Here is a 242,842-nt window from a genome sequence, read left to right as displayed (position 1 = left end):
TAAAATATATTGTAGCTTCATGATCATTTTTTTGTAGTATTAATCCTATTTTAAGACCAATTCCTCTATTATAGTATTTTTGGGTACTTATAACTTCCACTTTTATTTGTCGTAAGTATTTTATATTTAAGAATATCTGGTTCCTACTCCTATCTGGATTCACATCTCATGTTATTGGGTGGCATTGTTCACCAGCAGCTTTGTTCCTTGTGAAGGAATATGCATTAGAGAAGCCTACAACCAGTAAGGTTGGTTATTTCTGATGAGGCCTTCATTGTGGTCATTTTATCAGCTATTTGTTTTAAATATAACTAGTAGTTAAAGTCCTCATAAAAGTGCACCAAAGGGTGTACGTGCTGAAGGAATGTGTTGTGTGTTCTATTGAATGGTTAATCCCACTCATAGGGTGAAAAAAAATCCTGTAAATAGACTACCTTGCCATATCAACCCTGACATCTACCCACTATATTCCATTTATTTTGAGGGTATATCCATTTGTATTGGATCCTCCGTGTTCCTTGGATGTCCAAAAGCACTTTACAGGGAGAATTTTTACTGTACTTACCAACAAATAGAATGACTTTGCATGTGATTTCAGTACATATATTTGTGGACAGTATTTACACTTGCCTTTTGATTTATGTGCTGGCATTAGGGGAAGATGTTAAACAGTGTGTATAGTGTTTCATGATCACCTTTTGTGGTATAAGTGAATCACACCATTGTATGGAAACCAATGACATTAAATGCTCTAGACCAGCGAATGTAATCAAGAGGACCCGCCACATCATGGTTAATGGAAAACTCTGTTCGTCCATGTTTATTATGAAGAGCTGCGGTGGGTTTGGACCTCGGGCAAGCTAACATTCTGACAACCCAACGTACAAAGTGCAGTTGGATGCATGACAAACTGCAGAAAGGTTGGCGCGTCTGATAAATTCATGCCAAAGTTCTAAGTTGCAAAGCGAAATTTCATATTGTAATCAGTACTTTGAGTTGATGCACATGAAGTATATTTACCTGTGTTGTGTATAGGCCATTTAATACTAAAGCTAATTGAAATGTTTAAAATCGTGTCATAATTTCACTTGTAGCTAATCTGCAGTATCTATAAAACCCTGAGCTTATCCACTTTTTGCCGAAAATTTATTTAGACCTGGGAAGCTGATGCAACTAAAGTAGAGTTGCTGGGAGACATTGATTTCTGCAGAAATAAAAAAAAACTTACAATCTACAGTGACTTTTTAAAATCATATTGTGTAGTATTGAAGTCATTTTTTGAGGTTTTCCGTTCCAGCAGCAACAAAGTACACTTCAGAACTTGAGCCACACTTGTTCTCCTTGTCTCTGTCCTCTGTCAGCACTACCCCAATCTTGAGCAGTGTTAAATTTGATAAACCCTAGAGCTGCAGTCTTTGCATCTCGTAAACTAGAACTTGCAAAGGTTTGCGAAGGAGTCCATCACTCTGTGTGCCTGCCACTGCATAAAGCCTGTACTCACTGTTCTAAGATAATCCAGTTTTATTCAATGTTTCTAATAACCTTTTAAATAAACAAAATTAAAGATATAGATTTGTGGTCTTTCTTGAACTGTATTAAACCTATTTTGAGGCCAATTGCTCTATTGTGATTGTGATCTTTTCTTGTTGCTCCTGACTGCTGTCCATGTCACGGACCTGTATTTGTTACAACTTTTTTATAATCAAAAACATTTGGTTTTAACTCCAATGCCATGACATCTCCCATGCTGTAAGCTGGCATTCCTACCCAGTAATTTAATTCTGGTGTACTGATTTTATTTATGTGGGTGCAGTATAATCCCGACTGTTTTGCAGGTTTGCCCATACTTTTGCTCCTTCCACCCACCCCAACTTCCAAAATCTTATGTTTCACTTTTATCAATTTAGGAGTTAAAAATTCAGAGTTCACTTTTTTTGGCACAGTGTGGAACTTGCAGTATTTAACTCTGCAAGTACTGCCGAGTTCGCAATCTCTGTTCACTAGGGAAAATTTCTGAACTTATTAACCATTCTTGACCAGTGATTTTTCCAGTGGGCCATTTCTTGAAATCCAGCATAAGTGAGACAATTGGCAGAGTCTTCCAATCACTCAAAGAAAGCAAACCAGCCTTCTCCAATCTCTTTCCATATCAAAATATTCCATCCAAGCATCATAGTGAATCTTCTCTGCATCCTCTCCAGTGTAGTCATATTCTTCCTCTGGACTGGTGATCAGAACTGCACACAAATTTCCATCAGTGATCTAAACAAAGTTTATCTTTTATATTCTATTCCCTGTATTCCTTAATCACCTTATTCAATCATGCTGCTGCCTTCCAGGATCCTTTATCATATACTCCAGTACCTCAATACTTCCAGGGATGTTTCTCCTAGAAACGGAGACCTTCCCCCCCCCCCCCAAGGCATTGACAGAGATCTGCTTTTGGAGTGGAGAAGGCTGAGGAAATGTATATATTCTAAGTGGGACATGATATGAGTAGATGTTGAGATGTTTTCACTAGTCTTGCTTGTGGTGTCATAGTTTCAAGGTTAAGAGCCTGTTTTTTCAAAACTGGGAAATGTGATTTCTCCTTGTGGGGTTGGTAAAACGCTTAGGGTGCCATCCCAGAGAGTTGTGGAGGCTGAATCACTAGAAGTGAAGGTAGAATTGACAGAATAGGTGGCCACATTCAAGGAGATAGTTAAGGCTGGGGACAGTTTTCTCCCAGAGAAAGGGAAGAGACATGAGTTACAGATACAAAACATATACAGCAAATGAATAAGAAATTAAGTTGCTTCTAAAAAGTGCCAAGGGCACAAATGTGGAAATCCTGGATTGTAGTATAGGAAGAATTAGGGTGAAATTAAAGAGTAAATTAGAAAGGCAATGGTTAAGGAAAACAAAAGGATTAGGGGGACAGATTCATTGAGCACCTCCACTCCATCCACCAAAATCAGAACTTCCTGGTGGCTGATGATTTTAATTCTAATTCCCTTTCCCATTCCAACATGGATTCCTCTTGTGCCATGATGTGGTTACCCTCAGGGTGGAGGAGCAGCACCTTGCATTTCATCTGGGTAGCCTCTCCTGATGGCATGAATATAGATTCCTCCTAACAATAAAAAGAATTTCCCCCCTCCTCCCCTTTTCTGGGGCCTCTTGCCCCATTTAACCTGCCTGTCACTTCCCCTGGGTCCTGTCTTCCTTTCCAGCCCTTTATCTTTCCAACCCACCTGGCTTCACTTAGCAGCTTCAAGCTATCATCCTCCCTCCTCCCCCCACCTTTTTATTCTAGCGTCCTCCCCCTTTTCAGTCCTGAGAAGGCTTCTCAGCCTGAAAAGCCGACTGTTTATTAATTTCCATAGATGGTGCTGACTTCCTCCAGTATTTTGTCTGTGTTGCTTTGGATTTCCAGCATCTGCAGATTTTCTCATGTTAAAACAATTTGATAGATGCTTCAAGGAAAGGGGGTAAAGACAAGTCATGTCTACTGGAAACCAACTCATTAGCTTGTGTGCAGAGGTAGGGGAATGGAGCATCATTGGAGAAGAATGGTGATCATAGAGATGCTTAAATTGAGGGGGGAATACACAGTTCTCCCCCCCCCCCCCCGGGTTAGGGAATCAAGAACTAGAGGCCATAGGTTTCAGATGAAAAGGGAGAAGTAACTTATTCACCCAGAGGGTGGTCAGTAAATATAATGAGCTAGAAGAGGATGTGGCTGAGGGAGGTACATTAGTAAGATTTAAAAGGCACTTGGGCAGGTACATGGATAAGAAAGGCTTTGGGGGACATGGGGCAAATGGGACTAGGTTTGCTGATAATCTTGTTTGGCATGTACCAGTTGAGCCGAAGGGCCTGTTTCTATGCTGTGTGATTCTATGTGTATAGATTTTTGATGACTGTTCTGCCTTATTCACAGAAGATGGAGATGTGGAAGTTGATACAGTAATTCCTCCATGTGTTCCTTTAAAAAAATTTGGGGAGTGAAATTTCATAAACTGACATGCGGAATGTATTTTAAACATCTAAACATTTTTTGGTGCCTCAGCATTTACCATGTAACGATGCTGAAAAACTAAATAACACTTTTATATGGTATAGACAAGATTACTTCAATACACTTTTTACTGGCCTTCCAAGACAAGCTATTAATAACCTTCAACTCATTCAGAACACCATGCTAGACTTTCAACTAAAACCAGGATGAGGGAGCATATTACTGTCATCCTAATTACTCTGCATTGGCTTCCTGTATCTTTTAGAATTGGTTTTAAAGTTCTTGTGGGAGAAAAATAAGAATATACTCGAAATTGTGCAAGGGCTCAGGTTAATTCTTGTTTTGCTGACAGACGAGAAATAAAATGCTAAGCTTTAACTTGGACTCCTGTGATATCTTGTCACAACCACACTGAAGGATGTGGCAAATCTAATTATAGCTTTGTTCCCTAAAAAAAGGCTAAGACTAAGATTGTGCCACAGCACCAGATGTCCCTTCTGCTTTTTGTGCTTAAGTATTTTTAGTCACATATGATTGTATTATAAATAAGAATGGAATCGCTTGATTGGGTAGAGCTGTGGAACTCCACTTTTGGGAGTTTGAGCTCTCCATGATATCAAGAAGCACTAAAGATTGCCCAAGAAGACGCAGCTCGAGTCCATGTATTTCCTACTTTTCCACGACCATTCTACTTGTTTTTAAAGCTCTCAATGGTGTGGGATCAGAGTACATAACAGAATTGCTTCGGCTTTATAACCCTGCCCAAGCTTTCAGGTCTTCTGCCACCAATCTCTAAAATTTAAGCAATCTCCATCAAAAGAAAATTGACAGCTCATTTTTTTTAACTACACTCCAAACTGTGGAACTCAGTAGCTAAAGCTAAGGATACTTTTAACTAACATAATTTTGTCTTTTATGTTTGCATCTTATCCTATTGTGAAGCACTTTGAATTACATTGTTTGGATGAAAAGTGCTCTATAAATACTATTTCTATTTTTATTGTGTACACTGAAAACACACTCCCAAAGAATTAACACGAAAAGAGTAAAGATTTAAGGCCATAAGACAGTAGCACAATTAGATTATTCGGTACATGAGTCTGCTCTATCATTCAACAATGGCTGATTTATTATTCCTCTCAACCCCATTCTTCTGCCTTCTCTCCATAACCTTTGACACTCCTACTAATCAAGAATCTGATAACTTCTACTTCAAATAAACTCAATGCCTTGGCCTCTGCATTGCAATGATTTCTACAGCTTCACCACCCTCTGGCTAAAGAAATTCCTTCTCACCTTTGTTTTAAAGGGATGTTCCTCTATTCTGAGGCTGGGCACTCTGGTGTTAGACTCCTCCCACTACAGGCAACATTCTCTCCACATTACTCTTATATTGGCCTTGCAATATTCAATGATATCCTCCCTCAGTCTTCTAAACTCCAGTGAGTATAGGCCCAGAGCTGTGAAATGCTTTAATACATTAACCTTCTCTTTCCTGGAATCATTCTTGTGAACCCCTTTTTTAACCCTCTCCAATGCCAGCACAAGCTTTCTTAGATATGGAGCCCAAAACTGCTCACAATACCCCAAATGTCGTCTGACCAATGCCTCGAAAACCTCAGCATTGTGTTCTTCTTTTTATGTAAACTCTAATCCTCTTGAAATAAATGCTAACATTGCATTTGCCTTCCTTACCACTGACTCAAGCTGCAAGTTAATCTTTAAAGGATCCTACATAAGCACTCCCAAGTTTGTTTGCACCTCCAATTTCTGAATTTGATCCCATTTAGAAAGCAGCCTGCACCTTTATTCCTTCTACCAAAGTGTATGACCATACATTTTGCAACACTGTATTCCATGTGCAACTTCTTTGCCCATTCTCCTAATCTGTCCAAGTTCTCCCTGTTTCCTCAACACTATCTACCCCTCCACCTATTGTTGTATTACATGCCTACTTAGCCACAAAACCATCAATTCCATCATCCAGATCATTAACATATAATGTGAGAGGTTGCGGACCCAACACCAACACTTGCCAAACACCACTCTTCTCTGGGAGCCAACCAGAAAAGGCACCCTTTGTTCCCACTTGTTAATTCTAAACCAAATTCAAGAGGTCCTCCACCATCTTATGTGAAGAAATTTCTCATTATTTCAGTTCGAAAGGACTTGCTTCTTATTCTGAAACTGTGCACTGGTCTGAGGTTCGTCTCTGCATGTAGTCTGTAAATTTATTTTGTCATACCTGTAGGCTTCTCAACATTCATTAGGATCTGAGTTTAAGCTGTTCTTAGGTGGCATCCATCTTTAGGGACCCCAATCACCCAGGACATGCCCTCTTCTCATTGTTAGCATCAGGCAAGATGTACAGGAGCTTGAAGACACACAATGTTTCAGGAACTGCTTCTTCCCCTCTGCCATCAAACTTCTGAATGGAAAATGAATCCATGAAGACTACCTCAGTATTTTTCCTCTCTATTTGCACTACCTATTTACTTTAGTGTTTTATATATTTTGTTGTTGTTCAGTCATTAAGTGGAGTCTGAATCTTCGTGATATCATGGACTCCTTCACACCATGCTGCCTTGTTGGAAACTGCCTCTCTAAGATCCCCCAAGATCATAAGCATTGTCCAAGTAATATTATCTATCCATCGTAGCCTCCGTCGTCATACTTTCTGCTTTACCTAACGTGAGCGTCTTCTCCAAGGTATCCTGTCTTCTCACGATGTTGCCAAAATATTTGAGCTTTTGACTCATAATCAAGCCTCCCAGTGAGCAGTCTGGCTGTATTTCCTCAAGTACTGACTTGTTGGATCTTCGTGCTGTCCAACAAACTCGTAACACTTTCCTCCAGCATCCAAGTCCAAAGGTGTTGATTCTTTTGTATTCAGGCTTACTAATAGTGCAACTCTCACAACCATACGTCGCAACTGGAAATGCCATAGACTTGACTATATGGATCTTTGTAGACAACGTTATGTTTCTGCTCGTCAGTATTTTATCTAAATTTGCTAAATACTTCTAATACACGTATACTTATAATTTGCCATATATACTTATAAATTTTAGTTTTTATTATTATGTACTGTAATATAAGGTAATACCACAAAACAAAAAATACTTGACATATGCCACTGATATTAAACCTGATTCTGATTCTGAATCTTCAGGGTTTTTTTTAAATGGGACTCTCCCTCCACTGTCTAAGCCTTTGAATATCTCTAAATAATCTGACTCATTTCAATTTAATCTTTCATACTCCAGTGAATACAATCCCAGGCTACTCAATCTCTCCTTTTTAACAAAGCTGCCATTCCTGGGAACACTCCCTTTGCTCCACTCCCTCTACGGCAAGCACATCAAGCAAGAGAAAGTAGTCTAAGGCAAAGAAGGAGAAAGGGATCATCTCAATAACTATCGGCCTTCATGTTGGTTGTGTGAACATTGCTAGAAAAGTCCCAAGGGATGGAGTAGGTCGAGGGGCAAACATTAATCAAAGATGCTCAGCATGAGATACTGCCTGGCTAACCATTGAGATGTTTGAGAATGTAGTAAAGAAAATCAATGAGGGCTGCACACGATGAAATCGACATAGATTTTAGCAAATGGTTGGCAAATTGATCCAGAAACTAGAAACTCAAGGGATGCAGGCAAAATTGGTACATTGAACTAGTGGGAAAAGTAAAATGGTAACAGTTGAACAAAGCCTTGGTCATTGTGTGCAGTGGTATTCTGCAGTGCTCAGAAATGGACCTCAAAGTTCAAAATAAGTTTATTATCAAAGTACATATATGTCACCATATACAGCCCTGAGATTCATTTTCTTAATCAATAAATCCTATAATCTTAATAGAATCAATGAAAGATCTCACCAACAGGGTGGACAGTCAGTATGCAAAAGACACCAAACGATGCAAATACAAAAATAAAGACAAGGAAAATATAACAGTAATAAATATACAATATTGAGAAAATTAGATAATAAGTCCTTGAAAGTGAATCAATAGGTTGAGGAAACAGTTCAGTGATAAAGCAAGTGAAGTTATGAAGTTCAAGAGCCTGTTGAGTAATAACTGTTTTTGAACTTGGTTGTGAGAGTCCTGAGTACCTTCTTTCTGATGGCAGCATCGAGAAGAGCGTATGACCTAAGAGACGGGAGTTCCTGATGACGAATGCTGCTTTCCTGCGACAATGCTCCATGTAGATAGCAATGGTGGGGGGGTGGGGGGTGCTTTATGTGCGATGGACTGGACTAAATCCACTACTTTTGTGGGATTTTCCATTCAAAGGCATTGGTGTGTCCATATCAAGCAAACAATATACTCTCCACCAAACATCTATAGAAGTTTGTCAAAGTCTTAGATATCATGGTGAACCTTGGCAAACTTCTAAGGAAGTAGAGGCGCTGCAGTGCTTTCTTCATAATTGCACTTGTGTGCCAGGCCCAGGACAAGTCTGCTGAAATTATGGCACTGAGGGATTTAAAGTTGCTGCTCCTCTCCACTTCTGATCCCCTGATGAGGATTGGCTCATGGATCTCCAGTTTCCTTCTTCTGAAGTCAATAATCAGATCCTTGGTCTTGCTGACATCGAGTGAGAGGTTGCTGTTGTGGCATCGTTCAGCCAGATTTTCAGTGTCCCTCCTGTATGCTGATTCATCACCACCTTTGCTTTGGCCTATGGCAGTGGTGTCATTGGCAAACTTGAATATGACATTGGAGCTGTGTTCAGCTACACCGTTCTAAGTGTAAAGCAAGTAGAGCAGGGCGCTAAGAATACAGCCTTGTGGTGCACCTTTGCTAATGGAGCTTGTGGAGGCAATGTTGCCAATCGAAACTGACTGCGGTCTTGAAAATTTCTTGTTAACCAGACTTGAACACCTCTGATCAGGACCTCAACAGACTACAAATCTCTTAGATCTCTCAGTCCCTACCTTAGAAATTACTAGGCTTACCTATAGCCCTCCATTTTACTAAGCTCCATGTACCTATCTAAAAGCCTCTTAAAAGACCCTATCGTATCCGCCTCCACCACCGTTGCCGGCAGCCCATTCCACGCACTCACCACTCTCTGAGTAAAAAACTTCTGGTTGGGGAAGGCTCTGAATGATTTTGTGGGGACGCACTCATCTACAATTGTCTTTATAAAGTCTGTGACAACCATGGTGTATTCATTCCAATCCACAGATGAGATGAGAATCATCTTGCCCTTTTGTGATGTAAGTCAATTTTGACTTCAGTGTAGGGCCATCACTGAAAAATTTACCTAGTCTCATTGATGGGATGTGTAGTACGTAAATTTTAGACTGAAAGAAGATGCATGAGTGAGGTTAGGTGAACAGAATGAAAGTAGCTGTTTCCAGGGTGGATCAGGCATGTTGAAGGCCCCTACTGTTGTTGACGCAATATTCATGCGCTTCTCAGGAAAATGTCTCCGTATTTGCACCACTGCCTTTGCATTCTTTTGTAGCTTATAGCTTGGATACAATTACATGATTGCCACCTTTACTTGTCCCTCCACTCTTCCTTCTTGTTTTCTGTTATAGAATAAACAGTAGGGCACAATGAATAGAATCATGGAGGTAAACAGCATGGAAACAGGTCCTTCTACCCAACTAATCCTGGCAACCAAATACCCATCTGAACTAGTTCCTTTTGCCCATGTTTGGCCCATATCCCTCAAAACCTCTCCAATCCAATGGACCTGCCTGAGCGTCCCTTAAATGTTGTTAATGTAACAGCCGCAACCACTTCCAGTTACAGTCCATTCCGTGTATAGACTCACTCTCTGGGTCAGAAAGTTGCTCCTTAGGGTTTTGTTAAATCTCTGCCCCCTCACCCAAAATCTGTGTCCTCTAGTTTTTGAAGTAATGGCCTGGTTCACATCTTTACTGTCATGCGGTAGGTATTTTGTGTAGCAGTTCTGTAAGAGCTGCTCTGCTTTCAACACGTACAAACAAGCTGGATGAACTCAGCAGGTCGGGCAGCGTCCGTTGAAAGGAGCAGTCAACGATGCTGCCCAACCTGCTGAGTTCATCCAGCTTGTTTGTACGTGTTGATTTGACCACAGCATCTGCAGTGTACTTTGTGCTTACTACTCTGCTTTCAGCCTGTTTGGGTTATTGCTGAAGATAAGGGATGATGTGGAATGTGTGCCATCCAATTAGTGGGAGGTTTTCTTGGTGAGGGACGATAAGGTTGGGCTTGAGGTTTTTTTGGTTGGAAAGGAGAAGAAGAGGAAAGGAGAAGAAGAGGGAAGGAATTGGGGAGAACTGGTCGTAGCATACGTTTGGTGGGAGACCCGTCTGTTCGAGATGGATTGCGAGCGACATTTGGAAAGTGGCGTGTGCTTTCACGTTGACCCAGGACCCAGCGCGACAGTGACAGAGAAGATCAAAATGAGCTCCAACTTGTGCACATTTGAGTGTTTAATTAGAATGGGCCCTTTTCTTTTTGTTATTCTTTACTAACCCTTCAGTTAAGATTTATCTATCATGGCATTAATTTGTAACAGGGTAGCAAATGACAGCATCCACACAAACCAAGGTTTGGGGTGGGATCAAGCATGCCTCAATCTCACGAGTTTGGTGGGGCTGGAGGTTGTCTTCCCTAGATTTATGCAGCCAAGGAAACCAGGGTGTTTCACTGATTCCCCAACAAAGTGAATGTGTGCTGTTGGATTGTTATTTTTCTCGTGGTTTAATTTCTCTTGTATTTTTATGTAATCACCTATATACAGTATGAATGTGTAATTGTTCAGTGAATTTTACAGTAATTATGGTACAGTTGTTTCTGTATTTTTCAAGAAACTTCTTGGCTTCCACTAGCATGTGTCATGCTACATGAATCTGGTTACCTTATTGGTTAATCGCTATCAATGGGATTTTGTTATCTCTAGTCTGAGTATGAGGAGGCCAGAAAATGGCTACACAAGTGAATGGAGTGGTGAAGGAGGCACTTGGCAAACTTGTCAAATGGACATACGAGGGGTGATTGATAAGTTTGTGGCCTAAGGTAGAAGGAGGCAATTTTAGTAAACCTAGCACATTTATTTTCAACATAGTCCCCTCCTACATTTACACACTTCGTCCAGTGGTCGTGGAGCATACGGATCTTGGACCTCCAGAAAGTGTCCACAGATGGGTAATTGATAAGTTCATGGCCTAAGGTAGAAGGAGATGAGTTATTAACTTCAAACTTGAAACATGTAGTTCTGTTCACCACACTATAGGAGTGGTGTAGAAAGAGAATGCAGAGGAGATTCATTACGATGTTTCCTGGATTGGAGAGCTTTAGGAATGCAGAGAGATCAGATGGGCTGAGACTGTTTATCTTAGCATAAAGGGTTGACTACATAGTTATATCAAAATATAGGTGATATGGATAAGATAGATAGTTATGATCATTTTCCATGAGTTGTGGCATCTGAAGCATAAGGGCAAAGGGTTAAATTGAGAGTGAGTATTAAAGGGGATCTGAGCGAGATATTATTTTACAGACAGTGTGGTTGGTGTCTGGCTGCCAGAGGAAATTGTGGAATCAATTATAATTACTATGTTTAAGAGCAACTTGGGCAGTTATTTAAATAGGCAAGGCAAAGGAGGATACAGAACTAAAGCATGAAAATGGTTATCAGAGTAGACGGACAAACAGGTCAGCCATATCTGTGCTGCACCACTATGACAAATGGATTACAGAACCTGTATATGTCTTTCTTTTGGGTCTTCACTCTAATCCAGGAGTTCGCAATCTCATTTATGCTGCGGACCAATACCATAAAGCAAGGGAACCCCTGCTCTAAACCTTTTCTTTTCACTTGTTCTCATACCACACCTAGTTCTTACCCTATTTTTGTCACTGCACTACCAACTCATTCCATCTAGCAACTCAGTTGCATCACAGGCTGGCCAGGGGCGGACAATTCAGGGAGTGGTGAACGTGGAAAGAATGATACCTCTATTGTAAACAGTAACAGAGGTACTTTGTGAGCACTGCGGACCTTTGGCAGTCAAGAACAATAAAGGTCTCATTCTAAAACTTTGTCATAATTATGTTTCTTAAAATTTCATGTCGGAGCTTACGTTAATTTTGGAAAAGAACCAGGAGGATGCAGGCCATTCAGATAGAGGATTTGCATGTCAGGGCGTGGACAAAGTATCCTGAAATGAAATGTATAAAACTGCAACAGATTTACAAACCAATGTAGTTCCTCAGTTGGAGGCTGCTATTGGCTGGAGGAGAGAGAAAACGCTGTAAGAGCTCTGCATTCAATAAAAAGAGGATCTGACTGAACAATTAACCAGGTGAGATTTTTTCATGGAATAATCAATTCAGTTGGGAAGACTTTTTCAATATTGCGATTTAATTTCATTTTTATGAATACAGGGTTTTGTGATTGTATCTATTTTTAATACAATGTATTTGGTACTATCTTATTTTTTTCTTTTGACTTGTAATATATATCTTCTTGTACTCTGTATTCATTTATGCAGAAACTAATAAAAATATTGAAAAGAGAGGAAAGATTTTGTCAGTAGACTACGTACTTGTGTATAAGTATTATTTCAACAACTTTAACAAGTTTAAACATAGAAACATAGAAAATAGGTGCAGGAGTAGGCCATTTAGCCCTTTGAGCCTGCACCGCCATTCAGTGTGATCATGGCTGATCATCCAACTTGGAACCCTGTACCTGCCTGCCTTAAGATGTATTTGAGTCAAAATCAATAAAGTTCATTGACTGTCACCTCCACTTCTATGTACCGATTGACTTGTTCTGTCTTTGCAAGATGTTTTCTCTTTTCCTCACACTTCCAGTATCTGAACGATTTCATTTTTATTCTCGATGAGCAACACTTCCTACTCCAACTCAGGCTCCTGGTGATAAACCAGTTACCAACATACTGATGCAGTTTTAAACTTCAGATTTAAAAGATGAGTAACAACTGCGTACAAAACCTTTGACTGGTGATGTTTGAAAATTCTGGATTAACAAGCCTGGGTTAGTTGGTACTCAAAAAGAAAAACAAAACCTGGTTAGATAGTTCATTAGGGGACTACAGAACTCAGCATTAGAACAGTACAGCATGATTTTAGTTATCTCTTTACGTGGGTCCTTTCTATAGGTTTTATTTCCTTAATGATTTAATGGTTCTGTTGATTTAGACAATCATTTATATGTTATCTAGCAATTTCCTGCTTTGGCAAAGATTTGAAGCCAAAGATGTTTTCTTTTGTTTCAATCTTATGTTTAATGCCAATTACAGACATTCATAATCTTCAAGATTCAATTCAGTGGATGACTAAGCACAAGTCTAATTTGCCGAACGTCAATCAATATATATCTTTTTTTATGGTTCTACTCTAAATATCAAATATTTTATTACTCATTTTACTTTAATTGTTGATGTGGTTTTCAGCAATTCTCTTCACTTTCAGTCTAGTTTTATTTACTTTAAATTATAGTAACTCACATTCTACCTCGTTATGATCTTTAACTTTATAAACATGAGAAATTCTGCAGATACTGGAAATCCAAGGCAACACACACAACATACTGAAGGAACTCAGCAGGTCAGGCAGCACCTGTGGAAAAGAGTACAGTCGAAGTTTTGGGCCAAGACCCTCCGTCTGGACAGGAATCCTGCACTTCTTGTTTGCTTGCTGTGCAGCTTCTGCTCTTTCATTCGTGTTTCACCTCAACACGCTGCGCAGTGAACTGATCTGTATGAACGGTGTGCAGAACACAACTAAGTATAGTGAATGGAGAAATTAAATCTCAAATTCCCTGTAAACAACTTAGAATTCCTTGCAGAAAGAATAGGATTTTCTTCTGCAAGGCCCATCATGAGACATGCATCTAAAAAAGTTAGCATTAGTTAAAATAATGAGGAGATTAATTAATTCAGAGTCTGATGCACCATCAATAACTATAGGAGACTGGAAGTGAATGATAGGCTTTTATTAACAGCGAAAAGGGGACCACGACCATGTCAAAGACTGAGGGAGGAGCAGTGCCCCCAATCGCCTTTATACAGGGGTCTGTGGGAGGAGCCACAGGAGCAGTCAGCGGGGGGAGCGTGTCCAGACAGGTATACATAGTTTATCACAGAGTCATAGAAACCCTCAGCGTGAAAACGGTCCTAAACACAGGAGATTCTGCAGAGACTGTAGTTTGACTGTTAGGAAGGGCAGGCAGGTGAGAGGGTAATCTTGCAGTCAGTGGGATAAGTTGAAGTGAACCTGTGGCCAAAATCAAAAAAGGGCGACAGCTGCAGGGCTGAATGTATGATATTTGAATGCACATTGTGCATGGAGAGAGGGGAGTGGTAATGCTGGAGATGGGTGGGTATGATGTGGAAGATCATTGTTGGGAGCTTAACATTCAAGGATAAACAATGGACAGGCAGGTGGGCAGAGGTATTGGGGTGGTTCCATTGGTAAAAAAGGAAATCATATCCTTAGAAAGAGGTGACAGGATTGGAAGATGTCGAACCCTTGAGGGTAGAGTTAAGAAACTGCAAGGGTAAAAGACCCTGATGAAGGTTATATACAGGCCTGTTTGAGCTCACTAGGGAAACAGCAGTTCTGGATTGGGTTTTATGCAATGACCCAGATTCGATTAGGGAGCTTAGGGTGAAGAACCCTTAGGAGAGTGTGATCAGAATATGATAGAATTCACACTGCAGTTTGAAAAGGAGAAGCTGAAATCACATGTATCAGTATTACAGCTGAGTAAAAGGAATTACAGAGGCATGAGAGAGGAGCTGGCCGAAGATGATTGAAAGGGGACACGAGCAGAACACCAAAGGATGGGGGAAATTCAGAAGGCACAGGAAAGATACATCCCAAAGATGATGAAGTCTGCTAAAGGAGAACGAGGCAACCATGGCTGACAAGGGAAGTCAAAGACAGCATAAAAGCTAAAGACCATAAGGCCATAACATATAGGAGCAGAAGTAGGCCATTCAGCCCATCGAGTCTGTTTCACCATTCAATCATGGGCTGATCCAATTCTTCCAGTTATCCCCACTCCCCTGCTTTCACCCCATGCCCTTTGATGCCCTGGCTTATCAAGAAACTATCTGTCTCTGCCTTAAATGCACCTAATGACATGGCCTCCACAGCCACTCGTGGCAACAAATTCCACAGATTTACCACCCTCTGACTAAAGTAATTTCTTCGCATCTCAGTTCTAAAAGGACGTTCTTCAATCCTGAAGTCATGCCCTCTTGTCCTAGAATCCCTCACCGTGGGAAATAACTTTGCCATATCTATTCTGTTCAGGCCCTTTAACATTCAGAATGTTTCTATGAGATCCCCCGTCATCCTCCTGAACTCCAGGGAATACAGCCCAGGAGCTGCCAGACATTCCTCATATGGTAACCCTTTCATTCCTGGAGTCATTCTTGTGAATCTTTTCTGAATGTCAGGTATATCTTTTCTAAAATAAGGAGCCCAAAACTGCACACAATACTCCAAGTGTGGTCTCACGAGTGCCTTATAGAGCCTCAACATCACATCCCTGCTCTTATATTCTATATCTCTAGAAATGAATGCCAACATTGCATTTGCCTTCTTCACCACCGATTCAATCTGGAGAACCTTTAGGGTATCCTGCACAAGGACTCCCAAGTCCCTTTGCATCTCTGCATTTTGAATTCTCTCCCCATCTAAATAATAATCTGCCTGTTTATTTCTTCCACCAAAGTGCATGACCATACACTTTCCAACACTGTATTTCATTTGCCACTTCTTTGCCCATTCCCCAAAACTATCTAAGTCTCTCTGCAGGCTCTCTGTTTCCTTAACACTACCCGCTCCTCCATCAAAGAGAGGGCATACAATACAGTATAGCAAAAATCAGTGGGAAGGTAAAGAATTAGGAAACTTTTAAAAACCAGCAGAAGGCAACTAAGAACAGAGAAAAGATGAAATATGAAGGTGATCTAGCCAACAATATACAAGAGGAAACAAAAAGTTTTTTCAGATATATAGAGTAAAAGAGAGATAAGAGTGGATATGAGACTGCTGGGAAGTGACAATGGAATGGTAGAAATGGGGGACAAAGAAATGGCGGATGAGATGAATCAGTATTTTGTGTCAATCATCGCTGTTGAAAACGCTAGCAGAATGCCAGAAATGCAAGAATGTCAGGGGGTAGAAGTAAGTGATGTTGCTGCTTGGGAAGCTGAAATACCTGAAGATAGGTAAATCACCTGGACCTCATGGACTGTACCCCAGGGTTCTGAAAGAGCTCGATGAAGAGATTATGGAGGCATTAGTAATGATCTTTCAAGAATCACTAGATCCTAGAATGGTTCCTGAGATCTGGAAAATCGCAAATGCTGCTTTATTGATTAAGAAGGAAGGGAGGTAGAAAAAAGGAAATCATAGTTCAGTTAGCCTGAGTTTAGTGATTGGGAAGAGGTTGTAGTTTGTTATGAAGACTGAGGTGTCTGAGTACTTTGAGAGACATGGTAAATAATGTCAAAGTCAGTTTGGTTTTCCCAAGGGGAAATCTTGCCTGACAAATCTGATTGAATTCTTTGAGAAAATAACAGGCAGGATAGACAAAGGAGAGCCAGAGGATGTTGTTTATTTGGAGTTTCAGAAGGTCTTTGACAAGGTGCTGCACGCGAGGCTGCTTAACAAGAGTCCATGGTATTACAGGAAAGGAACTAGCATGGATAAGAAGATTGGCTTACTGACAGAAGGCAAAAAGTTGCAATAAAGGGGGCCATTTCTGATTGGTTGCCGTTGACTACTGGTGTGCCGCAGGGGCCGATGGCACTACTTCTTTTCACATTTCTGTCAATAATATGAACGAAGAAATTGATGGCTTTGTAGCCAAGTTTATGGACAATACGAAGTTAGGTGGAGGAGCAGGTAGTGGCAAGAGGGCTTAGACAGATTGCGTGAATGGACAAAGAAGTGGCAGATGGAATATAATGTAGGGAAGTGCATGGCCATGCACTTTGGCAAAAGTGGGGAGAAAATGCCTAAGTCAGAGGTGCAAGGGAACTTGGGACTACTCAAGCAAGATCCCATAAACGTTAAATTGGAGACTGAGATGGTGGTAGGGAAGGCAAATGCAATGTTAGCATTCATTTTGAGAGGACTATACATTGAGGGAAAAATTGTTCACCTATCATCATGCCATTAGGCCCTCTACCTTCTTTCTGTGTTCTTCCTGCCCACGACAGTGGTGTCATCTGTGAACTTGCAGATATTGAAGAGAGCTTTGGTCTACAGGGGAGTCAAGGGGAGGAAAATAGACAAGGTCTGTGATCTCATCGAAAAATGGAGCAGACTTGAGAGAGCAGGCTTTCTCCAGCTTCATATCATCACAGGAAAGGTACTGGCATGGATCAAGGAATGGCAGACAGCCAGGAGGCAGCGAGTGGGAATGAAAGGGGCCTTTTTTTAGTTGGCTGCTGAAGACTAGTGGTGTTCCTCAGAGGTCAGTACTGGGACTGCTACTTTTCACATTGTTTATCAGTGATTTAGATAATGGAATTGATGGCTTTGTAGCAGTTTGTGGATGATGTGAAGATAGGTGAAAGGATAGATAGTGCTGAGGAAACAATGTGATTGCAGCAGGAAGAACAGGCAAAAAAGTGGCAGATGGAATACAGTATTGGGAAACTTATGTTAATACATTTTAGTAAAAGGAAAAATAGTGTGGACTATTATCTAAATGGAGAGAAGGTTCAAACATCAGAGGTGCAGAAGGACTTAGGAGTCCTCATGCAAGACTCCCAGAAGGTTAATTTACAGGTTGAATCTGTGGTAAGAAGGCAAACGTAATGTTGGTATTTGTTTCAAGGGGAATAGAATAAAAATGCAAGAACATAATGCTGAGGCTTTATGAGACACTAGTCAGGCCGCACTTAGAGTATTGTCAACAGTTTTCAGCCCCATATCTCAGAAAGGATGTGTTGTCATTGGAGAGAGTCCAGAGGAGATTCATGAGGATCATTCTGGGACTGAAGGGGTTAACATTTGAGGAGCTTTAGGCAGCTTTGGGCCTGTACTCACTAGAATTTAGAAGAATTGTGGGGATCTCATTGAAACCAACCGAATGTTGAAAGGACTAGATAGGGTGGAGGTGGAGAGGATGTTTCCTATGGTGGGGGTATCCAAAACTAAAGGCCACAGCCTCAAAACTTGGTGACCCTTTAGAACAGAGGTAAGAAGGAATTTTTTTAGATAGAAAGTAGTAAATCTGTGGAATGCTCTGCCACAGACTGCAGTGGAGGCCAAGTCCATGGATATATTTAAGGTGGAAGTTGATTGTTTCCTGATTGGTCAGGGCATCAAGGATATGGTGAGAAGGTAGGTGTATGGGGTTGAGTGGGATCCAGGATCAGCCATGATGGAATGGAGGGGCAGACTCAATGGGCTGAATGGCTTAATTCTGCTCCAAAATCTTCATTTCATTGAGCCCCAGAGGCCATGAGCTCCATGCTTTTCTACACATGGCCAATATGATACATTTAGTCCTTTACATTAAGTATGATTAAGTAATGTTCCCATGAAACTTACTTTAAACCTTGCTGCACCTTGCTAAATTGTTGCTTCTTTGTTACTAAGAAACCCCAGGTTCAACTCTACTGCCAAGAAAATGTCCTTCTAATCTTTGTTCCTTCATCTACAAGTGACTGACAATTAAACAGCAGAGACGTGCATTGGTTTGTCCAGCAAGGGTAGAGTGCCTGTGAAGTGAATGACAATTGATAGTTGGGAAAATAACCCAATAAGCCTTGATGGTTTCATAAAAGCTAAGAAAATCTTCCAGACTAAAGTCAAATAACTTTTGTTTTACAAGATGTACTTTTCAATGTAGGTAGTCATTGCTTTATGAGTAAGCAGAATGAATATTTCAATGAATACCCTGCCACCACAAAGCTGTCATCACTAGGACATACAGCATAACAAACCATTTTCTGTATACTGTTTACCTGTGCTGCACACAACATACATTTTGAATTATATTGTAATAACTTACTGAGTTTGTGGTAATATTTGGTTTTATGTGCTGCGTGATATATGTAGTGTGGGTACACCTTTGCCTGGAGGAATGTTAATTCATTTGGGTTGTATGTATGCCAGATGAATTTAAGCTTCAACTTGAGCTTGAAAGTAGAGCTTGGGACTTATATGATTGCAGCAAGGAAGTTCAAAAGTAAATTTATTGTCAACCTTGAGATTCATTTTCTTGAAAGTACCCACAGAAAAACAAAGAAATACAATAGAATATACAAAGAACACAGACAGTATAACAAAGACCTACAAACATTCGATGAACAGAGAAAAGAGGAAAGCTCTGTTGCTAACAGAAAGATAGCCTATTTAGTTAGCAAGGCTGACAACGGTTATCTAGATTTCAATAATGTGAAGAAAACTGGATTTGTTTACTCTGACTGAACTCACGTATATTTTGGAACAGGGATTCTTGCGAATTATTAAGTTGTTCTACTTTTTTTCCAAATTAGTAGAGCATTTGACTCATGGTACTGGAGAGCTAGTTTCAGTCCTGACCTAAGGTGTGGTCTACGTGGAGTCTGCATAATTCCCCCTGTTACTGAGTGAACTTGCTTCCAGGTACTCCGGTTCCCTCCCACATCCCAAAGGCAGGCCCATTGGTGGGTTAGTTGGCCATTGGAAGTTATTGTGCAGGTGAGTGGGTGGAGCTGGGGGTTGATAGGACAGTTGGAGAATAAATTAATCTATGGGATTAGTGTACAGTTAGTTTATATTAATGCATGGTGGATGAGGCAGACTCAGTGGGTTCACTTCCCAGCTTCTCACTTCATCCCCCCCCCACACATCCACCTATCTTGCCCCTCAGCCAGCTTCGCCTATTACCTTCGAGCTTGTGTTCCTTCCCCTCCCACATTTTCAACATTACATCATTGCATCTAGTCCTCTTGAAATGAATGCTAACTTTGCATTTGTCTTCCTCACCACAGACACATCTTGCAAACTAACATGTAGGGAATCCTGCACAGGGACTCCCAAGTTCCTTTGCTCCTCAGTGTTTTGAATCTTCTCTCCATTTAGAAATAGTTAACCCTTTCATTTCTTCTACCAAAGTCCACGAGTGCTTGCCCTGGCTGTATTCATCAATAACTCCAACACTGATGTCAATACCAAAGCGAGGAACTTCAGGCTGGTCAGCCTAACATCATAGTGCGGAAGTTTGTGCATGGGAAGTCACCAACAACGTAGAAGAAGAGTCTTAGCTCGAAATATTGACTTTTTATCCCTTTCCACAGATGCTATTTGAATTCCTGAGTTCCTCCACCATTTTGTCTGTGTTCTCCTGGATTTCCAGCATTAGACTATAAGACATAGGAGCAGAATTAGGCTGTCCGGCCCATTGATTCTGCTCCAGCATTCCAACATGACTGATTTATTATCCCACTCAACCCCATTCTGCTGCCTTCTCTCCTTAACCTTTGATGCCCTGTTCAATCAAGAAGCTATCAACCTCCAACCTTAAATATACCCACTGACTGCAGCAATCAATTCCACAGATTCACCACCCTCTGGCTTAAGAATATTTTTCTCCATCTCTGTTTCAAATGGATGTCCCTCAGTTCTGTGGCTGTGCTTCGGGTCCTCAACTCTCTCACTATAGGAAATATCCTCTCCAGATCCACTCTGTCTAAGCCTGGGATCATTCTTGCGACCCTCCTCTAGACACTCTCCAAAGGCAGCGCATCTTTTCTTAAATAGGTGACCCAAAGCTGCTCACAGAACTCTTAAGTACAGTCTGACCAATACCTTAAAGTGCCCCAGCATTACACAACTCTGCCCAAGCCTGCTGCGGGCTGTGGACAGGGCTCAATCCATCGTGAAAACCAGCTTCCCCTCTGCCCTTCTCATTGCCTTGGGAAAACAGCCAACATAATCGAGAAGCCTTCCCATTCCAGTCACTCTCTCTTCTCCCTCCTCCCATCGAACAGAAGCTATAAAAGCTGAAGGTCACGTACTGACAGGCTGAAGGACAGCTTCTTTCCAGTTGTAAGATTCTTGATTAAACCTCCTATGTGCTAGAGTGGAACAGTTAATGTTTCAGTCTACTTTCTCATGCCCCTTGCACTGTATTTCTCTACCTGCACTTCCCGCCAGATCGCCAGCGGGTTGCAGGAGTGGACTCCCTCACCTCCAACCCTCTGACTCTGAATACAGGAGCCCCTCAGTGCTACATACTGAGTCCCCTCCTTTACTCCTTTATACCCATGACTGTATCGCCACCCACAGCTCCAATCTGCTAATTAAATTTGCCAATGTTGCGCATGTGGCCTAGTTACACAACAATGCTATTAATAAAAATGCCAGAGACGAGAGCTAAGTTTCATGGTTCTTTACTGGTAGAATCCGAACTTTAACACACATGTACAGATCAATTCACGCTTAATAGCGCATGCAATGATGTGTTACTAAAACATAAAGTAGTCCCTTATTATAATGTAGGCTATATAGTACAGCCGAAAACATTACATTGATTGGCCTTATCTCAAACAATAACAAGGTGGCCTGCAGGGAAGAAGTAATTTCTCTGACACAGTGGTGTCAAGAAAACAACCTCTCCCTCAATGTCGCAAAAACAAAGGAGCTGGATGTGGACTACAGGAGGAATGGAGACGGGGTTAGCCCCGATTGACATCAGTGGATCTGGGACTGAGAGGATAAACAGCTTCAAATTCCTTTGCATCCACATCACTGAGGACCTCATGTGGTCTGTACACACAGGTTGTGTGGTGAAAAAGGCACAACCACGTCTCTTTCATCTCTTTTTTCCCATAGATGCTGCCTGGTCTGCTGAGGTCCTCCAGCATTTTGTGTGTGTTGTGAAGAATCTATCCAGTTTCCTGCCATTTTTGTCACTCACCTCTGACCTGTGCCAAACTTTAAGCACGCAAAGCATGTTCCTGCACACATTGCCAATTGTCATGTTTCCATTACAACACATTAAACCCAGGATTTGTGCATGAGGAGTTGAGAGAACCATCATTATTGCCTGGGCATCATTCACACCATGGTCGATGTCTACGAGCAGCAACTTCTTTACCATATTTGAATAGGACCATAGAACACTACAGCACAGAAAACAGGCCATTCGGCCCTTCTAGTCTGTGCCAAATTTTTATTCCGCTACTCTCATTGACCTCCACCCAGTCCATAACCCCTCCAGACCTCTCCCATCCATGTATCTATCCAATTTGTTCTTAAGACTTAAGAGTGACCCTGCATTTACCATGTCAGATGGCAGCTCGTTCCACACTCCCACCACTCTCTGAGTGAACCTTTCCCCTTTCACCCTAAAGCCATGTCCTCTTGTATTTATCTCTCCTAATCTATGTGGAAAAAGCCTACTTGTATTTACTCTGTCTATACCCCTCATAATTTTGTAAACCTCTATCAAATCCCCCCTCATTCTTCTATGCTCCAAGGAATAAAATCTTAACCTGCTCAATCTTTACCTGTAACTCAACTCCTGAAGACCCGGCAACATCTTAGTAAATCTTCTCTGCACTCTTTCAATCTTACTGATATCCTTCCTACAGTTAGGTGACCAGAACTGCATACAATACTCCAAATTCGGCCTCACCAATGTCTTATACAACCTCACCATAACATCCCAACTCCTATACTCAATACTTTGATTTATGAATGCCAGGATGCCAAAAGCCTTCTTTACAACCCTGTCTACCTGTGATGCCACTTTCAGGGAATTATGTATCTGAACTCCCAGATCCCTTTGTTCCTCCGAGTCTGAGAAGAAAAAGCGCAGCAGCTGGGGCTGAGCATTTGACGAGCTGCTGAAGCCCTGTGGTTACTGCTCCAGGTTGAACTTCACAGAATATGTAAACTTAGAACCTTCCTAGTACAGTATTTGCCTGCCAGAGCATGGAAAGGAACTACAATCACACATGTAGGCAGTCCCTGGCAGGGTTTATTGGATCGGGGCTAGGGGTGAGAAACCCTGCTCTGATAGCCTTGCCTAATGACGCAGGGGGCATCGGAGTGTTGTAACTGCTGAGACTAATCAGCTGGCGCAGACTGAAGTTGTATCAGAACAGGTCAAAGAACACTACAGCATGGAAATGGGTCTGTCAGTTATCTTTTTTGTGCCAAACTATTATTCAACATAATGCCATCTAGTTGCACCTGGACCATAGTCCTCCATACCCCACCCACTGATGTACCTGTCCAAATTTCTCTTAAGTGTTGAAATCAAACTAGTATCCATCACTCCTGCTGGCAGCTCTTTCCACACTCACACCACCCTCGGAGTGAAGAAGTTCCCCCTCATGATCCCCTTAAACAATTCACCTTTCACCCTTAACCCATAACCCATAGTTCTTGTCTCACCAACTTCATAAGTTTGTATATCCTAAATCCTCATTCTCCTACACCCCAGGGAATAAAGTCCTAACCTCTTCAACCTTTCCCTGTAACTCAGGGCCTCAGGTCTGGAAAACATCCTTGTAAATTTTCTCTGCACTTTCAATCCCACTGATAACTTTCCTGTAGGTATGTGACCAGAACTGCCACAATACTCCAAATTAGGCCTCCCCAAGGGTTGCTATCTGGAGCCAGAGGAGGGAACGGAGGCAGATACAATCACTACCTTTAAGAGGTAGTAACAAACAAGATGTTGGAGGAATTCTGTGGGTCAGGCAGCATCTGTGAAGTGAAACGGATAGTTGATGTTCCCAGTATCGGACTGCTGTAACTGCTGAGACTGATCAGAGTGGTGTCAAGAAAACAACCTCTCCCTCAATGTCGCAAAAACAAAGGAGCTGGTTGTGGACTACAGGAGGAATGGAGACAGGCTAGCCCTGATTGACATCAGTGGATCTGAGGTTGAGAGGGTGAACAGCTTTAAGTTCCTCGGCATAAATATCACCGAGGATCTCACGAGGTCGGTACGTACCGGCTGTATGGTAAAAAAGTCACAACTGCGCCTCTTTCACCTCAGATGGTTGAAGAAGCTTGATGTGAACCCCCAAATCCTAAGAAACTTCTACAGGGGTACAACTGAGAGCATCCTGACTGGCTGCATCACTGCCTGGTATGGGAACTGTACTTCACTTAATGGCAGGATTCTGCAGAGAATGGGGCGGACGGCCCAGTGCATCTGTAGTTGTAAACTTCCCACTATTCAGGGCATTTACAATGACAGGTGTGTAAAAAGGGCCCAAAGGATCATTGGTAACCTGAGTCACCCCAACCACAAACTGTTCCAGCTGGTACCATCCAATAAACGGTACCACAGCATGAAAGCCAGGACCAACAGGCTCCGGGACAGCTTCTTCCACCAGGCCATCAGACGGATGAATTCACGCTGACTTGAGTGTACTCTGTATTACATTGACTGTTCTATTTATTATAAATTATTATATATTACTATGATTGCACATTTAGATGGAGACGTAACAAAGATTTTTACTCCTCATATATGTGAAGGATGTAAGAAATAAAGTCACTTCAATTCACTTCACTTTCTCTGCTACAGTAACACTGCATTCTGTTTATTTTTCCTTTCTCTACTACTTGATGTATGAAATGATCTGTGTGGATTGAGTGGATAATAAAAGCTGTTTTCACAATCTCAGTACATGTGACACTAACAAGGCAACTACCAATCATATAACCATATAGCCATATAAATATTACAACACGGAAACAGGCCATCTTGGCCCTTCTAGTCCGTGCCGAACACTTACTCTCACCTAGTCCCACCTACATGCACTCAGCCCATAACCCTCCATTCCTTTCCTGTCCATATATCTATCCAAATTTTTCTTAAATGACAAAATTGAACCTGCCTCTACCACTTCTACTGGAAGCTCGTTCCACACAGCTACCACTCTCTGAGTAAAGAAGTTCCCCCTTGTGTTACCCCCAAATTTTTGCTTCTCAACTCTCAACTCTAGTCCTCTTGTTTGAATCTCCCCTACTCTCAATGGAAAAAGCCTATCCACGTCAACTCTATCTATCTCCCTCATAATTTTAAATACCTCAATCAAGTCCCCCCTCAACCTTCTACGCTCCAAAGAATAAAGACCTAACTTATTCAACCTTTCTCTGTAATTTAGGTGCTGAAACCCAGGGAACATCCTAGTAAATCGTCTCTGCACTCTCTATTTTGTTGACATCTTTCCTGTAATTCGGTGACCAGAACTGAACACAATACTCTAAATTTGGCCGCACCAATGCCTTGTACAATTTTAACATTACATCCCAACTCCTATACTCAATGCTCTGATTTATAAAGGCCAGCATACCAAAAGCTTTCTTCACCACCCTATCCACATGAGATTCCACCTTCAGGGAACTATGCACCATTATTCCTAGATCATTCTGTTCTGCATTCCTCAGTGCCCTACCATTTACCTATTTACCTATTTTACCTAGTTACCTATTTACCTATTTACCCATTTACCTATTTTGATTAGTCCTACCAAAATGTAGTACCTCACACTTATCAGCATTAAACTCCACCTGCCATCTTTCAGCCCACTCTTCTAACTAGCCAAAATTTCTCTGCAAGCTTTGAAAACCAACTTCATTACCCACAACGCCACCTATCTTAGTATCATCTGCATACTTACTAATCCAATTTACTGCCCCATCATCCAGATCATTAATGCATATGACAAACAATGGACCCAGTACGGATCCTTGAGGCACACCACTAGTCACCAGCCTCCAAACTGACAAACAGTTATCCACCACTACTCTCTGGTATCTCCCATCCAGCCACTGTTGAATCCATTTTATGACTTCAATATTAATACCTAACAATTGAACCTTCCTAATTAACCTTCCACATGGAACCTTGTCAAAGGCCTTACTGAAGTCCATATAGACAACATCCACTGCTTTACTCTCATCAACTTTCCTTGTAACCTCTTCAAAAGATTCAATAAGACTTGTCAAACATGACCTTCCACTCACAAATCCATGTTGACTGTTCCTAATCAGACCCTGTCTATCCAGATACTTATATATACCATCTCTAAGAATATTTTCCATTAATTTACCCACCACTGATGTCAAACTTACAGGCCAATAATTGCTAGGTTTACTCTTAGAACCCTTTTTAAACAATGGAACCGCATGAGCAATATGCCAATCCTCCGGCACCATCCCCGTTTCTAATGACATTTGAAATATTTCTGTTAGAGCCCCTGCTATTTCTACATTAACTTCCCTCAAGGTCCTAGGGAATATCTTGTCAGGACCCCAGGATTTATCCACTTTTATATTCCTTAATAGCGCCAGTACTTCCTCCTCTTTAATCGTCATAGTTTCCATAACTTCCATACTTGTTTCCCTTACCTTACACAATTCAACATCCTTCTCCTTAGTGAATACTAAAGAAAAGAAATTGTTCAAAATCTCCCCCTTCTCTTTTGGCTCCGCACATAGCTATCCACTCTGATCCTCTAAGGGACCAATTTTATCCCTCACTACCCTTTTGCTATTAATCTAACTGTAGAAACCCTTTGGATTTATTTTCACCTTACTTGCCAAAGCAACCTCGTATCTTTTTTTAGCTTTTCTAATTTCTTTCTTAAGATTCTTTCTACATTCTTTATATTCCTCGAGCACCTCATTTACTCCATGCTGCCTATATTTATTGTAGATCTCTCTCTTTTTCTGAACCAAGTTTCCAATATCCCTTGAAAACCATGGTTCTCTCAAACTTTTAACCTTTCCTTTCAACCTAACAGGAACATAAAGATTCTGTACCCTCAAAATTTCACCTTTAAATGACCTCCATTTCTCTATTACATCCTTCCCATAAAACAAATTGTCCCAATCCACTCTTTCTAAATCCTTTCGCATCCCCTCAAAATTAGCTTTTCTCCAATCAAAAATCTCAACCCTGGGTCCAGTCCTATCCTTCTCTTTTTGGAAGAGGACAGTGAGGCTTTGAGAGGAAGTGCGGCGGCGGCCATTTTCAAATTGTCCAATTGCGTCTCAGATCGGAGTTCTGAGAGGCGGGACTGCGCAGGTGCATGAGGAGGCCTGGGAAGGAGGGAAGATATAAAAAAGGAGAGAATGAGTCAGGTAGTTCTCTTTTGGAAGAGGACAATGAGGCTTTGAGAGGAAGTGTGGCGGCCATTTTCAAATTGTCCAATTGCGTCTCAGATCGGAGTTCTGAGAGGCAGGACTGCGCAGGCGCATGAGGAGGCCTGGGAAGGAGGGAAGATATAAAAAGAACGCAGCCTTAAGAAGCGGGCAGCTTCGTTTGCGGGCAGTGGAGTGCGCAGGGAGCAGAGTGTAGGGCTTGGGCTCAGGGGGCTTAGGAGGAAGAGGGCACAGTAGGCTTATCTTTTAGTTCTTGTTATTTTTCAGTTTTTTGGGAAGTATGAGTGTGAGGGCAGCTTGTTGTTCTCGGTGTCGGATGTGGGAGGTCCTGGAGTCTCCGAGCCTCCCGGACGTCCACATCTGCGCCAGGTGCACCGAACTGCAGCTCCTGAGGGACCGAGTTAGGGAACTGGAGCTGCAACTCGATGACCTTCGCCTAGTCAGGGAGGTGATAGAGAGGAGTTACAGGCAGGTGGTCCCTCCGGGGCCACGGGAGGCAGATAGGTGGGTCACGGTCAGGAAGGGGAAGAGGCAGGTACTAGAGAGTACCCCGGTGGCTGTACCCCTTGACAATAAGTACTCATGTTTGAGTACTGTTGGGGGGGACAGCCTTCCTGGTGGAAGTGACAGTGGCCGGTTCTCCGGCACAGAGGACGGCCCTGTAGCTCAGAAGGGTAGGGATAGAAGAAAGAGGACCATAGTAATAGGGGACTCGATAGTCAGGGGTTCAGACAGGCGGTTCTGTGGAGGTGATCGGGAGACCCGGATGGTAATTTGCCTCCCTGGTGCCAGGGTTCGGGACATTTCTGATCGCGTCCAAGATATCCTGAAGTGGGAGGGTGAGGAGCCAGAGGTCGTGGTACATGTAGGTACCAATGACATAGGTAGGAAAAGGGAAGAGGTCCTGAAATGAGAGTATAGGGAGTTAGGAAGGCAGTTAAGAAGAAGGACCGCAAAGGTAATAATCTCGGGATTACTGCCTGTGCCACGCGACAGTGAGAGTAGAAATAGAATTAAGTGGAGGATGAATGTGTGGCTGTGGGATTGGAGCAGGGGGCAGGGATTCAAGTTTCTGGATCATTGGGACCTCTTCTGGGGCAGGCGTGACCTGTTCAAGAAGGACGGGTTACACTTGAATCCTGGGGGGACCAATATCCTGGCGGGGAGGTTTGCTTGGGCTACAGGGCAAACTTTAAGCTAGTAAGATGGGGGGGGGTGGCAATCAATTTGAGGAAACCATGGGAGAGGAGGTTAGTTCACCAGTAGAGCAAGTAAATAGACAGTGTGTGAGGGAGGAAAGGCAGGTGATAGAGAAGGGATACGCTCAGCCCGAAGATGTAGAGAAGAAAGAAAAGGATAATAAATTTGAATGCATTGTTAGGGATGAAAAGAGAGGAGGGGGTGGAGAGTATCTTAAATGTATCTATTTTAATGCTAGGAGCATTGTAAGAAAGGTGGATGAGCTTAAAGCGTGGATTGATACCTGGAATTATGATGTTGTAGCTATTAGTGAAACATGGTTGCAGGAAGGGTGTGATTGGCAACTAAATATTCCGGGGTTTAGTTGCTTCAGGTGTGATAGAGTAGGAGGGGCCAGAGGAGGAGGTGTTGCATTGCTTGTCCGAGAAAATCTTATGGCGGTGCTTTGGAAGGATAGATTAGAGAGCTCCTCTAGGGAGGCTACTTGGGTGGAATTGAGGAATGGGAAAGGTGTAGTAACACTGATAGGAGTGTATTATAGGCCACCTAATGGGGAGCGTGAGTTGGAAGAGCAAATGTGTAAGGAGATAGCAGATATTTGTAGTAAACACAAGGTGGTGATTGTGGGAGATTTTAATTTTCCACACGTAGACTGGGAAGCTCATTCTGTAAAAGGGCTGGATGGTTTAGAGTTTGTGAAATGTGTGCAGGATAGTTTTTTGCAACAATACATAGAAGTACCGACTAGAGATGGGGCAGTGTTAGATCTCCTGTTAGGGAATGCGATAGGTCAGCTGACAGATGTACGTGTTGGGGAGCACTTCGGGTCCAGTGATCACAATAGCATTAGCTTCAATATAATTATGGAGAAGGACAGGACAGGATCTAGAGTTGAGATTTTTGATTGGAGAAAGGCTAACTTTGAGGAGATGCGAAGGGATTTAGAGAGAGTGGATTGGGTCAAGTTGTTTTATGGGAAGGATGTAATAGAAAAATGGAAGTCATTTAAGGGTGAAATTATGAGGGTACAGAATCTTTATGTTCCTGTTAGGTTGAAAGGAAAGGTTAAAGGTTTGAAAGCACCATGGTTTTCAAGGGATATTAGAAATTTGGTTCAGAAAAAGAGGGATGTCTACAATAGATATAGGCAGCATGGAGTAAAGGAATTGCTCGAGGAATATAAAGAATGTAAAAGAAATCTTAAGAAAGAGATTAGAAAAGCTAAAAGAAGATACGAGGTTGGTTTGGCAAATAAGGTGAAAGTAAATCCGAAAGGTTTCTACAGTTATATTAAAAGCAAGAGGATAGTGAGGGATAAAATTGGCCCCTTAGAGAATCAGAGTGGTCAGCTATGTGTGGAGCCGAGGGAGATGGGAGAGATTTTGAACGATTTCTTCTCTTCGGTATTCACTAAGGAGAAGGATATTGAATTGTGTAAGGTGTGGGAAACAAGTAAGGAAGTCATGGAACCTATGACGATTAAAGAGGTGGAAGTACTGGAAGTACATTTAAAAGTGGATAAATCTCCGGGTCCTGACAGGATATTCCCCAGGACCTTGAGGGAAGTTTGTGTAGAAATAGCAGGAGCTCCGACGGAGATCTTTAAGATGTCATTAGAAACGGGGATTGTGCCGGAGGATTGGCATATTGCTCATGTGGTTCCATTGTTTAAAAAGGGTTCTAGAAGTAAGCCTAGCAATTATAGACCTGTCAGTTTGACATCAGTGGTGGGTAAATTAATGGAAAGTATTCTTTGAGATACCATTAATAATTATCTGGATAGACAGGATCTGATTAGGAGTAGCCAGCATGGATTTGTGCGTGGGAGGTCATGTTTGACAAACCTTATTGAATTTTTTGAAGAAGTTATGAGGAATGTTGACGAGGGTAAGGCAGTGGATGTAGTCTATATGGACTTCAGCAAAGCCTTTGACAAAGTTCCACATGGAAGGTTAGTTAAGAAGGTTCAGTCGTTAGGTATTAATGCTGGAGTAATAAAATGGATTCAACAGTGGCTAGATGGGAGATGCCAGAAAGTAGTGGTGGATAATTGTTTATCGGGATGGAGGCCGGTGACTAGCGGTGTGCCTCAGGGATCTGTTTTGGGCCCAACGTTGTTTGTAATATACATAAATGATCTGGATGATGGGGTGGTAAATTGGATTAGTAAGTATGCCGATGATACTAAGGTAGGAGGTGTTGTGGATAATGAGGTGGGTTTTCAAAGCTTGCAAGGAGATTTATGCTGGTTAGAAGAATGGGCTGAACGTTGGCAGATGGAGTTTAATGCTGAGAAGTGTGAGGTTCTACATTTTGGCAGGAATAATCCAAATAGAACATACAGGGTAAATGGTAGGGCATTGAGGAATGCAGAGGAACAGAGAGATCTAGGAATAACAGTGCATAGTTCCCTGAAGGTGGAGTCTCATGTAGATAGGGTGGTGAAGAAGGCTTTTGGAATGCTGGCCTTTATAAATCAAAGTATTCAGTACAGAAGTTGGGATGTAATGTTAAAATTGTACAAGGCATTGGTAAGGCCAAATTTGGAATATCGTGTGCAGTTCTGGTCACCGAATTATAGGAAAGATATCAATAAATTAGAGAGTGCAGAGACGATTTACTAGGATGTTCCCTGGGTTTCAGCACTTAAGTTACAGAGAAAGGTTGAACAAGTTAGGTCTCTATTCATTGGAGCGTAGAAGGTTGAGGGGGGATTTGATTGAGGTATTTAAAATTTTGAGAGGGATAGATAGAGTTGACGTGAACAGGCTGTTTCCATTGAGAGTAGGGGAGATTCAAACGAGAGGACATGATTTGAGAGTTAGGGGGCAGAAGTTTAAGGGAAACACGAGGGGGTATTTCTTTACTCAGAGAGTGATAGCTGTGTGGAATGAGCTTCCTGTAGAAGTAGTAGAGGCCAGTTCAGTTGTGTCATTTAAGGTAAAATTGGATAGGTATATGGACAGGAAAGGAGTGGAGGGTTATGGGCTGAGTGCGGATAGGTGGGACTAGGTGAGATTAAGAGTTCGGCATGGACTAGGAGGGCCGAGATGGCCTGTTTCCATGCTGTGATTGTTATATGGTTATATGGTTATAATTATATTGAAACTAATGGCATTGTGATCACTGGATCCGAAGTGCTCCCCAACACATATCTCCTTCACCTGACCTATCTCATTCCCTAACAAGTGATCCAACACTGCCCCTTCTCTAGTTGGAACCTCTATGTATTGCTGCAAAAAACTATCCAGCTCACATTTTACAAACTCCAAACCATCCAGCCCTTTTACAGTATGGGCTTCCCAGTCTACATGTGGAAAATTAAAATCTCCCACAATCACAACCTTGTGCTTACTACAAATATCTGCTATCTCCTTACAAATTTGCTCCTTCAATCCTTGCTCCCCATTAGGTGGTCTATAATACACCCCTATAAGTGTTACTACACCTTTCCCATTCAATTCCACCCAGATAGTCTGCCTAGACGAGCCCTCTAATCTATCCTGCCAAAGCACCGCTGTAATATTTTCTCTGACAAGCAATGCAACACCTCCCCCTCTTGCCCCTCTGATTCTATCATACCTGAAGCAACAAAATCCAGGAATATTTAGTTGCCAATCACACCCCTCCTGCAACCATGTTTCACTAATAGCTATAACATTATATTTCCAGGTATCAATCATGCTCTAAGCTCATCCACCTTTCTTAAAATGCTCCTAGCATTAAAATAGATGCATTTAAGAAACTTTTCACCTCTTACTCTCTGTTTATCAGTAATGGTGCAAACAACTTTATTATCTCTTTCTTCCTTCTCCCCTACATCTTCAGTCTGAGCGCTCCCCTTCTCTGTCAACTGCCTATCCTCCCTCACACTCTGTCTACTAGCTTTCTCTATTTGTGAACTAACCTCCACTCTCCTAGTCTCTTCAATTTGATTCCCACCCCCCAACCATTCTAGTTTAAAGTCTCCCCAGCAGCCTTCGCTAATCTCCCCGATAGGATTCAAGTGCAACCTGCCCTTTTTGTACAGGTCACACCTGTCCCAAAAGAGGTCCCAATGATCCAGAAACTTGAATCCCTGCCCCCGCTCCAATCCCTCAGCCATGCATTTATCCTCCACCTCATTCGATTCCTACTCTCACTGTCGCGTGGCACAGGCAGTAATCCTGAGATTACTACCTTTGCGGACCTTCTTAACCCCCTTCCTAACTCGGTATAGTCTCCTTTCAGGAGCCTTTTTCCTACCTATGTCATTGGTACCTCTATGTACCACGACCTCAGGCTCCTCACCCTCCCGCTTCAGGATATCTTGGATGTTGTTATGAAGGTACCACAGCCCTGAAGGGGCGGGAGCAGCCCCCTCCTTCCGGGGAATCGCAAGAGCACTATTAATTCGGGTCTCGGACCCAGGCAAATGAGAGACAATGTAACGGTTTTGGCCATTGCTCTTAGAGACACCTGTGCTGAGGGCATGACCCTGCTACGTGACAGCTACCTCGGATATGGACACCCTCGGGCAATGTGGGGGTGGGGATTGCATCACCCTACTTGGATGGACATCTACAACTCCGCGAGTCAAGATAAAAGGGGACTGCAGAGCGCAGTGCCCCAGAGAGTCGCACCAGAAGGACTCGATCGCTCAACGCTCCCGTGATAGCTGGAAGCCAGTCAAAAGCCACGTGCGCTCCGTAACTTCTCTGCCTGGGGAGCGGGTGGCTGATAATACCGAGAAGGACTTTGAACTAATAACAGGAAAACAACGCTCCCCTGATTCAACGGTGTTGCTTTGTCAAAGACCCAGGCAAGTTTTGTCATTTCTCCTCACTCTCTCTGAAACACATGAAACCCAGCGATTCCCCAAAAAGACTGAAGCCTGCAGACTTCTGAGTGACTTTTATATTTCCAACGGACAATATATTATCCCCTAGGCAACAGTCGAGATTATTTCTTAATGATGATTATTGCTATACCCGCGCTTTAGATTGAGTTTTGCCGATGTATATGTTCTGAATGTTTGTATTAACCTTACTTTTGTGCCCCCCTTTATGAATAAAACCGTTCGAAAATAGTGCCATCAGACTCCAACGGACCTCTCTATCTTTGCTGGTGAGTTATCCAGTTACGGGATACGTAACAACTTGGGGTTTCTCATCTCGGGATTTGGCACCAAATTGGGAGGCCGGTGAATCGGGCTTGTTGTCCAAAACTTGAATCTGGGTACGCGGGTAGCCAGACAGGAAACCAGCAAAGATGGACATGGGTGAATTTATGAAAAACCCGACTGGGGGGGGCGCTAGAAGCGGCCACCAAATCAGACTTGTTAAATTTGGCGAAGGGGTTGAACCTCGCAGAAGTGAGGTCGTCCATGAAAAAGCGGGAGGTGCGAAGGGCCATAACCCAGTATTACATTGGGAAGAATGTGTTTGGAGCTGAGGTATTGGGAGATATCCCTGAAAAGGTACTATCAAGTGGGACGGTTCAGTTAGAGGTGGAGAAATTAAGGCTGGAACATGAAATTAAGTTAAAAGAGCTGGAAGCGCCTGAGAGAGAGAGAGAAAGAAAGGGTTGAGAGAGAGAGAAAGGGAGAGGCAAAGACAGCATGAAATCCACCTAAAGGAGCTAGAAGCAGTCGAGAAAGAGAAACGGAGGCAACTTGACTGTGAGATGGAGAAGGTAAGCAACGAGCGAAGAGATCAAGAGTTAGACCGAGCGGAGCGGTTTAATGTTAGTACAGAGTTGAGATTGGTGCCCCCGTTCGAGGAGACAGATGTCCATAGTTATTTCTTGCTTTTTGAAAAGTTGGCAGTAAATCAGAAGTGGCCAAAAGAGCAGTGGGTAGCGTTGTTACAAAGTGTGTTAAAGGGGAAGGCCCAACGAGCATATGGGGCGTTACCCCTGGAGGAGGGAGAAGTGAAGAATTATGCTTAAGTAAAGGAAGCCATTCTCCGGGCTTACGAATTGGTACCTGAGGCCTATAGACAAAAGTTTAGAAATTTAAGGAAAGGGTGGAATCAAACGTATACCGAGCTAGCCCATGAAAAGGGGGTGCTCTTGGACCGTTGGTGCACCGCAGAAAGGGTGGGCGAGGATTATGGGCGTCTCAGGGAGTTACTGTTGATTGAGGAATTTAAAAGTTGTGTTCCGGAGGAGATCCGGATGTATTTGAACGAGAGGCCGACTAGGTCCGTCGCAGAATTTGCTAGGTTCGCAGATGAATATGTCCTAACTCACAAGACAAAGGTTTCCTCGACAAAAAGTTACCCGAGTGACCGTGGGAGCGGTAGGGAAAGCACGCCGGCTAAGGGAGAAACTCAGCCGGGTGAGGATACCAGGCCAGAAACCTGGAGATTTCCTGGTTTGACCTGTTTTAATTGCGGAAAGGTGGGACATATTGCATCTAAGTGCCCCGCTCCGTGGAAGGAGCCAGAAAAAGGGAAAGCAGCTATCCCTATAGGATGTATCGCGGTCGATAGGAAAATCGGCGAGAGGGCCCCCGGTAGGAGGGGCGTGAGACGATAGGTTCCGAAGGAACCGTGTCCCTGGAGGAGGGGGGCCCACAAATTCCAGTACGGATCTGGAGAGACAGTGGAGCTGAGCTATCATTGATTAGCCGTGAAGTGCTAGAGTTCGGACCTCCGACGGGAGAGGTAGCCCTGAGGCATAGGAAAAGGGACCGAAGTGGTACCCTGGCACAGGGTCCTCCGAGATGGTGTCGGGACCAGTGGAGCTGGGGGTCCTGCCGGAGTTGCCGGGGGAAGGCGTGGATGTCCTTCTGGGGAACGACCGAGCGGGAGGGGAAATGGGCCCACCCAGCCTGCGAGGATTGAGGCCCCTCCCTCAGATCTGAAGATATACCCCGCCTGCGCGGTCACTCGCAGCAGGTGGAGAAAGACAGCTGAGAGAGAGAGGGAGAGTGCAGTCTGAATCTGGCCGACACGTTTTTACCGACTCTGTACCAGCGAGGGTTCGAGGAAGGTAAACCGGAGAGTAGGGAGGGGGGAGAGAGTAAACAGGGGGAGGCAGACCTGCCCCTAGCCAGACGAGAGTTTGTACGGGAACAGGAAAGGGACGAGGAGCTGATAGCCTTGAGAGAGCTGGTTCTTTCGAGGTTGAAACCCAGCCCGAAGGTTACTACCTGAAGGAGGGTGTGTTGATGAGGAAGTGGAGGGCCCCCCCCCCAAGGTGTCGGTCGATGAGGACTGGGCGGTGGGACACCAGATAGTAGTCCCGAAAGCGTATCGGGACGAAATTAGCTCATAAGGGACATCTGGGAATAACGAAGACAGTGGATCGGGTTCAAAGAGAGTTCTATCGGCCAAACCTGAGAAAAGAGATTACTGAATATCGTTAAAGGTGTCGTACCTGCCAAATGGTGGGTAAGCCGAACCAAGTTACCCCTAAGGCCCATCCCCGCGTGCGAGGAGCCTTTCTCCCGAATCATTGTGGATTTTGTGGGACCCCTTCCTAAAACTGCGAGGGGGCGGCAGTACATCATGACCATGATGTCAGGACCGCTGTGGTGGTGAGGGCCCTCATCAAATTCTTTACCACCGTGGGGCTGCCTGAGGAGATACAGTCGGATCAGGGGAGTACCTTCACATCTAACGCATTGGGGCAGATGATGGCCCAGCTCGGGGTCAAACAAATTCTCGCCTCCGCGTACCACCCGGAATCCCCAGGGGCGTTGGAGAGGTTCCTCATTGTCAGGAGAACGTTCGAGACTGGGATGAGGCTTTACCCCTTCTGTTATTTGCCGTCAGGGATACGGTCCGGTGCTCACTGGGGTTCAGTCCGTTTGAGCTCGTTTTCGGTCGCAGGCCCAGGGGCCCTCGAACCCTCCTGAGAGAAAACGGTCCAGCCCGACCGTTCAAGTCAGTGTGATCGACTATGTTCTGAAATTCATAAAGTACTGCGCCTTGGCAAAGGAAAACCTTAAAGAATCCCAGGAAAACTGAGCCAGTGGTGTAACCCGAGAGCGAGAGAACGAGAGTTTTATGTAGGCAACAAGGTTTTGGTCCTATTTCCCGGGAGTTACCCATCCCCTTCAGGCGAGGTTTCCAGGACCATATACAGTGCGTAAGAAAATAGACTCGCTGAATTTCGTGATTCGGCGAAAGCCGACCCAGTTAGTTCATGTGAACGTGATGAAAAGGTACCATGACACTACCCCCGCGGTGGTCGGTGCGGCCATGAAATCCGATCACAACCCGTCGGTATTCCTGGCCAATATGGAAAGTAAAAACAGGAGGTTGTTGAGCTGGAGTCTGATGCTGCAGGAATTCGATATTAAGATACAGCACATTAAGGGGAGTGATAATGTGCTAGCGGATTGTTTATCGCGATGCTGAACTAAGTGTATAACGGTATGGCTCTGTAATTAAAAGAAAAAGCTTGGGTATTGTGTTAGATTAAAAATCCTGTAAGACTCTGTACAACTCCGTTTTTAACCGCTGGTAAAAAACGTTTTTTTAGAGGGGAGGTGTTATGAAGGTACCACAGCTCTGAGGGGCCGAAGGGCGGGAGCAGCCCCCTCCTTCCGGAGAATCACAAGAGCACTATTAATTCGGGTCTCGGACCCAGGCAAATGAGAGAGAATGTAATGGTTTTGGCCATGGCTCTTAGAGACACCTGTGCTCAGGGCATGACCCTGCTATGTGACAGCTACCTCGGATATGGACACCCTCGGGCAATGTGGGGGTGGGGATTGCATCACCCTACTTGGATGGACATCTACAACTCTGCGAGTCAAGATAAAAGGGGACTGCAGAGCGCAGTGCCCCAGAGAGACACACCAGAAGGACTCGATCGCTCAACGCTCCCGTGATAGCTGGAAGCCAGTCAAAGGCCACGTGCGCTCCGTAACTTCTCTGCCCGGGGAGCTGGTGGCTGATAATACCGAGAAGGACTTCGAACTAATAACAGGGAAACAACGCTCCCCTGATTCAACGGTGTTGCTTCGTCAAAGACCCAGGCAAGTTTTGTCGTTTCTCCTCACTCTCTCTGAAACACATGAAACCCAGCGATTCCCCAAAAAGACTGAAGCCTGCAGACTTCTGAGTGACTTTTATATTTCCAACGGACAATATATTATCCCCTAGACAACAGTCGATATTATTTCTTAATGATGATTATTGCTATACCCGCACTTTAGATTGAGTTTTGCCTAAGTATATGTTCTGAGTGTTTGGATTAACCTGACTTTTGTGCCCCCCTTTATGAATAAAACCATTCGAAAATAGTGCCATCAGACTCCAACGGACCTCTCTATCTTTGCAGGTGAAATCACCTCATTCCATTCCTACTCTCACTGTCGCGTGGCACGGGCAGTAATCCTGACATTACTACCTTTGCGGTCCTTCTTCTTAACCCCCTTCCTAACTCGGTATAGTCTCCTTTCAGGAGCTCTTCCTTTTTCCTACCTATGTCATTGGTACCTCTATGTACCATGACCTCAGGCTCCTCACCCTCCCGCTTCAGGATATCTTGGACGTAAGCAGAAACATCCCAGACCCTGGCACCAGGGAGGCAAACTACCATCCGGGTTTCCTGACTGCGTCCACAGAATCGCCTGTCTGAACCCCTGACTGTAGAGTCCCCTATCACTACTGCCTTCCTCTTCCTTTCCCTACCCTTCTGAGTTACAGGGCCGGACTCTGTGCCAGAGGCACGGCCAATGTCGCTTCCCCCAGGTAGGCTGTCTCCCCCAACAGTACTCAAACAGGAGTACTTATTGTCAAGGGGGACAGCCACAGGGGTACTCTCTAGTTCCTGACTCTTCCCCTTCCTCCTCCTAACCGTGACCCACCTGCCTGCCTCCCGTGGCCCCGGTGTGACTACCTGCCTGTAACTCCTCTCTATCTACTCCTCACTCTCCCTGACCAGACGAAGGTCATCGAGCTGCAGCTCCAGTTCCCTAACTTGGTCCCTCAGGAGCTGCAGCTCGGCGCACCTGATGCAGATGTGGACATCCGGGAGGCTAGGAGACTCCAGGACCTCCCACATCCGACACCGAGAACAAGAAGCTGCCCTCACACTCATACTTCCCCTTTCCTCAAATAACAGGAAAAACTGAAACATAAACCTACCTTGCCTTGCCTGTTTCCGCCTAAGCCCATTGAGCCCAAGCCCTTAAGCCTTCACTCTGTTCCCGGCTCACCCTGCTGCCCTCAAACGACACTGCCCGCTGCATAAAGCTGTGTTCCTTTTAAATCTTCCGCGCTTCACTGCCCACCGTCACACGCCTGCGCAGTCCCGCCTCTCTTAACTCTGATGAGAAGAAGAAAAAATCAAATTGGCTCCCGCCGCACTCATGCTCCGATTCTCAGTCTTCCTTCTCCAAATTAATCACCTTGTGCTGTTAAACATTGCCTCATCTTCTCTATGTTTTCCAACCTTTAGATTGCCAAATGGAAAAGAAGCTGTTGATCTTAGATATTGACGTTGGGGTGGATGACGCCCAGGCAATGACATTGGCTCTTTCAGCTCCGAACGTTGAAATCCTGGGAATAACCTGTACTCACGGAAACACGAGCATTGAAAACGTGTGCAGGAACGTGCTGCGAGTTCTGAAATTGTGTAACAGGATGGAGGTATGTGGTGAAGAGAACTGGGGACGGTGGCTCTGTACTTAACAACAACTCTGATCAAAGAAGAAAAAATTATAACCTCTTAAAACAGGAGTTCCCAACTTGGGGTCCACGGACCCCTCGGTTAATAGTAAGGCTCTATAGCATAGAAAAGGTTGGGAACCCTTGCTCTTAAAGTAGCTCCTCCAGATACCATTTACACTCTCCTGCTTATAATTATAATGTGGTTAACCTGTGCAAGGCTAGATTTGATCAATACCATGTGTATTTGGTGTAATAAATATAATAATGGCTCATTTACCATTCCCTTCATTAACATCCACACTACTGATGCCAGGCTGACCAGCCTGAAGTTCCTTGCTCTGGTATTAGTGTTGTAGATATTGATGAGTATAGCCAGGACATGCGCTCATGGAATTTGGTAAAAGAAATTAGAGGGTTGACTATTTTCTAAATGGAGAGAAGATGCAAAAAACTGAGGTGCAAAAGGATTTGGAGGTCCCTGTGCATGATCCCCAAAAGGTTAATTTGCAAGTTGAGTCTGTGGTGAGGAAGGCAAATGCAACGTTAGCATTCGTTTCAAGAGGACTATAATATAAAAGCAAGGATGTAATGTTGAGACTTTTTCAAGCACTGGTGAGGCCTCACTTGGAGTATTGTGAGCAGTTTTGGGACCCCTTATCTTAGAAGGGATGTGCTGAAATGGGAGAAGGTTCAAAGGAAGTTCACAAATTATTCCAGGATTGAGCATCTTGTCATATGAAGAGTGTTTGATGGCTCTGGGACTGTATTCGCTGGAATTCAGAAGAATGAGGGATGACCTCATTGTAACTATCGAATGGTGAAAGACCTTGATAGAGTGGATATGGAGAGGATCTTTCCTATAGTGGAGAGTCTAAGACCAGAGGACACAGCCTCAGAAAAGAGGGGCATCTTTTTAGAACGAAGATGAGGAGGAATTTCTTTAGCCAGAGAGTGGTGAACCTGTGGGATTATTTGTCACAGGCAGCTGTGGAGGCCGAGTATTTATGTATATTTATGGCAGTGGTTGATAAATTCTTGATTTGTCAGGGCCTGAAGGGATACAGGGAGAAGGCAGGAGACTGGGGCTGAGAGGAGAATTGGATCAATTTTCCTATGTCTTATGGGATTATGGAGATGTACTTATAATAACTCTGCTGTAAGTAGTTATTTTTGAACTACTTTTTATTTAAAGAATTAGATTTTTTTTCCCCAGCAATTACTTCTCACTGCCCTTTCCTCTTGTGTAGTTGACAAAGTGAATAGAGGCCTTCCAGGTTGAAATGGCACTGGTGAAGTTTAGTGACTACTTGTGGTGGCAAATAAAACAAGGAAACAATTAAATACTTTATTAATCATATGCTTTCTGGTAAGCGACCACTGCAAACAATAACTTGCCTGTTGAAGCTGAGCTTTTGAACTGCCTGTACAACCTGGCGTGTTTGCGGTGGGGACTGTGGTCTCGAAGGTGCAGGACGGTTGCGGTGTGGTGAGTACAAACTGAATCAAGGTGGCAGGGTCCAGGCTGGAGAGCAGGGAACATGGGTGGCCAGCGTGGACTTGGAGGCAATTCGATTCAGCAGAACTGAGGTGAGGAGTGTGGAGGGAATGCAGAGTCGAGGTGGTAGGGCCTGGACCTGGGACACAGCCAAGGTTTGATTGATTTAAGTGCCCAGCCGAACTGGAAAAGTTGAGTATGGCCCAAATTGTGGTGGTCGGGCATTGACCTGAGAGCATATCAAAGTGGTGGGGCCTGGATCCAAGAGCAAGGTGATAGGATGGTTTACATACCAGGCCAGATTGAAAAGGTTAGTGTGAGGCGAGGCCCGGGCCAGTTCACCTGGTCGCACTGTGACTTTTACTCGACCCTGCACTGAACTTCAGCTTGCTGCTCCAGGAGCTTCACTCGTCTCTGCACTGAGCTTCGGCTGTGGCCTGCAACCATCATAGTGTGGACTCACTTCAGTCTGAATGCTGTTTGCTTACTTTTATTGGTTGCATAGTTTTTCTCTCTCTGCACTTTGGGTTTTCACTAGCTTCTCTTGTTTTAATGGATTCTGTTTGGTTTCTTTGCTTTGTAGCTGCCCGTAAGGAGATGAATCTCAAGGTTGTATAAAGTATACATACTTTGAACATTAATGAACTTGGTACTTTTGAAATTTGGAAGGCAGTTGTAGCAATGGGCTTGGTCCTTAACCATCTGACAAAGTGTGAAAATAGTATCACTCACCCCCTGGAGGATGAGTTCTTGACTTTTGTTGATAGGCTCACTCAGGGAAATGTTGCTGAATACCAGTCAGAGGACTAGACAGTAGCTATTTTATAAATCAGACCACATTTTACAACTCCTATTGATTACATGCCATTGAAGAAAAAAAAAATTCTCGGCACGTGTACAAGCACGATGAGGTAAAGAGCAATGAGAATCTTGCTTTTGGGGCATCATAGGCTTGCAGGTACAGACAACACACAGAATAAAAAATATCTATAAATTATAGCTAAAATTATACCATACAGACTGCAAACAGAACCTTCCCCCTAGCACCTGCCAGCTTGTACTCCTCCTCCACCCCTCTTCTTCTTAATTTGCCATTAGTCCCATTCCTTTCCAGTCCTGAAGAAGGATCCTGGCCCAGGGCGTTGACTGTTAATTCCCCTCCATAGATGCTGAGTCCTCCGGCATGCCACGTGTGTTGCTATGCAAGAAGAAAACCTTAATGCAACAAAAAAAGACAAAGTCAAAGGCAAGTCCATGGTAGTGCTAGAGATGGTCACTAGTGGTCCATTACTGAGGTAGGATTAAGATAATGCAAGTCTTCACCTGCTTGAAATTTCATTATTGTTAGTGAGTAAGGTACAGGATGCACAAGCGGTGTATCTGAATGGTCTTTCTCTATTCCCTTTAGAACAGAGATGACAAGGAAATTCTTTAGCCACAGGGTGGTAATCTATAGAATTCATTGCCATGAACAACTATGGGGGCCAAGTCATCGGGTACATTTAAAGCAGAGGTTGATGGGCTCCTAATTAGTCAGGGCATCGAAGGGTACAGGGGGAAGGAAGGAGAATGGTGTTGAAAGGGATAATAAATCATGATGGAATGGCAGAGACCTGATGGGATGAATGGCCTAATTCTGCTCCTATTTCTTATAGTCTTATGGTTGCCCATGTGTACACAGATTCCCGTCTACCGTGGGTCAGCCGCCTCTCTCCTCGGTGTAACCCATTATGATGCAGCTTACCATGGGCAGGATGGTATGGGTGATGTTCCGGACCCCAACGCTCCAGGCCTGGAACACATAAAGTCTGAACACGCAGTGAATGCCATGATACGGATAGCTAACGAACATCCCGGTCAGGTGAGCTATGCCGATAATCGGGAAAGCAAGCCTTGGTAATCAGTGATACCAAGTACAGTTACAGGTTCAAGTTCAAGTTCAACGTTAGAAACATAGAAAAACATACAGAACAATACAGACCCTTTGGCCCAGAAAGCTCTGCCGAACATGTGCCTACCTTAGAAGTACCTAGGCTTTACCCATAGCCCTCTATTTTTCTAAGCTCCATGTAGCCATCTAGAAGTCTCTTAAAAGACCCTATTGTTTCTGTCTGCACCACCGTCACTGGCAGCCCATTCCACGCATTCACCACTCTCTACGTAAAAAAACTTACCCCTGACATCTCCTCTGTACCTACTTCCAAGCACCTTAAAACTGTGCCCTCTCGTGCTAGCCTTTTCAGCCCTGGAGAAAAAGCCTCTGACTATCCACACGATCAATGCCTCTTATTATCTTATACCCCTCTATCAGGTCACCTATCATCCTCCGTCGCTCAAAGGAGAAAAGGCCGAGTTCACTCAACCTAGTCTCATAAGGCATGCTCCCCAATCCAGGCGACATCCTTGTCAATTTCCTCTGCATCCTTTCTATGGTTTTCACGTCCTTCCTGTAGTGAGGTGACCAGAAATGAGCACAGCACTCACCAGGGTCCTATATAGCTGCAACATTACCTCTTGGCTCTTAAACTCAATCTCATGGTTGATGAAGGCCAATGCACCGGATGCCTTCTTAACCACAGAGTCAACCTGCATAGCAGCTTTGAGTGTCCTAAGGACTCGGACCCCAAGATCTCTCTGATATTTCAAAATATCTCATGGAAATAAACAAATTTATAAAAATCATGTTCAAGTGGGGGAAAAATGGCTAAAAAAGTGCAAATTCTTAAGGATATTTAAAAAAATAGATGACTCCAGAATGGAGAAGCTGAAATAATCAGGAAGATAAAATTTTGTGGCTTCTTTCAAAGGTGAAAGTTCATCTTTAATATTTTGAAAGGAGATGGAAAGGGTAGAAATAGATGTTCATTGCGTTCAAAACTAGGAATAATTTGTAAAAGAGGCCATCTCAAAATTCAAGAATTCAGATCTAATTTCTTAAAGACAGTAATTGATGACAACATGAAACATGATGTATTTAAGGGGAATGGTTTGCGAACAACCACTTGTTCTTCAAAAACTCTTAAATTCTCTTGTATGTGTAGCTAAACAGAGGTCCAAGATGTCCTGAAGGTCTAATGCAGTGTATTCAACTGTCCATACCATTGCTAGGCTCAGAGTCCATCAGCACTTTATCATAAGAATGCCAACCTCAAATCAATTATTTGCTTATTTTATACATAATTGCTGAATCATGTTTTATTGCCTATTTAATTAACAATGTTTTTGAGTAATTCTTTGTTGTCTTACTTAATCTATCTCAATAGCTTTTAAATATCTCTGATGATCAGAGGCAATTTAACAGTCAGAAAGTTGTTACAGGCAGCTGTGTTTTGGGATGAATGTCCACAGTACAGTTCAAAATATCAGCAAACATGAGGATCCCGGGAGACATTTGGGAGCAGATTAGTGGAAAATGAATTGACGGATCAGAAACTCAAGTTCAGGAACACAACAGAAGCCACAGACAAATTTTGCCTTGGTTTACATGGGGAATCAGTGAATTGTATGATACCAATCGAAGCTTAGTGGCTTTGCCTTCCATGATTTATTGGGGGAAACTTACCTCTATTATCTCAGTTTGTACGTGCTTTGTCCAGAAAGCTTGCGGAGGGGTTGTCACGCTTACTGCAACAAAACTATTTGGCTTCCGGTCCAAGGAGGGAGTGATCAACTCACTGCATGCTATTTGAATGCAAACAAGCAGAAACTATTTAATTACTATTCAAGCAACAGTGAATTTGTTAAAGATTTACATGTTTACCATACTAGTGAAACGATAGTAGCCAAACATCCATTTGAAAATATCGCAGAACAATTATTTGCTAAACGTTTTTAAACTGGCATGTTCTAAATATGTAATGTATATTTCATAGTAGATACTAGAAACAAAGAAAACATAGAAAACCCACAGCACAATACAGGGCCTTCTGCCACACAGCTGTGTCGAACAGGTCCTTACCTTAGAATTACCTCGGCTTACTCATAGCCCTCTATTTTTCTAAGCTTTTTCAAGCGTCTCTGAAAAGACCCTATTATTTCCACCTCCACCACTGCCACCGGCAGCCCATTCCACGCATTCACCACTCTCTACGTAAAAAAACTTACCCCTGACATCTTCTCTGTACCTACTTCCAAGCACCTTAAAACTATGCCCTCTCATGCTAGCCATTTCAACCCTGGGAAAAAGCCTCTGACTATCTACACAATGAATGCCTCTCATCATCTTGTACACCTCTGTAAGGTTCCCTCTCACCCTTCGTTGCTCCAAGGTGAAAAGGCCGAGTTCACTCAACCCATTCTCATAAGGCATGCTCCCCAATCCAGGCAACATCCTTGTAAATCTCCTCTGCACCTCTTCTATGATTTCCACGTCCTTCCTGTAGTGAGGCGACCAGAACTGAGCACAGTACTCCAAGTGGGGTCTGACCAGGGTCCTATATAGCTGCAACATTACCTCTTGGCTCTTAAACTCAATCTCATGGTTGATGAAGGCCAATGCACCGGATGCCTTCTTAACCATAGAGTCAACTTGCATAGCAGCTTTGAGTGTCCTAAGGACTCGGATCCCAAGATCTCTCTGATATTTCAAAATATCTCATGGAGATAAACAAATTTAAAAAAATCATGTTCAAGTGGGGGAAAAATGGCTAAAAAAATGCAAATTCTTAAGGATATTTAAAAAAATAGATGACACCAGAATGGAGAAGCTGAAATAATCAGGAAGATAAATTTTTTGGCTTCTTTCAAAGGTGGAAGTTCATCTTTAATATTTTGAAAGGAGATGGAAGGGGTAGAAATAGATGTTCATTGCGTTCAAAACTAGGAATAATTTGTAAAAGAGGCCATCTCAAAATTCAAGAATTCAGATCTAATTTCTTAAAGACAGTAATTGATGACAACATGAAACATGATGTATTTAAGGGGAATGGTTTGCGAACAACCACTTGTTCTTCAAAAACTCTTAAATTCTCTTGTATGTGTAGCTAAACAGAGGTCCAAGATGTCCTGAAGGTCTAATGCAGTGTATTCAACTGTCCATACCATTGCTAGGCTCAGAGTCCATCAGCACTTTATCATAAGAATGCCAACCTCAAATCAATTATTTGCTTATTTTATACTTAATTGCTGAAATGTTTTATTGCCTATTTAATTAACAATATTTTTGAGTAATTCTTTGTTGTCTTACTTAATCTATCTCAATAGCTTTTAAATATCTCTGATGATCAGAGGCAATTTAACAGTCAGAAAGTTGTTACAGGCAGCTGTGTTTTGGGATGAATGTCCACAGTACAGTTCAAAATATCAGCAAACATGAGGATCCCAGGAGACATTTGGGAGCAGATTAGTGGAAAATGAATTGACGGATCAGAAACTCAAGTTCAGGAACACAACAGAAGCCACAGACAAATTTTGCCTTGGTTTACATGGGGAATCAGTGAATTGTATGATACCAATCGAAGCTTAGTGGTTTTGCCTTCCATGATTTATTGGGGGAAACTTACCTCTATTATCTCAGTTTGTACGTGCTTTGTCCAGAAAGCTTGCGGAGGGGTTGTCACGCTTACTGCAACAAAACTATTTGGCTTCCGGTCCAAGGAGGGAGTGATCAACTCACTGCATGCTATTTGAATGCAAACAAGCAGAAACTATTTAATTACTATTCAAGCAACAGTGAATTTGTTAAAGATTTACATGTTTACCATACCAGTGAAACGATAGTAGCCAAACATCCATTTGAAAATATCGCAGAACAATTATTTGCTAAACATTTTTAAACTGGCATGTTCTAAATATGTAATGTATATTTCATAGTAGATACTAGAAACAAAGAAAACATAGAAAACCCACAGCACAATACAGGGCCTTCTGCCACACAGCTGTGTCGAACAGGTCCTTACCTTAGAATTACCTCGGCTTACTCATAGCCCTCTATTTTTCTAAGCTTTTTCAAGCGTCTCTGAAAAGACCCTATTATTTCCACCTCCACCACTGCCACCGGCAGCCCATTCCACACATTCACCACTCTCTACGTAAAAAAACTTACCCCTGACATCTTCTCTGTACCTACTTCCAAGCACCTTAAAACTATGCCCTCTCATGCTAGCCATTTCAACCCTGGGAAAAAGCCTCTGACTATCTACACAATGAATGCCTCTCATCATCTTGTACACCTCTGTAAGGTTCCCTCTCACCCTTCGTTGCTCCAAGGTGAAAAGGCCGAGTTCACTCAACCCATTCTCATAAGGCATGCTCCCCAATCCAGGCAACATCCTTGTAAATCTCCTCTGCACCTCTTCTATGATTTCCACGTCCTTCCTGTAGTGAGGCGACCAGAACTGAGCACAGTACTCCAAGTGGGGTCTGACCAGGGTCCTATATAGCTGCAACATTACCTCTTGGCTCTTAAACTCAATCTCACGGTTGATGAAGGCCAATGCACCAGATGCCTTCTTAACCATAGAGTCAACCTGCATAGCAGCTTTGAGTGTCCTATGGACTCGGAGCCCAAGATTCCCCTGATCCTCCACACTGCCAAGAGTCTTACCATTAATGCTATATTCTGTCATCATATTTGACCTACCAAAATGAACCACCTCACACTTATCTGTGCTGAACTCCATCTGCCACTTCTCAGCCCAGTTTTGCGTCCTATCAATGTCCCGTTGTAACCTCTGACAGCCCTCCACACTATCCACACCTCCAACCTTTGTCTCATCAGCAAATTTACTAACCCATCCCTGCACTTCCTCATCCAGAGTCCCAGAACAGATCCCTGAGGCACACCACTTGTCATTGACCTTCATGCAGAATATGACTCGTCTACAGCCGTTCTTTGCCTTCTGTGGGCGAGTCAGTTCTAGATCCATAAAACCTTGGATCCTATGCTTCCTTACTTTCTCAATAAGCCTTGCATGGGGTACCTTATGAAATGCCTTGCTGAAACTCATATACACTACATCTACGGCTCTATCTTCATCAATGTGTTTAGTCACATCCTACCTTTGACAAAGCCATACTGACTATTCCTAATCATAATATGCCTCTCCAAATGTTCATAAATCCTGTCTCTCAGGATCTTCTCCATCAACTCACCAACCACTGAAGTAAGACTCACTGGCCTATAATTCCCGAAGCTATCTCTACTCCCTTTCTTGAATAAGGGAACAACATCCGCAACCCTCCAATCCTCTGGAACTTCTCTCGCCCTCGTTGATGATGCGAAAATCATCACCAGAGGCTTAGCAATCTCCTCCGTCACTTCCCATAGTAGCCTGGAGTACATCCTGTCCAGTCCCAGTGACTTATCCAAAAGCTCCAGCACATCCTCTTTCTTAATATTTACATTCTCAAGCTTTTCAGTCCACTGTAAGTCACCCCTACAATTGCCAAGATCCTTTTCTGTAGTGAATACTGAAGCAAACTATTCATTAAGTACCTCTGCTATTTCCTCTGGTTCCATACATGCTTTTCCATTGTCACACTTGATTGGTCCTATTCTCTCACGTCTTATCCTCTTGCTCTTTACATACTTGTAGAAAGCCTTGGGGTTTTCCTTAATCCTGCCCGCCAAGGCCTTCTCATAGCCCCTTCTGGCTCTCCTAATTTCATTCTTAAGCTCCTTCCTTCTAGCCTTATAATCTTCTAGATTCTTATCATTATCTAGTTTTTTGAACCTTTCGTAAGATCTTCTTTTCTTATTGGCTAGATTTACAACAGCCTTTGTGCACCACAGATCTTGTACTCTACCATCCTTTACATGTCTCATCGGAATGTACCTACTCAGAACACCACACAAATATCCCCTGGACTTTTGCCACATTTCTTCTGTATGTTTCCCTGAGAACATCTGTTTCCAATTTATGCTGCCAAGTTCCTGCCTGATAGCCTCACAGTTCCCCTTATTGCAATTAAACGTTTCCCTAACTTGTCTGTTCCTATCCCTCTCCAATTATTTGTCATTCAGCCGTACACAGCTAAATGAAACAGCTTTCCTCTGGAGCCAATGTGTAAAACACAGTATATACATTCACACACAGCACATGCAGTCACAAAATAATAGTTGCATAAATCCCTGGTGGCATGGCCTGAAGATTTGATGGTGCATGGGATGTTGTTCTGGAGCCATGTTTCTGTAGGAACAAGGATGCAGCAGTTCCTCATCTCCCGCAGTTGCAGACGAAGACAATCCAGCTTGTCTTCCATGCAGCAAGCACTAGAGATCAGCACTAATGAAAGAGTTGACCTGCGGAAACAAGTTCTCCCCAAGCTACAAACACCCCGACCTTTTGTATGTACACCTCATACATACGTACAGATGTTTGGGAGATGGGCAGGATGGATTTGATGGCTGCTGTCTAAGTCCAAGCATCTTCTGCAGGTGTGAACAAAATATTTCCACTTGCCTTACCTTGACAAGAGCCACAACAGTGGGCTGGGTTAAGCTAAGCAAAGGTGGGAGTGCTGAGCAGGTTCACTTGTTCAATCTTGGGCTTAGTGAAGCCAGCAAATGGAAGAGAGTGACTGAGAGAATCTATACATAGTGATGCTTCTGTTTATGGCCACCACAAACTCATTATAGCCATACTTCTTTAGGAAAAAAAAATTCCGAAACTAGAGGTGAGCTGACAAGATGCAGGTAAATTATTGTTTTGATACTGGAGTTATATTTAACAACAGATTTTTGCATTAACTGAGTAGATTAAATTGTGACAAATAATAATGGTTGTTAAGGTGCTGCAATATGTTGGAAATGTTTTCAAATATTCTGGCAGATTTTTATTCCAATGGTAAATTCATTCTCCATAAAAGGATAGAAACAATACATATTTAGCTGCTACAACACTATTTCACTTCAGCAGAATACAGGGTTCTTGGCAATGTAGAGGAGCAGAGAGATCTTCGGCCCACATAGTGTGTAGGCCCTCACTGGTTGGGGTTTTGGGTTTAAGAGCCATGAGGTAATGTTGTAGCTCTATGAAAACCTGGTTTAGACCATACTTGGAATAAATAGTGTGTTCAGGTCTGGTTGCCTCATTACGGGAAGGCTGTGGAAGCTTTAGGGAGTGTGCAGTGAGATTTAACCAGGATGCTGAATGGATTGGAGAGCATGTTATTAGATAGGTTGAGTGAACTAGTGATTTTCTCTTTGTAACCAAGGAGAATGAGAGATGACTTCACAGAGATGTAAAAATGATAAGAGGTGTAGATCGAATGAACAGCCAGAGAATTTTCCTAGAGTGGAAATGGCTAATACAAGGGGGCATAATTTTAAGGTGCTTAAAGGAGTATAGGGGATGTCAGAGGTACTTTTTTTTTTTACACGGAGATTGGCTGGTGTATGGAATATGCTGGTAGAGGCAGGTAATTAGAGCCATCTAAGAGACTCTTTGTTAGGCACACGGGTGATAGATAAAAGGGAGAATATGTGGGAGGGAAGGGTTAGATTGACCTTAGAGTAGGCTATAATGTTGGCACAATATCATCAGCTGAAGGTCCTGTACTGTGCTATAATGTTCTTATGTTCTTCCCTTCTTGTAGGTCAGTCTTGTTGCTGTTGGACCCCTGACCAACGTTGCCCTGGCTGCCAAAATGGATCCCACTTTTCCCACAAAGCTGAAGAGTTTGCACATCATGGGGGGAAACATGGAAGGTATGTCGTGTAGCCTGATTACTGCTCTCTCTGAGGGAACACTGACTTAAATCAACTGCTCACCTTCCAACTGGAACATTACAGCTTTCTGCATTCAGCAACTTCAGACAACAAGCACTTTCAACATTCTCACTTCAGACCCCATTAACATTCCTAGAATATTGAACACAGAAGACTGCAGCATAGTACATGCCCTTTGGCCCATAGTGTGGTGCCAACCTGTTAACCTACTCTAAGACCAATTTAACCTTTCCCACCTACATAACCCTCCATTTTCGTATTATCCATGCACCTATCTCAGAGCTTCTCAAATACCCCTAAAATATCTGCCTGTACCACCACCTCTGGCAGGGCGTTTGAAGCAACCTATGTAAAGAAGTCAGCTGGTGGCACAGTGACATCAGCGCCAGACTCCGGAACAGAGGTTCCAGGGCTGGAATCCATTCGGGCCATTCCCGAGTACGCTTTCCATCCATGCCAGGTTGAGTGTTGAGCTCGCAACTCGACCTCGTAAAAATGAAGAAAAATACTGTGAAGTGTCTGTGTGAGGAGTGGCGCGCCACACAGTCTTTTGTTCCGCGCCTTGTAAGGCATGAAGGCGCCCGACGCCGGCCTCTCATCATCACCATCATCATGTGTAAAGAACTTAATTCTGACGTCCCCCTTTTACTCTCCACTAATCACCTTTAAATCATGCCACTTCTATTCACCATATTTGCCCTGGGAAAAAAGTCTTGGTTATCCACTCCATCTATGCCTCATCATTTTATACACCTCTATCAAGTCATCTCTCATCCTCCTCTGCTCCAAAGAAAAAAACCCCTAGCTCATACAACCTATCTCCATAAAGACATGCTTTCTAGTCCAGGTACATCCTGGTAAATCTCGTCTGCGCCCTTTCTAAAGCTTCCACACCCTTGTGACTAGAACCAAGCACAATATTCCAAGTGGTCTAACCAGGATTTGATAGAGTTGCAACATTATCTTATAGCTCTTGTGCGGTGTGTTGGCCTTCATATCAACCCTATCAACTTGCATAGCAACTCTGAGGGATCTATGGATATGGACCCCAGGATCACTGTTCCTACACCCTGCCAAAAATCCTGCCATTTACCCTGTATTTTGCCTTCAAATTTGATTTTATGTTTGCTTTATGGACAGCTTCTTCCCTTCTGCCATCAGATTTCTGAACCCATGAAAACGAGCTCACTGTTCCTCTTTTGCACTGTTTATTTTATTTTATCTTATGGTAACTTTTCATATTTTGCACTGCACTGTTGCCTCAAAACAACAAATCTCACAGCATAAATCAGTAATAATAAACCTGAATCTGATGTGACTTGCCTCCTGAAGCACCAAAGTCTCTCCCCCATCAATAAGGCACATATCCTGAGCAGGAGACAATATTTTCCACTTGTTTGGATGAATACAGCACCAACAACTTTTGAAAAGCTCAATATCATGCAGGAAAATTCCAGTTGATTGGCCTATGTTGACCAGACTAAACTTTCACTCCACTACTGCAGTTTTACACCTTTTGCACAACAGATTGCAACTATTTCCCCAGGCAATCTCAAAGGCACAGTGCCCATAAAAATATTAACCCGCTTGAAAATGTTCATGTTTTATTCTGTTTACAACATTGAATCATGTGGACTTAATTTGGCTTTTTGACACTGATCAACAGGAAAAGTCTCTTTCATGTCAAAGTGAAAACTGATCTTTACAAAGTGATCTAAAGTAATTACAAATATAAAACACAAAATAATTGATCGAATAATTACTCACCCCTTCCAGTCAGTATTTAGTAAATGCACCTTTGGCAGCAATTATAGGCTTGAGTCTGTGTGGATAGGTCTCTGTCAGCTTTGGACATCAGGACACTGCAAATTTTCCCTTTTCTTTACAAAACTGCTCAAGCTCTGTCAGATTGTATGGGAGTCATGTGTGAACAGCCCTTTTCAAGTCCAGCCACAAGTTCTCAATTGGATTGAGGTCTGGACTCTGACTTGGCCACTTCAGGACTCCTTTGTTGTTTTTAAGCCATTCCTATGTAGATTTACCATAGAACACTACAGCACAGTACAGGCCCTTCAGTCCTCCATGTTGTGCGGACCCATATAATCCTTAAAAAGAAGTACTAAACCCACACTACCTCATTTTTTTTCATCCATGTGCCTGTCCAAGAGGCTCTTAAATACCCCTAATGTTTTAGCCTCCACCACCATCCCTGGCAAGTCATTCCAGGCACTCATAACCCTCTGTGTAAAAAAACTTACCCCTGATGTCTCCCCTAAACTTCCCTCCCTTAATTTTGTACATATACCCTCTGGTGTTTGCTATTGGTGCCCTGGGAAACAGATACTGACTATCCACCCTATCTATGCCTCTCATAATCTTGTAGACCTCTATCAAGTCCCCTCTCATTCTTCTATGCTCCAAAGAGAAAAGTCCCAGCTCTGCTAACCTTGTTTCATATGACTTGTACTCCAATCAAGGCAACATCCTGGTAAATCTCCTCTGCACCCTCTCCATAGCTTCCACATCCTTCCTATAATGAGGTGACCAGAATTAAACAAGTGTGGTCTCACCAGAGATTTATAGAGTTGCAACATGACCTCTCTACTCTTGAACTCAATCCCCCTGTTAATGAAGCCTAGCATCTCATAGGCCTTATTAACTACCCTATCAACCTGTGCAGTGACCTTGAGGGATGTATGGATTTGAACCCCAAGGTCCCCTTGTTCATCCACACTCTTAAGTAACTGACCATTAATCCACTTTGGCATTAGTTTTGGCTTATGCTTGGAGTCATCCTGCTGGAAAATAGATCTTCTCCCAAGTCACAGTTCGCTTGCAGGCTGATCGAGTTTTCCGCTAGGATTTCCCTGTAATTTGCTGCATTCATTTTATCCTCCACCTTCACAAGCCTTCCAGGGCCTGCTGCAGTGAAGCGTCCCCACAGCGTGAAACAGCCAACACCGTGCTTCATGTAGGGATGGAGTGAAGTGTTTGGCTTCTGCCAAACATAGTGGCGCCTGATGGCAAAAACTCAATTTTAGTTTCATCAGACTATAGAACCTTCTTCCAGCTGACTTCAAAGTCTCCCACATGCCTTCTGGCAAACTCTAGCTGAGATTTCATGTGCATTTTTTTCAACAGTGGCTTTCTCTTTGCCACTTTCCCATAAATCTGTAACTGGTGAAGCACCTGGGCAACAGTTGTTGTTTGTGCAGTCTCTCCCATCTCAGTGGCTGAAACGGGAGAGACTTTTAACTCCTCCATATTTGTCATAAGTCCCTTGGTGGCCTCCCTCACTAGTCCCCTTCTTGCACAGTCACTCAGTTTTTGAGGACAGCCTACTCTAGGCAGATTTACAGCTGTGCCATATTCTTTCCATTTCTTGATGATTGACTTAACTGTGCTCCAAGAGATACTCTTGGAAATTTTCTTGTAGCCATTTCCTGACTTCTGCATTTCAATAACCTTTTCACCTCAAAGCCATCAATTCTGTCATCCAGGTCATTGACATAGAACGTAAAAAGAAGTGGCCCCAAGAGATTCCTTTAGAGCACCACCAGTCATCATCAGTCAACCAGAAAAGTTTCCCTTTATTCCCACGTTTTGCCTCTTGCCAATCAGCAATGCTTTATCCATGGTAATATCTTTCCTGTGATACCATGGTCTCTTAACTTGTAAAGCAGCCTCATGTGTGGCTCCTTGTCAAAGGCCTCTGAAAGTCCCAAGTACACAACATCCACTGATTCTCCTTTGTCTGTCCTGCTTGTTACTTCTTCAAAGAATTCCACCAGGTTTGTCAGGCAAGATTTTCCCTAAAGGAAAACATGCTGACTATGGCCTGTTTTAACATGTGCCTCCAAGTACCCTGAAACCCCATCCTTAGCAATTGACTCCAACATCTTCCCAACCACTGAGGTCAGACTAGCTTTCTTCTGCTTGTCCTCCTCCTTGACGAGGGAGTGACATTTGCAATTTTACATTCCTCCGGAACCATGCCACCAATTGATTCGTAAAAGATCGTTACAAATGCCCCCACAATCTCTTCAGCCACTTCTTCGGAATCTGGGATATACACCATCTGGTCCAGGTGATGTATCTACCTTCAGATCTTTCAGTTTCTCAAGAACCATCTCCCTAATAACTTCACACACTTCTGCCCCTGACACTTGTGACAGCTGCATATTGCTAGTGTCTTATGCAGTGAAGACTGATGCAAAATATTATTCATTTCATCTACTATTTCCTTGTCCACCATTACTAACCTCTCCAGGATTATTTTCCAGTGGTCTGATATCTACTGTCACCTATCTTTTACACTTCATATACTTGAAGAAACTTTTGGTATCCTCTTTAATATTATTGGCTAGCTTACCTTTGTATTCAATCTTTTCCTTCTTTATGAATTTTTTACTTACCTTCTGTAAAAGCTCCCACTACTGTTGGCTCTATTATATGCCCTCTCCTTGGCTTTTATGTTGGCTTTGACTTCTCTTGTCATCCAAGGTTGTATATTCCTGCCTTTAGAATACTTCTTCCTCTTTGGGATGTATACATTCTGTGCTTCCAAGTTGTTCCCAGAAGTACCAGCCACAGCTGGTCATCCCTGCTGGTGTTTCTTTTCAATCAGTTTTGGCCAACTCCTCTCTCATGCCTCTGTAGTTCTCTTTACTACACTGTAATACTGATACATCTGACCTTGGTTTCTCCTTCTCAAATTGCAGGGTGAATTCAATCATATTATGATCATTTGCCCCTTAGGGTTTCTTTACCTTCAGTGCTCTAATGAATTCCAGTTCATTACACAATACACAATCCAGAATAGCTGAAACCCTAGTGGGCTCAACCACAAGCTGCTCTAAAAAGTCATCTCATAGGCATTCTGGAAATTCCAGCACCAATCTGATTTTCCCAATCTACCTGCATATTAAAACTCTCCCATGACTATTGTAACATTGTCTTTTTGGCATGCATTTTCTATCTCATGTTGTAATTTGTACACCACATCTTTACTACTGTTTTGGGGTCTGTATATAATTCCCAACAAGTCTTTTTACCCTTGCATTTCCTTAGCCCTGCCCACAATTCAACACCTGATCCAATGTCACCTCCTTCTAGTGATTCGATTTCATTTTTTTACCAACAGAGCCACTCCATCCCCTCTGCCTACCTGCCTGTCCATTTGATACAACATATACCTTTGGACAATGAGCTCCCCGCTGTAATCTTCTTTCAGTCAGAAATCTAGTGATACCCACAATGCCAATCTGTAACTGTGCTACAAGTTCATTTACCTTATTCTGAATACTGCATGCATTCAAACATAACACCTTAAGTCCTGTATTGCTCACCCTTTTCAATTTTGTCCACCTTTTACGTTGTAACTCATCCTGCTGACTGCAATTTTGCCCTATTGTCAGCCTCTCTTTACTAGCACTCTCTCTACATAATGTCTCTGTTTGTAATCCAACCACCTTATCCTCAAGCCTATTATTGCCAAGTTAGTTTAAATCCTCCTGAACAGCTCTAGCAACCCTGTCTGCAAGGATATTTACCCCCCTCGGGTTCAGGTGTAACCCATCCCTTTTGTACTGACCGTACCTTCCCCAGAAGAGAGGCATCCGTCTGGGCCAGATGCTGTCCACGTGTTCACTCTCCTGGCCTCTGAAACTGAAATCAACGAATCATCAGTGGCGGGAGGAGTTGATAAAGGCCCTTCTTTGTGGCTTAGTTGTTGGAGAAGGACAGCCAACTTTGCCAGATCCTGAAAATTGATTTTAAAAAATCAATAATGGTGTGTTATGTCAATAATTTATATTTAAGTATGAATTCTATTGCTTTATTTTCAGCCAAAGGGAACATGAATGTCTGCAGTGAGTTTAACTTTAACTCAGATGCAGAGGCAGCCTCTATTGTCCTGAGCCACTTTACTTGTCCCACTTACATTGCGACCTGGGAATACTGCCTTCGCCACGTCCTGCCCTGGGTGAGTTGCTGTGGCATTTGGGGCAGGGAAGCTTACTGCTTGTGTTTTCCAGAGGCAAGGTTACTGACCCAGGGACTGAGTTAGAAGCTCGCCGTGACTGCAAGCAAGTTTGATTCAGGTTCACAATCAGATTTATTTATCACATGCTTCATGCACTTGACAGATTAGAAGAATGGGCCAGAAAGTGGCAAATGAAATACAATGTTGGAAAATGCACGGTCATGCACTTACATAGTAGAAATAAATGTGCGGACTATTTTCTAAATGGAGTGAACATCCAAAAATCTGAGATACAAAGTGACTTGGGAGCCCTTGTGCAGAACACTTTAATGGTTAACTTATAGATAGAGTCAGTGGTGAGGAAGGCATATGCAATGTTAGCATTCTAGAACACGAGAGCAGGGATATGATGCTGGGGCTTTATAAGGCAATGGTGAGGCCTCAGCTTGAGTATTGTGAACAGTTGGGCTCCTCATCTTAGAAAAGATGTGCTGGCATTGGAGAGGGTTCACAAGGATGATTCCAGGAATGAAAGGTTATCATATGAGGAACATTTAAAGGCTCTGAGTCTGTACTCACTGGAATTTTGAAAGATGAGAGGGGATCTCTTTGAAACCTTTCCAACGTTGAAAAGCCTGGACAGAGTAGATGTAGAAAGGATGTTTCCCATGGTGGGGAGCCTAGGACAAGAGAGCACAGTCTTAGGATAGAGGAGAGTCCACTTAAAACAGATGTGGAGAATTTTTTCTTCCAGATGGTGGTGAATTTGTGAAACTTGTTACCACAGGCAGCTGTAGAGGCTAGGTTGTTGGGTGTATTTAAGGCAGAGCTAGATAGGCTCTTGATTGGACATGGCATCAAGGTTAGGGGCAAGAAGGCTGGGAGTGGAGCTGAGGAGTGGGGGAAAGGATTAGGCATGATTGAATGGCAGAACAGACTTGATGGGCCAAATGGCCTAATTCTGCTCCTATGTCTTATGTCTTACAAAAGCATACTCTTCATGTCCATTCTGTCTAGGCCTTTCAATATTTGAGAGATTTCAATGACATTCCCACCTCATTCTTCTAAGCTCCAGCAAGTTCAGTTCTAGGGCCATCAAATGCTCCTCACTCCTCATACATTAATGAAGATGGATGTCAAGAAGAACAAAGGCAGCTGGCCCATGAAAACACAATTTCTCCTCTAAGTCACACATCATCCTAATTCCGTAATATGTTGCAAGAGTCTAAACCCTGAAACACCCTGTCTACATGAATATAGAAGTACCTTCTTCAAGAGGAAGCCAGCTGGTGGCCTAGTGGCATCAGCACCGGACTTCGGAGTGAAGGCTCCCAAGTTTGAATCCAGCCGGCTTTCCATCCATGCTGGGTTTAGCGTTGAGCCAGCAACCCGGCCTCGTAAACACAAGAAAGCCTGCTAAAAAAAACACCATCACGACGGTGTCCCGATGGCTCCACCTGGAGTTAGGGCAGAATCTCAATAGGCATGTGGAAGAAAAATTATGAGCAAGCTGTCACAACATGATAGGTTGTGTGTTATACGATATGGAAGCTTCAGGGAAGGGAACATAGGAGATTATGAAGTAAAGGAAGTCAAGTCATCACTTTTATTGTCATTTTGACCATAACTGCTGGTACAGTACCTGGTAAAAATGAGACAACATTTATCAGGACCATGGTGTTACATGACACAGTACAAAAACTACACTGAAATATGTAAAAAATAACACAGAGAAAAAAAGCACACAACAACTAATGTCAATGTCTTATGAGGAAAGGCTGAGTGAGCTAGAGTGAAGGAGGATGAAAGGTGACTTGATAGAGTACAAGATGATGAGAGGCATAGATCATGTGGATAGACAGAATTTTTCCCAGGGCAGAAATGGCTAATACAAGGGGGCATAATTTTAAGGTGATTGGAGGGAAGTATAGCAAGGATGTCAGAGGGAATTTTTTTTTTGCATAGAGAGTGGTAGATGTATGGAATGCCCTGATGTTAGGGGCAGATACGTAAGAGGCATGAATGATAGAAACATGGAGTGCTATGTAGGAAGGAAGGGTTGGATTGATATTAAAAGATCAGCACAACATCACGGGCTGAAGGTTATGTACTGCGCTGTACGTTCTACATTCTACGTTTTCATTAACTGCAGGACTTCTATGAAAAGCTGATGAATCAAGATGGTAAAAAGGCTCAGTTCCTGAAGAAGATATTTGAGCATACCGTAAAATTTAGCAAAAGTGATGAAGGAAGCAAGCAACTTTATTTTGGAAGTGGCTTTTTGTCCTGTGATTCCTATGCAATGGCTGCCGTGATCGATGATTCGGTGGTGACAGAAAGCATTCAGTACGGGGTTACGGTGGAATTGAACGGATCACTGACCAGAGGCATGATGGTTGTGGATACTCTCGATGCCCTGAAGCTTAAACACAAGGCTGTCATCTTTCTGAAATGTGATATGGAAAAGTATAAGCAGATGCTGATGAACGCACTGAAATAAGGTGGAATGTATCTCAAACCAAAGTAGAGAAAGCTAGCATTTACAAGTAATTATGTTGACAAATGTTGACTTTTGATTTATTATAGCATTAATGGTGTGTTGATAACTCAAAAGTTTGAGTGAAATTGCTGGCTTATTCAACGCTTACAAGAATTAAAATAAAAGATTGAGTAGTTGTTGTGGAGATTTGATCACCTTCTGCAAAAGAGAAATATTTGTGCAGAACTTACCTGAGGAAGCTGTGGGTAAAATGGAATAGAGATGACATTCTTGTCACATACATTCCCCACATCTCACTGCTGTCTCTGAAAACAAAGCCTGCATTTAATCATTTTGTTACCTCCACTGTTAACCCTTCCAATACCACACTGGCTGCCATCCTGACTCCTGTCACCATTAACTTAAGTAAGAAGCAGAATCAGGTCTGTAATCACTGAATAGGTCATGAAATCTGTTGTTTCGCAGTAGCAGTACAGTGCAAAACATAAAAATTTCTACAAGTTACAAAAGTTAATAAATAATGCAAAAAAGAAATAGTGAGTAGTGTCCATGGGTTCATGGCTGGTTCAGATATCTGATGGTAGAGAGGAAGAAGCTGTACCTAAAACACTGTGTGTGGGTCTTCAGGCTTCTGTACTTTTTTCCCAATGGTAGTAATGAGAAGAGGGTGTACCCCGGATTGTGAGGGTCCTACTTGAGGCACCACCTGTTGAAGATGTCCTCACTGGTGGGGAGGTTTGTGCCCATGATGGAGCTGGCAGGATCTTCTTCTGATCCTGTCCATCATAACACGCTATGATGGGACCAGTCAGAATGTTGTCCACTGTACATCTGTACACCAAGTTTTTGGTGACATACCAAATCTCCTCAAACTCCTAATGAATTAGAGGTGCCAGTGTGCCTTCTTTGTGACTGCATCCAAGTGTGGGTGCCAGGATAGATCCTCTGAGAAGTTAATGCCCAGGAACTTGAAGCTGCTCACCCTTTCCATTGTTGACCCCTTGATGAGGATTGGTGTGTGTTCCTCTGACTTCCCTTTTCTGATGTCCACAGTCAATTCCTTAGATGTACTGATATTGAATGTGAGGTTGTTTTTGCGACACCACTTTGCCTCACTCCTGTGCACCTCCTCATCACCATCTGAAATTCTGCCTACGTTGGTGACATCAGCAAATTTATAGTTGGTATATGAGCTATGCCAAGTCACACAGTCATGAGTGTAGAGAGAGTAGAGCTGTTCGCTAAGCATGCAACATCTCCTTGACTGTCGGCAAGGAGATGTTATCAACGATCTGCATTGAATGTGGTCTTCTGATGAGGAAGCTGAGGATCCAGGTGCCATGGGAGGTACTGGGGCCTCTCCCTGCCAAATGCTTCTTTTGAAGCAACTTCCTGCCAAATGTTGTCTCCCTATCAGCTTGTGGTTACTGGTACATCAGCTCTTCAGTTTCAGTACCTTTATCTACATGTCCTTCCCTCACTCACCGCCTTCGAGGCTGCAATATTCTCCACCTTGGTCACCTGCACCGCCCCGCAAACTGTTGCAGCACAGTGAGGCCCATGCACTCTAGAGGTCCCTTCCTAAACCCCTCCACTCACTCACTCTCCTTCCTCCCTTGCTGGGATATTAATGTCCATCTTATACCCTGTGTGGCCAGTACTTTCTTCATGTTATAAAGGACACATATCACTGTCATTAAGATGATTAATCAGCTCAAGGTACATATTGTTTTGAGCAGAGATTTCAATTTCAAAATCATGCTATTAAATCTCCACAAGAAGACCAATATTGGGAAATAACCTGCATTTATGCTGATAATGGGAAACTATAACCTATAAAAATAGACTTTGCTTTTACTGAAGGTGATGCATTCTACTGAACTCATATTGTAACTGGCACAGAAATACTTTCTAAATCCAAAGAAAATAAATGTAGCATGGAACTAAACTGCTTTTTGTATATTTATTTTCCTCCCGCTGGAGAAAAGAAGATGAGTCGGAGTTAGAGGGTAGGGTGGGGGGGGGGGGAGGAAGAAACACAAGGTTTCTTTTTTTTCTCCATTCCTGACGAAGGGTCTCAGCCCAAAACATCGACAGTGCTCTTTTCCATAGATGCTGCCTGGCCTGCTGAGTTCCTCCAGTATTTTATGTGTGTGGTTCTGAGTTTTTTTACTTTGATAATAAGTAAGGAGCTTTGAACATTTTTAAACAATCTTCTTCATTATTAGCTTGTACCTTTTTGCCGGCCTGCACTGCAGATTTACACTTTATTCTGTATTCTGTTAGTATTTACCTGGTCTTACCCCAATGATCCATGAGCAGAATTAGGCCATTTGGCCCATCAAGTTGCTCTGCCATTTCCCTCTCAGCACAAACCCTCTGCCTTCTCCCCATATCCCTTCATGCCCTGACTGATCTGGAATCTATCAACTTCTGCTTTAAATACGCCCAATGATTTGTCCTGCACTGCCGCCTGTGGCAATGAATTCCACAGATTCACCAATCTCTGGCTAAAGAAATTCTTTCTCATCTCTTGTTCTAAATGGATTTCCCTCTTTTCTGAAGCTGTGTCCTTTGGTCTTAGACTAAATAGGAAATATTCTCCCCACATCCACTCTATCGAGGCCTTTCAGCATTCAATAGCTTTCAATGAGATCCCCTCACATTCTTCTGAATTCAGTGAGTACAGGCCCAGAGCCATCAAACACTTCTCATATGATAAGGCTTTCAACTCCAGAATAATTTTTGTGAATCTCCTTTGAAACCTATCCTATGATAGCACATCCTTTCTTAGACCATGTGTTGTGTTGTATGACATGGCTAGTCATGGTCTATTGACCGTGATTGCTCTTGGCAAATTTTCTACAGAAGTGGTTTGCCATTGCCTTCTTCCAAGCAGTGCCTTTACAAGATGCATTTCCCCAGCTTTTATCAATAGTCTTCAGAGATTGCCTGACTGATGTCAACGGTCATATAACCAGGACTTATGATATGCACCAACTGTTCATGTAACCATCCACTGCCTGCTCCCATGGCTTCACATGATCTCTTATATATCATTGTAATCCACTTATTAAAATTAATTCCAAAGTCGAATTTCTCTAAAACATTAATAAGTATTTCCATTCAACTCTGTCAAATGCCTTTTCAGCATCAAGAGAAATGACACATTGCGGAGCCTTAGAAAAGGATGCTAAGCAGGTGCTACACTCACCCAAGGGTGACCTGCAGCTAGCGGAGTGAAGGAGTGCCTTATACCTCTTTTGGTAAAAACGTATATCCACCCTGCCACACCTTACATAGATAGGAAGCTCAAAACTGCTCATAATACTCCAAATGTGGCCTCACCAGAGCCTTATAAACCCTTAACATTACATCCTTGCTTTTATATTCTAATCCCCTCAAAATAAATGTGAACATTGCATTTACCTTCCTCACCACTGATTCAACATGCAAATTAACCTTTAGGGAATCCTGCACGAGGACTCCTAATACCCTTTGCACTTCAGATTTTTGAATTTTCTCTCAAAGATTCAAAGTACCTTTATTATCAAAGTATGTATGCAGTATACAACCCTAACATTTGTCTTCCCCTTGACAGCCACGAAACAAAGAAAATGGAACCCATTTTAAGAAAAACATCAAACCCTCATTGCGCAAAAGAAGAACAAATCACACAAATGGCAAGAAAAAAAATAAACTATACTCACAGCATACAAAGCACGAAATCACAAAGACATTGAAAGAGTCCTGGCATATTCAGTTCAGCTTGGTTCAGTTCAATCCAGCATCATGTCTCTTGCAATGTGCAGACCACAGCACAAGCCTGCCTCGATCAAAATCACACATAGCAGCAACAAAAAAAAGGAGTGCCCAGAAAGCAGATACAAAAGATTGATTTTCCTCAAATTTCTATTGAAGATCAACAAACTCTTGATGCTCCTATTTCTGAAAGCACAATTCAGAAAGCTATTGTTTCAATGCAATCTGGTAAAGCTCCTGGACTGGATGGTTATTCTGTAGGATTTTATAAAAAATTTGAAAACTTGCTCTCTTCATATATGTTAGAAACGCTTAAAGATTCTTTTTTGATAGGAGACTTACCTCCCACATTTTATGAAGCTTCTATTTCTTTAATTAAGAAAGATAAAGATTCTATTGACTGTGCTTCACATAGACCTATTTCATTATCAAATGTGGATGCTAAAATTCTCTCAAAATAATGGCTAATCGGCTGGAGAACATTTTAGCTACAATTATTTCTCAAGATCAAACAGGTTTTGTAAAGGGCCGTTATTCCTTTTCTAATGTTCAGAGACTGTTAAATGTTATATATTCATCCTTTTCTAAGGCTCCCCAATGTGTCGTTTCTCTTGATGCTGAAAAGGCATTTGACAGAGTTGAATAGAAATACTTATTTAATGTTTTAGAGAAATTCGGCTTTGGTATTAATTTTAATAAGTGATCAGAATGATATATAAAACCCCTATTCCTACTGTTATTACTAACAATTGCAAATCTCCTTTTTCTCAGCTTTCACGGGGTACGAGACAAGGATGTCTGTTAAGTCCTTTGTTGTTTAATTTGGTGCTGGAACCCTTGGCTATTGCACTTCGTGAAGCTGAAGATATTAATGGAATTTTTATAAGCTCAGCGGGCTTAGGCGGAAACGGGAAGAGGCTTTCTGTGACCGTTGAGTCTTACAGTAAAGTGGTAGGTTACAGGTTTATTTATTTAGTAATAACAATAGCATTAGAGGTGTGCATCTAGGATTAGTATTGTGCCTGGAGTGCCAGGTGTGGGGACCCTGGGAGACTCCCAGCCTCCCCTAGGATTACATCTGCACAAAGTGCATTGAGATGAGGCTCCTCAAAGACCATGTTCGGGATCTGGAGCTGTAACTTGATGACCTTCAGCTAATTAGGGAAAGTGAGGAGGTTATTTTTAATACCTTTAGAGAGTAGTAGACAGCACTTCTGTGACAGTCCCCCTCAGAAATCGATATATCGTTTTAGATACTGTTGGAGAGGTTGACCTGACAGAGGAAGACCACAGCGAACAGGACTCTGGCACTCTGCCCAGTGCCGTGATCAAGACAACAAGGAGAAATGCGGTAGTTATAGGGGATTCCATCATGAGGGGAACAGACAAGAGATTCTGCGAGCCGGACAAGGATACCCAGATGGTGTGTTGCCTCCCTGGTGCCAGGATACGGGATATCTCAGATCAGGTCCAGAGTATCCTGAGGAGAGAGGGTGAGCAGCCAGAAGTCTTGGTACATGTTGGTACCAATGAGGTAGACAGAAAAAGAGAGGAGGTCCTGAAAGAAGATTACTGGGAGCTAGGAAGAACATTGAAAAGCCTGACCTCCAGAGTAATAATCTCAGGATTACTGCCTGAGCCACATGCTAATGATGGTAAGAATAGCAGAAATAAGCAGATGAACGTGTGGCTAAGTAACTGCTGCAGAGGGCAGGGCTTCAAATTCTTAGATTACTGGAATCTATTTTGGAGGAGGCATGACTTATACAGAAACAATGGGTTACACCTGAACTCAAAGGGATTGTTTAATATAGCTGTTAGGGAGGGTTTAAGCTAAGTTGGCAAGGGGAAGAAAACCAGTGTGTTAGGGTTGAGGAAGAGGAAAATAGAAATAAGTCAAGGATACTGTGCAGCAAAGATGGTAAGAAGGACAAGCAGGTGAAGAGACAAGATAATTTGCTGTGTGATAGAAATATAGCAAAATCAGTAACAGATACTGATCTAAGTGTACTATACTTAAATGCACGTAGCATTAGAAATAAAGTGGATGACCTTGTTGTACAGCTACAGGTTAAAAGATATGACATAGTGGCCATCACTGAATCATGGCTAAATGATGGATGTGATTGGAAGCTATATTTTCAAGGATAGAACGTATATGGGAAAGATAGGAAGGTAGGTAAAGGGGGTGGTGGTGTGGCCCTGAAGGTAAGCAACAAAACCAAATCATTAAAAAGAGGGAACATAGGATCAGAAGAGGTAGAATCCCTATGGGTCAAGTTAAGAAATGGCAAGGGTAAAAAGACACTGATAGCAGTTATATACAGGCTTCCAAACAGCAGCCAGGATGTGGACTACAAGTTACAGCTGGAAATAGAAAAAGCGTGTCAGAAGGAAAATGTCAAGGTAATTATGGGGGATTTTAATATGAAAGTGAATTGGGAAAGTCAGGAAGGTACTGGATCTCAGGAGAAGGAGTTTGTAGAATTCCTACGGGATGGCTTTCTGGAGCAGCTTGTCCATAACCCACCAGGGGATCGGCTGTTTTGGATTGGGTGCTGTGTAATGAACCTGAGGTGATTAGCGAGCTAAAGGTAATGGAACCCCTTGGAAGTAGTGATTATAATGTTACAAACCCCGTAACTGGGTTACTTACCAGCAAAGGTAGAGACATCCGTTGGAGTCTGGTGATACTATTTTTAACAGTATTTATTAGCAAAAATACACAAAAATAATATCAATGCAAATATACAGATAACATATGTCGTCAATACTAAACCTAAAAGTGCGGGTATAATAATAATCAATAAGAAACAAGCTCTATCGTTGTCTAGGGGATAATGAATTGTCTGATGGAAATCTAAAGTTCATTTCAGTTCTTACAGGCTGCAGCCGTTTGTTCGTCGCTGTGTTGCAATTGTTGGAGAGAGAGAGAGAGAGAAAAACTTGCCGACTTTCCTTGGTACGATCTTGATCTGTATCCGTCCTTTAGCTAGACCGTTCCATGGAGGACTCGCCACCCAGGCAAGGATGGACACACACAGAAGCCCCCCACCGGTCTCGTACGTTTCTCCTGGTGTGTCTGAGGGGTGTTCCCCAGACCCATCTTTTATCCTCACTCACGGGGTCTCAGATGTCAATCAGGTTGGGATGATGCAATCCCTCAACCAGACCACTCTGGTTGTCCCCTGAGGGGTTTCAATGAATAGTACAGTACTCAATACACAATTCCTTCTCCAAGAGACAATAGCAGTGATCAGTGGTTCCATTCTGCTTTGTTAGGAGACATTCCACCTTGTTGTGTATTCTGCATCTCTCTCTCTCTCATTTCCTGACATGCTGTGTATCTCTCTCATTTCCTGGGTCTCAGACCCGAAATAATAGCGATCTTGCGATTCTCAAAAAGAAGGGTGGAGAACTTTGCACCCTTCGGCCCCTCAGAGTTGCTCCACATGATCGAGTTCAGTTTCAAATTTGAAAAGGAGAAGCTGGTATCAGGTGTATCAATATTTCACTGGAACAAAGGAAATTACAGTGATATGAGAGAGGAACTGGCCCAAGTTGATTGGAAAAGTAAGCTAAATGGAGGAACAGTAGAGCAAAATTGGATGAAATTCCTATAAGAAATAAGGAAAGTGCAGAAAAATATATTCCAAGAAAAAAGAAAATCATAAAAGGAAAAATGACACAAATGTGGCTAACGAGAGAAGTTAAGGCTAAAATAACAGCAAAAGAGGCAGCGTACAAGGAAGCAAAAATTAGTGGGAAAACTGAGGACTGGACAAACTTTTAAAATTTACAGAAGGAAACTAAGAAAGTCATTAGGAAAGAAAAGATGAATTATGAAAGGAAATTGGCAATTAACATAAAAAAGGACGCTGAGTTTTTAAATATATGAAGAGTAAAAGAGTGACACGGGTAGATATAGGACCTATTGAAAAGGATGCTGGAGAAATTATAATGGGTAACAAAGAGATGGCAGAGGAACTAAATGAGTATTTTGCATCCGTCTTCACAGTGGAAGACATTAGCAACATACCTGATAGCCAGAGGTCTCAGGGAATAGAATTAGGTACAGTCAAGATTACTAGAGAGAAAGTGCTTGAGAAGCTAAATGGACTAAGGATAGATAAGTTTCCCGGACTGGATGAAGTGCATCCATGGGTTCTGAAGGAGATGGCTTTGGAGATTGTGGAGGCATTGGAAATAATCTTCCAGGAATCAATAGACTCTAGCATGGTTCCGGAGGTCTGGAAAGTCGCAAATGTAGTTCCGTTATTTAAGAAAGGGGGAGGCAGCAAAAAGAAAATTACAGACCTATTAGTCTGACATCAGTAGTTGGAAAATTATTGGAGTCGATCCTCAAGGATGAGGTTATGAATTACCTTGAGGTGCATGACAAAATAGGCCCAAGCCAGCCTGGTTTCATGAAGGGAAGATCCTGCCTCGCCAACCTATTGGAATTTTTTGAGGTAATCTCAAATAAGATTGACAAGGGAAAGGCTGTGGATGTTGTGTATTTGGATTTTCAAAAGGCCTTTGATAGAGTGCCACATAAGAGGTTGCTTAATAAGATGAGGGCCCATGGAATTACAAGAAGGATATTGGAATGGGTGGAGCATTGGCTGATAGGCAGAAAGCAAAGATTGGGAATACAGGGATCCTATTCTGGTTGGTTGCTGGTCACTAGTGGTGTTCCGCAGGGGTCTGTGTTGGGGCCTCTTCTTTTTACACTGTAAATCAATGATTTCAATTATGGATTAAATGGTTTTGTGGCTAAGTTTGCAAATGACACCAAGATAGGTGGAGGAGCAGGAAGTGTTGAAGAAACAGAAAGGTTGCAGAGAGACTTGGCCAGTTCAGGAGAGTGGGCAAAGAAATGGCAGATGGGATACAATGTTGAGAAATGTACGGTTGTACATTTTGGAAGAAGAAACAATCAGGCATATTATTATTTAGATGGGGCGAAAATTCAAAAATCGGAAATGCAAAGGGACTTGGGGGTCCCAATGCAGGATACCCTAAAGGTTAACCACCAGGTTGGATCGGCAGTAAAGAAAGCGAATGCTATGTGGGTATTCATTTCAAGAGGAATGGTGTATAAGAGTAAGGAGGTGTTGACGAGGCTCTATGGGGGTACTGGTGAGATCCCATTTGGAATACTGTGTGCAGTTTTGGGCCCCCTATCTTAGAAAGGATGTGCTGATGTTGGAGAGAGTTCAGAGAAGATTCACGAGGATGACTCCTGGATTGCAGGGACTAACATATGAGGAGCGTTTGTCGGCTCTTGGATTGTATTCATTAGAGTATAGAAGAATGAGAGGGGATCTCATAGAAACATTTCGAATGTTGAAAGGGTTGGACAGAGTAGATGTGGAAAGGCTGTTTCCCTTGGTGGGTGAGTCCAGGACAAGTGGTCACAGTCTTAGAATTAGAGGGTACCCATTTAAAACAGAGATGAGAAGAATTTTTTTCAGCCAGAGGGTCGTGGATTTATGGAATTCGTTGCCACATACAGCTGTGGAGGCCCAGTCATTGAGGATTTTTAAAGAGGAGATTGACAGGGTAATTAGTCAGGGTATCAAGGGATATGGGAAAAAAGCCGGAAATTGGAACTAGACAGGAGAATAGTTTATAATTTAACAATATATAAATGTTATATATATATATATAATATATAAATCAACAATTTATAATGTAACAATAAGTTGATAATTTATTATTACAACAGCACAATTATCTTTCACTTAAGATTAAGCAAGATTGGGAGAGAGAGCTTAACATGACCCTGATAACAGAAGATTGGTTGAGGATTTTGAAGTTGGTCAATTCTTCTTTGATTTGTGCCAATCACTCTTTAATTCAATTTAAAATTGTACATCATTATTATTTGACAAAGGAGAGACTGTCTAAAATGTTTCCTAATGTTGATAGTCAGTGTGACAGATGTAAAACCAAGACAGCCACATTGACACATGTTTTGGTCGTGTTCTGTATTGAAACATTTTTGGAAGTCTATTTTCTCTACAATTTCTAAAGCTTTAAAAATTAATTTACAACCTAATAAATTGACAGTTTTATTTGGTATAGTCCCTCAATATATTCATGGTATTTCTCCAACAGACCAACCTGTAATTGCATTTGTTACATTATTGGCCAGAAGGGCTATTTTGTTGAAATGGAAAGATGTTCCTGCTCCTACTTTGATACAATGGTTCTCTCAGGTACTGTTATGTCTTAGTTTGGAGAAAATCAGAAGTCAAACTTTTGATCCTCGATTTGATCTTGAGAAAAGGTGGGGTTCACTCGCCCACTACTATCATCTGATTTGAGTTAATTAATATGGTTTCCTTCCAATTTTTCTTTAAGTGGATTTGAGTTGGCGGATTGGTGTTCTTTTTTGGACGCTTGTATGATGTATAGCTCCGGGGTTGTGCTCCCAATGGGTTTCTTTTCTGTTTTTGATTTTTTCAGTCAGTAGGGTTTTTTTTAGTTAGCAGGGGTTCTTTTTTTCCTTCTTTTTCTTTCAAAAAAATATTCTTAACACTTTATTTTTTTCTTATTATTATCGATATATTGCTTAGCTTTGTTCATCAGTTATTTGTTAATTTAATTTTTTATTGTACATAATGACATATTGACTTAATGTATCTTTTTTGTTAATCTTCAATAATAATTAATAAAAAAGATTTTAAAATTAAAATGAAAGCAGAAACACATCATAACATTGAACTACAGAGTCCAATCCACAACCTACATCAACTATATTTTGCCCAAGTGTCAGGACTCTGGTACCATCCTATGGGAGTGAGTGGGAGTAGGGGAGAGAGAGAGATGAGTTAATAACTCATCTCCTTCTATCTTGGGCCATGAACCTATCAATCACCCCTGATGAGTTTTAACTTCAAACTTTCTGCATAATCACTCAAAGAGTTGAACTGCATGTGCGTGTAACGAGAGCTGTATAACTCATCTCCTTCTACCTTAGGCCACAAACTTATCAATCACCCTTGCTGTGGACACTTTCTGGAGGTCCAAGATCCGTATGCCCCACGACCGCTGGACTAAGTGTGTAAATGTGGGTGGGGACTATGTTGAAAAATAAATGTGCTCAGTTTTCTAAAATTGAATCCTTCCACCTTAGGCCACAAACTTATCAATCACCCCTTGTAGAAATGTGACAATGTTTCTCTGAACCAGGGTGTAAAACACAGTAGTACACATAACACATGAAACTTATAAAGGCAAGCATAAAATCTACAGATGAATCACACATAAATAACAAACTAAAATGCATTAATATTAAATATTTTAAGGTACGGAACAGATAACCACTGACACTCTGAATACAATGCATCTGGAAGTTCAGCAGTCTGATGGACTGAGGGAAGAAACCGTTTCTCATCCTGACCATTCTTGCTTTTATGCATCGTAGTCTCCTGCCTGACGGAATGGAAAATTGCAAATGTCACTCCACTCTTCAAGAAGGCAGAGAGGCAGAAGAAAGGAGACTACAGGCCAGCTGGACTGTCCTCAGTGGTTGGGAAGATGTTAGAATCAATTGCTAAGGATGTGGTTTTAGGGCACTTTAGGCACTTGATAAAATAGGCTGTAGTCAGCATGGTTTCCTTAAGGGAAAATTTGCATGACAAATCTGTTGGAATTATTTGAATAACAAGAAGTATAGACAAAGGAGAATTGGTTAATGTTGTGTACTTAGATTCTCAGAAGGCCTTTGACAAGGTGCCGCACATGAGACTGCTTAATAAACTATGAACCCATGGTATTACAGGAAAGACATTAACATGGATAGAGCATTGGCTGATCGGCAGTAAGCAAAGAGTGGGAATAAAGGGAGCCTGTTTGGTTGGCTATGAGCGACTGGTGATGCTCCACAGGAGTCTGTGTTGGGACCACTTCTTTTTACGTTATATGTCAATGAATTGAATGACAGAATTCTTGGCTTTGTGGCCATGTTTGCAGACGATATGAAGGAAGGTGGAGGGACAAGTAGTGTTGAAGCAGAGAAGTTACAGAAGTATTTTGACAGATTAGAAGAATGGGCTAAGAACTGGCACCAAGTTCCTGGGAGTTCACATCAATTACCTCACCTGGTCCCTTAATATCACCTTCTTTTTCAAGAAGGCATTGCAGCATCTCCACTTCCTAAGAAGGTTCCCACATCTTAACATTGCTTTACAGGAACACCATTGGGAACATCCTGACAAGTTGCATCTCCATCTGGTATGGGAGCAGTCAAGCATTGGACTAGAAGTCCCTACGAAGGACTGTGAGAACAGCTGAGAGGTATCAAAGGGGTCTCTCTACCATCCATCGGGGACATTTATCAGGAGTGCTGCGAACACAGACCACTTAGTATTATTAGGGATCTCACCCATCCATCCATCCATCCATCCATCCAGCATCCTCTTTGACTTTCTTCGGAACCATGCCCACTGATTCTGGAAAGATTATTACTGATGCCTCCACAATCTCGTAAGCTACCTCTTTCAGAATGCTGTAGTGTAGACCATCTGGTCCAGTGACTCATCTACCTTCAGACCTTCCAGTTTCCCAAGAACCTTCTCCATAATAATGGCAACTTCACTCATTTCTTCCTCTGACATGCTTGAACTTCCAGCATACTGCTAGCATCTCCCACAATGAAAATTAATGGAAAATATTTATTCATTGTCGTCATTTCCTTGTCCCCATTACTTCCTCTTCAGCATCATTTTCCAATGGTCCAATATCTACTCTTGCCTTTCATTCACACTTTATATATCTAAAGAAACATTTATTACCCTCTTTAATATAATTGTACAGCTTACCTTCATATTCCAACTTTTCCTTCTGTCACAACCTCTGATTCAGCAGCAAGGTAGATATAGCAACTGCGCTTGTGAATTTGCACGTGTCAGCTAATTATTTAATCGTGATAGTATTTAACTCCAAATTGGTCGTCGTAGTGCTTGTCAAGACGTGGACAGAACATAGGAATGCTTCACTGCCTCTCACTCTCACTCCGCACTTGGGCCATATCCGAACCTGGTAACAGCTTTCTTAGTTTTTGAAAACTTCCCACTAACGTTTGCTCTATTATATGCCCTCTCTTTGGCTTTTCCATTGGCTTTGACTTCTCTTGTCAGCCATGGTTGTGTCATCTTGCCTTTAGAAAACTTTGGGACGTATCTATCCTATAAGACCATAAGACATAGGGGCAGAATTAGGCCATCTGGCTCATCGAGTCTGGTCCACCATTCAATCATGGCTGATCCTTTTTTTTCTCCTCCTCAACCCAATTTCCCAGCCTTCTCGCTGTAACCTATAAGATCATCCTGTGCCTTCCGAATTTCTCCCAGAAACTCCAGCCATTGCTGCTCTGCCAACATCCCTGCTAGTGTTCCATTTCAATCAGTTTTGACCAGATCCTCTCTCGTGCCTTTGTAATTCCTTTCAACTCGCTGTATCCTGACACATCTGACTTTAGCTTCTCCTTCTCAAATTGCAATGTGAATTCTATCACTGCCTCCTCAGGGTTAATTTCATCAAGTCTCTAATATTCCCGGTTCATTGCACAACTCCCAATCCAGAATAGCTGATCCCTTAGTGGGCTCTGCCACAAGCTGTTCTAAAAAGCCATCTCATAGGCACTCTACCAATTCCCCCTTTTGGGATCTAGAACCAACCTAATTTCCCCAATCTATCCACATATTGAAATCCCACATGACTATTGTAACATTGCCCTTTTGACATGCATTTTCTATTTCCCATTGTAACTTGTAGACCACATCCTTACAACTGTGTTGGGGTCTGTACATAACTCTCATCAGGGTCTTTTTGCCCTTGCAATTCATTAGTTTGACCCACAACAATTATATTCCTTCCGATCCCATGTCACCTGTTCCTAATGATTTGATTTCATTTTCTTACCAACAGAGCCTCTCCACTCCTTCTGCCTACCTGCTTGTCCTTTCGATACAATGAGTATCCTTGGACGTTAAACTCCCAGCTATAATTTTTTTCAGCCGCGATCCAGTGATACCCAGAACATCACACATGGCAATCTATATCTGTGCTACAAGTTCATCTATCTTATTCTGCATACCGTGCACATTCAAGGATAACACCTTCAGTCCTGTATTCATCACCCTTTTTGAACTTGTCCCTCTTTTACAATGCAGCTCATCTCATTGACTGCAATCTTGCCCTACCATCAGCCTCTTCTTGTGAGCCATCTCACTGCACATTCTCTTCATTTGTAAACCAACTACCCCATCCTCAGCTCTATCACCTGGCTGCCAAATTAGCTGACACCCTCCCAAACAGCTCTAATAAATCTGCTTCCAAGGATATTGAACCCCTCAGGTTCAGGTGTAACCCATTCCTTTTGTACGGGTTGTGCGCTCCCCAGTAGAGATCCCAATGATCCAGAAACCTGAAACCCTGTACCCTACACCAGTTCCTCAGCCACACACTCACCTACCAAACCATCCTCTTCTCACCCTCATTAGTGTGTGGCACAGGCAGCAATCCTGAGGTTACCACCCTGGAGGTCCTGCTTCTCCACTTTCTACCTAGCTCCCAAAAATCTCTCCTCAGGACGTCCTCGCCTTTCCTACATTATTACCAATATGTACCAAGACTTCAGCTACTCACCCTCCCATTTCAGAATGTTGTGGATCTGATCCGAGACATCCCTGACACTGAACGTTGGAGGGAACATACCATCCAGGTGTCTCTATCCTGTCCACAGAATCTCATCTCTGTTCCTCTAACTACGGAATCTCCTCTCACTACTACAGTCCTTTTCATCTCTCTTCACTTCTGAGCCACAGTTGCTGTGGCTCTTCCCTAGTAGGTCATCTCCCTCACCAGCGTCCAAAGTGGTGTACTTATGAATGAGGGGAATGGTCACAGGTGTGCTCTGCACTGTCTGCCCATTTCCCTTCCTTTTCCTGACAGTCACCCAATTTCCTGTCTCCTGTATGAGCCACAGGCCATCAAACAGCAGCTCCAGTTCCTTAACCTGTTCTCTGAGGAGCTGTAGCTCGGTGTGCTTGGTGCAGATGTGGTTATCCGGGGGCTAGAGATCTTCCAGAATTCCCACATCTCACACTTAGAAGAAAACACTGCCCTGGAGCCATTCTCGCTGTGTGCTCACTGATGAGAAATGAATAACTTCACCCAAGCCCGATAAGCCAAAGCTATGACAACACTGGCCCACTCATACAATGCCTGCTCAAACAATGGCCGCTCCACTTACTCCTGTCTTTTTTTTTGCCCTTCTAATGAATTTTGTTCACTGATTGTGCACAGTCCAATTCCAAAACGCTACCTTTTAATCTCCAGCCGCAAACCTAAGTGAAATTGTCTCTTCTTCTCCTGCTCAAGTTTACTGATTAAGCACAGTCCAACTCCCAAAGCATGGTGTAACGATTTGACCTGCACAAACAAGACAAGCATTTCATTGTATCTTGGTACGTACAGGTGAGAATAATGATCCAATTCCAGTTCTAACGTAAGGAAAAGGAAAAGAAGTGGGAGCAGGCAACTCAACCCCATTTGCATGCTTCACTATCCAATAAGAACATGGCTAATTTTTTTTATCTCAGTGCACTTCATGCACTTATTCTTAAGATATTCCTTTGTTCCCTTAATTTTGAAAAATACATTGATCTTTATTTTGAATGAACTCTACATCCCTGATGTGTACAGAATTCCAATGATTCACTACTATCCAGGTGAAGGGCAGTTTTCTTATTACTGTCCTGAATGGCTGACCTCTTACTGTTGTGACGGACATGGACTGTGCCTTTAAAAGAGAGAGAGAGAGAAGCTGCCTACAGTACTGCTGCTTGCTTCTGGTTGCTATGGTGAGAGAGGTGGAGTTATATGGCGGACAGTTGATGCTTACAGATGCTTTGCAGCATGTTTGAGCAAGTTCAGATGACTCTCTTGCAGATACACAGATGGGAACACTGGTTAAGGTGACCGGTCAACAAAAAGGAAGCCAGGGACAGAAACTTCCGAGTGCCCACAAGGGTGGATTGAGGATCGATCAGGGAAATCGATCAGTGGCTATCACGGTGTGCAGAATGGCTGACCCTGTGGAGACTACCGGTGTGTTTACCCTTGCCTGGATGGTAGTTTTCCTTCAAAGATGGCTCCCTTTTGTGATAAGTTACATTTGGTTAACTCGAGAGTGGATTCGGAGTCTGACGATGGAAGACCAACGACACCTGTTTATTCGTTCTTCCCCTATTGTGGATTTCACCTCGGCTTACTGACACCTCTCTCTCCCCCCACCAACTCCATGCACTGAACTGAACTTTCTTACATTATCATTGTAAGACTTTAAATCTTGCCACTCCAGCTTGAACAAGTTTGGGAATTATATTCACCCAGATATATATGCATAACACCGCCAACTTTTGATTTACCTAGTTTAAGTCACTATATTAAGTAGTTACTAATTAACAGTGGTTTTTAACATCAAAACGAGACTCCGGGTGTATTCTATTGCTGCCCGTTCTTTTAAGCCGTTGCATGTACGTAATACTGTGAGACCGTGACCTAGTTCCTCTAGTTCCAGACACACCGGCAAGGGGGAAGGTCAACTCCACACCTAACAAGTCCCAGTCACATCTTCTATGTTTCAATTAGTGATGCACCATCAATAACTCTCTGAGACGTGAGGCAAGGTATCAGCTCACGTCTCAGAGAGTTATTGATGGTACGTCAATTTTATTGACTGGAAGAAAGAACAAGCAGCAATTGACCACCATGCTACATCCTGGAGACTGAGGGCAGGGCTCAGGCCTCAATCGCCTTTATACCAGGGTCTGTGGGAGGAGCCACGGTCAGTGGGAGGAGCCACAGGAGCAGTCAGCGGGGGGCGTGTCCAGACAGGTATATGTAGTTCACCACAATTAGTTTGCCGTGCAATCTTCTAACATCAAGAGAATATAGAACAAATTTGTTTACCTTCTTTTCTTTTGACAAGCCCGCCCGCCCGCCATCCCGAGAGTCCCAGGGGCTCAAATCTTTTGGACGGTTTTCCCATGTGGGGCCTTGCTAAAGGCCTGACTGAACTCTGTTGACTGCATCAGCTACACTGTGCCCTTTAATGCCCGTTGTCATCCTTTTCTTCGTTCAAGACCTCACCTACATTTCCTGGCTTGTCATGTAGATTGCTCATTTAGTCCCTAACAGGCCTATTCTTTCCTTGGTTATTGTCTTGCCTTTAGTATACTTTTAAATGTTTTGCCAGTGAAATATCTTGTCCCTTCTTTGCCTCCTTAATTTTCTTTTCTGTCTTTCCCTCTTGTCAGTTCCCTACACAGGTCATCCCCAAGTTATAACAGAGTTCCATCTCTGTTCCATAAGAGGTTTCAGAGTGGTGTGAGCTGCAACCTCCATTGAATCACAGTTAGATTTAGTTATTTTTTTAAGGTTTGTAAGGATGGTTTGAAGTACAGAGAGAAGAGGTAAGGGTCAGGATGGGGATAACGGATAGAGATGTGGGGGAAAAGGTTATAGTGGAAATCAAGAAGTCAAGGCCTGTGGGCCGGTGTCAAGTCTGTGAATCTCTGCAAGTCCACGGGGAAGTTGAAGCTAATGTCTGCAGGCCTGAATCCAGGAACAGCTTGATTTGTTGCTGTTGTTTTGTTGCTTTTTGTGTTGTACCCCTAGTATTATGGGCATGTTATGTGGACACTAGAATGTCTGGTCACACTTACGGGCTGCCCCCAGCACATCCTCGGGTGTGTTGGTTGTTAATGCAAAGAAAACATTTCGCTGTTTCTATCTGTACTTGACAAATAAACTGGGATCTTGAATCTTGAGTAATCTGTGTAGTTTGTGAGTTGAACTAGTAGAATACTTAAACAAAACCATAGTCTGACCAAGGGTAGCTTATGACTAAACCAGGAAGACTCACTCAACCATTCAGACTTCAATGAATCCGCCGCAAACCAGGTTCCCACATGGCAGAAGAAGCCTGCAGCCCTGCAGTAGCTGCCAATTCCATCCCATTGGTTTCCCAGATGCTTGTTTCTATGTACTGGTTGTCCATTGGTTGGGTGTTCATAACCTGGGCAGGTCCTGTACCTGTCATATACTTTCTTTATCTTTACAGAACCAGCCCTCAATAATTCTTGACTCTAGTGTTCTTAAAACTTGTAACAAAAATAAGAGATTCTGTAGATGCCGGAAGTCCAGTGCAAAACACAAACAATCTGGAGGAGCTTAGCAGTTCAGACAGCACCTTTTGTTGTTCTTCCTTTCTGAACCTTGGTCAGCAACCTCACTGTTTTTTTAACATTTTTGTCTGGTTTTTTATCAGGCCAAGTGGCTAGCTCGACACACAACCCAGCATGGATGGAAAGTGTGCCAGGAGCCGGGCCGGATTCGAACCTATGACCACTCACCCCGAAGTCCAGTGCAGATACCACTTCACCACCAGCCTAGGTAGCATCTATGGAGGGGAATAAACAGTCAACGTTTTGGGCCAAGACCCTTTATCAATACTGGAAAGGAAGGTAGAAGAAGGCGGGGTGTGGAAGGGAAGGAGTACAAGCTGGCAGGTGATAGGTGAGACCAGGTGGAGGGGCAGGTGGGTGTGGAGGGGAGGTTGGAGTGAGCAGCTGGGAGGTGAAAGGTGGAAAAGGTAAAGGGCTGAAGAAGGAATCAGATAGGAAAGGGCAGTGGACTATGGAAGAAAGAGAATGAGGAAGGGAACCAGAGGGTGATTGAGGAGAAGAGAAAGGTTAAGAGAGGAGCCTGAACCAGGAATGGAAAATGAAATAAGGAGAACAGGGTCAAAATCCTTAAACGTCAACCTTTTACCCTACTAAAACTCTCAAACCTAATTTCCATCTATAAACTCGAACTGATTCTGTCCAATCCTATTATGGTTTTCTTTCTTTTCTTTCTAAATCTTTTTATTAATATTAGTAATATGGACAGAATACAAATGATATATTGATAAAGAAATTACCAACATACACATTCCATTACATATGAAAAAAAACATACATAATAGTTACAATATAAATGAGTTTACCAAGACATAAGCCATAAGATATATGTATGGACATAGTAAATCTAAATATTTCATAATGTATAATATAAAAAAAACAGAAAAAAGAAAGAAAAAAAATTATATAATGCAGAACTAGCTAATCTAATCTAATAACTATAACTAATAAGTAATATAAAAAAAAACAAAAAAAAGAGAAGGAAAAAAAAAGCGGGCTGTTTATAATATCTCACAAAAATAAGTATTCATCAATGCCGTCACTTCCGGTCCTCTCAACATACATAAGCTAAAAGCTGGGAAATCAAATGAACTTGGCACAGGGTCATATCACATCATATGAAAATGTTGAATAAATGGTCTCCATAACTTTTCAAATTTAATAGAAGTCTCAAAAGTACCACTTCTAATTTTTTCTAAATTTAAACATAACATAGTTTGAGAGAACCAATTAAATACAGTGAGAGGATCAATTTCTTTCCAATTCAACAATATAGATCTTCTAGCCATCAGAGTTAGAAATGCAATCATTCGACGGGCTGAAGAAGATAAATGCAGTGAGTCTAACATTGGTAAACCAAAAATTGCGGTAATAGGATGAGGTTGTAAATCGATATTCAAAACCGCAGAAATAATATCAAAAATATCTTTCCAATATTTCTCCAAAAATGAACACGACCAAAACATGTGAGTTAAAGATGAGATTTCAGAATGACATCTATCACAAATAGGACTTATATGAGAGTAAAAATGAGCTAATTTATCCTTGGACATATGGGCCCTATGTACGACCTTAAATTGTATTAGTGAATGTTTGGCACATAACGATGATGTATTAACTAATTGAAGAATTCTATCCCAATTCTCACTAACTAAGCTCTCTTTCCCAATCCTGTTTAGTCTTATAAAGAGGCTCTGAACATATCTTCATAATTATATTATAAAGTTTTGAAATAAGCCCTTTTTGAAAAGGGTCTAATTCAAATAAACTCTCCAAAGTATCTGAAGGCACAAAATTTGGAAACGTAGAGAGTACAGAACTTAAAAAATGTCTAATCTGTAAATATCTAAAAAAATGAAATCTCGGCAAGTTATATTTGTTGGATAATTGTTCAAAAGACATGAAACAATTATCTAAAAATAAATCAGAAAATCTTAGTAATCCCTTAGTTTTCCAAGCCGAATAAGCTTGATCTATAATGGAAGGGTGAAAAAAACAATTAGATACAATAGGACTATTTAAAACGAATTGAATCAACCCAAAAAATCTCTGAAATTAAAACCATATACGCAATGTATGTTTAACTATCGGGTTGTCAATTCGTTTCAGCAATTTAGGAAGAGCAAAAGGGAGAGAAGTCCCTAAAATAGAACCCAAAGCATAAGCTGATACCGATTTAGTTTCTAAACTCACCCAACAAGGGCCAAAAGATCCACCCCCATCTTTCAACCAACATAACAAATATCTAATATTAACTGCCCAATAGTAAAATCTGAAATTAGGTAATGCTAACCCGCCTTCCTTTTTTGTCTTCTGTAAATATGTTTCACCTACCCTGGGATTTTTATTCTGCCATATATATGAAGAAATTTTAGAGTCAACATTAGTAAAAAAAGATTTCAGGATAAAAATTGGTATCGCTTGAAAAATATATAAAAACTTAGGTAAAATAACCATCTTAATAGCATTAATTATTAGGGATAATTATTAGGGATAATTATTAATTATTAGGGATAAAGACAAAGGTGACCACCTAGTAAACAAACCTTTAATCTGATCAATTAAGGGTAAAAAATTAAATCTAAATAAATCTTTATGGTTTTTTGTGATTTTGATCCCTAAATAAGTAAAAAAGTCATTAACTAACTTAAAGGGTAAATTTCCATAAATTGGGACCCGTTTATTCAATGGAAACAATTCACTTTTATTAAGATTTAACTTATACCCAGAAAACTCACTAAATTGAGCCAATAATGATAAAACTGCTGGAATGGATTTCTCCGGGTTAGAAATGAATAGTAATAAATCATCTGCATACAAAGATAACTTATGAATATCTGTCCCACGATTAATACCCAAAATATCCTGTGATTGTCTGATGGCAATTGCCAAAGGTTCTAAGGCAATGTTAAATAGTAATGGACTAAGAGGACATCCCTGTCTAGTGCCCCGAAATAGGCGAAAAAAGGGAGATCTTTGATTATTGGTAACCACTGAGGCTACTGGAGTATGATAAATCAATTTAATCCATGATATAAATATCGGACTAAAATTAAACTTCTCCAACACATTAAATAAGTAAGGCCATTCAACTCTGTCAAATGCTTTCTCCGCATCTAATGAAATCACGCATTCTGAAGTATCATGTGAGGGAGTATAAACAATATTCAACAATCTCCTAATGTTAAAAAAAGAATAACGATTTTTAATAAAGCCAGTTTGATCATCTGAAATAATTTTGGGTAATACCTTCTCCAATCTAGATGCCAGTAACTTGGAAAAAATCTTGGAGTCTACATTCAATAAAGATATAGGTCTATAAGAAGCACAATTAGTAGGGTCTTTATCTTTCTTCAATATTAGAGAAATGGAAGCTCTATAAAAAGATTGTGGCAAATTCCCTAATCTAATGGCTTCCTCAAAAACCTTACCTAACCAAGGGGAAAGAGTAGCGGAAAAAATGTTTAAAAATTCAACTGTATAACCATCTGTACCCGGTGCTTTCCCAGAATTCATTGAGGAAATAGCCCCCTTAATTTCTACATCCGTAATAGGAGTATCCAATATCAAAAGATCATCAGATGATAACCTTGGAAAATTTAATTTTCCAAGAAAATCAGACATGGTATTATAATCTTGAGGAAATTCAGTTTGATACAGGGAGGTATAGAAATCTTGAAATGCCTTATTTATCTCATCATGATTAACTGTCAGATTCCCATTCTGCTGACCAATCTTAGTGATTTGACGTTTAACCAGAGCATTCTTCAATTGACTAGCTAACAGTTTACCAGATTTATCACTGTGTATATAAAAATCAGATTTAGTTTTCATTAATTGATTTTCAATCGAGGATGTAAGTAATAAACTATGTTCCATTTGAAGTTCAACCCTTTGTTTGAAAAGCTCCTTACTAGGAGCAATCGAATATTTCTTATCAATCTCTTTAATTTTATCGACCAATAAAAGAGTTTCCATCTTGATACATTTCCTCAAACCAACAGAATAAGAAATAATCTGTCCACGTATATAAGCTTTAAAAGTGTCCCAAAGTGTTCCGCAGGAAATATCATCTGTAGAATTAGTTGAGAAGAAGAAGTCGATCTGCTCCTCCATAAATTTAATAAAGTCAGAGTCTTGCAACAAGGTAGAGTCAAATCGCCATTGTCTAGCATTAGAAGCTGTATCCGTAAATTTCATAGAAAGTAATAACGGAGCATGATCAGAGATAGCTATAATATCATAGTTACAACCGATTACCAATGGAATAAAACAAGAGTCTACAAAAAAATAATCAATTCTTGAATAAGAGTGATAAACATGTGAGAAAAAAGAAAACTCTTTGTCATTAGGATACCGGAATCTCCAAATATCAAAAACTCCATTGTCAGTCAAAAAAGAGTTAATACAAGTGGCCGACTTATTAGGTAAAGTCTGAATAGATAAAGATTTATCCATCAGAGGATTTAAACAACAATTAAAGTCACCACCCATTATTAACTTATATTCGTTTAGATTGGGTAAAGAAGTAAATAAAGACTTAAAAAAGTCAGGACAATCCACATTTGGAGCATAAACATTAACCAAAGCAACCTTTTTATTACAAAGTAAACCCGTAATTAACAAAAATCTGCCATTCGGATCCGAAAAAATATCATGTTGAACAAATGAAATAGAGGAGTCAATAAAAATTGAAACTCCTTTTACTTTAGCATTCGAATTTGCTTGATACTGTTGACCCCGCCAAAATCTAAAAAAACGAAATTTGTCCTCCCTCCTCACATGAGTTTCTTGTACAAAAATGATATGAGCATTAAGTCTTTGGAATACTTTGAAAATCTTCTTTCGTTTAATTGGATGATTTAAACCATTAGTATTCCAAGACACAAAATTAATGGTCTGAGCCATAATTCTATAATCAACCCTTTGGTATAGAAAGGGTTAACCAACTTATAAACTCATGCACCCGGAAGAGGAACAAAAGTAGTGAGAAGACCCGGAAGTGACGACAACAGACATATTTGAAGTTCAAAAACAGCCCGAATAAAAAACTAACACAAACTGGTACAAAAAAAATAGAATTAGAAAACAGACCATCCCCCCACCCCCCGAGAAAAAGAGAAAAAGCCAAAATATGACTTAAAAAGGGAAAAAGTAAGACTAATCCTACCCCCATGTCAGCTGAAGAACACTCCATATAAAAAGGATATATATAAAAGAATCATCCCAACTTTAAAAATAAAATCGCTATAATAAAAACCATATTTCTAAGTATAGTTAGTTGTAAAAAGAATAAAAATATAATCACTAAAAAACAATTATAACTCGGGCTCTGGCCCAGACAAAACAAAAAATATTTAAGCTATGATAAGCAATGCATTGTACGGAAGAAACGCGAAAAATATAAACATAATGCCATCTTAAGCAAAACCAAAAATCTTTTCCAAAAAACCACCATCTTAATCAAGGAAAAATTTACCTTCAAAGAATTAAAAATATACCTTCGAAGGAACAAAGTTAATAGACAAGTATGTAGTTAAATGATTAAAGTGTATAAGGCAAAACAATTAATATGACGCAAACACACTTTAACTTAAGTATAAAGTATAGGATGAACCTACACCAATAACCAGATTTTAATTCTGGTTTAAGAGATCGAGAACCATCTTACACGATCAGAATCGTTCATTTATTAGAGACTGGTGTCTGTAGCAGTAGGGAAGTTCTCCTCCAGATATTTTCTCACTTCTGAAGTTGAAATGAAAACCTGTCGTGGAGCATTCGACGGAGATATTCGAAGCTTCGCAGGGTATAGAAGCGCAGATTTCAGATTTTTCTCATAACATTCAGCCATCAACGGTTTAAAAAGAAGCCTTTTTAAAAGGTCAGGACTGAAGTCTTCGACCAGGCGGAAGCAAAATTCTTTGAATTTAATCATTCCTGCTCGACGAGCTGCTCTTATAAGTTGTTCTTTGTCATGTACATAATGGAACCGGACGATTACCACCGAAGGTTTGTCTATAACACTTGGTGATCGACGCCGAATTCTATGTGCCCGATCCAATAAAGGAGGGTTATTCGGGAAAATCGTCGGAAACGCTTCTTTTAAAAGTTGAGCAAAATATTTCGAAGGGTCATCTTTTTCTATGCCGTCTGGAAGACCAAGTATACGTACGTTCTGTCTTCTGGACCGATTCTCAAAATCGTCACTCTTGGCTTTAAGGGCTTCCATCAGCTTAATGGTCGAAATTAAATCCTGTTGCAGTTTTCCAATAGTCAAATCTCGCTTCCGAGCATCTTCTTGCAAAGACGCAATAAGATCTTGTTGCTGTTTAATTACTAAATCCGTCTTAACCATGTACTCTTGAAAAGCCTTTATATCTTCTTTAAAAAATTGTTGTAGTTCAGCAAATTTTTTATCCAAAACCTCCATAAACAATTCAAAAGTTAATGGTGTTTGTTGTGTCGGAGCCTACTTTTTTCCGTTACCGTTCGGATTGCGTCCGGGATCCCGTCCCTTAGACCTGAGAGACATTTCTGTTTGCATATCTTCAAAAGTTCACAACAAACTCTTGGCAGTAAATCCAAAAAAAAGAATAAAGAAACTTTCGGTATAGGTAAAAATAAGCTGAATAAGGGTGATCAAAGGTTAAAAAAAGTGAAGGTTATGGAGCGAATCCAAAACGGTACTCACTCCATGAGCGTCTCCAGCTGACTGCATTATTATGGTTTTAAGGGCACTGCTCCCCTTTCATCCAATAATACCTTGCAGCATTTTCCAGTATCTTCTGTGATCATTGAGCTACAGGAGACTTTAGACACACACACATCTCAAGCTTCAACAGCATGTTCTGCTATCTTGTCTTTAAAGTGACCTGAGAAATGTTAACACTACTTTGGACTATGTTTCTTGTTTTTTCTCTCAACCTGTACCAATGTCATTTAGTTTGTCATGTAAGAGTCAAAGAGTGAGAGAGACATCCAGCATGGGTTCAGGTCCTCTGGTCCAACTCATCCATTCCTACTTCTGAAGCTAGCCTGTATTTGGTCCACATCCTCTAGTACTTCATTACAACCTTGAGGAGACTTACTGTGGCACCACAGGCTGTCACAGATTTCTACAGATGCATCCTGGCGAGCATTCTGTCTGGATGCTTCAGAGCCTGTTATGGAGACTCCAGTGCACAGGATTGGAGAGACACAGCCAGCACAACACTCACCACCATTAAGGACATTTTCAGAAGTCAGTGCTTCAAAAAGGTGGCATCCATTATTAAGGAGTCACACCATCTGGCACATGCCCTCTTCTCATTTCTTCCATCAGGGAGATAAACGGTTTAGGTGCAGGAATCTGAGGACATAACACTCAATAGTTTTAGGAAACAGCTTCTTCTCCTCTGTGTTTTTGGTTATATTGGGCTGATAGAGATGAACAACCACCTTGGGCTGATTTGAAATTGAATGCTGTGAAACAGTTTCACTTAATCTCATTATTAGGAGCTTCTCTACCTGTACAACTGACCAAAATTACTCATTTAAATTTATATCCTGTGATTAAGCAGTCATTATGAATTTGGATCCAGTTTCATAATTTTTTAATCTTAAAAAAATTTAAACTTTTTTACAAAATTAAAATAAGCATAAAAGGATACATAAGCAATAAGTACACTATAGTTAAGTCTTCCCAAATCATACATGATAAAATATAATATAGACAAGACAAAAAAAACTGGGGTATATGTATCCTTTTATGCTTAATTTAATTTTGTAATTCCAATAGTTATGTATCAATCTTATCATGTTGATATTAATAAACAGATTGAAAAAGGAAAAAAATCTAAACTTTTTAGTTTAATTTATCGAAATTATTTATTTAAACCTTCAATAAGTGATCCTACCTTTCTTCTTTGGAGGAATCAAGGGGTTTACTCCTTCACGGATTTGTTCCAAGATGGCCAACTGATGTCTTTTGAAAACTTGGTAACTAAATACTCTCTCTCATATTCACATTTCCTGCAATATCTTCAGGTCAGACACTTCTTACAAAAATACTTAAGTAATTTTCCATATATACAAGTTTCTGACCTGTTAGATATTATTTAAAAAAATGAATCCATTAGTGAAGGGTTTTATTGGGAAAATTTATAATTTATTGTTACAGCAGTACAATTACCCTTCACTTAAGATTAAGCAAGATTGGGAGAGAGAGCTTAACATGACCCTGATAACAGAAGATCGGTTGCGGATTTTGAAGTTGGTCAATTCTTCTTCGATTTGTGCCAATCACTCTTTAATTCAATTTAAAATTGTACATCATTATTATTTGACAAAGGAGAGACTGTCTAAAATGTTTCCTAATGTTGATAGTCAGTGTGACAGATGTAAAACCAAGACAGCCACATTGACACATATGTTTTGGTCGTGTTCTGTATTGAAACATTTTTGGAAGTCTATTTTCTCTACAATTTCTAAAGCTTTAAAAATTAATTTACAACCTAATAAATTGACAGTTTTATTTGGTATAATTCCTCAATATATTCATGGTATTTCTCCAACAGACCAACCTGTAATTGCATTTGTTACATTATTGGCCAGAAGGGCTATTTTGTTGAAATGGAAAGATGCTTCTGCTCCTACTTTGATACAATGGTTTTCTCAGGTGGTGTTATGTCTTAGTTTAGAGAAAATCAGAAGTCGAACTTTTGATCCTTGATTTGATTTTGAGAAAAGGCGGGGTTCATTTGCCCGCTACTATCATCTGATTTGAGTTAATTAATATGGTTTCCTTCTGATTTTTCTTTAAGTGGATTTGAGTTGGCGGATTGATGCTCTTTTTTCTGGAAGCTTGTATGATGTCTAGTTCTCGGGTTGTGCTCCCAATGTTTTTTTGTTTTTTTTTTGAGTTAGTAGGGATTCTTTTTTCCCTTCTTTTTCTTTCAAAAAACATTCTTAACACTTTATTTTTTCTTCTTATTATTGATATATTGCTTAGCTTTCTTAATCAGTTATTTGCTAATTTAATTCTTTATTGTACATATTGACATATTGACTTAATGTATCTTTTTTTGTCAATCTTCAATAATAATTAATAAAAAAGATTTTAAAATGAAGAATTATAACGCTAAATCTTTTAATTGTATGCGGTATACTGCCTGTTATTCCATGGTACTTATTTGTAACAGTGTAATGAATCATGCAGCATCCACACAAACGGGGATTTGAGGGGCTTGCACTTCAATTTTCCATGCTTGGGATTATTTTCCCTAGACTTACTCAGCCAACGGAACCAGAGTGTTACAGGTGTATTTAACTCTGAGGTTGATTGGTTCTTGATTAGTAAGGGTGTCAAAAATTACAGGAAGATGACAGAAAAATGAGGTTGAGAAAGAAAGTATTGTAGGAAAGGCTGATAAGCTCAGGGCACTGATCAACACACGGAATTATGATACTGTAGTCATTAGTGAGTCTTGGTTTCAGGAGTGGGAGGACTGGCCTCTCAGTATTCTGGGGTCCCAGTGTTTTAGATGTGACAGAGCGGGAAGGAGCAAAGGGTGAGAGGTGGTGAAACTAGTCAGGGAAAATGTTACGGCAGTGCTCTGACAGGACAGACTGGAGGACTTGTCTAGTGAGGTATTATGGGTGGAACTGAGAAAGAAGTAAGATATTACCACATTAGTGGGGTTGTATCACAGAGCACGCAACAGTCTGAAGGATTTAGAGGAACAAATCTACAGACAGATTGCAGGTTGTTGAAAGCAACATAAGGTTGCTATAGTAGGTGTAGGTGATTTTAACTTCCGACATATTGATTGGGACTCCCATACTGTAAAAGAACTAGATGAAATAGAGCTTGTCAAATGTGTTCAGGAAAGTTTTCCTAATCAGTACATGGAAGTCCTAATGAGAGTGAGTGTGATATATGATCTGCTATTGGGGAATAAGACAGGGCAGGTGACGTAAATTTGTGTCATTAGTTTCAAAGTAAATATGCAAAATGATAGGCCTGGTCTGCGGGTTGAGATTCTAAATGGGAGAAAAGGCCAATTTTGATAGTATCAGACATGAATTGGCAAGTGTGGTTTGGGACAGGTTGTTTTCTGGAAACAGTGTACTTGGTAAGTAGGAGGCCGTCCAAAGTGAAGTTTTGAGAGTACAAAGCTTGTATGTTCCTGTCAGAATAAAAGGTAAAGATAACAAGTGTAGAGAACTTTGGTTTTCAAGAGATATTGAGGCCCTGGTTAAGCAAAAAAAGGTGTAACTGTCTCAGAGACATGTTTCATTGAGAAGTTTATTTTATATGTTTCTGTCATAAATGCATGATTATTTGAGTTCATACAGCTGTAAAAAAAGATTAAAAATGTAATAATTAAAATGTTAAAAAGGTAACATTAATAAAAGTTTGTTTAAAACATATCACCTTAAAATATTGTTTGATTAAGAATTTTGTGCTCTTAATGTAAGGTTTTATTTAATGTAGAGTGTAATGGGTCATATTGTTATGAGTGATGAACAGACCTGATGGACAATGGGCTACAGAGTTAACCATTTCCCTCCCCCCCCCCGAGAACCACGAACTATTACTGTTGCTATGCTGACCATGAGAAAGAGAGACGGAAAAACAAGCAAGAACATCGGCGACAGATAAGAGAGAGGGGAAATTGCTTATTAACCGTATTGTGACTCCTTTTTGAATTATTTACTGTTTCGCTGCAAGGACAATAGTTTGCTCATAAACATTCCTCAGTGGACTGAAGGAGTGGCCTTATTTGATGGACACAGTCATTCAGGAGTGATGGATAGCTGAGTCCCTGTGAGTAGGGATAAAAGACAGGTCTGGAGAGACACCCTCCAGACACGCCAGTGGACACTGACTGAGTGTTGGGAACCCACAGAAAGGTGGGGGCTTCGAAGACCGAACCAGGAGATCGGTCAGTAAAGCTCACAGTGTTACAGCAGGGACAGTGGGGACTTGTGTGTATGACCACTCATGCCAGAGTGACGAGTCCACCACAGAAGAACGGACTAGCAGAAGGATGGAGAGGTCATAAATGAATGACCACACCGATACGACGGATTAAGAAAGCAAAGGAAGGTTTGCCTGACTGTAGCTGTTACATCTCGCTCGCTCGCTCTCTCTCTCTCCAACGATTACAATACAACAACCATAACTACATCAGCACTCATGAACTGAACTGAACTTTATACTTTTCTATGACAATTCATTTACCCCTAGACATCGATAGAGCTTGTTTATTATTGATTATTATTATTCCTACACTTTTAGGTTTATTACCGCTAACTTGTTTTATATGTATATTTGCATTATTGTTATGGTTTTGCTTATTTTTTTATTAATAAACACCTTTAGTATAGTACCACCAGACTCCAATGAATTCTTCTTTCTCTGCTGGTTAGACACCCAGTTACGGGGTACGTAACAATATGACCAGAGTTTAGTAGGGGTATGACTGTGGCATTATGGGTCAGAACCAACATGGAAGCAGGGAAAGACATGAGGCCAAAATAACCATATTCTGGATGTGGTCCAAGAGGCGCACACGGTAATTGTTTTCATTTGTTTTATATTGTGTATAATGTTGTAGGTGTGCCTTTCCATGGACAGTGTGATACGTTTTCAGTGATTTTATTTGATTTCAGCACACTTCTGTTGTGCTAACGTGTTTTGGCCTGCTTATCGGCAGACGTTAACTTGGGAGACTTTAATAGACTGAGAGATGTATGCTTCAAACCTTTTATGCCCTTTATGTTCTTGTAGGGGGGGAGAGAGAGAGAGAGAGAGAGAGAGAAAGAAAAATAAATCTTCAAGGACATCTGTATGATGCGTGGTCATTATTTCATTGGACTGGTGTAGTTAAAGTGAAAACGTGCAGCTAACATGGCCGAGAGTTCAAAGTAAGGAGCACCGTGTGTCTGGGAAGAAGAGAGAAGGAAGCACAATCGCTGGGGCTGGAGAAGTTGTTGGAGAAAAGACTTTTCACAGGAGAAAATGGGAGTGTCTGCTCCTGACACTGTCAGGTTGAGAGTACCGCGATTTCACCAAGAGAGAGCAATGTTTACCAGCGTAGGCAACAGCTTTGCAAATATCCTCTCTACAGGCTTCAGAGTGCAGTGTCTGTTTCATTCCCTTGCTGTCTTCCGGCAGGAAAGTGCAGCTCTGCAGGCGGCATCAGGTTTGACTGTGCTACTTCTACAACTTTATGGACAATCGTAAAATTCGAGGAAAAAAATACTTGTTAAAATACCGGTTTATTGATGAGAAAAGTAATTGATTTATCATTATAGCCTAATTGTTGTTCCTGCTTTACTAGCGGCATTGTTATGAATGTTCTGATGGTGTTTCTGATCTAAGAGTCCAAACGCATAATCAAAATGAGTATCAGGAGGTTTATTGAGTAAACAGTTACTAAGTATTAGTACTTGGATTGCACTGACAATTACATAGTTGCAAACGATTATATGCGTATTCAGCAATAACTTGGTGATAGATACAGTGTTTTTTCTAAAACATGTACAATGTCAGTTCACGGAGAAAATCACAAGGTGGTGAATCTAGTTAGCAAAATGAGTCCCTTCAAATAGAATTTATTAGGTTAAGTGAACATTTAAAATCACAAACTGATGATGTTGAAAAGGAGAGATTAGAGTCACTCATAAGTGATATTCATGCCAAAATAGAAATACACCAAACAGCGACGATGGAGCCTACTTCCGCCACTTCAAGGAGAGTCGAACCCAGGAAATCTTCACGGGAAAGAAAGTTAATCCCAAAAGTGCTGGAGCTTAAGCCACAAGAGGCTTCTCAGAGGGAGAGTAAGTTCATCAAGCTATGTGAAAGCTGGAAAGAGCACATTAGAGCGACACGTACCAAACTTAAGGACGAGTGCTCCGACCAAGACTTGGGTAACATGACGGATGCTGCTGAAGGGCTGAAGACATGTGTATGAAAATCGGCACCTCCTACTGAGATTAGAAGAAAGATGGATTCCTGCACAGCAGTAACAGCAGATTTGATGTGGCTAATGAAAGTACGTATGAGTGAAGTGGGGCAAGAGGAGTTTGATGCTAAGGCAGAAAACGCAGGACTTCGTATAGTGCTCGACAGAGAGTATTACCAGTTGATATTTGGAACTACAATCTCCAAATCCATTGCTCGTAGCCCCCACTCAAGCGGTTTATCAGAACAGCAAAGTATTACAGCAAAAAGAGCAGAGTGTGCTGCACAGTTTACTGCAAAGCAGGCTGAAATGGAGTTGGAGGAGGCTATCGCTGTACAAAGGCATGAACTGAAAAGACTGGAAAATCAAAGAGATCTTCAAGTAATAGCTGCAAAGCTTAAGGCTTCTTCAAAAGCTGACTCAGGTGAGGCCTTGGAGGAAAGTAGAACGGCAAGCAGTGAGCCGGCTAATTGTCCTCCAATACCTTATAAAGAAATTGAAGGGGAACAAACATGTAAGAACGATAACAATGAACAAACAATACTAACAACGAAGCATCATTAGTACAAGCCCTGCATGCCACGATGGTTCTCACCAGATATCCTACACCCGAGCCCTCAGTCTTCTCAGGGGACCCACTTAGGTTCTTACAGTGGAACACAAGTTTCAAGGCATCGATAGAATGGAAATGCACAAATCCAGCTGACAGGTTGATCTACCTACAAAAATACATCAGTGGTGAGGCACAATCTGTATTGGGAGGAAGCTTCTACAGGAAGGTTGATGAAGCCTATGACCAGGCATGGGAAGCTTTGGATGCTCGGTATGGTCACCCCTTCGTAATCCAGCATGCCTTTAGAGAAAAACTAAATCATTGGCCAAAGTTTGGCTCAAGGGAGTCAATTAAACTGAGATAATTCAGTGATTTTCTGACAGCCTGCAGCAATGCCATGTCATAGATCAAATGGCTTCAGGTGTTAAAATGACTGTGAAGAGAATCAAAAGAAACTCCAAAAACTCCCTGATTGGGTGACCTCTGTCTGGAATCGTCATGTCACAAAGCAGTTGTGACAAACGGAGGAATACCCTAATTTCAAGGAGTTTGCTGATTTTGTGGCACAAAAAGCAGAAATCGCGTGCAATCCTGTAACGTCCTTTCATGCCTTGAAGCCGACTGAAGAAAAGCCATCTAGAGACACGAAGCGCACAAAGGCTAACGCGTTCATCACAAATATGAAAGCGTCGAATAAATCAAGTACAGTGATGGAGACATACAGTGCCGTGGAGAACAGCTCTAAGGATTCAAACAGATCCAAGAAGGTAAACAATTCATTTTTATCTTCAAACCCAGTCACACACACGTCCTGTGGGGAAAGCCACTCCATCCACAAATGCCAGGAGCTTGCCAATAAGACTGTGGAGGACAAGAGAAGGTTCATAATGGACAATGACCTGTGCTTTGGCTGTCTTAGGAGAGGACACAATTCAAAGGACTGTAAGAGTAAAGCTACTTGTGGCATATGTATGAAGCATCATCCAACACTACTTCATGACTGTCCTTCTGCTGCAGCAAATCTCATGTTATGCAAGCGGAAGAAAACATATCTTCCCTTTCTTGCTGCGTAAACAGAGGTGATGGTGAGAGCTCATCCATGATAGTGCCTGTTTGGATTTCTTCAATCACCAACCCTAAGACAGAGACACAGAGTAGCAACACCTTCGTAGACCAAGAGGTATGTGAGACGATGGGGGCAGGATTAGAGTCAGTCAAGTTAAAGCTTACCACTATGATGGGAAAAGATTCCATTTTCAGAGTGGAGGAGTTAGTGGGCTTAGTTAGAGGGCTTCCCTCGCAAAATTTCATCAACTTGCCAGCTGCCTATAACAGAGATTTCATCTCGCTCGAACGTTCCCACATTCCTACCCCTGAAATGGCCAAAAGGTGGAAATATCTGAATAGCACAGGAAATACCAGAGCTGATGGATTGTGAGGTAGGACTACCTAATAGGCTACGACTACACGAGAGCGTTGGCATCGCGACCAGATATCACAGGAGGTGACGATGAGCTGTACGCCATCAAGACTGTCGGCAGCTCATCACGGGTCGCAAGGTCAACAGAAGTGACAGGTCTGTGCCATCATGTATCTGTCAAGGAACTTCCACCATTGACACAGTCATTAGAGCCCTTGAATCAGACTTCAGAGATACAAACCCTGGGGAAAAGTGCATATCACAAGATGACATACAGTTCATGCAATTACTGAATGAAAGAATACACCAGAATGCAGATGGGCACCTGCAAATGCCCCTCCCCTTTAAGACACACCCTCAACTGCCAGAAAATAAGCGACTGGCTCTGGTGCTGGGGGCTGGGGGGGGGGGGGAACTTGAGAAAAATCCCAAATTCAAGGATGACTATGTTAAATTTATGGAGGGTGTCTTCAAGAATGGTGATGTGGAGAGAGCTGAAGATCAACTCAAAGCAGGAAATGTGTGGTTTATTCCTCACCAAGGAGTCTATCACCCTAGAAAGCCAGAAGAAATTAGGGTCGTGTTCGACTGCTCTGCTAAGTATGATGGCACAGTCTGGATGATCACTTACTAGCTGGACCTAATCACACAAATGGGCTGACAGGAGGGCTCTGCAGATTCCGCAAACACCCCATCACAGTCATCTGTGATGTAGAAAAAATGTTCCACAGGTTCCATGTAAGCCAAGAGGACAGAGATTACTTATGGTTCCTGTGGTGGGAAAATGGCGATACAAATTCAGAGCCAAAAGAATATCACATGAACGTCCATCTTTTTGGAGCAGCACCCTGTCCTGGCTGTGCAAATTATGGAATGAAGTATCCTACAAGCCAAAATGTGAAAGAGTATCCAGCAGCAGCCAACTTCATCAGAAAAAATTTCCATGTCAATGATGGCCTCATCAGTGTACAATCTGTGGACACGGCCATCAAACTGGTAAAAAAAAGTGCAAAATGTGTGTGTGAAAGGGAGATTACATCTCCACAAGTTCATCTCCAACAACAGAGAAGTCTTGGAGTTAATTCCGGACAGTGAACGAGCTAGCAGAGTGCAGGATGTGGATCTCAATTATGATGAACTCCCAGTCCAGACCATGTTGGGAGTAAAGTGGAGTGTGATCAGTGACACCTTCTCTTTTAAAGTCGCCCTAGATGAGAAACCAGCAACACGGCGGGGAATCCTCTCCACTGTAACCTCTGTATTTGACCCACTAGGCGTTCTAGCTCCCTCCCTCCTACTTGGAAAGAAAGTACTACAGGAAATGTGCCAAAAGGGCATTAAATGGGATGAACCACTGCCTGGAGAATTAACGTCACGATAGGAGAATTGGCTGAATGATCTCAAGAATCTGTAAAAATTCCAGTTTCCAAGATGCTTTGCTCCTGAAAACCTAGGGAAAGTCCAGAGAATTGAACTGCATCACTTTTCGGATGCGAGTAGCCATGAGTACAGTCAGTACTCATATATCCAAGTACTGAGTGAAGACAAAGTGCATTGCTCCTTAGTCATAGGTGAGGCAAGGGTTGCACCCACAAGAGTTGTAACCATACCAAGGCTGGAGTTAATGGCTGCAGTGGTCTCCTCAGCAGTCAGCAGTATGCTAAAGGAGGAGCTGGAGCTCAAAATTGACCAAGAGTATTTTTGGACAGATTCCCAGATAGTCTTGGGCTACATTAATGACAAAGTCTGAAGGTTTCACGTTTTCGTTGCAAGTCTTGTCCAGAGAATCAGAGAAGCAACTGATCCAGCACAGTGGTACTATATAGGCACTGATAAAAATCCGGCAGATCACGCTTCCAGAGGCTTCGAGGCGGCAAAGCTGAATGGTTCAAATTGGCTCACTGGACCCAGGTTTCTGTGGGAAAGACAGATTGTCACATCAAAGTCAACTCCAGAGTTTCTGGTGGGCGATCCTGAGTTAAAATGACACAAGTACTACAAACAAAGGTGGTAAAAGAGGACAATTTCTTGGAGAGACTTAAACGGTTCTCAAAATGAAGGGAGGAAATGAAGGGTTCTTCACATGAAGGAAACAAAGGGATGCTTTCAAAGAGGAACTGTGAATACTGAGTCACAACAAACTGCCACACAGCCATCCAGTGCTCCAACTTGACCCAGTATTGTAAGATGGTGTTCTCAGGATGGGAGGGCAATTAAAAAAGGCTTCCTTACCTCTCGACTTGAAGCATCCAGTAATCCTACCAAGAGATGGTGTGGTCACACGTCTGATCCTAGATCCTGATCCATGGAGAAACTCAGCACCAAGGCAGAGGACAAAACCTTAATGAACTGAAAGCAAATGGTTACTGGGTTGTTGGTAGCAGCAAAGTTGTGGCGAACCACATTAAGCAATGTGTTATGTGCAGGAAAGCTCGCAGGCCAACAGAACCACAAAAAATGGTGGATCTTCCTGCTAACCGTGCTAATCCCTCGCCACCATTCTCATACTGTGGGATGGATTGTTTTGGACCATTTCACACTAAGCAAGGACGTAAAGAGTACAAGAGATACTGTCTCATATTCACCTCTCTGTCCTCAAGGGCAATTCATATAGAAATGATGGAAGATGTAACAACTAATGCCTTCATAAATGTTTTACGGTGTTTTATAGCTATATGTGGAGCTGTGAGACAAATCAGATTGGATCAAGGAACACTTTGTTGGGGTGAAAAATGAATTGACAAAAGCCTTAAAGGAAGTGGACAGATTGACTGCTTACCTGTCTGAAAAACAATGTGACTTCACCATGAATGTACTTAATGCCAGTCACATGGGAGGTGCTTGGGAACAGCAGATCAGGACAGTTAGGAGCGTCCTAAGCTGGGTCCTCTCACAGACCGCTGGAAGATTAGATGATGCTTCTCTGAGAACCTTCTTTTGAGGCCAAGTCAATTATAAACAGCTGCCCACTCACCACTGTCAGTATCAATGATCCCAAAGGCCTAGAGCCACTTACCCCAAACCATTTACTTACCATGAAATCCTCCATCCTGCTGCCTCCACCAGGAAAATTTATGGCAGAAGATCTGTATGCCCGGAAAAGGTGGCGCAGAGTGCAATATCTGACAGAGCAATTTTGGAGTAGATAGAAGAAGGAATACCTAGCAAACATCACCCTCAGACAGTGCTGGCACTCATGAAGATTGGAGATATTGTCATTGTAAAAGAGGAAGGGATTCCTCGTAGTGAATGGAGACTTGGAAGAGTGCTTGATGTTTGTGAAGATGAAGATGGATTGGTGCGAAGGGCCACAATACAATTAGGAAATAAAAAGCTAGAACCTCACCCTATCATTGCAATTTTTGGTTTACCGATGATTGATCTGCCCTCTTCAGCTCGGCAGATGATTGCATTTGCTACTTTAGTGGCTACAAAATCTATTTTATTGAATTGGAAAGCGATGAATCCTCCAACTACATCTCAATGGTTTTCCCAAACCATATCCTGTTTAAACTTAGAAAAAATTGGAAGAGGTACCTTTGATCCCTCAGTTAAATTTGGAGAAACTTGGAAGCCATTTATCCAATACTTTCATAGAATGCAATTTCACCTTTTCCGATTCCTTTATATTATTTTTTTAATTTAAGTAGAGGAGTGAAGTTGACGACATTAACGATTTTATCTGATATAATAGAATAGCCCAGCTTTGTTTAGTTTAGTTTTTAGTTCTGCTTAGTTTAGTTTACTTTGTTTTTGATTTTTCAATTTGGGGTTTTGTTTTCCATCTTTTTATTTCCTTGTATCATGTCTATATTAAGAGTTTGAGAGGTCAATTATATTGGTGTTACTTATAGTTTCTACTTTCATGTGTTAATTGCCAACAATGTAATCCCACTCCCTTTGTACTATTATGACCGTTATGTATACGTCTTTGAAAAATTCGATTAGAAGATTGAAAAAAAAGCTAGGAAAAGAGGGTCAATGACTCATTAATCCATCCATTTTTGAACATCCTATTCATAAATTAGTTGTACTTGTAGAAAACAACTAAAGTGTGCTCCAGTGGATCTAATTTCTAAACACCTACCTGTGTGGAAAGTTTAAAGTATCAGTCTTGATCTCAGAGTTTGTTACAAATACCAACTATTTGGTTCTGTACATTACTAGATTTATTCAAATATTTGTATAAAGGTTATCATAAATCATAGTAATTTGGTGTGAGTGTAACTGTCTCAGAGACATGTTTCATTGAGATGTTTATTTTATATGTTTCTGTCATAAATTCATGATTATTTGAGTTCATACAGCCATAAAAAAGATTAAATATGTAGTAAATAAGATGTTAAAAGGTAATATTGATAAAAAAAAATTGTTTTAAAACATATCAACTTAAAATATTGTTTGATTAAGAATTTTGTGCTCTTTATGTAAGGTTTTATTTAATGTAGAGTGTAATGTGTCACGTGACCAGAGTTTAGTAAGAGCATGACTGTGGCATTATGGGTCAGAACCAACATGGAAGCAGGGAAAGGACACTTAAGAAAGAAATCAGGAGAGCTAAAAGAGGAAGGAAGATGCCATAGCAGACACGGTGAAGGAGACCCCTAAGGGATTCTATAGATACGTTAAAAGCAAAAGGATTGCAAAGGAGAAAGTTAATCCTCTGGCCTATCAGAATGTTAATCCATGGGTGGACCCAAAACAGATGGGGGAAATCTTAAACAATTTTTCTGCATACTCAGGAGACAGATACGGGGTTGAAAGAAATGAGGTAAAGTGGTATCAACTTCATAGACCCTATACAGATTACAGAGGAGGAGCCGTTTGCTGTCCTGAGGCAAATCAGGGTGTATAAACCCCCAGGGCCTGACAAGGTGTTCCCTTGGACCATTTGGGAGGCAAGTGCAGAAATTGCCAGGGCCCTAGCAGAGATACTTAAATCATTTTTAGCAACAGGTGAGGGACCAGAGGATTCGAGGATAGCCAATGTTGTTCCACTGTTCAAGAAAGGCTCTAAAAGTAAACCAGGAAATTATAGGCCAGTGAGGCTGAATCAGAGGTGGGAAAGTAATTGGAAGGGATTCTAAGGGATCAGATATGTAAGTATTTAGATAGACATGGACTGGTTAAGGATAGTCAGCATGGCTTTGTGCATGGTAGGTCATGTCTAACCAATCTTATAGAGTTTTTCGAGGAAATTTCCAGGAAAGTTGATCAAGGCAAGGCAAGTGGATGTTTCTTACATGAACCAGCAAGGCATTTGACAAGGTCCTGCATGGGAAGTTGATCAAGAAGGTTCAGTCACTCAGCATTCAAGATGAGGTAGTAAATTGGATTAGACATTGGTTTTGAGAGAAGCTGGAGAGTGGTAGTAGATGGTGGCCTCTTTGACTGGAGGCCTGTGGCTAGTGGAGTGCCACAGGGATCAGTGCTGAGTCTGTTGGTGTTAATCATCTATGTCAATGATCTGTATGATAATGTGGTTAACTGGCTCAGCAAGTTTATGGATGACACTGTGACTGAGGGTGTAGACTGGTCTAGGCAGTTTAAATGGTTCAGCATGGACTAGGTGGTCTAAAGGGCCTGTTTCTGTGCTGTAGTTTCCTAGGACTCTATGAATCTAAATTAGCTATGACAGAATGATGGAACAAACTTGATGGGCCAAATGGCCATATTCATTTCCTATTTCTTATGGTCATTTCTAATTAAATCCAGTCAATGGTATAACACTAAAAGCAGAGTTGCACTGATCCTATAATAAACAGAGTCTCAAACAAAAGTCAATATGAATTACTGGGCTATATCCAAAGGTCATGGTCCTCCAAAATATTCCGCATGGAATTTAAACCGGAGGTGGTGGAGGGTGGACTTAAGAAGGAGATTTTTGAAGAAGAAGAGCTGTCGTAAATTTAATTGGGCTTGATTGTATGACTATGGTAGGATGAAGATTATTCCATGCTTTAATTGTGTGCAGAAGAATGAATTGGTGTACACATCTGACTTGGTAGTTAGTATTTCAAATTGAAATAGTTCCCTCATCTGCTCCTAATAGGTTTGGGTTTGCTGTAGGATTGGTCGTCTATGTCAAGCTGACCATCTAATATTTTGCAAAAACAGGTGTGCTTCACGTCTGTCTTGGAGAGAGCTCCACTTCAATGAATTCAAAAGTTGGGTAATTAATCTATTTGTTCAAATGGATTGGTTGATGATTGACATGAACCTGGTGGGCCAAAGGCTCACTCCTTACACCAATCTGACACTTATTTCCTGCACCTCCCCATCACCTTACCCAAGATTCCACTGTTCAAGCTCAAATCATTTATCCTGGGCATCAATTCTCAGGGTATCAATGCCATGAGAATTTGCTTTTTGGAATAGCAGCACAGACATTACAAACATGACATGCAAACGAACATCAACTTCAATTAACTCAAATTATACGTATGTTACAAGGCAAAATAAATAAAATATTACAACTTAACTTATTACAATATTACAAGTTAAGAGAGAGAAATGAACAGCTCAAGATAGTATCGGATTTTTCACATCAATTCAAGAACCTAATGGCAAAGGGAAGAAGCTGTTGTGGAACCTTGAAGTAGAGGTTGCTAACTACACCCTAGAAAGGCCCTCTGGACCACCATGTCCATATGGACCAACAAATTCCTATTTCTGCTAATCCCATTTTTGTTCTCCTTATTTTCCTGTCAACTCCCTCCAGATTCGACAATTTACTTATATGCTTCAGGAAATGTATGATGGCCTACCAGTTCACCCTGGGATGTGAAAGGAAACCAGAGCAGCTGGTGGAAACCCAGTCACTTAGCTGGCACTTTAGGTTGAAACTCGTCACCTGCACATGGAAGAAGAACACCAGAACACTAGAATACTACAGCACATACAGGCCGTACAACCCTCGATGTTGTGCTGACCCATATATTCCTTAAAAAAAGTACTAAACCCACACTACCCCATAACCCTCTATTTTTCTTTCATCCATGTGTCTGTTCAGGAGGCTCTTAAATACCCCAAATGTTTTAGCCTCCACTACTATCCCTGGCAAGTCATTCCAGGCACCCGCAACCCTCTGTGTAAAAAATTTACCCCTGATGTCTCCCCTAAACTTCCCTCCCTTTGTATATACATTGTACATATGCCCTCTGGTGTTTGCTGTTTGAGCCCTGGGAACACGTACTGGCTGTCCACCCTATCTATGCCTCTCATAATAGAAACAAAGGAAAACCTACAGCACAATACAGGCCCTTTGGCCCACAAAGTTGTGCCAAACATGTCCCTGCCTTAGAAATTACTAGACTTCCCTATAGCCCTCTGTTTTTCTAAGCTCCATGTACCTATCCAAAAGTCTCTTAAAAGATCCTATTGTATCCGCCTCCACGAATGATACTGGCAGCCCATTCCACTCACTCACCACTCTCTGAGTAAAAAATTTACCCCTGACATCACCTCTCTACCTACTCCCCAGCACCTTAAGCCTGTGTCCTCTTGTGGCAACCATTTCAGCCCTGGGGGAAAAAGCCTCTGACTATCCACATGATCAATGCCTCTCATCATCTTAAACACCTCTATTAGGTTACCTCTCATCCTCCTTCACTCCAAGAAGAAGAGGCCGAGTTCACTCAACCTATCTTCATAAGGCATGCTCCCCAATCTGGGCAACATCTTGTAGATCTTCTCTGCACCCTTTCTATGGCTTCCACGTCCTTCTTGTAGTGAGGAGACCAGAACTGAGCACAGTACTCCAAGTGGGGTCTGACAAGGTTCCTATATAGCTGCAACATTACCTCTTAGCTCCTAAATTCAATTCCACGATTAACAAAGTCCAATACACCGTGCGCCTTTTTAACCACAGCGTCAATCTGCGGTGTTGCTTTGAGCGCCCAATGGACTCAGACCCTAAGATCCCTCTGATCCTCCACACTGCCAAGGGTCTTATCATTAATACTATATTCTGCCATCATATATGACCTACCAAAATGAACCACTTCATACTTATCTGGGTTGAACTCCATCTGCTACCTTTCAGCCCAGTTTTGCTTCCTATCAATGTCCCGCTGTAACCTCTGACAGCCCTCCACACCATCCACAACATCTCCAACCTTTGTATCATCAGCAAACTTACTAACCCATCCCTCCACTTCCTCATCCAGGTCATTTATAAAAGAAATGAAGAGTAAGGGTCCCAGAACAGATCTTGTAGACCTCTATCAAGTCCCCTCTCATCCTTCTACGCTCTAAAGAGAAAAGTCCCAGCTCTGCTAACCTTGCCTCATAATATTTGTTTTCCAATCCAGGCAACATCCTGGCAAATCTCCTCTGCACCCTCTCCATAGCTTCCACATCCTTCCTATAATGAGGTGACCTGAAATGAACACAATACTCTAAGTGTGGTCTCATCAGAGATTTGTAGAGTTGCAACATGACCTCTCTAATCTTGAACACAATCCCCCTGTTAATGAACCCTAGCATCCCATAGGCCTTCTTAACTACCCTATCAACCTGTGGAGCAACCTTGAGGGATGTATGGATTTGAATCCCCAAGGTCCCTCTGTTCATCCACACTCTTAAGTAACTGACCATTAACCCTGTACTCAGCCTTCTGGTTTGTCCTTCCAAAATGCATCTCCTCACACTTATCTGGATTGAACTCCATCTACCACTTTTCCACCCAACTCTACAACCTGTCTATATCCTCTTGTACCCTTCGACACCTACAGCTCCATCCACAACTCCTCCAATCTTTGTGTCATCTGCAAACTTACTCACCCATCCTTCTGCCTCCTCAACCAGATCATTTATAAAAATCACAAAGAGCAGGGGTCCCAGGATAGATCCTTGCGGCACTCCACTAGTCACCAACCTCCAGGCAGAATACTTTCCTTTCACTACTATTCTCTTCTTTCTTTCTGTAAGCCAATTTTTTATCCAAACAGCCAAGGTTCCACTGATCCCATATCTCATGACTTTCTGGATGAGTATCTCATGGGGGACCTTGTCAAATGCCTTGCTAAAATCCATGTAGACCACATCTACCACCCTACCCTTGTCAATTTCTTTTGTTACCTCTTCAAAAAACTCAATTAGGCTCATGAGGCATGACCTTCCCTTCTCAAAGCCATGTTGACTATCCTTGAGTAGACTGTACTTTTCCAAATGCTCGTAGATTCTATCCTTAAAAATCCTTTCCAATAGTTTGCAGACCACCGACGTAAGACTCACTAGTCTATAGTTCCCAGGATTCTCCCTGTTACCTTTTTTAAGCAAAGGAAGTACATTTGCCATTCTTCAATCCTCCGGCACCCCCCCTGCGGCCAAAGAGGATTCAAAGATCATAATTACTGCTCCAGCGATCTCTTCTCTCACTTCCCATAGCAACCTGGGGTACATCACATCCGGCCCTGGGGACTTATCAATCTTGATGTTTTTAAGAAGATCCAACACTTTTTCTTCCTTAATCTCCACATTGTCCAGCACACAGGCCTGTTCTAATTTGACCTCACCCTGATCAAGGTCCTTTTCACTTGTGAATATTGAAGGAAAGTATTCATTTAGGACCTCCTCAACCTCCTCCGCTTCCAGGCACGTTGCCTTCATTCTTGTCATCCTTCTGCTCTTCACATTCACATAGAGCACCTTGGAGTTCTCCTTCATCCTACATGCCAAGGCCTTCTCATGCTCCCTTCAAGTTCTCCTAAGTCCTTTCTTAAGCTCCTTCCTGGCTACCCTATATTTCTCATGAGGCCCCCCTGCTTCCTGCTTCTTATATCTAACATATGCTTCCTTCTTCCTCTTGACGCATTGCCTCACATGTTTTGTCAGCCATGGTTCCCTTTTCCTACCAATTTGTCCTTGTCTCAGTGAGACAAACCTATCCTGAACCCAGCACAAGTGGTCCCTAAACTTCCCCCACATTACTTCTGTGTTTTCACCTTTGAACATCTGTTTCCAGTTTACTGCCTCATGTCTTCATAGTTAGCCCTTCCCCAGTTAAGCACTTTCCCATTGTCTGTTTTTATCCTTTTCCATAGCTATGCTGAAGCTAAGGGAGTTGTGGTCACTCTCACCAAAATGCTCCCCCACCAACAGGTCTGCCACCTGACCAGGTTCATTACCCAGAACCAGATCCAGTATGGCCTCTCCTCTTGTTGGCCGGTCCATGTACTGTGTCAGGTATCCTTCTTGAACACACCTGACAAATTCAGCCCCATCTATCCCCCTTGCACTCAGGAGGTGCCAGTCAATACGAGGGAAGTTGAAATCACCCATAACACCCTGTATTTCCTGCACCATTCTAAAATCTGCCTGCTTATCTGTTCCTTGGTGTCCCGAGGGGTACTTGGGGGCCTATAGACTAATCCCAGCACAGAGATTGATCCCTTCCTATTTCTGACTTCCCCCCAGACCGACTCAGTGGACACCCCTTCTGTAGCATCCTCCCTTTCTATAGCCGTGATACTATCCTTGACCAGTATTGCTACTCCCCCCTACCCTTTTCTACCTCCCACCCTATTCCTTTTAAAACACCTAAACCCCAGTATCTGCATCAGCCAATCCTGCCCTTCCTTCATCCAAGTTTCAGTAACAGCCACAACATCGTAGTTCCACGTACTGATCCATGCTCTTAAGTTCATCCCCTTTATTCCTAATACTTCTAGCGTTGAAATAAACACATTTCAACCCCTCTAACTGGCTACATTTATGTTTTGTCCCCTGCCTGTCCTTCCTCACCAACTCAGAGCAACATTGTCCTTGTCCGTCAACTCTAATCTCTGCACTCAGATTCGGATTCCCATCCCCCTGCCAAACTAATTTAAACCCTCCCCAACAGCTCTAGCAAACCTACCCACCAGGATATTGGTCCCTTTCCAGTTCAGGTGCAGCCTGTCCTTTTTGTACAGGTCAGACCTTCCCCAGAAGAGATCCCAATGATCCAGAAATCTGAACCCTTGCCCCCTGCACCAACTCTTCAGCCACGCATTCATCTGCCATAACTTCCTGTTCCTACCCTCTCTGTCTCATGGCACAGGCAGCAATCCTGAGATTACCACCCTTGAGGTCCTGCTTTTTAACTTCTTTCCTAACTCCCTATATTCCTTCCTCAAGACCTCATCCCTACTCCTATCTATGTCATTGGTCCTCACGTCGACCATGACATCTGGCTGCTCACTCTCTCTCCTGAGAATACCGAGAACTCAATCCGAGATATCACGGACGCTAGCACTAGGGAGGCAACAGATCATCCGGGATTCTCGATCTCTCTCACAGAACTCTTATCTACTCGTCTAACTATTGAATGCTCTCCTCTTTTCCCTCCTTCCTTTCTGAGCTGAGGTTCCCGTCTCAGTGCCAGAGACGCGACCACTACAACATGTCTCTGGTAGGTCGTCCCCACCAGCAGTATCCAATATGGTATACTTATTGTTGATGGGAATGGCCACAGGGGTGCTCCGCTCTTTCTGTCTATTCTCCTTCCCTCTCCTGACAGTCACCCAGTTACCTGTCTCCTGACTTTTAGGGGTGACTGTCTCCCTGATACTCCGATCTATTACTGCCTCCGCCTCCTGAATGATCCGAAGTTCATCCAGCTCCAGTTCCCTAACTCAGTTTGTCAGGAGCTGCAGCTGGATGCTCCTTTTGCAGGTGTAGTCATCAGAGACAATTGTGCTGTCCCCGACTTCCCACATCATACACTGGACTGCCCTATCTACTGCCTCCAATACCAACTCCTAAGTTAATTAAATTAATTAAAGAAACTTACCTGTCCTTACCTCACTGGGAGCAAACTCATCCTCTGCCCCTTCTCGCTGAAGCCTCTCGAGCCAAAGCCTCAAAGCTCCACTCCTTCACTGGCCTTTCTGCTTGAGCTACCCCTCTTTTTATTTGTTTGAGCTTTTCAATTTTCCATTTCCCAGTCAGCTGCTTTCTGCTGAGTCTGACCTATACAAATCTTGATTGACTTGATTGCACAATCCAATTACCAAACCTGCCAAAACTTCTCGAGCCAAAGCCTCAAAGCTCCACTCCTTCACTGGCAGCTTGACTCTGAATCCTGAATTGAATTGAATTTATTAATTATGTCCTTCACACACCTGAGGTGTAAAAATCTTTACATCTCCTTCTAAATGTGCAATGTATAGTAATTTATAGGATGTACAACAGGATAGTCAATATAACATAGAAATACAGTTGTGTCAGCATGAATTAAGCAGTCTGATGGCCTGGTGGAAAAAGCTATCGTGGAGCCTGTTGGTCCTGGCTTTTACACTGTAGTATTGTTTCTTGATGGTACCAACTGGAACAGTTTGTGGTTGAGGTGACTCAGGTCCCCAGTGATCCTTTGGGCCCTTTTTACACACCTGTCTTTGTAAATGCCCTGAATAGTGGGAAGTTTACAACTACAGATGCACTGGGCCGTCCGCCCCATTCTCTGCAGAATCCTGCCATTAAGTTAAGTACAGTTCCCATACCAGGCAGTGATGCAGCCAGTCAGGATGCTCTCAGTTGTACCCCTGTAGAAGTTTCTTAGGATTTGGGGGTTCATATCAAGCTTCTTCAACCATCTGAGGTGAAAGAGGCGCAGTTGTGACTTTTTTACCATACAGCCGGTACGTACCGACCTCGTGAGATCCTTGGTGATATTTATGCTGAGGAACTTAAAGCTGTTCACCCTCTCAACCTCAGATCCACTGATGTCAATCAGGGCTAGCCTGTCTCCATTCCTCCTGTAGTCCACAACCAGCTCCTTTGTTTTTGCGACATTGAGGGAGAGGTTGTTTTCTTGACACCACTCTGATCAGTCTCAGCAGTTACAGCAGTCCGATACTGGGAACACCAACTATCCGTTTCACTTCACAGATGCTGCCTGACCCACAGAATTCCTCCAACATCTTGTTTGTTACTACCTCTTAAAGGTAGTGATTGTATCTGCCTCCGTTCCCTCCTCTGGCTCCAGATAGCAACCCTTGGGGAGGCCTAATTTGGAGTATTGTGGCAGTTCTGGTCACATACCTACAGGAAAGTTATCAGTGGGATTGAAAGTGCAGAGAAAATTTACAAGGATGTTTTCCAGACCTGAGGCCCTGAGTTACAGGTTGAAGAGGTTAGGACTTTATTCCCTGGGGTGTAGGAGAATGAGGATTTGGGATATACAAACTTATGAGGGTTTCCACTGGTTGGTGAGACAAGAACTACAGGTTATGGGTTAAGGATGAAGAGTGAATTGTTTAAGGGGATCATGAGGGGGAACTTCACTCGGAGGGTGGTGTGAGTGTGGAAAGAGCTGCCAGCAGAAGTGATTTCAACACTTCAGAGAAATTTGGACAGGTATTGGGTGGGTGGGGTATGGAGGACTATGGTCCAGGTGCAATTCAATGGCATTATCTTGATTAATAGTTTTAACTGACAGCCTCGTTTCTGTGCTGTAGTGTTCTTTGACCTGTTCTGATACAACTTCAGTCTGCGCCAACCGATTAGTCTCAGCAGTTACAACACTCCGATGCCCCCAGCGTCATTAGGCAAGGCTATCAGAGCAGGGTTTCTCGCCGTTAGCCCTGATCCAATACAGCCTGCCGGGGATTTCCTGCGTGTGTGATCGTGGTTCCTTTCCGGGCTCTGGGAGGCAAATACTGTACTAGGAAGTCGGTAAACTTGCAAATTCGCGAAATTCAACGCCACTTGGAGCAGTTTCGTCAAACGCGCAGCTGCTGTGTTTTTTCTTCTCAGATTCAAAAATGGCAAAGAAGTTGCTGCTCGTCGACGTCGACTGTGGCGTGGACGACGCCCAGGCCATTATGATGGCTCTCGCAACCCCTCATGTACAAATCCTGGGTATAACGTGCTGTCACGGAAACACCACAATTGACAATGTGTGCAGGAACGTGCTCCGAGTGCTTAAAGTTTGCCACAGGTCAGAGGTGAGTGACGAAAAGGGATAAATTCTTCGCAGCACACGCAAAATGCTGGAGGACCTCAGTAGGCCCGGCAGCATCTATGGAATAAAGTGCAGTCGACATTTCGGGTCGAGACCCTTCGTCTTTTCGACCCGAAACGACTGCACTTTGTTTCTATAAATGCTGCCTTGCCTGCTGAGCTCCTCCAGCGTTTTGTGTGTGTTGCTTGGATTCCAGAATCTGTGGGCTTTCTCTTGATTTAGGTTCTTCGCAAAGACTTCTTTATGTGTGGATTTTACAAACTGGGGAGAAAAAAATAGCAGAGGGGTGAGAACCTTTTGGATGGCGTTTGCCCAAATTGACAGTAATTATTAAACAAAAATTCTCCGGCGTGCCATGGAGCAGAAATGATCATTGATTAATAAAGGAGTTATTTCCTTTTAAAGGAAAACAAGATGAGTCCTGGTGCTTATTTACATGTATTCAAGTATCTATTCCTCCCAGATCAGAGACACCCCCACCCCCGCACCATGTACTGATTGAAAAGACAATTAGAGGTAACATAATTTCTAAATGGTAATTGTTGTTATACCCATTTGCCATCCAGCCACTGACGTGGACACCAGGTCTGCGGGAATTTCAAAACGCTGTCAGTCGACGACAGTATTTTTGCAGCCTTGTGGCAACATCACTGCTCTCGGGTTGTAAAATATAATTCGCTGCTTCCTTTGAAGTAGGGTTAACCCTTGCGTGTCTTTTAAAAAAATAATAATTATGGGCCAGGTTTGAAGATCGAGGACCACTTATCAGCACAATTTTTGCGCGTCTTGGGCATGCGCATCTTCTGCCGTGCGCTCCTTCGCTTTCCATTTTCTTTTCTAATTAGTAACTTTTTTCTCCATAACTCTGGCTTGCTTTAAACATAATTTAGACATTATTAGAATTCCGCTTGGTATTGCCACAATTTCTTGAGTTTGGAAGAGAACCCTTAACCAGAGTTGGGTCTGCAAAGGTCAGGTACCCTGCTGTGTGGTGTGGTTTATAATAGGTGATTGATTTATTATTGTCGCATGAGCCAAGATACAGTGAGAAGCTTTGTTTGCATGCTGTAGGGACAGACCTTTCCACGCATATGTACGCTGGGGCAGTGCAAGAAGAAACAATAACAACGCAGAATTTAGTGTTACAGTCTCAGAGGAAGAGCTGTGAAGTTGGGCAAATAAGGTGCAAGGGCATTATGAGGTAGGTTGAGGGATCGAGAGTTCACCTTTATCTTATGAGGTCCATTCAAGAGTCTTAATAGTCTTTCCTGACCTTGTTCTGTTAATAATTATTTAGTCTGTTCACGTGTTCACATTTATTTAATTTTGATTACTGAGCGGGCTAGCGGAGGGAGGGTGTGCCTTGCGCCTCCTTGGTGGAGTCATATCTCCACTCCGCCACCCAAGACTTGATAGAAGTGTACAGAATGGGGAGGGGTATAGGTAGAGTAAAAATGCAAGCAGCCTTTTTTTTTTAAAAAAAACAAGGTTGAGTGAGACAATAACTAGAGGTCAGAGGTTAAGGGTGAAAAGTGAAAGGGGAACCTGGGTGGGAACTTCTTCACTTAGAAGGTGGTGTGAATGTGGATCGAGCTGCCAGCAGAAGAGGCGGATGCAGGTTTAATTGCACTATTTCAGAGAAGTTTCAATAAATAAGTGGATGGGAGGGGTGTGGAAGGCTATGGTCAATGGGACTGGGCAGAATTATAGTTTTGCACAGACTAGATGGGCCAGAGGGTCTGTTTCTGTGCTGCAGTGCTCCATGACTATCACAGTATTGCATATGCGACCATTCTGCTGATTGTTGATTGCTCATGGCTGTTTGCGCTGTTGTCCTGTAAATCGTTGGTTGCTATTGTGTTGTCTGTTGTGGTATTGCCCAGTAGTTTATGGTTGGCACTGAACCACAGTCAATTCTGGTATGTTTCACAAACTGACAATAAAGTGATTCTTACTCTGATTGTGGTTGAGGATTGCCAAAGCATTTCTTAGCCACTGATGTAACCACATAACACATAGACCCGTGAGCAGCAGCCAGGGTTGAACCCTTCCCTCTGGAGCTGACGGTGCAGAATCTGCACGTTCTTCGTGTCACTATATGTCACGGATGAGCTGACAAATGACTGAATCCAGTTGCTGTGGAATGACAGACTCTCACATAGAGGCAGAAACAGAAGTCTATGCATTGAGGACACCACCTGCCTCTGATGTCCTCCCTATACTTGCGTCCAATCACCTTAAAATTATGCATTCCAAAATTAGCCATTGCTGCCCTGGAAAAAAGGTGCTGGCTGTCTACTCTGTTATTGCCTCTTATCATGTACACCTTCATCAAGACACCTTTCATCCTTCTTCATTCCAAAGCCCTCGCTCAATCTTTCCTCAAAAGACATAATCTCTAATCCTGGCAGCATCCTAGTAAATCTCCTGTGCTCTCCCTCTAAAGCTTCCACATCCTCCCTGTAATGAGGTAATAAAAACTGAACAAAATTCTTCAAGTGTGGTCAAGCCAGAGTTTTGTTGAGCTGTAACATTAACTTTGGCTGTTGGTAGATGCCACCTCCTGTAGGTGCTCTCTTCGTTGGGGAGGGCAAAGCCCCTGATGGACTGGACTGTGTATACTGCCCTCTGCAGCCTCGTGTGAATCCTGCTGAAATTCTTGATTTTTTTTTGGAAATCTCATCAGTTTTTCTTCTGTAACTTTCATAAACTGGTCTAATTGGAGTTTGGTGACGATTGCTGGGCATTACAAACAGGAGGAGAGAGAACTTGTTTATAAGCCCTCACTCAAAGTCACTGGAAGGGCAGATACCTATTCCACCATCAGGCAATAAAACACTTTTTGTTTCTGTGTAAGTGACTCTGTACCAAGGATTTATGATAAGACCAGAAGTTCCTGGCTGGAGGGAGGCTGTTGGGAGGTTGCGATTGACCCTCAGTAAAGGACAGTCTTGATGACCTCCCGGTTAGACATCATTGTGGCTAATCAGCTGTAAGTTTCTTCTCTCATTCACACAGATCCCCGTGTACCGAGGTGCCGTTGCCCCGCTTGTTAAAGATGGGTTCACTGCGGAGCAGTACCACGGCAAGGATGGTCTGGGTGACGTTCCCGACCCAGACACTCCAGGGCTGGAGAACATACAAGCTGAGCATGCGGTGAATGCCATGATACGGATTGCAACCACGTACGCTGGCCAGGTGTGAAATTACACTTCGAGACAAGACCAAGCCATTCAGCCCCTCTACCCCATTCTGTTGAATCTCCATATCCTTTTCCACCATTCATTTAGATCAGGGGTTCCCAACCTGGGGTCCACAGACCCCTCAGTTAATGGTAAGGGTCCATGGCATAAAAGTGGTTGGGAACCACTGATTTAGAGCATGCCAAATTTGTATTTTTAATTCAATAGTTCAGTAGGTCCATTTAATATCAGAGAGATGTATGCAATATACATTCTGAAATTCTCGTTCTTTGCAGACATCCACGAAAACAGACCAAAGAATGAGTGATAGTTAAGGTGTTAGAACCATCCATTACCCCCTCCCACGAACAAGCAGCTGTAAAGCAACGACTCGCCCCCACCCACCCACATGTTCAAAAAACCATCATAGTTCACCTGACTGCTCGACCTGCCACAGACTTTCTCTCTGTCTCTAATAAAAGGGAAAAAAGATGTCCCCTTTCATAATGAGAGGGGAGACATAACAAAACAACTCACTGACTTATGGTGTTAACATTCTGTTGCAGTGCTTTTATTCCCAAGGTTTCTGCCCGGAAAATCGGCAACAATCTGTCCTCCACCAATGAGGGAGAGCGCATGATTCACAAAGTACAGAACCCCCAAAAGCTGATGTTCCGTTTTCTCCCGTGATGCCTCAGTCGGCTTAGAATCAGCCCGTCCACTGGCTGTGAAACCTTAGAACCCCCAAGGCACACTTGTCTCTAGGCTGCGTCCTCGGGATACCAGTCGTGAGCCCCTGGGAGCAGGTCCCAGCACCGCAAAGAACCGAAGTCTTGACTGTAGCCCCAGGTCAGGGTCTTCAACAGAGCCTCACCCACACTGAAAAGGAAAAGAAGAGACATTAAAGGTAGAAATTAAGCTGTTTTCATAGCTGAACATGAAGGAGCCACCACTGAGTGCCATCTCAATTCCACCTCGCCTACTAATTTTGTAGTTTCTGTTGCCCTCAATCTCTCTGTGAATGCTGGAACTCAAACACTGGGAGTATTAATAGCCTTTTTTAAGCCAACAAGTCCATTATGCATATTTTGTATACCTCTATCTGTATTGGTTTTGCTTGTTTTTATGCTAAGCTACATTTAAAAGTTTACCTCAGTCTTAAAGGGGCCTACCTCTTACTTTGAGACCATGAGCCCTAGTGCCGACTTCATAAGCCTGGGGAAACATCCTCCCCAGCTCTTCCTTGCTGAGCAATGCTCCCTCTAATTTTTAGTAGTCAGTGTGTGCAAAAATCTTATGTTGTGCAAATTTTTTTTTCTGTGACTAAAGTACGTGCGCACTGAATGCACACATGGCACAGTTTTTGTAGGTTTACAAAATATTTGACATAAAACTGCACAGAATAACAACAAAATAACATACATATTCTGTTAACTAACAGAAACATTTAGCTAAAAGATTATTTTCAATAAGTATAATTATTAATTACTACATTATTTTAGGTAACTAACTTTTTATGCGCACATTAATGTCCTTTGTGCGCTGGTTGAAAAATGTGTGTGCATGTGCACAACTTAGAAGGATCATAGCTGCTGAGCCATCTAAGAATTTTGTACTTTTCAATGAGGCCATCTCTTATTCTTCTAAACTCCAAAGAACAGCAAATAAAACAAACAGGAGGAACTCAACCGGTCAGACAGCATCTGTGGGATGAAGTGGACAATTGATGCTTTGAGTCAGGACTATTCACCAGGACAGGAAAGGAAAAGGGGAAAGAGCCAGTAATGAAAAGTGGGGGGGGGAAGAGTTTGATCAAGAGCTGGCAGGTAAGAAATTGATCTAGGTGAATTCGGGGTGGGGGTAGGTGGGTATGGTGTAATAAACTGGGAAGTGATAGGTGGAAGTGACACAGAGCTGAAAAAGGTGAAACCTGATAGAACTTTAGAGACTTTGCATGTGGACTGAAGTGTCTTGACCCAAAACATCAACATGTCCAAATGAAGAGTTTCAATTTAGATTTAGATTTTGCATGGTATTAACTGCTAATGTAGGGATCATATTTATTAAGAGCAAGATGTTAGAACGTCAAACTGCAGTTTAAGCTCCTGAGTATCAAACCAATTCTTAATGTATACCTAAATGAGAGAATGAAAATAACTGTTATATTAGACAATTTTATAAGCTTGCAGTAACATCTCATTGTCTGAACTAAACACCTATTTATTAACCTGCAGGTATCTCTTGTGGCAATTGGACCCCTGACAAATGTTGCCCTGGCTTCTAAAATGGATCCCACATTCCTATCGAAGTTAAAACATTTGTACATCATGGGGGGAAATATGGAAAGTATGCTTTACATTTTGTATACAGCATTCTATTTCACTGCGGCAGAGCTGAATCTGACCAGATGTTATCTGAAATTCATGTATTTTAGATGATAGCCACACAAGGGTATTTATTTCCTTTTAGCCTAGGCAGGTTGTTTTACAAATCACTGTAAGCTGACAGTGTAAATGGTAATCAAGCCCAACAATTTCTTTATTCTTGTGCTTATGTGAATTTGCCCAGATTCATTGGCCTTTGAAAATTATATTGGTCTTCATCGACTGAATGTCCTAATTTTGCCATGTGACAATTCTGTTTCTATATCATAAAAACAACTACTGATGCTGGGAACTTAAATTAAAAATTGAATATGCAGGAAGAATGCCCAGCTTGAGTTGTTATAGGTCACAATGAGACTTTGATAGGATGCGGATCTGGGCTGATGGATTTCAACCTGGAAAAGTGTGAAATGATTCATTTTTGAAGTTCAAATTTGGAAGAGTGTAGGGCAAGTGGCAGGATTTGTAACATAATGGAGGAACAGAGGAATCTTGGAGTCTATGTGCATAGATCTCTCGAGTTGCCGCACAAGTTGATAGGATGATTCAGAAGGGGTATGGCTTGCTGGCCTTCAGTAGTCAGGGGGTTGACTTTAAGAACCCTGAGGTAATGTTGCAGCTCTATAAAAGTTTGGTTAGACCATGCTTGGAGTATTGTGTTCAGTTCTGTTTGCCTCATTTTAGGAAGAATGTGGAAACTTTAGAGAGAGTGCAGAGGAGATTTAGCAGGATGATGGCTGGTTAAGAGGGCATGTTTTATGAGGATAAGTTGAGTGAGCTTGGGCTTTTCTCTTTGAACCGAAGAGGATGAGAGATGCCTTGATGGAGGTGTATAAGATGATAGGTTGAGTGGACTGCCAGCAACTTTCCCACAGCCTAATGTGAGAGGACATAATTTTAAGGTAACTGAAAGAAAGTATAGTGGGATATCATACAGAGAACAAGGGTGAGTGAAGTGTGATGCCAGGGATGTCAGTCGAGGTGAATACAATATGGACATGTAAGAGATTTTTTATAGGCATATGGATGACAAAACAATGTGGGGGGGGGGGGGTAGGATTAGATTGATCTTGCAGTAGGTTAAAGGATTGGCATCACATTGAGGGCTGAAGGGCCTGTACCGTGCTGTACTGTATATGTTCTACATTCAATGTTCAGTCCAAGGAGAGAGAAATAGAGTAAACTGATGACATTATATCAGAACTGGAAGAATCAGAAAAAAGTTTTAAGAGGCAGCAGAATCCAGAAAGGGCAGGCATGTGAGAGGGGGAAAAGACAGAAAAGAGGAGCAGCAGTAGGCCATTCAGCCCCTCAGTCCTACCCCATCATTCTATAGGATCATGGCTGACCTGCCCCAGGCACCAGCTATCTAAGACTTCAATTCCATGATCTTTCTAAGGTTTATCTACTTCTTTTTAAAATATCTCCACCGACTGAGTGTCAAGGAACTATTTCACAGATTTACCACCCTCCGTAAGATGAAGTTCCTGTGCACCTCAGTTTTAAATGACCAACTCCTACATATATTCCCTCATTTGACATTCTCCCATATCAGAAACATCTCAACTTCTACCCCACTTTAACATTCCCCCCTCCCCGCTTTCTACCAACAGGATCTTGAGCTACACACCCAAAGTACGGGAGGAACACAGCAAATCAGGCAAATCCATGGTGGGGTATAAACAGTTAATACTTTGGGTCAAGACCCTTTCTCAGGACTGGAAAGGAAGGGGACAGAAGCCAGAATAAGGAGGAGGAGGGGTAGAGTACAAGATGGCAGGTGACAGGTGAGACCAGGTAAGTGGGAAGGGGGGTGGTTGGGGGGCACGAAAGGCTGAAGTAAGAAGCTGGGAGGGAATAGGTTGAAGGGGTGAAAGGCTGAAAAAGGGGAAAGAATCTACTAGGACAGTGGACTATGGAAGAAAGAAAAGGAGGAGAGGAATCGGAGGAAATAGGTGGCCAAGTAAGGAGAAGAGAAAGGGTAAGGGGGCAACCAGAAAGGAAAATGAAAAAAGGGAGGGCAGTTAAATTACAGGAAGTTAGAGAAATCGATGTTCATACCATCAGGTTAATCTATTATGTTTGCAGCCACTTAAAGCTCACAGCATGCCGGCCATCAAGTCCAGGGGATCTACCAGTCTTTAGACCTGATGTTCCTAACCTGGGATCCATGGACCTCTTTGGTTAATAGTAGGGTCTGTGGCATAAGAAAGGTAGGGAACTCAAAAGGTTTATGGATAAGAAAGAGTGCAGAGGAGATTTACAAGGATGTTGCCTGGATTGGAGAGAATGCCTTATGAAAATAAATTGAATGAAATTGACCTTTTCTCCTTGGAGCGATGGATGATGAGAGGGGACTTGACAGAGGTGTATAAATAAGATGATGAGAGGCATTGATCGTATGGATAGGCGGAGGCTTTTTCCCAGGACTGAAATAGCTAACACAAGGGGCCATAGTTTTAAAGTGCTTGGAAGTAGGTACAGAGGGGATGCCAGAGGCAAGTTTTTCACACAGAGTGGTGGGTGTGTAGAATGCATTGCCAGCGAAGGTGGTAGAGGTGGATACAATAGGGTCTTTTAAGAGACTCCTGGACAGGTACATGGAACTTAGGGCTATGTGGTAGGGAAATTCTAGGCAATTTCTAGAGTAGATTACATGGTTAGCACAACATTGTGGGCTGAAAGGCCTGTAATGTGCTGTAGATTTCTATGTTCTAACTCCTGCTTAGACACATTACTTTGTCAGTACTTTCCTGTTATGATAAAGATTATTTTAAATTTCTCCTTCCCTGTTGCCCCTTGATTATCTATTATTATTAGAACTTTTTGGTGCTTCTACTATGACGACTGATCCAAAATAATGATTTAGAATGCCTGCCTTTTTTCTGTTCCCTATTATTAATTTCCCAATCCTAATGTTTACATAGAAACATAAAAAACCTACAGTACAATACAGGCCATTTGGCCCTTCAAAGTTGTGCTGAACATGTCCTTACCTTAGAAATTACTAGGCTTCCCCAGTTTACCTACTGTCTTACATTTAATATATTTGTAGAAATTCTTACTGTCTGCTTTTGCTTCTGAGTTGGGTCCTTTAGCTTCAAATTCAAAATCCGTACGACATCAGAGTTTTCACTCCCGTTGGTCATAATCAGTGCCCTGGCTGAGCTTGTCAACACAAGGTGAAATCTAAACTGAACTCGGTAACAGTAAATCTTTACACAGTGCTTGCTTCATCAAAGTACATTCAGAAATACTGAAAGATTTAAAAGATCAGAATCAGACTTTAATCTCCAAGTATCTGTGCACATACAAGGAATTTACTTCCGGCAGATGTTGTTTCTCTGCTCATAACAATAAAATGATAAATATAAATGAAAATATAGATTATACATACAGGTAGTGCAATCCAAGTAATAGTTAGCCGACAGTTAACCGGCAGTTAACTGTTCAGCAAAGTGACCGCAGTAGGGAAAAAACTTCTCCAGTGCTTATTAGTCTTAGTCTGGAGGGATCTGAAGCGCCTACCAGACGGAAGCAGTTCAAACAGTCTGTGCGCAGGATGGAAGGAGTCCTTTATGATGTTCCCCGCCCTCTTCTTCAACCTGGAAGAGTCCAGGTCCACAATAGAGGGCAGGGAGGCTCCAATGATGCGCTCGCTTTATTTGTCGTTTGTACGTGGAGCTAGCGGTTAGCGTGGTGCTATTTAGCATGTAAGATCGTGGTTCAATTCTCACCACTGTCTAAAAGGAGTTTGTATGCTCTCCCTGTTTCCTTGGGAGGTTTAGGCTTGCTGTCACAGTCCAAAGGCTTATGGTAAGGGTTAATAAGTTGTGGGCAGGTTTTGTTGATGGTGGAATGTTGTGAATGCTGTGAGCATTATCTTCGTTGATTCGATTTGATGCAAATGACGCATTTCTCTATGTTTTGATGTCCATGTGACAAAGCTAATCTTTAAGAAGTATTTCCGTCAAAACATACAGTGAAGCCCATTGTTTGCATCAGATCAGCGAGGATTGCGCTGAGCAGCCCACTGAGACTGTGAGGGTATTCTTCTAAGCGTTTAAAGCAAAGCCACATCTGAATTGAGGAGGTGATCTATATTTTCCAGTAAGTGATAAAGATATACTTCCACCAGACTGCTAAAGGTGTTTGGGTTAAAGGATCTTTAAAGATGTGATGGATTGAATTTCTTTTTCAGGCAGAGGGAATGCGACAATGTGTGCTGAATTTAACTTTGCGGCTGATCCCGAAGCAGCTTATACCGTCTTGAATCATTTTATGTGCCCCACCCACATCATCACTTGGGAATATTGCCTTCACCATCCTCTGCCTTGGGTAAGCCATTGAAAATGTGCCCAAACAAAAACAAAATGGGAGCAAACACACACTGGGTTTAAACACTGGGTTCAATCCTTTTCTACCATTCAGTATAACTTGCTTATTACCCACCTTTTCCTCTTATCCCTTGATACTTTTGATTAACAATGACTATCAATCTCAGATTTGAAGTTAACCCAAAATAAAAGCCAAAAATGCTGGAAACACTCCGCATCAGTTGAAAGAGAAAGAGTTAATATTTCAGTTCTAAGATCTTTTGTCAGGACTAGGAAAGCTAAAACAAGTTATTTTTCAGTAGTAGAGTGGGAAGGAATAGGGCGGATAAAGGGAATATCTAGGGTGAAACCAAATTGGTTGAAGTGGTATTTAGAGAGAGTTGATTTTTTTTTCCTGTGTTATTGTTGCCATTAGCTGGACTGTGGGACCTGACCAGCAGACCATCTAATAAAGAGAGAAAAATTGAGCTAAAATAGTCAGTTCTGAATCAGACAGAAAGAAATTAGAATTACCTGTAGTTAATAATAGGCATCCATTAGTCTTGTGAGACCATGGTTTTGCACCTTGGAAGGTTTCCGGGGCGCAGGCCTGGGCAGGGTTGTATGGGAGACGGGCAGTTGCCCAAGCTGCAAGCCTTCCCTTCTCCACGTCACCGATGTTGTCCAAGGGAAGGGCACTAGGACCCAAGCAGCTTGGCACCGGTGTTGTCGCAGAGCAATGTGTTGTTAAGTGCCTTGCTCAAGGACATAAACATGCTGCCTCAGTTGAGGCTCGAACCAGTGACCTTCAGATTACTAATCCAATACCTTATCCACTAGGCCATGTGCCAACAACCAGTAGTTGGAGATGTTAATATTGAGTCTGGAAGGCTGCGAGATGCCCTACCAGAAAATGAGGTATTGTTCCTTGGGTTTGCATTGAGTCCTGAAGAAAAGTCTAGGCCTGAAATGTCGACTGCTTGTTCGGTTCCATGGTGCTTCCAGCATTTTGTGTGTGTTGCTTTGGGCTTTGACGTGATGGAGTACAAAACCATGATATAGATAGGTCAGAGTGGGAGGGGAATATAGAAGTAGCAGGCAGTCAGAAGCTCAGGGTCGATATTGCAATCTAAATTACCAATTAACCTGGCACATAAATATAACATGACCAGTATTAGTTAATTGTCAATTTTAATAAATTAAATCAACCCAATGAGGTGCACAATGGATGATCTATCTGAGATCCTAATTCAGTTCCTAATTAATCCTAATTAATGAAACATGACTAAGCTAACTGGACACAGCAAAGGCTGAGGCTCCTTGTGTTTTAGCCTACAAATTTCCAGCATATAAAAATATTTACTTTCTTCAGATCTGAAGGACTTGGCTCTAGTTTTTAGTTCTAAACTGACAACTGTTGAAACCCAAACTCCATTGCAATGAAAAGGTTATAGATGCACAAATAATACACACAAAATACTGGAGGAACTCCACAGGCCAGGCAGCATCTGTGGAAAAGAATACAGTCGACATTTCAGGCCGAGACCTTTCATCAGGACTGGAAGAAAGAGTCGAGAAGTCAGAGTGTGTAAGTGGGGCATGGGAGAGGAAGCACAAGGTGGTAGGTGATAGGTGAAACTGGGAGAGGGGGAGGGGTGAAGTAAAGAGCTGAGAAGTTAATTGGTGGAAGAGATAAAGAGCAGGAGAAAGAGGAATCTGATAGAGGACAGAAGGCCATGGTAGAAAGGGAGGGGGGACGACCACCAGAGGGAGATGATACACAACAAAGGAGATAAGATGAAAGAAGAAAACAGGAATTGGGGAATGGTGGAAGGGGGAGGGGGTTCGATTACTAAAATTTCAAGAAATCAATGTTCATGCCATCAGGTTGGAGGCTACCCAGATGGAATATAAGGTATTGCTCCTCCAACAAGTGCCACATCTGTCCTTGCGCCTCCTCCTTCACTACCATTCAGGGACCCAAACAGTCAGTGAGGCGACACTTCATCTGTGAGTCCGTTGGTGTCATCAGTGCTCCTGGTGTGGCCTATACCATAAGATCATAAGATATAGGAGCAGAAGTAGGCCATTCAGCCCATCCAATCTGCTCTGCCATTCAATCATGGGCTGATCCAATTCTTCCAGTAATCTCCACTCCCCTGCTTTCACCCATTCCCTTTGATGCCCTGGTTATTCAAGAAACTATCTATCTTTGCCTTAAATTCACCCAATGACTTAGCCTCCACAGCCGCTCGTGGCAACAAATTCCACAGATTTACCACCCTCTGATGAAAGTAATTTCTCCGCATCTCTGCTCTAAACGGACGTCCTTCAATCCTGAAGTCGTGCCCTCTTGTTCTAGACTCCTGTATGTCGGTGAGACCCGATATAGTTTGGGAGACCACTTCACAGAGCACCTACTCCCAAAAATAGTGGGATCTCCCGTTGGTCACCCACTTCAATCCCACTTCCCATTCCCATTCCCATTCCAGTATGTTATTCCATGGCCTCCTCTATTGTCGTGATGAGGCCATACTCAGGTTTGAGGAGCAACACCTTATAGACAGTCTGGGTAGCCTCCAACCTGATGGCATGAACATTCATTTCCCAAATTTCTGGTTACTCTTGCCCCTCTTGGTGATCCTGTGGGTTGGAGCATCCACATGAGGTGGTAATGCAGCCAGCCAGAGCTCTCTCCACAGTGCAGCTGTGAGAGTCTTTGGTGACGTACCAAATCTTCTGTGGCTGCAAATGGGACCCCTGGTTGCATGTTACATCTGCGGTGTTCATGTCAGGGATTGAGGTGCCTGGGACGAGACTCAGTGGAATTCAGAAAGAATGAGAAGGGGATCTTGTAGAAACATTTATAATTATGAAAGGGGTTGAGACCACGGAGGCAGGAAATTGGCCAGAGATTTGGAGGCAGGAAATTGGCCAGAGATTTGGAGGCAGGAAACAGCCTCGAGATTTGGAGGGTGTTTAGGACGGAAATGAGGAGAAGCTGTTCTTCCCAGAGAGTAGTGGATCTGGAATCCCTGCCCAAGAAAGGAGTAGAGGTTACCTCATCAAGTATATTTAAGACAGAGTTAAATATATTTTTACATAGTAGGGGAATTAAGGGTTGTGGGGGGGGGGGGGGAAGCATGTAGATGGAGCTGAGTCCTAGGCTAGAACAGCCATGATTGTATTGAATGGCAGAGCAGGCTCAATGGGCCAGATAATCTACTCCTGATTCTACGTTTGATGTTATTTGCCACCTTGGCAAATGGACTGTATGCATTCATCTTATTTATGCCCTAACATCCTGCCCATTAGTATGTCTGTATTTTCCAAACCATTAGTGTTTTTTTTCTTTTTCACATTTGCACATTCATCTCATCACTTAAAGAAAGATTTCAACACATTGCAGTGTCCTGTGTGTTTATAAAAAAAAAACTGTGACACCTTATTTTTGGGTTTTGGTTCCCATTGAACGATTGGGGTGGAACGATAGTTTTCTCTGTTGATTGCCAGGCATTTTTTCAGGAGTGGGTAAATCAAGGCACGGAGAAGGCTTCCTTCCTGAAGAAGATAACGGCACACTGTGAAAAATTTGCCAAGGCCAAGCAGGAAGAGGGACTGTTATATATTTCACCTGGCTTTATCACCTGTGATTGTTTTGCAATGGCTACAGCGATAGATGAGAGTGTTGTTACTGAACACACCGAGGTTGGAGTGAGTGTGGAGTTACAGGGGTCACTGACCAGAGGGATGATGGTCCTGGATAAACAAAACATAATGAGAAAACAAAATCGAGCTTTCATTGCAACAAAATGTGATATGGAGAAGATTAAGCAGCTTATAATGTCTGCTACAAAATGAGCATCCTTTAAAAGCAACATTAGCAACGTAGTCTCTTACTGACTTAGCAAAGTGCTTACTTCTCTGCCATTGGCTTTCTTGTTTCCTCCTGAATGGACTGGGAAGTCTCAATCCACCTCAATTTCTTTGTAACCCGTCCAAGTTGTTTCTCCTCCCCCATTGACTGTTGCGCCACCACCAAATTTGACTCTGTCCTTGCTTAGAATTCTAGTCAGGTTCTAACGTTCAAAGTATATTTTATTATCAGAATTTTGTTATCATAGAAAAGCACAGCACAGAAGCAGGCCCTTTGGCCTATCTAGTACATGTCAAAAGTACATTTAGAATGCAAAGTAACATCTTTGAAAAATCCTCCAACATCCTCTTCCAGATGACTCTCCCCAGCCCTGAAACCCCTTATCACACTCAATTAACACCAGTCAGCAGGGCCAGGCATGTCAGTCGGGTACCTTACTCCAAGTGTCTATCTCAGAAAGAGATTGCTGAGGAAACAAAGCAGAAGATTCAAAGGTGCCTTCAAAGCTTTCTTGTTAACTTTCCAAATAACTTCTAGTGCAGCTGTTCCAACCACTGCACCATAGCACCGGAGATCCAGCTTCATTCCTGACCTTGAGGGCTGTCTGGGTGAGGTTTGCATGTTTGGCCCTCTGACCGTGTGGCCTTTCTTCCACATCCCAAAGTTGTGTGGGCTAGTGGTTTAAACTTGCATACTGTAAACTTCCACTAGTATGCTGGAGAGTGTAGCAGTTAGAACAGTACCTATGATTGTTCCGGAGTTCAATTCCTGCTGCTGTCTGTAAGGAGTTTGCACAAGCTCTCCTTGACCCTGTGGATTTCCTCCGCAAGCTCTGGTTTCCTCCCACGTTCCAAGGTGAACTGGCTGGGCCTAGTAAATTGTGGGGATGCTACATTGGTGCCAGGAGCATGGAGACAATAGCTGGCTGCCCCAGCAGAATTCATGAACTATGCTGGTTGCTGACACAAACTGCCTTTTCTTACTGTATATTTCGATGCTTTGATGAACATGTAATAAATGAATCTTAACTAATCTTTACGCTTGAGTGGTGCAATCCAGGTGGTTTATGAGAGAACAGAAAAAAACCATGAAATTAGGGTAGGAGTAGAGAGAATGGGCGATTGATGGTCAGCACAGGCCCAATGGAGAAAGTAGCCTGATTCCACACTAGGTGTGCAGAGAAACAAAGGGACCTGGGAGTACATAAACATCGTTCCTTGAAAGGGCCATCACAGGCAGAGAGAGCTCTCGGCACATTTAGCCTTCATACATCAGGGCACTAGGTGCAAGAGTTGTTATATTGAAGTTGTATAAGACACTGCTGAGGCTGAACTTGGAATATTGTACACAGCTCTGGTCACCTGTCGACAAAAGACATGTTGATAAGTTTGAAAGAATGCAGAGAAAATATTACAAGGATGTTGCAGGGACTTCAGGATCCGAGTTATTGGGCAAACGTAAATAGGTTGGAACCTTATTCCCTGGAGTGCAGGAGAAGGACAGGAGATCTTATAGAGGTATACAAAATTGAGGGGTATAGATAGGGTGAGTGTAAAGAGGGTTTCTTCTTTTTTGTTAACTAGCAGGAATGCTAATTTACTGATAACGAGAATGGTATTCCTTTGTAAACCAAATGGGGATTAATGTTCTTTCTTCTGAGTCCGTAAGCTTTTGTTGACGGGCTTTTGGGCAGATCGGCGCGAGGGGGTCGAGAGAGAGGACGCAATGCTCTAAGCTGGGCGAGGATCGGACCCCAAGCGGGGGTCCGAGGCCGGGAGATTCTCCGAGGGGGGGGGGGATGAAGCTAGATGTGCTTGGTTGACCACTCGGAGGGTCCTGAGCTGCGAGTCGAGGAGTTCGGAGGGGATCGAATGGTGGCCGGAAGACTTCAGTAATTGAGCTCCAACGGCTGTGCATGAAGTGGTTTGGACTTTGATAAGTTTGGCACCTTTTCTTTAATTTTCTCTTCATATATGCAGTATCGTTATTAATCACTTAGTTATAGTAACCTTTATAAATTGTACTCATTTAATCGCATATGGTGTACTGTCTGTTTTTGGGCGAGGCGGGGACATCACACAGCATCCACACCAGCTGATTACCCAGTTTGGCGGGGCCGAAGGCTGCTCCCCCTAGATGAGAACGAGCTGAGCGAGCCTGAGGCGACCCAGGGGGTTACACGAGTTATTGGGCAAACGTAAATAGGTTGGAACCTTATTCCCTGGAGTGCAGGAGAAGGACAGGAGATCTTATAGAGGTATACAAAATTGAGGGGTATAGATAGGGTGAATGCTTGCAGGCTTTTCCTCCTAGACTAGATCTGGATCTAGAGATCATAGGTTAAGGTTGAAAGGTAAAATATTTAAGGGCAATCAGAAGGAGAACTTCTTCACTCTGAGTGGTGTGAGTGTGGAATGAGCTGCCAATGGAAGTGGTAGATGCAAGTTCAAGTGTAATATCAAAGAGAAGTTTGGATAGGAACATAGTTGGGAGGAGTATGGTGAGTAATGATCTACGAATGGGTAGACAGGACCAGGCTGGCATGGACTAGATGGACTGAAGGGCCTCTGTGCTGAGGTGCTCTATGACTCTACTTTGTTTTCATGCAAATTAGAACTTTAGCATCTGATTATATTAGATGAGGAAGCACATAGTGGGAAAATAAGTACAGAGCCACACTTTGAATTGGAAGGAGCTTCAAGACCTGGATCTCTCTACCTCCCTCTGCAACTGAAAACTCGGTGTCTTCATCAGCAGACCTCAGGTCAGTGAGGATTGGTAACGACATCTCTTTGCTGATCATCAATACATGTCAGCTCAGGACTGCATATCTATCTCCCTGCTGTGCTCTCTATGGACAATCAACTGTGGCTAAACACAGCTCCAATGCATCCTCAAATGCACTGATGACACTGCTGCTGGATGAATCGCAGGTGGTGGTCAGTCAGCTTTCTGGAGCAAGATAAGGCCCTTGGTTGAGTGGTGCCTCAATTGCAACTTCTTGCTCAACATCAACACAACAATTATCTCTTTAATTTACCTTTCAAAGGAGAGACAGTGTGAACATACACTAGTCTGCACTGGGGGAAATCAGCAGTGGAGAGTGTCATTAGCTTTAAATTCCTGGTCATAAACACATTGGATGCCCTGTTATGGGCTCAGCACATAGATACAATCATAAGGAAAGTTCACCAGCATCTTCACTTTTTTTATATATATATAAAGTTCAGGAGATTTGGCTTGTCACCAAACTCTCTATAAGTGTACTATTAAAAGTATCCTGACTGTTTGCATCTTGGTCTGGTATGGTGATTCAAATGCACAGGAATGTGAGAATCTGCAAAGAGTAATGGGCTCTGCCTATTACATTGGGCACAACCCTTCTCACTTGGTAGTATCTACAGAAGGCACTTCCTCAAGAAGGCAATGTCCACCAGCCAGGCTATGCCACCTTTTCACATTTACCATTGGGCAAGAGGTACAGAGCCTGAAGTGTCTCACCAGCTGGTTCAAGAATAGCTACTTAAACCACTCAGTTCTTCCAAAACTGGCCAAATGTTAATCACTGCAGTTTAGCAACATGGTGACCATTTTGCACTAGTACGTTCTTTCTTCTAAAATTGTGCATACTTTATGTTTTGGTGTTTGCTGCTTATAAGATGCCATGTTCCTGTGATGCTGCTGCAAGTTTTTCATCGCGCCTGAGCGAGCATTTACTTGTACATATGGCAAGAAACTTTGTCTTTGACTTAGAACCCTACCCACCCCTCCTACTCAATTTCTACTCCAATAGCACCCGGCAAACATCTGTTCTTGCAGTCATTTGAACCAATTAGACTCAATGAAGCCACTCACAGCTGGATGAAAATATTTGAAGCAGTTTAATACCACATTACTTAAATTTTTATTGATTGCCGAAGTACATGTGTGCCAGATACAATATGAATTCAGCAGTTCCAGTGACAGCAAAGCCCATTTTTTATGAAGCTATAGTTTTTCCTATGCCAGAATAAATGCAGGTTATTTCCCACAGCAATATTGGTTTTGTTGTGGAAATTTAATGGCATGACATTTCAAAAAGAAACCATCACTTTGAAATGGAAACATACCCGGAGCCAATTAAATAGCATAAGATGTACAAAGTTAAACCAAGTTGTTTGCAAGTGGCACTAAAACATGATGATACCATACGCAGTGAAAAAAGATAAAAAAAATTACTTGTAATATGGTAATAACGACTGGATCAGCTGGATTTGTAGGGTGTGAAATGGTAAATGGCCTTCAGTTTAATAAGTGCAATGTATAACATTTTGAGAAGACAAATCATGGTGTAATTTTCACCGTGAACATTGGGGTTCTGCGGAGTGTTGTAGAACAGAGCGACCTATGACTATAAGTAGTCCTACCTACTACTAACTACTAAGACTACAAGTGCTTTGTTCCCTGAAAGTGGCAGAACATGTAGACGGTGCTGACGCAGGTAACCTTCATTGGTTAAACACTGAGTATAGGAGTTGGGAGGTTATATTGCAGTTGAGTAAGACATTGGTGAGGCCGCATCTGGAGTTTTGTGCACAGTTTTGGTTACCCTGTTATAGGAAAGATGTCATCAAGCTGGAAAGAGTGCAGAGAAAATTTACAAGAATTGAGGCCCTGAGTTACAGCTGTTGAACAAGCTAGGACTTTATTCTTTGGAATGGAGGAGACTCCATAGTTTATAAAATCATGAAGGATGATAAATAAGGTGAATGTTCAGAGGGTAAGATTTAAAAGGAAATCAAAGGGCAACTTCTTCACACAAGGTGATTTGTGGATGGAATAAGGATGTGGTAGAGGCAGGTACAATTTAAAGGACATTTGGATAGGTACAGTGATTTAGAGGAGGGTTTCCCAACCATTTTTATGCCATGGGTTCCCACCATTATCAGAGTGGGTACATGGATGCCAGGTTAGGATCCCTGGTCTTTTCACCCCCATTCTCCTCCCTTTTCCGTGTAATCTTAGACACCTTTACTAATCAAGGGCCTATCAAGCTCTGCTTTAAATATCTCTACCCAATAGATGAATTCCACAGATTCACCACCCTCTGGCTAAAGAAATTCCTCCTCATCTCTGTTCTAAAGGGACGCCTCTCTATTCTGAGGCTGTATCCTTTGGTTGAAGACTCTGCCGCTAATGGAAACATCGTCTCCATATCCACATGCAAATTGGACTAGCGTGAAGGGAGTCCTAGTGCAGAGCTGAAGGACCTGGCTCCTTACTATATTACTGTATGATATTACTATGATATAAAATGTCCATTAATATTTCAGCAAGGAGGGAAGGAGAGTGTTTCAGTGAAGAGGACTAGGAAGGGACTTCGAGAGCGTTTGGCCTTCACTGTGCTGAGACAGGTTGCAGGGATGGTGGAGGTGGCAGAGGGAGAGAACATTGAAACTTTGGAGGTGCAGGGGAGGGAGTACACATAGGTAAAGATAGTGAAACTGAGAAGTTGACAGACCACTAACCGTAGGGAGATAACATTTGGCAGGGAGGTGCTTAACGTAATAGTGGCAGGAATCAGGATGCAAGCCAGTGTGGCACTGGAGTTGCAAACACGAGGAAATCTGCAGGTGCTGGAAATTCAAGCAACACTCACAAAATGCTGGTGGAATGCAGCAGGCCAGGCAGCATCTATAGGAAGAGGTGCAGTTGAAGTACAGTCCTGACGAAGGGTCTGGGCCCGAAACGTCGACTGTACTTCTCCCTAGAGATGCTGCCTGGCCTGCTGCTTTCCACCAGCATTTTGTGTGTGTGGCATTGGAATGGTCAACACCGGAGATAACAAAACACTAAATGAAGGTTTCAGCATCAGTTAGCAGAGCATTTGGAGGAGCCTATGGGACAAGAATGTCAACTCAATTCCATTTTCTCCACACCTTCTGTTTAACCCCCTTGGAAAAGTTCTGTACAATTATTCCCCATTTTGAGAAGATGATCAAATTTCCACAGCAGGTCCATTCAATATTTTATCTGTAGTTCACATTGTCACTAAAGCCTTTATAAACATTTTAGTTATTAGTTATTGTAAGCATAGATTGCCCACCAATTTCAGTCACACTTGTAAGGTATCATCACCTCATTAAAATTATTCATAATTTCCATTCACACTATAAGATATAGGAGCAGAGTTAGGCCATTCTATCAAGTCTGCTCTGCCATTTCATTATGACTGATCCAATTTTCCTCTCATCCCGAATCTCTTGCCTTTTCCCCGTATCCCTTTGTGCCCTGACCAGTCAAGAATCTATCAAATCAATCAAGAATTAAAGCTAGCATTGGCATCAAATGTAACTTGTAGCTCCGGCATTTGCTGGTATTTTGTTCTTCCATTTGGAGTGTGTTGCACCTTATTTCAGAGCGTCGGTCAGCAGCTGCTTAAACTTCTCCATATCACATTCCAGGAAGACAACAGCCTTCTTTTCAAGTTTCAGGATGTCGAGGGTATCTACAACCATCATGCCTCTGGTCAGCGATCCACTCATTTCCACACTCACCCCATAATCAGCTCTTTCCGTCACCACTGAATCATCAATGGCAGCAGCCATTGCATAGGAATCACAGGACACGAAGCCAGCCCCAAAAAACAGTTCCTTGTTGCCTTCGTCACCCTGGGTAAACTTGGCAGTATGCGCAGATATCTTCTTCATAAACCGAGCCTTTTCGGTATCTTGATTCACCCACTTTTGATAAAATTCCTGTGATTAATAAAACAGTGAATACATGAGGTGGGGGGGGGGAGAAATCTCATTGAAACCTATCAAATATTTAAAGGCCTAGACAGAGATGGTGTGGAGAGGACGGAAGCATCTTGAAACAGAGAGCACAGCCTCAGAATACAGGGACATCCATTTAGAACAGAAATGAGGAGGAATTTGTTCTGCCAAAGGGTGTTGAATCTGTGGAATTCATTGCCACAAATGGCGGTGGAGGCAAAGTAATTGGATACACATATTTAAGGTGGAGATTGATAGGTTCTTGATTAGTATGGCCATCAAAGCTTACAGGAAGAAGGTAGGAGAATGAGATTGAGAGGGATAATACAACAATGATGGAGTGTGTGGCGAACTACATATACCTGTCTGGACACTCCCCCTGCTGACTGCTCCTGTGGCTCCTCCCACAGACCCCTGTATAAAGGCGATCAAGGCCTGAACCCGGCCTCTCAGTCTCCAGGATGTAGTATGATGGTCACTCACTGTTTGTTCCTTCTTCAGTCAATAAAAGCCGATATCTCGCCTTACGTCTCAGAGTGCGTTATTGATGGTGCATCAATTTTATTGACTGGAAGTTTTAAAACATGGAAACCATTTTACGTCTGGAAAGATTGGATTTGGATCCCCAAGACCCTGAAGCAGCTCTTGCTTTTGAACTCTGGCTTGCATGCTTCCAATCATACTTGGAGGAGGTTCGTGCAACTGAACCCGTTGTTATGCACAGAATTCTCCTCTTGAGGGTCACCCCAAAAGTTTATTCATTCATCAGAGACCTGCCGACCTACGAAGGGGCACTGGACGCCCTCAAAAGACAGTACCTGCGGCCGGTAAACACTGTCTACGCAAGACGTCGCTTAGCTACCCGGCGACAGCGGCCTGGAGAATCGAGCACCGAGTTTCTCCGAGCACTACAGACACTCATCCGAGCTTGTGACTGCAAGACGCTCACGGCAGAACAGCATGCGGAGCTGCTACTACGAGACGCCTTTGTGACGGGACTGAGGTCAGTGTATGTGCGTCAGAGGTTGCTGGAAAAAGCCGATCTTACCTTACGCTCGGCGATCGAGATGGCCGACACATTGGAAGCTGCTCTGCACAGCGCTGATGCTGTCCAGCCGCGCGATTCCCCGCCGGTCCCGTGGACACCTCAGACCCCGCCGCCGCCAGTTCCTGCGAGCGAATTCGCCAATGCCGCTGCCAGTCGTGATTCCACGAGCTCCCCGAACCCGACCACGGCTGCGGCCCGTCAGAAGCCTGAGCTGTGTTATTTCTGTGGAGTCGGAAAACATCCTCGAAAACGCTGCCCGGTGCAAGAAGCAACCTGCTCCAGCTGCGGAAAGCGGGGCCATTTCGCCGAGGTCTGTAAGTCTAAACTGCGAGCGGAGTGCAGCACTGCAGGTGAGACGTGGGGACCGCCATCTTGCATGCCCAGATGTGGGCGGCCATCTTTGTCGGCGTCAGCACGCCCCGCCCCTGACCTGCCGGTGTTTACCGGGCACCAAGACGGCTCAACTCTGGCCACCATAACCCTCGACCAAAGCACCCTACACCAGCTCGCAAGGTCCATGATGGACATCCGGGTGGAGGGGCACAGGACTAGATGCCTGTTTGACATGGGCAGCACTGAGAGTTTTATTCACCCGGACACAGTGCAACGCTGTGGACTCACAACACGGCCAGTAAGTCAGAAGATCCATTTGGTTTCTGGGTCGCATTCCACAGACATCTGGGCGGGTTGTGTAGCGACATAGGTGGTGCAAGGCACAGAATATCGGAACTTTGCGCTACTGGTCATGCCTAAACTGTGCGCACCTGTGCTATTGGGGCTGGACTTCCAGAGCCATCTCGAAAGTGTGACTATGGCATATGACGGGCCCCTCCCACCACTCACTGTCAGGAATCCTCAGTTTGGTGGGACTTCTTCACATACCCCGCTACTGACCACACACACACACCGACCCACACATCCCACCCAGCACCATGCCGACAGCTGCGCTACCAACACCACTTGCAGCCTCTCCACTCTCAAGGTCCCTCCCCCACCGCTGTTCGCCAACCTGACCCCTGACTGTAAACCTGTGGCAACTAAAAGCAGGAGTTACAGCGTGGGGGACAGGGCCTTCATTCAGTCAGAGGTGCAGCGGCTGCTCAGGGAGGGGATCATTGAGCCAAGCACGAGTCCTTGGAGGGCCCAGGTGGTTGTTGTTCGGACCGGGCAGAAAGATAGGATGGTCGTGGACTATAGTCAAACCATCAATAGGTTCACGCAGCTTGACATGTACCCCCTACCCCGCATCGCGGATATGGTCAACCAGATAGCACAGTACAAGGTGTACTCGACAATAGATCTGAAATCCGCTTATCACCAGCTCCCCATCCGCCCAGAGGACCGCCCCTACACCGCCTTCGAGGCGGGCGGCAGGCTCTATCACTTCCTGCACGTCCCCTTTGGTGTCACAAATGGTGTCTCTGTCTTCCAGAGGGAAATGGACCGGATGGTGGACCAGTACCGACTGAAGGCCACATTTCCCTATCTGGATAACATCACCATCTGTGGTCACGACTGGCCGGATCACAAAGCCAACCTCCAACGATTTCTCCAAGTGGCCGAAGCTCTGAACCTTACTTATAACAGGGACAAGTGTGTGTTTGGAACCACCCGACTTGCTATCCTTGGGTATGTCGTGGAAAACGGGGTCATTGGCCCTGATCCCGACCGTATGCGCCCCCTGTTAGAACTCCCTCTTCCCACCACCCTCAAAGCCTTCAGATGGTGCCTGGGTTTTTTTTCCTATTATGCCCAATGGGTCCCCCATTATGCAGACAAGGCACGCCCCCTGGTCAAGTCCACCACTTTTCCCCTCTCTGCTGAGGCCTGCGCAGCCTTCAGCTGCATTAAAGGGGACATTGCCAAAGCTACGATGCATGCGGTGGACGAGACCATTCCCTTCCAAGTAGAGAGTGACGCCTCTGACTTCGCTCTGGCTGCTACCCTCAATCAGGCAGGCAGGCCAGTAGCATTCTTTTCTCTTACCCTTCAAGGCTCTGAAATTTGGCACTCCGCGGTGGAGGAAGAAGCCCAGGCCATAGTGGAGGCTATTAGGCACTGGAGGCACTATCTCGCCGGCAAAAGGTTCACCTTGCTGACCGACCAGCACTCGGTTGCGTTCATGTTCAGCAACCAACAGCGGGGCAAAATCAAAAATGATAAGATTTTGCACTGGAGAATAGAACTCTCCACCTACAACTTTGATATCCTGTACCAGCCTGGCAGACTCAATGAGCCCCCTGATGCCCTATCCCAGGGAATGTGTGCTAGCGCACAGCTCGACCAGCTATACGCCCTCCATGCACAACTTTGCCATCCAGGGGTCACCCGATTTTACCATTTCGTGAAAGCCCGGAACCTGCCGTACTCCCTGGAGGACATCAGGACAATGACCAGGGGCTGCCAAATCTGTGCTGAGTGCAAACCGCACTTCTACCGTCCTGACACGGTGCAACTTGTCAAGGTCACCCGCCCTTTTGAGCGACTGAGTGTTGACTTTAAGGGCCCCCTTCCCTCCACCGACCGCAATGTCTATTTTCTCAATATTATCGACGAGTACTCGCGTTTCCCTTAAGCCATTCCCTGCCCCGACACCACTACCACGTTCGTCATAAAAGCCCTGCGCCAGCTCTTCACTCTGTTCGGATATCCCTGCTATATCCACAGTGATAGAGGGTCCTCCTTTATGAGTGACGAGCTGCGCCAGTACCTGCTAGCTAGGGGCATTGCTACTAGTCGGACCACGAGTTATAATCCCCGGGGCAATGGACAAGTGGAGAGGGAGAATGCCACAGTGTGGAAGGCCACACTTTTAGCCCTTAAGTCAAAAGGGTTGCCGGTCTCTCAACGGCAGGAGGTCCTCCCTGAGGCACTCCACTTTATCCGCTCTCTGTTATGTACGTCCACCAATGCCACCCCTCATGAACACCTATTCTCTTTTCCCAGGAAGTCTGTCACTGGGACCACCCTACCAGTTTGGTTGACGTCCCCAGGGCCAGTGCTGCTCCGGAGACATGTGAGGAGCAATAAATACTCCCCGCTGGTCGAGAGGGTTCACCTTCTACATGCGAACCCCCAGTATGCCTACGTGGTCTTACCTGATGGGCAGGAGGACACGGTCTCCGTCCGCGACCTGGCGCCCGCAGGTGCAGCAGACAACTACCCTGAACACTCTCCGGTAACTATGAACCCTGTACCCGAGGTGACACCGCGCACACCAGGCCCTACACAGACGCCTCACGACACTCATATACCGGGCTTTTCGTATGCATATATACCAGGCGCCTCGCACATGCGTGAGGGATCATTGATGCCTAGTGGGCTGGAACCAGCACAACCTCCGTCTCCTGTGCAATCACCACCACCGGCATCTGTGCAATCACAGCCGGTGCTACGTAGATCACAGCGACAGATTCGACCACCTGATAGACTTAACCTGTAAGAAACTTCGCCACATGGGGACTCTTTTAAAACAAAGGGGGGGTGAATGTGGTGAACTACATATACCTGTCTGGACACGCCCCCCTGCTGACTGCTCCTGTGGCTCCTCCCACAGACCCCTGTATAAAGGCGATCAAGGCCTGAACCCGGCCTCTCAGTCTCCAGGATGTAGTATGGTGGTCACTCACTGTTTGTTCCTTCTTCCAGTCAATAAAAGCAGATATCTCGCCTTACGTCTCAGAGAGAGTTATTGATGGTGCATCAGAGTGGCAGAGGAGCTTTGAAGGGCTGAATGGCCTAATTCTTCTCCTGTGTATTAAAGTCTAACACATAGGTCTCAGTACAAGCCCAGTGCCCACGATGTTGTGCTGACATAAATAAACTATTCCATGATTGATCTAACTCTGCTCTCCTACACAGCCCATAATCCCTCCATTTTTCTTACATAGAAGTGCCTGCCTAAGAGTTTCTTAAATGTCCCTATTGTATCGGTCTCTACCATGACCCCTGGCAGTGCGACTTTGTGAAAGGTTGTGACGGTTTTAGACAAGAGAACCTCCACCCCATCTCCAGTGATCCTTAGCAGCATTTCTAACCCCAAATCCACATTGTCAGCAACAAACTAAAAAGTTTTTATTCCTTGTTGCCCATTGCAATACATCCCTCATGTTGGTAAAGCAATTCCATGTAAAGGTTCTGTTTTAATTCAAACGTTCTTCCTACAGTAATTACACACAAAATGCTGGAGGAACTCAGCAGATCAGACAGCATCTGTGGAAAGGAATAAACCATTGACTTTTTGGGCCAAGATCCTTTTGGAAAAGAAGTGAGAAGAGGCCTGAATAAGAAGGTGGAGTGGGGAGGGGAAGGAGTACAAACTAGAAGGTAATAGGTGAAACCAGGTGAGGGGGAAGTTGGGTGGGTAGGGGAGGGAAAAGGAAGTGAGAAACTGGGAAGTGATAGGTGTAAAAAGTAAAGGGCTTAAGAAGAAGGAATTTGATAGGAGAATGCATAAAATAATAAGAAGCTTAGACTGCCTGTGCCTTTTCCTCAGGGTGGCAAAAGCTAATATGAGAGGGCATAATATTAAAATGATCAGAGGAAAGCATGGTGGGGGGGGGGGGTGGTTTGGATCTAAGGAGTCGATTTTTTAAAATATACACAGAGCTGTAAATGCATGGAATGCAGTGCCAGGGCTGGTGCTAGAGGCTGATACATTAGAGACAATTAAGAGACTGTTAGATTAGCACATGGATGAAAGAAAACTGAAGAGCTACGTAAAACAGAAGGGTTATGTTGATCTTGGAGTGTGTTAAAAGGTTGGCACAACATGTAGATGTGCTCAGTGGTGGGGAGGGATTTACCAGTGATGGACTGAGCCATATCCTCTACCTTTTGTAGGATCTGTGTTCAAGGGCACTGTAGTTTCCATACCAGGCAGTCCATATACTCTCCACCAAACATCTACAGAAGTTTGTGTGGTGAACTATGTGCCTGTCGGGACACGCCCCTGCTGACTGCTCCTGTGGCTCCTCCCACAGGCCCCTGTATAAAGGAGACCTGCGGCCTGAAGATCGGCCTCAGTCTCCAGGACCTTGTATGATAGACACTCACTCCTGGTTCCTTCTTCCAGTCAATAAAAGCCGATATCTCGCCTACGTCTCAGTGTGAGTTATTGATGGTGCATCAGTTTGTCAAAGTTTTAGATGTCATACTAAATCTCGCAAACTTCTAAGGAAGTAGAGGCGCTGCAGTGCTTTCTTTATAACTGCACTTATGTGCCAGGCCCAGGACAGATTCTCTGAAATGATGACAGAGGAATTTAAAGTTGCTGACCCTGTCCACCTCTGATCCCCCAATGAGGACTGGCTCCTGGATCTCCAGTTTCCTCTTCTTGAAGTCAATAATCAGCTCCTTGCACTTGCTGACATTGAGAGAGAGGCTGCTGTTGTGACAACACTCAGCCAGATTTTCAATCTCCCTCCCAGATGCTGATTCTTCACCACCTTTGACCCAGCCAACGACAGTAATGACGTCAGCAAACTTAAATCTGGCATCGGAGCTGTGCTTAGCCAGACAGTCATAATAAATGATTATACAGTAAGTTACAATAATAAAAAATGAATAGTGCAAAAGCAGAGTAGTGAGGTAGTGTTCATGAGTTCATTGACTATTCAGAAGTCTGATGGCAGAGGGAAAGGAGCTGTTCTCAAAATGCTGACTGCGGCTCTTTAATAGCAGTAACAAAAAGAGAACATGCCCTGGATGGTGAGGATTTGTTAATGATGGATGCTGCCTTCTTGTGGAATCATCTTTTGAAGATGTCCTCAATTGTGGGAAGGCAGATACCTGACATCCTGTTCAGATTCAAGAACAATTAATTCCCTCCATTTCTTGAACCAATGAATTCAGTACTATATTTTAGAAACATAGAAACACTACAGCACAATACAGGCCCTTCGGCCCACAAAGTTGTGCCGAACATGTCCCTACCTTAGAAATTACTAGGCTTACCCACAACCCTCTATCATTCTAAGCTCCATGTACCTATCCAAAAGTCTCTTAAAAGACCCTATCGTATCCGCCTCCGCCACCATTGCCGGCAGCCCATTCCACGCACTCACCACTCCCTGCATAAAAAACTTACCCCTGACATCACCTCTGTACTTACTCCCCAGCACCTACCTGTGTCCTCTTGTGGCAACCATTTCAGCCCTGGGAAAAAGCCTCTGACTATACACACGATCAATGCCTCTCATTATCTTGTACACCTCTATCAGGTCACCTCTCATCCTCCTCCCCTCCAAGGAGAAAAGGCTGAATTCACTCAACCTATTCTCTTAAGGTATGCTCCTCAATCCAGGCAACATCCTTGTAAATCTCCTCTGTACCCTTTCCATGGCTTCCACATCCTTCCTGTACTGAGGCGACCAGAACTGAGCACAGTACTCCAAGTGGGGTCTGACCAGGGCCCTATATAGCTGCAACATTACCTCTCAGCTCCTAAATTCAATTCCACAATTGCTGATGGCCAATACACCACAGAGCCAACCTGCACAGCTGCTTTGAGTGTCCTATGGACTCGGACCCCAAGATCCATCTGATCCTCCACACTGAGTCTTACCATTAATACTATATTCTGCCATCATATTTGACCTACCAAGATGAACCACTTCACACTTATCTGGGTTGAACCCCATCTGCCACTTCTCAGCTCCATTTTGCATCCTATTAATGTCCCTTTGTAACCTCTGGCAGACCTCCACACTATCCACAACACACACACCTTTGTGTAACACTTAGCAACACTTCGGTGACCCCTTCAATCACTGCACTAAAATAAACTTTGTTTTCTGTTGTTCTAATTGAAATCTCTCTTGTAAAATTTGTAGGTAAATCATGCTTATTTCATGTTTTCTTTCTTGTGAGTATTGTTTATCTGCCGTTCAGTGCCTGTGATGCTGCTTCAAGATTTTCATTGTATTTGTGCATATGTATACCTATACACGTGACAGTAAACTTCAAAGTTCAAAGTTGAAAGGACGTTTATTATCAAAGTATGCGTACTATATTCAACCTTGAGATTCAGCCATAAAACAAAGAAACTCAATAGAATTGATAAAAAAGGTCCGTCAAACACCCAATGTGCAAAAAAATTGTGCAAACAATAACAGTAACCACATAACATTCTGAAATAAATGTTTGATTTGTGTTTCAAGAAGATCCCATTGGTCTGTAAGTTAGAACCTCTAGAGTTGAGGGTAATATAATGGCAGTGATAAGAAAGGAGGAATACACAGATCTTTCACAGGTTTTGAACCAGCATGGACAACTTCACTGGCCTTCACTGCTGAACTGACTCCACAAACTACAAGAATTCCACAACTCATGTTCTCAGTATTATTTATTTACTTTATTTTTTGCACAATTTGTCTTCTATAGCACATTGGTTGTTGATCAGTCGTTGCTTTTCATAAATTCTACTGTATTTATTTTCCTGTAAAATGCCTGCAAGAAGAATCTCAAGGTAGTATATGATAACATATACAGTACATACTTTGAAAATGAACTTACTTTGGACTTTGAATCAGTATCTTTGTCTCTGAGGACATAACCATTCATCTACCCTACTGTGAATGCTAGGGCAGTTTTGAGCTTGCAGCGACACAACTTACCCAGGGCAGGCGATGGCGAAGGCTGTATTCCAAGGTTGCAATGTGAGTGGGACAGGTAAAGTGGCTGAGGACAATGGCAGCTGCTTCTGGGTCTGTGACAAAGTTGAACTCGCCACAGACTCTTACATTCCCTCTGGCTGAGAATCAAACCACAGTGTTAATCCTTGAGTAAAACGTTGAAATGACACACAATAATATAGCTGTCTCGCTTCTGTTACATGGCATCTAGGAATCTTTTCGGAAGATCTGATAATATCACATGGCTCAAGAAATGGCTTTAACTCTTTTGCACCCCCACCCTTTCTTCGCATGTCCCAACAGGACTTGTGGTGATGGGACGAACTGAGAACAGCCCTGTCCCTCCCCAAACAGTCACTCCTAAGATTCATTGCACTGCCACAGGATGTAATTGTGATTCGATTGTCAGGGTTGTTAAGAAAGTGTATTAAATTGATAAGGTGGTTAAGGTGTATGGTGTGCTAGCCTTCATTAATCAGGGGATTGAATTTAAGGGCCATGTGATACTGTTGCAACTCCACATTAGATCACACTTGGCACATTGTGTTCAGTTCTGGTCACCTCATTAAAAGAAGGATGTGGAAGCTTTAGAGAGGATGCAGAGGAGATTTATTAGGATGTTGCCTGGATTAGAGAACGTATCTTAGGAAGATGGGTTGAATGAGCTGGGCTTTTCTCTGGGGAGTGAAGAGTGAGAGGTGACTTGATAGAAGTGCAGAAATTATTGATTCTCAACTCGATGTACCTTCAGACCAAACTTTACCCATCTAGTGCATGCTGGGCCAGACTGCCTGCCTCATTTTCATACAAGTGTAACAAGGTGACCGTTGAATATAATTTTTTATTGTTAAGGTGCACTTATGCATTCCCTGGTAATGCCAAAATAGCTGCCCGTGCCTTTAAGAAAAAATGGTGATGTTATTATGCATATGTGGAGTAGAATGAAGAGTTACAATGTTCTAGAATGATGTAGAATACTAGCCGTATGGTGAGGAAAGGTGAATAATATTTGATAATATCCATGTAAATAATATATGATTTTAATTTTCACTGTAGAGGAGTAGAGAACAAAAGGAAAGTCTTGGGATAGATGGAAGATAGGAGACAATAAATGACCAAATGTGGTTCAGCCTGATATCACTTAATTCTAGAGCAGTTGATTAAGTCAGTGAACCCTCAGACAGTGTGGCTACACGACATACCTTCCATGTTACCCCCCATGATGTACAAACTCTTCAGCTTTGAAGGAAAAGTGGGATCCATTTTGGCAGCCAGGGCAACGTTGGTTAGGGGTCCAACAGCAACAAGACTGACCTACAAGAAGAAGGGAAGGGGCTTAGAATTATAAGGAGGGAAATGGGTATTGCTTAGGTTATTTGAATTATGAATACGTATCTAATTTTCCATTAGAATTTAAAACTACTACCATAATCATAGACATTTCCAACTTACTGCCATATAAACGTCACTGTTAGTTTGATACAACTTAATCTTTACAACCACCACTTTTTAATAGAGATAACTCTTATTGTAAAACAATCTATGAACAAAAAACTAAAGAACTGTCGTGAAGTAGACACATTCACATATTCTTGTTCAAAGTGAATTTTATGAAGTTTTCAATAGCCTAGGCTTCTCACCTCCAGCGAAATTTATGAAGGTTTTCTCTTGGTGATTTGGGTACAATGGATTTAAAATGTTTCCAGCCAAAGCTTCACCATGAAGAAATACACCCAGTCACTTGCTTCTCTCTTCCGATAGTCTGCCAGAACCCTCTGCCTTTCATTCCAAAGTGACAGTCATTCAGTACCAGCCTTTCAGCCTACCCAGTCCTTACTAATCATTAGGCACCCATTTACACTAACCTCATTTTATTCTCTCCTCACTCTTGTTAATCCTCTCAGATGCTATCACTCAGCCACCAATTAACTCACTAGCCTGCATTTCTTTGGAACATGGAAGGAAATGCAATTGTGGAGGAGCATGCAAACTTCACACAGAAAACACCAGAGGTTAGGATCAAGTCTGAATGACTGAGGCTTGAGACAGCAGCTTCGTACCATCCCAATCACAGCCTTACCCTGATGTTAAAGACGCGGTAGCCATATCTGAGTCAGAAACAAGTCATTGAACTGAATATCAATTACCACAGAATAAGATTTGCTTTAATAAAAATCGTCAAATCTCACCTGACCGGGATGTTCGTTAGCTATCCGTATCATGGCATTCACCGCGTGTTCAGACTTTATGTGTTCCACGCCTGGAGCGTCGGGGTCCGGAACATCACCCATACCATCCTGCCCATGGTAAGCTGCATCATAATGGGCTACACCCAGGAGAGAGGTGGCTGACCCACGGTAGACGGGAATCTGTGTACACATGGGCAACCGTTCAGAAATATTTGTGTATCCTCATTAACAATAATGGAAGTACAACAAAGACTATGTACATCAAATGTATATACTGTATAGGCCCCCTCATGTGGCTTTCTATGCCAGTGGTCAGACCAGCGCAAAAAAGATGTGGCAATTAAGTCCATAAGCCTGAAGAAGAATTAGCCATTCGGCTCTTCAAGTTTGCTCTGATATTCGGTCATGGTTGATTTAACTCAGTCCAAAGCCCCTGCCTTCTCTCCTTCGATGCCCTTACTAATAAAGAGCCTATCAACCTCTGCTTTAAAATGAATTGGCCTCCGTAGTCACCTGTGGCAATGACTTACACAGATTCACCACCCTCATCTCTGTTCTATGGGGGCATCCTTACATTCTGTGCCCCTGATCCTACACTCTCCCAGGTTTGGAAACATTCTCTCAACATCCGCTCTATCTGGGTCTTTCAATATTTGATAGGTTTCAATGAGATAGGTTTCTCAACTCCAGTGAGTACTAGCTGAGGGCCATCAAACGCTTCTCATACATTAACCTTTTAATTCCCCAGATAATTTTCATGGACCTCCTCTGGCTGTCTCCTGTGCCAGCACATCCTTTCTTAGATAATGGGTCCAAAACTCACAGTGCTCTAGTGTAGTCTGACCAATGCCTTATAAATCTCAACTTTACATCCTTGCTTTTATATCGTAGTCCTTTCAATATGAATGCTGACATTGCATTTGCTTTCCAGCCTGCCAATTAGCCTTTAGGGAATCCTGCATGAAGACTCTCAAGTCCATTTGCATCTATGATTTCTGAATTTGCAACCCATTTAGAAAACAGTCTACACCTTTATTCAAAAAAAATAAAAACACAGAATGCTGGCAGAACTCAGCAGGCCAGACAGCATCTATGGGAGGAGGTAGTGACAACATTTCAGGCCAAAACCCTTCATCAGGAGTGAAGTAACATGGGATGGTCGAGTGGGGATAAGAAGTGGGGGGGAGGGATAAAGTAGAGAGCTGGGAAGTGATAGGCTGGAGGGAAATGGGCTGGGGGGAAGGTGGAGAATTATGGGAAATAAAAGAGAAAGAAAGGTAGGGCTGGGGGGAGAGATTATAGTGAGGGGGGAGAAAGAGAGAACGAGAACCAGACTAAAGTTATAGATAGGGATGGGGTGGGGGGGGGGCAGGGGTATCAATGGAGGTCTGTGAGTTGGATGTTCATGCCGGCAGGTAGGAGGCTACCTGGGCGGGAGATAAGGTATTGCTCCATCGACCTGCGCGTGACCTCATCTTGACGGTAGAGGAGGCTATGGACAGACATGTCGGAGTGGGAGTGATCTGTGGAATTGAAGTGTGTGGCCACAAGGAGATCCCGCCACTGCTGGAGGACTGAGCGCCGGTGTTCAGCGGAACGGTCTCCCAGTCTACGGCAGGTCTCCCCAATGTATAAATGGCCACATCGGGAGCACCGGATACAGTATGTCACCCCAGCTGACTTGCAGGTGAACTGGTGCCTCACCTGAAAGGACTGTCGGGGGCCTAGGATGGTGGTGAGGGAAGAAGTGTGGGGGCAGGTGTAGCACCTTCCGTTTGCAGGGATAAATGCCTGGAGGGAGGTCGGTGGGGGGGATGAATAGACAAGGGAGTCGCGTAGGGAGTGACCTCTGCGGGAAGCCGACACCTTTATTCCTTCTGCCAAAACGCCAGGACCATACACTTCCTTATATTGTATTTCATCTGCCATTGCTTCTCCATTCTCCTAATCTGTCCAAATCCTTCCGTAGACTCCCTGCTTCTTCAACACTGCTGGCCCCTCCACCTATGTTTGTATCATCGGCAAACTTGGTCACAAAATCATCAATTCCATCATCCAGATCACTGACATATAACATGAAGAGAAGTGGTCCCAAAACCGACCTCTGTGGTACACCACTAGTCACCAGCAGCCAACCAGAAACTGAGTAAGGCTGAATTCCGAGATTCAGTATTGCTGGTATATACAAATCTACAATAAGAGCTGTAAAATGTAGTCTGATTTATTAAATCCCCAGAGGCCAATCCCTCATCACCATTCCGCAACCCTTTTGTTGAATTAACACATCAACAACGTCAGGATCTCAGCCTCCACAGCGTGAGCAACTCCAAAGCCAAAGCAGATGGGAAAGAATCTGTAAGTCTGTAACCCACTGGCTCAACTCCTTCCCCTCAGTTCCTCTGACACTCGGACATGAGCGAAGAAAATGAAGAAAACACGGGAAAACTTAATACCTTAGATGGAAATAAAGAAAAATGCAGTTATAAGAAATATAGCTTCTGTATTTATAACACCTACTTTCTTAAAAGGTTATGGAGGTTCAGCATATCACTGGTTGGTTGCATCACAACCAATCTGAATGCATAGTAATGCAAGAAGCTGCAGAGAATAGTGGACTTAAGTCCAATGGAGGGCAATGCAGGAGGGATGTGTTAGCTTGATCTTAGAGTAGTTAAAAGTTTGGATCAACATCACTGTCCAAGGGGCCTGTACTGTGCAGTAATGTTCTATGTACAGTACATCATGGGCACATCCCTCCACACCATCAGTTGTACCTACATGAGGTGCTGCCTGATGAAGGAAACTTCCGCCATCCAAGTTCCTCACCATCCAGTCCATACTATCCTCACAGACAGCAGGTATAGACACCAAGTTCAAGATCAGCTACTTCCCTTTAACTATTGGGTTTTGAACCCTAATCACCACCTCAGTATAGCAACACTGTGATCAATTTAACAACTTTGCACTAAAATGAAACTCTTTTGTCCTCATTGTTTTATTTTTGTGTTTTAAGGTTGTTATAGTGGAGGGAGAGTGGTAATAGGGACAAGCTCCCACTACTGATTAAGTGTTCCCAATAGTGTGTGCCTCAATTAGCCTCAAACAACCAAAACCAGCTCCTGGCCTTCACATGTGCTTTAACTACTCTGCCCAGTGGAACCATTTCTACTGACAAGAGAAGGGGCAAAGGTGGGTTACTGGCACTTAAAAAACAGTCACTTTGGGCAGATGGGGCTCATCAGTTATGTTTGGCAGCCCATCTAGGAGAAGGAAAACTCTGATCTCAAACCCCTGCTGCCTTGCGGCCATACCCACTCATGAGGAAGGCTTCAGGAGTAAACCTGAGGGAAAAGTCCAGTGATGGAGTCCCTAAGGCAGTCCTATATCACGTTCAATGTTGACTGGCAACTCCCGTGATGCTGCTGGTACCAAACTGTATCGGTGTTTGCGTTCATCAGATCTGTGGAGAGGGGGAGGCTGCTACGTGGACAACAGCTTGCTCTCCATATCATACCGCGTCATTCTATTTATTACAAAGACTGTAGCTAATATTGATCAATATCGCTTTGCACAATTTGTGACGAGACCTTGACCAGGATGGCTAGGACCCAAGTGCTGGAGTATCCGAGTCTAGGATCGAGACGCAGTACAAGACTGAACCGAGAGCTGGGCACTAAACTAGAAGACAATCCAAATTGAGCACCGAATGTCAGTTCGTGTGCTCATTAAATATTGAAATCCTGGAACCAACACATGGCAGCCAATTAGCAGTCAGGTCCAAAGTCTTTAAAAGGGTCATGCCAGCTATCCGTACGCCAGAAGGTTAATGTCAAAACCCCGGAAGCTGGCATGACATATCCTAACACAATAAACCAGATTACAAGCAAGAGATTGTAAAAGGTATTTGGAAGAACTATTTTAAGAGTTACAAGCTTTTTTTCTCTCTCGAAGTTGTTACTGAGCCACATCCCCCTGCCCTCTTCTCTTCCCGACATACCTCCATCTTGTCACACAGCTTCAGCACTCGCAGCACGTTCCTGCACACGTTTTCGATGCTGGTGTTTCCGTGAGTACAGGTTATTCCCAGGACTTCAACGTTCGGAGCTGCAAGAGCCATCATTATCGCCTGGGCATCATCCACCCCAACGTCAACATCCAAGATCAACAGCTTCTTTTCCAGGGGGCACACTGTGGGTCGGAGAAGTTGGAGAAAATCTGGCACAAAGTTCAACTCTAACTGTTTATCACAGGATTAAAGGATGTACTTTGTGGTGCGGTTCATATTTTAACCAGTCCTGTACACCAAGGAATATAACCATATAACAATTACAGCACGGAAACAGGCCATCTCGGCCCTTCTAATCTGTGCCGAACGCTTACTCTCACCTAATCCTACCTACCCGCACTCAGCCCATAACCCTCCATTCCTTTCCTGTCCATATACCTATCCAATTTTGCTTTAAATGACAATACCAAACCTGCCTCTACCACTTCTACTGGAAACTCATTCCACACAGCTACCACTCTCTGAGTAAAGAAATTCCCCCTCGTGTTTCCCTTAAACTTTTGCCCCCTAACTCTCATGTCCTCTTGTTGAATCTCCCCTACTCTCAATGGAAAAAGCCTATCCACATCAACTCTATCTATCTATCCCCCTCATCATTTTAAATACCTCTATCAAGGTATAAGATAAAACTAATTTTACTTATCCTTCTCTACCCTGTGCTAAACCCAAATTATTTTCTGCCCATATTGTTGAGGGCCCAGATACCAGCTGTGCTGAAATGAACAGAAATTGGAGCAAATTACATACACACCTCCAGCTGGCAGTTCCTGGGAATTGGAGCCATACAGTACCTAGCTGTATAACCTCATGTCTTTCCAGATTCCTGACCGTCCCCCCCACCTTCATCACCAAACTCCTAATTTTCTGCGACCTCCACCGATCCTCTCTTTCACTGTTAATCCGATATAAACTCCACTGAGCTTTCTCCAGCATGTCAGCCCCCAATGAGTTAGCAAGATGGAGCAGGAGGCAGGAGAGGCAAAGTAGTGTAACTGAGCAGCACGATAGCGTAGAGGTTAGCGCACTGCTTTACAGTGCGAGCTGTAAGATCACGGTTCAAATCCCACCCGCTGTCTGTAAGTAGTTTGCATGCTCTTCCCGTGACCGCAAGAGTTTTCTCTGGGTGCCGTGGTTTCCTCCCACATTCCATATGGGTTAGAGTTGGTGAGTTGTGGGCAAGCTACGTCAGCACTGGAAGCATGGCGACACTTGTGGGCGGCCGAGGACAATCCTCGCTGAAACAATCGACACATTTCACTGTATATTTCGATGTACATATGATAATAAAGATCACCGTAATATTAACTTTAATAACAAAAAGTGGATGGACATCCAGAAGCACATTTCTTTAATCCCATTCTCCAAACTGTGTGCTGAAAATATGCGAAACCCACAGCTAAAAGTGAGGGTCCATTGCTTGTGGATCATCGAGATTTAATCAAATGAAATCTTTGTTCAACTAGTCAGCTGTGCAGTTTTGCATCAACTTTTTCCCGAATTGGGGAAATCTTTTTGAAAGTGTAATCTCAAATGATAGGCCCGCCATGAATGAGTAGCAGGATTAAGTCACCTTAGGCTTGAATCTTTCCTTTATTTCCAGGAATCGCTGGTGAAATCTTTCTAAGCAGTCTTTCAAATACAATATACATGTATTGCTGTTTAAATAAAACCAAACCTGGGTGAAGTACCCCAGTGCTTATTTTAGCTACGCCCAGCTCACTGTAACTAACAGAGATAAAGTATTTGCATGTGAAACATGCAGGAGGTATTACATTAGATTTATTTGTCACACGTACATTGGAACATATAGAAAAATGCATTTTACACATCAAATCAGATTAGGGAGGATTGTTATGGATTGTTATTGTTATGTTTCACCATGTTTCCAGCCCACAACTCACTAACCCTAACTTGGAATTCATGAGGAGACCAGAGCACATGGAGGAAACTCACGCGTTCACTTACAAACTCCTGTTAGATAGTGGCAAGAATTGAACCCTGTAGCTTACTAACAATCAAAGATCTCCCTATTTTTCGTTTATTTCGGGGTACTAGACAAGGCTGTCCTCTTAGTCCATTATTATTTGATATTACTTTCGAACCCTTGGCAATTGCTATCAGAGAATCACAGAACACTTTTGGCATTAATCGTGGGACAGATATACATAAGTTATCATTATATGCAGATGATTTATTATTATTTATTTCTGATCCTGAGAATTCCATTCCTGCTGTTTTATCATTGTTGGCTCAATTTAGTGATTTTTCCGGGTATAAATTAAATCTTAATAAGAGTGAATTGTTTCCTTTAAATAGACAGGTTCCAATTTATGGAAATTTACCTTTTAAATTAGTTAATGACTCTTATTTACTTAGGGATTAAAATCACAAAGAACTATAAAGACTTATTTAAGGTTAATTTTTTACACTTAATTGATCAAATTAAATGTTTGCTTACTAAGTGGTCACCACTATCTTTATTTCTGATAGGTCGGATTAATGCTATTAAGATGGTTATTTTACCCAAGTTTTTATATATATTTCAAGCGGTGCCAATTTTTATTCCGAAATCTTGATTTTCCAGTTTCGATTTTATATATGTTGAGAGGATCGGAGTTGATGACACTGATGATTTTGTATTTTTGTGAGATATTATAAACAGCCCTTTTTTTCTATTTTTTCTTTTTCGCTTTTTTCTTCTTTGTTTTTTTTCCTTATTAGTTATTAGATTATTAGATTAGTTTTTTTCACATAATTTTCTTTTTCTTTTTTCTGTTTTTTTTTCATTTATATTATGATATACCTAGGTTTGCCTTGTTTATTTGTATATTGTATCGTCCATGATTTGGAAATACTCATTTATACTGTAATCATTGCTTATGTATTCTTTCATGTTCAGTTGAAATGTGTATGTTTGTAATCCCATTATCTATGTATCAATTTTATTTTGTTGATATTAATAACAATAATAAAAAGATTGAAAAAGAAAGAATTGAACCCTGATCTTACAGACGGTACTGTAAAGCATTGGGCTAACTGCTATGTTACCATGCCAATGTCTATGCTAAAACCCTGGAACTAAAGCCAAGATCAGGTCCCCCATGATCTCTTTGAGAGAAAGGCTGGAGTTAAGACTCCAAATGGTCTTCTTCTGTTCCTGTTTCTTGTGGCTCCCTATGCTTCCAGCGACAGGGAGATGCATATTTTTCAGTGCAATTTAACTGAGGTTGGCTCATCTTCCTTCAGTCTTTTTCATTACTAATCACCCTTGAGTGGGAAGTTCAATCACAATAGTTACTCATTTCTTTTAAACGTGTTACTCACCAGTTGGTATCATGACTTGCTGCATCATTGTCTTTTTTTAAAAATGTAAATGTGTCTCAGTTCCCAGTTTCAGGACCAGTGCCAGGTGAAGGGAAAAAGTCAATCACGTGCCCTTTCTGGATCTACAAGTCACAATTAAAGAAAGACATAGGATTGATTTGCCCAACAAGGATACCATGTAGTTGAAGTGAATCACTGGAGGAGGTAGAGTGATAAGCCACCAACCATTGACACAACATAGAAGACTATAGCACAATGAAAGCCTGGGATAGGGACATATCTGAATTGGGGCAAGACTTAGACTGGGATGCGATTTGGGATAATGCTACCGATGCTTCAAAAAACCCAAATCATTCATAAATACACTTAAAATTTTGTCATAGAGTATATCTAACACCAAGAATTAGACATCTGGAGGGACTAGTTCCTGACCCATATTGCTCATTTTGTCCCCACAGAACCATTCGCTCTTTTATACATGTTGTATGGGAATGTCCAGGGGATTTTGGTTTGTGGGGGAAGATTATCAGTACTCCTACAGAACTAACGGGGGTACATTACCAATGGACCCCACTGTACATCTTCTAAATGATGACTCCCACCTTCCCCTTACAGAAAAAAACAGGCAAAATCTGGCTGGCAGGCTTGACTGCAGCTAAGAAGATTGTAGTCCAGCATTGGAAACCTCTTCATGATAATTCAAGTACTCACTGGCTTCAAAGCTTTTTGGACATTTCTTATCTGGAATTATCATTAGCAAGAGTAAATGATGCACAACCAAACACAATCGTAATGTGGACACATTTGATATCTAACTTAAAAGATCTTCTGTTAAAATAGGAATGCTCTGTCTGTGTATGCACTACTATTCAGTTGGTTGGTGGAGTGGAGAGGGGTGGAGATGAGGGTTGGGGGGTGGCTGGGTTAAACAGTCAAAATGTAATCGGCAACTGTTTGTATTGAATGTAATTTGTTGGTGTTGCAATTAAAATTAGTGATAAAAAAAAGACTACAGCACAGTACAGGCTCTTCAGCCCACAATATTGTGCTGACATTTTAACCTACTCCAAGATCCATCTAACCCTTCCCTCCCACATTGCCCTCCATTTTTCCCTTATCCACATATGCCTATCTAAGAGCCCTTTAAATATCCCAATTGTATCAGCCTCTACCACCACCCCTGTCAGGGGTGTGTAAAATAACTTAACTTTGACACCACCCCTCCCTATACTCTCCTCCAATCACTTTAAAATTTCAATTTAGTCATTTCAGAATCAAAATCGTAATCAGAATTCGGTTTATTATAACTGACAGGTGTTGGGAAATTAGTTGTTTGCAGCAGCAGCCCAGTGCGATGCATAAAATATATTATAAATTTCAATAATAAATATATCAAAAATTAAATAGGAGGTGCAAAAATAGTGATGTAGAGTACAGGGATTCAGAAATCCGATGTTCCGAGCACATAGAGAGTGTGCCCTCAGTTTCCTGTACCTCATCTCTGATGGAAGTTGTAGCAGCAAAGCCAATCCAAAAATCAAAACAAAACAATTGCTGCTGGAATTGTTATACTTCATGATAGGCCCTCAGCTCTGATGAAATGATTGAAATGAGAATTGAATTCCTTATTTCGAGTCATAGAGTCATAGTCAGAGAATAGTACAGCAGAGAAACAGGCCCTTTAGCCCATCTAGTGCCAGCTGAACCATTTAAATTGTCTAGTAGTCCCATCAACCTGCACCAGGACCATAGCCCTCCATATCCCTACCATCCATGTACCTTTCCAAACTTATCTTCAATGTTGAGATTGAGCTTGCACGCACCACTTTTGCTGGAGGCTCGTTCCACACTCTCACAATCCTCTGAGTGAAGAAGTTTCCCCTCATGTTCCCCTTAAGTTTTTGCCTTTCACTCTTAACCCATGACTTTTGGTTGTAGTCACACCCAACCTCAGTGGAAAAAGCTAGCTTGCATTTACCTTATCTATACCCCTCATAATTTTGTAAACCTCTATAAAATCTCCTCTCGATCTTCTAAAATCCCACCCTATTCAATCTTTCCTTATAACTCAAGTTCTCCAGACCCTGCAACATCCTTGTAAATTTTTTCTGTACTCTTTCAAACTTATTTACATCTTTCCTGAAGGTAGATGACCAAAATTGCACATAACTCTCCAAATTAGGGCTCACCAAAGTCTTATACAACTTCAACGTAACATCATATCTGCTGTACTCAGTACTTCAATTTATGAAGGCCAATGTGCCAAAAGCTTTCTTTACTTCCCTATCTACCTGTGATGCCACTTTCAATGGATTATGGATCTGTATCCCCAGATCCCTTTGTTCCACCACACTCCTCGGTGCCCTACTGTGGCCCTACCGAAGTGCAAAACCTCTGCATTAAAATCCATCTGCCATTTTTCAGCCCATTCTTCCAGCTGGTTCAGATCCTGCTGCAAGCCGTGATAGCTTTCCTTCCTGTCCACTACACTCCCCAAACTTGGTGTCATCTGCAAATTTACTGATCCAGTTAAGCACAATATCATCCTGATCATTGATATAGATGAAAAACAGCAATTGACCCAGCACTGATCCCTGCAGTATGCCACTAGCCACAGGCCTCCAGTCAGAGAGGCAACCATCTACTACCCCTCTCTGGTGTTCCCCACAAAGCCAATGTCTAGTCCAATTTACTACCTCATCTTGAATGCTGAGCGACTGAACCTTCCAGACCGACTTCGCATGCAGGACCTTGTCAAATGCCTGATAAAGTCCATGTAGACAACATCCACTGCCTTGCCTTCATCCACTTTCCTGGTAACTTACTTGAAAAAAATCTAAGATTGATTAGACATGAACTGCCATGCACAGAGCCATACAAACTATCCTTAATCAGTCCCTGTCTATCCAAATACATATAGATCTGGTCCCGCAGAAAGCCTTCCCGGTACTAGTGTCAGGCTCACCAGCCTATAATTTACTGGACATGAGGAAATCTGCAGTTGCTGGAAATTCAAACAACACACACAAAATGCTGGCAGAACGCAGCAGGCCAGGCAGCATCAATAGGAGAGAGAGAGAAAATGTGGCTGGTGGGGGGAATCCCATTAGAAATGATGTAAGTTGGGGTTCAATTCTTGCCATGTGCTTATAAGGCAACCCCTTATTTCCAGGCATCAGTCTGGTGAAACCATTGAGCAACCTCAAATATATCAAGGATCAACTTTATTCTCCATCTAGAGTACATGTACATGTATTCAGAATTTGCTGTGATGCGCTGGTGCGACATGCAAATTTAAAAAAATCATTCAACAATTATAAACAATAAAGAATTATATGAAATATAAAGTTGAAGGTTAAAGTAAGGATTTGGAGTAAAAAGCACATACAGACTTAAATCCCAGCATGTATTTACAATGTAAACTCTGCTATACAAGTGGTAATAGATAGAGGGGAGTGGGGATGTCAAATTAGAATGGTTGATCAGATTAGCTGCCCGAGGGAAAAAACGTCTAAAGTGGTGTAAGGATTTTGTTTTAATAGCCCTATAGCTTTTGGAAAAGGTGGTTTGGAGGGTGGGTAGTGATCACAATGATATTTCCTGTCCATTTCTTTATCCAGGACATAAACAAAGTCCTGCAGTGATGGTAGACTGTAGCCAATGACCTGTTCTGTTGACCTGACAGATCTCTGTAGTTTTTGTTTATTGTAACATATATAAAACATTCTTCTTTAATTAAAACCAAAATTGGCTGAAATACCCCTGGTCTTACCTCACCAACACCCTGGAAAACAGCATCAAAGGTACATTTTCATCAGGGAGCCAAAAGAGAAGGGAAGCTTGCAGGGAGGTGGAACTAAGGCCAAGATCAGATGCCCTGTGATCTCAGTGATAAATACACGAAGGTTAAAATACCAAAAAGACTTCTCCTGTCCTACATCTTACCTCTCCCGATGCTTCAGGTGATTGGAGATCCATGTTTTTCAGTACACTTTAACTGGGATATATTCGCCTTCTTGGGTCTGAGGATTTTGACATATCCTGTTTTATTGTGCTTCAGGGGAGTAGCGGTTAGCATATCGCTTTACAGCGCTGGCTGTAAGATTGGGATTCAATTCCAGCAGATCTCGGTAAGGAGTTTGCACGTCCTCTCCATTACTGTGTGGCTGTCCTCTGGATATGCCAGTTCCCTCGTACGTTCCAAAAAGACCTACAATTTGGGTTCCTTAGTTGTGGGAGTGCTATGTTAGTGCCAGAAGCAGGGCGATGCTTGCTAATTGCTCATCACAATCCTTGCTGCTTTGATTTGACACAAATGGCGTATTTCACTGTACGCTTTGATGTACATGTGACAATTTGGATTTCCTGCTATTTCTTAGCTTTGAGAGAATCAAGTTCCACTGGCTTTCTGTTAAAAACAATAAATCACCAACACTGACTATAATGTCCTCTTAAACAATGATGTGTTGCCTATTGCATATTTAAATAGAACATACTCAACAGGTTATGCAGCATCTGTGGGGACAGAAAGAGAACTAACCTTTCAGTTTCCAGGACCCTTCCAGAGGCCACTTTTCCAGGTCTAATGAATGGTCATTGGCCCAAAACATCAAAATCAAAGTCAAAGTAAACTTATTATCGAAGTATGTACATACTACCATATACTATCTTGAGATTCATTTACTTGCAGGCATTTACAGGAAATATAATACAAGTTAAGAAAAACCACACATAAACAATTTTGAAAGACTGACTAAAAACTTGCAAAAGAAGACAAATTTTGCAAATTAAACAAACAAGTAAATAGATAAAATTGAAAAAAATATATTTGTAGAGTCTTTGAAAGTGAGACTGTGGGTTATGAAATCAATCTTTCAAAATTGTTTGGTGATTATGTGGTGAGTGAGTGAAGTTATCCACGCCGTTTCAGGAGCCTGATGGTTACAGGTTAGTAACTGTTTCTGAACCTCATGGTGAGGGTCCTAAGACTTCTGTACCTCTTGTCTGATGCTAGCAGTGAGAAGAGAGCACGTCCTGGGTGGTAGGGGTCTTAAATGATGGATGCTTCTCCCTGGTGGCAATGCTCCATGTAAATGTACTCAATGGTGGGGAGGACTTTGCCTGTGATAGACTGGGCTGTATCCACCATTTTCTGTAGTCTTTTCCATTCCTGGGCATTGGTGTTTCCATACCAGGTTGTGATGCAGCCAGTCTGGATATTCTCCAACATGCATCTATAGAAATTTTTCAAAGTTTTAGGTGACATGCCAAATCTATCAAATTTCTATGGGAGTTAAGGTGTTGCTGTGGGTCTTTGTGATGGTACTGATGTGCAATCCTTGGACATTGACTCTCTTTCTCCCTCCGAGGATGACCTGCTGGGGATTTGCAGAACTCTCTGCGTTAATTTCAAGTTGTCATTATTCACCTGCTATGGTGTTTTTCTTTATACGTGGGTGGGAAGGAGCTGTTATCCTGTTCTCCTGATCCAATGAAATTGGTCAGATGGGCATTTCTTGACTAACTGAGAAAGGGTCTTGGAAACAGCAGTGGCAGATGGTGATAGAACAGGATATCACAGACTATCTTAAGATGATATTAACTGTATGGCTGCCCTATAACTACTGGCTTGGTAGGGTTGAAATCTTCTTGCTTCTCAGTTGATTTAAATATCCCGAGATTTTTGTAGTGGGCTTTGTTTCTGAGGACAAATTGTCAGGACACAGGTCATTGACTGGAGTACTATGGAGAAGTGTGATAGTCATCGATTGGAGTACTGCACAGACACAGGTATTCCTGTGCAAGTCCAGTGAAGAGCTCTAAAAACCCAGTCTCCATAAAAGAGGGGTACCGCCTAGCGGAGTGGTCATTGTGGGAGCGGTCATCGATGGAGTGGTCTAAGTCAGAGTGGTAAGGCTTTGGCTCAACAGGCAGAGGCGAGGTAAGTAGGTAAGCTCATTCCTTATTTCTTATTTATTTTTTTCTTACCGAACTTTTGACAGAATAGGGGGTATGTCTACAGGGTCAGTGTTCTGTTCTGGGAGTCAGATATGGAATTTCCAGGAGTCTACACCAGGTGCATCGAGATGCAGCTCTTTAGGGACCATGTTAGGGAACTGGAGCTGCAGCTTGATGACCTTTGGCTTGTTAAGGAAAGTGAAGAGGTGATAGACAGCAGCTATACGGAGGTAGTCACCCTAAGGCTACAGGAGACAGATAAATGGGTGACTGTCAGGAAATGGATGGCAGCACATCAGACAGCGGAAAGCGTGCCTGTGGCTGTCGCTCTCAACAGTAAGTACTCCATTTTGAGTACTGTCACAATTGCATTGGAGGACTTCAATATGAAAGGGGATTGGGAAAATTCAATTTGAACTTCAGGGAGCGCGAAGCGCAGAATCAAATATCGCTGTGATGATTGAACACTCTAGTATCAATTGTTTGGTGATAATAAAGTAAAGTAAAATCAGGCTGGTGTCAGATTGCGAGAGAGGGAATTTGTTGAATGCCTAGGAGATGGATTTTTAGAACAGCTTGTGTTTGAGCCTACTCAGAACTAGAGGGCATAGCCTCAAAATTGAGGAGGAACTTTTAGAACAGAGGTAAGGAAGAATTTTTTTTAGCCAGAGTCTTGTGAATTTGTGGAATGCTCTGCCACAGACTGCGGTGGAGGCTAAGTCTGTGGGTATATTTAAGGCGGAAGTTGATAATTCCCTGATCGGGCAGGGCACCAAAGGATATGGTGAGAAGGCAGGTATGCAGAATGGGATCTGGGATTAGCCATGATGGAATGATGGAGCAGACTCGATGGCTTAGTTCTGCTTCTATGTCTGATGGTAATCAACACAATAACAATGATGGGTATAGCATCTATGCCTTGTTTAATATGTTCCCTACAAGAGCACCCAGACTGAAAGTTCTGCTCGGGCTCCTGCTTTCTCTGGTGTTCGGAAACAGTCACAATAAATAGCAACACACACAAAATGGTGGAGGAACTCAACAGGTCAGGCAGCATCTCGGAGGGAAATGAAATGTTGACTTTCCGGGCTGAGTCATTTCATCAGTGTGGTGAACTACATATACCTGTCTGGACACGCCCCCTGCTGACTGCTCCTGTGGCTCCTCCCACAAACCCCTGTATAAAGGCGATTGAGGCCTGAACCCTGCCCTCAGTCTCCAGGATGTATTGTGGTGGTAGATGGCTGCTTGTTCTTTCTTCCAGTCAATATTTTAATATAAGTCAAGCTTTTATTGAAAGCTTCTATCTCGCCTCACATCTCCAAGATCAGTTCCTCTAACATTTTGTAAGCGTTGCTCAAGATTTTCAACAGTTGCAGAATCTCCCGTGGTCACAATGAATTGGAAAGCGAACGAACTTATTCAAACGCGATACAACACACGTAAAATGCTAAAGATACTCAGCAGGACTTAATGAAGGGTCTTGGCCCAAAACGTCAGTTATTTCCTCTTTTCCATAGATGAGTTCTTCCAGCATTTTATGTGAATAAATTTATTTGGAGAAATAATCGGCAATACGGAACGATAGTTGTCCATCGAAGAACGCTGAGCAGCGAAAACTTTAAAACCGCCACTGTGTGAATCAAGATATTGCTGGTGATGGATTGACACCCAAGTTCACTAAAAAAAAAGTTGTCTAGGGGGCATCCTCACTTTAAGAAATCTTTAAATGCGTTTAATAGTTAAAGAACTTAAGAGTTAAAATGAAACAAAAACCGGAATGATGATTTAAATAAACATAGAAAACGTGGATATGAACATTGAACGAATTGGTAAAAAGGATGCCGCCCCAGTCCTGCATTGAATTTGAGTTAAAGATGAGATTGCAATGAAATACTGTACTGTTGAAAATTAAACACGGTCTGTTTCTCAGTTCCGATGGTTTGCCAAGGCAGGAAACTGCTGGATGAAATAAAAAATCTTGCTTAACGCAACAAATCAATGAAATTATCTTGAAGATTTAGAAAAATAACAGAAAGGCTCTGCAACAAGAAGCCAAATGAAGGTATACAAGTTCCAAAGATCTGTTCTGACATAATAAACCAGGCTTCGCTCTTTCTGAGTATCGACAAATCAGTTTATCAGATATCGCCCATTAAAGGTTTTGTGCGCTGATATTCTGATTCTATATCCGGAATTTAAAGCTGCGTTAATACATTAGTAACTATTTTACCGGTTGGAATATCCAGTCCGAACAGGGGAGTTCTTAAAGAACACGAAGAGAAATGTTACAGATTTTGCCTATTGGGGAGGGAGACAGCAAATGTTGCAAAAACAGAGCAAGTCCCTCGCAATGCGGCAATCCGATAGCCTCGACAGTGGAAACTGGAATAAAGGGAAAAAGAGAACCCAGGGGATTGCATAACAGGTAAGTAAAATTAAAGTATAGCAAAAACACGGAAAAATGCAATGGTAAAAAATACTTCTCTCTCCAAACACTCCAAATAATTTTAACACGTTGAGTGGTTATTCTAATGAGAAATTTAATTCTTTTCACCTGGTTAATTGTTGCTGTCCAGTCGTATCTCCTCTCTTATTGAATGCTGGCGAAGTGCGCACACAGCCCGTCGGCGTTTTCCCACTCCAGCGTCAGCAACTACATCTGTTTGTGGATGTCATGTAACTTCAGTCTTTTCGTGACAGGAAATAGCAACGGGTCGCTCCCAGAAGTGTAACTCCACCCATGAATATTTTACAAGATTTCACCCAGAGGCTACTTTCCAAAGTATCTGTATTCTTATGTAAACCGCTGAGATGAAGTTTTACAGAGTATAATTATGACCAGGCTTACAATTCGGCTTTTGATGCTCGAGTTCAAAGACTCCTGTTTAAGATTCAGATAGCAATTTTGCAAGTTCAATTGAATATAGCCACTCCTTTAGACCGTAAGATACAGGCGCAGAAGTAGGCCATTCGGCCTATCGAGTCTGCTCTGCCATTCCACCATGGGCTGATCCAATTCTTCCAGTCATCCTCCACTCCCCTACTTTCACCCCATACCCTTTGATGCCCTGGCTAATCAAGAACCTATCTATCTCTGCCTTAAATATACCCAGTGACTTGGCCTCCACAGCCACTGGTGGCAACAAATTCCATAGATTTACCACCCTCTGACTAATTTCTCTGCATCTCTGTTCTAAGTGGACGTCCTTCAATCCTGAAGTCGTGCCTTCTTGTCCTAGAATCCTGTACCATGGGAAATAAGTTTGCCATATCTAATCTGCTCAGGCCTTTTAACATTCGGAATGTTTCTATGAGATCCCCCCTCATTCTCCAGAACTCCAGGGAATAAGCCCAGGAGCTGCCAGATGTTCCTCAGACGGTAACCCTTTCACTCCTGGAATCATTCTTATCAATCTTCTCTGAACCCTCTCCAATGTCAATATATCCTTTCTAAAATAAGGAGCCCAAAACTGCACACAATACTCCAAGCAACACACACAAAATGCTGGTGGAACACAGCAGGCCAGGCAGCATCTATAAGGAGAAGCACTGTCGATGTTTCGGGCCGAGACCCGGATTTCCTCGGGTTTGTTTTTGAAATACACAATACTCCAAGTCTGGTCCCACAAGTGCATTACAGAACCTCAAAGTCACATCCCTGCTGTTATATTCTGTACCTCCAGAAATGAATGCCAACATTGTAATCGCCTTCTTCACAACCAACTCAACCTGGAGGTTAACCTTTAGGATATCTTGCTCAAGTCTCTTTGCATCTCTGCATTTTGAATTTTCTCCCCATCTAAATAATAGCCTGCCACTTTATTTCCTCGACCAAAGTGCATGACCATACACTTTCCAACATCATATTTCATTTTCTTTCCTTTCGGTTAGTCCTGACGAAGGGACTCGGTCCGAAATGTCGACATCGTTTCTCCCTATAGATGCTGCCCAGCCTGCTGTGTTGGCCTTCATTGCTAGAAGGATTGAATTCAAGAGCAGAGAGGTCATTCTGTGCAGTGATAAAAGAAGGCTAAGAACTGGATTGCATTGTAAAGAGGACCAGTAAAATAGCTTAGAGTGAAGGCCCAAGAAAAAGATCAGAGAACAACATAGGTGCAGGTTTCACTAGAGAGAGATCAAGAGATCAGTCCCAGCCCATGGATCAGTCATTAAAATGAACATCTTGCCCAGCGTTAATTTTATCAGCTCAAAGATCCCATTTGCGCCTCCAGCAGGTTATTGGTCAAAACTGGACTCCTTACTACGATGCTGTGTTTGGAATGGTAAACGACCCAATATAAAGTGGCCTGCTCTACAATTCAAAAAGTCGGATGGGGAATTGGCATGACCAAATTTTAAACTGTTTCACTGGGTATTTGTATTAAAAAAGTCTTAACTATTGGCTGGAGGAGGATGTTACGTCCGTAGCCCCCTCCTTTGTGAGAATCGCAAGATCACTGTTGGGTTGGGTCAAGGGACCCAGGAAAGGAGAATGAGACTTGTAAAATGCCTCGTTCTCCCGGCGATGTAAAGCTACGGGACATGGCCGTTGTCTCCGGAAGACCAAGTTGTGTATTGAGTACTGTACTATTCATTGAAGCCCCTCAGGGGATGACCAGAGTGGGCCGGTTGATGGATTGCAACATCCCAAACTGATTGACATCAGAGACCCCGTGAGGAAGTATTGATGCACCATCAATAACTCACACTGAGACGTAGGCGAGATATCGGCTTTTATTGACTGGAAGAAGGAACCAGGAGTGAGTGTCTATCATACAAGGTCTTGGAGACTGAGGCCGAGCTTCAGGCCGCAGGTCTCCTTTATACAGGGGCCTGTGGGAGGAGCCACAGGAGCAGTCAGCAGGGGCGTGTCCCGACAGGCACATAGTTCACCACAAGTATAAAAGAGGGTCTGGGGAACAACGCGTTCAGACGCTAGCGTGCGCGCTTTCCCTGGCCTGGGATTGGCAGCCTCACCACGGAAGAATAGCTTTAGCTAAAGGAGAGGCCACAAGTGAACGGCCACACCAACGGGACTCCTGGCGGATCGAAATCGTAAAGGTTGGAAAACCCGCAGCGGTAACTGTTCCCATTCTCTTCCTATTTCTCTCTCTCTCTCCAACAAAGTGCAATACAGTGACAACCAAAAGGCTGCAGCTTGCATGAACTGAGTGACTTTCATATTTCCATCGGACAATACATCAACCCCTAGACAACGATAGAGTTATTTCTTATTGGTTATTATTATACCCGCGCTTAGATTTAGTATTGACGGCGTATATTATCTGTATGTTTGCATTAATCTTCTTTGTGTGCCCTTTATCAATAAATACTTTTAATAGTAGTACCATCAGACTTCAATGGACCTCTCTATCTTTGCTGGTAAGTGATCAGTTACGGGAATTCGTAACAAGGATAAAGTTTCGTCATAGAAAAATATAGAACAAGAGCTAATAGCACCAATGAGGTTGAAGGACTTTCTCCTTATAGGTATGTCTACCAAAAAATGTGATTTGTATTACAGTCCAACATTAACCCATATGCTACAAGTGTTTAGAGCAGCAGAAAAACTCCTAAAATTTAAAAGTGTATGGTGCAAATTATCTCCATTATGGAATAATAATAATTTTCTATCTGGGGTGGGGGAACCATTCACTAACAGAACTTGGGAGGATAAAGGTATTACTACTCTTCAAGATATTAATGGGGCAAGTAGCTTTCAAGAACTGGTATCTTGATATAATATTGATAAACATTCTCTTGGTTCCCTGGGGGTCAGATTTAAAGGACCATCCCATCTTAAGTTGGATACAGAGTGCTCCAAGACAGATAGGTCATATATCTATGATAAATTAAACTGCCAGAAATATATGTCCACATCAGGAATGAAAGCCTGGGATAGGGACATATCTGAATTGGGATGAGACTTAAACTGGGATGCAATTTGGGATAATGCTGCCAGTGCTTTGAAAAACCAAATCATTGGTATATACATTTGAAATTTTGTCATAGAGCATATCTAACACCTAGAATTAGACATCAAATGGGATGGGTTCCTGACCCATATTGCTCATTTTGCCCCCTACAGAACCGTTGGCTCTTTTATACATATTGTATGGGAATGTCCAGGGGTTTTTGGTTTGTGGAGGAAGGTTATCAGTATTCCTACAGAACTAATGGGGGTACAATTACCAATGGACCCTGCTGTACATCTTCTAAATGATGACTCCCACCTTCCCCTTACAGAAAGAGCATGCAAAGTCTGGCTGGCAGGCTAAGAAGATTGTAGTCCAGCGTTGGAAACCTCCTCATGATATTTCATGTGCTCACTGGCTTCAGAGCTTTTTGGACATTTCTTACCTGGAATTATCATCAGCAAGAGTAAGTGATGCACGGCCAAACACAATTTTAAAGTGGACAAATTTGATATCTAACTTAAAAGATCTTCTGTTAAAGAGGGGAGGAGGGGTGGAGAGGGGGGAAGGATGAGGGATGAGGAAGAGCGGTGTTAAACAGTCAAAATGTAATCAGCAACTGGTTGTTTTGAATGTAATTTGTTGGTGTTGCAATAAAAATTAGTGATAAAAAAGAGAGATCAAGAAATTAGCTTTGTTTGTGACACATGCATTGAAAGATTGAAGCATACAGTAAAATGTGTCTGTAAAGGTTCTCGGTATATCAAGCAGTAGTAAATCACGGCAACTGAACTGGCTGTGTTCCATGGAACATCACCCAGTCATGTGTCTTCTTTGGTTGTCCATTGGAATCTGATGACGACATCCACTCCTTTAACGGTGAGAGCTTTGATGACTGTACAGTCCTATCCTGGACCCACAAGCTCTGTCACAGGTGGGACATGTATATGTGGTAGTGGTGGTAGTGATGGCAACCATGGCTGCATTTCTCCTGGCTCTCTTCTGCTGTCTTCTGGTTGTTCTTTCCATCTCCAGAATACGAACCCCATCCCCACACAGCTGTTGCCAAGTGTTACGGTCAGCAGCAACATCCTCCAGGTCCTCAGGTCTGATCTTGCATTTCCTTAAAGCATTCTTCATCTGATCCTTATAGCGCTTCTTTGGCCCTCCAGCTGAGCATCAACCATGATGTAGTTGGCCGTATAACACTCTGCGGGGTAGCCAACATGGGGGCATCCTTATCACGTGTCCCAGCCACTGCAGCTGACGCTGGGTGATCACAGCCTCAATACTCCTGCAGTTGGTCTTTACAAGTATAGGCATGTGTTTGATACCTGGGTCAAGATCAAAATCCATGAGATGCAAATCGTTCACGGAACACATCAATTTAGTGGATAATAACATCAAATTTACACAAGACGTTGAGAACAATTGCCTAACCTTTTTAGACTGTGCATTACTTATCGAAGAAAATGGGCACCTAGACATTGAAGTTTACAGGAAACCAACCCACACAGATCAGGTCCTACAGCTTGAGTCTCATCATCCATTAGAATATAAGTTGGGGGTTATCAGAACACTACATCACTGCACTGAGAATGTGCCCACTGTGGCGACCCATTTCCTAGCGTATCCGAACCGACTCACAATTAGATAGCCTACGGGGGTTTGCGAGCACAGAGCGTTGGAGCCTCCGCGCCATGGGGGGCCGGTTGAGGGAGGCTTAAAAGTGAGGCTGAAGTTTTCGAATAAAGTTTTTTCCTTCGACTGCAGTTACCGACTCCGTGTCGTAATTTTAGCGCTGCGTGTAGCACACCGCTACAATTGGTGACCCCGACGGTCCAAACGATTTTTGGACCAGAAATGACCGACGCCGCCTCTGTTCATGCGGTTTCGTTGAAACTGCCGGGTTTCTGGACACAGCAACCGAACCTATGGTTCCAGCAAGCCGAAGCCCAATTCCACGTTCGCCGGATCACCTCAGAAGACACCCGCTACTACTACGTGGTGAGCTCCCTCGACCAGGACACAGCGGCCCAGGTCGCGGAGTTTGTACAGACGGCAAGTACACGGAATTCAAAGCCCTGCTCCTCAGGACTTTCGGACTCTCACGGCGCGAGCGGGCTGCCCGTTTACTGCACCTGGATGGCTTGGGTGACAGACCTCCTTCAGCTTTAATGAATGAGATGTTGTCTCTCGCCGACGAACACACACCCTGCCTCATGTTTGAGCAGGCATTCCTGGAGCAGCTGCCCGAGGACATCCGCCTGCTGCTGTCCGACGCGGATTTCAGTGACCCCCCCGGAAGGTGGCAGCCCGGGCAGACTTGCTGTGGAACGCCAAAAAGGTGAGCGGGGCGTCCATCGCACGGATCTCCCAGCCCCGCTCCCGGCAGCAAACCAGTCCAGGCCCGGCCGCAGAGCCCGCCAACCCCCGGCCCAATGAACACTGGTGCTTCTACCACCAGCGGTGGGGTGCAGAAGCCCGCCGTTGTCGCCCGCCCTGCGAGTTCCCGGGAAACGCCAGGGCCAGCCGCCGCTGATGGCTACGGCGGCTGGCCATCGGGATAGCCTCCTGTATGTGTGGGATAGAAGGTCGGGACGCCGGTTTTTGGTCGATACTGGGGCTGAGATCAGCGTTTTACCTCCGACGAGTTACGACACCCGCAGCAGGGCACCGGGTCCCCCCCTGAGGGCCGTGAACGGCAGCACAGTAAGGACCTATGGCACCCGTCAGGTGCAGCTACAGTTCGGCTCCAGCCAGTTCACGTGGGACTTCACACTGGCCGCCATAGCCCAACCCTTCTGGGTGCGGATTTTTTGCGGGCTCACAGCCTGCTGGTCGACCTGCCCAGGAAGAGACTGGTACACGCCGAGACCTTTCAGACGTTCTCCCTGGGTGCAGCCCAGTTGCCAGCCCCTCACCTCGGCTCCATCACGCTGTCCGACAACGACTTCACCAGGGTCCTGGCGGAGTTCCCATCGGTTCTGGCACTGCAGTTCACAGCAGCCATGCCCAGGCACGGCGTACAACACCACATCCCGACCCAGGGACCACCCCTCCATGCCCGTGCTCGGCGGCTTCCCCCGGACAAGCTCCGACTGGCGAAGGAGGAGTTCCAGAGGATGGAGGAATTGGGGATCATCCGGCGGTCCGACAGCCCATGGGCTTCCCCCCTGCACATGGTGCCCAAAGCGACGGGGGGCTGGAGACCCTGCGGCGACTACCGCAGGCTGAACGAGGCTACCACACCGGACCGCTACCCTGTGCTGCACATTCAGGACTTTGCGGCAAACCTGCACGGCGCACGGATCTTCTCCAAGGTAGATCTCGTCCGGGGATACCATCAAATCCCGATGCATCCTGACGACGTCCCCAAAACGGCTCTCATCACCCCATTCGGCCTTTTTGAGTTCCTCCGCATGCCGTTCGGCCTGAAGAAAGCCGCACAGACGTTCCAGCGGTTAATGGACGCGGTGGGACGGGACCTGGACTTCGCGTTCATCTATTTGGATGACATCCTCATAGCCAGCGGCAGTCGTCAGGAGCATCTGTCCCACCTCCGTCAACTCTGCGCCCGACTGAGTGAGTACGGTCTTACAATCAACCCTGCCAAATGCCAGTTCGGACTCGATACCATTGACTTCCTGGGCCACAGAATTACTAAAGACAGGGCAACCCCTCTGCCCGCTAAGGTAGATGCGGTCCGCCACTTCCCCCGACCCACCTTCAGGAATTCGTAGGTATGGTCAATTTCTACCGCCGCTTCCTCCCTTCAGCTGCCCGGATCATGCGCCCCCTGTTCGCCCTGATGTCGGGTCTGGGCAAGAACATTACCTGGGACGAGGAGTCCGCCGCCGCTTTCGTTCAAACGAAGGAAGCTTTGGTGGACGCCGCAATGCTAGTACATCCCAGAATGGACGTCCCTACTGCCCTCACAGTGGATGCATCAAACACGGCAGTCGGTGGGGTGCTGGAGCAACTCATCGCAGGTCGCTGGCAACCCCTGGCGTTTTTCAGCAAACACCTGTGGCCACCCGAGCTCAGTACAGTGCTTTCGACCGGGAACTGTTGGCGCTCTACCTGGCAATCCGGCATTGCAGGTACTTCCTAGAAGGTCGGCCCTTCACCGCGTTCACGGACCACAAACCGCTTACCTTTGCGTTTACGAAAGCATCCGACCCCTGGTGGTCCCGCCAGCAACGCCACCTGTCCTACATCTCTGAATACACGACGGATGTCCGGCACGTCTCGGGTAAGGACAATGTCGTGGCGGATGCGCTCTCTCGCCCTACCGTTCATGCCCTTTCCCAAGGGGTAGACTTTGAGGCGCTGGCAGAGGCACAGCAGGCGGATGAGGAGATTCCGAGTTACAGGACCGCAGTCTCCGGTCTGCAGCTCCAGGACCTCCCCGTGGGCCCGGGTGAGAGGACCCTACTCTGTGACGTCGCCACCGGCCAGCCCCGTCCAGTCGTCCCGACAGCATGGCGGCGCCGCGTTTTTGACTCCATTCATAACTTGGCGCATCCCTCCATCCGGACAGTTGTCCGGATGGTTTCCAGCAGGTTCGTTTGGCACGGACTCCGCAAGCAGGTCAGTGAATGGGCCAAAACGTGCATGCACTGCCAGACGGCCAAGGTGCAGCGGCACACCAAAGCCCCACCGCAGCAGTTCCATCCCGCCCACCGGCGTTTCGACCACATTCATGTGGATATCGTGGGCCCCCTGCCAGCGCGTTACCTCCTGACTATTGTGGACCGGTTCACAAGATGGCCAGAGGCGGTCCTGCTCACCGACACCACCTCCGAATCTTGCGCCCGAGCCCTGATCGCCACCTGGATATCTCGCTTTGGTGTACCAGCCCACATTACCTCCGACAGAGGCGCCCAGTTCACCTCCAGCCTGCGGTCAGCTATGGCCAGCCTTTTGGGGACTCAGCTGCACCACACAACTGCCTACCACCCACAGTCGAACGGGCTAGTGGAGCTTTTCCACCGTCACCTGAAGTCGGCCCTCATGGCCCGCCTGCGAGGAGCCAACTGGGCGGACGAGCTTCCCTGGGTCCTACTCGGCATCCGCACAGCGCCCAAGGACGACCTGCACGCCTCGTCGGCCGAGTTGGTATACGGCGCGCCCCTGGTCGTCCCCGGAGAGTTCCTACCAGCCCCATGGGGGCAAGAGGAAGAACCCGCAGCAGTCCTGGGCAGACTTCGCGAGAAGCTCGGTAACCTGGCCCCCTTACCCACTTCACAGCATGGGCGGCACCTGACCTGCGTACCCAAAGACCTACAGAACTGTAAGTTTGTGTTTGTACGAAGCGGCGGGCATCGGCCACCGCTGCAGCGGCCATACGAGGGGCCGTTTATGGTGCTCCAGAACAACGGGTCCACGTTCGTGCTGGACGTTGGGGGGAAGGAGGAGGTTTTCACGGTGGACCGCCTCAAACCGGCCCATGTGGACCTGGCGCAACCGGCCGAGTTTCCGGCGCCTCGGCGCAGAGGCCGACCTCCCAAGCAGGTTCTGGCCCAGACTGTGGACATTGGGGGGTGTATCGCCGGTTCTGGGGGGGGGTTATGTGGCGACCCATTTCCTAGCGTATCCGAACCGACTCACAATTAGATAGCCTACGGGGGTTTGCGAGCACAGAGCTTTGGAGCCTCCGCGACATGGGGGGCCGGTTGACAGAGGCTTAAAAGTGAGGCTGAAGTTTTCGAATAAAGTTTTTTCCTTCGACTGCAGTTACCGACTCAGTGTCGTAATTTTAGCGCTGCGTGTAGCACACCGCTACACCACCAACATTACAGCGAAAGACAAGGAGCAGAAGTATTTGAGAGAAGCCTTGAAAGCATGCGGCTACCCTGACTGGGCCTTCGTCAAGACAGCAACAAAAGCCAACAGAGAGAGGTAAGGAGCAAAGCAGATGGAAAACAACATAGTCCGTAGCTGCATGTAGCTGGAGTTTCAGAGAAACGCAGAAAGATTTTCAACAAACACCAAATCCCTGTTTTATTTCAGACCTAAAAACACACTCTGACAGAAACTCATCCACCCCAACGATCCTACACCCAAACAAACAGAGCAATATTGTATATACCATCCAATGCAATGAGAATGCATAGATCTGTATATCAGTGAGACAAAACAACCATTTCACAAACAGCTGGCCCAACATAGGAGGATAACACCTCAGGTCAAGACTCAGCTGTATATCTACACCTAAAGGACAAGGGGCACCCCTTTGATGATAACAATGTGCACATTTTGGACAGGGAGGACAGGTGGTTTGCAAGAGGGATTAAAGAAGCCATCTTTATCAAACTGGAAAACCCATCCCTGAACATAGGGGGTGAGTTATGGCACCACCTATCAGCTACTTACAATGCAGTCCTAGCATCTCTACAACAGTTCACACCAACATTCATGGAAAGATAAGACTAATGGCCCTCTCATTACCTCCATGACTCTTAACGATCCTCATGTGATTTCTCTACCTTTAAACAGAGTTACTGATTCACAGAGTTATAAACTGGTAAACTACCCACCATAGATCTGAACTGAAGCCTTTCAGATGAGTGATGAATCATCTTCTAAACAACACAGCAAGTCTAGTTGCCTTGATTTACTACTGCTTGATATACAGGGAAATTGCTGCTTTTGTCAACGACCAAAGCAGTCTGAGAGGTAGACTGCAAGTGTTGCCATGTTTCCAGTGCCAACATAGCATGCTGCCTACTTACTAACCCTAACCATCCGTACATCTTTGGAATGTGGGAGGAAACCAGAGCACCCATGTGGTCATGTTGTCACTATGTTCGGATATGGTCTAAGTGCAGAGAAACACTGAGGTGGGTTGATTGTTCACTGACTTTAATGCGAACAGAGTTTACAGGGAAAGAAAAATAATTAATGCTTGGCCAAACAGGGCTGTTAACTAAAACTCTCAAATGGAAATCAATGCCAACACTATGGCTGAAAGGAATAACTAAATATAAAATGAATAATGTTACTGATTCAGCAACAATAAATATATGAGTGAGGCAGGGGTTGTTATAACAAATAAAACATTTATTAAACACTGAAAAACAAACCCCCAAAAGTAAACAAATCACTAACGTCACCGGAAATCAGCTGCTGTGCGGCAGCTTAAACCGTTCTTAAAGCAATGAAGCTTAAACAGTTCTTCAAAGTAGTATTGCGAAAGTTCAAAATGCTTACAGTCCATTTAAGGAAGAGACTTTTTAAGACGATTTAAATTCTCTTTCACGTTGTCTTGCTGTGATTCCCAGTCGAACTACTTTTCCCACGAAGGATTTACAAAGATGGAAAATGAAACGGCTTAAAGGCACTGACCTTTCCTTTACAAAACTGTTCCCAATCCTTTCTGCTATTCACAGGGATTAACACGGGGACAGTGACCGAATTCCTTCCGAATGAGGATCAAACAAGGTCGAACCTGTTTCACTGTCGGAATCGACTTCCTCGATCTTTTAGCTCCAAACTCCGATCTTCACTCTCCACTGATTTTTAACTAGCAGTATTATTAAAAAAAACTGCTGGCAATGACCTTTTAAACTTTAGGCATTAAATAAAACTCCATCTTTCGACTAAACTGCGTCATACATTAAATCACGCAGTGGCGTGAAGTCAACATGGCAAATCCAGCCACGAACTGCCCCTCCTCACAGGGAGGGGTCCTCCTTTTATACCCTGTAAAAAAAACCTGTCACATGACCTCTACTGGCGGGAAAATGATGTCACTCCACCATCACAAGACCATTACCTCAAGTCCAGTATAGCTTTAACACCTGTCGCGTGACAAGTACACCACTGTCACGTGTCACAGGTACGTAACAATAATGTTAATCTTCAGCGTCAGTTGACTTGATAGTCCACTTCCCCCAGGCGAGGCCGAATGCAAGCAGGCAGCGTAATGTTGCTGTACTTTGCTCATCTTGACAAATGCTATGACGGAAAGAATGGAGTTAAATACCATCACAAGTAAATAATAATTAACTGACACGTGCATATTCATGAGCACAGTTGCTGAATCTGCTGCGCTGCTGAATCCGTGGTTGTGACACATGGAGAGAACACATAGCGGTGGAAATTAATCTGGATCACAGGCACAGTAAAGTGCTGCACCACCATGTATTTATAGTCTGTATTACAGAGTACAGTGTGTTGTAGAGTAATGTAGTACTTGAAGTTCAAACAACTTGGAGTTTTGAGAGCAGTTTTGGGCCCTTTATCTAAGAAAGGATATGCTGACATTGGAAGGGGTTCCAAGGAGGTTCACGAGAATGACTCCTGGATTGATAAGCTTGTCATATGAGGAGCATTTGATGGCTCTGGGCATCTGCTCACTGGAATTCAGAAGAATGGCCTGATGGGCCAAAAGACCTAATTCTGCTTTGGAATGCAAAATTGATGGCTTTGTGCCCAAGCTTGTGGAACGATACAAAGACAGGTGGAGGAGCAGGAAGTGTTGAGTAAGCGGGGTGTCTACAGAAGGACAGATACATTGGGAGAACGGGCAAAGAAGTGACAGATGGAATACAGTGTAGGGAAGTGAATAGTCATGCATTTTTGTAGGAAGTATAAAGCCATGGATTATTTTCTAAATGGGGTGAAAATTAAAAAAAAATATGAGGTGCAAAGGAACTTGGGGGTTCTCATGCTGGAATCCCTAAAAGGTAGTTTGCAGGTTGAGTTGGTGGTGAGGAAAGTAAACACATTCATTTTGAGAGGACTAGAATATAAGGGCAAGGATGTAATGCTAAGGCTTTAGTCAACCACACTTGTAGCACTGTGTGCAGTTTTTGGCATCTTACCTAAGAAAAGATGTGCTAGCACTGGAGAAGGTCCAGAGGAGGTTCATGAGGATAATCCCAGTAATGAAAAGGTTAATATATGAATCAGAACCAGGTTTAATATCACAGGCATATGTCACAAAATTTGTTGTCTTTGCGGCAGCAGTTTCAGTACAGGTGATCTGGGTTCAATTCCCATCACTACCTGTAAGGGGATTGAACATTCTGCCTGTGACCATGTGGGTTTCCTCCCACAGTCAAAGACATACTGGTTGGTATGTTAATTGGTCATTGTAAATTGTTCTGTGATTAAGCTAGGATGAAGTTGGGGGATTGCGGGGCAGCATGGCTTGAAGGGATGGATGGGCCTGTTCCATATATCTCAATAAAATAAAATAAAAAATACAATACATAATAATAGAATAAACTGAATTACTGTAAGTACGTATATTAGATAGTTACATTAAATAAGTAGTGCAAAAATAGAAATCAACAAAGTAGTGAGGTAGTGTCCAAGGGTTCAATGTCCATTTAGGAATCGGATGGCAGAGGGGAAGAAGCTGTTCCTGAATCACCGAGTGTGTGCCTTCAGACTCCTGTACCTCCTTCCTGGTGGCAACAATGAGAACAAGGCACGTGCTAGGTGATGAAGGTCCTTAATGATGGATGCTGCCTTTTTGAGGTATTGCTCCTAGAAGCTGTTCTGAAGGCGAGTGCCCATGATGGAGCTGACTAAGTTTACAGCTCTCTGCAGTTTCCCTGTATTTTGATCCTGCGCTGCAGCACCACCTCCCCCCACCCCACCACCATACCAGGCGGTGATGCAGCCAGTTAAAATGCTGTCCATGGCATAACTGTAGAAATGTGCGAGTGTTTTTGGTGATGTATCAAATATCTTCAAACTCCTAATGAAACATAGCTGATGTCATGTCTTCTTTTAGCTGCATTGATATGTTGGGTCTGTTTCTTACCCTGTAATGGGTTAAAAGGACCAGCAGAAATGGGGCACACCTGGATTCTGAGTCTTATCAAACTCTGTTTTATTAGTAACTATGTAATAGAGTAATATGAAGCAAGACAAGGCAAACAGGTTAGCCTAGTTTATGCATACATAAGTGTGTGAATATAAAACCCCAAACTTCTTCAAGCTCAGGTGGTAAATGATACGGTCTTATGATGGTATAGGAAATGAAGTCAGTTCAGCTTGTGATACTGAGTTGAGAAGATTTAGGAGAGAGAGATTTGTAATCGAAAGACGAATGTCGTGAGAGGGCAATAACGTCGATATTCCACAGATTCCACGACAGCAATACAAAATAACAATAGCAGTAGGTTTTATCTCCGAAGTTGTTCCACTCCACACACGAAGTATCACCGACAGTGATCTTCAACGAATATCCTTTCAACACAAATGGTGCCACACCCGAATGCAGCTACGGGACATCCCAAAGTGATGGCCACAGGTTACTCAAACAGAATCCACGTATGGATTATCACCAACAGTAGCTTATCACAAAGGGGACCATCTTCAAGGGAAATACCACCCAGGCAAGGGTTGACACACTGGTAGATTCCACAAGGTTACCTCAAATACACAACGTGATAGCCTCTTATCCAGTTCCATGACATACAAAATAACTCCAACAATGATTTGCCAAAGGGGTGCCTTTCTTCAGTGAACTACCACACCCAGACAAAGGGTAAATAAACATGTGGTATTCAGAAAGGTTTTCTCCCCACCAGAGAACACACTCCCGTGGATTAACTAAGTGACAATCACACTTCCATAGCCGAATGGAAACAAACTCCCCCTCATGGGCTACAGAGGAGAGAGTCCAAACAGTGGTCCCTTTGTCCAAACCTCCCTCTCCTCTCTTCTCTTCCTACAAACTTGTTCTAGTTGCAGCAAACTTGTGAGAGTCACTTATCAATACTCAGGATCGATCTCAACTCACCCCTTTTGGGCTACTGAAAGTTTAAACCAGTGACCGCTCACTAGTGTCTTCCAATGACCAAATCCATCTTGACTCTAAGCTGTGTCTTTCTGTGTGTCCCTGTATATTCAAAACAAACCGCGAGAAACCATTAGCACAAGCTGCTCAACATAGCAACCCAGCAACTCTGCAATCAGTAGAAATCCAAAAAAAAACAGAAGTCAGTCTCAATTCTTTCAGTGTTTTAAAGTGACAGACCACAGAAAAAATTAACCCTAGGGGTACATAACAAGTCCAGTTTAGATCTGTAGAGACATTGACAGCCAGGAACTTGATATTGCTGGCTTGGAACTTGAAACTGCATATGATGAGTGTTTGCTCACTCTGTGCCTGTACTTGCTGGAGTTTAGAAAAATGAGGAGTAAATCTCATTAAAACTTATCATATAGTGCAAGACAGAATGGATGTGCAGAGGATGTTTCCTATAGTGGGAGAGTCTAGGACCAGAGGGCACAGGCTCAGAATACAAGGACATCCCTTTAGAACAGAGATGAGGAGGAATTTCATTAGTCAGATGGTGGTGAATCAATGAAATTCATTGCCACAGATGGCTGTCATTGGGTATATTTAAGGTAGTCGTTAGTTAGATCTATGACTAATCGAGGTGTTAAAGATTTTTGGGAGAAGGCAGGAGATTAGGGTTGAGAAGGATAATAAATCAGCCTTGGTAGAATGGTAGAGCAGACTTGTTGTGTGAAATGGCCTAATTTGGGAATGGTCACATTGGTACACAAGATAGGATACAATATGATGTCCACATTAGTCTCATACAATTATACTGGCAAAACAATGATAACAGATATTAAAATTCCTTCCTTGTGGTTGTGGAAACCCAGAGGTTTCCTTCAGCTGTCCCATATATTTGACTTCTTTATGCTTTAGACATTGACATCTCAAATGCATTACCTCTCAATGGTATATCCATTTATTGACTTGATTTAGTAACCATTTGTACCAGGTGATTTATGTTTCTTAATTACTATGGGCGCATTGTTGCTACGTGTTCAGACATACTGTGAAAAAGCTGATCTTGCATATTATTCCACATACACACAAAATGCTGGAGGGACTCAGGAGGTCAGGCAGTATTTATGGAGAGGAATAAACAGTCAACATTTTAGGCCAAACCCCTTCACCAGGACTAGAAAGGAAGGGGAAAAAGCCAGAATAAGAAAGTGAAGAAAGTTGGGGGGAGGGTGGGTGGTGAGAGAAACAAGTACAAGCTGGCAGGTGATAGATGAAACCAGGTGAGGGGAAGGTACAGTTAGTGGAGATGGGTGGGGATATGAAGTGAGAAGTTGGGAGGTGACAAGTGGAAGAAGGAAAGGGCTGATGAAGATGGAATCTGATAGGAAGGGCAGTTGACTTTGGAAGAAAGGAAAGGAGGAAGGGAATCAGAGGGTGTTGATGCACTGGGGAGGAGGAGGGATAGGAATTTCTGTTTGATGCTCTGGAGTTGCAGCACCTGAAGAACCTCTTGCATTTCTGACTTGCATACTGTTCATACAGATCAGATCATTTACACAGTTCATTGAGAAAGAACGAGGTAAAACCAAAACAATGCAGAATAAAGTGTACAGCTACAGAGAAAATACAGTGTAAGTAAGCAATAAGGCACAAGATCATAATGAGGTAGATTGTGAGGTCAGAAACGTAACACCAACATTAACTGGTCTTCATCTAAGCAAGAAATATTAATAATTCTTCATCTAAGATCTCCACCACTTCTAAACCCTGACAAACATGTGAGCATCTTATAGTCCTTTGAAAGATGCCAGTAAACAGTTCTATTAAATGGCCAGAGAGACAAAATCATGTGGAAGTCTTGGCAGCAGCTCAGAACCCAACAGAACTCTTAGATAAATCAAAGTCATAGCAAATAGCTCAGGGGACTATTCAATCATTGCCCAACAGACTTTTTCACAGAACCATTCCTGTTAGTGAATGCGCTAAATATCTCACCACTAGTGTGTTTGATGTGTGACAGACTGAGTATATTAGGACTGTGGGTTTAGAAAAATGAGAGATCTCACTGAAACTTAAAGCATCCTTTAAATTAGTGGCCACCAACCCGTCGATCGCGATCGACTGGTCGATCTTTGAGACTTTCCCAGTAGATCCCAAAAAAAAAAGAAAAATAAATACACAAATACTGTTGAGAGATTGTTTCCGGGTTGCGGGGTTTTAGTTCCGTTCTTTCTGCCCAGTGCGCATGCGTGTAGCTCCCCCGCCACGCACTACAGTGTACTTCAGTGGTCCCCAACCACCGGACCGCGAGAAAACGATATGATTGGCGATATGAAATGATATGAGTCAGCTGCACCTTTCCTCATTCCCTGTCAATACATGCGAGGTCATCAGTCGCCTAAACGCAGTGATACCCTCGCGCCAGGGATCACTGGTTGGCCTCGTGAGGCCGGCGGGAAGTGCCATTGCTACTGGCCTGGAGTGCGGACAGATGGGTGCTGCCTCTAAACCTGTTTAACATACAGAATGTTCGTGGGGAACCCGGTGCTAAACTATTCGCAGACGACCTAATTCGGGCTCAGCATTTCATAAGTAGCAGAGCAGCTCGCTCGCTGTGATCTACTGAAACAAACTTTTGTCAGCCGATAGATCCTACAAGGGAGGCTGGCGGGTGCCCTGTCGTACTCCTCGCTCAGTCAGGCATGATAAAAAGTAGCACAGCACATATGTAGATTGAACAGTGCAGCATGGAATTAGAGTTCATTCATTCTTTCCAGACTGTGAAACCTTGGCAGGAGGAGAATGGCTGGGAAGTAGAACCAGCCATCGCAATAACAATGTACCATGCAGCACATTCAAAGAGTTTTATTCCAATATAATTTCAAATAATAAATGCTCAAAAATAAATAGAAAGACATGGATATGACATACAAAGTTAAATACACAAGAATTGATATCTTATATTAGTCCACCGTACTTATTTACTTTTCGTCAAAATGTTAACAGAGAAGGCTCTTAGATAAATAAGCACATTAATGTGCAGAGATTGAAGGGATCAACTTATGTAGGCAGGAGGAATTAGTTTAGTTAGGCTTTCAATTACTTGTTCAATTAGTTCAGCATGATCATGTGACTGTGCCTCTATTGACATTGGTATTGTTTTATAATAATAATAATAATAATACTTTATTGATACTGAGTGGGAAATACTTTTGTTGCAGCAGCAAAATCTAAAAACACTCTTAGCAATGTGCTTAGCTAATAATAAATACAGAATAATAATAGTGTAAAAATAGTAATAATATGAACATAGTATACCAATGTGCAATAATAATGTACAAAATAATAAAGCAGAAACTATTGTACTGTGATGTGAAATGAACTGTTTTATATGCTTATTGCATTTGGTAGGAAGGATTTCCTATAACGACCCTTGTGACAGCGGAGCAGAACGAGTCTGTTCGAAAAGGTGCTCTGCTGCTTATTCAGTCGGTCACGGAGAGGATGTGCCTGATCGTCCATCATGGATAACAGTTTGTTTAGTGACCTCCTCTCCACCATTAACTCAAACGAGTCTGGGTTGTAGACAAGGACGGATCCAGCCTTTCTGATGAGTTTATTTAGACTTTCTGCATCGCCATCACTGATGCTGCTCCCCCAACATAAAGCAGCAAAGAAGACTGCACTCGCTACAACAGACCGGTAAAAGATCTCCAACATCCAGTTGCACACATTGAAGGATCTCAACGGATGCATTGGTAATCATTTTCCAATGTTCCTTAGATTCAGGATCAGTTCCTGAAGGTTGGAGAGTGGCTAATGTTATCCCACTTTTCAAGAAGGGAGGGAAGGAGAAAACGGAGAACTATCGCCCTGTTAGCCTAACGTCAGTCATGGGGAAGATGCTTGAGTCCATTATTAAGGACGAGATAGTGGCACATCTAGATGGCAGAAATAGGATTAGGCCGAGCCAGCATGGATTTACCAAGGGCAAATCATGCTTGACTAATCTGTTGGAGTTTTTTGAGGGTGTAACAAGGATGTTAGACGAGGGTAAGCCAGTGGATGTTGTATACCTAGATTTTCAGAAGGCAATCGATAAGGTGCCACATAGGAGATTGGTGAGTAAAATCAGAGCTCATGGCATTGGGGGCAGGGTTTCAACATGGATAGAAAACTGGTTGGCAGATAGAAAGCAAAGGGTAGCAGTGAATGGGTGTTTCTCAGACTGGCTGGAGGTGACTAGTGGGGTACCACAGGGCTCTGTATTGGGACCACAGCTCTTTACGATTTATGTCAATGATTTAGATGAGGGCATTGAAAACTATATCAGCAAGTTTGCTGACGATACTAAACTGGGTGGCAGTGTGACATGCGAAGAGGACGTTAGGAGAATACAGGGAGACTTGGATAGGCTGGGTGAGTGGGCAGATACTTGGCAGATGTCATTCAATGTGAATAAATGTGAAGTTATCCACTTTGGAAGCTGGAACAAGAGGGCAGAGTATTGTCTGAACGGAGTAGAGTTAGGTAAGGGAGAAATGCAAAGAGACCTAGGAGTCCTAGTTCACCAGTCAATGAAGGTGAATGAGCAAGTGCAACAGGCAGTGAAGAGGGCAAATGGAATGTTGGCCTTTGTTACAAGGGGAATTGAATACAAGAGCAAGGATGTCCTTTTGCATTTGTACAGGGCCCTGGTGAGACCACACCTGGAATATTGTGTACAGTTTTGGTCTCCAGGTTTAAGTAAGGACTTTCTGGCAGTTGAGGAAGTGCAGCGTAGATTCACTAGGTTGATTCCTGGGATGGCAGGGCTGTCTTACGCAGAGAGATCGGAGAGATTGGACTTGTACACGCTGGAATTGAGGAGATTGAGAGGGGATCTGATTGAAACGTTTAAGATAATTAAAGGATTGAATAGGATTGAGGCAGGAAATATGTTCCAGATGTTGGGAGAGTCCAGTACCAGAGGGCATGGATTGAGAATAAGAGGTCAGTTATTTAAAACAGAGTTGAGGAAGAGCTTCTTCTCCCAGAGAGTTGTGGAGGTGTGGAATGCACTGCCTCGGAAGACGGTGGAGGCCAATTCTCTGGATGCTTTCAAGAAGGAGCTGGATAGATATCTGATGGATAGGGGAATCAAGGGATATGGGGACAAGGCAGGGACTGGGTATTGATAGTGAATGATCAGCCATGATCTCAGAATGGCAGTGCAGACTCGAGGGGCCGAATGGTCTACTTCTGCACCTATTGTCGATTGTCTATTCCTTAGAAAATAGAGTCTGCTCATCTCCTTCTTGTAAAAGGCCGTGGTGTTGGTTTTCCAGATGAGTCTGTTGTCAAGGTGAACACCCAAGTATTTGTACTCCTTCACCACCGAAACTTCTTCTCCCAGAACATATACAGGACTTGTCAGTCTTTTTCCTCCTAAAATCAATCACCATCTGTACAGAGACACAGTGGAAGGCCCATCTTCCATACTGTTGATACCAATATGATTATTTACACAGTGCATTACAGTTGAACAAAGTAAAACCATAACAATGCATTATAAAGTGTAACAGCTACAGCAAGTGTGGTGCAGGTACACAATAAGGTGGAAAATCATAGCAAAGTAGATTGTGATGTCAGGAGTCAACGTATTGTACAAGGGAACTATTTAATAATCTTATAAGAGCAGGGTAGGAGCTATCCTTAAGCCTGATGGTATGTGCTTTCTGACTTTTGTATCTTCTATCCGATGGAAGATGGCAGAAAAGAGAATGTCTGGGGTGGGTGGAATCCTAGATTTTCCTGGCTGGCAGCTTTACTGATGTAGTGAAGCAGAGTCTGTGGAGGGGGAGACTGGTTTCCGTGATGTGCTGAACTATGGCTACAACTCTCAGCCATTTCTCGTGGTAAGTGCAGAACAGTTGCCATACAAAACAGTAATTAATCCAGATAGTTTTCAAGGATTGTCAGGGACATGCCGAATTTTTTTAGCCTTCTATGGAAGTAGAGGCATTGGTGATCGTTCCTGGTCATGATGGCTACATGGTTGGACTGTTACGTATCCCATAACTGGATAACTCACCAGCAAAGATAGAGAGGTCCTTTGGAGTCTGATGTCACTATTTTCAAACGTTTTATTTATAAAGGGATACAAAAGTAGGGTTAATACATACATTCAGATAGTGCACATCGTCAACACTCAATCTAAAGTGCAGGTATAGTAATAATCATCATTAAGAAGTGAGCTCTGCTGTTGTCTAGGGGTTAATAGATTGTCCGTTGGAAATATAAAAGTCACTCAGAAAGTCTGCAGGCCTCAACCCTTTGAAAATCACTGGGTTTCACGTGGGGTGACCGAGAGAGAGAGATTGGGGGAGAAGAGAAAGAACTTGCCGAGTCTTGATGAATCTTCCGTGAAATCGGGAGAGTGTTGGTTTCCTCTCCCCAATGTTAGTTAAAAGTGGTTTTCTGTGATTCCAGCCACAAATTCCAATCCCGGAATCTTACGCACGTGGCTTCCTTCAGAATGGCTTCCCGCTGCTGCGGGACCACTCTCTCGTGTCTTCTTGGTGCGTCTGAGGGGGCTGTCCCCCTGAGACTCTCCTTTATACTTCCTCACGGGGTCGCAGGTGTCAATCAGGTTGGGATGATGCAATCTCTCTCTCAACCAGCCCACCTTGCCCGAGGGCTTTTCACGTGGTCTCCATGAGACAATAGTCGCTGTCATCTTATTCTGTACCCGGGTGGGACGTGCAATTTGGCACGTTTCTCTCTCTCTCACTTCCTGGGTCTACTGACCCCCCCCCCCCCCTCAACGGGTGCTCTTGCGATTCTCACAAAGGAGGGGGCTGGGATCATAACAGGACTAAGATAGGTTATGGGTGATGGGAACTTGAAACATTCAAACCCAACACCCTTGATGTATGTGCTCTGCTACCCCTCCTCCCTCTTCCCTCTCATTTTGCTGACATTGAGAGAAAGGTCATTGTCATGGTGGTCACAGGAGGCAGAGGAGTGAATACAGAATTGCTTTAACTCGGTGGTCTGGGCCATGTTCAAGGACTTACCAGGCGATCTGAATGAATACACCATAGTAGTCACGGGCTTTATTAAAACAGTTGTGGGTGAAAGTGTCCCCACAAAATCATTCAGCATCTTCCCTAAAGAGAAGTCCTGTACAAAGCATGAGATCCGCAAGCTGCTGAGGCCCAGATGAGTGGTATTCAGGTCTAGCAACCAAGGAAGACACAGGAGGTCCAGGAACGATCTCCAGAAAGCCGCCTCATGTGCAAATTGTCAGGTTCAGAACAAACAAGTCACTGGGGGTTGTTCAACAGCTTGGATGCTATTATCTCTTGCAGAGTGAAACCAAGAGACATAGGTGATCTTGAGTGTGAGGCTTCACTCCCAGATAAGCTCAGTGCTTTCTATGTTTGCTTTGACTGTCAAAGCACGGAGGAAACTTTACAAACTCCCATAGCCTTCGATAACCCTGTAATTTCAGTCTCTGAGAGCATAATTTCAGGAGGGTGAGCTCATGAAATGCATCTGGCCCAGATGGGGTACCTGGCCAAGTACTAAAGACCTGTGCTGATCAACAGGCTGGGGTGCTCACCAATATCCTTAATATCTCACCTTGGGAGTCTGAGATACCCACCTGCTTTAAGCAGGCTTCAATCATATTGGTGCCTAAGAAGAACATGGTAACCTACCTCTATTACTACGCCCAGTTGCACTCACATCCACTGTGATGAAGTGCTTTGAGAGGCTGCTGATGAAACATCAACTCCTCCCTGAGAAGTGACTTGGATCTGCTCCAGTGTGCCTACCGCAACAACAGGTCCATAGCAGATGCCATCTCATCAGCTCTTCACTCAACCCTGGATCATTTGGACAACAAAGATTCATGCATCACAAGAACATAAGAAATAGGAGCAGGAGTAGGCCATCTGGCCCATCGAGCCTGCCCCACCATTCAATAAGATCATGGCTGATCTGTCCGTAAACTCACCACCATCTACCTGCCTTTTCCCCATAACCCTTAATTCCCCTACTATGTAAAAATCTATCTAACTGTTTCTTAAATATATTTAGTGAAGAAGCCTCAACTGCTACCCTGGGCAGAGAATTCCACAGATTCACCTCTCTCTGGGGAAAAACAGTTTCTCCTCATCTCTGTCCTAAATCTTTTGCCCTGAATCTTGAGGCAATATCCCCTAGTTCCAGTCTCACCTACCAATGGAAAAAACTTTCCTACTTCTATCTTAACTATCCCTTTCAAAATTTTGTGTGTTTCTATAAGATCCCCTCTCATTCTTCTGAATTCCAGACAGTATAGTCCCAGTTCACTCAATTTCTCTACATAGGTTAACCCCTTTATCTCTGGAATCAACCTGGTGAACCTCCTCTGCACTGCCTCCAAAACCAGTGTATCCTTCCACAAGCATGGAGACCAGAACTGCACACAGTACTCCAGGTGCGGCCTCACCAGTACCCTGTATAGTGCATCATGAACTCCCTGCTTTTGAATTCAAACAATCCCTCTAGCAATGAAGGCCAACATTCCATTTGCCTTCTGAATAATCTTTTGTACCTGTAAGCCAACATTTTGCGATTCATGAACAAGCACTGCCAAGTTCCTCTGCACAACAACATGTTGCAATCTTTCACCATTTAATTAATAATCTCCACATCCTCTGTGCAATTTCCTTTTCCACTCAGTTTAGTGTCATCAGCAAATTTTGCTACGCTACACTCAAATCTTCCAAATCATCAATGTAAGTGGTAAACAGCTGTGGGCCCAGCACCGACCCCTGTGACAACCCACTCACCTCTGGCTGCCAACCGGAGAAACACCCATTTATACCAGCTCAGTTAACCAATCCACTATCCATGCCAATACACTTCTTCCAACTCCACGCATCTGTATCTTATTTATGAGTCTCTTGTGCGGCACCTTATCGAACACCTTCGAAATCCGAGTATACGACATCCACCTGTTCCCCTCAGTCCACTGCACTCATTATGTCCTCAAAGAACTTCAGTAAGTTTGTCAAACAGGACCTGCCCTTTCTGAATCCATGCAGCGTTTGTCTAATGCAACCATTTCATTCATGATGCTTTTCTCGATGGCAATTTGGCATTAAACACTAGACCTGGACCTCAATACCCCCTTGTGCAATTAGATCCTCAATTTTCTCAGTTGCAGACCCCAGTCAATTCAGATTGGCAACAATATTTCCTCCACAATCTGCATCAGCATGGGTGCTTACCCCTTGCTCTGTATGCTTTATAATTATGACTGTGTGGCTAAGCACAGCTCCAATACCATATTTAAGTTTTCTGGATGACACCACTGTCATTGACAAAATCAAAGGTAGTGACGAATCAGTATATAGGAAGCAGAAAGAAAATCTGGCGGGGTGGTGCCACAACAACATCCTCTCACTCAATCTCAGCAAGACCAAGAAGGTGATTATTGAGTTCGGGAGGAGAAAACCGGGGGTCTATGAGCGAGACCTGGGATCAGAGGAGGAGAGGACCAGCAACTTTAAATTCCTTGGTGGTATCAGTTCATCATATCAGTCCTGGGACCAGCATGTAAGTGCAATTACAAAGAGAGCACGGTAGCACCTCTGCTTCTGTAGAAGTTTGCGAAGATTCAGCACGACATCCAAAACTTTGACCAGATTCTATAGATGTATGGTGGAGAGTTTATTGACTGGTTGTATCATAGCCTGTATGGAAGCACCAAACCCCTTGAACAGAAAATCCTACAGAAATTAATGGGCACAGCCCAGTCGATCACAGTTAAATCCATCCCCACCACTGAGCACATCTATACGGAGCACCGTCACAGGAAAGCAGCATCCATCATCAGGGACTCCCACCACCCAGTATGTGCTCTTTTCACTGCTGCCAGTATATTGGATCCCAGTACTCTCAATCTCTCTCACATCCAGCACACCAGTGGTGAGGCATTTAGCATATTGCCTGATGAGAATAGTTAGAAACATAGAAAACCTACAGCACAATACAGGCCCTTTGGCCCAGAATGATCAGCCAAACATGACCTTACTTTAGAAATTACCTAGGCTTACCCATAGCCCTCTATTTATCTAAGCTACTTGTACCTATTCAGTAGTCACTTAAAGGACCCTATCATATTTGCCTTCCCCACTGTCGCTGGCAGCCCATTCCACACACTCACCACCCCTGACATCTCCTATGTACCATCTTCCAAGCACCTTAAAAGTGTGCCCTCTTGTGTTAGCCAATTCAGCCCTGGAAAAATGCCTCTGACTCTCCACACGATCAATGCCTCTCATCATCTTATACACCCCTATCTTATCACCTTTCACCCTCTGTTGCTCCACGGAGAAAAGGCCGAACTCACTCAACCTATTCTCACAAGGATGCTTCCCAATCCAGGAAATGTCCTTGTAAATCTCCTCTGCACCCTTTCTATAGTTTCCACATAGTTTCCGGAACTGAGCACAGTACTCCAAGTGGGGTCTGACCAAGGTCCTATTTAGCTGTAACATTACCTCTTGGCTCTTAAACTCAATCCCATGGTCGATGAAGGCCAATACACCGTATGCCTTCTTAACCACACAGTCAACCTGCGCAGCAGCTTTGAGTGTCCTATGGACTTGGACCCCAAGATCCCTCTGATCCTCCACACTGCCAAGAGTCTTACCACTAATACTATATTCTGCCATCATGTTAGACCTACCAAAATGAACCACCTAACACTTTTCTGGGTTGAACTCCATCTGCTATTTCTCAACCCAGTTCTGCATCCTATCAATATCCCACTATAACCTCTGACAGCCCTCCACACTATCCACAACACCTCCAACCTTTTCGTCATCAACAAATTTACTAACCCATTCTTCCACTTCCTCATCCAGGTCACTTATAAAAATCACAAAGAGAAGCGGTCCCAGAACAAATCCCTGAGGCACACTACTGGTCACCAACCTCCATGCAGAATATGACCCGTCTACAACTACTCTTTGCCTTCTGTGGGCAAGCCAGTTCTGGATCCACAAAGCAAAGTCCCCTTGGATCCCATGCCTCCTTACTTTCTCAATAAGCCTTGCATGGGTACCTTATCAAATGCCTTGCTGAAATCCATATACACTACATCTACTGCTCTTCCTCTCTATCTTCATCAACGTGTTTAGTCGTATCCTCAAAAAATTCAATCAGGGTTTGTAAGGCATGACCTGCCTTTGACAAAGCCATGCTGACTATTCCTAATCATATTCTGCCTCTCAGAATCTTCTCCATCAGCTTACCAACCACTGAAGTAAGACTCACAGGCATGTGATTTCCTGGGCTATTGCTACAGAGGATTTTGCAACATTGTAATGTTGAAAGAGGTTCACAGATCTGGCAAGTGAGACCAAAAACACTGACTGGGAATACGTATATCAATCATTTATTTACAAACAGTAAAAATTCAACCAAACATTCATGTTCCCCAAGTTACAGACACTACAAAGCTGCATATTCAGCAAAAGTACTTAAAAGTGCATGCAGAGCATACCTACCCAATGTTCATGTGCACCTCTTGTCTTAAACAAAGGAAGAGAGACAGACAACCTCCCACATGTGCTCTCTATATACCCAGGATATTTGAAACTGGACCAGGCAGCTCACCAATGGGAAAAGCAGCCGCAGTTTCTAAACTAACCAATCACAACGGTGTGACTTTCGACAATCACAATAAGCCACACTCCCACAGGCCACTTCATCTCTGAAAGTTGCAAAAGTGATGATCCAACCTTCAGACTAGTATGACTCTGGGAACTAACACATAAGTACACTGCCCAGTACTGTAAATCCAATTGTCACCTCTCAGAGTATTACAATAGTCCACCAGCCTCCCCGTGCCCCAAAAGACCAGCAGCCGCACCCTCGAGTGTAACAACTTGACTCTCAGATGTGATCAGCCAGGTGCATTATGTTACTCGACCCATCAGGAATGTAGGTGCAGCCTTCTTGATCAGTAACAGTACAAGTGTCACATTCCTTTGTGAGCAGGTAGTCCAAGGCACCAGTTCCCGGGACATTCTGGCCGTACCATGCTGAGAAAGGCTATCATTCAAACAGCCTTTCTTTGTAATAGCCCTGTTACCGAGCAGCATGGGCAAGGTGTTTATTCAGGGCACCGGGGTGGCATACATGCAGCACCACATATCAACCGCACCACCCTGTGGGAACCATGGGAAGGCCGAGGAACCGCTTATCCTGTAAGTGCCATTCAACGTCCAACAAGTGCCCAGCTTCACAACACCATTTGGCATGGACACATGTTGTACGTAGTTGTGTTGAGAAGGTGTGCAGTGCGAGTGATTCCCTTGGACATTTTCATTGGGATCGCAAGTCCCTGTTGGACATTGGCAATGTAGGGTAACTCTCATTTCGGCTAGCAGCTTAATATAGGGAATGATAGCCCCTGGCTAGGCTAAACTTAAGAAACCTTGTCTGGGTGGATGCTGCGTGATGTGTCCCCTGTTACAAATCAGTACCACAAAATAACAAACACAGTATGTAATTAAATGACTGAGCTTTATAATTCTGAATTTGACTATGTGGTTAGTAAAGAAAACAAAAAAGAAAAAGGTCCCATTCTCATGAAACAAGTGCAAGGTTGGAGCTCACTGATAAGGTCGTTCGTCCACCATTAACCTCTTCTGATCGTTGCTGACCTTTGGACCCGCGGTCCAGGTCCACTCTGTCCAGCGGTCTACCAACTCTCTCCATTAGTGTCTTCTCTCTCATCTCTCCCCGGCCAAAACAAAAATCCGCCAATTCCCAGCTCCCAGACACACACGGAAGAACCACATCCCGCTTATTGGCTAGCATGCCCCGTTATCTCTAGTCATAACCCAAACATCGCTGCTACAGAGAAACCATTACCTCAGCAGTGGAACATTACAGAGAAGCCATTACATTAGCGTTGAAACCTTACAGCGTGTTACACTCTCCCCCCACCAAATTTAGTCATGTCCTCATGACGTTGAGATAGTTTGCCAACACTTCCTACGCAACACAAAGTCCAATCCAGGTGCACAAGGCAGTAACAAAGCTCCCCAAAATGGCAGGGGTCACACTCTGCTCCCCGGTGCTACGTAAGTCTGAATTCTCTGAGACCTCCACACTCCCTCACCTAACCCTTCAGGTTCCGACACTACTGGGCATACTTTCAGCACTCCAGGCAAGGCCTCCCCCGACCTACCACTCGTGCCCACCTGCAACTTGGACCGCTCGGCCCTGTGGCCAAGCCTCGCTTCCTCCCCTGCCGAGTCTCGCTGTAACCCAGGCTGCCCACTGATAGGCCCCACCGCACCTCACCTGACTTAGTGGGAGGAGGGCCAGGAGTCTCTTCCTCGATCAATGGGAGTTAGCGAAAGGCTGCACATACCACACATCCAGATCCCTATCCTTCGAATCAGTATCCCTCTCAGGGGTGGGGGCCAGCCTAACCTCGCCTGCTGTGGGCCCTTCAGTTGCTCGACATTTCCGCTGAGTCCTCTTACTAGTTGAAGGCTCCAAGTCAGGTTCTGGGTCTGTCTGCACCTCTTGTCTCGGGGAGGCAGTTGGTTCCGATGGAGAATCTTGACAGGCCCATTCCCATCCTCTGGTTTCACCCAGAAAACTGATAGGTTTGGCATCTGCCTCTCCCCCACACAGGGCGTAGCTGCCCAGTGGTCAGCCAACTTATGCTTCCCAGGTAGCCCCAGATTCCCTATGAGGACCCGGTCTTTCGACAGAAGTTGGGAGAACCTCACCTTTTGATCGTACCTCCTCTTATTTCCTTGATTCTGCTTGGCAACTGCGACCCCAGCAAATTCATAAGCCCTTTTCAGCTCTCTTCTTACATCAGACCCATACTTCACATAAGTCCTTGGGGGTAAGTCACCCCTGTCAGACCCAAAGCAAAGGTCAATGGGCAACCTCGACTCGCGCCCAAACATCAAATAATATGGTGAGTACCCGGTAGCTTCATTTCGTGTACAGTTGTAACTGTGAATCAGATGCCCATTATGTTGACTCCACCTGCTCTTCTTGCTGATCTCCAGGGTCCTGAGCATCTCTATCAAGGTGTGAATAAACCTCTCTGGCTGGGGATCACCCTGTGGGTGATAGGGCATGGTCCTCGAATTCTCGACTCCAAGCATGCCCCGTAACTCATGGATGAGCCTGCTCTTGAAATCCCGTCCCAGATCACTATGTATCTACCTGGGAAGGCCATACTAGATGAAATATTTCTCCCATAACACTTTGGCCACCGTGGACACACTCTGGTCCTTGGTAGGAAAAGCCTGAGCATACCTGGTGTAGTGGTCTGTGATGACTAAGAAATTTGCCATGTTACTGTCATCTATTGACAGGAAGTCCATACGCACCAGGCCCAGAGGCCCCACACTCTGCAAGTGGGACAAGAAAGATGCCTGCCTAGGCAGTGTCTTCCACTGTACATATCGAATGTAGGAGCTGCAGTATTCATTGACCTGTGATTTCATCCGGGGCCAGTAAAACTGAGCAATCCATAGGTCTTCTCCAGCCCCAAATGTCAAGAATCATCATGAACTGACTACAATGCAATCCTCTGATACTTCTCTGGCAGAACTAGCTGGCAATGTTGAGGTCGGTCTGGGGGTGATGTGACCTGGTATAAGGTCTGGTTCTGCAACTCCAACCAAGGCCATTCTCACAGTAATGGAGGCACTGACGCATGTTCCATCTTCTCCGCCTGAGCCAAGTCTCCCTTTTCGACTGATGCCCAAATGGTACCGGCGCCCAGATCATCTCGCTGAGCAGCTGCCACTTCCCCAGAACTCAATTCCGGCAGCTGATTTGTCTTCAGAGCAGTCAGGTTACAGTACTCTTGGAGAATGGCGTCATCAGAAGCTCCCGATTGATCCACTGCTCAATCCTACCCCTCCTTTCCCTCTGCCTTCATGATGATGGCAAACTGACACGTGGCCTTCACCCCCGAGGCAAGAACATTCTCTCACTGCTCATCCCTGACCAGTCTCTCATGTGCCCATCAGGACAAAGCATCAGCATCAACGTTCCTACTTCCTGGCCGGTACTTCAGGCTGAAATCATAGGCAGACAATGCTGTCAACCACCGACGGTCCATGGCATCCAGTTCCACCGAGGTCAGGATATAAGTTAGGGGGTTGTTGTCCGTCCTCACATCAAACTTGGCCTTACAGAGATAGTCACTCAGCTTATCCATCACTGCCCATTTCCACACCAGAAATTCCAACTTGTGCGTGGGATAGATTTTCTTGGAAGGCAACAGACTCCGGCTGACAAACACAACGGACCTCAACCCAGTGTTCTGATCCTGATACAGGACGCCCCCAAACCCTCTCCGCTGGCATCCATGTGCAGTACATATGGCAATTAGGGGTCTGCAAATGCCAGCACTGGCACCCGGGTCAGCAGCTCCTTCTTCCCCGGGGGGGGGGGGGGTAACCACACAGAAGCTGATTTAACGGGTGACTCACTTTCGCGTAGCCTTTCACAAACCTCCGATAGTAACCACAGAACCCAAGGAATGAGCGCAGAGTGCACACAGTCTGGGATCTTGGCCAAGTGGTAACAGTCTCAATCTTAGCCAGATCTGTAGCTACTCCATCCCATGAGACTATGTGCCCAACATAACTAACAGTCGTTTGGCAGAACTGGCACTTGTCCAGGGAAAGTTTTAACCCTTCTGCTTTCAGGAGGCCCAGCTCCTTCAGCAGCCTCGCTTCATGATCTTCTAAAGTGGAACTAAAAACTATGAGGTCATCCAGATACACCGACTCCTCCATGACCCGCTGGAGGTTTGCAGGAGCTCCCAAGTTGCCTTGGAGCATCCTTTTGAACTGGAAAAATCCCAGGGGACATATAAATGCCGTTTTCTCTTTGTTGGCCTTACTCATGGGGATCTGGTAATATCCACTCCTCAAGTCCAGCGCACTGAACCATTTCACACCACTCAGGCAGGCCAACGCGTCTTCGATCCTTGGGACTGTTGTTACGAAGGATGAACAACTCTGATGGGAAGAAGGGTACAGAGTTACCCATGCCCCCTCCCTTTTGGAGAATTGCAAACCGTTACTATTTCGATGCTGCTATCAAGGAAGTAAGAGAGACGATAAAAGCATGCCAGGACAGCTGTTACTGATAACAGCTCATGAGAGAGAATGAGAATGAGACACAGATAAGAGGTAAACAAGTTGGAGCATCTGCTACTGATAAGAGAGGAGAGGAGCCATTGATTAACTGTTATTGTCTTTTGGAGAAGGATTGTTTACTTGGTACTATTCTATTCATTGACAACTGGGGTGGGCTGGTTTGATGAGCTAAGCCATTCAAAACTGATTGACACTGGAGACCCCGTGAGTGGGGATAAAGGTGAGGTCTGGGGTGACACCCCTCAGACGCACTAGGAGAAACACTAGTGAGCATTAGGCACCCACGAGAAAGTGGGAGGCATCAGAGACCGAACGAAGGATCGGTAAATTTTAACTCACAGTGTTTTGTAGCGAGGCCAGTGGGGGCTTGTGTGTGTGTCCACCTTGCCTGGGTGATGAGTCCACCACGGAAGAATGGTCTAGCTAAAGAACAGAGGGGTCATACTTGAATGGCCACAACAACACATCGATGGATCAAGATCGTAAAGGAAGGTTTGCAAGACAATAGCTGTTACTGTTTGCGCATTCTCGTTTTCTCTCTCTCTCTCTCTCTCTCTCCAACAATTATAACACATCGACCAACAAGTACTCAGCCTGCATGAACTGAACTGAACTTTATATTTCCATGTGACAATTCATTATCCCCAAGGCAACGATAGAGCTTGTTTATTATTGATTATTATACCCACATTTTTAGGTTTAGTATTGCTAACGTATATTATCTGTATATTTGCATTGATATTGTTTTGTACATCTTTACTAATAAACACTGTTGAAAATAGTACCACCAGAGTCCAACGGACACTTCGATCTTTGCTGGTAAGACACCCAGTTACGGGGTACGTAACACTGTATACTGGTAAGGAATGGTACACCTGTTCAGAGTCCTATAGTCCACACACATCTGTACCTTCCCGTTCTTCTTTTGGGCCACCACTATTGGGGATGCATAGGGGCTTCGGGACTTGGGGATGATCCCAACTTCCTTCAACCTACACAAATGCTGCCGAACGTCATCCACCTCTGCAGGGGCCAGTCGCCACGACCTCTTTCTGAAAGGTGTGTCCTCAGTCACCCGGATAGTGTGACACGTGCTCTTGGAACAACCCACGTCAAACTCATCACTGGAAAAAACACCTTCCAGCTTCAACATCTTCTCCACCAACCTCCTCTTCCAAACCGCAGGAACTAGGGAGTCCCCAAAGTTGAATGACTCAGCGGTCAACTTTCCCCTTTTGTCCAATAGTTTCTCCCCGGCTTGTCTCACAGGGACACTAAAGATTACTATCACCAGGAACAAATGGGCCAGGGACAACCCCACTTGAAGGTGACCTCCCTCTTGACGATCACCGCCGTCCTGCTCGCCTGTACAACCGAGGGCTTCTGCAATTCGGGCCTCACCAGTACCCCAGCAGGAAATCCTGACTCCCCCTCGTAGTCTTCCACTAAGAGGGCCTCGCTTTCAGGCACTCCGGGAAATGTGGGGGTCCCCATCACTCTCACTACTTCCCCAGACTGTACTACCATTGGTTTCGACTGGGTGAACCACACAGTCCCTTGTTTAAATTCAGAATCTGGCCCAATGCAGCCACACACTTTCTCAAAAGCAGCTCCAAACACCGGGTGCACGGACAATGTTCCCCGAAAGCTCATGCCAGCCTTCTCCTTCCGGCCCCCCAGGAGCCTCCTCACAAGTGGGGGTTTGGTCCCCACCAGAATTGAAACGCCGCCCGTCCCAACAGGGTCTGGACAAACCAGCACCAATGTATCAGGTACCTCAGGCACTCCCACAGCGGCCTCTGAGAATTCCAACTTCACTGACAAATAACCGTCACTAGCACTAAACCCCCAGATCTCCAGTGCACTGAATGGTGTCAATGGTAAACGCTTCAGATACCAATTGTAAAATGAATGGTACAACAACGTAACCTGCGACCTGGTATTGAGTATGGCTTTAGCATGAATAACCTCTGTCCATAGCGAGACACTGGGGCATGGTTCCACTAAGCCTTCAGGAATTTGGCCTTTTGCTTTCGGGGGTTCCTTGGTACATTGCTGGGAACATGTTCCCCCAGAGACACCAGGCCATTCCTTCACTGGGTCTCCTCTAAGTTTTCCCAGTGACTCTCCTTGCTGAGGTACCTGGGGGCTCACTCTCCTTCCGGCGTGACGCCTGCTGCCAGCAGCCCTCCGCATTGTACGTCCCCTTGAGGGATCCATCCTCCTCCATCAGCTCCATCATATGGAGGGGGTCACACCCGCTGACAACAGCCAACGTATCTCCATTCTCAACTCTGCCACAATCTCCTCTACCGCTCCCCGGGGTAGGCTATCTGTGGTCACTTCACCGCAGGGTCTACTATCGAGGGCTGTACCCTGCTGACAGAGGCCTCCCGCGCCTCCGACGCATTCTCCTCTTCCCGTACCTCTCTGATCAGCTCAACAAACGATGGAGAGGGGTGCATCTTACTGTCGGAGACCCCAAGCAATCAGGTCCTGGGGCCGGACGCCCCTGGCTATCTGGTTCATTCCTAACTGATCCGCCTCAGCCTCCTGAATGACCCCTCTGCGCCGCAGCTGCTTCTCTGGTCGAAAAATAAAAGCAGAGAGCTTCTCCCCCTTCTCCTGACGCATCTTCTGAAACTCCACCATGTGCTCCACTGGGCTTCCTGTCGGGCCAAAAGAGCTTTCCGGGGCTCACGGTTGCTAAGGGATATTTCAACCTGATGGCTCTCACAATGTCAGCAGCCTGCCCATTCAAACTTTCAACCAGTCTCTGTCTCTGTACGTCATCGGAGTACTGCCGCTCATCTAACAACTGAGAGGTCCGCTACGCCCAAGTCTTCTCTTTCTCAATCTTTTTTATTGATTTAAATGAATAAGGATAAATACAAATCAGAGGAGAGGTTACCTCAAAAACATATTTCAATAATAGTACAAAGAAAGGAATAGACATTGTTAAAATCAAATATAGTATTAAGCTAATATAAAAAAAAGAACCACATCTCCTCTTAGCAGTTAATAGAAAAAACTCAAAATTTCTGTTATTGAGAACCCTTCCCCCCCCCCACTAAACTAAACTAAAACAAAGAAAAGGGGGCTGGGCAGTCCATTTTGAGGATACAGTTTTTTTAAAAAAGGAAAAAAAACCCTTCTGGTCAAATCTAAAACTTTGCGGAGAAGAAAAAAAAGATTAACTGAAAAAGTAAAAAGAATTAGATTATATGAAAATATTGAATAAAAGTTTGCTCAAATTTAAAAGATGTATCAAATGTCCGACTCCTGATTTTCTCCGAACTTAAACACGACATAATGGAGGAGAGCCGGAGAAGAAGCAGTAGTTGGATTGGGATCCTTCTAGTACAATGGAATAGCTCTCCTAGCCAATAAAGTTGAGAAAGCCATCATGCGTTGAGCGGAAGCAGGAACATTTCCTCCTTCCGTTGGAATAATCCCAAAGATTGCCGTAAATGAATTAGGTTGTAGGTCCAAACCTATGACTTTTGATAATGTTCTAAAAACACCTCCCAACATCTGCTACAGTGAAACCATTACCTCAGCAGTGGAACATTACAGAGAAGCCATTACATTAGCAATGAAACCTTACAGCGTATTACACTAAGAACATTGGGTACTGCAGGACTATCAGCCAGTTGCTCGATAGCAATGGAGCTGGACTTATTATGTAGTGTTGCTGTGTTGTCAACCTGGACTTGTTGTGCACCGTTGTGTTGAGAAGTTGTTGCAAGTGATTCCCTTGGACATTTTCATTGGGATCGCAAGTCTCTGCTGGACATTGCCGACATAGTATACTGCAAGTTTGTTTAATTGGTTCATTGGTGAGACTGATGCCGGGGGAGTTGCGTTGCTTTGGTTGTGGTGAGGACTAGGCCCTCACCATGGGGGTGCCTATCGCAACCGCTCAGGAGAGGAGACACCGAGGCAGAGTGGGAGAACCTTTGTGGTGTGAGCTGGAATCCGTACTGGGTTGCAGGTTGGCCATGAGCCAGTCCTCACTGGAGGATCAGAGGTAGAGAGGATTAGAAGCTTTAAATTCCTAGGTATTACTATTTCAGAGGACCTGTCCTGGGCCCAGCACACAGTGCAATTGTGAAGAAAGCACGACAGCACCTCAACTTCCTTAGGAATCTGCGGAGATCAGCATGACATCTAAAACTTCGAGATTTCGACAGATGAGCAGTGGAGCGTATATTGACTGGCTGCATCACAGGCTGCTATGGAAACACCAATGACCTTCAATGGAAATTCCTACAAAAAGTAGTGGACACAGGCCTCCCCACCATCGTGAGCACCTACATGAAACTCTGTCAAAGGAAAGCAGCATCCATCATCAGAGACCCCCACCACCCAGGTCAAGCTCTCTTCTTGTTGCTGCCATCAGGTAGGAGGTACAGGAACCTCAGGACCCACACCACCAGGTTCATGAACAGTTACTGTAACGTTCTCCTTCGGGTGTAACGAAACGCCGAATTTAACGTCCGGATAAACCACAGTTAATAAGAACCAGATCGCAGTAAGATTAACCATTTACTGTTCACTCTTCACATTAACATATGGTGAAAACTGTTGATAAAACAATACAAGATTGATACAGTATTTGTTCCTTCCTTAATATCACATTTCAAGTGTAAATACTTGCAAAGGTGACTATAACTACATTACACTAAGGTGCAGTATACAGGGAGAGTTTACCTGCTCCATTGACTACTTTAAATACACTTCCATGCAAACTATCCGCGACTCTTTAACTAACGAAAGCATAAACATTATCTACCGACGTTACCTCTAACAGGATCAGCATTAATATCTTAGTTCAATATATCGATTATCTATTAACTTACAGCGTTGCTCTCACTGTGATTTCTCATGCCTGCAAAACTGCTTGTGCTCAGGTGAGCCTCGTGGAAAGCCCCCACCCTCGCGCTAATTTCAAACCGGTGTTTTCCCACAAGACGCGGCGAAACCGGATGTGACGTCATCGCATGCCGATATATTTTACATGCAATGAATATACTTTAAACACTTCTAATTCTAACTAGAAAATACTATTGAATGAATTACTAAGCGAAAATATTATAAACTAAATAACTGTCGTAAAGACAGCACACTCCCCGCTTGACCTTCGTAAGGTCACAATGAGCAGAGTACAAAACTTAGTCTCTTAATCAGTCATTGGGTAGAAGTAGAATAACTTCTGTAACTGGCCCTTGGTAAATTTTCACATCGCCTTGGTCGGTAGTCTTCAATTCGATCTTCCTGACATGTCCATCCTCGCTAGGGAATGTATCAGTGATTCTGGCCGTTGGCCAGCTGTTGCGAGCGACTTGCTTGTCCCTGAGCAGGACTAAGTCTCCAACTTGAAGATTCCTACGGGGTTCTGTCCACTTTCGTCTCTGTTGCAACGAGGGTAGATATTTCTGTCTCCAGCGGGACCAGAACTGATTTGCCAGAGCCTGGACTTGTCTCCATTGCTTTGTGTACAAATCCTTGTCTGAGAAGTCTCCTGGTGGAGGAGGTGCTCCTGCCTTCTGCGTAAGGAGCGTTGATGGCGAAAGTATAAAGGGGTTTTCTGGGTCAGAAGACACAGGTAGGAATGATTGTGCGTTTATAATGGCTGTGACCTCTGCCATTAGGGTGCACAGTACCTCGTGGGCCAATCGGGTGCGTTGCTGCATCTCGGGTTTCCTTTTCCGGGTTTTCCGTAAGGACGTGAACCGTTTGACTGCCTGCTCTTTGTTATCTGGTGAGCGCTGGCATGGTTCTCTGATTGGCAATGGGGCAACCCCATTATTTGCTTCATCTCTGAAGACCTTGGTGTCTTTGGTTTTTAAAGAAATGGTATCTTGAGCTGATTGTGCAAGTTTGTTGTCATACTTCGTTAGAGCGAAGACTGACTGGCCCAGCGACTCGTCGCTTGCCTCGCGCTTGTTAACGCCTTGTTGTGCTTCCTTGATGCACGGGACACTCGGGCAGGGTCGAAAGATTGAATGGCGGCCACTCTCTAGCACATTGGTCTTGAGTGTGTTAACCATCGGTTTGTGTACGTCACCGAGACACACCTCTCCTATCACCACCCAGCCCAGATCCAGACGTTGCGCGAAGGGGGCGTTGAGTGGTCCATTGATCTGCTGCCTAACCTTGTGTACCTGGATAACATCTCTTCCTAATAGCAGGAGTATTTCCGCTTTCGGATCCAGTTCTGGGATGTGTTTGGCGATGTGGTGGAGATGCGGCTGGTGTAGCACCGCACTTGGTGTCGGGATCCCAGCGCGGTTATTCATGATTTCATTGCACTCTAAGAGCGGAGGGAGACAGATGACGACTTTACCATCCAGGGACTCGATCTGGATGCCTTCTGCCTTCCTTCCTTGGGTTTTCATGTTGCCTGAGCAAGTTTTGAGGTAGTATGGGAACCGCTCACTCTCAATGTTGAACAATTTAAAGAACTCTGGACTGACTAGTGAACGATTGCTCTGATCGTCCAGAATCACATAGGCTTTGATGGCCTTGTCTTTGGCTCCTTTAGGGTACACCTTAGTGAGGCAGATCTTGGAACAAGAACGACTTGACTGAGCTTGACCGCAAACTTCTGTACAGTTCGTGCTGACAGCTATTGACCTAGAGTGAGCCTCTCCCTCCCCGCCGTCCTGTTGTGGGGGTGAAGGAGCGCTCTCGGTTTGTGGTGACAGGTCGGGATGCATGGCCTCGACGTGATCTGGGCTGCCACATTCCGGACACTTCACGGCGATCGTACACTCTCTGGCGAGGTGAGAGGTTGAGGAACAGCATCTAAAACATATTCTTTTCTCCTTGAGAAGAGCCGTCCTCTCTTCAAGGGGTTTTTCCCTAAACATTCTGCATGCTTTCAGGGGGTGAGGTTTGTTATGCAATGGACAATACTTGCCAGGGTCGTTGTTAGTCGTAAGGGCTTCGGTCTTGAGCACTGACACGGGTTTATCAATGTTGAAAACATTCGAAATGGATCTGCCTGGCTTGGTGTAAATCGAACTGCTTCCTGGACCTACAAGGCTAGGGTCGTTTCGCCTCTTCGCCTCCTTGCACACAAACCTAGTGAGGAGCTCAAAGGGAGGAAATCGACCATCGTGGTCTTCCTTGTACTCTGAGGCAACAGTCAGCCACTTGTCCTGCAGCCCAAATGGAAGTTTGTCCACAATTGGTCTAATCCCGGATGGAGTATCTAGGAATACTAGACCAGCTGAATAGCCATCTTCTTTGGCGCCTTGGATCTCCATGAGTAAATCTCCGAATTCTCTTAACTTAAAGTGATCTTTGGCTGACACCTTAGGAAAGTTTCCCAGACGTCGATATAGCGCCGCTTCAATAATGTCGGGGGCCCCATATCTCTCCCAAAGTCTCTCCCACGCTTCGCTTAAGGCTAGCTCAGGTTTGTTGATGTACACTGAACGCATGCGTCTCACCTGGTCGCGTGATTCTTTCCCCAGCCATTTCGCCATAAGGTCCAACCTTTGGGTTGCACTGAGCTGGACCCCGTCAATCACGTTGGTGAATGTGGAGAGCCAAGCACGGTAATTTTCGGGTTTATCGTCAAACTGGTACAGTCCCGAAGTGACGAGATCCCGTCGTGCTAAATACTGCAGCGTGGGATCGGCTGCAAGCGGCATGCGGGCTGGAGAAGTACGTTGGCGCCCATATGACTGAGAACGCACGTTTCTCATGGAATTTGCCATCCTGGATTCAACCTCCGCGTCTCTTCGCATCGAACTTTGTAACTTTGGTGTCAAAGTATATCGGTTGTCAGCTCTTTCATTCTTGACTTCATCGCGGGGCCGCGAGGGTAAATTCTCTTCCTCATAGCTGGGGAAGTTATCGAATAGGTATGGAGAGGGGAGACGAGCCTGCCTGTCTGCTTGATATTGTACATAGTCGCTCGTGCGTTCCAGTCTGGTCCTTTCCAAAGCAGAACTTGTTTCGGTCAGATCACGCGACCCTTCAGCTTCTTCTATGTACTCTGCTTCCACCCTGGCAGCTTCTCCTTCTCCTTCTAGCTGCAGCACATGCAACTCTGTCGATATTTTTGTCATTTCCAACTGGGTTTCGGCTTCTCTGGCGGCCTTTTCTTTCTGGGTTTCGGCTTCTCTGGCAGCCTCTTCTCTTTGTCTGGCGGCCCTTTCGGCTTCTTTGGTGGCCAGTTTCATTTTCAAAACTGCCTCTTGTTTGGCGTAATGCAGTCGCACCTTGGCGGCTTCTGCCTTGGCTCTTGCCTGTGTGGACTTACTTGATGTCGTTCTACTGCCCTTGTCGCTGGGCGCCATCGACTTGATCCCGGATCGAGCTGACATTGCAGCACTTGAAACACCTGATAATGCCGCTTTTTCACTGTAACGTTCTCCTTCGGGTGTAACGAAACGCCGAATTTAACGTCCGGATAAACCACAGTTAATAAGAACCAGATCGCAGTAAGATTAACCATTTACTGTTCACTCTTCACATTAACATATGGTGAAAACTGTTGATAAAACAATACAAGATTGATACAGTATTTGTTCCTTCCTTAATATCACATTTCAAGTGTAAATACTTGCAAAGGTGACTATAACTACATTACACTAAGGTGCAGTATACAGGGAGAGTTTACCTGCTCCATTGACTACTTTAAATACACTTCCATGCAAACTATCCGCGACTCTTTAACTAACGAAAGCATAAACATTATCTACCGACGTTACCTCTAACAGGATCAGCATTAATATCTTAGTTCAATATATCGATTATCTATTAACTTACAGCGTTGCTCTCACTGTGATTTCTCATGCCTGCAAAACTGCTTGTGCTCAGGTGAGCCTCGTGGAAAGCCCCCACCCTCGCGCTAATTTCAAACCGGTGTTTTCCCACAAGACGCGGCGAAACCGGATGTGACGTCATCGCATGCCGATATATTTTACATGCAATGAATATACTTTAAACACTTCTAATTCTAACTAGAAAATACTATTGAATGAATTACTAAGCGAAAATATTATAAACTAAATAACTGTCGTAAAGACAGCACAGTTACTAACCCTCAACCTTCAGGCTCTTGAACAAAACTTCACCTCAGATGGTTGAGGAAGTTTTGTATGGGCCTCCAAAATCCTAAGGGGCACAACTGAGAGCATCCTGACTGGCTGCGTCTCTGCCTGGTGTGGGAACTGTACCTCCATCAATCGCAGGACTCTGCAGAAAGTGGTGCGGACGGCCCAGTGCACCTGTAATTGTGAACTTCCCATGATTCGGGACATTTACAAGGACAGGTGTGTAAAAAGGGCCCGTAGGGACCCAAACCATCCCAACCACGATTTATTCCATCTGCTACCATCGGGAAATGGTACCACAGCATAAAAGCCAGGACCAACAGGCTCCGGGACAGCTGCTTCCACCAGGCCAACAGACTGATGAACTCGCGCTGATTTGAGTGTACTCTATATTACATCGACTATCCTATTTATTATAAATTACTATAAATTGCACATTTAGATGATGTAAAGATTTTTCCTCCTCATGTATGTGAAGAATGTAAGAAATAAAGTCAATTCAATTCAAATACACTCAAATTCACTTGACCCTTCATTGAAATGTTCCCACAACCAATGAACTCACTGTTCATCTCATGTTCTAATTAATTATTGCTATTTATTTTTATTTGCATTTGCACAGTTTGTTGTCTTCTGCACTCGGATCTTTCGTTGATCCTGTTATAGTTACTATTCTATAGGTTTATTGAGTATGCCCAGAAGAAAATGAATCTCAGGATTGTATGTGGTGACATACATGTAATTTAATAATAAAATTTACATCAAACTTTAGCCACTCCCATTGATGCTACACGCCAATGTTTGCTCGATGCTGCCCTCCAGTGTTCATTTGATGGATGAACAAGCTGGACCAGAACAACGTCCTAAATCTATGGTCCTGCCACTCAAGAAACTGAGCTACATTACTTTTCTCTTTGTGATGGCACGCTTTTCTGAAATCACAACCATATCCACAATATGTGCTATCTTCTATGTGCTGTTAGTAATGTATTTTGCACCCTGAGTGAGAAAATCTGTAGAAGCTGGAAATCCAAAGCAACACACACAAACTGCTGGAGGAACACAGCAGGCCAGGCAGCATCCATGGAAATAAATAAACGGTCGATATTTTGGGCCGAGACCCTTCATCACCCTGACCTGCTGAGTTCCTCCAGCATTTTGTGCGTGTTGTTTTGCACCCTGGGCTGGAGGAACGCTAATTTGATTGGCTATATTCTTGCATGGTTGAATGATAATTAAACTTGAATTTGCAGGGCCAATAGTGGAAAGGGTGAGCTGCTTCAGGTTGCTATATGTCAGCATCTCAGGTGATCCATGTTGGGACCAACATGTTGATACAATCACAAAGAACCCACACTGGCTCTGGTTCATTAGGATTTTGAGGAGATTGTGTAGAAGTGCAGAATGCAAAATTATGAGGGGTATAGATAGGGTACCCTCAAGCAGGCTTTTTCCCCTGGGGTTAGGTGAGACTAGAACAAGAGGCCATAGGTTAAGGGTGAAAGGTGAAATAATTAAAGGGAACATGTGGGGGAACCTTTTCATTCTGAGGGTGTTGAGAATGTGGAACGAGTTGCCAATGGAAATGGTGGATGGAGGTTCAATTTCAGCGTTCGAAAGACGTTTGAATAAGTACATGGATGGGAGGGGTATGGAGGGCTAGGATAAATCATAGGAGCAGATTAGGCCATTCAACCCATTGGGTCTGCTCCGCCAGGTGCAGGTCAATGGAATAAGTAGAATAACTGTTAGGCATGGACTAGATGGGCCAAAGGGTCTGTGTCAGTGCTGCAATGCTCTACAACTCTAATGCCCTAAAGCAGTGAATACTTAGTCTATGGGGACTGAGGCTACTGAAAGTGAGGACACTTTGTAGTTACTGGCAGTCTGTGTACAGCAAAATTCTGATTATCTGCTATCTGATCGATCTGAAACCAGTAGTTGGCATTCAGATTACTCATGAGTAGATAGGTTCGAGGCCAGAGCGAGGGTCAGGTTGAAATGTTAGTTATGGTAAATTGAAACATTGGGTGCTCTTCCGGGGTTGGTTGAGACCTGTACAGAAGGGACAGTATCCACCTGACCTGGTAGGAAGGGTTGTTACTGCTGCAGTGGGGTTTCGAGTTGCAGGGGGATCTGAACCAGAGTGCCAGAACAGGTGGTGGAGAGGTTGCGGAGGCAGATGTTGGTAAGATCTCAAAGTCAGGAATCAAAAGGTTGAACATGGTGTGACTAGTATCAATGCAAGGGGTATCATAGGGAAGGAAGATGATAGTGCTGAAGATGAGGTAGCTGGTTTACAAACAGAGGCAATGTGTAGGGAGGAGAATCTGTTGATAGAGCAAAATCGCAGTCGAGAGGATGAGCTGCAACGTAAAAGGTGGACAAAATCAAAAAGGGTGAATACAGGATGGAGGAAACACACACAAAATGTTGGAGGAACTCAGCAGCCAAGGCAGCATCTATGGAACAAAGTACAAAGTTGTGATGGGAATACACAGAAACATAGAAAACTTACAGCACAGTACAGGCCCTTCAGCCCACAAAGTTGTGCCGAATGTGTCCCTACCTTAGAAATTACTAGACTTACCCATAGTTCTCTATTTTTCTAAGCTCCATATACCTATCCAAAAGTCTCTTAAAAGATCCTATCATATCTGCCTCCACCACCGTTTCCGGCAGCCCATTCCATGCACTCACCATTCTCTGAGTAAAAAACCTACTCCCTAGGACCTTAAACCTGTGTCCTCTTGTGGCAACCATTTCAGCCCTGGGAAAGAGCCTCTGACCATCCACATGATCAATGCTTCTCATCATCTTATACTCCTCTATCAGGTCACCTCTCATCCTCTGTCACTCTAAGGAGAAAAGGCCAAGTTCACTCAACCTGTTTTCATAAAGAATGCTCCTCAATCCAGGCAACGTCCTTGTAAATCTCCTCTGCACCCTTTCTATGGTTTCCACATCCTTCCTGTAGTGAGGCAACCAGAACAGAGCACAGTACTCCAAGTGGGGGTCTGACCAGGGTCCTATATAGCTGCAACATTACCTCCCTACTGCTAAAGACAATTCCACGATTGATGAAGGCCAATACACCGTATGCCTTCTTAACCACAGAGTCAACCTGTGGAGCTGCTTTGAGGGCCCTATGGACTCGGACCCCAAGATCCCTCTGATCCTCCACACTGCCAAGACTCTTAACGTTAATACTATATTCTGCCATCATACTTGACCTGCCAAAATGAACCACCACACTTATCTGAGTTGAACTCCATCTGCCACTTCTCAGCCCAGGTTTGCATCCTATCAATGTCCTGCTGTAACCCCTGACAACCCTCCACACTATCCACAACACCTCCAAGCTTTATGTCATCAGCAAACTTACTAACCCATCCCTCCACTTCCTCGTCCAGGTCATTTATAAAAATAATGAAGAGTAAGGGTCCCAGAACAGATCCCTGAGGCACTCCACTGGTCACCGACCTCCATGCAGAATATGACCCGTCTACAACCACTTTTTGCCTCCTGTGGGCAAGCCAGTTCTGGAACAAAGCAATGTCCCCTTGGATCCCATGCCTCCTTACTTTCTCAATAAGCCTTGCATGGGTACCCTATCAAATGCCTTGCTGAAATCCATATACACAACTTCTACTGCTCTTCCTTCATCAATATGTTTAGTCACATCCTCAAAAAATTCAATCAGGCTTGAAAGGCATGACCTGCCCTTGACAAAGCCGTGCTGACTATTCCTAATCATATTATACCTCTCCAAATGTTCATAAATCCTGTCTCTCATGATCTTCTCCATCAACTTATCCACCACTGAAGTAAGACTCACTGGTCTATAATTTCCTGGGCTATCTCTACTCCCTTTCTTGAATAAAGGAACAACATCTGCAACCCTCCAATCCTCCAGAACTTCTCCTGTCCCCATTGATGATGCAAAGATCATTGCCAGTGGCTCAGCAATCTCCTCCCTCACTTCCCACAGTAGCCTGGGCTACATCCCATCTGGTCCCGGCAACATATCCAACTTGATGCTTTCCAAATGCTCTGGCACATTCTCTTTCTTAATATCTACATGCAAGTCATCACTACAATCACCAACATCCTTTTCCATAGTGAATACTTAAGTATTCATTAAGTACTTCTGCTATTTCCTCCAGTTCCATACACACTATCCCACTGTCACACTTGATGGGTCCTATTCTCTCACGTCTTATCCTCTTGCTCTTCACATACTTGTGGAATGCCTTGGGGTTTTCCTTAATTCTGCCCGCCAAGGCCTTCTCATGGCCCCTTCTGGCTCTCCTAATTTCCTTCTTAAGCTCCTTCCTGGTAGCCTTATAATCTTCTAGATCTCTAACATTACCTAGCTCTCTGAACCTTTTATACTCTTTTCTTTTCTTCTTGACTAGATTTATTACAGCCTTTGTACACCACGGTTCCTGTACCCTACCATAACTTCCCTGTCTCATTGGAACATACCTATACCAAACTCTACACAAATATCCCCTGAATATTTGCCACATTTCTTCCGTACTTTTCCCTGAGAACACCTGTTTCCAATTTAGGCCTCCGATTTCCTGCCTGATAGCTTCATAATTCCCCTTACTCCAATTAAACGCTTTTCTAACTTGTCTGTTCCTATCTCTCTCCAATGCTATTGTAAAGGAGATAGAATTGTGTTCACTATCTCCAAAATGCTCTCCCACTAAGAGACCTGACACCTGACCAGGTTCATTTCCCAATAGCAGATCAAGTACAGTCTCTCCTCTTGTAGGCTTATCTACATACTGTGACAGGAAACCTTCCTGAACACACCTAACAAACTCCACCCCATCTAAACCCCTCACTCTAGGGAGATGCCAATTGATATTTGGGAAATTCAAATCTCCCATCACGACAACTCTGTTATTATTTCACCTTTCCAGGATCTGTTTCCCTATCTGATCCTCGATATCCCGGTTACCATTGGGTGGCCTATAAAAAACACCCAGTAAAGTTATTGACCTCTTCCTGTTCCTAACCTCCACCCACAGAGACTCCGTAGACAACCCCTCCATGACGTCCACCTTTTCTGCAGCAATGACACTATCTCTGATCAACAGTACCACACCACCTCTTTTGCCTCCCCTCCTGTCCTTTCTAAAACATCTAAAATCCAGCACTTGAAGTAACCATTCCTGTCCCTGAGCCATCCGGGTCTCTGTAATGGCCACAACATCATAGATCCAAATACTGATCCATGCTCTAAGCTCATCCACTTTGTTCACAATACTCCTTGCTTTAAAATACACATATCAAACTGTCTGTCTGAGTGCGTCCCTTCTCTATCACCTGCCTATCCTCCCTCACACACTGTCTCCAAGCTTTTTCTATTTGTGAGCAAACCGCCTCTTCCCTAGTCTCTTCAATTCGGTTCCCACCCCCCAACAATTCTAGTTTAAACTCTCCCCAGTAGCCTTAGCAAACCACCCCACCAGGATATTGGTCCCTCTGGGATTCAAGTGCAACCCGTCCTTTTTGTACACATCAAACCTGCCCCAAAAGAGGTCCCAATGATCCAGAAATCTGAATGCCTGCCCCCGCTCCAATCCCTCAGACATGCATTTATCCTCCACCTCATTCTATTCCTATACTCACTGTCGCGTGGCACAGGCAGTAATCCTGAGATTGCTACCTTTGCGGTCCTGCTTTTCAACTTCCTTCCTAACTCCCTATAGTCTTTTTTCAGGACCTCTTCCCTTTTCCTGCCTATGCCATTGGTACCAATATCTGGCTGTTCTCCCTCTCCTGCAGGATATCTTGGACGCAATCTAAAACATCCCGGACCCTGGCACCTGGGAGGCAAACTACCATCCGAGTTTCTTTCCTGCGTCCAAAGAATCGCCCGTCTGACCCCCTAACTATAGAGGGTACAGGATAGAAGATGTTGTATTTAAATTCACACAGTATACAGAATAAGGTAGATGAACTTGCAGCACAGTTGCAGATTGGCATGTGTGTTGTAGGCACCACTGAATCACGACTGAAAGATTATAGCTGGGTGCTTAATGTCCAGGGATAGACATTGTATCGAAAGGAAAGACGGAGGCAGAGGGGCAGCTTTGATCTGTTCGTAAAAAAATGAATTCAAATCATTAGTAAGAGTTGATATGGGGTCAGAAGGTGTTGAATGATTGTGGATAAAGCTAAAGAACTGCAAGGATAAAAAGACCCTGATGGGAATTGTATACAGACCCCCAAACGGTAGTTAGGATGTGGTCTGCAAATTATGGCAGGAGATAGAAAATGCATACCAAAAGGATAATGCTACAATGGTCATGGGATTTCAATATGCAGGTAGATTGGGAAAGTTGGGTTGGTGCTGGATTCTAGAAGGGGAAATTTCTGGAATGCCTACAAGACGGCTTTTCAGAGCAGCTCATGGTTGAGCCCACTAGGGGATCAGTTATCCTGGATTGGGTGTTGTGCAACAAACGTGACTTTGATTAGAGAGCTTAAATAAAAGAACCCTTCGGGGCAAGTGATCACCATATGATCGAATTCACTCTGAAATTTGAAAAGGAGAAGCTAAAGTCAGAGGTATCAGTATTACATGGATATAAAGGGGATTACAGAGGCATGAGAGAGGGGTTGGTTAGAATTGATGGGCAAATACTTCAGTGGTTGACAAGTTGATGGAGAAGATCCTGAGAGGCAAGATTTATGAACATTTGGAGTGGCATATAATTATATGTAATTTAATAATAAAATTTACATCAAACTTTAGCCACTCCCATTGATGCTACACTCCAGTGTTCGCTCAGTGCTGCCCTCCAGTGTTCATTTGGTGGATGAACAAGCTGGACCAGGACAACGTCCTAAATCTACGGTCCTGCCACTCAAGAAACTGAGCTACGTTACTTTTCTCTTTGTGACGGCACGCTTTTCTGAAATCACAACCATATCCACAATATGTGCTATCTTCTATGTGCTGTTAGTAATGTATTTTGCACCCTGAGTGAGAAAAGCTGTAGATGCTGGAAATCCAAAGCAACACACACAAACTGCTGGAGAAACACAGCAGGCCAGGCAGCATCCATGGAAATAAATAAACGGTCGATATTTTGGGCCGAAACCCTTCATCACCCTGACCTGCTGAGTTCCTCCAGCATTTTGTGTGTGTTGTTTTGCACCCTGGGCTGGAGAAACGCTAATTTGATTGGCTATATTCTTGCATGGTTGAATGATAATTAAATTTGGTTGGTAAGTTGATGGAGAAGATCCTGAGAGGCAGGATTTATGAACATTTGGAGAGGCATAGTATGATTAGGAATAGCCAGCATGGCTTTCTCAAAGGCAGGTCGTGCCTTACGAGCCTGATTGAATTTTTTGAGGATGTGACTAAACACATTGATGAAGGTAGAGCAGCAGATGTAGTGTATATGGATTTCGGCAAGGCAGTTGATAAGGTACCCCATGCTGAGTTATTGAGAAAGTAAGGAGCCATGGGATCCAAGGGGAGCTTGCTTTGTGGATCCAGAATTGGCTCGCCCACAGAAGGCAAAGAATGGCTGTAGACGAGTCATATTCTGCATGGAGGTCGGTGACAAGTTGTGTGCCTCAGGGATCTGTTCTGGGACTGTAGTATTCTCGCTCAGGTGTAAGAGAACTCTGAACTAAACACCGAGGTAAACCGTAGTCAATGAAAACAGGATCACAGTAAGATTAACCATTTACTGTTCACTCTTCCACATTAACGTATGGTGAAAACTGTTGATAAAACAATACAAAATGTATACAGTATTTGTTTCCTTCTTGATATCACATTTACATCGTAAATACTTGCAAAAGTAAAACTACAACAACTACATTACATTAAACTGCAGCATACAGTCAGAATCTACCTACGCCATTGACTGCTTTAAATACACTTCAACACAAACTAACCGCAACTCTTTAACTAACGAAAACATAAACCTTATCAACCATCATTACTTTTAACAGAATCAGCGTTAACATTTTTAATTCAACACATCGATTATCTCATGAACTTACGGCGTTGCTTCACTGATGTTTCTAGTGCGTAGAAAGAAAACTTTTCTTGCGCTGATCCTGCACATGTGAGCCCCCTCCTTCCCGATTCTCCGAACCAGTACTTTCCCACAAGACGTGGCGAAACCAGGTGTGACGTCATGCACGCCATGATATATCACAGACAACGAATTTACTTTAAACAATCTTAACCTTAACTAGAAAATGCTAACAAACAAATTACTAAAGCGAAAATATTATATGCCGTAAAGGCAACACACTCCCCGCTTGACCTTCGTAAGGTCACAATGAACATACTACAGAACTTCAGTCTCTAAATCAGTCGTTAGGTAGAAGTAGAATGACTTCTGTAACAGGCCTTTGGTAAATTTTCACATCACCTTGGTCGGTAGTTTTCAACTCAACCTTCCTGACATGTCCATCCCTACTAGGGAATGTGGCAGTGATTCTGGCCATTGGCCAGCCGCTGCGGGCGATTTGCTTGTCCCTGAGCAGGACTAAATCTCCGACTTGAAGATTCCTGCAGGGTTCTGTCCACTTTTGTCTGTGTTGCAACAAAGGTAGATATTCCTGTCTCCAACAAGACCAGAACTGATTTACCAGAGCCTGGACCTGTCTCCATTGCTTTGTGTACAAATCCTTATCAGAGAAGTCCCCAGGTGGAGGGGGAGCTCCTGCCTTCTGCGTAAGGAGCGTTGATGGCGAGAGTATGAAGGGGTTTTCTGGGTCAGAAGACACAGGTAGGAGTGGTCATGCATTTATAATGGCTGTGACCTCTGCCATTAGTGTGCACAGTACCTCGTGGGTCAATCGGGTGCGTTGCTGCATCTCAGGTTTCCTTTTCAGGGTTTTTGGCTTCTCTGGCAGCCACTTCCATTTTCAATTTTGCTTCTTGTTCGGCGTAGAATGCTTGCACCTTGGTGGCTTTTGCCTTGGTTCTTGCATGGGCAGCCTTACTTGATGATGCCCTACTGCCCCTGTCGCTGGATGGCAACGACTTGATGCTGGATTGAGTTGCCATTGCAGCACTTGAAACACCTGATAATACCGCCTTTTCACTGTAGTGCTCTTGCTCGGGTGTAAGAGAACTCTGAACTAAACACCGAGGTAAACTGTAGTCAATGAAAACAGGATCGCAGTAAGATTAACCGTTTACTGTTCACTCTTCCACATTAACGTATGGTGAAAACTGTTGATAAAACAATGCAAAATGTATACAGTATTTGTTTCCTTCTTGATATCACATGTACATCATAAATACTTGCAAAAGTAAAACTACAGCAACTACATTACATTAAAGTGCAGCATACAGTCAGAATCTACCTACGCCATTGACTGTTTTAAATATACTTCAGCACAAACTATCCGCAACTCTTTAACTAATGAAAACATAAACCTTATCAACCGTCATTACTTTTAACAGAATCAGCGTTAACATTTTTAATTCAACACATCGATTATCTCATGAACTTACGGCGTTGCTTCACTGATGTTTCTAGTGCGTAGAAAGAAAACTTTTCTTGCGCTGATCCTGCACATGTGAGCCCCCTCCTTCCCGATTCTCCGAACCAGTACTTTCCCACAAGACGTGGCGAAACCAGGTGTGATGTCATGCACGCCATGATATATCACAGACAACGAATTTACTTTAAACAATCTTAACTTTAACTAGAAAATGCTAACAAACAAATTACTAAAGCAAAAATATTATAAACTAAACAAATGCCATAAAGGCAACACAGGGACCGCTACTCTTTGTGATTTTTATAAATGACCTGGATGAGGAAGTGGAGGGATGGGTTAGTAAATTTGCTGATGACACAAAGATTGGGGGTGTTGTGGATGGCGTGGAGTTTACAGCGGGACATCGATAGGATGCAAAACCGGGCTGAGAAGTGGCAGACTGAGTTCAAGCCAAATAAATGTGAGGTGGTTCAGTTTGGTAGGTCAAATATGTTGGCAGAATATGGTATTAATGTTAAGACTCTTGGCAGTGTGGAGGATCAGAGGGATCTTGGGGTCTGAGTCCATAGGACACTCAAAGCTGCTGTGCAGGTTGACTCTGTGGTTAAGAAGGCGTATGGTGCATTGACCTTCATCAACCGTGGGATTGAGTTTAAGAGCTGAGAGGTAATGTTACAGCTATATAAGACCCCTGGTCAGAACCCACTTGGAGTACTGTGCTCATTTCCGGTCACCTCACTACAGGAAGGATGTGGAAACTACAGAAAGGGTACAGAGGAGATTTACAAGAATGTTGCCTAGATTGGGGAGCATGCCCTATGAGAACAGGTTGAGTGAACTTGGCCTTTTCTCCTTGGAGGAAAAGAGGATGAGAGGTGACCTGATAGCGGTGTATAAGATAATGAGAGACATTGATCATGTGGATAGTCAGAGGCTTTTCCCCAAAGGCTGAAATGGTTAACACAAGAGGGCACAGTTTTAAGGTGCTTGGAAGTAGGTACAGAGGAGATGTTAGGGGCAAGTTTTCTACACAGAGGGTGGTGGGGGTGTGGAGTGGGCTGCCAGCAATAGTGGTGGAGGTGGATACGACAGGGTCTTTTAAGAGACTCCTGGATAGGTACATGGAGCTTAAAAATTAAAGGGCTACGGGTACCCCTAGGTAATTTCTAAGGTAACTACATGTTCGGCACAGCATTGTGGGCGGAAGGGCTGTATTGTGCTGTAGGTTTTCTATGTTTCTCAAAAAACACTGGCAGGAATGATGGCACAGCAGCAATGGCTGGAATTTCTGGAAGAATTTGGAAGGCACAGGGTACATACATCCAAAAGAGTAAGATGTATTCTAAAGGCAAGGTGACACAACCATGGCTAACAAGAGAAGTCAAAGGCAACTTAAAAGCCAAAGTGGGGCATGTAATAGAGCAAAAATTAGCGGGAAGTTAGAGGATTGGGAAACTTTTAAAAACCAACTGAAGGCAACTAAAAATGTCATTAAGAAGGCAAAGCTGGAATATACAATAAGCTATCCAATAATATTAAAGAGGATACCAAAAGTTTCTTCAGATACATTAAGTGTAAAAGAGAGGCAAAGATGGCTATCGGCCCGCTGGATAATGATGCTGGACAGGTAGTAATGGGGGACAAGGATAAGGTGGATGAACTGAATAAGAATTTTGCATCAGTCTTCACTGTGGAAGACATCAGCAAAATGGTGGAAGTTCCAGGTGTCAGGGGTCATGAAGTGTGTGAAGTTACCATTACTAGAGAGAAGGTACTTGGGACACTGAAAAGTCTGAAGGTAGATAAATCCTCTGGACCAGGTGGTGTACACCCCAGGGTTCTGAAAGAGGAGACTGAAGGGATTGTGGGGGCTTAGTAATGATCTTTCAAGATTCACTAAATTCTGGAATGGTTCCAGAAGTCTGGAAATTGCAAATGTCACTCCACTTTTCAAGAAGGGAGAGACAGAAGAAAGGAAGCTATAGGCCAGTTAGTCTGACCTCAATGGTTGGGGAGATGTTGGAGCCAATGATTAAGGATGAGGTCTCAGGGTACTTGGAGGCACACGATAAAATAAGATGTAATCAGGTTTCCTCAGGGGAAATCTTGCCTGATAAATCTGTTGGAATTCTTTGAAAAAATTAGAAGCAGGACAGACAATGTTGTGTGTGTACTTGGATTTTCAGATGCCTTTGACAAGGTGCCACTCATAACGTTGCTTAACAAGCTATGAGCCCATGGTATTACAGGAAAGATTCTAGCATGTTTAAAGCAACAGCTGATTGGCGGGAGGCAAAGAGTGGGAATAAAAGGAGCCTTTTCTGTTTGGCTGTTGGTGACTAGTAGTGTTCCCCAAGGGTCCGTGTTGGGACTGTTCTTTTTACATTATATATCAACGTCTTGGATGATGGAATTGATTTTTTTTGTTGAAAAGTTTGCAGAAGATATGAAGATAGGTGGAGAGACAGGTTGTTCTGAGGAAGTAGAGAGGCTATAGGACTTAGATTAGGAGAATGTACAAAGAAATAGCGGATGAAATACAGCGTCAGACATTCCACCCTGCAAAAACTCACTTCAGGGAGGTGGCATCCCTGCCTCCCCATATCCCCCCCTCCCCGGTAAACCTCCAAGGGTGTATGTAATACTTTGTTTAATCTGTAAACCAAGTTGGGTATATGCAGAAAATGTGACATTAAAATATGTACTTATATTATCATGGAGTTGTTTTTTTATTCTATTACTTTAAGCAAGTCTCCAGGGAGTTTGGCCTCATCACGTAGGACACCAATAGAGACACCAATAGCTCCTTAGGAGCTAGCCAGCTAGTTTACATTAGCTATGCTAATGAATGAATGACACCTGTTAAACTCACCTCAACATGTCTTTTACATTTTAACCCACCATGGGCAATGGAAAAGTCACTGTTGCAAACAGTGCAGTGAGCAACACTGTCATTATTTTTGAGGTCGACTGTAAAGCCCGCCCACAGAGAAAACTGATTGGTCTACTTAGCACAAAGAGAGACCAATCAGGATGCTCCCTCTCACTCTTCCTCTCCCTCTCCCTGTAAAAAAAATCGATTTCCAGGATATTGTATATAACTTGCAGGCGTCAGGGAGCCGCTATCAATATGCGGGAGATTCTCAGAACTTCCGGGAGAGGTGGAATGTCTGCAATGTTGAGAAGTGTATGTTCATGCACCTTGGTGAAAGAAAATAACGGATTGACCATTTTCTAAATGGAGAGAAAATGCAAAAAAAGTGAAGTGCAAAGAAACTTGGGAGTCCTTGTGCAGGGTTTCCTAAAGGTTAACTTGCAGGTTGAGTCAGTGGTGAGGAAGGCAAATACAACGTTAGCATTCTTTTCAAGAGGACTAAAATATAAAAGCAAGTATGTGATGTTGAGACTTTATAAAGCACTGGTGAGGCCTCACTTGGAGTATTGTGAGCAGTTTAGTTCCCCTTATCTTAGGAAGGATGTGCTGAAACTGGAGTGTTCAAAAGGAGTTCATGAAAATGACTCCGGGATTGAACGGCTTGTCATATGAAGAGCGTTTGATAGCTATGGGCCTATGTTTGTTGGAATTCAGAAGAATGAGGGCTGATCGCATTGAAACCTAGCGGACGGTGAAAGGCCATGATAGAGTGGACATGGAGAGGATGATTCCCATGGTGGGAGAGTCTAAGACCAGAGGGCACAGCCTCAGAATAGAGGGGCGTCCTTTTAGAATGGGGATGAGGAGGAATTTCTTTAGCTCGAGAGTGGTGAATCTGTAGAATTGTTTGTCATAGGCAGCTGTGGAGCCTGTCTTTATGTATAGGTATGGCAGTGGTTGATGGGTAGGGCCTGAAGGGATATGGGGCTGAGAGGAAAGTTGGATCAGCCATGATGAAATGACAGAGCAGACTTGATGGGCCAAATGGCCTAATTCTGCTCTTATATCTTATGGTCTTCTGTCAGTGAGATCCCACAGATTGGGAGATTGCTTTGCTGGGTACTTTGGCTCCATCCGCCACAAAAAAGCAGGATCTCCCAGTGGCCATCCATTTCCATTCTACTTCATTCCCATTCTCCTCTACTGGCTCGATGAGGCCATACTCAGGTTGGGAGGACCATTCCATCTGGGCAGCCTCCAACCTGATGGCATGAACATCAATTGCTCAAACTTCCGGTAATTGCCCCCAACCCCTTCTTCATGATTCCCCATTCCTGCTTCCCCCCTCTCAGCTTAACTCCTTACCTGCCCATCACCTCCCCCTTCCCTTTCTTCCATGGTCTTCTGTCCTCTTCTATCAGATTCCCCCATTTCCAGCCCTTTATCTCTTTCACCAGTCAACCCCCCAGCTCTTTACTTCACCCCTCTCCCAGTTACACCTATCACCTTGTATATTTCTTCCCCCCTCCTTCATTACTCTGACTTCTCGTCTTCCTTTCCAGTCCTGAAGAAGGGTCAAGGCCCGAAACGTCGACTGTTTACTCTTTTCCATAGATGCTGCCTGGCCTGCTAAGTTCCCCCCAGCATTTTGGTGTGTTGCTTAATATCGCTGGCACACACATCATGAAATTTGTTGGTTTGCGGCAGCGGAACATTGCAATGCACAGCAGTAACAAGAATCAGAATGAGAATCATGTTTGTATCAATGGTATATGTCATGCAATTTGTTAACTTCACGATTATGTATGTTACTGTAAGAAGTTTACATGAAAAAGAAAATTAAGTTTAAATAACTAATGCAAAAAAAGAGAGAAAAGTACAGAAGTAGTGTCCATGGATTCATTAGCCATTCAGAAATCTGATTGTACTGGGGGGAAAAGCTGTTCCTGAAACGTCGAGAGTGCTCATCGAGTGGCCCCAGACGTTATACTTGTGTAAAACGGCATGAATAGGGGTAGCCATAAAATCCGCCAGGCTGGCACTACCGTAGAGTTGGGTGGCAGCTGGATTGTACGAAGGTTACTGCAGTTGAGTGCGTGTTGCGGTTTCTAATCCGTGACCCTGCGAATGAATTGTAGTTTATTACAGCGGGCCTGGCGGCGGCTCCTCACCCACAACGAGCTGTCCAGTAACGGTTTGAAACAGTTGTTCGGGCTGAGGCCAAGTTGAGGGGCATCTACCCATCGCAGGTGACGTGGTGGTTCTTCACATTGTACCGGGTCTTGCAAAATGAAATCGAAACTCTCTTTAAAAGAAGTCGCCCTACTCTTTTCTGTGGATGTTTCCTGCCCTGTCGCGTCCCTCCAGCATTCTCTCTCTCTCTCTCGCTCTGTGTGTTGCTCGGATTGCCAGCGTCTCCGGATTCCCCCCGCCGGGGTGACTGAACCCTCACAAAGGCGGATCACTTTCCGGTCTGATCCCGTGATAAGCTTCCGGCAGCCTTACCCATCGTTTCGCTGCGGCTCCGCTCTGCCCGGGGTTGTGCAGGTATTCGTAGCTTCTCGGTTCTAGCTTCTAAATTACAGGTTCAAGTCCCACTCCGACGCGTAGATTCGGTGCAGAGGGGCCGTGAATCCGAAACATTAAAATTGAACCAGTTTTGAAGAAGGGGGTGCTTTGACGGGTGGGGGTGGGGGGTGTCAAAGAAGGAAGGGAGTCCTGATTTTGTGTGTGTTGCCTGAATTTCCAGCATCTGCAGATTTCCTCGTGTTTGCTTTGACAGCAACTGTCTTTCAATCAATATCGCTGAAATACTGTAAATCTAGTAATTCTTATTGCTTTGTGGGAGCTTTCTGTTTACATTGATGACAGTTTTTCCAATGTTTGAACATGACTGTATCCTAGACAGTTAGCTACATTATGTTTTTGAATCCCCAATTGTACAAATTGTTATTACAAAAACAAGCTTCTCTTAAAAACGTCCGGAGTATTTCTGATGAGGTATCCCCTATTGTTTCCCTGAACAGAGAGTGCCACAAATTCAGTACTTGCTGGGAAAAGTAAGGGCATGTAGGAGACTCACAGATGAATGAAAACAGCCTCGACCAACTTGATTCACCCAATCTATGTTCAATGGTTCCATTTAATATCAGAGAATGTACACAACATTACAACCTAGTATAGTATAATACAACATTGTATACAACCTGAAATTCTTACTCTCAGCAGATATCCCCAAAACAGAGAGAAAACCCCAAAGAATGAATGACAGAGAAACGTTAGAACCCCAAAGCCCCCCCCCCCTTTGCACAAGCAGCAGCAAAGCATCAATCCTTCCCCCCCCCCCGCCCCAACCACGAGGTCAATGACTAGATCACAAAGACCATAATTTAAGGTCCATCAAAAACTACTGTCCATCGCAATGCTTGGACATCTCAACAGGCCCCTTCTCCCACTAATGAGGTTAGTTAAAAGTTTAAAAAGTCTGTCCACACACACACACTAATGAGGGAGGGAGAAATATTGCTTCTGCCACAGCGAGAGGGGAGGCCAACAACTCACCGTTTTGATGTTGCAGTCTGCAGCATGGCTTCTTCGAGTTTCCCTGGACTTGGGAACCAGCAGATTCTCTCTCACTACAGAGAGAGAGAGAGAGAGGGAGAGATCGCTCGAGTGGTGAGGGCTCCAATAGCTGCGCCGGCTGTCTCAATGTTTTGATCTTCCGCAACGCTTCAGTCGGCGACCAGTGAGGAATCAGGTCGTCCACAGGGCCGTACCCCAAAGACGCACATCTTCCAAGCGGGTCCTGGAGGTACCAAAACATGGGCCGTCTCTGAAGAGTGAGATCTCCAGCACCCCTGAAGAACGTGGTTTGAGCGCAGCAGCGGATCACGGACTCCCAACAGGACTCCAGCCACCTTGAAAAGGAGAAAAGAGACAAGAGAGCAGGAGATTTAAACTGTCTCGCAGAAGCTGCCCAGGTCTGCAAAAACCTCTGGAGCTATCTTTGGCCATCTTTGTTCCTCCCTGATTTGTGCAAGTTAAAGTCCTGAATGACATGCTGTTCTATTCTTAACTGTGTGAGATTTTTTATGATTTATTGCCTGAGCTGCTATAATGTTATAAATTTGGTGATCTACGCATATCAGACAGCAATTCCCCCCCCCCCCCACCTTACTATTCCTAGTCTCCAGTAGTAGGCAGCCATCAAACCCAGGGGATTATGTGTCTGTGCCTCTGGTGGACTGTGTCCTCTCCAGGATGCAAGCCTGGGCAGGAAGATTTGAAGAACCGGCTGTTGCCCATGCTGTGGGTTCCCGCTCTCCACGTCACTGATGTAGTCCAAGGGAAGGGCAAACACCGATACAGCTTGGCACCAGTGTCGTCGCAGAAGATGCCAGAGTGAAGTTGTGAACAACATCAAACTGCCTAGGGACCCTAGCTCTGGATTTCTTCCTTGGGGTTTACTCCCGAGGCCTTTCCCACGGGTGGGTATGGCCCCAAGGCAGCGGAGGTTTAAAATCAGTTTTCCTCCCAGGCAGGCTGCTGTCCAAGGCTGATGAGCCCCACCTGCCTGATCCTAGTCTCTACCCCAGTGGACTCAACATTTTGCTCTCTAGGTCTTGTATCATCTCTCGCTATTGTCCTGATCTCATTCTTATTTATGTGTGCTGTTCCACCTCCTTCTGTATTGCTCTCGGATGTTTAATTCCCACTCAGCTGCATCCTGCAAATATGTTCTGTAATAGCCACTAAATCATACCTCTTTGTACTGAATTTTGCCAAAGATTTACTGACCGTGTTTCAAATACTATGAACACTCAAAGTGCCCGTTGTCCTTTGGAATCTAGTAATCCTTGTATCTTCTACATTGGGCTTTTCAGTACTCAACCCCTTTCTCTTTTCCAGTGTTTGCTTGGTCTCGGCCTTATTTCTCTTAGTCTTTCTGCGTTGATTCCCATCCCCCTCCCATATTAGTCTGAACCCCCCCAAACAGCAAACAGTCTCCCTAGTTCTGATCCCATCTCTCACAGAATGAACTCTAATGCCTCAGGAATCTGAAATCCTCCTTTCCACTTCTCTACTCAAGCCACATATTCATCCTAACGATTCTGTTACTTTGACCAGCACGTTGCAACCTTGAGATTCAGTGTTCCCTCTAGTTCTCTTTTATGGCTGCATGGACCAACCATTACTCTGAACGAGAAGCTTTTACATGGCCTGAAAACTGTGTGGCAATTTAAATGTTTCGTTGTCATGATAAACGTGTAAGGGATATTTAGAATGAAATTTGAAAAATCGTATAGTTTTTGATTTTATTAATTGAGGGGTATAATTAAATAGAGTACAACAAATAAAATCTTTCACATTTCATAAACTTTTCCCTTCCCAAGGAATCCCTTACCACTATAGCTCTGCCTCTCTTTTTTTTCCCTGCCCTCACATTTGTCACTTAGTCACTCACATTGCCTCTTTCTCCATTGTAGAACCTGGCTACAGTACATTGTTGCAGGAGTTCTTTGAGGCTAGAGGCTCTACCAGGAATTCGAATGTGACTGCGTTTGGAGGGGTATGCTCAATATACACTCAATGACCAGTTTAATAGATTCTCCTCTACAATTCAGTACTGCAAATATCTAATCAGCCAATCTTATGGCAGCAACTCAATTCATAAAAGCATGCAGACATGGTCAAGAGATTCATTTATTGTTCAGACCAAACATCAGAATGGCCGGGGTGGGGGGGGGTGGGAATGCTATCTTAAGTGACTGACCATGAAATGATTGTTGATGCCAGATGGGGTGGTTTGAGTATCTCATAAACTACTGATCTCCTGGAGTTTTCATGCATAACAGTCTCTAGAGTTTACAGAGAATAGTGCGAAAAATTTAAAAAAAAATCTATTGAGCAGCAGTTCTGTGGGTGAAAATGCCTTGTTAATGAGAGAGGTCGGAGGGGAATGGCCAGACTGGTTTAACCTGACATGAAGGCGACAGTAACTTATAGCCACACATTACAACAGTGGTGTGCAGAAGAACATCTGAATGCACAACATGTGGAACCTTGAAGTGAGTGGGCTACAGGAGCAGAAAACCACACTGGATTCCATTTCTGCGGCCATTTTAGTAGGTATACCGTTATACCTAATAAATTGTCCACTGAGTGTATATGTGTAATTCTTTCCTGCAATGGACAGGTGGGCAGAGTAATGGCAGGAGTCCTTGCTCTATTTCAGAACAGTTTCCTAGACCTTCACCATTAATGACTTTCCATTCAGAATTTGGTCAGAAATGGGGATGTTTTCTATGGATTTTCCGTGCCGTTGGTAATGAAGGAGTTAATGCTTTCTTCTGGCTGGAAATCAGGTTGGGACTGACGTGACAAGTAATAATTATGCTATACAATGAGTGGTATCACATTGAAACTTAAAGAATATAGAAAGGCCTAGATAGAGTGACGGTGGATAGTGGAGGAGTCTAGGACCAGAGGCCACAGCCTCAGAATAGAAGGACACCCCTTTAGAACAGAGATGAGGAGGAATTGTGACTCAGTGGATTCATTGCTCCAAATTTTCAGTTAACTTTTATCTTATTTTCTGAAAAGGTGTATTGAGTGACATGACTTATCAACATGACAAGCAGAAACATAGAAGAGACCGTCTTAATCTCCAGCTGGTCATGCTGATAAATGAGCTTATTTGGCTTGCTTCTTGTTGGGGCTTGTCAAGTTGTCCTTTAGGTTAAGGGAATCTGTTGGCCTTACACAGTCTTGCTTATCCTTGACGCCAGATCTAATATTTGGTTGAATTTTAGGTACAGGCAATAATTATCTTCAATGTCCACATTGTGGTGGAAGTGACACAAGTAGTGGATACAGTCCAGTCCATTCACAGAAAAAGCCCTCCTTGCCATTGAGTGCTGTCACAAGAAAGTAGCATCCATCATCAAGGGAAGAAGAGGTCCCATGCCACCAATTTCATGAACAGATATTATCCTACAACCATCAGGCTCCTAAACCAGTGTGGATAATTTCACTCATCTCAACTCACAACTGGTGGATTTACTTTCAAAGACTGTGCAGCTCGTGTTCTCAATATTATTTATTGTATTATTATTACTTTTTTTTGTATTTGCATAATTGGTTGCATGTCAGTCATTATGTGTAGTTTTTCTGTGGTGGTTCAGTCCAAAGTCCGGTCCGCGGACTCCGGGTTTTCCGGCGGCCCCTTGCTGCGGTTGGACTTAACTAGAAACACCTGAGGCTCATATTGGAACTGGGAATATAAGTGGCCCTGGTATTGAGTGTGGTGGGGGTTGTCTTGTCAAGATGCTCATGGCACAGATGGTGGGTGGAAGGCTAGAATGGGCTCTTGCCATCCTTGGGGCTGTGTTGGAGAACCATGGCTTCTGGGAGCCTTGTTGGTAGTAGTCAGAGTGGTCACTGTGGTATGGATTCAGCTGTTCCCTGGGCCAGCTGGGTGGCCGTCAGCCACTCCGAGCTAGGGAGGAATCTGGTTGCTTCTGTAGCCAGCCAAGGCTGCTGGCTGTAATGGCTACTTGGAGCTACCCTGATGCAGAGGTGGAAGTGTTTATTGTTCCTTGGTGTTTCTCTTCCTGTCCTTGCCCCTGTGGGCTAAGTCTGGCTGTTCTGCTGTTGCCCTGTGGGGGGGGGGGGGGGAGAATCTGTCTTGCCTTGTCCTTGCCTTGTTGAGGTAAGTCAGGCTGTTCTGCTGTTGCCCTGCGGGGGGAATCTGTCTTGTCTTTGTCTCTGTTGGGTAGGTCAGGCTGTTCTGCTGTTACCCAATGGATGGTCCTGCCCCACCTTGGTGTGGAGTTCTAGGTGAGTCCTGGCTTGTTGGAGGATAAGTCCTGGCTCTATGTCTGTGTACTGTCCCGTCTCATGTCAGTGTCCCGTTAAAGATGAGTCCCGGCTTGTCGGAGGGCAAGTCCCAGCTCCATGTTGATGTGAAGTTCCTAATCTGCCCCTTGCTCCAGCCTCTGAGTTCCCCAAGCTTGCAGGCTGCAGCCTCGACCCAAGTCCCTAGCCAAGCCTTGTCACATCCTTGCCTGGGTTTGGGGGTCCGAGCCCAAGGCAAGACCCAGGTTCTGGGTCCTTGTCCAGTCTTGGGCTCGGAATCCATCCCAGGCTCTTTGTTCCCAGTCCCTTGTCCTGGTCCTGCTTCCCCTGCCTAGACTTGGTTCTAGACTAGTCCTTGGGTTCTGTCTCATCCTGTCTCTGGGTCTCCAGTGTCTGTGTCCTGCAGTTGGGTCCTGATTCAACACCTGACATGACATTTTCATAATATTTCTACAGTATTTCTTTCTTCTACAGTGAATGCCTGCAAGAAAATGAATCTCAGGGTAGTATACGGTGACACAGATGTACTTACATAAGTAAATTTGAACATTTTGTAAATGAATAAGTTGGACCTAGCAACCCTACACTAGCGTGTTGTAAATTGACAAAAACAGCAAGTGCTGGAAAAATTCAGCCGATATTGTGCCTCTGGAAATTATGTTAATGTTTTATGTTCAGGTTAATCAGAACTGGGAATGAGAGAGACATGTCAATTTTGGATGCAGTGAAGGTGGAGGAGGGAGAATAGGACAAGGGGTACATCACTGATAGGTTGAGGCTAGAGATATCATGGTGATGGGTCATGGAGGTTATTGAGACAATGGATTATTGATGACAGGGAGAAATGAATTTATTCTTTGAAATGAAGTTAGTTAGACAATGAGTATAGACGTAAACAAATCCAATGTTTAAAAAAAAATTGCAAAATCCTGGGACACAGTAGGTTAGGCGGTGTCAATGGAGAAGAAAACCCTGACACAACATGGATGACCCTACTGTAGAACTGGCTGGTTCAGATACACACAGAAGATGTGCTGCTTGCCATTGTAGAATGAATTTCTTTCAGTCTCTAACCATCACTGTTAACCCACTTCCTGGATAATCTCCACAATTTATTTGCATCAGCAACCCTGGACTCTTCCCAACAGAGAGATACTCTTTGTCCTACCTGTCTAAATTTTCCCCCCTCTCTCCCTCTCCCTCTCTCATCTGTTCTGCAACTTACAACTATCTTGTTTTCTTTCTCTCCCAGTACTGATGGAGGGACTCTTCGTGGTTTAGCCTGAACCTGCTGAATTTCAGATTTTTAGCAATTGCAGATTTCTTCCATCAGATTTATTTCCATAGTTTTCGATGTACACATGATTAAAAAGGAATCTGAAACTAAATTAGTAAGAGGACTAGAATATAAGTCAAAGTACATTTATTATCAATGTATGTATACTTCATACATTCTTACAATTTGTCTTCTTACAGGCAGCCACAAAACAAAGAAACCCTGTGGAGCCCATTAAAACAGAAGAGGACTGTCAAACACCCAACGTGCAGAGAAAAAAAAAAGTTTAAACTATAAAGGTAAGCAATTGCATTCCGAACTGAAGTTCACGAAAGTGAGATCGCACCATGATAATTGCAGACCACAGCCACAGTTCGGTGCAGAAATGAGTAAACCCTGTGGAGTAACAAGTTGAAGTTCGGTGTGGAGACGAGTAAACCTTGCTGAGCAACAATCTCAGCAACAATGCCTCGTCTCCGGCCCTGACAGCCTGCTCTTTTCAATCTGGCCCGGTGCCCAAATCGTCTGGATCTTGCTCTCAGAACCAAACCCTGCCGTTTAGATATGCCGTGCCACCTCTTTTAGGCTTATACACAACTTTTCCAGTTTGGCTCAGTGCTTTAATTGATCAAACCTTGGGTTCTTCTTCGCTCTCAGGCCTGGGTCTCAGCCCATCAACTCAACTCGCCTTGGTTCTGCCAAATCAAATTGCCTCCAAGTTCACAACATAAATGGCGAGATGTTGGCTCATTCCTCGTCCTCCTGCCTGGACCCCACTGCCTCAAGTCAGCCCGTACACACCACGCTGCAGCCATCCTGCACTTTCGAGACCACAGTTCCCTCTGCAAAAATGGCAGGTCATAGAGACACTTCAACAGCTCAACTCTGTCAGGGAAGTTAGTCTATTGTTTGCAGCGAATGTTTCGTAAAAAAAAAGTAATTAATGGCATTTAATGGTTTTCTTTGTTTTATTTGCCACCAGCACACAGTCTCTGAGCTTCACCAGCGCCATTTTAAACCAGGAAGTCCTTAAAGACAAGGATGTGATGTTGAGGCTCTGTAAGGCCTCACTTGGAGTATTTTGAGTAGTTTGGGGCCCCTTAGGAAGGATGACTGTCACTGGATAAGGTTAGAGAGGTTCACAAAAATGATTTCAGGATTGAGTAGCTTGTCATATGAAGAGCTTTTTATAGCTCAAGGACTGTAGTCACTAGAATTCAGAAGAATGTTGGGGGGCGGTGGCCTAATTGAAACCTATCAAATGTTGAAAGGGCTCAATAGAGTGGATGTGGACAGGATGATTCCTACGGTGGGAGTGTCTAAGACCAGAGGACACAGTCTCAGAATAGGGGGATGTCCTTTTAGAACAGAGATGAGGAGGAATTTCTTTAGCCAGAGAGTGGTGGAACTGTGGAAGTAATTGGCACAGGCTGCTGTGGAGGCCAAGTCATTATGTATATTTAAGGCAGAGGTTAGATTCTTGATTGGTCAGGGCACGAAAGAATACTTGGGAGAAGGCAGGAGATTGAGAGGGAAATTTGATCAGCCACAATGAAGTGGCGGAGCAGACTCAACTCGATCAAGTGGCCTAATTGTGCTGCTATATCTTCTGGTTTTATATCAGGAGTCTCACTTCTACCTATAGTGCTCCCTCACAGGTGCAGGGGCCCAGGTTCAAGTCTAATTTCAGGTACTATCCATGTGGAGTTTGTTTCATCTTCCCATTACCTGGTGGGTGCCCTGGTTTCCTTCTGCATTCTAAAAGCCCAAGTAGGTTAGTTGGCCATTGTAAATTACTCCCGTGTGCTTTAATGTCGAGAGGAATCGAAAAGACAGCAGGCTGCAGGGATAGAGGGGCTTTTGAACAAAAGGGGAGAACTACACTCATCTGTTGAGATGTTCCCACAACCAATTATCTTACTTTAAGGAGGCTGTCTTATTATTTCATGTTCTTGTTTATTGCTATCTACTTATATTTGCATTTGCATCAACCAGCCGCCTGCACTCTGATCTTTCTTTGATCGCGTTGTAGTTACTATTCTATAGATTTGCCAAGTGTGCCTGCAGGAAAAAGAATCTCAGGGTTGTATGTGGTGACAATAAAAATTACCGATAATAAAATTTACTCTCAATTTTAAATTATGAACATAGGGAGAATAGGTGTATTGGTATCAGAAAGGCTGTCTGATATACCCCTATCTCACAACCTGGGATTTTAAAGGAAAATCGTTTATTAAAAAAATATATATATATTCATTTGCGGGATGTGGTTGTCGTCAGCTAAGCCAACATTTGTTGCCCATCCCTATTTGCCCTTGAGAAGCTGGTGACGAGTTGCCTTCTTGAACCACTGCAGCGCCTGAGGTGTAAGTACACCCACAGTGCTGTTAGGGAGGGAATTCCATGATTTTGACTCGATGACAATGAAGGAATGGCGATGTGTTTCCAAGTCAGGATGGTATCTGCTGTTCCCATCCTTCTAAATGGTAGTGGTCGTGGGTCTGGAAGGTGCTGCCCGAGGAACTTTGATGTGTTGTTGCAGTGCATCTTGTAGGTAGTACACACTGCTGTGATTGTTAGTAGATGGCGGAGGGATTAGTCGCTTGTGGAAGGGGTACCAGTCAAGTGGGCTGCCTTGAACTGGATGGTGTCAAGCTTCTTGAGTATTTATGGAGCTGCACTCATCCAGGCGAGTGGCGAGTATTCCATTTCACTCCTGACCTGAGCCTTGTAGATGGTGGACAGGCTCTAAGGAGTCAGGAGGTGAGTTACATGTCGCAGGATTCTTAGCCTTTGACCTGCTCTGGTAGCCATGGTGTTTATATGGCTAAACCAGTTCACCTACATCATGTTTTAAATGTAAGTGGCTGGGGTCAGGGATGAAAATCAACAATATTGTGAAGGGTAATTATGGTAAATCAATTAGGCTTTTTCCGGTGAGGGTTGGTGAGACAAGAACTAGTGATCATGGGTTATGGGTGAGAGGTGAAAGGTTTAAGGGAAACATGAGGGGGAGCTTCTTCATTGAGGGTGGTGAGAGAATGGAACGAGCTGACAGTGGAAGTGATAGATGCATGTTTAATTTCAGCATTTAACAGAAGTTTGGATAAGTCCATGGATGGGAGGGTTATGGTCCAGGTGTTGATGGGATTCGGTAGAATAATTGTTTGGCATAGACTAGATGGGCCAAAGGGCCAGTTTCTGTGCTGTAGTTCTGAGTGCCTTTCACAAGCTGTGGATGTCTAAACGCTTGTGAAGTTTAGTCATTGTGAATGTGACAGAATGAAAGAAATTACACGTCTTGTTAAGTAACTCCTTAGATAAACCATTAAATCTTCCATCTACCTCTGAGAGGGATAAGAGGAGATGCAGATTGTCTGACCTGGGAAATGCTACCTCTAACTCTAACTCTCAGGTCAGACATTCTCTGAGGGGTGATCTGAAATGGTGAATGGCGCTGGATAAATTTTTCCTTAATTTTTCATTGATGCAACAAACTAAAGCATGAAACGATTTACTGATTCCGTTCCTGCAACTAAAAGAAACAGTGGTCAGTGATCTTGAACGAATCTTGGCCTGGCACAACTCCTGAGTCGCCATCTACTGAGTTACAGGTTGACCAGAGTGGACATTTGGCCAGTGCGTATTAGTTAAAGTTTTATCTGGTTGATATATTCTATTTTTGCCTGCAGATTCTTAAATGGCCAACAAGAAGCTGTTGCTGGTGGATACTGACTGTGGTTTGGATGATGCCAAGGCCATGATGATGGCCTTTGCAGCTCCTAATGTGCAGGTCCTGGGCATTACATGTTGCCATGGAAACACATCCATCGATAATGTGTGCAGAAATGTGCTCCGAGTTCTGAAGGCTTGCAAGAAGACTGACGTAAGTGTCTGAAAACAGGAGTGAAAGAGTGGCATGATTTCGGAAAGTAATAAAAACACAAAATGCTGGCAGAACTTGGCAGGCCAGACAGCATCTATGGGAGGAGGTAGTGACGACGTTTCGGGCCCAAACCCTTCATCAGGAGTGAAGTAACATGGGATGGTTGGGGGGGATGAGAAGTGGGGGGAGGGATAAAGTAGAGAGCTGGGAAGTGATAGGCTGGAGGAAAATGGACTAGGGGGAAGGTGGAGAATTATGGGAAATGAAAGAAAGAAAGGTAGGGCTAGGGGGAGATTATAGTGAGGGGGGGGGGGAAGAGAGAAAGAGAACCAGACTAAAATTATAGATAGGGATGGGGATAAGGGGGGGGGGGCAGGGGTATCAACGGAGGTCAGTGAGTTGGATGTTCATGCCGGCAGGTAGGAGGCTACCTAGACGGGAGATAAGGTATTGCTCCATCGACCTGCGTGTGCTCATCTTGACGGTAGAGGAGGCCATGGACAGACATGTTGGAGTGGGAGTGTTCTGTGGAATTGAAGTGTGTGGCCACAGGGAGATCCCGCCACTGCTGGAGGACTGAGCGCCGGTGTTCGGCGAAACAGTCTCCCAGTCTGCGGCGGGTCTCCCCAATGTATAAATGGCCACATCGGGAGCACTGGATACAGTATATCACCCCAGTTGACTCGCAGGTGAAGTGGTGCCTCACCTGAAAGGACTGTCTGGGGCCTGGGATGGTGGCGAGGGAAGAAGTGTGGGGGCAGTTGTAGCACTTCTTCCGTTTGCAGGGATGAGTGCCCGGAGGGAAGTCCGTGGGGAAGGATTGGGGGGGATGAATGGACAAGTGAGTCGTGTAGGGAGCGATCCCTGCAGAAAGCCGAGAGTGGGGGAGAGGGGAAGATGTGGCTGGTGGTGAGATCACGTAGGAGGTGGTGGAAGTTACGGAGGATTATATTTTGTATCTGTAGGCTGGTAGGGTGATAGGTGAGAACCGGGGGACTCTCAGCCTGGTAGGCTGATGGGGGGATGGGGTGAGGGCAGAGGTGCATGAAATACGGGAGACGCGATGGAGGGCAGAGTTGATGCTGTCTGGCCTGCTGAGTTCTACCAGCATTTTGCGTTTTTATTTATTTCCAGCAACTGCAGATTCACTCGTGTTGATTTTGGAAAGTGATTCTTTGACAGGTCTTATGAGGAAAAAGTTGAGCAAGCTAGGTCTTTTCTCTTTGGAGAGGAGGAGGATGAGTGGTAACTTGATAGATGTGTGCAAGATAGTAAGAGGCATAGATTGAGTGGACAGCCAGAAGGTTTTTCCCAGGGTGGAGATGGCAATATAACCATATAACAATCACAGCACGGAAACAGGTCATCTCGGCCCTCCTAGTCCGTGCCGAACTCTTAATCTCACCTAGTCCCACCTACCCGCTCTCAGCCCATAACCCTCCACTCCTTTCCTGTCCATATACCTATCCAATTTTACCTTAAATGACACAACTGAACTGGCCTCTACTACTTCTACAGGAAGCACATTCCACACAGCTATCACCCTCTGAGTAAAGAAATACCCCCTCGTGTTTCCCTTAAACTTCTGCCCCCTAACTCTCAAATCATGTCCTCTCATTTGAATCTCCCCTCCTCTCAATGGAAACAGCCTATTCACGTCAACTCTATCTATCCCTCTCAAAATTACAATAAATAATAAACAAGACAATAGGGCAGTAAGGTCCAGGCTCTGGGTATTGAGGAGTCTGATGGCTTGGGGGCAGAAACTGTTACATAGTCTGGTCATGAGAGCCTGAATGCTTCGGTGCCTTTTCCCAGATGGCAGGAGGGAGAAGAGTTTGTTTGAGGGGTGCGTGGGGTCCTTCATAATGCTGTTTGCTGATGCAGCATGTAGTCTAAATGTCTGTAATGGCTGGAAGAAAGACCCCAATGATCTTCTCAGCTGACCTCACTATCCACTGCAGGGTCTTGCAATCTGAGATGGTGCAATTTCCAAAGCAGGCAGTGATGCAGCTGCTCAGGATGCTCCCAATACAACCCCTGTAGAATGTGATGAGGATGGGGGGTGAGAGATGGACTTTCCTCTGCCTTCGCAGAAAGTAAAGACACGGTTGGGCTTTCTTTGCTATGGAGCTGGTGTTGAGGGACCAGGTGAGATTCTCCGCCAGGTGAACACCAAGAAATTTGGTGCTCTTAACGATCTCTACTGAGGAGCCGTCGATGTTCAGCGTGGAGTGGTCGCTCCATGCCCTCCCGAAGTTGACAACCATCTCTTTTGTTCACATTCAGAGACAGGTTGTTAACACTGTTCCAAGGTTGGAGAAAGAGTGAAATCTCTGCTATAAGGACAGGAAAATGTTATTCACCAGCCCGTTTTAACCAAAACTCTAGTCACATGGCATAGCTCCAGATCTCTAGCTAAAGTAGTTGAATATTCATCTGGGATCAAGGATCAACATTATGTTCTGGGAATTTGCTGTAGTGTGTTGGTGCAACATTCAAAAACAGCATTTAAACATAAAGAATTATATAAAATTAGAGGTTAAAGTATGGCTAAGGAATAGAACCATAGAACATTACGGCACTGAAACAGGCCTTTTGGCCCTTCTTGGCTGTGTCAAACCATTTTTCTGCCTAGTCCCACTGACCTGCACCTAGACTATATCCCGCCATACACCTCTTATCCATATACCTGTCCAAGTTTTTCTTAAATGTTAAGAGTGAGCCCGCATTTACCGCTTCATTTGGCAGCTCATTCCACACTCCCACCACTCTCTGTGTGAAGAAACTTCCCCCCCCCACCCCCCCATGTTCCCTTTAAACTTTTCCCCCTTCACACGTCTTTTTTTCTTCCCTAGCCTCAGTGGAAAAAGCCTGCTTGCATTCACTCTATCTAAACCCATCATAATTTTATATACCTCTATCAAGTCTCCCCTCATTCTTCTACGCTCCAGGGAATAAAGTCCTAACCTATTCAGTCTTTCTCTGTAACTCAGTTTCTCAAGTCCTGGCAACATCCTCGTAAACCTTTTCTGCACTCTTTCAATCTTATTAGTATCCTTCCTGTAATTAGGTGACCAAAACTGCACACAATACTCCAAATTCAGCCTCACCAATGCCTTGTACAACCTCACCATAACATTCCAACTCTTATACCCAATACTTTGATTTATCAAGGACAATGTACCAAAAGATTACAAGACAAAGGAGCAGAAGGAGACCATTCGGCCCATTGAGTCTGCTCCACCACTCCACCATGAGCTAAACTATTCTTACATCTAGTTCCAATTTCCAGCTTTTTTCCCCATATCTCTTGATACCCTGACTAATTAGATATCTATCAATCTCCTCCTTAAACACCCTCAATGACTTTGCCTCCACAGCTGCATGTGGCAACAAATTCCATAAATCCATGACCCTCTGGCTAAAAAAAATTCTCCTCATCTTTGTTTGAAATGGGTACCCTCTAATTTTAAGACTCTGGCCTCTTGTCCTGGACTCACCCACCAAGGGAAACAGCCCTTCCACATCTACTTTTGTTCAACCCTTTCAACATTTGAAATGTTTCTATTAAATCCCCCCTCATTCTTCTATACTGTAATGAATACAGTCCAAGAGCTGACAAACACTCCTCATATGTTAGCCCCTGCATTCCAGGAATCATCCTCGTAAATCTTCTCTGAACTCTCTCCAACATCAGTTATAACATAAGATAGGGGGCCCAAAACTGCACACTATTCCAAATGAGGTCTCACCAGTGCCCCATAGAGCCTCATCAACACCTCCTTACTCTTATACACTATTCCTCTTGAAATGAATGCCAACATAGCATTCGCTTTCTTTACTGCCGATCCAACCTGGTGGTTAACCTGCACGAAGACCACCCAGTCCCTTTGCACTTCCGATTTTTGAATTTTCTCCCCATCTAAATAAAAATCTGCCTGATTAGTTGTTCTTCCAAAATGTACAACTGTACATTTCTCAGCATTGTATCTCATCTGCCATTTCTTTGCCCACTCTCCTAAGCTGACCATGTCTCTCAGTAACCTTTCCGTTTCTTCAACATTTCCTACTCCTCCTTGGTGTCATCCGCAAACTTAGCCACAGAACTGCTTAATCCATAATCTAAATCATTGATATACAGGTAGACCCTGAATTATGAACATCCAACTTACGGACAACTCGTACTTACGAATCGAGGAAGGAGAATGCTGTCTGCCATTTTAAGTCGGATCGCAACGCCGTCTGCCATTTTAAGTCATTGCTGTTGACACTGTTTAACTTTGTATCTCGCTTAAATTTTTCTTGGTAAGATTCACCCTGACCCCAACCCCCCCCCCCCCCCCCAGGTCAGCTGGTGGCTCCGTGAGATCAGCGCCAGGCTGAAGAACGGAAGTTCCCGAGTTCGATCCAGTAAGAGATCCTCCCGTGCCAGGTTGATGTCGATCCAGTGACTCTTATACCATCCGTGCCGGGTTGATGTCGAGCTTGCAACTCAACCTTTTTTTAAAAAAAAACTGCCACCTCCAGTTGAAATTCCCATGTGGAATATTGTGGAGGATCAGATGCCCAAACCCAGCACAGCCCCCACTTGTCCTGTTTAGCCTGTCTCAGTGCGGACCTGAGGAATTCAGTGCGGTGGTCCTTAGGACCCAGCGGAGCTCAGGACCCACCGCCCGCAGTGTTTCTGTTCCATTGACGGGAAGTGATTGTGATTGAAAATAAAGTGGAAATAATAAAGCGTTTGGAAAAAGGTGAAACGCCATCGGTCATTGGAAAATCGTTAGGCTACAGTCGGTCAAGGATTGGAACAATTTTAAAGGATAATGGATAAAGTGAGAATAATAGAGCATGTGAAAGGCTCTGCCACTATGAAAGCTACAATTATTACTAAGCAATGCAGTGGTTTAATTATTGGAATACATATTTAAGTGTTTTATATGCATAGAAAGGTAAAATATATACTAAGACAAACATTTGACTAACTGACGCTAAATAATACCGGATGTACTTGTTCCGACTTGCGTACAAATCCGACTTAAAGATGGACTCGGGAACGGAACTCGTACGTAACCCGGGGCCTGCCTGTACAGTGTAAAAAAGAAGTGGCCCCACCACTGGCCCCTGAGGAACACTGCTGGTAACCGGCAACCAACCAGAATAGGATCTCTTTATTCCCACCCTTTGCTTTCTGCCTATCAGCCAATTTCAATATCTTTCCTGTAATTCCATGGGCTCTCATCCTATTAAGTAGCCTCTTATATGGCACCTTATCGAAGGCCTTTTGAAAATCCAAATCCAAATACACAACATCCACAGCTCTTGTCAATCTTTTTTGAGATTACCTCAAAAAATTCTAAAAGGTAGGTGAGGCAGGATCTTCTCTTCATGAAACCAGGCTGGCTTGGGCCTATTTTGTCATGCACCTCAAGGTAATTCATAGCCTCATCCTCAAGGCTCGACTCCAATAACTTTACAACTACCGATGTCAGACTAATAGGTCTGTAATTTTCTTTTTGCTGCCTCCCTTGTTTCTTAAACGGCGGAACTACATTTGCGACCGACCTTGCAGTCCTGTGGAACCATGCTAGAGTCTACTGATTCCTGGAAGATCATTTCCAGTGCCTCCACAATCTCCAAAGCCACCTCCTTCAGAACCTGTGGATGCACCTCATCTGGTCCGGGAGACTTATCTATCCTTAGTCCATTTAGCTTCTCAAACACTTTCTCTCTAGTAATCTTGACTGTACCTAATTCTATTCTGAGACCTCTGGCTATCAGGTATGTTGCTAATGTCTTCCACTGAAGACTGATGCAAAATACTCATCTAGTTTCTCTGCCGTCTTTGTTACCCATTATAATTTCTCCAGCATCCTTTTCAATAGGTCCTATATCTACCCGTGTCACTCTTTTACTCTTCATATATTTAAAAACTCAGCGTCCTTTTTTATGTTAATTGCCAATTTCCTTTCGTAATTCATCTTTTCTTTCCTAATGACTTTCTTAGTTTCCTTCTGTAAATTTTTAAAACTCGTCCAGTCCTCAGTTTTCCCACTAATTTTTGCTTCCTTGTATGCTGCCTCTTTTGCTTTCATTTTAGCCTTAACTTCTCTCATTAGCCACATTTGTGTCATTTTTCCTTTTGTGATTTTCTTTTTTCTTGGAATATATTTTTTCTGCACTTTCCTTATTTCTTGTAGGAATTTCATCCAATTCTGTCCTACTGTTCCTCCATTTAGCTTACTTTTCCAATCAACTTGGGCCAGTTCCTCTCTCATATCACTGTAATTTCCTTTGTTCCACTGAAATATTGATACACCTGATACCAGCTTCTCTTTTTCAAATTTGAAACTGAACTCTATCATTTTATGATCACTACTTCCAAGGGGTTCCATTACCTTTAGCTTGCTAATCACCTCAGGTTCATTACACAGCACTCCATCTAAAACAGCCGATCCCCTGGTGGGTTATGGACAAGCTGCTCCAAAAAGTCATCCCGTAGGCATTCTACGAACTCCCTCTCCTGAGATCCAGTACCTTCCTGACTTTCCCAATTCACTTTCATATTAAAATCCCCCATAATTATCTTGACATTTTCCTTCTGACACGCTTTTTCTATTTCCAGCTGTAACTTGTAGTCCACATCCCAGCTGATATTTGGAGGCCTGTATATAACTGCCAATAGTGTCTTTTTACCCTTGTCATTTCTTAACTCAACCCATAAGGATTCTACCTCTTCTGATCCTATGTCCCTTCTTTCTAGTGATTTGGTATCATTGCTTACCATCAAGGCCATGCCACCCACTTTACCTACCTTCCTGTCTTTCCTATAAACTGTGTATCCTTGGACATTCAGCTCCCAATCACATCCATCATTTAGCCATGACTCAGTGATGGCCATAATGTCATTTTTTAACTTGTAGCTGTACAACAAGGTCATCCACTTTATTTTTAATGCTGCGTGCATTTAAGTATAGTACATTTAGATCAGTATCTGTTACCGATTTTGCTATATTTCTATCACACAGCAAATTACCCTGTCTGTTCACCTGCCTGTCCTTCTTGCCATCTTTGCTGCACAGTATCTTTGACTTATTTCTATATTCCTGTTCCTCAACCCTAACACCCTGGTTTCCTTCCCCTTGCCAACTTACAACTATATTAAACAATCCTGCCAGGATATTAGTACCCTTTGAATTCAGGTGTAACCCATTGTTTTTTTTATAGATCCCCAAAATCCCCCAAAATAGATTCCAAGGATCCAAGAATTTGAAGCCCTGCCCCCTGCACCAGTTACTTAGCCACACATTCATCTGCTTATTTCTGCTATTCTTACCATCATAAGCACATGGCTCAGGCAGTAATCCTGAGATTATTACGCTGGAGGTTTGGCTTTTCAATTTTCTTCCTAGCTCCCAGTAATCTTCCTTCAGGACCTCCTTTCTTTTTCTATCTATCTCCTTGGTACCAACATGTACCAAGACTTCTGGCTGCTCGCCCTCTCTCCTCAGAATACTCTGGTCCCGTATCCTGGCACCAGGGAGGCAACACACCATCCCGGTATCCTTGTCTGGCTCGCAGAATCTCTTGTCTGTTCCCCTCATGATGGAATCCCCTATAACTACCGCATTTCTCCTTGTTGTCTTGATCACGGCACTGGGCAGAGTGCCAGAGTCCTGTTCGCTGTGGTCTTCCTCTGTCAGGTCAACCTCTCCAACAGTATCTAAAACGATATATCGATTTCTGAGGGGGACTGTCACAGAGGTGCTGTCTACTATCTCTCTATAGGTATTAAAAATAATCGCCTCACTTTTCCTAATTAGCTGAAGGTCCTCAAGTTGCAGCTCCAGATCCCGGACATGGTCCTTGAGAAGCCTTATCTCAATGCACTTGGTGCAGATGTAATCCTAGGGGAGGCTGGGAGTCTCCCAGGGTCCCCACATCTGGCATTCCAGGCACAATACTAATCCTAGATGCACACCTCTAATGCTATTGTTATTACTAAATAAATAAACCTGTAATTTACCCCTTTACTGTAAGACTCAACGGTCACAGGAAGCCTCTTCCCGTTTCCACCTAAGCCCATTGAGCCAAAGCTCTATCACTCTGCTGCCCGCTGGATATGGCGGAGTTCTTTTAAAACCTTCCATACTCTGAGGTCACGCGCCTGCGCAGTCGTGCCTCTTTTGTCCCAAGTAATAAAAAAAAATCTATCTGAATTTTCTCTTGAAAAACGGCGACTCTAAATATATATATATATATAAATACCAGCACATATTTATAATGTAACCAGCATTATAAAAAGTGGTTCAGAGTGTTAACAGTGTAGTGACTTGAGATAATAGAAGGGGTAGGGGTGGCTAACCAGAATGGATAAGATTGGGGGGTGGGGGAGGGATCTTTTAAGTTAGCAAGAAATTTTCAATTTAATAGCCCTATGGCGCTTTCTAGAAGGGAGCTTTTAGAATAGGCAGTTTGTGCTTATAACATTCTATCCTGCCCACTTTTTTGTCCTGAGCACATACAAGTCCAGCACTTCAAGTGAAGTCTAATCAATGCCTCATGAAGCCTCATCGTTACATCCTTGCTTCTATATTCTAGTCATCTCAAAATTAAGCTGCTGGCATTGATAAGATAGGCTGAATGGCCTCTTTCATTATAGATTGATGATCCACCCTCAGTGGTACCTCTGGAATTCATCAAAGTCCCATTGCTTCTTGGCTACCTGAGGGGGAGAAAAGCTTGTCTGCATAGAACTGTTGAGAAATGCCGATTGTACATTAGACTTTGCTTTATCCCCTCTGCAGATCCCTGTGTTCCGGGGTGCCAGTAGCTCTTTCCTTGGACAAAGTTTGGATTCTACAGATTTTCACGGGAAGGATGGTCTGGGTGATGTTCCAGACCCCAACGCGCCAGGACTGGAGCATCTGCAGAGCGAGCATGCAGTAAATGCCATGGTGCGGATCGTTACTGAACATACTGGGCAGGTGAGTTGACCTGACTTTTGGGAAAGGGAACCCCATTAGCTCTTGGTATGAGTGCCAACGCAAACCCACTTGGCCCATTGAGTCCTCAATCATCATGAGTGATTTATTTTCCCTTGCAACGCCATTCTCCTGCCTTCACTCTGTAACCTTTGATGCTCTCAACCTCTGTTTTAAATATACTCAATGACTTGGCCTCCATGGCAGTCTGTGGCAATAAATTCCTCAGATTTACCACTCTCTGGCTAAAGAAATTCCAAGGTTTTGCTTTCTGCTCCTACATCCTCTCACTTTTGGAAACAACCTCTCCAAGTATTGTGATTTCTTACGTGCCATTCTAACTTCCTCTCCTGCCATTTTCTTGTCACCATGGTTACCAATGCACAGTCACATCTAACATTTTCCAGTTATGTTATAGGTTGAACACTAAACAAATACTGCTTGTTTTTGAGTATTTTTGGTATTCTCTGTCTAACTCTGTGTTCTGTGGTAGATTCTTGATTAATAACGGTGTCAAAGGTGCAGGCTGAAGGCAGGAGAGTGGGGTTGAGAAGGATAATGAAATCAACCATAATGGAATGGCAGACACGATGGGCAGAATGGCATAATTTGCTCATGTGCCTTATTGACTTCCTTTGTGTTACTGGTGAAGGATAATATTGGGCGGAAAATTGTGTGTGGCTCTCACTCTTTTTGAAAAGGTTGCTTGAGATCTTTCCATGTCAAGCCAAGAGCATTGATTTGTCTTGGTTTGGATCCAAAATTCAGCAGGTCGGTGTCCGTAGAGCGCTCAGCACCACACTGGTGTGATATCACAAACCGAGTGTCTCAGGTCTGATGTCGAGGGAAGTGTGCTCTCGAGTAAGCCATAACTTGAAGGAAATTTCACCCCTGTGAAGGTGTCCCATGCACACAAAGCTACATGATTAAGTTTCACATTGGTACTCTGTAAAGTAACATTTTGTCTTGCAGATTTCTCTCGTGGCGCTTGCTCCCTTGACTAATGTAGCTCTGGCAAGTAAAATGGACCCAACTTTCTCGACAAAGCTAAAAGATCTGTACATCATGGGCGGAAACATGAAAGGTACACCAGTTTGTTGGATCTGTTTTTGTCAACAGGTCTGTAGTTCAGCCGTGACTGTTTGAGTAGGTATCTCTGTAAACATATCCATCAGATATAAATTGTTGTTATGCAATCAGCCCCAGGTCAATTATGAAATGTTACTGCACTGGGCAGGTTGTCAAAGCAAAAATTTTTGCTAGCAAGATTTACGAGCAAAATTTTCACATTAATTATTTTGAAAAAATTGCACAAGTAATTTTTTTTCTTAATGATTATTGAGCTCATTTTATGATTCAGACTCTCATTCAACAACATTAATTTATTTAGAATTCATATTTTCATCAAAGAAGTTCTGGATATATTCCTGATAAAGTAGAAAGCATATGCCTTATGAATAAAACTTGAACCTGCATGCAAAATAGTCTGAGGTGGCTCAGCCAGTGTTCAGTGGATCATTTTATTGCTGACAATAAAATAATCTCCACAGAAACAACTATTACCATCACTTCAGGAAATGGTTAATATAGGTTCTGCCTCATGCTTTTACCATTAGATAATTCTGATAAATCAGATGAGTTTTGCTTTCAGAAAGTGGACAAAGGTAATAGTTTGATTTATAATGAATCAACAAGATGTGATCTTGGGTGCATGTTTTCATAATTGCTTTTAGAAACATATAAACGTAGAAAACCTACAGCACAATACAGACCCTTACTTTACTTTAGAAATTACCACGGGTTACCCTTAGCCCTCTATTTTTCTAAGCTCCATGTACCTATCTAGGAGTCTCAAAAGATTCTATCATATTCGCCTCCCCCACCATCGCTGGCAGCCCATTCCATGCACTCACCCTCTCTGTGTGTATTAAAAAAAAACTTACCCCTGACATCTCCTCTGTACCTACTTCCAAGCACCTTAAAACTGTGCCCTCTCATGCTAGCCATTTCAGCCCTAGGAAAAAGCCTCTGACTATCCGCACAGTCAATGTCTCTCATCTTATGCACCTCTATCAGGTCACCTCTCATCCTTCATCGACCCAAGGCTTTTCTTTGTCTTTGCATTCCAAGGTCAAACAATTTAAAAGAAAGTTGTCAGTACTGAAACATTTATGGTTGGCGCTGCATTTCTGTGTAAAAACAATCTATCTGAATAAGATTTACAGAGAAAATTTCTTTTGCAGTTGTATTTTTCATTATTGTATGCTCAACAAGTACAGGGAGTCTTTGAGTCATTGAGACTTTTGCCATTTTGGAGAGCATGTTAATCTAGGCATGGCGATTCACCCAGCTGCATGACAACATTTCCTCTCTGCCTGTACAGTTTTAAATCTCATAAGAACATACAAGTTCCACTCCTCCCTCCCCCCCATTTGCCCTCGATTCTGCAAGACTGCAGATCAGTAAGTATTAGTGCCTGTGAATGGCAATCAGTGGCAAGAGTGGTGTCAAAACAACAACCTTACACTTAATGTTAGCAAGACCAAGGAAACTGATAGTGGACTTCAGGAAGGGGAGATCGAGTGAACACACCCCAATCCTCATTGAGGGATCAGCAGTGGAAAGGGTGAACACCTTCAAGTTCCTAGGTGTCAATGTCTCCAAAGATCTGTCAACATATTGATGCAATTACAACGAAGGCACGGCAGTGGCTTTATTTCATTAGGAGTTTGAGGAGAGTTGGTGTGTCACCAAAGACTACCGCAAATTCCTACAGCTGTACCACAGAGAGCATTCTAACTGGTTGCATCACCATCTGGTATGGAGGGGCCACTGCACAGGATCGGAAGGAGCTGCAGAAAGTTGCAAACACAGCTCCGTCACAGACACCGGCTTCCCCAGCGTCGAGGACATCTTCAAAAAGCGATGTCTCAAAAAGGCAGCATTTGTCATTAATGAACCTCCAACCCCCCATCATCCAACACAAGCCCTCTTTTCATTGCTATCTTTAAGGAGGGTGGTACAGGAGCATGAAGATACACCCAACATTTCTGGAACAGCTGCTTCCCCTCCACCATCAATTTTTTTTTGCCCTACTTATATAATTATAATTTATGGTATATTATGTATTACAAAGTACTTCTGCCACATGTCATGATATGCCAGTGCCATATGCTACCTGATTCTGATAACATTTACCATCTTTGGGATTTGGGCATTGCTGGTGATATAAATGGAAGTGCCTTGCTTTGATGGTAGAGGAAGCGAATAAAACTAATGACTGATGTAAGGGCACAGAAAAGGAAAAGCATCAGGAATTTTTTTTGTGATTTCTATAAATGACCGATGAGGAAGTGGAAAATGTGAACTGACACACTTTTAAAAGATCGGCCTTGAAGGCAGAATACAAGTTGGACGGCAGGATTCTTGACAGTGTGGAAGAACAGAGGGCCCTCAGGGTGAACGTCCACAGATTCCTCAAAGTTGTTGTGCAGGTTGATAAAGTGCTAAAGAAGCCATTTGGTGTGTTGTCGTGGGATTGAGATAATGAACTGTGAGGTAATATTATGGTTCTATAAACTCTGGTTGGACTACACTCATATTGGTATAGCCATGGACCTGTACATTAGCAAGGGGTCCATAGACCCTAGATTGGGAACCCCTGTTGGCAATGCCAGGGATGGTGGTGGAAGCAGACAAGATAGTTTTTAAGTGGCATCTAGAGAGACGCATGAACATGAGAGTTAAGAAGCCTCTGCAGGCAGAAGGAATTAGTTTCTTGGCACCATGGTCAGTACAGACAGTGCAGGCCGAAGGGCCTGTTCCTGTTCTGTATTCTTTCTTGAATAGCCGATCGCTTTCCTTGAGACTGTAACCCTTCATTCTAGATAGTTGATTTGTGCAAGTTTGAACCCATCGAGTCCTGTACAATTTTTTTGTGTTCCAATGAGCTCATTTGTCTAAAGAGTTGAGACTTACTTGCGGCATTCTGATCAGGCAATCCCCTTTACCCCAGGAACCAATCTGGTGGGACGTTCTTGGTCCTGAGAGGCTGACTCCTTATCCTGAATCTGTAGCATTTAGATCTCCAGCTAGGACCAGGGCTTCCCAACCTGGTGTCCGCAGACTCCTCAGTCAGAGGTGGGGTCTGTGGCATAAAAAGGCTTGGGAACCCTTAATTTAGAGTAAACTGTTCCTCAAAGCTGTGTTCTAAAGTTCAACTTCTGATTTTCTCTAAACTGAGACATAGCATCACCTGAGCGAACCATTGTATCGAAGTAGGAGCAGAAGCATCTTTCCATTTCAACAAAATAGCCCTTCTGGCTAATAATGTAACGAATGCAATTACATGTTGGTCTGATGGAGAAATACCATGAATATATTGAGGGACTATAGCAAACAGAACTGTCGATTTATTAGGTTGTAAATTTTTAAAACTTTAGAAATTGTAGAGAAAATAGATTTCCAAAAATGTTTCAATACAGAACATGACCAAAACATATGTGTCAATGTGGCTGTCTCAGTTTTACATCTGTCACACTGACTATCAACATTAGGAAACAATTTAGACAGTCTCTCCTTTGTCAAATAGTAACAATGTACAATTTTAAATTGAATTAAAGACTGACTGGTACAGATCGAAGAAGAGTTAACCGACTTCAAAATCCGCAGCCAATCCTCTGTTATCAGGGTCATGTTAAGCTCTCTCTCCCAATCTTGCTTAATCTTAAGTGAAGGGTAATTGTGCTGATGTAATAATAAATTATAAATTTTCCCAATAAAACCTTTCACTAAAGGGTTCATTTTTAAAATAATATCTAACAGGTCAGAATCCTGTATATATGGAAAATTACTTAAGTATTCTTGTAAGAAGTGTCTGACCTGAAGATACTGCAGGAAATGTGAATACGAGAGAGAGTATTTGATTACCAGTTTCTCAAAAGACATCAATCAACCATCTTGGCACAGATCCTTGAAGGAATAAACTCCTTTTGATCCTTGATTTGATTTTGAGAAAAGATGGGGCTCATTTGCCAGCTACTATCATCTGATTTGAGTTAATTAATATGGTTTCCTTCTGATTTTTCTTTAAGTGGATTTGAGTTGGCGGATTGGTGTTCTTTTTTGGAAGCTTGTATGATGTATAGCTCCGGGGTTGTGCTCCCAATGGGTTTTTTTGTTTTTTTTTCAGTTAGTAGGGGGTTTTTTCTTTCAAAAATATTCTTAATACTTTATTTTTTCATATTATTGATATATTGCTTAGCTTTGTTAATCAGTTATTTGCTAATTTAATTCTTCATTGTACTTAATGGCATATTGACTTGATTACCTTAATGTATTTTTAATTGATTTTCAATAATTAATAAAAGATTTTAAAAATGAAAATGAAAGCTGTGTTCTGTCAATCCATCTACAGTTATGTTTTTGGCAAGCAGTTGGAATGTGGGTACTTTTCACTACTCAGGTAGGAGTGAAAAAAATTAATGGCTATATATTTAAAATTATTGACTGTTTAGAATGCTCTGCCAATGGAATTTTCAGTTTTTTAACGAGATCAAAACCTAAACTAACCTAACAAGCTGTAGACAAGATATTACTGTAGTAGCCTTTGCTCAGATGTGCTTGATCACGTTCATTCAGATTGTATTATTGCTCTCTGTTTAGGATTCAGAGAGGTCTTTTACCATCACGTTCATGACTGCTTGGTTTATTTTCAGCCACGGGGAATGCAACTGTGTGTGGAGAGTTTAACTTTGCCACTGACCCAGAGGCTGCGTTCATTGTCTTGAATCAGTTTGTGTGTCCAACCTACATCGCAACATGGGAGTATACGCTTTCTCACGTGCTGTCTTGGGTAAGATTTTCACTCAGAAGGTACGCCTACTAACGACGTACTCCTAAAGAATGCAGATATCTAATCAGCCAATCGTGTGGCAGCAACTCAATGCATAAAATCATGTGGTCATGGTCAAGAGGGCGTTCAGGCCAAACATCAGAATTGGGAAGAAATGGGATCTGATTGACTGTTGGTGCCAGATGGGGTGGTTTGAGTATCTTAGAGACTGTGCTGAGCTCCTGGCATTTCCCCACGTAACAGTTTCTAGAGTTTAATGAAAATGGTGAGGAAAAACAAAAAAAAACAAATCCATTGAGCTCCATTTCTGTGTTAATTGAGACCTTGTTAATGAGAGAGGTCAGAGGAGAATGGCCAGGTTGATTCAAGCTGATGGAAGGTGACAGCTATGGAAATGACAACCGTGGTGTGTAGAAGAGCATCTCTGAATGCACAACACTTTAAACCGTAAAGTGGAGGTACTACAGCAACAGACAAACATGAAAATACAGAAATACCCTCAAAAGCCACTTCTTTAGGTGCCTCCTGTTCCCAATAAAGTGGCAACTGAGTGTATGTTGGTCAGGAACTTAAGTTAGTTAGGAATTGGGAGTTTCTCCTGTAACTGACTGTAAATTTCATAACCCCTGTAAGACCAACCAGGGTAGGTCTTACACAGTGAACAGTAGGGCACCGAGGAGTGTGGTAGAACAAAGGGATCTGGGAATACAGGTCCTTGATTTGTCAAAAGTGGTGTCACAGGTAGATAGGGTCATAAAGTAAGCATGACTCATTGGCCTCATAAATCAATGTGTTGAATACAGGGGATGGGATGTTATGTTGTCGTTGCATAAAACGTAGGTGAGGCCTAATTTGGAGTACTGTATGCAGTTTTGCTCACCTACCTACAGGAAGGATGCAAACAAGATTGAAAGAGGACAGAGAAAATTTACGAGGATATTGCCAGGTCTGCAGGACCTGAGTTATAAGGAAAGATTGAATAGGTTTGGACTTCATTCCTTAGAACCTAGAAGATTGAGAGGAGTTTTAATAGAGGTAGACAAAATTAAGAGGGGGTATAGACAGGGTAAATACAAGCAGGCTTTTTCCACTGAGTTTGGGCAGGACTACAACCAGAGGTCATGGGTTAAGGGTGAAAGGTGAAAAGTTTAAGGAGTACATGAGGGGAAATTCTTTACTTAGAGGGTTGAGATAGTGTGGAACAAGCTGCCAGCTCAAGTGGTGCATGCGAGCTCGATTTCAACACTTAAGCAAAATTTGGATGGTAGGGATATGGAAGACTATGGTCCCAGTGCAGGTTGAAGGGAGAAGTCAGTTTAAATGCTTTTGGTGTGGACAAGATGACCAAAGGGCCTGTTTCTGCACTGTACTTATCTATAACTCTTAAGTCAACAAGCAGTGGCTTTATCCTATTTGTTTAAAGTGTCACGTTTGAAATAGGGTGGAACTATATGCAGTTGGGAGTGGATAGAAAAGAAATTTGCGAGGCCGATTTTATTTTTCATAACTGAAAGCTGCCACTTTACCTGAATCAGCCAGTGCCCTGAGTTCATTTCTGCCACTGCCTGTAGGAGTTTGTACGTTCTCTCTGTGTTCATGTGGGGTTTCTCTGGGTGCTCCGGTTACTTCCTACAAAGAAGCAAAGTTACTTAGTCACATGGGTGTAATTGGATAGTACAGGCATGTTGGGCCGCAAGGCCTGTTACCATGCATTGCCTCTAAATCTAAAATAAATCCCTTCCTCTCAAGACGTGAGTATATCTGGGAAGAGGTTATCCTTCGCATGCATAATGAGACTTAGCTGATGGACATTGTTGGTAAACATTATCAGTATGATCTTCGATGTCTGCATGAAGTGAATAGGCTCCTAGATTGTGGGAAGCATCCATTTGAGAATTTTCTTACCTCTATTGCAGGAGTTCTTTGATGAATGGGTAAGTCGAGACACTGCGAAGGCTTGCTTCATGAGGACGATAACAAAATACAGTGGGAACGACAAGACAGTCGAGCAAAAGGATGCAAAATCTCGCGTTGAACCAGATTTTAATCCTTGTGATTCTTATGCAATGGCAGCTGCCATCGATGAGGGTGTTGTTACTGAATATATCCGGTGTGGTGTAACTGTGGAGTTACAGGGGTCGCTGACCAGAGGGATGATGGTCCTGGATACACAAAATCTCCTGCAAAAGAAAAACCAGGCCTTTGTCATGAAAAAATGTGACATGGAGAAATTTAAGGAGCTGCTGATGCCTGCTCTGGCATAGATGGTTTAATAGGCCATCTCGGCCCTTCTAGTCCATGCTGAATGCTTACTCTCACCTAGTCCCACCAACCTACACTCAGCCCATAACGCTCCATTCTTTTCCTGTCCATATACCTATCCAATTTTACTTTAAATGACAGTATCGAACCTGCCTCTACTACTTCTACTGGAAGCTCATTCCACACAGCTACCACCTTCTGAGTAAAGAAGTTTCCCCTCGTGTTACCCCTAAACTTTTGCCCTCTAACTCTCAACTCATGTCCTCTTGTTTGAATCTGCCCTACTCTCAATAGAAAAAACCTATCCACATCAACTCTGTCTCCCTCATAATTTTAAATACCTCTATCGTCCCCCCTCAACCTTCTATGCTCCAAAGAATAAAGACCTAACTTGTTCAACCTTTCTCTGTAACTTAGGTGCTGAAACCCAGGTAACATTCTAGTAAATCTCCTCTGTACTCTCTCTAGTTTGTTGACAACTTTTCTATAATACGGTGACCAGAACTGTACACGATACTCCAAATTTGACCCCACCAATGCCTTGTACAATTTTAACATTACATCCCAACTCCTATACTCAATGCTCTGATTTATAAAGGCCAGCATACCAAAAGCTTTCTTCACCACCCCATCCACATGAGATTCCACCTTCAGGGAACTATGCACCATTATTCCTAGATCTCTCTGTTCTACTGCATTCCTCAATGCCCTACCATTTACCATGTATGCCCTATTTTGATTAGTCCTACCAAAATGTAGCACCTCACACTTATCAGCATTAAACTCCATCTGCCATCTTTCAGCCCACTCTTCTAACTGGTCTAAATCTCTCTGCAAGCTTTGAAAACCTACTTCATTATCTGCAACGCCACCTATCTTAGTATCATCTGCATAGTTACTAATCCAATTTCCCATCCCATCATCCAGATCATTAATGTATATGACAAACAACATTGGACCCAGTACAGATCCCTGAGGCACACCACTAGTCACTGGCCTCCAACCTGACAAACAGTTATCCACCACAACTCTCTGGCATCTCCCATCTAGCCACTGTTGAATCCATTTTACTACTTCAATATTAATACCTAACAATTGAACCTTCCTAACTAACCTTCCATGCGGAACCTTGTCAAAGGCCTTACTGAAGTTATAGAGACATAGAAAATAGGTGCAGGAGAAGGCCATTTGGTCCTTCGAGCCTGCACCACCATTCAGTATGATCATGGCTGATCATCCAACTCAGAACCCTGTACCTGCTTTCTTTCCATACCCCCTGATCCCTTTAGCCACAAGGGCCATAATCTAACTTCCTCTTAAATATAGCCAATGAACCGGCCTCAACTGTTTCCTGTGGCAGAGAATTCCACAGATTCACCACTCTCTGTGTGAAGAGGTTTTTCCTCATCTCGGTCCTAAAAGGCTTCCCCTTTATCCTTAAACTGTGACCCCTCGTTCTGGACTTTCCCAACATCGGGAACAATCTTCCTGCATCTAGCCTGTCCAATCCCTTTAGAATTTTATACATTTCAATAAGATCCCCCCCTCAATCTTCTAAATTCCAGTGAGTATAAGCCTAGTCGATTCATATGAGGAAAGACTGGAAGTCCTGCCATCCCAGGAATCAATCTGGTTAACCACTTTTGTACTCCCTCTATGGCCAGAATGTCTTTCCTCAGATTAGGGGACCAAAACTGCACACAATATTCTAGGTGCGGTCTCACCAAGGCCTTGTACAACTGCAGTAGAACCTCCTTGCTCCTGTACTCAAATCCTTTTGCTATGAATGCCAACATACCATTTGCCTTTTTCACCGCCTGCTGTACCTGCATGCCCACCTTCAATGATTGGTGTACAATGACACCCAGGTCTCGTTGCATCTCCCCTTTTCCTAATCGGCCACCATTCAGATAATAATCTGTTTTCCTGTTCTTGCAACCAAAGTGGATAACCTCACATTTATCCACATTAAATTGCATCTGCCATGAATTTGCCCACTCACCTAAGCTATCCAAGTCACCCTGCATCCTCTTAGCATCCCCCTCACAGCTAACACCGCCGCCCAGCTTTGTGTCATCTGCAAACTTGGAGATGCTGCATTTAATTCCCTCGTCTAAATCATTAACATATAATGTAAACAACTGGGGTCCCAGCACTGAGCCTTGCGGTACCCCACTAGTCGCTGCCTGCCATTCTGAAAAGGTCCTGTTTACTCCCACTCTTTGCTTCCTGTCTGCCAACCAGTTCTCTATTCACATCAATACCATACCCCACCCCCAATACCGTGTATTTTAAGTTTGCACACTAATCTCCTGTGTGGGACCTTGTCAAAAGCCTTTTGAAAATCCAAATATACCACATCCATTGGTTCTCCCCTATTCACTCTACTAGTTACATCTTCAAAAAATTCTATAGGATTCGTCAGACGTGATTTTCCTTTCACAAATCCATGCTGACTTTGTCCAATGATTTCACCACTTTCCAAATGTGCTGTTATCACATCTTTGATAACCGATTCTAGCATTTTCTCCACCACCGATGTCAGGCTGACCGGTCTATAATTCCCCATTTTCTCCCCCTCCTTTTTTTAAAAGGTGGGGTTACATTAGCCACCCTCCAAACCTCAGGAACTAATCCAGAATCTAAGGAGTTTTGAAAAATTATCACTAATGCATCCACTATTTCTTGGGCTACTTCCTTAAGCGCTCTGGGGATTTATCTGCCTTTACTCCCTTCCATTTACCTAACACCACTTCCCTACTAACATGTATTTCCCTCAGTTCCTCCATCTCACTAGACCCTCGGTCCCCTACTATTTCCGTAAGTCCATATAGACAACATCCACTGCTTTACCCTTGTCAACTTTCCTAGTAACCTCTTCAAAAAAATTCAATAAGATTTGTCAAACATGGCCTTCCACACACAAATCCATGTTGACTGTTCCTAATCAGACCCTGTCTATCCAGATAATTATTTATACCATCTCTAAGAATACTTTCCATTAATTTACCCACCACTGATGTCAAACTTACAGGCCTATAATTGCTAGGTTTACTCTTAGAACCCTTTGTAAACAATGGAGCAACATGAACAGTACGCTAATCCTCCGGCAACATCCCTGTTTCTAATGACATTTGAAATATTTCTGTCAGAGTCCCCAACAGAGTTCAGAGTTGATTATTCCCAAACACATCTAATAACTGTTATCCCCATATTATGAACAATGCTAATTAGGCTATCTTTTTCTGCCAATTATTTTATTAAAGGATATCTTTAAATTGAGATGAATGCTCAAGGGATAGGACTTAGCAAAAACATCTATATCCAACATTTAAAATTTTTTTATTGAGATACAGCATGCAATTGGCCCTTCAGGCTGTGCTGGCCAGCAATCTCCTAGTGATAGAGTTGACGTGGATAGGCTTTTTCCACTGAGAGTAGGGGAGATTCAAACAAGAGGACATGAGTTGAGAGTTAGGGGGCAAAAGTTTAGGGGTAACACAAGAGGGAACTTCTTTACTCAGAGTGGTAGCTGTGTGGAACAAGCTTCCAGTAGAAGTGGTAGAGGCAAGTTCGATTTTGTCATTTAAAAAAAAATTTGGATAGGTATATGGACAGGAATGGAATGGAGGGTTATGGGCTGAGTGCAGGTAGGTGGGACTAGGTGAGAGTAAGCATTCGGCACGGACTAGAAGGGCTGAGATGGCCTGCTTCCGTGCTGTAATTGTTATATGGTTATTATATGGATAACCCTCGCCTAACCACAGGACAATTTACAATAGTCAACTAACCTACTGAAAGATTTATTTTTGGACTGTGAGAGGAAACCGGAGCACCCAGAAGAAATCCGCAAGGTCACGAGGAGAATATACAAGCTCCTTACAGGCAGTGTTGGGAATTGAACCCAGGTTGCCTGTATTTTAAAGCGTTGTGCTAACCACTACACTACGTGCCACCCTGAACTGTAGTGGCAATAGTATTAACTGTCTAGTGTAATGTTGGTAATAGTATTAATTTGAATTAAAATAAATAATTTGACTAATTGGCCTTTGCTTGCCAGCAAATAGCTTGTGGGATAGAAACATAGAAAACCTACAGCACAATACAGGCCCTTTGGCCCACAATGCTGTACCAAACATGTGCTTTAGAAATGACCTACAGTTACCTATACCCCTCTATTTTTCTAAGCTCCATGTACCTATCCAGGAGTCTTAAAAGACCCTATTGTATCTGCCTCCACCACCATTGGTGGCAGCCCATTCCATGCACTCACCACTCTCTGCGTTTAAAAAAAAACAACTTACCTCTGACATCTCCTCTGTACCTACTCCCAAGCACCTTAAAACTTGTGCACTCTGATGTTAGCCATTTCAGCTCTGTGAAAAAGCCTTGGACTATCCACACAATTAATGTCCCTCATCATCTTTTACACGTCTATCAGGTCACCTCTCATCCTCCGCTGCTCCAAGGAGAAAAGGCCAAGTTCACTCAACCTATTTTCATAAGGCGTTCTCCCCAATCCAGGCAACATCCTCGTCAATCTCCTCTGCACCCTTTCTATGGTTTCCATGTTCTTCCTGTAGTGAGGTGACCAGAACTGAGCAGCGTACTTCAAGTGGGGTCTGACCAGAGTCCTATATAGCCTGTAACATTACCTCTCAGCTCTTAAACTCAATCCCACAGTTGATGAAGGCCAATGTACCATATGCCTTCTTAACCACACAGTCAACCTGCACAGCAACTTTGAGTGCCCTGTGGAATCGGACCCCAAGATCCTTTTGATCCTCCACACTGCCAAGAGACTTCCATTAATACTATACTCTGCCATCATATTTGACGTACCAGAATGAACCACCTCACACTTATAACCATATAACAATCACAGCACGGAAACAGGCCATCTCGGCCCTCCTAGTCCGTGCTGAACTCTTAATCTCACCTAGTCCCACCTACCCGCACTCAGCCCATAACCCTCCACTCCTTTCCTGTCCGTATACCTATCCAATTTTACCTTAAGTGACACAACTGAACTGGCTCTACTACTTCTACAGGAAGCTCTTTCCACACAGCTATCACTCTCTGAGTAAAGGAATACCCCCTCGTGTTTCCCTTAAACTTTTGCCCCCTAACTCTCAAATCATGTCCTCTCATTTGAATAAAACGAGGTTATCTGGGTTGAATTCCATTTGCAACTTCTTAGCTCAGTTTTGCATCCTATTGATGTTGTGCTGTAACTTCTGACAGTGCTCTACACTGTCCACAACACCCCCAACCTGTGTCATCAGCAAATTTACTAACTCATCCCTCCACTTCCTCATCCAGGTCATTTATAAAAATCATGAAGAGAAATCACAAACGGATCCCTGAGGCACACCACTGGTCACCAGCCTCCATGCAGAATATGATCCGTCTACAACCACTCTTTGCCTTCTGTAGACAAGCCAGTTCTAGATCCACAAAGCAATGTCCCCTTGGATCCCATGCTTCCTTACTTTCTCAATAAGCCTTGCATGAGGTATCTTATCAAATGCTTTGCTGAAATCCATATACACTACATCTACAGCTCTACCTTCATCAATGTGTTTAGTCACATCCTCAAAAATTTCGATCAGTCCTGTAAGGCACGACCTGCCCTTGACAAAGCCATGCTGACTATTCCTAATTATATTGTGCCTCTCCAAATGTTTATAAATCCTGCCTCTCAGGATCTTTTCCATCAACTTAGCAACCACTGAAGTAAGACTCACTGGTCTATAATGTTATGATCCCAGCCCCCTCCTTTGTGAGAATCGCAAGAGCACCTGTCAGTAGACCCAGTAGGAGAGAGAGAGAGAAATGTGCCAAATTCCAGGTCCCACCAGGGATACGGAATAAAGACAACAGTGACTATTGTCTCATGGAGACCACGTGAAAAGCCCTCGGGCAAGGTGGGCTGGTTGAGAGAGAGATTGCATCATCCCAACCTGATTGACACCTGTGACCCCATGAGGAAGTATAAAGGAGAGTCTCGGGGGGACAGCCCCTTAGACGCACCCAGAAGACACGAGAGAGTGATCCCGCAGCAGCGGGAAGCCATTCTGAAGGAAGCCACGTGCGTTAGATTCCGGGATTGGAATTTGTGGCTGGAATCACAGAAAACCGCTTTTAACTAACATCGGGGAGAGGGAACCAACACTCCCCCGATTTCATGGAAGATTCATCAAGACTCGGCAAGTTCTTTCTCTTCTCCCCCCAATCGCTCTCTCTCTCTCTCGGTCGCCCCACGCAAAACCCAGTGATTTTCAAAGGGCTGAGGCCTGCAGACTTTCAGAGTGACTTTTATATTTCCAACGGACAATCTATTAACCCCTAGACACCAGCAGAGCTCACTTAATGATGAGTATTACTATACCCGTGCTTTAGATTGAGTGTTGACGATGTGCACTATTTGAATTTATGTATTAACCCTACTTTTGTGTCCCTTTATAAATAAAAAACGTTTGAAAATAGTGACAACAGACTTCAACAGACCTCTCTATCTTTGCTGGTAAGTTATCCAGTTACGGGATACGTAACAATAATTTCTTGGGCTATCTCTACACCCTTTCTTGAGTAAGGGTGTAACATCTGCAATCCTCCAGTCCTCTGGAACCCCTCCTGTCCCCATTGATGATCCAAAGATCATTGTCAGAGGCTCAGCAATCTCTTCTCTCGCTTCCCACAGTGGTCTGGGGTACATCTCATATGGTCCCAGAGACTTATCCAACTTGATGCTTTCCAAAAGCTCCAGCACATCCTCTTTCTTAATGTCTACATGCTTAAGCTTTTCAATCAGCTGTAAGTCATCTCTAAAATCGCCAAGATCCTTTTCTGTAGTGAACACTGAAACAAAGTATTCATCAAGTACCTCTGCTCTCTCCTCCGGTTCTAGACGCACTTCTCCACTGTCACACTTGATTGGTGCTATTCTCTCATGTCTTATCCTTTTGTTCTTCACTTACTTGTAGAATGCCTTAATCCTGTTCGCCATAGGATTTCTACTGCCTTCGCACCCAAGGTAAATGTGTTGCCTAACAACCTGGTTACTGAAGGACAAAATGTCACCTCAGATAATTTGCCAAACACTTGATACTTAGCCAAAAATAATCTACACAGAAGCTGCCTAACCACCACAGGGCAGGCTTTTGTCTACACGAGAGGTAATGCAATGTGGTTGAACCTGAAGCGATTTCACAGTTTGTGATCAATCAAGAGTGGACCGTCAATGCCACTATCGCTTGCAATATCCACATCGTGTAAGTAAGTGGGAGCGAATACACACTTTTCCAATCCTTGCAAAGTGTCATCAATGGTGCCGTCAAGCAACATTTCCCACCAACAACCTGTTCACTAATACTCAGTGTGACCATAGGACGCAAGAGCAGAATTAGATCTTTGGTCCCGTCAAATCTGCTGCACCTTTTGATCATGGCTGATTTATTTTCTCTTTCAACCCCATTCTGCCTTCTCCCTGTAACTTTTACCACCCTTACTAATCAAGAACCTATCAAACTCCACTTTAAATTTCCCCATGATTTGGCCTCCACAGCCACCTCTGGCAGTGAATGCCACAGATTCACCACTCTCTGGCTAAAGAAATTCTTCATTTTTATTCTAAGGGACATTTTTTTTCCAAGGCTGTGCTGCCTGGTCCTAGGCTTACCCGCTATTGGAAACATCCTCCATGTCCACTCTAACTAGGCCTTTCAATATTCGATGGGCTTCAAGTTCTTCTGAACTCCAGGGAGTACAGGACCAGAACCAGCAAATGCTCCTGATACATTAACCCTTTCATTCCTGGGATAAACCTCTGGACCCTTTCCAAAGCCAACACATCATTTCTTAGATATTGTATATGGCCCAAAACTGGACACAATACATATGGGTAGGTGGGTGAGGGAGGGGAAATGAACTAAGAAGTTGCAAGATAATAGGAGAAAAACCCACGTTCCCCCTCACATGGTCTCACTTACCACCTGCCAGCTTGTACTTCTAAACACAAGAGATTCTGCAGATGCTGGAAATCTAGAGCAACGCAAAATGCTGGAGGAACTCATCATACCAGGGAGCATCTACGGGAATGAATAAGCAGTTGATGTTGTGAACCGAGATCCTTCTTCAGGACTGGAAAGGAAGGGGAATGTCAAATGAAAA

At 43.5% G+C, this 242,842-nt stretch overlaps 4 protein-coding genes and 1 long non-coding RNA gene across 18 annotated transcripts; 3 read left to right on the top strand and 2 right to left on the bottom strand.

Annotated features, from left to right (window-relative positions):
- Positions 1–34,990: 34,990 nt before the first annotated feature.
- On the top strand, positions 34,991–60,515 carry LOC132391110 (nucleoside hydrolase-like). 7 transcript variants are annotated; one of them, XM_059963884.1, is made up of 7 exons: positions 35,011–35,028; positions 36,792–37,290; positions 38,718–38,908; positions 42,106–42,285; positions 49,962–50,073; positions 55,941–56,077; positions 58,230–60,515. In XM_059963884.1, exons 3-7 carry the CDS (start codon positions 38,726–38,728, stop codon positions 58,575–58,577), a joined length of 960 nt encoding a protein of 319 aa, XP_059819867.1. In that variant the 5' UTR covers positions 35,011–35,028; positions 36,792–37,290; positions 38,718–38,725; the 3' UTR covers positions 58,578–60,515. The 7 variants fall into 7 exon arrangements, with proteins under 7 accessions (XP_059819869.1, XP_059819867.1, XP_059819868.1 ...); XM_059963883.1 differs by lacking the exon at positions 35,011–35,028 and adding an exon at positions 35,219–35,294; XM_059963886.1 differs by lacking the exon at positions 36,792–37,290 and having other exon boundaries at positions 34,991–35,028.
- Positions 41,503–55,926, bottom strand: LOC132391111 (uncharacterized). Its single transcript, XR_009511089.1, has 4 exons — positions 54,510–55,926; positions 45,926–46,044; positions 43,987–44,105; positions 41,503–41,639 (listed from the first exon to the last, which is right to left on the bottom strand). It is a non-coding gene; the product is annotated as an uncharacterized LOC132391111 (long non-coding RNA).
- A 44,473-nt stretch (positions 60,516–104,988) lies between the features above and the next one.
- On the top strand, positions 104,989–120,288 carry LOC132391108 (inosine-uridine preferring nucleoside hydrolase-like). Of its 2 annotated transcripts, XM_059963879.1 has the most exons (6): positions 104,990–105,184; positions 105,270–105,460; positions 108,496–108,675; positions 110,894–111,005; positions 115,245–115,381; positions 118,873–120,282. In XM_059963879.1, the coding sequence occupies exons 2-6, from the start codon at positions 105,278–105,280 to the stop codon at positions 119,218–119,220; spliced, it is 960 nt and encodes a 319-aa protein (XP_059819862.1). In that variant the 5' UTR covers positions 104,990–105,184; positions 105,270–105,277; the 3' UTR covers positions 119,221–120,282. The 2 variants fall into 2 exon arrangements, with proteins under 2 accessions (XP_059819864.1, XP_059819862.1); XM_059963881.1 differs by having other exon boundaries at positions 104,989–105,460; positions 118,885–120,288.
- Positions 120,289–121,377: 1,089 nt separating this feature from the next.
- LOC132391106 (inosine-uridine preferring nucleoside hydrolase-like) lies at positions 121,378–208,252 on the bottom strand. 4 transcript variants are annotated; one of them, XM_059963871.1, is made up of 8 exons: positions 208,113–208,241; positions 152,768–152,872; positions 144,253–144,374; positions 140,860–141,050; positions 136,863–137,042; positions 135,876–135,987; positions 134,656–134,792; positions 121,378–125,973 (listed from the first exon to the last, which is right to left on the bottom strand). In XM_059963871.1, the coding sequence occupies exons 3-8, from the start codon at positions 144,278–144,280 to the stop codon at positions 125,626–125,628; spliced, it is 996 nt and encodes a 331-aa protein (XP_059819854.1). In that variant the 5' UTR covers positions 144,281–144,374; positions 152,768–152,872; positions 208,113–208,241; the 3' UTR covers positions 121,378–125,625. The 4 variants fall into 4 exon arrangements, with proteins under 4 accessions (XP_059819854.1, XP_059819855.1, XP_059819856.1 ...); XM_059963872.1 differs by lacking the exon at positions 152,768–152,872 and having other exon boundaries at positions 208,113–208,252; XM_059963873.1 differs by lacking the exons at positions 152,768–152,872; positions 208,113–208,241 and adding an exon at positions 163,909–164,056.
- LOC132391107 (nucleoside hydrolase-like) lies at positions 206,000–238,717 on the top strand. Of its 4 annotated transcripts, none has more exons than XM_059963878.1 (7): positions 206,000–206,800; positions 213,885–213,983; positions 217,377–217,570; positions 226,378–226,557; positions 227,527–227,638; positions 232,272–232,408; positions 234,325–238,717. In XM_059963878.1, exons 3-7 carry the CDS (start codon positions 217,385–217,387, stop codon positions 234,670–234,672), a joined length of 963 nt encoding a protein of 320 aa, XP_059819861.1. In that variant the 5' UTR covers positions 206,000–206,800; positions 213,885–213,983; positions 217,377–217,384; the 3' UTR covers positions 234,673–238,717. The 4 variants fall into 4 exon arrangements, with proteins under 4 accessions (XP_059819861.1, XP_059819858.1, XP_059819859.1 ...); XM_059963875.1 differs by having other exon boundaries at positions 206,000–207,098; XM_059963876.1 differs by lacking the exon at positions 206,000–206,800 and adding an exon at positions 208,398–208,531.
- Positions 238,718–242,842: the final 4,125 nt, after the last annotated feature.

The sequence above is a fragment of the Hypanus sabinus genome, chromosome 3, assembly GCF_030144855.1.
Source record: "Hypanus sabinus isolate sHypSab1 chromosome 3, sHypSab1.hap1, whole genome shotgun sequence".
Taxonomy (NCBI): domain Eukaryota; kingdom Metazoa; phylum Chordata; class Chondrichthyes; order Myliobatiformes; family Dasyatidae; genus Hypanus; species Hypanus sabinus.
This window is presented reverse-complemented; position numbering and strand designations above follow the sequence as displayed.

Coding starts and splice junctions, on each gene's coding strand:
- LOC132391110 (XM_059963886.1), top strand. CDS start 38,726: ATGGAAAAGAAGCTGTTGATCTTAGATATTGACGTTGGGGTGGATGAC. Junction 38,909..42,105: donor AATTGTGTAACAGGATGGAG/GTATGTGGTGAA, acceptor ATGTGTACACAG/ATTCCCGTCTACCGTGGGTC. Junction 42,286..49,961: donor CTAACGAACATCCCGGTCAG/GTGAGCTATGCC, acceptor CCCTTCTTGTAG/GTCAGTCTTGTTGCTGTTGG.
- LOC132391108 (XM_059963879.1), top strand. CDS start 105,278: ATGGCAAAGAAGTTGCTGCTCGTCGACGTCGACTGTGGCGTGGACGAC. Junction 108,676..110,893: donor CAACCACGTACGCTGGCCAG/GTGTGAAATTAC, acceptor ATTAACCTGCAG/GTATCTCTTGTGGCAATTGG. Junction 115,382..118,872: donor TTCACCATCCTCTGCCTTGG/GTAAGCCATTGA, acceptor GTTGATTGCCAG/GCATTTTTTCAGGAGTGGGT.
- LOC132391106 (XM_059963872.1), bottom strand. CDS start 144,280: ATGATGCAGCAAGTCATGATACCAACTG. Junction 141,051..144,252: donor GCAAGTCATGATACCAACTG/GTGAGTAACACG, acceptor TCCGACCCACAG/TGTGCCCCCTGGAAAAGAAG. Junction 137,043..140,859: donor AGCTGTGTGACAAGATGGAG/GTATGTCGGGAA, acceptor ATGTGTACACAG/ATTCCCGTCTACCGTGGGTC.
- LOC132391107 (XM_059963878.1), top strand. CDS start 217,385: ATGGCCAACAAGAAGCTGTTGCTGGTGGATACTGACTGTGGTTTGGAT. Junction 226,558..227,526: donor TTACTGAACATACTGGGCAG/GTGAGTTGACCT, acceptor TTTGTCTTGCAG/ATTTCTCTCGTGGCGCTTGC. Junction 232,409..234,324: donor TTTCTCACGTGCTGTCTTGG/GTAAGATTTTCA, acceptor CCTCTATTGCAG/GAGTTCTTTGATGAATGGGT.